The 210,421-nt window shown below is 45.2% G+C and overlaps 3 protein-coding genes, 1 long non-coding RNA gene and 1 other non-coding gene across 10 annotated transcripts; 2 read left to right on the forward strand and 3 right to left on the reverse strand.

Moving 5' to 3' along the window:
• Positions 1-37,888: 37,888 nt before the first annotated feature.
• Positions 37,889-94,237, reverse strand: LOC109567803 (thyrotropin-releasing hormone receptor-like). Of its 2 annotated transcripts, XR_011570248.1 has the most exons (4): positions 92,850-94,237; positions 83,938-83,988; positions 81,211-81,297; positions 37,889-41,711 (listed from the first exon to the last, which is right to left on the reverse strand). XR_011570248.1 is itself a non-coding variant. In XM_070801804.1 (3 exons), the coding sequence occupies exons 1-2, from the start codon at positions 93,633-93,635 to the stop codon at positions 83,983-83,985; spliced, it is 792 nt and encodes a 263-aa protein (XP_070657905.1). In that variant the 5' UTR covers positions 93,636-94,237; the 3' UTR covers positions 77,058-81,297; positions 83,938-83,982. The 2 variants fall into 2 exon arrangements, 1 of the variants encoding a protein (XP_070657905.1); XM_070801804.1 differs by lacking the exon at positions 37,889-41,711 and having other exon boundaries at positions 77,058-81,297.
• LOC139186606 (uncharacterized) lies at positions 93,105-100,257 on the forward strand. 2 transcript variants are annotated; one of them, XR_011570250.1, is made up of 6 exons: positions 93,105-93,317; positions 96,115-96,228; positions 96,989-97,106; positions 97,733-97,812; positions 98,054-98,169; positions 100,076-100,257. It is a non-coding gene; the product is annotated as an uncharacterized lncRNA (long non-coding RNA). The 2 variants fall into 2 exon arrangements; XR_011570249.1 differs by having other exon boundaries at positions 96,989-97,812.
• Positions 100,258-104,813: 4,556 nt separating this feature from the next.
• On the reverse strand, positions 104,814-111,404 carry OCSTAMP (osteoclast stimulatory transmembrane protein). The gene is made up of 3 exons (XM_019972825.2): positions 111,361-111,404; positions 107,494-108,499; positions 104,814-105,700 (listed from the first exon to the last, which is right to left on the reverse strand). Exons 1-3 carry the CDS (start codon positions 111,402-111,404, stop codon positions 105,335-105,337), a joined length of 1,416 nt encoding a protein of 471 aa, XP_019828384.2. The 3' UTR covers positions 104,814-105,334.
• Positions 111,405-117,511: 6,107 nt separating this feature from the next.
• On the reverse strand, positions 117,512-201,437 carry SLC13A3 (solute carrier family 13 member 3). Of its 4 annotated transcripts, none has more exons than XM_019972513.2 (13): positions 201,037-201,437; positions 172,523-172,788; positions 169,426-169,589; positions 151,618-151,684; positions 145,915-146,100; positions 142,534-142,659; positions 138,524-138,619; positions 137,470-137,574; positions 135,682-135,779; positions 131,536-131,648; positions 121,673-121,834; positions 120,403-120,540; positions 117,512-119,173 (listed from the first exon to the last, which is right to left on the reverse strand). In XM_019972513.2, exons 2-13 carry the CDS (start codon positions 172,756-172,758, stop codon positions 118,997-118,999), a joined length of 1,668 nt encoding a protein of 555 aa, XP_019828072.1. In that variant the 5' UTR covers positions 172,759-172,788; positions 201,037-201,437; the 3' UTR covers positions 117,512-118,996. The 4 variants fall into 4 exon arrangements, with proteins under 4 accessions (XP_019828072.1, XP_019828071.1, XP_070657908.1 ...); XM_019972512.2 differs by lacking the exon at positions 201,037-201,437 and adding an exon at positions 200,577-200,970; XM_070801807.1 differs by lacking the exon at positions 201,037-201,437 and adding an exon at positions 200,577-200,724 and having other exon boundaries at positions 172,523-172,615.
• On the forward strand, positions 124,296-124,368 carry TRNAR-CCU (transfer RNA arginine (anticodon CCU)). The gene has a single exon. It is a non-coding gene; the product is annotated as a tRNA-Arg (tRNA).
• Positions 201,438-210,421: the final 8,984 nt, after the last annotated feature.

Here is a 210,421-nt window from a genome sequence, read left to right on the forward strand (position 1 = left end):
ATGGCTTACTTTTTTACTTTATTGAGGTCATACTCTAATACCTCCTCAGGCAAGTCTTCCCTGACCACACTATCATTTGTAATCCAGCTCCTCCAACCCCACTGTGTATCCTTATCCTGCTCCAATCTCTTGTATAGCACTTGATGTCACATTGCTGTTTTGTTTATGACTTTCAGTTTGGTTGTAGACTCCATGATAGCAGGGATATTGACAAGCTTGTTCCTGGCCGTCTCCCCAGGACCTAGAGCGTGTGTGTGCATGCTAAGTCGCTCAGTCGTGTCTGACTCTTTGTGACCCTATGGACTGTAGCTGGCCAGCCTCTTCTGTTCACGGGATTCTCCAGGCAAGAATATTGGAGTGGTGTGCCGTGCCTTTCTCCAGGGAATCTTCCCGACCCAGGGATTGAACCCACATCTCTTATGTCTCCTACGTTGGCAGACGAGTTCTTTATCACTAGCGCCACCTGAGAAGCCCACCTAGAGCATGTCTAGTACATAATACTCGGGCAATATCTTACGTATTGCATCATCGAATAAACAAAAAGAAATCATGGTTAACCGGTCTCTATGAACTTGACTCATGCTATGTTTGAATCTTCCCAAACACTTGAAAATTAAGCATGTTCCTTCCTTCTGACAACAATAATTGTTGAAATACGATTCCTGACACCATATCAGAAGGGTTTCTGACATGGCGGCTCATAATCGAAAACAATGTGTATCTGCTAGAAGAAATAGAATTCGTATTTATTATGGATCTACTATGTGCCAAGACTTACGTTGGGGGCTGTTATGCATACAATCTCATCTAAAATGGCTAACTTTCTATGAAGCACTGATGCTGCTGCTAAGTCTCTTCAGTTGTGTCCGACTCTGTGCAACCCCATAGATGGCGGCCCACCAGGCTCCCCGGTCCCTGGGATTCTCCAGGCAAGAACACTGGAGTGGGTTGCCATTTCCTTCTCCAATGCATGAAAGTGAAAAGTGAAAGTGAAGTCGTTCAGTCATGTCCGACTCTCAGTGACCCCATGGACTGCAGCCTACCAGGCTCCTCCGTCCATGTGACTTTTCAGGCAAGAGTACTGGAGTGGGTTGCCATTGCCTTCGCCAATGAAGCACTAGGGTGCCCATTTTACAGATAAGGAAGACTGAGGTTTAGCGATGCAAAGAAACTTGCCATGCAGCTTGTTTGGTACCCAAGTCAGTCTGACATCAAAGTACATGACCTTCTCTTTATACTCATCACTGAAAACAGTACACCTGGGCATTTCACTCTTTGTCAAACACTTGTTAGGCTTGGATAGAAAAGAGATTTTGTGCCAAGGTCTTTACATGATTTATCTCACTTGATCCTCACGTTCCCATGAGGTGCAGACTCATTACCTTTATTAGACAAATGACGAAACTGAGGTACGAGAGGTTCAGACATTTGTCTGGGGTTAATTGGTGGAGTGGTGAAGCCAGTCTTCAAATACAGGTCGAATTTCAAGGCCTGGATCTCTTCTGCAATATTGTACCGTTTCCCTTAAGACATCTCTCTGCCTCAGAAAGAGGAGAAAAATGACTAAAACAGGCGAATAAAGCATCATTAAGAAAATTCATGGTGCCTTGGTTTTTAAGTGGGAAGCAAAGGGCAGGAGGCAGACAGCCAGTCTAGCCTCAGCTCTTGCAGGTTAGGGGTTCACATAACTCACGATAACTTCATTTGCGAAGATCGCTCTTCCAGAAACTGGGGCTTATCTTGTATTTGTGTGAGTGGAAGCGGAGCCTGGGGTGGGAGGTGAAGACCCTGGTGAGCAGTCAGCGGTCAGCCCCGGCCAGGGACCGACTCCAGCCGCTTGTGTGAGACTAGCGCCCTCTGCTGGCCCAGGAAATCATCTACCAACATCTACAGCTCTGTGGGTGGGTGGGCGTGTGTGTGTGTGTGTGTGTGTGTGTGTGTGTGTGTGTGTGTTGGGGCAGGAGGACATCAGGGGAATGAGATAGTCAATGAGATTTGCGAAACGACTAGCACACCTAGTAGATAAAAATAATAGTTACCACTTACAGTGTGACAGGGTAGGGACAGGCACTGTTTTAAGGATTTGGGGCTGTGCTTAGTCGTTCTGACTCTTTGCAACCTGTAGCCCGACAGGCTCCTCAGTCCATGGGGATTCTCCAGGCAAGGACACTGAAGTGGGTTGCCATGCCCTCCGCCAGGGGATCTTTACAACCCAGGGATCGAACCCAGATCTCCCGCATTGCAGGCGATTCTTTACCGTCTGAGCCACCAGGGAAGCTACATTAATTTTATTTGCTCCTAGGGACTTTCACATACTGTATCTAATTGAAACTTCACCCCGACCTGCTGAAGTCAGAATTCTGATTATTATTGCTCCCATTTTTCACAAGCGCAAACTGAAGCACAGAGAGGTTAAGTCATGCGCTGTATGGCTATTAAGTGGCGAATCTGGGGCTTGAACAAGCGGACTCTCAGCCTTGGCGTCCGTGCTCTGGGAACCACTACATGGCCGCCATTCTTTGTGCCCCGAGCGCCCCCTGGCAAGTCCCCTGTAAACAGCTTCACCGAGGGCGGACACACAGTAATGGCTCAACAATTTCTTGGAAAATGGTGAGCCTGCTAGGATTTGCTGCTTTCTGGACCCGAGCGGGGGCAGGGGAGGTTGCAGGTTCTTCCTGAGGACTAGTCTTACAACCCACTGCATCCCTCTGAACCGGAGATAAGCCCCTGGCCAGCGCTAAGCTTGGCCCCATGGATCCACTTCTCCTTCAGGAAGATTTTACTTACAAGAGAAGCCGAGAATCCTAAATAATAATGTGAAATATTTTAACAACCAGTGAGGCATGAAGACTGACAGATGAGAACCGACAGCTCCTGGAGAAGATTCCTAGGAGCTCTGTCCCTCCCCCTTCCCGTGTGGCCAGCGCTGCTTTAACCCTTTAGTTACTGGACTGTGGGGAGGTGGAGGGGTCAGAGGTGGAGGGGTCAGAGGTGGAGCGAGAGCTCAGAAACGCTGGGGCTGTGGAGGAAACGCTGAGGGGTTTCAGACATCTACTATTTATCAGCTAATGTGGGGGAATTTTTCTACTTTAATGGTTGCTATGGCTATGCAGGCTGTGATGCCGTCTTTACTGTGGGTCCTCAGGCTGGTTGCTTGACCTCTCTGAAATGTATTATCCTCATCTCTAAAATAGGGATAGGAGTGGAAACTGACTCATGGGGCTGGTAAGGGAGTTATATGAAGTGAAACCAAGTAAAGGTCCTGCTTGTAGCTCTGAGTAGGTGTTCAGTCGATGGGGGTTGTTATTCATGACTAAACGTGTGTGTGTGTGTGTGTGTGGCTGTTAGGTGTGAGAGAAGAGTGAGGTAGCCTTGTTGACCCACGGCCCCTTTGTCTCACCATCTCTTGCCTTCATCACTTTAAGTGTAAGCCCAGCCCTGGAAATCAGAGCTTGGGTGTGAGGCGTGGGTTCCTTTATTGGCTGACGCTTCTTTTGCTCCTGGAGACACCTCCGTGAGTGTTCTGAACTGGCTTGGTTTGTCTGGAGCAGCTCCTTGGTTGTTGAGAAGCTGGAGTGGCCATGATAGAAGTGAAGACCCACTCTCAGGACTTCCCTGGCAGTCCAGTGGTTAAGGCTCTGTGCTTCCACGGCAAGGGTCATGGGTTCAATCTCTGACCCCGGTCAGGGAGCGACAGCATCCAGTAGCCTGTATGCCTCCTGGCATGCCCAAAAGACTTAAAAAACAAAGCAAAACCCACCCTTGCCAGAGAACCTGGCCTTAGAGGTTTGGCTGGAGGAGGAGCCCAGCTGGAGGGGCTCTTGTTTATTGTAGAGTTTATCTGTTCCTTTCGCAAATATTTGTCAAGTGCTCAGTATATGCCATTCACGGGTTATATAGAGTGAGCAAGACTAATGTGGTCCCTGCCCTCAGAGCGTTCACAGTCCTGCGGTGGAGATAGACAGCAACCAATAAGCAACTAACTAAATTAATTAATTAATTAAAAACATTATTATAAACAGGGATAAATGTGCTAGGAGAATGATTAGGCTCAGTTCAGTTCAGTCGCTCAGTCGTGTCTGACTCTTTGCAACCCCATGGACTGCAGCATGCCAGGCCTCCCTGTCCATCACCAACTCCCGGAGCTTGCTGAAACTCATGTCCATCGAGTCAGTGATGTCATCCAACTATCTTATCCTCTGTCGTCCCCTTCTCCTCCTGCCTTCTATCTTTTCTAGCATCAGGGTCTTTTCCAATGAGTCAGTTCTTTGCATCATTTGGCCAAAGTATTGGAGTTTCAGCTTCAGCATCAGTCCTTCTAATGACTATTTAGGACCGATTTCCTTTAGAATGGACTGGTTGGCTCTCCTTGCAGTCCAAGGGACTCTCAAGGGTCTTCTCCAATACCACAGTTCAAAAGCATCAATTCTTCAGCACTCAGCTTTCTTTGTAGTCCAACTCTCACATCCATACATGATGACTGGAAAAACCATAGCTTTACTAGATGGACCTTTGTTGGTAAAGTAATGTCTCTGCTTTTTAATATGCTGTCTATGTTGGTCATAGCTTTTCTTCCAAGGAGCAAGCGTCCTTTAATTTCACGGCTGTAGTCACCATCTGCAGTGAGTTTGGAGCCCAAGAAAATAAATCTCACTGTTTCCATTGTTTCTTCATCTATTTGCCATGAAGTGATGGGACTGGATGCCATGATCTTAGTTTTCTGAATGTTGAGCTTTAAGCCAACTTTTTCACTCTCCTCTTTCACTTTCATCAAGAGGCTCTTTAGTTCTTCTCTTTCTGCCATAAGGGTGGTGTCATCTACATGTCTGAGGTTATTGATATTTCTCCTGGCAATCTTGATTCCAGCTTGTGCTTCTTCCAGCCCAGCATTTCTCATGATGTACTCTGCATATAAGTTAAATAAGCAGGCTGACAGTACACAGCCTTGACGTACTCCTTTCCCAATTTGGAACCAGTCTGTTGTTCCATGTCCAGTTTTAACTGTTGCTTCTTGACCCGCACACAGGTTTCTCAGGAGGCAGGTAAGGTGGTCTGGTATTCCCATCTCTTGAAGAATTTTCCACAGTTTGTTGTGATCCACACAGTCAAAGGCTTTGGTGTAGTCGATAAAGCAGAAGTAGATGTTTTTCTGGAACTCTCTTGCTTTTTTGATGATACAGCAGATGTTGACAATTTGATCTCTGGTTCCTCTGCCTTTTCTAAAACCAGTTTGAACATCTGGAAGTTCACAGATCACATACTGTTGAAGCCTGACTTGGAGAATTTTGAGCATTACTTTGCTAGTGTGTGAGATGAGTGCAATTGTGTGGTAGTTTGAGCATTCTTTGGCATTGCCTTTCTTTGGGATTGGAATGAAAACTGACCTTTTCCAGTCCTGTGGCCACTGCTGAGTTTTCCAAATTTGCTGGCATATTGAGTGTAACACTTTCACAGCATCATCTTTCAGGATTTGAGATAGCTCAACTGGAATTCCATCACCTCCACTAGCTTTGTTCATAGTGATGCTTCGTAAGGCCCACTTGACTTCACATTCCAGGATGTCTGGCTCTAGGTCAGTGATTACACCATCATGGTTATCTGGGTCATGAAGATCTTTTTTGTATAGTTTTTCTGTGTATTCTTGCCACCTCTTGTTAATATCTTCTGCTTCTGTTAGATCCATACCATTTCTGTCCTTTATTGAGCCCATCTTTGCATGAAATATTCCCTTGGTATCTCTAATTTTCTTGAAGCGATCTCTAGTCTTTCCCATTCTATTGTTTTTCTCTATTTCTTTGCATTGATCACTCATTTTCCCACATTTTAGCAATGGAAGGAGGAGGGTTGCACAGTCTTGGAGGTCCTCTCTGAGGAGGTGATGATTATACTGAGACTTGATGGCTGAATAGCAGTTTTCCAGGTGAAGGGGGAGGGTTCCTAGTAGAAGGGCCAGCAATGTGGGAAGACCTGGAGGCAGGAGAGATCTGACTTGAACTGGGTCATTAGACTGTAAAGGAAGGAGGAGAGATGGGCAGGGAGAAGCCAGTTAATGCAGGTCTTGTCAGCTCTGAAGTAAATAGTTTCAGTTTTGTTCTATGTGCAATGGAAATCCACGAGAGGGTTGGAAGCAGGGGAATGACAAGATCTTTGACAATTTTGCAAAAAGATCTCTTGGGTGCTGTGATCCGATTGTGTTGAGAATGGCTGGTAGGGTTCAAAGATGGAAGCAGGAGGACTAAATGTGATGTGAATATTAAAAGCTTGCAGACTCCTAGGAAAAGACTGATTTTTCTATAGCCCTAGGGATAAATAACCACCAGAACTGGTCTTCAACCTGTCTAACAGGTCAAGGGCAACTCACCTCACTGATCCTGCCTCTGAAACCAGCCAATCAGTGACAGTCTGTGCTTTGAAAACCAGCCAACCTGCAGAGCTTCACTGAAATGAACATGCTTCTAAGGCTGGCATCACCCTACTCCCACTTTTGGAAACAATGCAATCCCAAAACAATCTTTTCCCAAAACCTATGTATGATTAACCGTTTGCTTTGCTCATGAGACTATGCTGAGCAACTGAGTGCTCCTACATGCGAGGAAGCAATAAGTTCAGCTGGTTGCAATACAGAGAGGTGGTCTGATCCTCCATCAGAGCTCTTTACAGTCATCCTGGCTACAGATGACGATGGTGTGTCCTCTTGGGACTGCTGAGACTGTCCTCCTGGGCTTTTTGCTGCTGGCTCTCGCTGGTCCAGGCTTCAGTGGCTGACCAATCCTCTTTTGACGTTCACTCTATCCCTTGGGAGGTTTTAGGCCTTCATCTTGGCATTCACCTCTTGGCCTTGGGGGGTGCTACCCCCTCTTCGAGGGGGAGGTGTGGGTCATGGTCTAATCAGGAGTTGGAAACCACACCAGTTATTTAAGAGAGATATATTGATATAAAGAATTGTTAACGAGGTATCAAGTTATTAAGTAGGCATCTAAAAAAGGATCAAAAGAACTCTTAAGTTCTCACGGAGGCAGTGACCACAGGAAACGTCTATTACCTCTAAGGCTCAAGGAACAAAGGAAAGACACTGACATTATTAAAACCTAGAGGTGGTTTCAGCAGCCTATGAGGACAGTCTCTGGCCAGCTTGTGCTGGTGTCTGAGCTCAGAGGAGGGACCTTGAGGGTGGGATGCTGACCTTTGAGGGGGAGCCGCTCCCCCGGGGCTGGATGTCCCTTGTGGTTCAGTGGTTAAGATTCGTGCTCCCAATGCAGGGGGCCTAGGTTCCATCTCTGGTCAGGGAACTAGACCCTGTATGCTGCAAGTAAAGATCCTGCATGTTGCAACTAAGACCCAGCACAGCAAAAACAATAATAATAGGCTTCCCTGGTGACTTAGACAGTAAGGAATCCACCTGCAATGCAGGAGACCTGGGTTCCATTCCTGAGTCAGGAAGATCCCCTGTAGAAGGGAATGGCTACCCTCTCCAGTATATCCTTGCCTGGAGAATCCGAGGGACAGAGGAGCCTGGTGGGCTACAGTCCATGGGATTGCAAAGAGTCGGACACAACTGAGCAACTAGCACTAACTAAAAATATGTTTTTTTTTAAAAAAAAGTTTTCTGCAAGTGTTAAAAAAAAAACACCTTGCAAACTGGAATCAACTGGTGTTACAGGAAGAAATGTAGGTGCGTGTGTTGTACTTAGTCTGACTCTTTGGACCCCATGGGCTGTAACCAGCAAGGCTCCTCTGTCCATGGAATTCTCCAGGCAAGAATACTGGAGTGGGTTGTCATTTCCTTCTGCAGAGGATCTTCCCAACCTAGGGACTGAACCCATGCCTTTTAAGTCTCCTGCATTGGTGGGCAGATTTTTTTTTACCACCAGCGTCACCTGGTAAGCCCCAGGTGATGAGAGGAAGAAACAGGCATGCCCAAGGTGAACACGGGATGCTGGGGTGATGCTCTCAGGAATCACACAAAAGGACACGGGAAGAGCAGTTCCTTTTCCTCTTCCAGGCTTGCAGCTCCCGCCAGGACACTCTCCCCACTTAGCAGAGACTAGAAGGGGGCTGCTGGCAAAGCTGCAGAGTGTTTCCAGAATCCCAGCGCCAGTATCACAGAGCAGAGCATGGAAAGGTGGGTCTGGAGCTGAGGGGCAGTAGCTTGATAGCTGAACAGGTGACATTCTGCATCTGTCTCTAGACCGTGTTTTGGCTTGTCTTATCATTTCCTTATCAGCGGGCAGCCTTGTTTCTAAGATTTTGGAAGTCACCTCAGATTTCTCTTGGTTGCCCCCTCTCCAGTGGTGGGCACAGTCGCACACACAGATTAGTTGATGCCCAGCAAAGAAGGGTGATGCCTCCAGTGAACAGAGGAACAGAGGAAGTGGGCAGTGGTGAGAGTTCAGCCCGAACGGTTCACATCCCTGGAAGTGGCCGCTGTGCCTTTGCATTCACGTTGAAGGATGGGTGATAGGTGGCATTCCAACAGCTTAGACACACGCCCTGTAAGGCCTGTGTTATAAATGAAGAAACCACCCACTTCTTGGTCAGAACAAACTTCATCTGTCTGACTGCTGACCCGAGATGCCTAACCTTCTGCCTGGCAACTAGAGCTTGTAATTTCTTCGGGTTTCTCATCCTATAAAATGGGGATAATGACATCTGCCTTTTGGGTGGTGATGAGGATTAACTGGCTTCATATATTAAATAAAAACATAAAGCCATTTTGGGAGACAGATGCTGGACAGATTCCCACTTTCCACTCACCAGCCTGCCAATTTGTAGTTCAAGTTCGTGCCTCGGCAAAGGGATAAAGCAGTCCCTGTCACGGATCTGGGGGTGGGAGGGGTGGTGGTGTTCTCACTTGGTTGAGAACAACCAAGAATGTAAAATCCTTGAATGTCTCTGTCTCAGCGAATACTAATAATAGGGGTAATAATAATAATGATAATATGCTCCCATTTAACGAGCACCTACTATATATGTGTCAGGCATTTGACATTATTATTCTGCTCTGTGTATTCATCCAACAGGTATTTAGCTCACTACGTGCCAGGCATCATGTTATATTAACTCTAATCATCACAGTGAAACCGAGTGGTAGGTATTATTATTCTTGTTTAATAAATGATAAAACTGAGTTGACAGAGCACACAGAACCAGGCTGTGGAATAAGTATCACGAATATCTAGCATGAGAGAGCCTAGCACATTAAATTTTTTAAAAGCTCCCCAAAGCTTTGTAAATGAAAATGTTTCATTTTTTTTAAAAAAATAATAACTCTTTAAAAAGTAAACATCTCAATAGATAGGTTGAAGAGCAAAATGGGTAGAAGAGTTAGTGAGCCAGAAGATCAAGCCAAGGAATTCTTCCAGAATGCAGTGCAAAAGAAGAAATGGATGAGAAGTGTGAACAAAGTGTTAAGAGACAGATACGCAAGTTCACTGTCTGCTTAATGTGAGCTACAGAATGAAAGCAGAAGACGAAGGAGAGAATCCCCAAGGCAAGGCAATAATTCAAGGCATTTTCTCAGGATTTAAATACATGTGCTCTTACATCGAGAAAACCTAGTTACAGGTCCTGTACAGCTCACAGGAATTACTTCCTGCAATTTACAAGAAGACTGTCAAAAGACCTACATCTAAGCATATCGCAGTGGAATTTCAGGACCCTGAGCATGAAAAGAAAGTGGAAAAAATTAGGCTGGAATGAGAATACAGTGGACATCAAGCTTCTCATTTGCAACTCTGTAAGCAAGAAAACACCAGAATGATGTCTTCAAAGTTCCCTGGTGAAAGACTTGTGAATTTAGGATTCTTTATCCAACAAAGCTAGCAAGCGCATGTGAGGGCACCACAGACACTTTAAGACGCAGATGGACTAAAGCTGTTTGTAACTCCGAGTCCAGGCAGAACAGCACTTCTCACCAGGGTCCTGCTGGCATTTGGGTGGAGCCATTGATCACTGTGTGCACACACTTAGCGTTCTTCACTGCCACCCACTAACTGCCAGTGGCATTCCTCCTTAGTCGCTGTGACAGTACAAAACACCCCTACACTGGAAGAGGGTGCGTACAGCCTCTGGTTGAGAACCCATTGGTGTAGACGGTAAACTTCAACAAAGAGAAAATGAATCCAGGAAGAAACCACCTGACATAAGAAGCACAGGCAAGCAAGGAAACCCAAAAAATTTATGTTTAAGTCTAAATAAATTTATTTACGACAATTAATCAAAAGCTAAGATGATAACCCATGGGGTTGCAAAGAGTTGGACACGACTGAGCGACTTCACTAACCTAAGATGATAACATGGGGTGGAGATACATAAAATCTGGGAAAGAGGTAGGAGATTCTCATTTTATTTAGTTGGAAGACATAGATATTAATTAACTCCAGATGTTGATTAAGAATATGTTAAGCTATGGGACTTCCCTGGTGGTCCGGTGGCTAGGACACTGTGCTTCCAATGCAGGGGGCCTGAGTTCCATCCCTGGTCAGGGAACTAGATCCCACGTGCCGCATGCCACAACTCAGACCCAGCATGGCCAAAAAATTAAACAAGGATGCGTTTAACGATATGTGTCAAAGATATAAAGATAATAGGAACAGAATATATATTTTCCAAGCCACTAGAAGGAAAATTAATTGAGAGCAAATAAAATGTTATCAACTAACCAAAAAGCAGGGATGAAAGAGAAGCATGAAAACAGCATATGCAATAGAAAATCCATGGTAAACTGGTAGAACATGTGCAAATATATCCGTAGCCAGAATAAATGCATTAAATTATATAAACTATATTAACACATTAAATCCAATATTAAAAGACAAAGACTCTAAATTGAGTTTAAAGTCAAACTGCATGATGTTTTATAAGAGACAGCAAAAACAGGGTAATATAGAAAAGATGGAAAATACTGAGATGGGAAAAGTATTCCAGGAAAATGGCAGCAAAGGGAGAACATCAATGTTAGCATTAGGCAAAATGGATTCCAAGGCAAAAATAATCAGTATGATTGAAAAGGCAAAAATAGATATTGGGACTACCTGCCGGTTCAGGGGACACGGGTTCAATCTCTGGTCTGGGAAGATCCTGCATGCCACAGAGCATGCATCACAACTCCTGAGCCTGCACTCGTGCCCAGGAGCCACAGCTACAGAGGACTGCATGCCTGGCCTGTGCTCCGCAGCAAGGGATGCCATGCACTGCAATGCAGGCCAGCCGCTCTCGCTGCAAATAGAGAAAGCCCTCACAGAAGCTGCAGAGACCCAGGGCAGCCAAAACTAAATAAGTAAATAAAATTTAAAAATAGATATTGAGGAAATAGTCAATCTGCCAATAAGTTTAATCTTTGTGCCTATATGTACCTAGTAACATAGAGTTGAGATGTGTAATACTAAACCTGATAGAATTAAAAAGAAAAAACAAATCTACAGTTTTGTCAGAAACTTTAACTTACGCCGAAGAATTGATGCTTTTGAACTGTGGTGTTGGAGAAGACTCTTGAGAGTCCCTTGGACTGCAAGGAGATCCCACCAGTCCATTCTGAAGGAGATCAGCCCTGGGATTTCTTTGGAAGGAATGATGCTGAAGCTGAAACTTCAGTACTTTGGCCACCTCATGCAAAGAGTTGACTCATTGGAAAAGACTCGGATGCTGGGAGGGATTGGGGGCAGGAGGAGAAGGGGACGACAGAGGATGAGACGGCTGGATGGCATCACTGACTCGATGGACGTGAGTCTGAGTGAACTCCGGGAGTTGGTGATGGACAGAGAGGCCCGGTGTGCTGCGATTCATGGGGTCGCAAAGAGTAGGACACGACCGAGTGACTGATCTGATCTGGTCTGATTAGAAATCTGTAGAAACAAGTAGTCAAGAAATCAAGAAAGGCATTAGCATGATTAATAAGCTTTACAGAATAAAGTTATAAATATAAGTCTGTTATATGGAAATATGTGTTTTCCCTTTGCAAACACATGTGATAACTCTGACAAACATTGTACCTGTTTGAAATAATAGTTCTTTCTTTTAACCCCTCTTCTCACTTTTCTTCTATATTTTTCTATATTTTTTCCAATTTCTGCTATATTTTCTTTCCTCCCTTCCCGTTTTTCTCTCTCTCTGTACCACCTGCTTTTCTTCCTCCCAGGTAACCTTGCTAGCAGATGGATTATATCCTCCTGTATTTTTTTTGTGTTCGTAAAGTCAGATGCAAATGTATATATCTATGTAGATTTCTCTCCCTATCTCTTACAAAAATAGAACCTCAGTTTATAGTACATTTCTCTGGATCTTGTAGAGATGAAAGATGGAAATACCTTCAAGTCAGCAGACAGAGGCTTTAAGACATTCGTCTTTAGTGGCTGTGTGACGTCATGATAGAAACGTACCATGATGTATTCAACTATTTGAGCATACACTTTATTTTTAGAGTTTCATTGCAATCATGTTCATTGTTGATGTGAATAACCACAGCCACATATATTCTGGTGCTTTTATTTCTATGGGATGGATTCCCAGGCATGAGATTGCTGGGTCAGAGAATGTGTGGAACTGTTTATACGTTGCCAGATTGCTCTCCAACAAGGTCATCGCTACTGGAATGTGGTGAAGAGAGTCCCTTCCGAGCCTAGAGTAGGTGTTATCATGCTCTCAGTTTGCTAGTCTGATGTGAGTAAAGTGATATCTCACTGTTATTTAATTTGCATTTCCCTGATTCCTAGGGAAGATGAACATCTTTTTTGGTTTGTTCACCATTTGGATTTGTTCTTCTATGCATAGTCTAGTGATAGCATCTGACCATTTAATTCTGGTACTAATTTGCAAATGCTCTGTGTATATATAGATATTAACTCTTTATCTGCCATCTGCATTGCAGATAGTCCCAAGATCTGATTGAGGGCTGAAAGGTAAAGTGTTATAGGTATTCTTCTAAGATTTCAATGGTTTGATTTTTTTTTTCAGACTTGTCTTTAATTCATTTGAATTTTTGTTTGTTTAAATGATGTGAGATAGGGTTATTATTTTATTTCTTCAATCTCTCCATTCTCTACTATAGTCCTCAGTAACCACATGTGGCAATGATTTTATTTGAAATGTGACTGGTCTGACTTGAAATGGGCTGTAAGTGTAAAATATATACCAGATTTCCAAGACTTGATACGAAGAAAAGAATGTACAATGTCTCATTAATAACTTTTATCTCAATTACATGTTTAAATAATAATATTTTGGATATATTGGATTACATAAAATATTAAAATTACTTCATATATTTTCTTTTTATTCTTTTTAATGTAGCTCAGAGAAAAATTTTAATTACATACACAGCCTACATTATATTCCCATTGCACAGACTGTTCCTGATCATTGGTAGTGCCAGAACTATTTTTTAAACATTTTTATTCTCTTTCATTTATCTTTTATCTGCCTCTTGACAGGTGTATCTGTTTTATTGCTTATAAAAGACATCTGTCTGATTCATCACTTCCCATCGTCTTTTAAACAGTCTTTTTATATTTGGAGAAATAATTCATCAAATCTCAAATTCCCAGCCTCCCTCACCATTAGGCTGTGTGTACTTGACTTTCACAGGATGAATGGGAAGTGAGCTACATGGGGAACCAGGCTCTAGGAGTTTCCATTTCCATGGGTCCAGGTGACACAGGCAATGAGCTTTGAGGATAGCAGCCCCAAGAATGGTTTTAAGGTCAAGGTCGTGGCTTTGGGCAGGTAGTAACAGCACAGCCATTTCCTCATCGGGCAGGACTGGGTATGGTTTGGGGGCATTGCTTAACCTTGAATCTGACTTTTCAGCCCTCACAATGACTCTCTTTAAAAAAAAAACTTGCTTGCTCTTTAATCATCAGAATCAGCTTCCATTGCAACATAGGACTCACTATAGAGTGGGATGGGCTTCAAGAAGAGGATTTGGGACATTTTTCTTACTGTTTAAAAAATATCTTCCATCTTTTTTAATTTTTATTTTTTAAAGTTATGAAAATGATAACACATTTACAGGAGACTTGGAAACTACAGAACAAGGTTACATATAGTTCCACTATAATTACAATTATTTTTAACGTAGATAAAGTAAGATTTTTAGTTGGAGTTTCAACATCAAGCTCTCAAAAATTAATAGAATGAATATACAGAGACGTAGAAGGATATAGTAAACCTGAAAAGCACTATGAACCAATTCAGTGTGATTAAGATTTATACAATTTTCACACAGCAGTAGGATACAAATTCTATCCAAGTTCCCATAGACTGTAAACTAGGAGACACTGGAGCTATCCAGGGACACAAAACAAGGTGCAAAAATTTCATGGCCTAAAGGCACTGAAATCGTACAGAGTCTGTTCCCTTATCACCGTGAAATAAAAAATGTCTTCCACCCTAATGAGTTCTCTCTTCTTACTTTTTATCCCCAGCTTATTTTCTTGTTCTTTTTCTACTTCTCAAGGAGACTATTGTCTTACCCTGGCTTCCCCAGAAAATAGAAGCCTGTGTCAAAAGTTTACCTGCTAACACTTCATTGGGTTTGTGCAACAGACCAGTTGCAGGAAACCTGGTTGAAGGAGAAAGTGAGGCAGGGAGGGAGCGGAGCCGACTAAGAGGCGGCATTTCTGAGAGGCTCACTGTTTAACCAGTGGAGCTAGCTGCTCGGGCTCACGGTACCTCTTCAGAGAGGCTGGATGAACTACTCTGGCTTGGAGCATCCTTTAGCAAGAGAAGGTGAGATGAATTTATCCACTGGGTCCTTCTTTGTCCCCCAACTCCTATGGCTCAAAGTCTGCCTCAGAGGGCACTAATTCAACATATCCAAGGCAGTGTTTTGTGGCCTCTGGAGAAGCCAGAACCTCCTGGACCTATCTGGCTGCTGCAGAGTGGGCTGTCTCTCCCTTTCTGTCTGTGCTACCATGGGACTCCTCAATCTGTAGTGCAGACGATGGCAGGGACCCTGACCTGGCTTAACGACCAGGGAATAGCTTGCCGTTCCCTGCAGAGCCTCTCCATCCAGGAATCCAGACAAATGATTTAGGGGTGAGGTGGGTGAGTCGTGGGCTTGAGGGCGGCACAGCACAGAGGCTGTGGAGGTGCATAACCTCAGTCTAACATCCTGCCCCTTGCACCCCTGGCTTTCGCCCTCTTGTAATATGTGGAGCACACACAAGGACAAGGTGTCCTCATTTCTTCCCTCAGAGGGGAGATATAAGTCAGTTTTTCAAGGCAGTAGCTGTTCAGTGAAGCAGAGAAATGCCTGGGGACTGAGGGACTAAAGGGGAGACAGGCAGGGAGAAAGAGTGGAGAGCAGGGTATGGTATGGATCTGAAGTAGTGCTTAAACTGAAGCATACACAAGCATTACACTCTTTCCATTTATAGATGAAATTACTTAAGGTAAAAAATTTCCCTTGAGGGTAGCCTTTTCTACCTCCCATAAGCTTTCCAATAAAAAAAATCTCCATTTCTTTGTTTTCTGGATAATCTGTAATTTCATTTTTCACTTTCCTTCAATTCAGGTGTTCCCAAACAGACTTAATTTCCATGTAGTTCGCATATTCTGGTGACTTTAAAAATGATTTGCTTTTCATTTCTTGAATGATGAGCAGAGATGATAGCCCATGAAACATCAAATTTATTGAATTTTTCAAGATTTTCCTTCTAGCCCAGGGGATGATACATTTTAGTAAATGCTCGTGTATTGATGTATTGAATATGTATAAAAAGTACGTTCTGTATTTGAAGAAACATTTATTTGAATTTGTAGATTATATTTTTAATTCTTCCATATCTCTACTTTTCCCTATCAGATCTACTGATTTTGAAAGGAATATATTGAAGCCTCCTGCCGAAATTATGTTTTCATGAGACTCTCTTTGTATTTCTAATAAATTTTGCTTTCTAAATTTACCTGCTACAGTTTTAAGTCCATTGCATCCTCCTCACAAATTATGCAGTAGTAGTGTCCTTCTTTGCAAACACAAAATTAAAAGACGCTTGCTCCTTGGAAGAAAAACTGTGACAAACCTAGACAGTGTATTAAAAAGCAGAGGCATCACTTTGCCGACAAAGACCTAGATAGTCAAAGCTATGGTTTTTCCAGTAGTCATGTATGGATGTGAGAGGTGAACCAGAAAGAAGGTTGCGCGCTGACGAATTGATGCTTTTGAAATGTGATGCTAGAGAAGACTCTTGAGAGTCCCTTGGACTGCAAAGAGATCAGTCAAACCAGTCAGTCCTAAAGGAAATCAACCCTGAATATTCATTGGAAGGACTGATGCTGAAGCTGAAGCTCTAATACTTTGGAGATGCTTTCACTGAATCGGTATCACAGCCTGCTGCTGCTGCTGCTAAGTCACTTCAGTCGTGTCCGACTCTGTGTGACCCCATAGACGGCAGCCCACTAGGCTCCTCCGTCCCTGGGATTCTCCAGGCAAGAATACTGGAGTGGGTTGCCATGGACTTCTGCCTAAACCTTCCTTCCTTTTGGAGATGTTGGTCCCAAGAGCGCTCCTTAATAAACCTTCTTCCTGGGCTTCCCTGGTGGCTCAGGGGTAAAGAATCTGCTTGCCAATGCAGGAGACACGGGTTAGATCCCTGACCTGGGAAGATGCCACGTGCTGCAGGGCAACTAAGCCTGTTCCTCAAAACTACTGAGCTTGTGTTCTAGAACCGGGGAACCCCCGACTACTGAGCCCATGTGCTGCAACCATGAAGGCCCTGCACCCTAGGGCCCGTGCTTCGCTCCAAGAGAAGCCACTACAATGAGAAGCCCTCGCACCACAACTAGAGAAAAGCCACGCAGCAGTGAAGGCCCAGCACAGCCAGGAACAATAAATAAAATTATTAAAAGAAACCTTCTTCCTTCCTCTTCACAAATGTTGATCCCAAGAGCACTTCACACGCAAATCTCTGTTGCAGTCTTTTTTCTAGGAAAGTCAGCTCTGACAATAGGCGATTGCCCTGATTCTTAAGGGACGCATGCTTCAGAGTGAAGTGTCATAATATTGGTAACTTATTTTCAAAGATTCAGACAAAATGCGTATGTATGTATAAAACAAAAGACACAGAGATAAAGCAAATAGGGCACAATAACAGCTGGTGAATCTAAATGGTTCATATGGAGATGTTTATTGTAGCGTTCTTCTGCCTTTTCTGGGGATTGGAGATTTTACAAAATACACCAGTGAAAATAAAATTCCTTTAAACTCTTTTTAATAGATGTCTCAGTGGGACCAAATTTACAGTTGAACATTCAATCCTCTATCTTTCCCTGGGACCTCTTCATTATTTTAAATCTTTTGTTTGCTTTTCCAATAAACTTCTTTAAATCCGTAATTCTTCCTTTGAATTTTTCTTTAGTCACCCTTCAAAGATTTTTATATTTTGTGCTCTCATTGTCATTCAGCAAAATAATTGATCATTTCTATTCTAATTTTCTCTTTAATCCAATAGATAGCTAAAAAGTGAATTTTGGATGTTCATGTTTGGGGGGTTTTGGTGGTGGTGAAGTTTTTATTTTTGTTTGGCTGTCCTGGGCGGCGTTTTCTAGTTTTACTGCGTTGGAGTTGGGGGGTTTTGGTGGTGGTGAAGTTTTACTTTTTCTTTGGCTGTCCTGGGCGGCCTTTTCTAGTTTTACTGCGTTGGAGTCTGTGAGAGAGCCTGTAGTCTTTCTGTCTTTGGGCTACAATAAGTCCCCTGCATACGAACCTTCACGTTGCGAACTTTCAAAGATGTGAACATGAGTTCCATCAGCATCAGGCCTGAGTGAAATTGCAGCTTGCCCTCATCTCCTACTGTTGACGATCCTTCAGCTCTGCCATCTCCCAACACCTCGCCCTTCTCCAGTTAGTAACCCTTCTTGCCCGTTTATTCAGTACCCGCCCCTGAGTGCCAGCTGTTGTACAATTCTACTATACTTTTCAAGGCACTGTACTGTAAGACTGAACACGTTTATTTTTTGTGTTTGTTTTTTACATATCATTTGTGTGAAAAGTATTATAAACCTATTACAGTACAGTCCTACCTAGCCAATTTGTTAGGTGGGTACCTAGGCTAATTTTGTTGAACTTATGAACAAATTGGACACAGAACCCACTCGCAGAACAGAACTCACTTGCATGCAGGGGACTTACTGTACAGGGAAACTTCCTCTGCGAATTCTGGGGAGATGGTTACTTGAATACATCCTTGCTACTCTAATCTTTCAAATTAAAACCAGCTACAGAATGCTTTTTGAGGACAGCAGCTTCTGAGGTCTAGAGTAGAGGTAAGATCGAGTGCATCTCTGGGGTCTAGTCTGGGTCCAGTGAGAGCAGGGCCCAGGGCCTGGGAGTGATGGTCAGAAGGAAAGAGGGAACAGCTGAGAACATCTGACTTATGCAAATCCAGGCTTCCTGCAGGAGCAGCTTCACCCATCCACGGGGGCGTTCTCAGCCTCACTGCTCCAGAGCTCAGAAGGCTGAGCAGGGAGAAAGTAAGTATGCTGGGCCCTTTCTTTCCTGGGGAAATGCCAGCTGAGGAGATGAGAGAGCAGAGGGGTCCTTCTGGGACCAGCACCCCACCAGCTGGAGCACTGCTGACCCAGGAGACCTAAGACTGCTGAGCCATCCTGGGCTTGAAGGCCTGACTGGCTGCAGGGCTCCAGCAGGGAGTCCTGAACACGCACCTCGGGGAGCCAGCAAAGGGAAACACCAGTACACCCGAGGGGTCCTTGAAACGAGAAAGGGGGAGAACTGGCATGTCACAGAGGACAGTTAGTACTAACCTGCTGGAGGAGAGAGAAGGTAATGTGGACAGAAATCAAGCATGAAAACAACCCCTGAGGCAGGAGCTAGATGGGCCCCAGGCTGAACAGTTCTCTCCCCTGTGGCCAGAAACTCCACGAAAGCGGAAGGACAGAGGAGGCTGGGCCCTGCCCAGATAGGAGCTAAAAGACCACATATTCCTCCTTCTCGAAGTCAAGGAGACCTCCCTGACTACACAGGCACATAAAGGCTCCTTGCAGGTCAGAAAGGGAGGGGGTGTCCCCTTGTAGTAGGTGACGTCAACTACCCATAGGCCTCTTCACTAGAATCCATCTTGGCTGAGAGACGCCCACGTGCACAAGGGAGGATCCTGAAATACACCAAACACACTCAGAATCCGGCAAGTCAAAAGGACCGATCACAGGAGACTGAGAAGAAACGTCCCACAAAACTGATTCAAACCACCGTGAGGGCGTGACTCTGAGCCGGGCCATGTGTCTGTCCGCATATGCTGTTTTTTCCTCCTAATAAATACTTGTTTCACTACTTTTGGTCTCTGCGGGAATTCTTTTCCTGCAAATCCAAAGGACCAGGGCCTTGCCTGACCACTGGTCTAGTGTCTGGGATTCGGGGCTCTCGGCACCACGACCCGACCTCAGTCTCTGGCGAGGACCTGAAGCCCTGCTTCAGGTTGCTGCAGACTGAGGCCCCCTGAGATCAGATCCATAACACTGTGTGATGTGTGTGTGTTTACACACACACTCATGCTTTGCATCAAAGGAAAATCTTGTATTCAGACTAAAACATCTCAGGAGATGAATCCAAGGAGAGTGTGGTTGCTGTTGAAACCTAACGTGGATTAACAGAGAAATAAAAAAAAGTTCAAAGAGATGGTGATAATGAGGTGAAATCAAAGAGGTTGGGGGACTGATGGGATCAACCCAATGAATGCTTGTCTGTTTGAATTATTCAATATTGGGATTATGACTATTGGAAAAAACAGAAATTCATAAAATGGAGGTACTGGAAGGCAGGCAATAATGAAACAAAACAATGGAGGAAATTTTCCCTAAAATTTTCCCAACAAAGACCTGATTGGAAGACATGAAGCATTCACCGAATTCCAAACAGAGCTTCCAAAAGAGAATACTCACCTGTGTGCTGGGAAAATGAACTCCAAGAATGCATATAAAGCTTACCAGCCTCCAGAGAGGGGAAATAAGTAACTTACCAAGAAAATCAATGAGGCTTGAATTGGACTTCTCATCTGCAATATAGGAAGCAAATGATGATGTAATACTGTCTAGGGACTCTTTTGGCGGAAAAAGGAATCCTAAAGGAAAGATTAATAATAATATGGGACTACAAATACTGAAGGACCTCAGTCTGGCTTTTGGGGAGGGGCAGGTGGAGACGAAAATAAAAGGTTTTGAATCTCTTTGAGAGTTACAGAGCACGGAGATGTAAAATATTACAAAGGATTGTCTTTTTTAAAAAATTTATTTATTTTTGATTGAAGCATAATTGTTTTACAGAATTTTGTTTTTTTCCTGTCAAATTTCAACATGAATCAGCCATAAGTTCAGTTCAGTTTAGTTCAGTCACTCAGTCGTGTCCGACTCTTCGCGACCCCATGAATCGCAGCACGCCAGGCCTCCCTGTCCATCACCAACTCCCGGAGTTCACCCAAACTCATGTCCATTGAGTTGGTGATGCCATCCAGCCATCTCAGCCTCTGTCGTCCCCTTCTCCTCCTGCCCCCAATCCCTCCCAGCATCAGAGTCTTTTCCAATGAGTCAACTCTTCACATGAGGTGGCCAAAGGACTGGAGTTTCAGCTTTAGCATCATTCCTTCCAAAGAAATCCCAGGGCTGATCTCCTTTAGAATGAACTAGTTGGATCTCCTTGCAGTCCAAGGGATTCTCAAGAGTCTTCTCCAACACCATAGTTCAAAAGCATCAATTCTTTGGCACTCAGCTTTCTTCACAGTCCAACTCTCACATCCATACATGACTGCTGGAAAAACCATAGCCTTGACTAGACGGACCTTGGTTGGCAAAGTAATGTCTCTGCTTTTGAATATGCTATCTAGGTTGGTCATAACTTTCCTTTCAAGGAGTAAGCGTCTTTTAATTTCATGGCTGCAAACACCATCTGCAGTGATTTTGGAGCCCGCCAAAATAAAGTCTGACATTGTTTCCACTGTTTCCCCATCTATTTCCCATGAAGTGATGGGACCAGATGCCATGATCTTTGTTTTCTGAATATTGAGCTTTAAGCCAACTTTTTCACTCTCCTCTTTCACTTTCATCAAGAGGCTTTTTAGTTCCTCTTCACTTTCTGCCATAAGGGTGGTGTCATCTGCATATCTGAGGTTATTGATATTTCTCCCGGCAATCTTGATGCCAGCTTGTGCTTCTTCCAGCCCAGCATTACTCATGATGTACTCTGCATAGAAGTTAAATAAGCAGGGTGACAATATACAGCCTTGACGAACTCCTTTTCCTATTTGGAACCAGTCTGTTGTTCCACGTCCAGTTCTAACTGTTGCTTCCTGACCTGCATATAGGTTTCTCAAGAGGCAGATCAGGTGGTCTGGTATTCCCATCTCTTTCAGAATTTTCCACAGTTTATTGTGATCCACACAGTCAAAGGCTTTGGCATAGTCAATAAAGCAGAAATAGATGTTTTTCTGGAACTCCTGCCATAGGTATACATATATCCCCTCCAAAGGGTTGTCTTAATGTGGAGAAATAGATGGTGTTTTTCATATAATGGAAGATTATATAATTGTGATCATATATTTTGTTTTTTGATAATTTATATTTATTAATTTTTTTTTTTTTTTTGCTGCACTGCATGGCATGGGGCAATCTTAGTTTCCTGACCAGGGATTGAACCCATGTGCCCTACATTGGAAGCCTGGAGTCTTATCCACTGGATGACCAGGGAAGTCCCCATGATCATGGTTTTTTTTTTAATATAAAAAATAAAAGGTAACCATTAACTCTTACCGAACACCAAAACCAGATAATAAATGAGTGTGTGATCAAGCCAGTAAAAAACAAGAAAAAGGAAGAGAGAAATAACAAAGTAAAATAAGTAGTAAGCCTAATTGAAGTGGAAGGAATAAAATGAAGCGTTTCCATTTTTACGGTAATCTCAAAGGGGCTGAATTGTGCTATGAAAACTCCAAGAGTGCTAAATAGGATTAGTGAACAAGACCCAGGCATGGGCTATTGTTAGGAATACGGTATCAGCCAGAATTGTGTGTAACAGAAACTTGAATCACAGCGGTTTAGACACAGGAGAAACTTGGTTTTCCTCGTGTAACAAGAGGTAGGTAAGTGGGTGGTGCAGGGAATACCTCCCCTGTGAGTTCTGGATTTCCCTCCCTGTTGGCCCCTCTGCTGGATGAGTGGCTTACCTGGTGGCGTGGCCGTTCGCCCTCACTCCTAAGGGACCTGGGCCCGTCCTAGTCACTATGCCGTTCTCAGGATGAGGCCACGACGGGTGCACATGTCCATTTACCATCCAAAGTGGACCCCTCCTCCATACAGCAAGCTTAGGCTTCTTCCTTCTCTCTGCTGGTCATGAGGGACCCACCTCCCAATGCATTCAGCCATAGGTTGAAGCCAAGGGGCAGGCAACAGGTGGATGAAATGGGGGTCTGGGCTGCTTACTCATGCAGCTGGCTTCTGCCATCTGGCCCTCCTCTGCTCAATCTTGGCCACTCCCGAGGTGGGTGAGGGCATGTTGGCATGTTTGGAGCAGTCTTCCCAGGAAAGACTCCTTTTGAATCACTGAAGGTGGCCTCTCCCAGAGGAGTGGGAAAGGGGCCCCATTGCCTGGGGAAAGAGACTTTAACCAGCTCCTTTGTTATAAAGGGGAACAGATACTTCCCATACAATACAGTGATTTTACTCCTATGTATTTAAGAAGAGAAATGAAAACCTAAGTCCATACAGAGACTTGTACACAAATCCTCACAGCAGCTTTATTCACTGTTGCCTCAAACTGGACAGAACCCAAATATCCATTAATGAGTGACTAAATCAACAAATTGTGTTATATCCTCACAATGGGATACTACTCAGCTCTAAAAAATAATGGACCATTAATACACCCAACAACATGGATGAATCTCAAAATGATGCTAAGTGAAAGAACTGAGAAAAGAGAGTAGTTCACAGTGTTTGACACCATTTAGGTAATACTCTAAAAATGCAAACTAACCTATGGCGACATAGTCGATCGGAGATTGTTCAGGGACGGAGGGTGGGGGACAGCGGTGGGGAGGGAGCACAGAGGTGCACGGAAAGCTTGTGGAGATAATTTGAATGGAACTGAAGTTTCATGGGGCAGGGGGACATCCTGAGCCATGACAAGACCTTCAGTTAGGGACTGTTGAGGTTGGGCGGTGCTCAATTTGTGGCACTCCCCAAATTATGGGAGAAAGAATTATGCTACATTATATGTGGAATCTAGAAAAATGGTGCTGATGAACCAGTCTGTAGGGCAGGAACAGAGATGCAGACGTAGAGAACAAAACTACGGACACAGGGAGGGAAGGAGAGGAGAGGAGCGAATTGAAAGAGTAGCATTGACATATATATGTATATATTGTGTGTATGTATGTATGTATGTATGTATATATATGTATATTGACATATACAAACATATACATATATAATATCATGTGTAACCCAGGTGGCGCTAGTGGTAAAGAACCTGCCTGCCAATGCAGGAGATATAAGAGACGTGGGTTTGATCCCTGGGTCTGGAAGATCCCCAGGACATGGCAACTCACTGCAGTATTCTTGCCTGGAGAATCCCATGGACAGAGGAACCTGGTGGACTACAGTTCACAGGGTTGCAAAGAGTCGGACATGACTGAAGCTTCTTAGCAAGCATGCATGTGTAAAATAGATAGCTAGCAGAAAGCTGCTGTATAGCTCAGGGATCTCAGCTCGGTGCTCTGTGATGACCTAGAGGGGTGGGAGGGAGGTTCAAGAGGGAAGGGATATATGTATGTGCTTAGTTGTTCAGTCGTGTCTGACTCGACCCCATGGACTGTAGCCCGCCAGGCTCCTCTGTCCAGGGGATTCTCCAGGCAAGAATACTGGCATGGGTTGCCATTCGTTCCTTCAGGGGATCTTCCTAACCCAGGGATTGAACCCAGGTCTCCCACACTGCAGGTGGATTCTTTACTGTCTGATCCACCAGGGAAGCCTGAATGTATGTATACATACGACTGATTCATGATGTTGTACAGCAGAAACCGATACAACATTGTAAGCAATTATATTCCAATTAAAAAAAGAAAGAACTGTGCTATGTATTCCTAACTTCATGTGTGGTACAAAGATGACATCTTTTGATTCATCTCCCGTTATTCCAGTGTTTCTCAACTTTTTTTTTAAGTTATAGCTCCTCCAAGGGGACTTTTTAGATATTTTTTTTCCCTGTAATAATTGTCCTCCCCATAAAAATTTAATACCACAGATATACTGCATATCTCTTTATGTACTATGGTCCTCTGAGGGCCACAGACCACTGTAATATCTAAAGATTTTTTAAGGCTCTAAGAACCAATTTTCACCCCCTTGGGGGCAATATTGCCCCTGTTGAGAATGCATGTCTATTCTTTTAAGGAAAAAATTAAAGCAGGCAGGAAAAAGGCAGTCTTATAATTTAAATGATCTGATTTGTTTCTTTGACAGAAATGCGGTGACACACATAACTGTGAAAAATGCCTCCCCAGCACCATGCATTAATGTGGGTTAATGAAAATGGGTGGCTGAAATGAGGAGAGGAGGGTTTGCAAAGCGGACCGCTTTCAGCCAGGGTAGAGACGTGCTGGAGCCATTCATGTGCGCGTAGAGCCCTCTGCTGGCCATTTTGGGAACATGCTGCTGCTGTTGCTGCTGCTAACTCGCTTCAGTCGTGTCTGACTCTGTGCGACCCCATAGACGGCAGCCCACCAGGCTCCCCCGTCCCTGGGATTCTCCAGGCAAGAATATTGGAGTGGGTTGCCATTTCCTTCTCCAATGCATGAAAGTGAAAAGTGAAAGTGAAGTCGCTCAGTCGTGTCCGACTCTTCACGACCCCATGGACTGCAGCACGCCAGGCCTCCCTGTTCATCACCAACGCCCGGAGTTCACTCAAACTCACGTCCATCGAGTCGGTGATGCCATCCAGCCATCTCATCCTCTGTCGTCCCCTTTTCCGCCTGCCCCCAATCCCTCCCAGCATCAGAGTCTTTTCCAATGAGTCAACTCTTCACATGAGGTGGCCAAAGTACTGGAGTTTCAGCTTTAGCATCATTCCTTCCAAAGAAAACCCAGGTCTGATCTCCTTTAGAATGGACTGGTTGGATCTCCTTGCAGTCCAAGGGACTCTCAAGAGTCTTCTCCAACACCACAGTTCAAAAGCATCAATTCTTCGGCGCTCAGCTTTCTTCACAGTCCAATTCTCACATCCATACATGACCATTGGAAAAACCATAGCCTTGACTAGACAGACCTTTGTTGGCAAAGTAATGTCTCTGATTTTGAATATGCTATCTAGGTTGGTCATAACTTTTCTTCCAAGGAGTAAGTGTCTTTTAATTTCATGGCTGCAAACACAATCTGCAGTGATTTTGGAGACCCCCAAAATAAAGTCTGACACTGTTTCCACTGTTTCCCCATCTATTTCTCATGAAGTGATGGGACCAGATACCATGATCTTTGTTTTCTGAATGTTGAGCTTTAAGCCAACTTTTTCACTCTCCTCTTTCATTTTCATCAAGAGGCTTTTTAATTCCTCTTCACTTTCTGCCATAAGGGTGGTGTCATCAGAGGAACCAGAGATCAAATTGCCAACATTTGCTGGATCATCGAAAAAGCAAGAGAGTTCCAGAAAAACATCTACTTCTGCTTTATTGACTATGCCAAAGCCTTTGACTGTGTGGATCACAATAAACTGTGGAAAATTCTGAAAGAAATGGGAATACCAGACCACCTGACCTGCCCCTTGAGAAACCTGTATGCAAGTTAGGAAGCAACAGTTAGAACTGGACATGGAACAACAGACTGGTTCCAAATAGGAAAAGGAGTACGTCAAGGCTGTACATTGTCACCGTGTTTATTTAACTTCTATGCAGAGTACATCATGAGAAATGCTGGGCTGGAAGAAGCACAAGCTGGAATCAAGATTTGGGAACATAACCCCCCAAATTAAATGCTGCTTATTCCTTACCCCAGCATCCCTAACACGTCATTGATGAGCTCCAGGCTTGGGCCTGAGGCTCAGCAAAGTTTAATAATCAAATCAGAACCACATAGTAGTAATTGGGAAAACTGGCATCCAAAGCCAGTTCTGTCTGAATCCAAAGTCCACACTTTCCTCCTCAGGAGGCTGAGGTTCATTTATTCACCTACAGTTTGTCCAGCTGCTCCAGCATTGTTTGTTGAAAAGCCTATCCTTCCTCCATTGAATTGCTTCTGCACCTTTGTTAATAAAAAACCAGTGTGTATATTTGTGTGAGTCTGTTTCTGATTTCTCTGTTATATCCATTGATCTACATGTCTATCCATCCACCAAAGCCACAGTCTTGATTACTGTAGCTATATAATAAATCTAGTGAGTAGACTGATCTTTCCATTTATTCTTATTTTTCAAAATTGTTTTAGCTAGTGTAGTTTCTTTTTATTTCCACATACATAAACTTTAGAATAATCCTTCTTATATCTACAAAAAGATTCCTGCTGGGATTTTTTTTTTTTCCTGCTGGGATTTTAATAGAAATTCCCTTAAACCTAAATATCAATACAGGGAGAACTGGAATCTTTACTGTGTTGAGTTTTCCAATCCACGAATCAGGTACGTTTATCCACTTTTTAAGATGTTCTTCGACCAGCATTTTGTAGTTTTCAAAATGCAGGTTTGGACATGTTTGGTTAAGCTTACATCTAACTATATTTGAGCAATTAAAAGAGGATATCATATTTAAAACTTTGCTACCCATGCGTTCATTGCTGGCATAGAGAAATACAGTTGGGTTTTGTGTGTTTCTCTTGCATCCTTTGACCTTGTTGAACGCATTTATTAGTTCTAGGAGGTTTTCCTGTTTTGTTGCTGTTGTTTGTAGCTGCTTTGGGATTTTCTACTTAGACAATCATTTATCTGTAAATAGAACAGTTTTATTCTCTCTTTTCTGATCAGTATGCTTTTGTTTCCTTTTCTTGTCTTGTTGCAGTGGCTAGAACTTCCAGCACAATGCTGAGTAAAACTTGTGAGAGCAGATAACCTTGCCTTGTTCCCAATCTTAGAGGGGAAGCATCCAGTCTTTCACCATTAAGGATATTGTTAGCTGTAGGTTTTTATAGATGCTCTTTATCAATTCACCCCACTTGTATTTTTATGAGAGTTTTGTCATAAATTTCACGTACATTTTGTCAAATACTTTTTCTTCATTGGTGGAAATTGTGTGATATTTCTTCTTTGTTTGGTAATATGGTGAATTACATGTATTGATTTTGAATATTTAATCAGCCTTGCATCCTTACAATAAACCCCATGGTATAAAATTATTTTCATATACTCATGTCTTTGCATACAATTAATAAATAATTCTATTTGCTAATACTTTGCTAAGGATTTGTGTGTCTAATTCATGAGGAATATTGGTTTTTATTTATCCTTTTTTGTACTGTATTTAACATTTTTTTCTTGGTTTTGGTATCAGTGAATCTAGCTTCATAAACTGAACAGGGAAGTGTTTTTTATTCTTGAATTTTTGGAACAAAGTGTGTAGAACTGGGGTTATTTCTGCTTTTAAACATTTGGTAGAATTCTCTAGTGAAACCATCTGGACCTAGAGATTTCCTTTTTGGCAGTTTTAAAATTACAAATTAAATTTCCTTAATTCTATTTCATATTCAGTGAGTTGTGATAGTTTATATTTCTGGAGGAATTGGTCTATTTAATCTAAGTTGTCAAGTTTATGCATATAAAGTTGTTCGTAGATTGCCCTATTATCATTTTGACGTCTTCAGGGTCTGTCATGATATCCCATTTCATTACTGATATTGGTAATTTATGCCTTATCTGTCTTTTTGTCAGTCTTTCTAGAGGCTTCTGCAATATACCACGTCGCCTAAAACCCAGACATGTATTTTAATAACTATCTTTGAATTCTTCAGAGCACTCAGCCTGATGAAATGCCCTTCAGTGACCTCAGGAAATCAATGGTGAATTAAAATTGACTCCTGCCTTGTACTCCTGGGATATCTTGGTGTTTCTGTGGAGTCTGAAGCCAAACTGCATCCTGTAGCTTAAGGATAGCTCAGGGGCCCTCCAGCCTGTTTTGTTGTTGTTTTTGTTCAAGGTGGCTCTAGTTTGAGCCTGCCAGAAGCTAGATTTGAGATTCCAGAGGTCAGTGGGTGCCACTGGGGACCGACATTGGTTCCCAGGGCGGAGGTTCCATCTAAAGTGAATTTGTCTTTGGGGCTCTGGTAGAGTCCACATGGATATATCATCTGTTGTGTGTTAGGAGTCTCCAGAAACAAAAATACAAGGGGACACACACAGAAGAAGTAAGACTTCTTACTGAGACTTCCCTGGTGGTCCAGTGGTTAAGAATCTGTCAATGCAGGGGACACAGGTGCGATCCCTGGTCTGGGAAGATCCCACATGCCATGGGGCAGCTAAGTCCGTGAGCTGCGTCTGCTGAAGCCCTCACGCCCTAGAGACCAGGGAGCGAGTTGCACCGCAACCAGAAGGTGCGCCTGCTCGCTGAAACTAGAGAAAGCCGGCGCAAGCGACTGAAGACCCATCACAGCCAAAAATAAAGACACAAAGACATCTTTAAAAAAAAAAAATAGACTTCTTTACCAGTACTCTGGAAAGAGGTAGAAGGGCCTCAGTCAGGGAGTTGGGCCAGAAACAAGACAACTCTTGGTCCTTCTGTTCAGAGTGTGCGAAATTTGCATGGTGTTCTCCTTCGTGAGGGAGTATCAGGACTGGGTGATGAAGGTTTAGGACAGCTTTCAGAGGAGTCAGCTGAGCTCAGAGGATGGGCAGGAGACAGACTCCACAATACAGGCCCTATTTCGAGGTGTCTGTAAGAGGACAGTCTAGGCAGAGGCTAGACCCAGCTAAGGAAATTTAATCTCCAGTCCTCTCCAAAGACACTGTGCTTGCTTTATTCTCTACTTCTCTCCAGGTTGTCACTCTTGGCCTCTAAAGATGTGCTGATTGCCCCATAAATCGACAATCACAGTTTAGAATGATAATACTGGTTAATAATAATATAGTTCTTATGGACTGTCTGTATTCCTCCAAAATTTCTATGTTGAAATTCAAACTCCCCAATATTATGATGGTATTAGAAGGTGGGGCCCTTGGGAGATGCGTAGGTCATAAGCGAGGAGCCCTCTAATAAAAGAGACCCCAGGGAGCCCCTCACCCTCTCTGCCATGTATGAACAGGGAGGAAATGGCCAACTCTACACCAGGAAGCAAGTCCTCACCAGACACTGAATCTGCTGGTGCTATGATCTTGGTCTTCCAGCCTCCATCACTGTGAGAAATAAATTTGTTGTTTATTAGCCCCCTGGGTCTATGGTATTGTTACAGCAGTCTGAAAAGATGAAGACAATAGTATGACCTGAATCTGCCTCTTCCTTTTAAAGATGAATAACGTTAGGCAAGGTCAAGATTAGAAGTCAAGTTGCCCACTCTCAGTGCCCTGTGGTCATTCCAAATAGTCAAAACAAGTTGCCTATTTAAAGTTTCTTCCTAGAAATGTCAACCAAGGGAATGCCATCAATCAAAAAGACACACATGCCTGAGAGCCTCTTCCCCCAGCGGTGGATTTTCTGACCGCAAAGAGTTGAAAATATTAAGACAGAAGAGCAGCATAACCTGAACATATTTACCTGTTGATGGATTATTTCCCTATAAGGTCATTTTGATGAGAGGCTAAAGAATCAAACAGTTAAAAACACAGTTGGGTTAAATGATATAATCACAGGACTTGCAATTAAGTGCTTACATTTTAGTGGAATATATATATGTGTGTGTGTGTGTGTGTGTGTGTGTGTGTGTGTATACACATATACATGCTTCCCTGGTGGCTCAGATGGTAAAGAATCTGCCTGCAATGCAGGAGATTCAGGTTCGATCCCTGGATTGGGAAGATCCCCTGGAGAAGGGAATGGCAATCCACTCCAGTATTCTTGCCTGGAGAATTCCAAGGTCAGAGGAGCCTGGTGGGCTACAGTCCATGGGGTCACAAAAAGTTGGACACAACTGAGTGATTAAAACTTTCACACTTTCATATATCTACATACATACTTTTGCCCAATCCTTTAACTTTCAAATTTCCTCTGTCACCTGGTTTTACTATTTTTTGGTAAACTACACATACTTGGATTTAGTTTTTTAACTGAGCATTAATCTGCCTCTGCCTTTGATATATAAATTCAATGTGTTCACATTGTCTGCGATTACTTTTATTTTTCATTTGTATTTAGTTTACTGTACTTTTTGTTTCTTTTTCACTTTCTTTACTTTTATACTTTGTCAATGTTCATTTTATTATTTTTTTTAATTAGAATTTTTTTTTACTAGGAAATAAAGGAAAAATACAATCAAGAAACTCAGTCATACCAGGCCCAAATGAATAGTGGTACAAATACTTGAAAAAGTCATCATAGAGGTTCTGGATACAGAAAAATAGATGAAAGAGAAAAACCTTGATTTTTACACCAAACACACTTTTGCTAACATTATAATACAATTATTTCTATCTGTTTCTTGAAAATTAAATAGCAAATACACATAAACACACACAGAGACAAAATATAAAGAAATAAGAAATACTCATGACCCATTTAATAACACGAAGCTTCCTCTCTCTCTCCCTGAATGTAAGCCCCTCCTTCCTCCACAGATGTAACTGCTATACTAGATCTTGTGTTCACCATCCACGGGTTTTCCTTTGTAGTTTTACTGCTTATTATATATGTGTTCCTAAACAATGTACTGCTGAATTCTTTTTGAACTTTATATAAATGCAATAACATGGTATTTATAGTTTCCTTTTTATTAAACATTACTGTTTTAAGATAACAATCTTGATATGTATAACTGAGGTTTATTTTTATTGGTGTATAGTATTTCCAGTGCTTTGACAAACCTAGATAGCGTGCTGAGAAGCAGAGATGTTACTCTGCCAATAAAGCTCCGTATAGTCAAGGCTATGGTCTTCCCAGTGGTGACATACGGTTGTGAGAGCTGGACCAGAAAGAAGGAGGAGTGCCGAAGAATTGATGCTGGAAAAGACTCCTGAGAGCCCCTTGGACAGCAAGGAGATCAAACCAGTCAATCTTAAGGGAAATCAACCCTAAATACTCATTGGAAGGGCTAATGCTGAAGTTGAAACTCCAGTATTTTGCTCATCTGATGCAAACAGCTGACCCATTGGAAAAGCCCTTGATGCTGGGAAAGATTGAGGGCAGGAGAAGAGGGCATCAGAGGATGAGATGGTTGGATGGCATCACTGATGCAACAGACATGAACTTGGGAAAACTTCGGGAGATGGTGAGGGACAGAGAGGCCTGGCATGCTACAGTCCAAGGGGTCGCAAAGAGTTGGACATGACTGGGTGACTGAACAATAACAATTCCCACTGTATAACCGTACCAACATTTATTTATCTAGTCTATTGTCAGTGGACATTACTACTTTCTTTTTTTCAACTGTCATTACAAAAACTTGCAACATGGCAATAGACCTTCTCTTACTTGTCTACGGGTGTAGATGTCCAAGAGTTTCTCAAGGGGAGGGTTTTCCTGTGATGGGGGTATTGGTATCCTGGCTGAGTCCTTTCCTCCTGTCCTCTCACTGACAGTGTGGGGTGTTGGGTATCTTTGGTCCTCTCACATACTAAATGCCTGTAGCACACTTAATTATTTTTGGCATTGCCTTTCTTTGGGATTGGAATGAAAACGGACCTTTTCCAGTCCTGTGGCCACTGTTGAGTTTTCCAAATTTGCTGGCATATTGAGAACAGCACTTTCACAGCATCATCTTTTAGGATTTGAAATAGCTCAACTGGAATTCCATCACCTCCACTAGCTTTGTTCATAGTGATGCTTCCTAAGGCCCACTTGACATCGCATTTCAAGATGTCTGGCTCTAGGTGAGTGATCACACCACTATGATTATCTGGGTCTGGAAAAGGTCAGCTTTCATTCCAATCCCAAAGAAAGGCAATGCCAAAGAATGCTCAAACTACTGCACAGTTGCACTCGTCTCACATGCTAGCAAAGTAATGCTCAAAATTCTCCAAGCCAGGTTTCAACAGTACATGAATCGTGAGCTTCCAGATGTTCAAGCTGGATTTAGGAAAGCAGAGGAGTAATAAATGCTGGAGAGGGTGTGGAGAAAAGGGAACCCTCTTACACTGTTGGTGGGAATGCAAACTAGTACAGCCACTATGGAGAACAGTGTGGAGATTCCTTAAAAAACTGGAAATAGAACTGCCATATGACCCAGAAATCCCACTGCTGGGCATACACACGAAGGAAACCAGAATTGAAAGAGACACGTGTACCCCAATGTTCATCATCAGATCAGATCAGATCAGTCGCTCAGCCGTGTCTGACTCTTTGCGACCCCATGAATCACAGCACGCCAGGCCTCCCTGTCCATCACCAACTCCCAGAGTTCACTCAGACTCACGTCCATCGAGTCAGTGATGCCATCCAGCCATCTCATCCTCTGTCGTCCCCTTCTCCTCCTGCCCCCAATCCCTCCCAGCATCAGAGTCTTCCAATGAGTCAACTCTTCGCATGAGGTGGCCAAAGTACTGGAGTTTCAGCTTTAGCATCATTCCTTCCAAAGAAATCCCAGGGCTGATCTCCTTCAGAATGGACTGGTTGGATCTCCTTGCAGTCCAAGACTCTCAAGAATCTTCTCCAACACCACAGTTCAAAAGCATCAATTCTTTGGCGCTCAGCCTTCTTCACAGTCCAACTCTCACATCCATATATGACCACAGGAAAAACCATAGCCTTGACTAGATGAACCTTTGTTGGCAAAGTAATGTCTCTGCTTTTGAATATGCTACCTAGGTTGGTCATAACTTTCCTTCCAAGGAGTAAGCATCTTTTAATTTCATGGCTGCAGTCACCATCTGCAGTCATTTTGGAGCCCAGAAAAATAAAGTCTGACACTGTTTCCACTGTTTCCCCATCCATTTCCCATGAAGTGGTGGGACTGGATGCCATGATCTTTGTTTTCTGAATGTTGAGCTTTAAGCCAACTTTTTCACTCTCCACTTTCACTTTCATCAAGAGGCTTTTGAGTTCCTCTTCCCTTTCTGCCATAAGGGTGGTGTCATCTGCATATCTGAAGTTATTGATATTTCTCCCGGAAATCTTGATTCCAGCTTGTGTTTCTTCCAGTCCAGCGTTTCTCATGATGTACTCTGTATAGAAGTTAAATAAGCAGGTTGACAATATACAGCCTTGACGTACTCCTTTTCCTATTTGGAACCAGTCTGTTGTTCCATGTCCAGTTCTAACTGTTGCTTCCTGACCTGCATACAAATTTCTCAAGAGGCAGGTCAGGTGGTCTGGTATTCCCATTTCTTGAAGAATTTTCCACAGTTTATTGTGATCCACACAGTCAAAGGCTTTGGCATAGTCAATAAAGCAGAAATAGATGTTTTTCTGGAACTCTCTTGCTTTTTCCATGATCCAGCGGATGTTGGCAATTTGATCTCTTGTTCCTCTGCCTTTTCTAAAACCAGCTTGAACGTCAGGAAGTTCACAGTTCACATACTGCTGAAGCCTGGCTTGGAGAATTTTGAGCATTACTTTACTAGCATGTGAGATGAGTGCAATTGTGTGGTAGTTTGAGCATTCTTTGGCATTGCCTTTCTTTGGGATTGGAATGAAAACTGACCTTTTCCAGTCCTGTGGCCACTGCTGAGTTTTCCAAATTTGCTGGCATATTGAGTGTAACACTTTCACAGCATCATCTTTCAGGATTTGGAATAGCTCAACTGGAATTCCATCATCTCCACTAGCTTTGTTTGTAGTGATGCTTTCTAAGGCCCACTTGACTTCACATTCCAGGATGTCTGGCTCTAGGTCAGTGATCACACCATCGTGCTTATCTGGGTCGTGAAGATCTTTTTTGTACAGTTCCTCTGTGTATTCTTGCCATCTCTTCTTAATATCTTCTGCTTCTGTTAGGTCCATACCATTTCTGTCCTTTATCGAGCCCATCTTTGCATGAAATGTTCCTTTGGTATCTGATTTTCTTGAAGAGATCCCTAGTCTTTCCCATTCTGTTGTTTTCCTCTATTTCTTTGCGTTGATCACTGACAAAGGCTTTCTTATCTCTTCTTGCTATTCTTTGGAACTCTGCATTCAGATGTTTATATCTTTCATTTTCTCCTTTGCTTTTCACTTCTCTTCTTTTCACAGCTATTTGTAAGGCCTCCCCAGAGAGCCATTTTGCTTTTTTGCATTTCTTTTCTATGGGAATGGTCTTGATCCCTGTCTCCTGTACAATGTCACGAACCTCATTCCATAGTTCATCAGTCACTCTATCTATCAGATCTAGGCCCTTAAATCTATTTCTCACTTCCACTGTATAATCATAAGGGATTTGATTTAGGTCCCTACTTTCTTCAATTTAAGTCTGAATTTGGCAATAAGGAGTTCATGGTCTGAGCCACAGTCAGCTCCTGGTCTTGTTTTTGCTGACTGTATAGAGCTTCTCCATCTTTGGCTGCAAAGAATATAATCAATCTGATTTTGGTGTTGACCATCTGGTGATGTCCATGTATAGAGTCTTCTCTTGTGTTGTTGGAAGAGGGTGTTTGTTATGACCAGTGCATTTTCTTGGCAAAACTCTATTAGTCTTTGCCCTGCTTCATTCCATATTCCAAGGCCAAATTTGCCTGTTACTCCAGGTGTTTCTTGACTTCCTACTTTTGCATTCCAGTCCCCTATAATGAAAAGGACATCTGTTTTGGGTGTTAGTTCTAAAAGGTCTTGTAGGTCTTCATAGAACCGTTCAACTTCAGTTTCTTCAGCGTTACTGGTTGGGGCATAGACTTGGATTACTGTGATATTGAATGGTTTGCCTTGGAAACGAACAGAGATCATTCTGTCGTTTTTGAGATTGCATCCAAGTACTGCATTTCGGACTCTTTTGTTGACCATGATGGCCACTCCATTTCTTCTGAGGGATTCCTGCCTGCAGTAGTAGATATAATGGTCATCTGAGTTAAATTCACCCATTCAGATGTTCATCATAGCACTGTTTATAATAGCCAGGACATGGAAGCAACCTAGATGTCCATCAGCAGATGAATGGATAAGAAAGCTGTGGTACATATACACAATGGAATATTACTCAGCCATTAAAATGAATACATCTGAATCAGCTCTAATGAGGTGGAGGAAACTGGAGCCTATTATACAGAGTGAAGTAAGCCGGAAAGAAAAACACCAATACAGTATACTAACACATATATATGGAATTTAGAGAGATGGTAATGATAACCCTGTATGTGAGACAGCAAGAGACACAGATGTATAGAACAGTCTTTTGGACTCTGTGGGAGAGGGCAAGGGTGGGATGATCTGGGAGAATGGCATTGAAACATGTATAATATCATATGTGAAACGAATCGCCAGTCCAGGTTCGATGCATGATACAGGATGCTTGGGGCTGGTGTACTGGGATGATCCAGAGGGATGGTATGGGGAAGGAGGTGGGAGGGGGGTTCAGGATGGGGAACATGTGTGCACCCGAGGCAGATTTATGTTGATGTATGGCAAAGCCAATACATTATTGTAAAGTAATTAGCCTCCAATTAAAATAAATAAATTTTATTAAAAAAAAAAAAGAAAGAAAAGCAGAGGAACCAGAGATCAAATTGCCAACATCCACTGGATCATCGAAAAAGCAAGAGAGTTCCAGAAAAACATTTACTTCTGCTTTATCAGCTACGCCAAAGCCTTGACTGTGTGGATCACAACAAACTGTGGGAAATTCTTCAAGAGATGGGAATACCAGGCCACGTGACCTGCCTCCTGAGAAATCTATATGCAGGTCAGGAAGCAACAGTTAGAACTGGTTCCAAACCAGCAACAGACTGGTTCCAAATAGGGAAAGGTGTATGCCAGGGCTGTATAGTGTCACCCTGCTTATTTAAATTATATGCAGAGTACATTATGAGAAATGCTGAACTGGATGAAGCACAAGCTGGAATCAAGATTGCCAGGAGAAATATCAGTAAATATCAATAACCTCAGATATGCAGATGACACCACCCTTATGGCAGAAAGTGAAGAAGAACTAAAGAGCCTCTTGACGAAAGTGAAAGAGGAGAGTGAAAAAGTTGGCTTAAAACTCAACATTCAGAAAGCTAAGATCACGGCATCCAGTCCCATCTGCTGCTGCTACTTTTGCTAAGTCTCTTCAGTCGTGTCCAACTCTGTGCAACCCCATAGATGGCAGCCCAGCAGGCTCCCCCATCCCTGGGACTCTCCAGGCAAGAACACTGGAGTGGGTTGCCATTTCCTTCTCCAATGCATGAAAGTGAAAAGTGAAAGTGAAGTCACTCATTTGTGTCTAACTCTTTGCGACTCCATGGACTGCAGCCTACCAGGCTCCTCCGTCCATGGGATTTTCCAGGCAAGAGTACTGGAGTGGGGTGCCATTGCCTTCTCATCACTTCATGAGAATAGATGGGAAACAATGGAAACAGTGACAGACTATTTTGGGGGACTCCAAAATCATGGCAGATGGTGACTACAGCCATGAAATTAAAGGACGCTTGCTCCTTGGAAGAAAAGTTATGACCAACCTAGACAGCATATTAAAAAGCAGAGCCATTATTTTACCAACAAAGGTCTGTCTAGTCAAAGCCATGGTTTTTCCAGTAGTCATGTATGGATGTGAGAGTTGGACTATAAAGAAAGCTGAGCACTGAAGGATTGATGCTTTTGAACTGCGGTGTTGGAGAAGACTTTTGAGAGTCCCTTGAACAGCAAGGAGATCCAACCAGTCCATCCTAAAGGAAATCAGTCCTGAATATTCATTGGAAGGACTGATGCTGAAGCAGAAACTCCAATACTTTGGCCAACTGATGTGAAGGACTGACTCATTTGAAAAGACCCTGATGCTGGGAAAGATTGAAGGCAGGAGGAGAAGGGGACGACAGAGGATGAGATGGTTGAATGGCATCACCAGTTCAATGGACATGAGTTTGAGTAAACTCTGGGAGTTGGTATTGGACAGGGGGGCCTGGTGTGCTTCAGTCCATGGGGTCACAAAGAGTCAGACATGACTGAGTGACTGAACTGACTGACCCTTAGTCATAGTGACAACAAATTATCCCAGCATTTCCAATCACCCCTCAGAATGCCCAGTGGTTTTAGGGTATGTGTCCAGAAATGCAACTGTTGAGGCATGGTTTGTGTGACTGCTCAGTTTTCACTTATTACAAATACTGGATTGTTGAGATTCAGAGATAGAAGTGGGTTCCCTATATAAATCCAACATACACACAATTCATGTTATACAGTACACTTATGTACTATATAACATATTCATATACTTCAGAAAGTCCTCCCATATATATTCTATGCTGTTGTGCCAATAACTTATTCCTGCTTTGACAAAAGCTGCATATTTCACATTCTATTAAGAACTGAATATTTTATCATATTTTTTTGTAACAAGTTTGGCATCACATCTAAAATACAACTTCTATTTTCACAAGAACATTTTCCCACAAGAACATTTTTATCCACATTCTTAGAACAATACATATCTCCTCATATCTTTGAATACTTTTTGAAAGTTTTAACACAATCAAAGCCTTCCTGTGTGTGCTCAGTCGCTCAGTCATGTCCAAGTCCATGTGGCCCCATGGACTGCAGTCCTCCCCAGGCCCCTCTGTCCATGGGATTTTCCAGGCAGAATACTGGAGTGGGTTGCCATTTCCTCCTCCAGGAGATCTTCTCGACTCGGGGATTAAACCTGTATCTCCTGCATCTCCTATATTGGCAGGTGGATTCTTTACCACTGAGCCACCTAGGAAGCCCCAAAGCATTCACAGAGCACTCCTATTTCATTTTTATATTACTTCTCTAATTACAATTAGCTATGACCTATTGAACTTCCCTGGTGCCTCAGATGGTAAAACCATCTGCCTACAATGCGGGAGACCCAGGTTTGATCCCTGGGTCGGGAAGATTCCCCCTGGAGAAGGAAATGGCAACCCACTCCAGTACTCTTGCCTGGAAAATCCCATGGACAGAGGAGCCTGGTAGGCTACAGTCCATGGGGTCACAAAGAGTCGGACACAAATGAGCAACTTCACTCTCACTTTTACTTTCATGACCCTTTGATAAAGACTTTCCTGCATGTTGACATCATTGCGGTTCTGCCCTGTGATTTTGCTGGTGTTCAGTGAGCATGACCTGCAGTGGAAAGTGTTTGTGGGAGTTTTCTCCTCGCCTGTTTTTCTTTGATGTTTGGTGAGTGCTGACCTCTGGCTGGAGCTTTTTCTACATTCATTACATTCATAGAGTTTTTTCCCCTGTGTGAATTTTCTGATGTTTTGTGAGGGGTGACTTTTCATAGAAGGTTTTCCCACATTCAGGACATTTGTAGGGTCTGTCTCCAGTATGAGTTCTCTGATGTACAACAAGGTTGGATTTCACGCAGAAAGATCTCCAGCATTCATTACATTTATAGGGTTTCTCTCCTATGTGCATCCTTTGATGCTGAGCAAGGTTTGACTTCACACAGGAGGTTTTCTCACCTTCATTACATATACGGGGTTTCTCTCCTGCGTGAATTCTCTGATGGATGATGAGGGCTGACTTCAGGCAGGATTTTCCACATTCATGACACACATAGAGTTTCCTTCGTTCTCTGATGCTCAGTAAGATTGAACTTCACAAAGAAGGACTTTCCACATTCACTACATTTGTAGGGCTTTTTCCCTGGGTACATGCTCTGATGGTGAGTAAAGTCTGTTTTCTTAGGGAAGCTGTTTCCACATCCACATTTATTACAGTCATAGGTTTTCTTCTCTCTGTGAGCCCTCTGATTTCGAGTGAGGTGTGACTTTTCATTTAAAACCCTCCTACTTTCACTACACTCATTTTTTGGTTCTCCCAAGCAAGCTTTCTGATGTTGACTTAGTTTCAACAGCTTATGGAAGGATTTCTCACACTTACTCCCTTTCAAGTTTTTTCACTTGTGTTAATTCTCTGATTTAGAGCAATGTAGGACTCCTTTTTTTATGGCTCTTTCACTGTCATTACACTCACTGGGTTTTTCTGTTGTGTGAGTTCTCTGATGTTGAGTCAGGTATGGCTTTTCATGGAAGGATTTCCCACACTGGTTACAGGCATCAATTTTCTCTCCTGTGTGAGTTCACTCATTTTGAGGGTGGATGACTTCTACAAGACTTCCTTATTTCTGTTACATTCACCAAGTTTTCCTCTTGTGTGTATTCTCTGATGTTGAATAAGGTTTGACTTCTCACAAAAGGATTTCCCCAACTTATTACATTTACAGTGAGCTCTCCGAGGTATATGTTTTGACCTCGCATATGAAAATTTCCAATTTTTACTGGACTCATGTAGATTCCTTTCCCCAGGGGTTCTTGGACAAGCACTGAGCTTTAACTTTTGGATAAAGGCTGTTTTTCTGTGAAAGGCTTTCTCATAATGATTATATTCAAGAAGATGCTCCAAAGCTGAAATCTTCTGATGTTCAATAAAGGCCTCAATTTGCCTGTGGGATTTCTTCTTTTGATCATTTTCACAGGATTTATTTTCTGTATGAGTTTTTTCATGCACAATATCAAAGAACATACATCCATGAAATCATCAGATTTTTTTCTCATATTACTTCTATTACTAATCATTAATTGAGAAACACTTTTCAAATTTGTTACAAATGGGTCACCCTGATGGGATATTTTTCTTGAGGGCACTGGATCTGTGGCCATATTAAGTGTTTCTTTGAAGGTCTTATTCCTCTCCTTAGTCAGCGTTCTGTTGTTGATGAATAAATCTTGCCTCAAATACCTGTCATTTTCTTGGCGTATCTCTTTCATGTTATTGGTTCTTTGGACTTCTAGAAATATGAAAAGTTAACATACATTATAAATCTTAACACATTTCTTAAGGAACAGGTTTGTACATAAATGACCTAGGTTGAGGTGATTCTTAGATTTTAGACATAGACTCCTGGGGTGAAAGAACTCCTAAGCACATATTAATCTTACTCTTTTAGTTGGTACATGAAAACAAAAACATATATGGTAGTAGAAAAAGGGAGAGGAAGAGTAGCTTTGGCTTGCTACAAAAATGACCTCAAAATGGGTACAGAGTTTGAAATAAAACACAAGGAATGGTGGAATGAGTACACTTCTCTAATCAGAACCTGTACATCCTTCAGGGTAATGCTATGACCCCATTGTTTAAAAATGAATCTCCTCAATACTTTAAGTTCCATTTGTGGTTAAAGTTGGCAAGTTAATACTGTCTGTGTGATATATTCCAACACTATTTACACAGCTATGTCACTTTCTATTTCTACTTCCATGAACAAGCCTGATTTTCATTGCTTTTGGCAATTTTTCCACTTTTTTTAAGTTTGGGGTTTCAGTTGCCTCCAATCTGTAATAAAAATGGAATTGACATTAAATATTTTTCCTGTGGCCTTTGGATAATTTGGAAAGGAAAAAAGGAAATGGAAAGGAAAAAGGAAAAAGGGAAATGTTGACCACATTTACATTTGCATCTTAGAATTCACTCCACCCTTCTAGAAAACACTTTGTTCACATGCTCCTGGGACACCACTGTATCCTGATTCTCCCTCTACCATGGTAGGTGCTCTCTCTTGGTCTCTCTTGTTAGAGCCCTACATCTCTCTGACTTCCAAATGCAGTGCTCAAGGGTGTATCCCTTGATCTCTTCCCTCACTGAACCCTCTCTGGTCCCACCAACTTCCTTGCTGTTCCCTGATTACACCAGGCACACTCCTGTCCAGAGGTATGGCCCCTGATGTTCTCTCAATCTGGAATCTCTCAGATAACCCACGGCTCACTCCATTCCTTCATTTAAGACTCCATTCCTGAATAAAGTCCTCTTCAAACATCCACCTCCACTGAGAGGCCTTCTCTGACTTTCTTCTGAAACAAGATTCCCTGTCAGTCTCCCTCCCCTTCATCTGACTTTAATTTTTCAGAATTAAAGCAATCAGAATTCAGATTGCTACCAGAATCTTACATATGCATTTGCTATTTGGATCTATTGACAAGAGTAGAGATTTCACTTTTGTATCTCCTGTGACTTAAATAGAAAGTGACTGGTGTATAACAGGTCTTAGTAAGTACTTACTGAATAAAATGATGCATCAATAAATGCATAATTACAGGATGTTTGGCACGGGAGGGAAGGCAAAGGATCCAATCATTGAACAGAGAAAAACAGAGAAATAAGGGCCTAGGATGAGAAAGACAGCAATTGGATTCTACAAAACCCAAGCAAATCTCTTTCTCCAAAGGACAGAAAACAAAGAACATTTATATATGAGAGTGACATTTGGTGGCTTGATATCTAAGAGGTGGTAGCCATCTACCTTTCAGTCAGTTCAGTCGCTCAGTTGTATCCGACTCTTCGCAACCTCATTTGCCTTTAGTCACTTCTAAAAGGCTAGAGTCACTAAAAGAGATCCTTAAAACCCATTTCAAAGATACCACCCCCTGAACTGGCCAGTTTGGATCCAGTTTTCCCCAGTTGTCTTCTATCTGACTTCGTTAACTCACCCGGGTGGCTCTGACTTGGGAGTTGTCCCTTTAATATCCACAGTTCTTCTTGCTCCAACTCCTTGCTCCAATATCAGCTCAGGTTAGATAACACAGTGACCTGTTATGGGAAAGGACACGGAACTTGGCAAAGTTGCTTAGGGGTCAAGCCCTTTGAAGAATCAGAAGGTAGAAACTTTAAGAGCCATACAATTCTGAGGATCCTTTCACTAGGGAGGTGAGAATACAATATCCTCCCAAGTTCCCTTAAAGGTCTTTGAATCCAAAATTTCAAGCCCAAAACTCATGACAGGCTATAGTGGTTTGGTCCCTAAGACAGAAAATGCATGCTGTCAGGAGTGGCATGGGGGGGGGGGCCAGGCTTAACCAGGGACACCATGCGCTCATAGTTCTCCAGCATCACATCCTTGTGCAGGAGCCTCTGAGCATGGTTCAGCAGCTGCCACTCATCCTGGGTGAAGTCCACCAGTGCATCATTGAAAAACATGGATCCCTGTAATAGCCCAAGGCTGCTCAATCTGCAATGCTCAAGACCAGATGGCATGGAAAATACTTATGGATTCTGATCTTACTGTATTCACTGTGACGAGTTTACCAGAAAATGTTATAAAGGCTGTCTACCACATACCTTCTGTCATGCTATACAGGTACCTTGGAGATATTGTGGGTTTGGTTCCACACTACTGCAGTTAAGCCACATGAACTTGGGAGGGAATTCCCAGTGCATATAGAAGTTATGTTTATGCTATTTATTGGGTGTGCAATAGCATTACATCTAAGAGAACAATGCACATGCCTTAATTTATAAAACACATTATTGGTGAAAAAAAAGCCAACCATTTTGGTCTTCAGTAAGTTGTAATCTTTTCACTGGTGGAGGGTCTAGCTCTGATGTTGACGGCTGATCAGGGTGACGGTTGCTGAAGATTGGGGTGGCACTGGCAATTTCTAAAAATAAGAAAACAACAAGTCTTGCAATATGATTGAGTCTTCCTTTCACTAATGATTTCTATATAACATGCAGTGCTATTTGATAGCAATTTATCCACAACAGAACTTCTTTCAAAATTTGAGTCAGTCCTCTCAGATCCTGCCACTGCTTTGTCACCTAAGTGTATGCATTCTGAATCTTTTGTCTTTTCAACAATCTTCACAGCATCTTCACCAAGAGTAGATTCCATTTCAAGGAACCACTTTCTTTGTTCATCCATAAAAAGCAACTCCTCATCTGTTTAAGTTTTATCATGAGATTGCAGCAATTCAGCCACATCTTCAGGCTCCCCCTCTAACTTTAGATCTCTTGCTATTTCCACCACGTCTGAAGTTACTTCCTCCATGGAAGTCTTGAACCCCTCAAAGTCATTCATGAGGGTTGGGATCAATTTATTTCAAACTCCTGTTAATATTGATAGCTTGACTTCTCCCGATGAATCACAAATGTTCTTAAAGGCATCTAACATGGTGAATGCTTTCCAAGAAGTTTTCAGTTTGTTTTGGCCAGATCCATAAGAGGAATACTTGCCTATAGCAGCAACTGCCCTATAAAATGTATTTCTTAAAGAAATTACTCCTTGATCCATGGGCTGAACAATGCATGCTGTGTGAGCAGGCATGACAACAACATTAATCTCACTGTCCATCTCTATCATAGTTCCTGGATTAGCAGGTGCATTGCCAATGAGCAATAATATTTTGAAAGGAATCTTTTTTTTCCCCCTGAGCAATGGGTCTCAATAGTGGACTTAAACTTTTCAGGAGACCATGTTGTAAACAGATGTTCTGTCATCCAGGCTTTGTTGTTCTATTTATGGAGCATAGGTAGAGTACATTTAGTTTCATTCTTAAGGATCCTAAGATTTTCAGAACGGTACATGAGTAGTGGCTTCAACTTCAAGTCATGAGCTGCATTAGCTCCTAACAAGAGAGTCAGCTTGTCCTTTGAAACTTTGAAGCTAGGCATTAACTTCTCCTCTCTAACTATGAAAGTCCTAGCTGGTAGCTTCCTGACCTCTTTCAACCTTCACAGAATTGAAGAGAGTTAGGGCCTTTCTCTATATTAGCTTTTGGTTTAAGGAAATGTTGTGGCTGCCTTGCTCTTCTATCCAGGCCACTAAACTTTCTTCATATCAGCAATAAGGCTTATCATTTGTGTGTTCACTGAAACAGCACTTTTAATTTCCTTTAAGGACTTCTCCTTTGCATTTACAACTTGGCTAACTGTTTGGCACAAAAGGCCTAACTTTCAGCCTATCTCAGCTTTCAACATTTCTTCCTCACTAAGCTTATTCACGTCTAATTTTAGATTTAAAATGAGAAATGTGCAGCTCTTCTTTTCACTTGAACACTTACAAGTAACTGTTGGATCATTAAGTAACCTCATTTCAATAGCGCTGTGTCTCAGGGAATGGGGGAGGGGGTCCAAGGAGATGAAGAGAGATAGCACAACAGCTGGTCAGGGAGCAGTTGAAACACATACAACATGGACAGGTTAAGCTTGCCATCTTATATGGGCAATGTTTGTGGTGCCCCAAAACAATTATAATAGGGACATCACTGATCACAGATCACTGCAACAAATACAACAATGAAAAAGTTTGAAAAATTGTGAGAATTGCCAAAATGTGACATAGAGACACAAAGTGAGCAAATGTCATTGGACAAAAGGCACCGACAGACTTGCTCCACACAGGGCTGCCACAAACCTTCAATTTGTTAAAAAAAAAAAATGCAGTACCTGCACTTCAGTAAAGTGAAGCACAATAAAATGAGGTCTGTCTGTATTTTATTGGAGAAACAAAAACCAGACCAGAATACTCTGCCTCTGCCTTCAGCTGGTGATTCATAAAACAATTTGAGTTCCTCTACATGCTTATACCAGTACTCTTGCCTGGAAAATCCCATGGATGGAGGAGCCGGGTAGGCTGCAGTCCATGGGGTCGCTGAGAGTCAGACACAACTGAGCGACTTCACTTTCACTTTTCACTTTCACGCATTGGAGAAGGAAATGGCAACCCACTCCAGTGTTCTTGCCTGGAGAATCCCAGGGGCGGCGGAGCCTGGAGGGCTGCTGTCTAAGGGGTCACACAGAGTCGGACACGACTGTAGCGACTTAGCAGCAGCAGCAGCAGCAGCACATGCTTATATTTCAAATCCTGGAAGATGCTGTGAAAGTGCTGCACTCAGTATGCCAGCAAATTTGGAAAACTCAGTAGTGGCCACAGGACTAGAAAAGGTCAGTTTTCATTCCAATCCCAAAGAAAGGCAATGCCAAAGAATGCTCAAACTATCGCACAATTGCACTCATCTCACACGCTAGTTAAGTAATGCTCAAAATTCTCCAAGCCAGGCTTCAGCAATACATGAACCGTGAACTTCCAGATGTTTTAGAAAAAGCAGAGGAACCAGAGATCAAATTGCCAACATCTGCTGGATCATGGAAAAAGCAAGAGAGTTCCAGAAAAACATCTATTTCTGCTTTATTGACTATGCCAAAGCCTTTGACTGTGTGGATCACAATAAACTGTGGAAATTCTGAAAGAGATGGGAATACCAGACCACATGACCTGCCTCTTGAGAAACCTATATGCAGGTCAGGAAGCAACAGTTAGAACTGGACATGGAAAAACAGACTGGTTCCAAATAGGAAAAGGAGTATGTCAAGGCTGTATATTGTCACCCTGCTTATTTAACTTATATGCAGAGTACATCATGAGAAACACTGGGCTGGAAGAAGCACAAGCTGGATCAAGATTGCCAGGAGAAACATCAATAACCTCAGATATGCAGATGATACCACCCTTGTGGCAGAAAGTAAAGAGAAACTCAAAAGCCTCTTGATGAAAGTGAAAGAGGAGAGTGAAAAAGTTGGCTTAAAGCTCAACATTCAGAAAACGAAGATCATGGCATCTGGTCCCATCACTTCATGGGAAATAGATGGGGAAACAGTGGAAACAGTGTCAGACTTAATTTTGGGGGGCTCCAAAATCATTGCAGATGGTGACTGCAGCCATGAAATTAAAAGATGCTTACTCCTTAGAAAGAAAGTTATGACCAACCTAGATAGCATATTCAAAAGCAGAGTCATTACTTTGTCAACAAAGGTCCGTCTAGTCAAGGCTATGGTTTTTCCAGTGGTCATGTATGGATGTGAGAGTTGGACTTTGAAGAAAGCTGAGCACCGAAGAATTAATGCCTTTGAACTGTAGTGTTGGAGAAGTCTCTTGCAAGTCCCTTGGGCTAGAAGGAGATCCAACCAGTCCATTCTAAAGGAGATCAGTCCTGGGTGTTCTTTGGAAGGAATGATGCTAACGCTGAAATTCCAGTACTTTGGCCACCTCATGCAAAGAGTTGACTCATTGGAAAAGACTCTGATGCTGGGAGGGATTGGGGGCAGGAGCAGAAGGGGACCACAGAGGATGAGATGGCTGGATGGCATCACCAACTCAATGAACATGAGTTTGAGTGAACTCCGGGAGTTGGTGATGGACAGGGAGGCCTCGAGTGCTGCAATTCATGGGGTCGCAAAGAGTCGGACACGACTGAGAGACTGAACTGAACTGAACTGACGTGCTCATAACTTTCCTAGTTAGAACCTGGAAAGACCTCCCAGCGCAGCAGCAGCTGTGGCTAAAAGCCAAAGCCTTTGGGCTTGGGCTTAGGGAACATGAGTCATAGAAGGGCGACCACACTCCTGATCCCAAGGATTAACCCTGATCCTGAGGGTTAATGCTCAGGAGGACATTCCCTGTAAAAAGCTAGGAACTTCAACAAAGACCTACTGTAAAGCACAGGGAACCCTACTTAGTACTTTGTAATATCCTACATGGGAGAAGAATCTGGAAAAGAGTAGCTATGTGTGTGTATATATATAGATATAACTGAATCACTTTGCTGTATCCCTGAAACTAACACACTGTAAATCAACTATGTGTGTGTGTGTCCAGTTGCTCAGTCATATCTGACTCTTAGTGACCCCATATTCTAATATAAAATAAAAAATTTTAAAAAAGCAAGGAACTGCCTCCAGATATCTGCATGGACCTTGAAACCAAAAGGGGAGCAAGGTACAGCGCTTAGTCCTCTGATTCGGGCACAGCGTTTGTTTCAAGGCAGCTCTGGGGAAACAGACTAGAATGCCATTAGGTAAGAGGCTGCCCCCTTTAGCAGGGGGAAGGGGGTCCCATCAAGTTTTGTTCCCCTCTGTAGAGCCTAAGAGAAGCCAGTCTGTACACATAACCCAGTAATCCATGTAAGAGGCCCCAAGTCAGTCCTTTCATTCAGGGGAAAATCTTGCCCAGGAAACAGACCTCTGCACTGCTGAGTATCACACATCAGCTGCCTCCGTTGATCTAACGAGGTCTTTACTTTTCTCTTCACCCAGAAAACAACAAAGGGCCCAGATGCTAGAGGGAAAACAATGATCTGAGAAAGAAGCATCAGGAAGAGCAGACTTGAAGACTGCCAAACAAATAGAATGCCAATAAAAAGCAGCAGCCTGAAAGATAAGTATCAAAACCAACAGATTGAAGACTATGAAAACAAATGTAAGTAAGATACTGCAGAGAATAAATTTTAAGTATTCCCACTGGTGTCTGCAAATCACTTAAGAGAGTCTTATTTACCTAAAAGGAGAAAGTTGGCTATGAAAACAGAAAAATGAAACACGAGTTTTGTTGCTGACTCAGCACACCAACAAAAAACCAAAACTCTTAAGGGAAGGCTTGAAAACAAAATGATTCCAATAGCAAAAATGTAGAGACCTCTTAATGCATAAAACATAAAAACACAGGAGAATAGAAATGATGAAAGAAACACAGAGGAGCACATTTGGAGAGAAGCACTGACTATCTCATGGGATTTGGGGGCTACAGAAACAAAGAGGATGGAGGGAAGGAAATAAACACAGAAAGATCCAAAAATGTCCCAGAGCAAGTGGGTTTTCATCTCCACAGGATGCATCCTATTACCAGGCAGGAATTCTGAAACAAGACAGGTAGCCAGACACACTGCCTAGGAAAATAGCTGAAACCCAAGGGTAAAGAAAAAACTTACAAGAAGAAAAAATAAAACCGGCTACAACAAAGGATTGAGAATCAAGCTGTCACATGACTTCTCTCTGTCTCCCCAAATGCTAGGAGATAATACAGATCATCTATGATCTTCTGAAGGAAAGGGATTTCAAACTAAAATTCTATAACCAGCCAGTCAGTCATGGAGTGGGGCAGAAAAAAGACCCTTTCAGATTCCCAGACTCAGAGGGCATGTAACCCATAGGGAGTCTGCAGAATACTCCAGAGGCCTCTATTAAAATTCACCAGAATCTGGGAAAGTAACACATCAAAAGCAATCAATAACACAATAAAAATAAGCTGTGGGCCTTCAAAACCAGAAGAAGAAAAAAAGAGGAAAGTAAAATAATAACACAGGAAAACACTGGCAAATGAAAACGATGAACAATTGACAAAAAACCATGGTTATTAAAAATGCAAAGTAACTTTAAGATGTCACTGAAAAAACCTGAGTAATAAACAATTCACCTGGACTGTGTTCATTTTCTCCCACTCCTGGAAAGGTTTAGAGAACTGGGAAGGCAGAGCTGGAGGAAAGGGATAGAGCAAAGAAGTTGGGAGACTATGATCTACCCTGAAGGTCCCCACAGCACTTGCCTAGAAATCCACACATATTAGCTAACAAACAGTAAAACGGAGGAAGACTGTCTCTGACCCTTTGGAGGGACAGGCAGGCCGAGGGGACTCTGGCAACCCTGGTGTAACAAGCAGAGCTAAGAGAAGCAGGCTTTTCACTGGTCAGAGTTTTTTTTTTTCCTTATTAGTTCTTACCAAAGAATCTGTCTGTAATGCAGGGTTTGATCCCTGGGTTGGGAAGATCCCCTGGAGAAGGGAATGGCTACCCACTCCAGTATTCTTGCCTGGAGAATCCTATGGACAAAGGAGCCTGGGAGAGCTATAGTCTATGGGGTCCCAAAGAGTCAGACACGACTGAGCAACCAACACTTTGATTTAATAGCGACAAGTATAAAACAAAAAGTCCAACGGAGAAAGACCTGGTTTAATGCTTCACAGCATCGCAAGGACGCCATGCCGTGCTTTTGACTGTTATTAAACCTGTTACATTCTGAAGGTCTAAAAATAATTTTTTTTTTCTTTAATTTGGCTGCTGGGTGGCTTGCGGGATCTTAATTTCCCCGACCAGGGACTGAACCCACACCCTTGGCAGTAAAAGTGCAGAGTCCTAACCCTGGGACCACCTGGGAATTCCCACATTCTGAAGGTTTTGATGTCTGGGATCTATATTAAAATAATCCAGTAGAGGAAGGCAGAAGAGCAAGAGTGTACGTGCGTGTTGGTGGTGCGGCAGATGTATATGTTGATAACTGCGGAAGCTGTGATAAGTATACAGGATTTCTCTTCCCAGGAAGCCTGCCTTCCTGCTACCACCCTCAGCCCAACTCCCTCTCTCTCTTGAAAGCTGGCCCACACCCTCACTGACCAACGGTTCTCCACAACCTCTGGTGTGATGTTACTCAGGTTGGAAGGATCAGGAATTGCTTGTTTCTGGGCTCTCTGTCCCGCAGCGGTAGTGAGGTATGTCTGCGTAACGTGGAGATCTCCAGGAGAGAGTCCTGCTCCTGGTGGCCTGCCTTTTTTCCTCACAAGAACTGTAAGAGCCAGGGAAAATTTGTTCCTGGATGGGGCAGATCAGATCAGATCAGATCAGTCACTCAATCGTGTCCGACTCTTTGAGACCCCATGAATTGCAGCACGCCAGGCCTCCCTGTCCATCACCAACTCCCGGAGTTCACTGAGACTCACGTCCATCGAGTCAGTGATGCCATCCAGCCATCTCATCCTCTGTCGTCCCCTTCTCCTCCTGCCCCCAATCCCTCCCAGCATCAGAGTCTTTTCCAATGAGTCAACTCTTCGCATGAGGTGGCCAAAGGACTGGAGTTTCAGCTTCAGCATCATTCCTTCCAAAGAAATTCCAGGGCTGATCTCCTTCAGAATGGACTGGTTGGATCTCCTTGCAGTCCATGGGACTCTCAAGAGTCTTCTCCAACACCACAGTTCAAAAGCATCAATTCTTCGATGCTCAGCCTTCTTCACAGTCCAACTCTCACATCCATACATGACCACTGGAAAAACCATAGCCTTGACTAGACGAAACTTTGTTGGCAAAGTAATGTCTCTGCTTTAGAATATGCTGTCTAGGTTGGTCATAACTTTCCTTCCAAGGAGTAAGCATCTTTTAATTTCATGGCTGCAGTCACCATCTGCAGTCATTTTGGAGCCCCCCAAAATAAAGTCGGACACTGTTTCCACTGTTTCCCCATCTATTTCCCATGAAGTGATGGGACCAGATGCCATGATCTTCATTTTCTGAATGTTGAGCTTTAAGCCAACTTTTTCACTCTCCTCTTTCACTTTCATCAAGAGGCTTTTGAGTTCCTCTTCACTTTCTGCCATAAGGGTGGTATCATCTGCATATCTGAGGTTATTGATATTTCTCCCGGAAATCTTGATTCCAGCTTGTGCTTCTTCCAGCCCAGCGTTTCTCATGATGTACTCTGCATATAAGTTAAATAAACAGGGTGACAATATACAGCCTTGACGTACTCCTTTTCCTATTTGGAACCAGTCTGTTGTTCCATGTCCAGTTCTAACTGTTGCTTCCTGACCTGCATACAAATTTCTCAAGAGGCAGGTCAGGTGGTCTGGTATTCCCATCTCTTGAAGAATTTTCCACAATTTATTGTGATCCACACAGTCAAAGGCTTTGGCATAGTCAATAAAGCAGAAGTAGATGTTTTTCTGGAACTCTCTTGCTTTTTCCATGATCCAGCAGATGTTGGCAATTTGATCTCTTGTTCCTCTGCCTTTTCTAAAACCAGCTTGAACATCAGGAAGTTCACGGTTCACATATTGCTGAAGCTTGGCTTGGAGAATTTTGAGCATTACTTTACTAGCATGTGAGATGAGTGCAATTGTGTGGTAGTTTGAGCATTCTTTGGCATTGCCTTTCTTTGGGATTGGAATGAAAACTGGCTGGGGCAGGGAGGGGTAAATTCAAACAACTACAATCTTCAGCCCAGGTTCCAGCAACTCTACCTTGGAGTCAGTTCACCATCTTCTACAGTGGAGGTTCTCAATGAGTGGTCCCCAACCAGCAGCATCAGGGACATGTGGGAACTTGATAGAAAAGCAAATTCTTGGGCCCCTCCCCAGACTTCCTGAACCAGAGACTCTGGGGTGGAGCCCAGCAGAGTCACGGGTTTTAACAAGCCCTCCAGGTGTTTCTGATGCCAGCTCCTTTGAGAACCACGGCCAGAAAAATCTGACTTGGGAGTCTGTAAACTGCTGCAGGCACAGGACAGATGGGCAATGAAAGAAGAGTCTAGAAGCTTCAGTTATGCAGTAACCTGAGGACTCTGAACAGATATTAAGGGATCTCCAAGAGGTTCTGGAGAAGACCCAGTCCCCATATAGTCCGGGTCCTTCCCTGTGGCTCTTAGGGGCATGCCACTCTGCTTAGCACCCCATGGACTATGGCCCACCAGGCTCCTTTGTCCATGGGATTCTCCAGGCAAGAATACTGGAGTGGGTAGCCGTTCCCTTCTCCAGGGGAATCTTCCCCACCCAGGGATCAAACCCAGGTCTCCCGCGTTGCAGGCAGATTCTTTACCGACTGAGCCACCAGGGAAGCCTGTGAAGGGTGTGCTACTGCATAAAGCCCAGTATGGGATCTGGAAATAAAACTGTGGTTTGTAATCCCAGCTTCTTCAATCACTGGCCTTGAGTATTCACCCCCAGAATCTTGGTTTTCTTGTCAGTTGGAATGGGTAATACCAGCTTGCCAGGGGGTCTTTGAGAACCAGTATCTTCGTGAAAAGAACAGTGATAAGGGCAATGAACACTTCCTGAGTGCTTAGTGAACACGGAGACCACAGCTGAGAATTTGCAGGTTATCTTAATTCAATCCTCAAAGCAACTTTGAGACAGGCTTTTGGAATAACCTCCTTTGACAGATGGGGAAACAGACTCAGAGGTGCATCCTTTTGTCCAGGGACTCTCAGGGGCCAGGCTAGAATCTGAACTTGTCTTAGTTCAAATAGAGGCTCTTAAATCATCCTGTTATACTGCAGACCCTTCACCTGCCACTAGCCTGCAGGCATATAATAAATGTTATCAGAATTAATTCTTGTCCCGCTGGTGTCCTGCTGGATGTGGTTCGATAATGAATGATTGGCCAGGTCACTTGCAAACTCGAGGAGCTTCTGGAACAGCTTGTTAACCTTTGGATGCTTTCAGCGCATTTATTTTGACCTAGTAACCTGTGCTTCTCCCTTAGTCCCTTCATGGAAGCCGAGCTGCTCTATCACTTGGCTTTCTTTAGGCTCAAATGCAGACCAGACTCAGGAACAAGTGCTATACAGCGTCTCAGCCTACATGGGATTCGCGCAAGCTTTTGCTTCTACCAGGTGTGGGCACAGAACCTATCCTAAGCTCAGCAAAAACAAAACAAAACCCCTCCAAACTAGGTTCTTACCTGTAGCGCATACGGCTCGTGCAGGACCCAGTCACTGAACAATGCACGAATCTGGTGGCTCCAGGATTATCTGCAGCGCAAAGCTGGTGACTAGCGAGCGAACAAGAAGGACGAACTACGCATGCGCAGAGGGGGCTGTGCGGGACCAGTTCCCTGCCCTCTCCTCCTTGTAATCCATCTGTTTCCCATTAGTTTCCATGTCCCCTTCCTTACAGTATGTCAGAAGAGCTCCTGCCTTATTTGGTGAGTTGGATCATTTGTCCACCTATACTCAAAACGGATTTCGAAAGTAACGAACCACAACTGTGGATAAAATGGCAGATACACATAAATGAAGTGAAGTGAATGAAAGTCACTCAGTCGGGTCCGATTCTTTGCGACCCCATGGACTATACAGTCCATGAAATTCAGGCCAGAATACTTCCTTTTTCCAGGGGATCTTCCCGACCCAGGGATCAAACCCAGGTCTCCCGCACTGAGGGCGGATTCTTTACCAGCTGAGCCACCAGGGAAGCCCAAATTAAATGAAGATTTGACCAGAAGGGAGCCCTCATAACTTCCTCTCCCCGAAATGCCCATGTTAGATGATATCTTTATTAAAATAGGACCCTAAAAGTTCAGTGTGTTATTTTGATATTGTCATTAAATAATAGGTTAGTAATTTTCTTATTGTTTTTACCTTCTTCTTTTGAAAATTTTCAAACTCACAGGAAAGTTGCAAGGATGATTCCTTATGAATGAACACCTGTAAAATGTTTACTGAGACTCTTCAAGTATTATTTTGCCACATTTGCATTCACTCAATTTCTCTCATCTTCCTCACCATTTGAGAGTAAGTTCAAACAGGAACTGTCACCCATAAAATTTGCATATATTTTAAGTAACAGGAACATCCTTTTACATAATCACCACTAATCAAATTCAAGAAAGTGAACATTGATATGTTATCATACAATATGCAGACCATATTCAAATTTCACTCATTGTCCCAATAAGGTCCTTTGTAACACTTTTTTTTCTGATCCAGCATCCGATTCAGCCAATTCCTTACATCCTGTTGTCATATAATTTAGACTTCTTTCATCTAGTTCCTCAGCCTTTTTTGTCTTTTATGACATTGGTAACTTGAAGAGGACAGACACTGTTTTGAAGAGTGTTCCTTCATCTGGGTTTGTCTGACTGTTTTGTCACAATTAAACTCAGGTTATACATTTCTTGGCATACATAATAGATATTAAATTCTTCTCAGTAAACTGTACCAGATCAATTTCATACACACGATGTCAGTTTGTCCCACTTTTGGTAATATTAACTGATTCCATAATTAAGATGATGTGCAGGTCAACGTACTTTTACATCAATTGTTTCTCATGCCAATAGTAGTTAACAGAAAATAAGTCCCAATTTCAGTAGCATTCGGTATCTAGAACTAGGTTAATAATAATTGGGCAGAATTTACACAAAAGACACTATTATACTCTACTGTGTGACATGAAAGATGTGAACAGAGACACATACTGTCTTTCTAGATAGGAAGACATTTTTAAACAAAATCCCAATTAAATCTCAGTAGGTTGAATGATGTGGTTTCTTTAATTTTTATTTTACTTTATAAAACACATCTAAATTTCATCTGGAAGAACAAAAAAGCCTAGGGAAATGGCCAGGACTTAAAAAAAGAAACAAACAAAGAGTTACCTGTATTTCCTATCAGACATGAATATGAATAACGTTAACATAATATTCAAGAAGTTTCCTCTGGCTCATTAAAGAACAGATACAAGAACAACAAGAGCTCATAAGAATTTACAGTATGATTAAGGTGGAATTTCGAAGCAGGCCATCGTGTGGGGAGGGGAGAAAATGAAGTAGTCAAGACAACATGTTAGAAGACTGGAGGCAGTGTGGGAAGATGACCTCTCTCACCCTTCCTAGACATAAATTTCACATGGATTCTTGATTTAACATTTTAATAGTTAAGCACCTGGAGAAAATAGAAAAGAATGTTCTCATTTAATCTCTGAGTAGGGATGGCAGGCTGTCAAGCCATAAACAAAATGACTACAGAATTTTACTCTAGAAAAATTTATAATTTTATTTTATTTAGTCATTATTTATTTTTTGCTGTGATGGGTGTTCATTGCTGCCTGGGCTTTTCTCCAGTTGTGGCAAGCCGGGGCTACTCTTCACTGCGGCGCGAGGGCTCCTCATTGCACCGGCTTCTCTTGTTTCGGGGCACGGGCTCTGGGGCACGCAGGCCTCAGTAGCTGCAGCACACGGCAGTTTCGGCTTCCCAGCTCCAGGGCACAGGTTCAGTAGTTGTGGCACATGGGCTCAGCTGCTCCACAGCATGTGGGAATCAAGAATCTGAGACCCGTGTCTCCTGCATTGGCAGGTGGCTTCTTTATCACTGAGCCACCAGGGAAGCCCTACTCTAGAAAAATTTAAAACCTTACTTTCAGAAAAAAAAAAAAAAAACCCAGGTGAAAATACATTTGTTAACTATATGAAAGAAATGGTTTACTGACTTTATTTCTTACACATTTATAAGAAGATCACCCTACCATAAAAATGATCTATGGATATGAAGGAAAAGTAATAAAAGGGAAAATGCAAATGAGGGATAAATATGTGAAAGCAGCCTATGGACTGCAAATAAAAAATGCAATGGTTTAAATACATTTTTTTGCCTTTACAGTTGGCAAAGATGATAAAGAAAAATGATATCCAGGGGAGCATACATTTGGGGAAATGTTTATTCTCATAAATTTCTCTTTGGAATGTAATTTATAAAACAATTTGGAGGCTACTCTGTACCAAGATTTAAAAATAGCCTGCACTTTAATGGAACAATTCTATTATTAGAAATATGACCTAAGAAAATAATTTTCCAAAGATACACATATAAATACATTTCTTAAAGTTCATGTTAACAAAAACACACTGTGAGAAGTCTAATGTAGGAAAAAAAAAAAAAAGAGAGAGAGAGAGAAAAGAAATGAGCTTGTAGGAACCTATAAGGTGGGGTATTAGGTAACCATTAAAAATCTTAACAATGAGATATATTAGTTGATATGGGGGAGTTTATATCTTTATTGTATTTTTAAATAAAATGCTCTTTACACAAGAATTTAAGGCATCGATCTTTTTTGTAAAAACATCAATGTCTCCTAAGAGTATAAAAGCAAATGTAAAAATCAAATGCAGGAACAAAACTGAACCAAAAAAAATTGGAAATTACCTATATACATGAGAATGGAGCAGTCTAATATCCCCATAGGAATAGATGGAAGATAGGAAGAATGCATTCTCAGGGAGCATAAATTTACATCCATTGTGGAGTGTTTCTGCTCTAATGCTGTCTTTTTAAATTCTCTCAGCGTTAGCTCTGATGTAGTATTGACTGTTCACCACTGAATTAACTGCAGAGAGTGATACGGTGTTTGTTTAAGTGTCTTTGTAGTATAACATCTAATTTCCACTTCAAAGTAATTGGTCTTCATGAATTTTTAAGCCCCCTAAGGGCCCTACCATTTAATGAATATTCGGATGAGACTGGAGTAGTAGTTGAAAGATTTAAAAATTTTCATAACAATGAATGTTAAAATAATAGTCAAAATTATAAAATCATCCAAAATATTCTACAGCATTAGTCAGTGTGCTCACTAGCCAGGACATCAGCAACTCTGACTTGATTATGAGACAGGTATGTTTCAGTTCATGTGCTAGAGTGATACAGCCAAATCTCAACAATTTAAACACAGCTCACAATTAGTGCTCTTTACTGTTTATAAATTTTGCGGTTCCTTACAGTCTGTGGAAACTTTGGAAGACTTGTATTATATTGAAATTTGTACCTAATTTGTACAAACTTTGAAAGTTATGTGGTTATACTGAAATTTGTACTTAATTTGTACAAACTTGGGCTTCCCTGGTGGCTCAGATGGTAAAGAATCTGCCTGCAATACAGGAGACCTGGGTTCGATCCCTGGGTTGGGAAGTTCCCCTGGAGAAGGGAATGGCTACCCACTCCAGTATTCTTGCCTGGAGAATTCCATGGACAGAGGAGCCTGGCAGGCTACAGTCCATGGGGTCGCAAAGAGTCAGACACGACTGAGCAACTAACTTTGTATAATCTTATAAGTTATATGGTTTCTTAGAATCTGTGAAAACTTTGGAAGACTTATATTGAAATTTGTACCTATGAGATATTAGTATACTGGCTGTAGGTTTCTTATTATCAATCACAGGGAATTCTTTCTGTTCCTAGTTTGCTAAGGATTTTGAAAATCATATATTTAAAATAATGAGTAGATTTTGAGTTTTAACAGATGCATTTTCTATATTATTTTTTATATTATTGATAGACCTTTATCTTGCTAATATAACTCATCTCTTAACTCTTGTTTAAGAGTGAAACAAATATTGCATTCCTAGACTAAATCCAACTTGGTTAAGATATTTTACCTTGTAAAAATACTGCTTTTTTTGCTACTTATATGAGATGATGGATAAATTTGTGTGGTAATCGTTTCACGTTATATGTAAGTCAGGTCCTATGCTGTACACCTTAAGCTTACACAGTGCTGTGTCAGTTTCCATCTCAATAAAACTGGAAAACTATTGCCCAATTTTATTTGCTAATATTTTGTTTATAACTCGTATTCAAGAATGAGACTTATTTTTAATTTCATACTTTTTTTTTTTTTTTAAGATTTATCTGTTTAGGGCTGTGCTGGGTCTTCATCGCTGCCCAGGCTTTTCTTGAGTTGTGGAGAGTGGGGGCTACTCTCTAGTTTTGGTGCACAGGCTTCTCATGACCATGGTTTCTGCTGTTGAGAAGCATGGCCTCTAGGTGCGTGGGCTTCAGTAGTTGTGGTTCGTGGGTGCAGAAGTTGTGGGCTCTGGAGCACTGGCTCAGCAGTTGCAGTGCAGGGGTTTAGTTGTTCCAAGGTATGTGGGATCTTCCCAGACCAGGGATTGAACCCATGTCCCCTGCATTGGCAGGCAGATTCCTTACCACTGAGCCATCAGGGAAGCCCCTTCTTTGGTTTTGATATCAAGGTTATGCTAGCAAATAGAATAAGTTGGGGAATGTCTTCTCTTTTACTAGTCTCTAAAACAATTTCAGAAAGATTGGGTTACTTCTTCTTTATGTATTTGGTAGAATTAATCAGTAATGACATCTGGACCCCTAAATTTTCAATTATGGATTCAATCTCAAAAAATAATTTAATATAGTTCAAAATTACATAGATTTTCCATTTCTTCTGTTGTCAGTTTTGGTAACTGATGTTTGTCTACAAATTCATTTATTTCACCTAAAAGCACTGGCAGGGGCTTCCTCTCAATTTCTAGTTTTAATTCTGTCACTAACATTATGCATGGTCCTAGACCTACTGATTCGGAAAGTCTGGTGAGGGAACTAGCAATTGATGTTTTTTTAACAAGCCCTCCAAGGGAGGCTGGTGCAAGCTCAAGTTTGAGAATCACAGCTTTCATTCTCCTCTCCTCACCACACTCTAAGCCAGAAGGCTGGGAGCTATGCAGGCAGGTGACTGGCTCTGATTGAGGAACCAGAAGATCCCGGGTGGGTTTATCGGAGCTCCATATAAGCAGGTGGGGTGGGGTGCGTAGTTTGCCACAGAAGCTGGATTTCCAGTTCTAAGAAAGGGTGATCACTCCCTCCCTCTCTGTTGGGAGTAGCAGCTTGGTTTTTTCAAGGCAGATTTGGTGAGGATGGTTCTAGACCTACCCTAACTCCTGGCTTCCAAGGCAGCCTTGTGGGGCGTCCCTGAGGGCTGATGAAGAGGGGGTGAGGGTCAGAGCTGGGGAGGCTGTTGCAGTTTCCCCTCTGTGTGCTGTGCTGGGGAAAGGGTCGTGGACTCTCATGATTCTGTTTTTGGTTCCAAGGTGTGGTTTCTCAGAGTTCTGCTCTTTGCTAGTGAGAAAACTATAAGAGAAGGGGGAGGATAAAATGACGCTTTCATTTTTAAAAATCATGTCCCAAATGATGACTCAGGTGAGTTCACTTCTTGTCTCCTTTTCTGAAATGCTGATATTCAGCTCCTAACACATTAGCTTTACACATTAGGTTTCCTAGAATTTCATACTAAGAGGCCACATCTAGTGGCATGATTTCCACATCTGAAACTAGTCAGAAAGCAGAGGGTTTCTTCCCTTGCCTTCTCCTCTAGTCCAATATTCACATATTTATTCAACAAAGTACTCAAGGAGGTACTAACCAAGGGGTCTCAGAAGACGTACTTTAACCATTTAAAAATTTTATAAATTATTTATTATCTCAAAATCTTAATTATGAATTCAGTTTCCTTACTGTTGTTGTTCAGTCGCTCAGTCATGTCCGACTCTGCAAACCCATAGACTGCAGCACCCGGGCTTCCCTGTCCTTCACTATCTCCTGGAGTTTGCTCAAACTCATGTCCATTGAGTTGATGATGCCATCCAACCATCTCATCCTCTGTCACCCTCTTCTCCTCCTGCCCTGTTCAAATGAATCTATTTCATATTGGGTGGGCTATAAAAGTTTGTGCTTTTTGAAGCACTGAACCATTAAAGTTGTCTAATGTATGTATGTAGAATTGTTCATACTATTCCCTTATGATTCTTTTGATCTCTGGATGGTCTGCAGGGATGGCCACTCTTTTGTTCCTGATGTTGACAATATCCTTTACCCCCTGAATCCACCATGGTATCAAGTTTAGACTTACATACAACCTCCTACTTTTTATATCTCAAATATTAAGACTAGTATTTCTATAGGACTACTCGGCTATATGGGCAGTTGGAGAATCAAAGTACTTGGTTTTTTAATTTAATTTTATTTTTTAACTTTACAATATTGTATTGGTTTTGCCATATATCAAAATGAATCCACCACAGGTATACATGTGTTCCCCATCCTGAACCCTCCTCCCTCCTCCCTCCCCATACCATCCCTCTGGGTTGTCCCAGTGCACCAGCCCCAAGCATCCAGTATCATGCATCGAACCTGGACTGGTGACTCGTTTCATATATGATATTATACATGTTTCAAAAAGTACTTGGTTTTTCAGGAGTCAGTAAAATTTAAAGATGTGTTTGTTGACTTCTCTTGGGAGCAGTAGGAATGCTTAAACGCTGATCAAAAAAAACCTGTACAAGAAGCTGATATTGGACAACTACGAACATATGATGACTTTGGGTAAGAATAAATTTTCTCAGTTGATATGCTGCCTATTTTGAGGCTTTTTCTTGCTATTTTACTGATATCTATGGAACTCGAAGTGCTGACCTAAGTTCCCTAAATTAAGAGCTTTCTGAAGGGAGAAATGAGCACATTCATGCTTCAAACACCCAAGCTTCGTGCACCCAATTTCCTCAAATCTTCATACATTTCTCAAAGACAACTGTCCTAAGGCTCTTGTGGACCCCAGGTCACCGGTAGAGCTACTTTTAAAACACAGGTAAAAAAAAAAAAAAAGCACAGGTGGTTTATGGACTGAACTGTGAAAGAATGCTGCTCCCAGGCTTCCTTGGAGATCTCTTTCCTTACCAGGTATCAATATATAACTTCTCTTCCATCCTAAGTGGTGTTGGAAGTGAAAGAGAATGTTATAAATTATGTTGGGATAACTAAAGCAAACTGAGACCTGTAGACATCTCGCTTATGGCCAAAAGATTGGGTTTAAATTCTCTGACAGTTAAAGCACTGAAAAGATCATTTTGCTTCCTTATATGCAGGGCAATGGGCTTTTAAAGCAAGAGCAATGTCATCTTTGAAGCAACAGAGTGATCCCTGGATGCTGAAAAGAGAGGCAACAGATGATCCATGCCCAGGTAATTGACATGCAGTGAGCAAGGTGAAAGTCATCACAATTCCCACCTCAACTGGTCAGAGTAACCTGGGTCCCTGAGGTGATGACAGATGAACTCTGTGCACGGGTTCCCATATAGGACAGAAAAGAATAATCTAGTGGATCTTTTTATTCCATCACTATTTTTCTAGAGCCCTTCTTGTCATCTCTCTCTTTTAAAGAGGCAGATACTCTCACCTGTCTATATGCATATATATCTTTTAAAAATTAATTTATTTTAATTGGAAGCTAGTTACTTTACAATATGTAGTGGTTTTTGCCATACATTGACACGAATCAGCCATGGATGTACATGTGTTCCCCATCCTGAACCCCCCTCCCACCTCCCTCCCCATCCCATCCCTCAGACCTTTGACGTAGGTCAGGATCTGGGAAAAATAGACTCTGATATCTGAGATTTGCATGCAGGAGGTTTTGGAGTTCTTTTGGGAACAACATCTGTGAAGAGGGGAAACTAGATTGAGCCAAGGGAGAAACTGAACTACTGAGCTATTGCATCTCAGGCTTCATATCCAATCCTACAGGGACTTTTGAACCTCAGATGGCCCTTCAGAGTGGTTCTGCATTGAGGCAGAGAAGGTGGACTTTTGCACCCCTGCCCTTTTGCACCCCTTACACTTACAGGAGTGTAACTCTGGGTGAGGCAGCCATCTTCATTCAAGCACAGTGGCCCAAAAGTTTGCTCAGCTGTGAGCCATAGGCAGCCAATCTCTCAACAGGAGGAAGGAGCAGTGACTTAATCGTGAAAGAGCATTAGGACTCAGGACTAAGTGATGGGTGATGGACCATCATATCCATGACCTCCTTAGACATTGATTTTTTTTTTCATTTTTAACATTTTTATTTGACTGAAAGAACAGAGACATGAATTGCTCAACCAGATAACAGTTTCAGTGGGCAAAAATTAAGGAGAGAATGATAATCCAAAATCCACCAAATCACAAGTATCACAAATATTTTAACAAATGGTTGTGGAGGAGTTTTTAAAAAAAAATGTTTGTGGTAAAGCAATAAGAAAACTGGAGACTAAAACTTCATAAATTAACAAGAAGTTTATGTCAAATGGAGGAGACAAGCTATGATCATAAATATCAATGTGGAGGACTTCCCTGGGAGTCCAGTGGTTAAGCATCCACCTGCCAATAAGGGGAACATGGGTTTGATCCCTGGTCCGGGAAGATCCCACAGGCATCGGGGTAATTAAGCTCCTGCACCACAGCTTCTGGAGCCATGGTCTGCAACAGGAGAAGCCACTCCAATGAGAAGCCCTTGCTCGCTGCAACTAGAGAGAGCCCATGTGCAGCAGCAAAGATGCAGCACAGCCAAAAATAAAATAAAGAAAAAAAACAACGTAGAAACAAGCAGGATTTCTAATCAGATAGAATGTAGGTCCAATACAGAGTTCAGAGATAGTAAAATATAATTTCCTCTTAAAGTTTAAAGAATTTTGGAAGAAATAACTGTCCATTAATTCCAAAAAATTAAGGGGAAAATATGGCAGGGGGATATTTTTATTTTGTATCTTAACTAGGTTCAAAGAATAGGAAAGAAATGATCAAATGTAGATAAGCTGTGATCAGTCTGTAATGTGGGCTGGGAACCTAGAAGTAAGTTAAACATAAGAGAATCAGATATAGTAAAAATGTTGAAAAAAATTTTAATGATCTGAGAATCATTCATTGAATTCTAAATAATACCTAGGTATTTATTTCCTGGGTTAAAAACTGCTCCCTCAAGGTGACCTTAATAACCTTCCCATCAACAGTCAAAGTATAAACCTGATTGCAAGATAGCAAAATCTGAGTTGGGATCATTTATGTAAAATATGAGAAAATACTCTTTTCCTGAAATATATTTTCAAAAGGTTCAACCTACAAAGTTTCAAAAAAGAAAATGTAAGAAATGACTCTAATCTCACCACTCATTTGGAACTGAAGTATTGGGTTGGTCAAAACATTCTTTCATTTTTTAAGTACGAGTCTTGACTATACCATGTCCCTGCCCTTCCTACCCATTTAGTTGTGGCTCCTTCTTGAAATCTTTTAGAAGATCTTTTCTGCTAGTCTTCTGATCTTTCTCATCAATAGTTGCTCTTTAAACAATTGTAATTTTGGTGTGCTCATGGGAGGAAGTGAACTCAGGGTCCTCCTACTCTGCCATCTGGGCCATGCCTCGGTGGTAGAGAGTCTTATATTTACTTTATACTTTTGTAATTTGTTTTATCTCATAAAGCAAAACCCAGATATCTAAGGTTATCTAATAAATAATAACCTTCAAAATGAACCTTAGTTCAGTCACTAAGTCGTGTCCGACTCTTTGTGACCCCATGGACTGCAGCACACCAGGCTTCCCTGTCCTTCACTATCTCCTGGAAATAAAAAGATCAGTGATAAAACTAAGTATCTGATTAGCAAAAATATAAAATACCAGTAGAACCCAGGGCTATAGAAAGTGATAGCAATGACTCATACATGTACTAGAGTTCAGAATTCGAACTGGCAACTTACTTGAGTTTTATGCTTTAACATGTGGAACATACATAATTGAGATTCCTCTTTGAAAGAGTAATTCTGTGACTTTAAACATAGTATGCAGGAGACCTGGGCTTGATCCCTGCGTTGGCAAGATCCCCTAGATGAGGCCATCGTAACCCACTCCAGTATTCTTGCCTGGAGAATCCCCATGGACAGAGGAGCCTGGAGGGCTACAGTCCATGGGGTTGCAAAGAGTTGGACATGACTGAGCAGCTAAGCACAGACACACGTACTGGTGATTAAATTCACAGAGGTCTAGACACAAGTTAATGGACCACTCTTTACATTAACAAATGGATACAATGCAAATTCCTTGTAATAAAATCGATGGATAAATCTAGTACGGCACTCTTAGTATTCAAGAAGCATTCAAATTAGTGTACTACTTATATTGAGCCACATATTAACTCGGGCTTTTCAGGTGGCTCAATGGTAAAGAACCTGCCTGCTAATGCAAGAGACTCAAGTTCAGTCCCAGGGTCTGGATGATCCCCTGGAGGAGGAAGTGGCAACCCACTCCAGTATTCTTGCCTAGGAAATTCCATGGACAGAGGAGCCTGCTGGGCTACAGTCCATGGGGTCACAAAGAGTTGGACACGACTGAGTGGTGGAACGTGTGCGCACATATTAACTCATCAAAATCTATGGCTAAAAGAAAAACGTAGGTGTAAAACCCTTTGTCTATTGAGTGTAACTTCTTAGTGTACCATTTAATAGGCAATTCTTAGAGAAATTATTCAGTTCAAACAATGTCAGTGCCTTATTTTTAAAAATACTGATGTTGCTTTTATTTTTTTAAACTTTATTCATTTGGCCACGCCAAATAAGAGATCTTAGTTCCCCGACTGGGGATTGAACCTGTACCCCCCCAGCATTGGAAGCGCAGAGTCTTAACCCACTGGACCATTAGGGAAGTCTCCCGGTACTGCTTTTAAATAATAACCTTCGAAATGCACAGCTGCACTTACTCTTCACCACTTCCCAATCTGCCACCTTCCAATCACATATTGCCACTGTATCTTCCTATTCCCTGACACATACACAAACAGCTTGTGATTTATATTGTGTTTGAGAGTCTAATTTCATTTTCTTTTTGTCTTCCCATTAGCCTGCCAACCAACTTTTTCTCCTGAACTTCATGAATCCATGGGTGCCTTTCGACAGAGCTCACACAGCAAAGATTTTACATACTAAGGCAAAGCCATGAGTGTGATAACTGGGGAACAGCATTCAGTCATCTCTGACTCTTAATTCAACATAAGAAAATTCATACAGTAGAGAAATCATACGAATATGACAGGTATGCAAAGACCTTTAGACAACCATTTACTACTCACCAAAGCATTCATGCTTTACAGCAACTCTTTGAATGTCATAACTGTGGCAATACTTCTACTAGAGCTTTAAGGTTTATGCAGCATCAGAAAAAGCATATGGAATCGAAACGATACAAATGTGATGCATGTTACAAGGCCTTTAATTTTTATTCACTCCTTATTCAGCATCAGAGTTCACACTGGAGAGAAACCCTTTCAGTGTGATACGTGTGGAAAGGCCTTTAGCCAAAAGTCAACCATGCAATGACATAAAGAAACTCATACTCTAGGGCAAAGCTTTGAATGTAGCAGATGTGAAGACATCTTTGACAGTCATTCAAAGCTTATGGAACACCGGGCAACTCCCCAGGCAACGAGTACTGATCAGGCTACGCATATTCAATCAACGGCATACAAATGTGACAACTGTGAAAAGTCCTTAAAGTTCTACTCATAGGAGACATCAGAGAACTCATAGTGGAGAGAAATCCTTCAAATGTGATGTATGTGAAAAGACCTTTAGCCGAGAAGAGGTCTTGAAACGGCATAAAAAAATTCACACTGGAGAGAAGCCTTTTCATTGTCAAGTGTGTGGACGGGATTTTATCAGTAAATTTGAGCTTATCCAGCATGCAAGAATTCATACTGGAAAAAAGCCACATAGATGTGACCAGCGTGGCAAGGCCTTCAGAATTGCATCTGTTCTTAGAATTCATAAAGTAACTCACTTAGAAGTGAAACCTTTTGCTTGTGACCAGTGTGAAAAAACTTTTACAAGGAAAGTTTCAACATACCTTGTTCAACATCAGAAAATTCATAGGAAATAGAATTTCTAAAATCATGGTAATACCAAAAAGGCCTTTGGGTATCACATGGTCTTTATTAAATGTCTGAGAATTTATCCCGAGAAACCCTATTTATAGCTAAGTAACTTTCCATGTTGATTATAAGAGTCCATGCTTGTTCCTCAGAATGCACACTGTGTGAAAAATCTTAGAATAAAACTAGTATATGAAATTTAACATGTTTTTTTAACATGCAAGGAAACAGCATCATAGGATGACAGATTTAATATTTTCTCTTACTTTGACCATGATTCTTGGAAATATCCACTAGAAAAATGACTGAGAAGGTTCAGCGCAGGATTTGAAATAAGCCAAGGCATTGCTTTCATCATAGTCCCTACATTGAGAGTAGAAAGGGAAGAAGACTAATGTAATAAGAAAAAATAAATTCAGCTCATAATCTTATTTCAATGGATGAATAAACTAGGTCAGGAAAAAATCTTTAAAAATAGAGACAACATGGTCAATGATAAATAGACTTGTGAGAGAAAACTGTATATAGGATCCAAGTGGGCATAAGTGACGTGAACTCTCTCCCTAGGATTAAAACCAAAGAAAATTCCTATCTACAGAGACTAACAGCCTTAACTGACTTGCTCCTTAATTCTGAAACTAAAGTAGGGGTTGGTGATGGGTGTTGACATCTGTAATAAAACTTAAAATACTGAGAGTGACACAATGTTTCTGCTGTCTTGTCTGAATGGATGTAATGCCTGTGATATCTGGCCTTGTGCAGTTATTTAGAGAAAAATGAAGTATTGCAACAGAAGGCTGTTGGACTTCCATTATGAATGTGGAGAATCTATGGTCATATTTTACTTGGAAGGAACTATATTTCTTAATGGATTAATAAGTAAACACAAAGCTTTTGAGCATCTGCTGTGTAGTGGATTTCTGACACAAAGTCAGAATCCATCTCACATTTCTCGATGAATTCCTTCAACCATTAATGACAAAGTTCCCCTGTCCAGCTTAAGGCAGAGGGTATGGTTTAATAAGTTTCCCAGGCCTGTTTGTATTGCATAGACAACAGGGGAATATGAGCCTAAGTTATCGTTTCTTCCCTGTCACTCCTCTGATATTATGATGGCTTTTCCAAAGAAAGGGCTTGCCAGGTGGCGCTAGTGGTAAAGAATCCGCCTGCCAGTGCAGGAGACACAAGAGATTTGAGTTCGATCCCTGGGTCAAGAAGAACCCCTGGAGAAAGAAACAGCAACCCACTCCAGTATTCTTGCCTGGAGAATCTCATGGACAGAGAAGCCTGGTGGGCTACAGTTGATGTAGCTGCAAAGAGTCGGACATGACTGAGTACCCAAACAAAACATAATCTCCAAAATTTGGCTTCGGGTTTCCAGATGAGCCTTGCATGCCCAATTCACTAATAGCCTAAAGAGTAACATGCATGATTCTCCAAGTCACAGTTGAAACAGATCCTCAATTCTCTTGCCTCTGCAGGACCCATTCCGCTTTGAATTCAACTTAAAGGAGCTGAAACTAATTGCACTTGGCTAAAAAATATTTGAGAAATAGTTAAGAACACGGAAATGAGATTATAAACATGGACATGAAGATAGATACATTACTGGCCTAGGTAACTCATGACTTCCTCAGTTAACGAGACAAAGGAGAGACTTAAGACTAATGCGTATCACAACGCCTTCCCATCTTTGTTTCCTTTGCTGTTGTTTAGTCAGTTAGTCGTGTCTGACTCTTTGTGACCCCATGGACTATATAGCCCGCCAGGCTCCTCTCCATGAGATTTCCCAGGCAAGAATACTGGAGTGGGTTACCATTTCCTTCTTCAGGGGATCTTCCCAACCCAGAGATCGAAGCTGTGTCTCCTGCATTGGCAGGTGGGTTCTTTTACTGCTGAGCCACCAGCAAAGCTCCATCTTTGATCCCTAAAATCCTGCAAATTAAATGGCATATGTATAGTGATGACCCAAGAAAACTCCCATTGGTCCACCACTCCAACACCTGAATCCAAATGACAGGAAAGAAAACAAAAGAAACTGAATATAACACTAAAGAAACTTGTTCTGAAAAGCTGGCATTCACAAGTAGGCTATCAGTACACGAGCAATAGGCCCATCATTAAAAAAAAGTCAAAACTCATATTTTTCTCCTGTCCCCACTTTGCCATGTTTGTTTGGGGTTTTTACTGACTGTAAGCCAGTCTCAGCCTCTGAATTAACCGTTTGAACTTAATTGTTTAAGAGGTAAAGAAAAAGGCACTCATGAAATTTTGGTCATCCAAAGATATCATGATTGAGAAAATCCACGTAAAAATCACTTTATGCTTTTAACTTTTAACATACCCTTTATGTTAACTTGTCCTTTATGTTTAACATATGCTATTAATTTAATGTATGTAAACTTTTTAACATATCCATTTATAAATAATGGATTTATTATTTATTATACATATGGATATGTTTGATACATTTAACACAATGTTTTAAATACAAAAATGATAGTCATGAATGACATATTTATCTTGGAATATCTGATTATAACAGTATTATACACACATCTACTTTTCTTTAATTTTGTCATTAAATCTTTTATATTGGACACTTATGGTCACCCTTTTGAGGAGCTATGAAACTCCAACAAAGTTGCTCTAGTCAGAGTGGCCCTGGCCTGTAGGAAGAATGGATTCAGATTCTAATTCCATCACAAAGAGTTGGGAGTCTTGATGGTACAGAGGTGAACACAGCTACCTTCTATCACAGAGAGTTGGGGACCTATACTATCTCGTCTAACCTATATGTTCTCAACATCTCATTTAAAAAGTTGACTAGTCTTGCTCTTGCTTCCAAGCAACAGGACCAAGATGATGAGATACAAAAGAACTACAGAGAGATATCTTTGCAGGATGGTGGGCAGAATTCTGAGAATCAACTTCAATTTTCCAGCATTCTCCTACTCTAGCATCTGGTATGTCTTTGCAACTTAAGTCTGAATTTACAGTATATGTTTGATTGTGTCTATTCCTGCGCCTCTGCCCTAGTCCCTGCTGCATTATCTGTGGCTTGGACATCTGTAAGAATCACAGACTTCAAACTTGATCTGAGCAGTCTCTTTACGCACTCTCTCTAGGAACGGCATAACCATCACCTAAACCGCAAACCCTTAGGCAACACTGAAGTTAAGTCAGAAAGAGAAAAACTAACATTAATGCACATATGTGGAATCTAGAAAAAATGGCAAAGATGAGCTTATTTGCAAAGTAAAAACAGAGATACAGATGTAGAGAACAAACATATGGACACCAAGGGGAGGGGGGATGGATTAGGAGATTGGGATTGACACATGCACACTACTATGTATAAAGTAGCTCACTAAGCAGAACACCCTGCATCGCAGGGAACTCTACCTACCGATGCACTGCGGTGACCAAAATGGGAAGGAAGTCCAAAAGGGAAGGGACATAAGCATATGTGTGGCTGCTTCATTTCACTGTAGAAACACAGTCGAAACTAATATAACATTGTAAAGCAACTGCATTACAATAAAAATTAATTAAAAAATAAAGATGAGAAAACAGAGGTGAAAGCACCTAAGCCCTTAAAGATTGTGAATATTAAGGAGATGATCATGATTTCTGCCTCTATAATTACAATGACAGAGTGTCTGGTGGCAACTTCAAGATATCCAGCCCTGGGGTCAAAGAAATTTGGGACTAGACTGTCTGGCTGTGTGATAGAAAAATAACCAGCTTGGATTTCCTCTCACTAAAATGAGTTAACAACTATATCTACACCAGTAGGATTTCAAGATGCTGAAATAATTCATGCTAGTACAATGGACAGGTGATAGGATACTCTCAAAATAATGTCCGTTGAGGGCATTTTAAGCACTGTTCACTGGAATGAAAGGTTTTATATAGAAAGAGAAAAGGCACAGTCTCTAGTCCATAAATGAAGGCTTGGAAGAGAAAATAATATATTTTTTAAAAACTGTGCAGCACGAAGAATGAAAAATAAGTGGGTGTCTAGGATTGGTGGTTGATGAGCCAGGCTAAGGAACAAACGTGTCCAGGTGAGGAAGGCACAGGCTCAGAAAAGCGAACTTGGCCCAGGATTAGGCACTTAAGGGTGTGCCAAAGAGCCCAGTCTTCCAAAGTTGGCCAGATCTGGAAGCCCTGTGCTGCCCCCCAGCGCTGTGTGACCTTGGGCAAATAGCTTATTTCTTGAATCCTCCCATTTGTCTCCAAAATAAGAATAGTGATTTCTTTAGAGGGTGACTGTGTCAGGGAATGCGATCATGAGTATAGAGTGACTTAGCATGGGCTATGTTCTCAGTATCTTTCCGTAGCTGGCTAAAATGGCCACAGGCTACATAAAAGGTTCACCATCTTTACTTGCAAGCACAAGCTGGAATCAAGACTACCGGGAGAAATATCAATAACCCCACATATGCAGATGACACCACTCTTACAGCAGAAAGCAAAGAGGAACTGAAGAGTCTCTTGATAAAAGTGAAAGAGGAGAGTGAAAAAGCTGGCTTAAAACTCAACATTCAAAAAACTAAGATCATGGCATCTGGTCCCATCACTTCATGGCAGATAGATGGGGGGGAAAATGGAAACAGTGAGAGACTTTATTTTCATAGGCTCCAAAATCACTGCAGATGGTGACTGAAGCCATGAAAATAAAAGATGCTTGCTCCTTGGAAGAAAAGCTATGACCAACCTAGACAGCATATTAAAAAGCAGAGATGGTACTTTGCCAACAAAGATCTGTCTGGTCAAAGCTATGGTTTTTCCAGTAGTCATATATGGATGTGAGAGTCGGACTATAAAGAAAGCTGAATGCTGAAGAATTGATGGTTTTGAATTGTGTTGGAGAAGACTCTTGAGAGTCCCTTTGTCTGCAGATCAAACCAGTCAATCCTAAGGGAAATCAGTCCTGAATATTCACTGGAAGGACTGATGCTGAAGCTGAAGCTCCAACACTTTGGCCACCTGATGTGAAGAACTGACTCATTGGAAAACACCCTGATGTTGGGAAAGATTGAAGGGAGGAGGAGAAGGGGACAACAGAGGATGAGATGGTTGGATGGCATCACCAACTCAATGGACATGAGTTTGAGTTGGCGATGGACAGGGAAGCCTGGTGTGCTGCAGTCCATGGGGTCACAAAGAGCTGGACATGACTAAGTGACTGAACTGAACTGATGAAAGTGTTAGTTGCTCAGTTGTGTGACTCTTTGTGACCCCATGGACTGTAGCCCATCAGGCTCTTTTGGAGTGGGCAGAATAACAGGCAAGAATATTGGAGTGGGCAGCCATTTCCCTTCTCCAGGGGATCTTCTCAACTCAGGGATCGAACCTGGGTCTCCTGCATTGCAGGCAGATTCTTTATTGTCTGAGTAAGAGAAGCCCTTACTTTCTGTCTAACCAACTGTATTTGCTCAGCCACAAATAACGGCAGGAAACATATTCATATCACTCCAAGGTAGTTTCACATTTTGGTTCTTTTTTTTTTAATGAGCAAATTTTTATTGCACTTTTGTTTTCATTGTTAAGTCTTTTGGCCTTGCCTCGAAGCATGTGGGATCTTAGTTCCCCAGCCCGGGACAGAACCTGCACTCTCTGCATTGGCAGCGTGGAGTCTTAACCGCTGGACCATCAGGGAAGTCCCCACACTCATTCTTAAAACAGACTAGTCCCCACATCCTCATTCTTAAAACAGACTCTCGTGAGATTATCAGTTGATTGAGAAACAAGGTTCTGATCTCAAAGATGCTCTCAGACACATCCTCTCCCCATGTGTTCTTCCTCTTCCCTCCTCTTGTGCCTGTGAATCAAGTGTTCCCTGCATGAGGGCCAGATAAGAAGTGAAGGAGCAGGGAAGCATCTCAGGGCTGGGTGCAGTCCTTGTGCTTAATCACACCCGCAAAGTCCCTTTTGCCACATTAGGTAATATAGGTTCTGGGAATCAGGATGTGGTCCTCTTGCCACAGTGGTGGTGATGGTCATTATCCTGTGGACCACACCCTGCATCATTCCCAGCCCCTGTCTGGGACAAGCGGCACATGGGATTCTCCCGTGCCTGCTACCGATGATGGGCCATGGGGAAGAAGAGGTGCTATCAGATACCTTCTTCCTACCGAAGCAGGTAACTGTCTCTTCTCCTCCATGCAGCTGCCTCATGTGGGGCAGGGGTACCAGGTGAGATGCCCCCCTCATCTCAGAGATTCAAGCAGAAAGAGAATCAACCAGAGGGTATGTTACATGACACAGTGGGGGAACATGGTAGGGGGGTGAATAAGACCAGTAGGGAATTTCCAGCCTAAATCTTGACCTACACACCACATCCCCTAATCCTTCCTGTGTCTAATATACTCAAGATCAGAAGGGCTGAGAGTCCTGCAGGCGATGACGGGCCTTGATTGGGAAATGAGAAGGTTCTGGGTGTGATGAGCTGGGCTCTATATAAGCAGGCCCTAGGTGCATGACGGGCTTGCTGGCTATGCTGGAGCTGGTCTGTCTGGGATGGTGAGTTCGTGCTCTGTCCCACTGGGAAGCAGAGAACGTTTTGTGCACTGCACACCTGGGAAACAGCGGCATGCTCTGGCACATGGGCACAGGCCCCATACAGCTGCAGTTCTAGCTGCCACAGGCTCACACGTGGGCTCCTTGTGGAGCCCAGGAGAGGAGGCAATGTGTCAGGCTGAGGCTGGGAGGCTGTCCTGCATTCCTGGCTTCCTCTGTGTATGTGGTTGAGGTGGTTGGGATTTGGGGTGGAGATGGGGGTTTGGACCCTTGGTCTCACGTACTTCTGCTCTCAGTTTTAAGGTGTGACCTCTCTGGAGTGTTTTGCCCTGAGAATGGAAGGAGGAGGAGGAGGAAACATGGTTCTTTCATTTCTAAAGGCGATATCACAGGTGAATCAATCGCTTACTTCTGAATTCCTTCCTAAATACCAATTTACCGGCCTAATAACCCTTGGCTGTTTGGAGCCATAAGGCAGTCTGTTGCAGGTCTCTCCCCTGGCTTCTGGTGGATGCTGGCTGTCCTGGGCACTCCTTGGCTTGTGGGTGCCTCACTGCGGTCTCTGCCTTTATCCTCTAATTGTCTTCTCCCTGGGTCTCCTCACACAGTCTCCTCAGCGCATGTCTGCCACTGTATCCAGATTTCCCCTTCCTACACCATTGGATTAAAGCCCACCTGAAGCTCGTTTTAACCTGATGACTTCGGCAAAAACCCTATTTTCAAGTAAGGTCACATTCTGAGGTCTTGGGGGTCAGGACTTCCATGTATCGTTTTCGGTGGTGGTTTAGTCACTAAGTCGTGTCTGACTCTTCGTGACCCCATTGACTGTAGCCCGCCCAGCTCCTCTGTCCATAGGATTGTTCAGGCAAGAATACTGGAGTGGGTTGCCATTTCCTTCTCCAGGATCTTCCCGACCCAGAGATCAAACCCAGGTCTCCTGCAGTGCACAGATTCTTTACCATCTGAGATACGAGGGAAGCCTATCGTTTTGTGTGCACTATAAATGCACAAGTGGCTCAGTGGTAAAGAACCGCCTGTCAATGCAGGAGCTGCAGGAGATGCGAGTTTGATTCCTGGGTCAGGAAGATCCCCTGGAGGAGGAAATGGCAACCCACTCCAGTATTCTTGCCTGCAGAATCGCATGGATGGAGAACCTGGCAGGTTATAGTCCATGGCGTCGCAAAAGAGTTGGACATGACTGGGAGACTGAGCATGCACGCATGAATGCATAACAGCCCGACACAAAAAACTAACAAGGATTCTTCTGGGAGAGAATTTCTTTCTGTTATGGTCATTCATTGTTCAATTTCCTTTTGCTTTTTAAAAAGCATTCATTTATTTGGCTGTGCTGGGTCTTAGTCGTGGCATGCAGGGTCTTTTTTAGCTGCAGCGTGTGAATTCTTAGTCGCAGCATACAGGGTCAAGTACCCTGACCAGGGATGGATCCCGGGCCCCTGCATTGGAACCTGGGAGTTTCAGCCACTGTACCACCAGGGAAGTCCCTGGTTATTCAATTTCCAAGTCCAAATTGATGTGTTTATATCTGCCTTCATTTTCAAAGGATATCTTCATCGGGTATAGAACACGGCCTCAACCAAATGCCCCGTTACTCCACTTTCCACTCTGGCTGGAACCCCACATTCTTACCAGCACCACGTGACCTTCAAAACTTCTGTTTGACTCAGTATCCCAGCAGCTGTTCTCACAAGTTTGGCTCTGTGGTCAGCTATGGACCCAAGGGAAATTTTCATATTAGTGTTTAAGGCTCCCTGTCTAGCACCCTGCCCTCCAAGCCCAGTTGTGTTGAAAGGTCCAAACTCTGGTATCAAATCCCTCCATCCAGCAAGGTCACTGCTCCTTGCCCTGTGGCTCTAGAAACGCCATCAAAGAGAATGTCAGGATGATACATGCTTTTCCTCTGTCAAGGATCACAGCCCTTGAATACGTTGCTTTCCAGTATGTAAAAGTAAGGTACGTTTATTTATCTAGCTTCTCCTGCTCTTTCACAGTAAGAGGGTAACTAAAGCAACTACTCTATCATTGTTGCTGTTGTCCAGTCACTAAAGTCTTGTCTGACTCTGCAACCCCGTGGACTACAGCACGCCAGGCTTCCCTGTCCTTCACCATCTCCTGGAGTTTGCTCAAACTCATGTCCATTGAATCAGTGATGCCATCCAACCATCTTGTCCCCTGTCATCCCCTTCTCCTCCTGCCTTCAATCTTTCCCAGCATCAGGGTCTTTTCTAATGAGCTGGTTCTTCACATCAGGTGGCCAAAGTATTGGAGCCTCAGCATTAGTCCTTCCAATGAAAATTCAGGATTGATTTCCTTTAGGATGGACTGGGTTGATCTTCTTGCTGTCCAAGGGACTCTCAAGAGTCTTCTAGTCTTCTCTAACACCACAATTTGAAAGCATCAATTCTCCGGTGCGCAGTCTTCTTTATGGTCCAACTCTCACATCTGTACTCTCACATCCAATTCTCACATCACTCCATCATGGGTAGAACCAAAGGTGTCGGTTCTTTCATGTAAAGTACAGGTCAAGCTGACTTCCGGAGAAGGCGATGGCACCCCACTCCAGTACTCTTGCCTGGAGAATCCCATGGATGGAGGAGCCTGGTGGGCTGCTGTCCATGTGGTCACAAAGAGTCGGACACAACTGAGCGACTTCCCTTTCACTTTTCACTTTCATGCATTGGAGAAGGAAATGGCAACCCACTCCAGTGTTCTTACCTGGAGAATCCCAGGGACGGCAGAGCCTGGTAGGCTGCCGTCTATGGGGTTGCACAGAGTCAGACACAACTGACATGACTTAGCAGCAGGAGCAGCAAGCTGACTTCATTTTTGAAGGTCTGCCTTGATGCTTTGGCCCATATAATCTCAGTCCTTATCAGTCCACACTCTCTGACACTGATCAAGTGACTGCATTAATCAGGGTCCTCTGGAGAAACAGAACCATCAGGATCTCCAAATTATCTATCTAAATAAATGTAATGATTTATGATAAGGCTGAGAATAATGTGATTACAAAGGCAGAGGAGTCCCAAGATCTGCAGTCAACCGGAGATGGGGAAAGCTGATGGTGTAAGTTCCAGGTCTGAAGTCTGGCAGGCTTGAAACTCAAATAGAGTGGTGTTTCAGGAACAGACTGATGTCCTAGTCCAACAGTCAGGACATTGTCCTTATCATCCCACCTGCCTGGGACTCTGACTTGGAGGCCTGTAGTCATAATCCCACAGACGATAGCTTCATCCCACTGACTCTTCAGCCAAACACATACACCAAAGGCATGTTTCTTTAGCTGTTACTTTTCCACGAGGATAGATAATTTTGCCCTCCAAACTCTCTAAGGACAAAGTTTATTTCTTACAGTTTCTGTTGTGTGTGTTCATTCCTTGTTCTGCCTACCTCCCTGTTATGGAAAACTTGAAAGTTGTCTACCAAGGGCCACACAGAAGCATGTATACTTATATAGTATCAACTGTTGTTTCAGGAGTCAGTGAAGTTTAGAGACGTGGCTGTGGTCTTTTCTCCGGACCAGTGGGCTCATCTGAGCCCTGAAAAGAGAGAACTGTATCGGGATGTGATGCTGGATACCTGTGATCACCTTGTGTCATTGGGTAAGAAGATCTTTCCTAGTTAGTTTACAATTGCCCAAGGTGGAATTTTTCCTTCCATGGGAATATCTGCAAAGGCCCTAGAAACACTTGGTTGAATTCAACTCGATGTTCCTCAGTAAAGTACTGGTGCTGTGTGACGATAGGAGAGGGCATTATCATTTGGTGATGATGGATTCTTCATATTCTCCATCGTCTTCCAAACCATCACACTTTTTAAAAAAACATCATGTCTCTTAGGCTAGTGTCTGCCTAAGAAATACCTAAAAAAAAAAAAAAAAGGAAAAAAGAAAAAACCTAAAAAAAAAAAAACCAGCTCCTGAAAGATTTTTGAGGTGATAATGAATCTCATTAGAAGTCTAAGTCGGACTTCTGTAATTACTTCAGCATGGTGAAGATCATTTATTTTTCTTAGGACGCTGGGCTTACAAAGCAGAAGTGATGTCCTCTTTGAGGCAAGGGAAGGAGCCCCGGATGCTGGAGAAAGAGGTGACGAGTGCTCCATGCCCAGGTAATTGACAAGGAACAAACATGTGGAGGCTGTCCCCACTCATACGCCAACTGGTCAGAGTGATCTGGATCCCCAAGGTGACGAGAAGCGAGCTCCCCAAAGAAATCCTATTTTACCCCACATTCGTTCCTCTCCCTGTACCCGCCTTGCTGTATCTCTAGTCTTAGGATACTAAATGGTGTGCTGGTAAAATTTTGAAACTTAAATGACCCCACGAAGGGACAGAAGTATGAATAGCTGAACTGGTCAAATAATTTATCAGTGATTAGAATGGATGGGCTCAGAAGAGTGTCCTGAAAAGCTCCCCCACTTTTTTTCCCAAGAAAGAGTTAGGGAGATTGTCTTCTCTCTATATTCAGATAAAAAGTTAATTAGACACTGAGTAACCCATGAAAAAAGTAATCAAGTTTACCATCTAATTGGAGAGAAATGACAAGCCCATCACAAATAGAAAGTAGAAATTGCCAGAATGCAAGATGACCCAGAAATTTCAGAGAAACTCTAAATTTCAGTGTATAATAGAGAGCATAGCTCACTAACAGACCTCTGAAAGTCAAGGGACAAAAAGTTAAGTTTGCCCAGATGGTGATCTGGGCTTTGGACATCCTCAGAGCTGAGTAAGTTACTGCTGCTGCTGCTGCTAAGTCACTTCAGTCATGTCCAACTCTGTGTGACCCCATAGATGGCAGCCCACTAGGCTCCTCTGTCCCTGGGATTCTCCAGGCAAGAATATTGGAGTGGGTTGCCATTTCCTTTCTCCAAGGCATGAAAGTGAAAAGTGAAGTCGCTCAGTCATGCCCAACTCTTAGCGACCCCGTGGACCGGAGCCTACCAGGCTCCTCCGTCCGTGGGATTTTCCAGGCAAGAGTACTGGAGTGGGTGCCATTGCCTTCTCTGGAGTAAGTTACTAAATGCTTCAAAAAATACTAAATGCTTATAAGCTGTAGGCATTTTGGAAAGTGAGCCTGTAATCCAGGAAGAAATTAAAAGGTTTTTATAAGAACTGTTCACTAGAATTCCAAGTAATCCTGGGCTCTCTTTGTTTTTAAAAACTTAGTAGGCTGACCCCCAACTTCTCTCCTACCCCCAGATTATCTGTGCAGATGAGTCATCTTTTGAACTTTCACCTCCATTCCATTAACATGTTGGTCTTTATCCTTTGTCTGGCAAAGTGACAGGAGGGCTAGAAGTTTTAGGTACAGAGAACGCAGCCAATCATATTGTTCAGTTTATAGTCAATAATCACTGTTGATTACTGAGAATTATATTATATGAGAATCCATTCTTTTGTGTTCCCTTCATCTGTAGCCTATGATTTCATTAATCTTCCTGTCCCATGACAACCAGTTTAATATCTTTTCTATGTTGTTTTCTATGCATATTTTATAAAAAATATGCACACCTTTTTTATAAAATACACATCACTGTTTTATATATGGCATTTTAATTTAAATGGCATGCTGTAAAACTTATCATTCCAGTTATCTTTGAGATCTTTACATGTTAAATATACACGTTTTCTTTTATAGTTCAGTGGCTTAACAGTGTTAAGTTTTCCTTAACAGTGGCTAAATCTCTCCAACTCATTCTGATCAAAATCTCATATGTTCCTTTAAGAACCTGTGTAATAATTTCTCTGGGTCACAGGGCATCTCTAAACAATTTCACAAATATTCTCAGATTTTTTTCTGGACATCTGTTAATTGTACAAGCATTAACATCTGTTAATTGTACAAGGTCCTCTTCCTGCATCTTACCAATGCCTGGTAATAATCTGCATTTTAATTGTTCTATTTTGACAGTAAAGTTACCTCCTTTCTTTAATTCTACTTTCTCTAATAGTAAGATGAAGCTCCCATGATATTCTTGCTATCCACTCAGTATTCAGCTTTTCTGAATTGCCTCTTTGCCCATTTCTAATGGTTTTCTCTTTTCTTTGTTGGAAATTGAATTTTCTTTTATGTTCTAGATAATTTTTGCTTGGTTTAAGACATATGAAAACTTCCACCAATCTGTCATTTGCCTCTTGATTCTGAAGCTTTTCTTGACCAGAAATCCTTCATTTTGATGTAATCGCATCCTTCACATTTTTGAGGTAGCTTTTACTTAATATCTTTTTGTCGTTGTTTAAGAAGCCCATTCCATCCTAGGTAACTCACATAGTTTCGTGTTAGCTTTGCGTGCGTGCTCAGTGGCTTCAGTCATGTCTGACTCTTTGTGACCCCGTGGACTATAGCCTGCCAGTCTCCTCTGTCCACAGGATTCTCCAGGCAAGAATACCGGAATGGGTTGTCATGCCCTCCTCCAGGGGATCTTCCCAAACCAAGGATCGAACCTGCAACTCCTACATTGCAGGCAGATTCTTTTACCACTGAGCCACTGGAGAAGCCCCTTGTTAACTTTTGAGGCTTAAAATTCATACTTACATCTTTAATCTCTCTGGTTTTGAGAGAGAGATTTTTGTACACAGTGTAAGAAATCAATCAGCCCCATTTTTTTCCTGGATAGTGAGCCAGTTTTTATGACACTATCTACCAAGTCATCTATCCTGTCCTCACTGACTTGTGATGCCATCCTTATCACATATAAGGCTGCTGCTAACCTGCTCAGTCGTGTCCAACTCTTTGCAACTCCATGGACTGTTGTTCGCCAGGCACCTCTGTCCATGGGATTTTTCAGGCAGAAATACTGGAGTGGGCTGCCTTTTCCTTCTCCAGGGACATATAAGATATCTATACAGATAAGTCATCTTCTGAACTTGTTCTTTTATTCCATTAATGTATGTGTCTGTTCTGTGTTAGTACCATGCTCTTCCTATTAGTTTCCTAGGGAGTATTCATTCATACTTGGGAGGTATTCCCATTGGTTCTTTTGTCTAAAATCAGTTACCTATCCATGGAATGGATTCTTCCACTGATATTTGTACTGTGTTTTAAGACTTTTACTTTATACTTTAAAACTGAGCCTCCTCCTGCTTTGGTTCTTTTATTAAAACTATTCAACATAACACAGCAAAGGCCAATATTCAAAGTCTCATAAATAACAATTATGACCATAACAAATATACATGACCTAATAGATGTGTGCAAAAGTGAATTGTTTTATGAACTAAATTAAGTGGCTATAATAGTTTAAATTGTGTGCAGTGTTTTATAATGATTACTCATTTATGAATGATATGGGAAAAGACCATGTTTTTAAAAGAACTGCTTGAAACACAACTAAGTTTATACAAGTGTTATTAATTCAGTCAAATAAACTTTCTCAATAAGGAAAAAAACTCAATAGAATACGAATACCAAGTCTGTAAGTGCATAAACATTTAAGATTGCTATGCTTCAGATTAACTGACCTCTTTATCATTATTAAACAACCTTACATATTTAGCATATAGGTATGGTCTCTGATTTTTTTTCATTCCTTTGGTTAAATCCAAATTTCATATGAGAGAAAATGTCTTTTTTTTTTTTTTTTTTTTTTGCTTTCATTTTTGAAAGGGTTTTGCTGGGCATGAACTCTGGTCAACAGATTTTTTTTTTCTTTTAATACATTAAAGATTCTCCTTTTTTTTTTTTTTTTTTGTTTGCAGTGTTCCAGTGAAGAATCTGATGTACATGTACAGCATCTTTTTCCCCCTCTGGCTGATTCTACAGTTTTCTCTGCATCACTGACTTTGAGCAGTTTGACAATGATGTCTTGGTGTGATTCTCCTTATGTTTGCTATGCTTGACTTCACTGGACTTCTTGGATCTGTGGGTTTATAAGTGTTCACTGGGCTTGGAAATTTTTTGGCCATTATTTCTTTAAGAATTTTTCTCTCTGGTCCTTCTTTCTCCATTTCTCATCTCTTTTCAGAGATTCTAGTTGCCCGTATATTAAGCCATTTGAAGTTGGCAAATCTTCTAACATTTTTATCCCTCTTTGGGGACTTATATTAATGGATGGTAATACTTTTCTTTGAATCCTGACTGTTCTAACTTTTGTGTTACATACTCTATTTCTTCAGTCCTTTTCCCTCCGGGTTCTCCAACAAGGTTTCCAACAATGTTGGAAGATGTTCTCACAGAGAGATCCTCCCCCAGTTTGTTGCTCAAAGGAAAGTATTTAAAGTCTAATTACTTTCACAAATTGCTGTATCTCTAGAGAGAAATTTTAAAGGACCTTAATGAAAGTAAAACTTTAATACTTGCTTAGAATCTCCTGTGGCTGCTTTTAGAGTCTTTAAACGTTGCTGGTTTGGTGATTACAGTGGCAACAAATCATTTTTCAGTTACAAAAAGAAGTATTTCTTTTTTTTTTTTTAAAGAAGTATTTAAAGTTTAAAGAAACTTTTCATTGGATATATGTTGATCACTTAAACTATTCTTGTACTCGGAGAACACTTCTCTCTCATTCCTCTCCTGGTAAACTCCAGCCTCTCGTCCCTCTCCTCCCGAGTCCCCAGTCACTGAACCCTTCTGTCCCCGCTCCACCACTAGCAGTCTCGTTTGCTGTGATGCCTGGCTTTAATTTTATTTTTCTCCCGCTGTCTTCCCACTAGCATGTCAACCAGCATTGGTGGATTATCATGCCCTTTATGAATCTGTGAGTACCTTCAGGCAGAACCCTCACCAAGCAAAATATCAAGAACTTTCTGTTTTTGTCCAGTGTTATGAATGTGACGACTGCAGCATGGCGTTTAGTTGTAGCTCGCAACGTGCTGAACACCAGCAAATTCACCAGGTAGAGAAAGCCCCCGGAGATGATGAAGAGACAAAGGCCTTCAGGCATCGAGCATCGTTTCCAAGGCGCCAAAGAATCAATACTCTGGATACACACCTTGAATGTGACCAGTGTGGCAAAACCTTTAACAGAGCTTCAAAGTTCATTCAACATCAGAGCACACACAGCGGACTGAAACCACAGAAGTGTGACGTGTGTCAGAGGGCCTTCCGGTTTCTTTCATCCCTGATTACTCATCAGAGATTTCATGCTGGCCAGAGACCACAGCTGACTCAGCATCAAAGAACTCCCACACAAAAGAAACTCTTTGTCTGTAGGTTTTGTGGAAGGGCCTTTCACAGTTTCTCAGAAAAAATTCAACACCAAAAAACTCATACTAGAAAGAAATATTACACATGTAATCACTGCAAAAAGGACTTCAACCCATATTCACAGTTTCTCTTACATCAAAGAGTTCACTCTGGAGAGAGACCCTACAAATGTAATGATTGTGAAAAATCCTTTAAAAGCCAATCGAATCTTAACAAACATCAGAAAATTCATACTGGAGAGAAGCCCTTTTCATGTAATGAATGTGAGAAGACCTTTACCCAGCTCGTAGATCTTAAGCGTCATAAACAAATCCACACTGGGGAGAAACTTTACAGCTGTGATAATTGTAAAAAGACCTTTGTCCGTTTTTCAGATCTAACGCGACATCGAAGAACCCATACTGGAGAGAGACCCTACAAGTGTAATGTTTGTGAAAAAACCTTTAAACATCAGTCAAATGTTATTAGACACCAGAAAAGTCATTCTGAAGAGAGGCCAGAGACGCCCTTTTCATGCGACGGATGTGAAAAGACCTTTCGCTATTACTCTGACCTTAACCGACATAAAAAAAGTCATACTGAAGAGAAACCTTATAAATGTAGTGAATGTCAAAAGGCTTTTAACCATAGTTCAAATCTTAGTAAGCACATGAAAATCCATACTGGAGAGAAGCCCTTTGTATGTGATCAATGTGGAAAAGCGTTCAGTCTAAATTCGAAACTGTCTCGTCATCTGCAAACTCATGATAAAAAGAAACCCTGACTGTAGAAGAGGCAGGGAGGCATTTAGAAATCACTTACCTTTTACTAGAAATCGAAAATCTAAACCAAAGAGATCAACGTGGAAAGGGTGTTAGCCAAAGTCCAATTCTTCTGCATGAATTCATCCTGTGTGGAATATTTTAGAAATTTAAATACAAGTTGAAGAAATGGGGAGATACGATCAGAGACATATTTTCTGTATTTCACTGACTCAGTTCTTTGAGCAAAAGCAGCTAAACGTGCCCAAGCAAAATTTGAACCTGAAAACAGCAGTTCCTATGATGGGAAGTAGACTCATAGGCAGCTTGAGGGTGGAGTAAAAAGAACAGACTCACTTTGCTGATTGTTCATTATGTATTTTCACTGGATGAGTAAAATCCTAGTTTTAACAGAGGTGGCTCTCTATTTTGTGTGGAGGGGATACAACTCTGATCTAGGCGTAAGTAAGGACCACAAAAGCCATTTCTTTGGAATTAAAACTTCAGAGAAGAAGAAACGTTGCCAGTGGACAATGAAAACAAAAGGTGGGTCATTATTTAAAAACCTAAAAGAAAGTTAAGAGGGAAGACATGAGAAATTTAAAGGTGGTGGGTCACTGGGCTACAAGACAATGTTTCTGCTCCTTGTCTAGATGGATAGAATTCATAGACATCCAGCTTCCTGGAGCAGTTGGCACCATTATTGAATGTATCCAGAGAACCAAGAGGAGACGGAGAGATGGCAACAATTCTATGACTTAGATTCAGGACTTAGAGAATCCATAGTAGTGTTATTCAAAATAAGTTGATTTCCTGTGTTCCCTGATAAGTAAGTCACAAGTTTTCTAGGGCCTGCTAACACTGGTGGGAAATGTTGCATACATTCAAGTCTTGTGTCAGAAATCTACACTTTTCTGAATCAGTTCCCATAATCATTGGTGGCAGCTTAGCCCTGTTCAGTCAAGTGGGGTTGGGAGTAGTTGAACATGTCTCTTTAGGACTGGTCTCAAGCCATAGAAATTGATGGAAAACATTCAGTTTCTTCTTTGTGGGTCGTTCTCTCATCTTTCTGACCTCTGCTTTCCCAGGTATTAGAGTATTATAGTGGCTGCCACATGGCTAAATTGTTGTGTAATCATTGGAGGCAGCTCCTCATCTATGTTCATTCCTTATGTGCTTTTTTTTAAATCTCTAAGAAAGGGTATGGACATAAGCTCACTTTTTGCAAATAACCTATAAAATTATGTGTCTGTTGAGTTATATATACAATGAAAATGCAACTGAATAAGTTTAAAAGATGAGTATAAAATATATGTGATCAATGCAATTATGAAAATGTAAAATGGTTACTGGGGTAAGGAGGGAAAAATGGGGCAGTTACTCCTTTGGTCTTTAAAATTCTGGTTTAGAGTCAAACTAAATGGAAACTATTCTATGTGTTTAAAATATATTAAGAATTTCCAACATGGCTCTTAACTCTGGAGTCTATATTATAAGGAAGAAAGAAAAAAGCTTAACAGAACAGCTTGTTCTAAAAAGTCTAGTATTCCAAATTTGCTAACAGACTCAATAGAAACCTAGATTCCAATAAATGTCTTTTTGTTGAGGGGGCAAGGCTTTCCTGGTGGCTCAGAGGTTAAAGCATCTGCCTGCAATGTGGGAGACCCGGGTTCGATCCCTGGAGAGGGAAATGGCAACTTTTTTTTATATCTGTTGCCATGATTCCTGGGAATAACCACTATAAATCCTAAGTCTCTAATTACATGAAAAAGGAAAAAGTTAGAAAATAAAAACAGGAAATAGCCATTATGCAAAAGTTAGGCCATTCAAAACATTCCTATTGGAAAGTTTCAGCTGAAAAAATTTCCTATTGGATTTTAACATTAAAACCACATAAGATATTTCTACTGTTTAAGAAAATAATAAGAGTTGTTGGTATGATACATGGAGAGAGAGCTAGAAATGCTTATATGGAGATTTAAAATGTCATCTAAACACTAACTTAGTGTGTACAACTTTTTCTTTTTGCTTTTAATAGTGAATTCCTTATTTAAATTGAGTTTTCACGGTCACACATTTGAGGACAGAATCCAACAGGGTGTTGACGTGAGCTACCCCCTGGCCCCCGACGAAAGATACACTAAGTCTTAACCCCCGCGTGCAGGAAAAACTCAGTTCTCCTGTGTTCTCCTTTACTCTTACACTACCACCACACTGACACTCCTTGCACCAGATATGTGGGGGGGTTTCCCACACCAAGCCATTCTGTGATATTGCTTGGGGGTCATAATTCAACCCAATTCTGACAACCTGAGGATTGTGTCAGACTAAGGTTAAGGGCCCAAGTCCCAAAAGACTGCCCCTCATCCCTAACTTCAAATCCCAAGTTTAGGTGGTCACCTGCTTTGGTAGGTTGGCTCTAAATCAGAAGTTCCTCTGACCGTACCCCACTCCCTGCTAGAGTTTGCCTGAGCAATTCACAGAACTTGCTTGAGCAAGTTGCTAGAGCAACTCAGGTGAACAGCTTATTGTAAAAGGAAATTAGGGATACGGACAAACATTCAGATGGAAGAGATGTGTAGGGCAAGGTACGTGGGAAGGGGCCTGGGGTTCTGGGCCTGTCATTCACCCAGCAACTCCACTTGGAAGCTCTCCAAACCCCATTCTGTTGGGATTTTTATGGAGGCAGCATCATCAAGCAGGCATGATCCATCCATGACCAACTCCATTCCTCAAACCTCTTGAGATCCACTCCAAAATGTGGGAAGTAAATCCCTAAACAACTTACCTGGGATTTGTTCATCTTCGAAGAAGAGAACCAAGAATGATGACATCAAAGCTGGATAAGAAAGAATGAAGAATGGAATCATGAGACAGCTAACACAGCAGCTCTTACTATTATTTACCAAGAAAATGGCTCTTTGATCCACCTGGTCCAAGAAGCACAGGAAATTACACAGTGAGGGAATATCCACTTGTCAGAATTCTGAAATGATCACGTAGAACTTTTTATACCGAGAAAATGTAAGTAGTGGGCTTGCTTCCCTGGTGACTTGGCAGTAAAGAATCTGCCTGCCAATGCAGGAGACTCAAGTTTGATCCCTGGGTCAGGAAGATCCCCTGGAGAAGGAAATGGCAACCCACTCCAGTATTCTTGCCTGGGAAATCCCATGGACAGAGGAGTCTGGCGGGCTACAGTCCATGGGTAGAAAAAGAGTCAGAGGCGACTTAGCAACCAAAGAACAAATGTAAGCGATGGTTTTCTATGGAATGAATCCGCACGAAGTGTCTTTTTCTCTTTAACACATCTGTACCCTTCCTTTCCCCTACCATTGCAATGCACATTTTTTCTTCTGAAAGCTGAACTGAGGCTTTCATGAATCACAATGATCATTCAATGGTCTTCGAATATGGTGTGATCACCCAGGTTTTGCTCACCCTGGAGAGGAAAATTCTGGCCCCCAAACTCTTCTTTCAGGGATTCTTCTGTTTCTGCCTTAAAATCCTAGGGAGAGGTTTCAGTTTAGAAATATGTTTTTCCAGGCGTGATTTCTGTCCTTGGGGCCTCCTGCTTTTTCCTTCACTGGGATGGTTTTGTTTCTACGTGGGCATAGCAGCCACATTTCCATCAGCTGGACTCTGCATTTGGACTCCCAGTGTTGAAGTGCCTGGTCAGCTGGACCTTTTCTAAAGTCCAATTAAGACTGCAGAGTGAAAAAAGCTGCAGGAGGCAGAACGAGCCTAGAAGCCTTGATTATACCTTGTTACCTAAGGGAAATAGGTCCAATGCTGTGATTTTCAAAATACATAGTGTAATTGCTTCCTAGGGCACACAGAAGGCAAGTCATCATGCCAGAAAAAAAAAAAAAAAACCAATGAGGGTAGGCAGGGGGGAATATATATTACAAAATCATGCACGTGTGCTAGGTTGCTTCAGTCATGTCCGACTCTTTACCACCCCATGGACTCCTGCCAGGCTCCTCTGTCCACGGGATTCTCTAGGCAAGAATACTGGAGTGGGTTGCCATGCCCTCCTGCAGGGGATCTTCCTGACCCAGGGATTGAGCCTGCATCTCCTGCATTGGCAGGTGCGTTCTTTACCACCAGTGCCACCTGGAAAGCCCCACAAAGAAAGCCCCACAATGAGACTGGGAGTAAAACAGACCTCACTAAAACAGATTTTTAAACAGTTTTAAAATTTACTCATTTACCAGGGAATAAATCACTTTAGCTCTCTGTAAATGAAGTTATAAAATGTGCTCCTAAAGGTGCGGTAATGCCAACTTCATAGCCTGGTTGGGTGGACTGAGTGAGACATCTAAAAATCTTTGTAACGTTGATTGCAAGGGATACAAGTCCGGAGTGTATTGTATTCTGGCTTGCTCCCTGCAACGTACTTTTTTTTTTTTTTACTGCACCAGGAGGCATGTGGGCTCTTAAGTTCCCTGACCAGAGATCCAACTCAAGCCCCCTGTGGTGGAAGTGTGGAGTCTTAACTCCTGGACTGCCAGGGAAGTCCCATGGGCTTGATTTTTACAAATGCTATCTCGTTTTACCTCAGAACAACCCAATGAGGCAAATATTATTCCTAGGCTCACTTTTCAGATGAGAAAACATGATGAATGTGAATAAGATGCCCTGGGAAGCAGTGCTGTACTGTGACAGGACCTGGTCTAAACACAAACACCGTGCTCTTAAAACCTCACGCAGCACAGCAGACATCAGCCCGGCCCCCCAGCCCCCTGAAATCTTTTCCGGTCAAATCTGCTCCCTGGCCATTCCTGCCAACTGAAGCTCACAATTTTTCTTACAATATATGCACAGTATAAAATAACTAATACAATGATTCTAACATTTGTTTCTATAATAAACATTCCTTCCCTTCCCTGCTGTTCTCCACTACTCTTCAACCCAGCCCAACAGGCTGCAGATCTAAGTTGCATCAGTGGAACTTTGGGGACAAGATTTTAGCTATTTGTTGTTTAGTGGTTCAGTTGTGTCGGACTCCCTGCGACCCCATGGACTGCAGCACATAGGGCTTCCTTGTCCATCATCAGCTCCTGGAGTTTGCTCAAACGTATGTCCATTGAGTCGGTGATGCCATCCAACCATCTCATCCTCTGTCACTGCCCCCTTCTCCTCTTGCCCTCTTTAGCCATGTACAAACCTTGCACCTTCACAAAGAACCTTCTTTTTTAAAAGGGGGGCTGCAGGGAGCGCCCGTCATGAGGCCTGCAAGTCAGGAGCTCTGCCCTCTGTCGCCTTGCCCTCGACCATCTGGGAACCCACCTCAGGGAAGGGATGCGGGCAGAGAGTGCGTCCACTCTCCGCGGGCCAAGGCCAGCTCCGCCCAGCCCTTCGCCCCCGGCCCCGAGGGCTCGGAGCTCCCTGCCAACCCTTTAACTTGCGGGTGCACCCGCTTCGCCCAGGTGACCGCGGAAGGGCGGGTTCCGGGCGCTGCAGGACTCTTTCCCCGGAATAGCCTACAGAATTGGAACGAAGAAAACTGGAAAGCACGGTAGGTAGCGCACTGGCAATGGCACATGCGCAGAAGAGGCCGCCGGGCCGTCCTCCCCAGGGTTCCCCAAGGGACCGTCCACGCTTTTCCGGACTACATTCTCCATGAGGCTCCGCGGCCGCCGCCCACAGCGGGGCTCCTTAGAGGAGCTTCTGCTGTCATTACCCGGCTTGGGTGATTGCCTGGAACCATTAATACAAAAAGAGTGCATATGAACTTCATCGAAGACTACAGATGAGAAGTGAAGATGACAGACTATGAAATGTCCCCCCAAATGCAAATGACTCCCCAGGCCTTATCTTTCTCTTAAACTTGTAGGAACACCAGAAGGGCTTCCCAGGTGGCGCTACTGGTAAAGAATCCGCCTGCCAATGTAGGAGACATAAGAGATGCGGGTTCAATTCCTCTATCCGGAAGATCCCTCGGAGGAGGGCATGGCAACGCACTCCTGTATTCTTTTCTGGAGAATCCAATGGACAGAGGAGCCTGGTGGGCTAGCTCAATAGGGTCGCACAGTCAGACACGGCTGAAACGACTTAGCATTAGCAGAAACACTAGAGGCTGATAGTCCCTTATTCTTCCTGCTGTTGTTCCCATTCAACATCAGAAAATGCACTGGGGAATATGCCCAGTGAGCATTTCACATGTGAGAAAGCCTTCTACCTTAGCCTGGATCTCAAAGGGGAGCAATCAGAAAAATGTGTGTTGCATGGTTGCCTGGCTTAGTGGTTTGGAAAGAGTAGGATTGAAGGAGTGAGTGCAGATAAGAATATTAGAGGAAAAAGAAGGAATTTATGGCGCTGGGCAGAAACTGTGAAGATCTTTGTGTTTGTATTAGTTTTCTATGACTATGTAACAAAGTGTTAACGACCAGGGTTCTTGGTCTCCTTAATCAATAGGAATTGATAAGAAGCCAGACAAGAAATTCAGGCAAGGCTTTATTGGGGCCTCTGCTGCAGCAGTGGGGAGTGAAGGCAGAGGGCACAGGTTAGATTCCTAGTCGGGGAGCTAGAAGTCCACATTCCTCTCAGCCAAAAAGCCAGACTATAACAGCAAGAGAAATATTGTAACAAATTCAATAAAGACTTTTAAAATTGTCCACACATAATATTTTTTAAAGAAATAAAGCATAAAACAAATCTATTAAGCATAATTCTGGTTTTTTTTTACATATACACGTTTAGATAAAGTTATGTACATTAAATACATATGATTGTGTAAATTTAGATAAAATTTAGAAAGATATTGCAAGAATGAGGGGGAAACAGGGAAAGGGGCTGGGGTCTTGAGTTCTATAGCTTCCTAGGTCTCCAACTCCAAGCCTCAGTCCTGTCATCACAGAACTCAGGGACTGGTCCTCGGAAGTGATGATTAGTCAGGGAGTCTAGCGGGAGGGGAGGGGAGAAGTAGGGGAAGCGTGGGAGAGGAGGGTAGATGGCCGGAGGGAAGACAGGAAAGAGAAGAAACCAACAAAAAGGCAGACGCGCAAGCAGATATTGGATAATGCAGTTTCCACTGTGGCCACTAGGTGGAGGTATCATCACAGATCAGTGGCCATTGAGGGCAGGTGAACTTCGTTGCCCGGGTAGAAGGCTCCCGCTGCTATTAATCTGCGTCGACTCCTCTGTGGTTGATATCCATTATTGTTAGTTGTTTCGCTTTTGTTTGGTCCTCCTGACATCTATACCACTTTTTCCTGATAACAAGCACTTCCATTTTTCTTTGGGGAACAACCTATTCCCATTAAGGTCTACCATACACTCACATAGGCTGTACACTGAACAACCTCATGGGATCTGTCCATTTTAGACTGCTGGGTGGTGCCCACTGGAACCGAGCAGTGCTCAGCCTGCACAACTGTCAGTGTCAGCCATTGAATGATGGTCCAGTAAGCTACCCATCCTACTTCTGGTCTAGGTGGAGTGGATTCATTCTGATATGGATGCCATGAAGTCACTGCCCAATTAATTCCTGCCATGTGGATCCCTGGAGTTATCCTGGTTACTATTCTTTCCAGCTCCAACCAATTCCTTTCTGATTTCATTAGGCAGAGATACTTTCTGTTGCCAACAAAGAACAACAAGTCACAATCTGGACCTCAAATCTTCCTCAAACTGGAAGCCAGATCTCAGCAATGGGTCTTGAGTATTAGGATTAAAACTTGTTTTTATTCATTATCTATTCATTTGTTGCTCAGCTGGTAAAGAATCCACCCGCAATGGGGGAGACTTGGGTTCAATCCCTGGGTTGCAAGGATCCCCTGGAGAAAGGGAAAGGCTACCCACTCCAGTATTCTGGCCTGGAGAATTCCATGGACTGTATAGTCCATGGGGTCATAAAGAGTCAGACATGATTGAGCAACTTTCATTTTCATTCATTCATTTACTCATGTAATAAATATTTGGGAGCACCTCTTAGATTTGTATATTTATTGAACTGGGAAACTGTTTTACTAAATACACAAATCTAGGCTGTCTGTGATATAAATAGTGATCCCTAGGGTGGTGCAGTGCACAGCTTGTGCACCTCTCCCGAACAGCCCTGGACACCACTCTCTCCTCCAATACCCATGTCTCCTCAAATGCATGGAGACCCCTTCACCTCAATAGGGGTAAATGGGGGGGTCTCGACGTGAAGTGGCAGGATCCCCTTCCTGTCTGGACATCACGTCCCCTGGTTTCTTCTAAGAGCCCAGTCTGCCCTGGGAACAGTCTCTGATGACCCTGTTGTAAACAGGGCTGGCCTCCTGGGGCGGGGGCTTGGGCCGGGCCATGTGGCACTGAAACAGTCCATGGAAGGCCTCCCGGAAACGCTGGGACATGAGGGCATAGACGATGGGGTTGATGGCGCTGTTCACGTAGATGCAAAGGCGGCAGAAGAGAAGGAAGCCGAGGTTGAGGTAGGACGGGCTCAGGAAGGAATTCACCACCACCAGGGCGCGGTAGGGCAGCCACAGCAGAGCGAAAAGGACCACCACCACAGCCAGCATCTTGGTGATCTGCCGAGTGAGACAGGAAAACAAGAAATTCAAGGGTGCCCAGGGAGAATCCTGGCTTCCAGGGCGCTCTGTAACACAAGAGTGTCCGGGCCTGGCCAATCTGTGATTGCACGCACGTCCTCACTTCAACTCCATCCTCACCGAGAAAACTGCTCTGCATCCTTCTCTGCTCTGCTCAAGGCTTCAGAAACCTCCCAGCTCCAATCCACCTCCAAAGCCTTTGAATGGGCGGCTCCCACATACTGGAAGCAAATTCACTCATCCACTGAGCTTCAGGACACGGTACTGCTGCCATCATAGGTGGACACCAGAACTGAAGGCGTTCATGCCAGTAAAGAGTGTACAATAGTGCCAGGCACATGAGAGATGCTTTTGTGGGTTTATTGTGGGTTTACTGCTGCTGCTGCTACTAACATAACCTCTATACCACTATTGCAACTGTGTGAGGTTCAGAGCGGGCACAGCTGGGTTAGAATCCTTGCTCCACCGCAAACCAGTTGTTTGGCCTCGGACTGTCCCTCTCTCCAGTGGCTTCTCCCCAACAGACCCAGCCACACGCTTCCTTCCGGCTCTTTCACTCACCCTGCCCCCTCCCTTCTGACTCTCCTTCCTGCCTTTGCTCTTGGCCACCTGTTTGCCTCTCCCTGCTCCCTCCTCTTCACTTCCTGAATCTTCAGATCTCCGCAGCACTTCCCTCAAAGCACAGACTAAATGAAGCCTCCAAGAGGAGTGCACACTGGAAGGTGTTTCAAAAGATGCAGTTTCTAAATTCTGGAATGAAATCGCCACAAGGGGGCGTCTGTCGAGGGAGCTAATACTGCGGAGGCTAAAGGCGCACACGAGCCCCGGACCCCGGAGTCCTCAGTGATCTCTCCAGAGACCAAAACACGGCGGCAAACGTTATGAGCTTCAACTGCTCAAATAGTCTTTAATGAGCTTAATGAGCTGCAACTGCTCAAATAGTCCTGTCACCGGTTCTGCGACCAGCAAACCCTGGACACATTCAATCAGCTCTGGGGAACAGGGGAGAGACAACTTTCCCATCAAGCTACCCTGGTTTTCCAGCGTAGGATTACTTCTTAGAGTTTGTGAGTTTAGTTCCTCTCCTAATAGGCTTGGCTCTGGCTGAGTCAATAAATTCATGTTATATAATATTCTCCAGGAACCATGAAAAATCACACAAATTCCCTAGAAGGTCTTGACTTCTGACTGTACCAAATTCAGATCCTGTTCCATTCTATTTTATGTTCACTTGGGTGAGAAATACCAGCAGGGTGGTGGGCTCTGGAGCCAGGTTTCAAATCTTGGTTCTGTCATTTACCAACTCTGTGACCTTGGGCAGCCCTTCTGTGACCCAGTTTCCTCTGAGATGATGACATATGATACATCATGGAGTTGGTGTAAAAACTCAACGTTATAAAAATAAAACATAAATGCCCCAACAAAACAATAGCAATAGGTACCATATATTGAACACTTACTATATGTCAGATTTATATTTACTACCATCCATTGAGGTAGATAGACACTATAATTATTTTTTTATTTTCCAGTGGAGGAAATCAAGTCTCAGCAAGGTGAAGTGACTTACCCAAAGCCACACAGCAAGACATTAGCAAAGCTAGGGGCCAGAACCTAGGTCTAGAATACTCTTTTCGCTTCTAGAAGTTTCGCCTACAGCATAGATCAGGCAGGATTTTGATCCCAGTCCTTCCAGGTTGAGCCTGAGAGCAGTAACAGTAGTAAATAAGTGGGAGGGCAGGAGTTGCATTTGTCTGGAACCTAAACTTTCTATTTCAGACCTGCTCAGCCCATGTCCTGCCACCTTCTCTCTAAAAACTACTTTGATCTAAGTTATCTGCAAGCAGGATGGGCCAAAGGGGCTTTTGGACGCAGCTGGAAGAGCCCCCCAACAGTGTGCCCATCCCAAGAGGCAGGGAGATGGCACAGATGGTTCTTGCCTGGCTCAGGAGTGATTCAGCCAGGACGAGGTGCCTCTGCCTCCCACATGAGCTGTGGGTCAGGGTGGAAGGCTGAAGATAAAGACCAGCTGGACCCAGAGAGCGCTCCTCCCACCTCCATTCCTGGAAACCCCGTGGTATGATGAAACTGCTGGAACAGGGGTGAGGATACAGGGATGGGCAGTTGGGTTCCTGCTCCCAGGTCCCCTTTTGTGTCACCTTGGTCACTCCCTTGTCCCCTCTGCCTGTTGCCTTGTCTGTAAATTCAGGTAGTAAACCTCCCAAACAGGAGTGATTTCAGGAACCATCAGATAATCAGGCACACAGCAAGCGCTCAGTAAATGCTGGATTCCTCCCCAGGATCCTTTCTCCTCTTGTGCTTTCAGACTGTCCACTGAAGCAGCTTTAGCACCAGAGGGTGTGGAATTGTCTTGGAAAGTCACTTCACCTCTCTGAGCCTCACTTTCCTCATCAGTAGAAGAAGGGAAATAACGGGTATGGTGGAGGGACTCACTGAGGAAGTATAATAATAAACCAACGTGAATTTAGCCTTTAGGGTCGGACTCTTCACGACCCCATGGACGGTAGCCTGCCAGGCTCTCCTGTCCATGGGATTTTCCAGGCAAGAATACTGGACTGGGTTGCCATTTCCTTCTCTACGGGATCTTCCCGACCCAGGGATTGAACCTGGGTCTCCTGGACTGCAGGCAGACTCTTTACCATCTGAGCCACGAGGAAAGCCCAAATTTGTGACATCAACTCTAAATGAATTATTCCATTTCTGTGGGCACTCCAAAGTGCTCCACATTGCCCTTATCTCGTACAACAGGAGAGGAAACAGGCTCAGAAAGGCAGAAGTGATCTCTCCCAAAACAAGCCCAATAAGTGTCACGACCTGGATTTGAGCTTGACTCCAGAGGGCTTCCCTGGTGGCTCAGACGGTAAAGAATCTGCCTGCAACGCAGGAAACCTGGATTCCATCCCTGGGCGGGAAAGACCCCCGCCCTGGAGAAGGGAGTGGCTACCCACTCCAGTCTTCTTGCCTAAAGAATTTGGACAGAGGCGCCTGGTGGGTTACAGTCCACGGGGTCGCAAAATCAGACACGACTGAGCCACTAATCCGTTCACTACATTTTTGACTCCAGAACAGCCCAAGGTGCCATCCACCAATCTGCTGCAGGCTCAGTACAGGAGTCTGAAAGAGCCGGGGAGGAGGGCCCTACCTGCTTCCGGGAATGGAAGGCACCTCTCCTGCTGTTGGAAGACAAGCGCCCTTGGCCAGCGGGGCCGCCCTGGTGCACAGAGCCCGACCGTCCGGAGTCGCCAGGAGGCAGCGGCCCCGCGAAGAGGACGCGCGCTATTAGCGCGTAGCACACGGTGGCCAAGCCGAGGGGCAGCGCGTAGAAGAGCGTGAAGTCCAGGAAGTAGACAGGCAGGTAAAGAGAGCGCGACACACGGTAGCCGCACTGCACCTGCACGCCGTCGGCGTACGCGGTCTCGCGCGTGTCCACCAGGAAGAGCCAGAGCACGCGGTAGGCGCCGGTGCCCAGCCACACCAGCGCCGCGATGCGCTTGGCGCGCGCCGCCGTACACAGAGCCTGGGCGCTCAGAGGGCGGCAGATGGCGAGGTAGCGCTCCATTGTGAACGCGGTGATGGAGCCCGTGGACGCGTTGATGCCCACGTACTGCAGGTAGGTGATGCCCAGGCAGCCGGCGTGGCCGAAGATCCAAACCTGGGCGGAGGCCGCCTCGGTCACAGCGGGCACTCCAGCCGCCAGGAGCACCAGCAAGTCCGCGGTGGCCAGGCTCACCAGGTAACAGTTGGTGGACGTGACCATGTGGCGGCTCCGGACCACCACCAGGACCACCATGGCATTCCCCGCCACACCCACGGCGCACACGAGGGGCACCAGGGTCAAGGTCACTGCCTGGACAGTCAGTGGGGGGCGGGGCATGAAGCCCGGTCCGGAGGAGTTTGCGCTCTCAGAGTGCTCGGCGGGCTTCTCCATGTGCCTCGGTCCGCGCTGCCCCGCGAAGGCAGCAGCGAGTTGGGAACGACTCCCAGGTGCAAAGGTGTCCTGGGAGAATCTCCCTGAAGGAAGCTGCGCGTCCCGGGGAGGAGGGGCGGGTCTCGCTGCTGTCTCCAGCTTAACTGGTTTTTCCAACTCCAGGCAGGGTCTCACTGCCACTGTGACGCTGGAAACTCGGAGGCATCAGGAATTAGGCTTGTGCTGCCCAGTTGGCGCGATCGCTCCCGGGGTGGGGTTGACTGCAGCAGAGCATTCTGGATTGTAGGGTCGCGCTCTAGCAGGGGACCGGGCACCCGAATGCCGCTTCCTTCAGGACCAGCTGCTGGAGCGCTCAGTTCTTACCTTTCCTCTCCAGTTCTGGAGGCTCAGGACTCTAGTCTCGGGGATCCAGTCGATGAAGCTCGGTGCGCGGACTGACGATCCTTTGCCTTTCTAACCTCTTCTCTCGGCTCTGCACGACCCCCGCAGGCAGGCTCCTCTACTGTTCCCTTGTCCTCTCCACTGATGCCACTTGGCTCATTCCGGTTGCCCCAGCCCGGCACCAGTTCTTTCCACCAGCTCCTGGCACCGCACGAGGTCAGATGGAGGACGCAGGGTGCGGTGGGGAACGGAAGTTGAAAAACTAGCAGTGCGCCCAGCTCGCGCGTCCCTACCCTGGGCTTTGCTTCCTCCCTTCTTTCTCTACGGGAGCATCTCCTCTGGACCTGGAGGTGGGCGGCGGGGTAGGGGAGGAGTCGGAGACCCGCTGGCTTCCCAACACAGTTCCGGGATCCTATCCTGCTCTCCCTGGCGGAAACCTCAGCCCTAATCCTGACAAATGGGGATCAGAGACCCAGAGCTGCGGGAAAGGAAAGCTACTTGCTCCTCTGGGCTTGGGCTGCTCCTGTCTCCTCCTAAACGTCTCATCTCCTTGTCACCTTTTCACTTTCTCTTGCTTGTGAACCAGTGAAGTTGCTCAGTCGTGTCCAACTCTTGGCGATCCCATGGACTGTAGCCTACCAGGCTCCTGCATTCATGGAATTTTCCAGGCAAGAGTACTGGAGTAGGTTGCCATTTCATTCTCTTGCTTACTTTTCCCAATTTTCTTTCCTTCCTCCTGAAGCTGACCTGTACATTCTTGGAGGGTGCCCCGCCCCACAAGAATCTCTCCCGTCTAGACGGTACCACTCACAGGGCACAAACCTGTTAGGAATCTTAAGCTCTGTTCCTGCTGCCGAAAAGATGCTTAAGGGTAGTTGAATGAATGAAAGGACTTGCCTCTTCATTAGAGGAAGCTCCTTGAAGGTGGGACCACACTAAGCTTCATAAGAGGCATAGAGGCTGCTTCCAGGGAGCCTAGCTTCCTGCCTGCACCTCGCAGATGCTGACAGTTGTTGCCCTGACGATCCGTCGATTATGCGCTCTAAAAAGTATTTGTTCATCTGTGAAATGGAATAATAATGATAGAACCCATTTCGGAGTGTCTTTGGGAAGCTCACATGATTGATGTGGGGAAAATCCATGTGAAACACTTAGCTGTGCTTGACTGTGGCAAGGGGCGAATATATGGGTAGTTACAGTTCTATCTCTGTCTATCCATCTATCTATCATCCATCTATCTATCGCTCTATCCCTCTCCTCCCCCTTCTTCCTCCCCTTCTTCTCTGAAGAGCTTGCTCTGTCTACAAATCTGATAAATGGACAAAGAAAGAATGAGAGGGAACTTGCCAGGGGAGTATTCTGGGAGCACCAGCCAAGATTCCATTGTCCCCATTTTCAGTCTTTATCACAAATGATGACTAATGTGTATGAAACACTGGGTATTGCCTGGCGATGCTCTGTGTGCTTTACAAATATGTAATTCTATACTCTCTGTGTCCTATGGGACAAGTATTATTAGATTTCCACTCTGCCCTGTTCAAATTTCTGACACACAATCCATGAGCTTTATAACATGGGTGGTTGTTAGATAATGATAACAGAACACAAGTGAATCAAACTGTCCTCAATTATCAGAAAGCAAAGACTATCAAAGTGGGAAGGGAAACCCATTCAGTAATTTTACACATGTGCACCGATGGTCTTCTGTTGTGTTAGGGACTGAGCTGGGTTGTCGTTATGAATAGTCAACTTAGAATTAGGCAAAGTGGCTTGATTGCTCCCATTTAACAGATGTGGAAACAGGGTTTTAGAGAGATGAAGTGATCTACTTGGTGTTAATTGACAGTAGAGATAAAGTAGGTGTTGGAACCAGATCTATCTGGTTCTAAACCTTCCACCAGACCCTGCCCTTTTGAAGGCATTTCAGTTAGGGGGCCACTGTGAACACAGAAGACTCAGTCCCTGGCTCCCTAGCCCTTATAGTGTAGTAAGGGAGGAAGACAGTAAGCAAATAGATAATTACACTTGTCAGAAGAGTTTTGAAGATACTACAGCAGTGTGAGTTGGAGAGCCGTAGTTTTTTTTCTTTTTCTTTTAGGTTGTGACCACACGGTGTACAAGTGGGATCTCAGTTCCACAACCAGTGACTGAACCCTCACCCCCTGCATTGGAAGCACAGAGTCCTGGTCACTAGACCATCAGGGAAGTCACGGTAATGCATGCCCAAGAAAGTGACATTTAAGCAGAGTTCCTGGTCATTCTATTTGTCCATCATCAATTCTATCCCAAACAATTCTAAGTTACTAGTTTTCTTTTCACTCAGTATCCACAGAAAATAAATTTTGTATAGTATCTCAGTATACCTTACACTCACACACACACGAGCTGAAACGATTTTTACAAAATTATGCTTGGGCTTACTATGAGCAACGTGTGCTGGTATTTTCTATTCTATTTTTTAGAAAGACTGGTTGCCATCTGTTAATTTGGTTCCTGATCCACGTTTTGTGACTCATCTTTTTGAAAAACATTTCAGCCAGTCTTGCTAGTCCCATCTCCCCTCCTAGTGCTCAGGGTGGAAAGAAGCAAGAGACTAATTCTAGTTAATGAATCATGAAGCAATCTTGCTGGTGGGGGGAGCTCTGGGGAGGTTATATTCTTATATAACCAGCTCTAGTGGAAGGGAGGGGTCGGGCAGAGAAAGAGAGAGGGAGAGACGGGAGGGGAGAGAGACAGGGAGAGAGTGGAGGGGAGAGAGACAGGGAAGGGGGGAGGGAAGACTCTAGGAGAGTCATGGGAGGGACACACCAGGGCATCTGCGGTCCGATGGTGGTGATGGTGTTACAAGAGGGAGCCTTCTTCCTCTCGCTCCTGTTTATTGCTGCATGAAGAACCTCTGATCTGAGACCTGAGCACAGGTAGGTGGTCTTGGTGTTTCACAGACTGCTCCCACCCTCCTTGGCTTCCTTCAGATCAACAGGGAAGAGACAAGAGCCCCTGAGAGCTGATGCTGCAGAGTCGCCCAGTCCTTGACCCGAGATTGGAACCCAGTACTTGAACTCATGTCTAGGATCACCTTGGCATTTCCAGGTGGGCACGGAGAAGGCAATGGCACCCCACTCCAGTACTCTTGCCTGGAAAATCCCATGGACGGAGGAGCCTGGTGGGCTGCAGCCCGTGGGGTCGCAAAGAGTCGGACACGACTGAGTGACTTCACTTTCACTTTTCACTTTCATGCATTGGAGAAGGAAATGGCAACCCACTCCAGTGTTCTTGCCTGGAGAATCCCAGGGACGGGGGAGCCTGGTGGGCTGCCGTCTATGGGGTCGCACAGAGTTGGACATGACTGAAGCGATTTAGCAGCAGCAGTAGTGAGGTGGGGCAGCAGAGTCGTTGGCCTTACCTGGTACCTTTTCCTCCCGGCGCTAATCCCGAGGATGGTCCTGGGGCAGCCAGCAGAGGGCGTTGGCTGCTGCCAGCTTTCCAAGTCCCTGGACCATTCAGCATCTCCGGCTGGAGACCCCAGGGCTCTCTCCACCACCTCAGTCAAGGGAAATTAGCACTGCCTCCCCCATCTGACTTGCTTTGAAGTCAGGGTAGGAGAAAGGTCAACATTCACATTTGTGACTCTGGGAAAAATCACATAATCCTCTCTGAACCTCAGGCTTCTCATCTGTAGACTGAGGATGACAATGGTCCCTTTGCTCATGTCACAGGGCTCTTGGGATAGAAGACAGAAGGAGGTTCCAGCCCTGTGTTTTCCAGTCTCTAGGCCAAAGAGGAAGGGGCTCCCGAGGTAAAGTGTGGGAGTGTCAGGAGGGCTGGAACTGGCCTTCACTCTGCTCCGTCCTTTTGGGCTGGGCACCCAGCAGGGAGCCCGGTGGGTGTCCTGAAAGGAGCTGAGCCTCAGACAAGTGATCTGACAACCTCCTTCTCATCATTTCTGTCCTTCAGAAACATCAAACTTGTCCCCACTTCACGGCCTTTGCACTTGCAGCTTTTCCTGTCTGGAATGTCCTTTCCCTTTCTCTTTGCAGGTCTGGCTCCTGCTTATCCTTCAGGCCTCAACTCAAAAGCTATCTCCTTAGAGAGGCTCTCCCTGGCCACCCCATCTAAGATTGCTCACCACCCTCTTTGTGACCCAAGTCTCCAGGTGAAATTATCATGCTAATTTATTTCCTTGTTTGTTGCCAGTCTTTCATCTAGGATGTAAGTTCCATAAGGAGCTTCGTGCGTCCCTTTTACCACTGACCTCAGCACAGGGCTTAATGTACAGAGTTGTCCAATAAATAATTGTTGAGTAAATGGAAGAAATGTTGGGCATCTCAGGTGGTGCTAGTGGTAAAGAACTTGCTGGCCAGTGCAGGTGATGTAAGTGATATGATTGTGATTTGATCCCTGGGTTGGGCAGATCCCCTGGAGGAGGGCAGGGCAACCCTCTCCAGTATTCTTGCCTGGAGGATCCCATGAACAGAGGAGCCTGGTGGGCTACAGTCCATAGGGTCACAAAGAGTCAGACAGGACAGAAGCAACTTATCACAGTACAGCACACAGCACATGAAATGTTGGTGAATTCCGTCTATTCAACTGGGCCAGACGCTTCTTTCCATGTGTGTCTCACATGGATAGGAGGAAAGTTCTGTTAGCCCCACTGAAAGAGAGGGAAAACGGCATACAGAAAGACAGTGATTTGTTCAGTGTCATGCAGCTACTAACTAAGTGGTTGAATCTGGACTCTGCTGTTTGTTAGATGTGTGACTTTGGGGAAAACAGTTAACCTCTCTGAATCTCAATTTCTTTGCCTCTAAAAAAAGTTAACAATACCATTGATCTCATACACTTCTGTGAGGTTTAATCCAGATGATGTACATGGGCGTTTTTATAGAGTTTGGGGCACATCTGATGGCGTGCTGGAGCCAGCTCATGAGAGCTAGTTGCAGTCATCTCTTCCTAAGTCCTCTTCGAGGAGGAATATTTACACCATGGAAATCAGCAAACACTGTATATGAGGGCTTTTTTTTTTTTTTTCTTAAAGAACCAGTTGTTAAGCATTTACTAGCAAACTCCCCACACATTGCAAGCACCCAGCAAATGGAGCTATTATTATCTGTAATGCACTCATTTTTATAGGGGCAAAAGTTCATGTAACACTTGGGAAATTTTTAAAAAATGTGTGGGTGAGTCACTGCCCACGCAAATGACAAGGCAGCTTTGTGAGAACGGATGTGATGGGGGCTGGCTGTTGTGGGAGACCAGTGTGCTTCTCGGGGATGAGGACAAACACCTTTGGGGAGTGGGTGGAAGAGTGGCTGGAGCATGGCCAGCTCAGTGCAATTGCTGACTCACAGCCGAAAAATACCCCAGAGCTGAGGGCGTGGGGGTGGAAGGGGCGGATGGCAGGATTTCTGTTCTCCATCCTTGTGAAAACCCAACCACCGGGATGTGCTTTTGCATGTCAGTTCCGTTAAAGGACGGATCAGAGGCGCTGGCTTGTAGCTCCACCTGTGTGTCCTCCTCCTGTAATGACATGTGACTGCAGGGAACCCGGCTCACTGGGCTCGCCTTGAGTCCTGGCATTCAGATAAACACTTTGGTAGCAACGTAGAGTGAAAGGGAAAGTAAGTTTATTTTTAGTGGCATTTCTGGAGAAAACCCCAAGGCGGGTAATACACCACAAAACCCCCTTTTCTCATCTCTGTGTCTCAGTATTTCATCCTCCAGGCAGCAACGTTATTAATATTTTCTCTTTCCCTCTTATTTCTAACCTGCCCGCCTCCCATCTCAAAAGTATCCATCTCTAGGGCAAATATGATACCCAATCCACTCTTCTTCCTAATATCCAATCAACCCTCCTTTTCAACGGGTTTTCAATTGGGTAAAACCTTAACCCGTAGCATTCAGTGGAGTAGAGGAGACCAGAATGGAATAGATAGACTGCGCTAGAATAGAACAGAATCAGACATGATTACATGGACTGGGACAGATTAGGACAGGATAGAGAACATCAAAGTGCATTGCACAAACTAAGACTAAACGTGGGGTCTTCCCTGGGGGTCCAGGTTTGATCCCTGGTCAGGAAACTAAGATCCCACGTGCTGGGGAGCCACCATGCCTACATGGGGCAAGTACTGAGGCTGCGCACTCTGGAGCCTGCGAGAGATGAATGAGTCCACGTGCCACAACCAAAGACCCCGAATAACACAAGGAAGATCCCACACGCCGCAACTCAGGCCCGACAAGACAGACAAATGAATAAATAATTAAAAAACTGTTTTTCATTAAATTTTTATTTCAGTTTGTGTGTGTGTGTGTGTGTGTGCATGTGTGCACGCGTGCATGCTCAGTTGCTTCAGTCATGTTCAACCTTTTGTGATCCCATGGACTGTAGCCCACCAGGCTCCTCTGTGCATGGGATTCTCCAGGCAAGAGTACTGGAGTGGGTTGCCATTCCCTTCTCCAGGGGATCTTCCCCATCCAGAGATCTGAACCCGGGTCTCCTGCATTGCAGGTGGTTTCTTTACCACTGAGCCACTGGGGAAGCCAGTGTGTGTGTGTGTGTGTGTATGTGTGCGTGCATGCGTGTGTAGTTGCAAAGAAACAGGTATTTCCTGTGTGGGCTGAGGTCAAAAAAGTTTCAAAGTCATTATTTTGGCATGTCTTCTCGAAGTATAATTTTTCAGTCCTTGGAAAACTGAAATCTGTTCCCCAGCCTCCCTTGATTCAAGTGTGATTGGGGTTCTCTCGCTAGCGGTAAAGAACCCACCTGCCAATGCAGGAGATGTAAGAGACACGGGTTTGATCCTTGAGTCAGGAAGATCCTCTGGAGGAGGGCATAGCAACCCACTCCAGTATTCTTGCCTGGAGAATCCCACAGACAGAGGAGCCTGCTGGGTCAGAGTCCATGCGGTTGCACAGAATCAGACACTGCTCAGGCGATATAGCATACACGTGCAATTTTTGAAGTAAAAGTAGAGTTGCAGTTTCGTTGCTTCTATTTCTGTTGGTAAGCAGTGTCCTGAAAGTCCGATCACTGTGTACAGCCATGCAAGGTAGGGATGCTCAGCCCTTCACCTGGGGATGCATTATTCATGTGGCCCGTGCTATGGACAACTTGCCCTAGAGGTGCTCCTGTGGTAGCCCTGCTGGAGGTGCAGGGATCTCAGTATTAGGGGACTAGTATTTTGGGAGTTGAAAGGCCAAGCTTAGGCATCCATGTTTTTGAGGGGCAAGTCTCCCACATGCAGCCTGGCTCTGGTTACAGAGGCATCTTTCTCATCCGTGGACACAGCTAAGAGAGTGCATCCTGAGAGCCAGCAGTTTGAACTGTGCTTCCTGATTTCTTACCTTACTGATTATCCCAGAGCCAAGTTCCCTGATTAAGGCAGCCCTGGACCCTCATTCCTGGAAGTCCTTTCCTCTAGTACTTCCAACTTTTGCAAGGACTCATTCCCTGTGTTAAATATCTCCTGGCTTAAAATATCTAAGGAATTTTCTTTAATCTGTAATCAAACCCTAATTGAGAGGGCACCCAGTTCAGGTCACATTAGTTCTTTTCAAATTAGATCAAATTAGTTTCGTATTTCTTTTTTTTCCAAACTTCAAACTTTTAATTTTGTATTAGGGAATCAGTTCAATTCATGTCTGACTCTTTGCAACCCCACGGAGTGCAGCACACCAGGCCTCCCTGTCCATCACCAACTCCCAGAGTACACTCAAACTCATGTCCATCGAGTTGGTAATGCCATCCAACCATCTCATCCTCTGTAGTCCCCTTCTCTTCCTGCCTTCACTCTTTCCATCAGGGTCTTTTCCAATGAGTCAGTTCTTCACATCAGGTGGCCAAAGTATTGGAGTTTCAGCCTCAGCATCAGTCCTTCCGATGAATATTCAGGACTGATTTCCTTTACGACTGACTGGTTTGATCTCCTTGCAGTCCAAGAAACACTCAAGAGTCTTCTCCAACACCACAGTTCAAAAACATCAATGCTTCAGTGCTCAGCTTTGTTTATGGTCCAACTCTCACATCCATACATGACCACTGGAAAAACCATAGCTTTGACTAGACAGACCTTTGTTCACGAAGTAATGTCTCTGTTTTTTAATATGCTGTCTAGGTTGGTCATAGTTTTTCTTCGAAGGAGCAAGCATCTTTTAATTTCATGGCTGCAGTCATCATCTGCAGTGATTAGGAGCCCAAGAAAATAAAGTCTCTCACTGTTTCCATTGTTTTTCCATCTATTTGCTATGAGGGGATGCCATGATCTTAGTTTTTGGAATGTTGAGTTTTAAGCCAGCTTTGAAGTCAGGCATATACATGTAACCACACCCAACTCCCATCCAGGTTGGCACATAACACTGAATAGAGTTCCACGTGCTATACAATAGGTTCTGGTTGGTTATCCACTTTGAATACAGGAGTGTGTACGTGACCTTATCTACCCATTACTCAGATTGCACACAAAGGAAGACCTAGAAACTGACTCAGAAAACTTTTTTTCGATGTTTAGGAGTGAGAAGATGTTTAGGATGAGAAGATTGCAAACTCCTATTTTGTTTTTTAAATTGCTATTGTTATAAACAACAACAAAAGACAACTCATGGCTTTATGATACTTAATCAGGATTTATGTGCCCCCCAGATCCACTCTAGCCAGAATTTGGAGGGGAGCAGAGGGCATCAGGGGAGAGAGGAGTGCTTGGCCCTGGGGACCCCACAGCCCTGCTTTCTCCTACTCTGCCAGCTTGGGACCAGAGGCTGCCCACACTCCTTGGTTCACGGCTCCTTCCTCACAACAAAATCACCCAAACCTCTGCTCTGGTCATCATGTCCCCTCTTTTCGACTCTCTCCTTCCTTCTCCCTCTTATGAGGACATTGTGATGACATTGCCTTCCCCCGCACACGATATTTCAGGATAATCTCCCCATTTCAAGACCCTTGACAGTCACATCTGCAAAACCCCTTTGGCCATGTCAGGTAACATACTCACAAGTTTTGAGGATTAGGGCATGGACCGCTTTGGGGGGCGTTATTCTGTCTACCACATGCTTGGTCCTGAGGGAGCTGGCCTTGGCATGCAAAGCTGATGGCTGGAGTCTGAGGCGATTCTCCCAAACATACTGGCTGTTCAAGTGGAAACACTTGGCTTGGGATGTGCTCTTACTGCTTAGCATCTTCCCCTTTGGCCACAAACTCAGCCTGCTTCCAGAGCCTGACCATCCCCTCCTGCAAGCCCCAGATCTTCAGGAAGGAGCTGAGACCAGAGAGAATGCAATTCTACCTCCTGGGACTTCCCTGGTGGTCCAGTGGCTAAGACTCCGAGCTCCCAAGGCGGGTGGCCCAGCTTCGATCGCTGCAGGGAACTAGCTCCCACATACCTCAACTAAAGATCCCGCATGCACCTAAGACCCAGTGCAGCCAAATAAGTGAATAAGCAAGTATTTTAAAACATTCTACCACCAGGTATCTGGCTGTTTAGGTAATCGTTACTGAGCCCTTGCTCAGCTTCTGCTTGAGATGCTAGGAAAACTGTGGAAGACCAGACAGATAGCATGGAGTTTGCATGCTTGTGCGCATGTCATGAAACACACCAGCAAGTAAACAAACAAAGGAGAGAGCTAAATATACAAATGCGTATGTAAGACAATAAAGGATATTGGTAGAGTTATGTATAAAGATGATGGAACAATTTGATATGAAAGATTAGGGGTCAGCAACCATTTTATTTAAAGAGCCAGATGATAAATATTTGATTTCCTACACCATGTCTGAACTACTCATATTTCCCATCATAGCAAAGGAAGTCAGAGACTACTTAAATAAGTGTATCAAAAGTCCAAGAAAACCTATTCATGGAAACAAGCCTGATCTGGCCCACAGATTGGAGCTTGCTGACTCCTGTGATAGAGGAGAACTCCTGTGATAGGTGGGATGGGACAGTTTTAGGTAGAATAGTCAGGGAAGGCTTCTCTGAGGAGGTGATATTTGAGCTAATGTCCCAGTGATGCAAAGAAGCCGGCCGTGTTTGAAGGAAAAGTGTTCCAGGATGTGGGAATAGCAAGAGCATCACCCTGAGGTGCAAGCCAGCCTCTGGGGAGCTTAAGCCCATACAAGCGAGGGAGAGCCTGACTCGGTTAAGAATTTGTAACCCAGGCAGGAAAGAGATCTCAAAGGGATAACTTAGGAGAGTTTAATGAAGACACAGAGAGGCGGGGACTTGGTGAAGGGAAGGATGGGGACGCCCCCACAGACCTGTACCTGGTAGACTGGTACCTCTGGGAACACCACAGGAGCTGCAGCCACGGGACAGGGGTCACCCAGAGCGGGAACATGGGCCTCTGCCAGGAGGTCTCCCGGACTAACATCCTGACCTCTCTCCCCGCTCCCACGTTAGACCTCCTGCCAGCACATGCTGTTGGCTGAGCCCAACCAGAGGTCAGAAGTCAAGGGAATGACAGAATCACTAAAGGTCAGATGCCTGGGAAAGAGAGCAGGTGAGAGAAGGGCAGAAAATAACCTAGAGGGAAAGACAGGGAGTACCAAGCCCACAGGGTAAGGAGTTGCGACGGTATTATAATTTCGATAGGGATGAAGTGGCCATGAACTACAATTACCCATCAATTTGAATTTCAGATAAACAACAAATATGGGTCTCATGTAAGTATCTTCAGGATGTACTTATACAAAACCTGTTTTGGTGTTTATCCAAAATTCAAATTGAACCAGGTATCCTGTACATTTATTTGCAAAACTTGGCAACCCTAGGTTGGAAACCCCTGAAGGAACTGGAAGGAAAGGAATAACAATCTAATTTAGAGTTTAATAAATACAATGTATTTATAAAACTGAGAAAATTTTAATGACTATAAATAAGTCCAGAGGATTCAGGAACATACAGATAAGTTTCAGGGGCATTTCAGACATAATCAGGGTGCAGAGTCTCCAACTACGGGGGACAGCAACCTGGACGGATGCCCCCTGACTTGCCCAGAGGAAGCTTGTCCACACTGTGCATTATCCTTTTCTGTTTATCCAGGCCTTTGCTGCCCACCGTCTCATTCCATCCTTACTACATTTCCATGTGCAAAGCAGGTCACATTAATTGTTGCTATGCAGTCCTTATTCAGTTTCAGAAACCAAGGCTCAGCGAGGGGAAGCAATCTACCCAAGGTTACACAGGGAGGCAGCAGAGGGACCAAGGTTACAACTCAGGTCTGGGTGATGCCAAAGCTCTTTCCCCTCAGTCTCACTGCTCCGTGTCCTTCCAGGCGTCCAGCAGGTCTGTCTACCTGTGCTGAGCTCTAGCTGCCCGTCCTGGGGGTCAGGAGCAGGAGGAAGTGTCTTGCGGCTGCGCCGGCTGGCCTCGGTGCCTGTCGTATCTTCGCTGGAGGCGGGCATGAAGGTGGCAGACCCTCTTGGCCTCCTGGGTCCTGAAGAAGGAGGCGGCGATGCTGTGCCGCAAGCGGCGGGCGTAGGTCTCCAGGAGGACCGTGGAGCAAGCCGCGAGCTGCAAGGCGCCTGCAGCCAGGGGCGCGGCTGTGTGCGGGCGCTGGGCGGGCAGCAGCGGGCAGCCTGGGGCAGTGAAGCGCAGCTCCCACTGGAAGGAGTTGTGGGCAGAGAGGTAGGGGTTCTCCAGAGGTGGCCGGTTGAAGAGGAAGGGGAGGAAGCCCAGGATGGTGTACGCAGCCTTCAGAAAGGAGGGAAAGGTCAAGTCAGCAGACACCCCGGCCATCCCCTCCCCCACAAACAGATGCTTCTGGGCTGGACCGGTCCAACTTTCCCTGCCCGCATGTCTGCAAAGTGGGCGCGGAAGTAACCCCTACTTCCTGAGCTTGAGGAGGGCCGAATGAGATCAGGAATCAGAAACAGGCTTTTTGCTGAATGAAAAGCACCGGCCAAATGCTATTTTTTTATTATTATTACTCTGCAGAGAATGCTTTAGAGAAAGCCAATTCATGCCTACAGGCATTTTTCTCTCCTCTGAGCCTTTAGTGAATACTTCAGACGTTCTAATCCATCAAATAAACACAGTTGTATGAGGTTGATTCTATCAAGAGCCTCATTTAAAAGATGGAAACCTAAGGTCACATTGAGAGTTACATGCAGCCCATCGAGGGATCGGTCCCAGCTAGGGTGGGTCCCGATGTCCTGCTTCTATTAATACGTATGTGCATGCTCAGTCATGTCTGATTCTTTTGCGACCCTGTGGACTGTAGCCCACCAGAATCCTCTGTCCATGGAATTTTCCAGGCAAGAATACTGGAGTGGGTTGCTGTGCCCTCCTCCAGGGGATCTTCCCGACCCAGGGAACAAACTCACATCTCTTACGTTTCCTGCATTGGCAAGTGGGTTCTTTACCACGAGTGCCACCTGGGAAACCCATGCAGAATAAGTACTCAATAAATATTAACTACAAATATTCTTAGCTCAGAGTCTGATACTTTGGCATGTTTTACACAATGGACTTCTGTGTGAGATCTTACCATTAAAAAGAAAAGGATTGTGGCCAAAGAAGGTTAAAAATCACAAAACTAGATGAGATAGTAAATTTTTCCAATAGTAAATAGATGGTATTTTATATATCACTATTAAAATAGTAAATATTTCAGGCTTGGCAGGTCATACAATCCCTCTTGCAGATACTCAACTTCGTAGAGCAGGCATAGACAATACATGTACATGGCTAATTTGAGTCCAATAAAACTCAATTTACAAACACAGCAAGCTGGCAGAATTGGCCTGTGGCTATTGTTGGTGGACTCCTGATCTTGACCATTGGTAAGGTCACCTCTAGTCTATTATCTATAGATGTGAGCTATTAATAATAGCCACTATTTATTAAACATCTCCTATGTGGCATGGAGCCTACTAGATACTTGCAGAGACCACCACTTTTTAAGGCTCATGGTAATCTTGTAGGGTAAGGAGGACTGATCCAGTTTGTACACATGAGAAAAATGAGGCTGGGACATGCTGTCACATGTGAGGAGTGACTCTGGGGGGCAAGTTATTGTGAATGTCTCTGGGTATCAGTATCCAGAGTGATAGGGGTAAAAACAGAACCCACTGCTTTAGTCTGTCCTGAGAATTAAACGCGTTCATCTGCCAAAGCCTCTGGATCTCATGCTTACCCAAGGACAAAGACCTGCGGGCAAGTAAAATTCCATTATGAGTCAAGGGTTTAACAAACCCTATCCTTTCCCTTAGGCTTCCCTGATGGCTCAGATGGTAAAGAGTCTGTCTGCAATGCAGGAGATGCAGGTTCAATCCCTGGGTCAGGAAGATCCCCTGGAGAAGGAAATGGCAACCCACTACAGTATTCTTGCCTGGAGAATCCCATAGACAGAGGAGCCTGGGGGGGCGGGTGCTACAATCCACAGGGTCGCAAACAGTCCGACACGACTGAACGACTAAACAACAGCAGCAATCGTTTCCCTCAAGGAAATGACTCTGTTCAAACCTTCCGGTCACAACACTTACATTGTATTTGATGGTGAGCGTGACGGGCACAGCGGGCAGCTCCCGAGCCCAGTCCACGGCTGCCTGCGCCAGGAGGAAGGCCACGTAATCCATGGCCACCGTCACCGCCATGGCCATCAGGAGCAGGGTGAACAGCCCCAGCCTCACCAGACAACTCAGCAGTTCCGCCTGGGACAGCCTCGGCTGGGCTGCCCAGAGCAGCCAGGCTGGAGGGGAGGCCGTCAGGTGGGTGGCCCCGACCTCTGCCAGCCGCTGAGTCAGCTGCCGGGTGGCATAGATGTTATCAAACCGCAGGTCGGTCAGGTAGCGGTAGAGGTACCAGGCCGAGTCCAGCAGGAGGCCCAGCATAAAGAGCCCAGTGACCACCCTCTGGGTCCCCAGTGCTACCACCCGGGCCGAGGACTCCAGGCCAGAGAAGTCCTCCAGGACCTGCTGGGTGACCCTGAGCACGTGGAGCCGGAAGGCAGCAGCACTGTCGCCATGGGCCTGGAGCGTCAGGCCTTGGCTGCCCGCCTGGCCGTCAGGGTTCAGGGCCTGGGATGCTGTCTGCAGCCAGTGAGTGGTGTTGAGCAGACTCTCCAAGGAGCCCTCCGTGACGCACCTCAGCACCTGCCCAGTGGCACGCAGGTTGGCCAGGATGTTGGGCACCACGGCGATGGTCAGGGTGGCGGTGCTCCAGGACAGGAGAAGCCGGCGGCCCTGCTCTGTGCCCAGCGTGGGCACACTGAGCGCAAACAGGCAGCGGGCGGGGGGCACCAGGACCAGCCCCAGGAAGGCCAGGAGGCCGCAGACAGTGGCCACCACGGCCGAGGGCCCGAGAGGATAAAGCAGCGAGGACGCCAGCCAGCAGTAGGTCAGACTCGCGGCAGCAAGGGCCAGGGAACCACACAGGAGGATCTGGGTCAGCAGCTGGCCACAACTGGCTGGGACGGGCTGGGAGTAGGTAATCCAGGTGGCCTGCAGCAGGGCAAGGGCCTTGCGGAGCCCCAGGTACCAATATCTCCACCTGCATAAAGGTAAGTCGGGGGAACCTCTATCAGGAGGGTTGGAGGGTTGCCTGTTTCCCCAGGGGTCCTTGTCTTAAAAACTCTTCAACTGTTAACAGGCTCCACCCCCTTAGCTACAGAGGTGGGCACACCTCCCAACTGGTGGGCCAATCAGAGTAACCCACCCCAAACCCACATGACCCAAGCTGAGCCAATCAGAGCCTTCCCCAGGACTATTCTCACTGAGTTATCAGGAAAAGAACCCAGATTACTGAGGATGTGTATCTGGGCTGTTTATGTCTTGTGAGGGCAACTGGTGCAGGGGAATGAAAGAGTCATGGGGAGAGAAGCACAGATAAAAGAGAAAATTCACAAGAGAGAAATAGGGAGAGATTCTGGGTGTGTTAGTCACTCAGTCGTGTCCAGTTCTTTGCAACCCCATGGAGTATATAGCCCCACCAGGCTCCTCTGTCTATGGAATTCTCCAGGCAAGAATACTGAAGTGGGTAGCCATTCCCTTCTCCAGGGGATCTTCCTGACTCAGGGATCGAACCCAGGTCTCCCACATTGCAGGCAGATTCTTTACCATCTGAGCCATCAAGGGAGTCCCAGGGAGAGGTGCTATTTCACTTGATGTCATAGTTTTGGTCAGCTCACTGTGTGACCCCAGACATTCCTTCTTTATAGACTTCAGTGTCTCCTCTATAATTTAGAGGATGGGGAGAGTGGACCAGCTGATCTGAGGAAAATTTCTCCTTTATTATACTCTTATTTATTCATTTGACAAACATTTGTTAAGCAGTTACTATGTGCTACTCATTGGAGAAACAGGAATGAATAAAACAGAAGAGAATTTCTGACCTCATAGAGCTTCCTCTGAAGCGTGATAACAGAGGAATAGTAAGGAGAGCCGGGTTCTGGATACGTTTTGTTGGAAGAACCAACAGGACTGGCAGACTGATTGGCTGTGGGTGGGAGAGAAAGAACGGGGGAGTCAGCATGGCAGGGAGATCTGTGTCTGATCAGCTGAAAGCCCTGAGGTGATGTTTCCTGAGACGGGAAACCTGTGGTTGAAACAGGCTTGAGTGGAGGGGGCAGAGGGGAAACTGAGACACTGATTCAGCCATTTGGCGGAACTGCCATGTGTGATTGAAAACACAGTCTGGAATTCAGAGGAGAGACCAGGCAGGAGATAGAAAGTTGGGAGTCATGGACTGATAGATGGTCTTTAAAGATGGGGAAGATGAAATTCTTTAAGACTGTGTGTAGCCAGGAAGGAGAGAGCGCCGAGGACAGACCCTCGTGCCACTCCAGAGTTCATGGGCTGGGAGGCGAGGAAGAGATGAGAACAAAGAATACTGAGAACCAGGTCAAGTGGGGCTTGGGAAGCCAAGTCAGTGAGTGTTTCAAGAAGAAGGGGGTGATCCAATGTGCCAAGTGCTGCTGGTTGGTCAAGAAAGATGAGGACTGAGCAATGACCATTGGATTTAGCACCTGGAGGTCACTGGTGATGTGGACAAGGGCAGCTTGAAGACTGGACCGAGAAGAACATGAGACATAAGTGCAGACGGCGGTTTCAGATCATTTGTGCAGTAAAGGTGCTGAGAAATGCTATAGTAGCTGATGTGGGACCAAGTTCATTTAAGTTAGAGAAAGTCTAGCATGTTGGCAGATGGAGGATCCAATCAAGAGTGGAGACAGTGATGAAGGGGCAGGTCCCTGGAGTAATATCCTTCAGTGGGTGGCAGGACATGGAAGCTAGGGCTGGTCTTAGAAAGGAGCAGGGGCCTTTCATCCTCAGTAGTAGGTAGGATGGCAGAGAACATGGGTACAGGTGATGACGAATGGACAGGCAAGGTGTAGGTGCATATGTATCAGCATCATCTGATCCACACAGAACAGAGCAATAGTTAAGTGTGTGACCTCCAGACTGCTTGGGTTCAAATCCCCACTTCACCACTCACCATCTGTGTGACCTTGGATAAGTTTCTTAACTTCTACATGCCTTAGTTTTCTCATCTGTAAAATGGTACAACCTAAGTGGTACCTCACAGGGTCATTTTGTGTCTGGCACATAGCAAGTACCATGTCAGCCATGATCTATCATGAGAGCATCAATTTCACCAATATAGGGACTTGGTCTCTTTTGATCACTGATACACACCAAGTGCCTAGAATAGTGTCTGGTGTATAGTGGGTGCTCCGTAAGTATTTGTAGACTGTTACATGTTTGTTTCTGTTTGTTCAGGGTAGCAGGAAGCCAGATCAGCATTGAGGGTGAGAATGCTGGAAGAGATGATGGAAGTTTGAAGATGGACAAGAAGGTGTAAAATATTTATCCAGGAGAGTCAGCGAGTAAATGAACTAGAGAAGTTATATACATGCTGGGCAGCGTTGAGGACCCACTTGAGGTTAGAGATGATGAATTACGGTCTTCCCAGCCCCCGATGGCATTTTAATTTGGGACTAAGCTTTCTATTGTATAATTCATATTCAGAACATGATAGCTGTTAAAATGATAGCTAATAATTTAAATGATATTGGAACGGAAAACCGGTTCTAAGTCATATTGTGTACTACGGTGTGCATTGACTGTTGTAAAGGATAAGGAATCAGCTGCCATTCACTGGGTGTTTACTCTGAGCCAAGCACGATGGCAAGCAGTAAGCATGCATTTTCTCATTCAGTTCTCATGACAGTCTCACAGACATTATTATTACTCCCATTTCACAGCTTAGAAAAGTGAGGCTTACAGAGGTGAAGATTTCCCGAGCTCACACTGCCAGGGAACGGCAGACCTTGAGACCTAGGCTCATATCCATCAGGCTCGTTGACTGTTTTCTTGGCTGTGGCCCCCAGTGTCCAAAGTCCCCAGACCTACCCGGTCCTGACGAGGTGTTCAAGCGTTCCCCCGGGGGGCCTCATGCTTCCTGAACAGCAGCAGATGTGGGCAGGCGGGCTCAGGCAGCGATGGCAGGTGGAGGGGAAGTGGGGGGGAATTGCGTCCTCCAGGACTTGGGAAACCCTGTCACTTCTGCTTTTCTGCCCTTAATCAAGTGCTCCTGAGGGCCTTGTCCCGCCCTGCCTGGGTCCACCTCCCAGGGGGTTGGGCAAGCTGCCTCATCCTCTTCTGGCCGGCAGGAGCTGGTGGAAGGTGTGGGAGGAGAGAAATGGTCTTTTACAAGCAACACTACTAAACCTGATATCAGGAAGGTAGAATTAGTCCCATTTCACAGAAGAGGAAACTGAGGCTCAGGGAAGCCATGCAGCTCATTGGTGGTGGTGCTGGGGATAGATCTCAGCTCAGCTGCTCCTTTCCCTCCCGCTGAACAGTATGTGCCCCCAGAGGAGCCTGGTCCCTAACTCTTAGAGGGTGGAAACCCACAGGAGACCACTGGACCTCTGCTACGACTCTTTCAACATCAGTGGCTCTGGACCCTCTCTCAGCTCCCTTCCTATCTTTATTCCAACGTGGACCTGGCTTTGATCACAGCTCTGTCCCGCTGCCACCACCCTCCCCCCCAGCTGTGTGGCCTTGGGCAAGTGACCTCACCTCTCTGTCTCAGTTTCCTCCTCTTAAAAGAGAGTGCTTATGAGAACAGTTAGCATTTATTGAGCACTTGCTAAGGGTGAGGCATACTCCTAAGTAGCTTCTATTCGTGCCCACAGAATTGCTTCTCCCAACAATGCTGTTATTTCCATTCTTCAGTTCAGAAAATTGATCCAGAGACTTAACTCTCTCAACCCAGCTGCTTAGCTAGTAATAGCTAGAGCCACAGTTTATAGTCAGTAGTCTTGCTCCAGAATTTCCTGGTCAGCCCCTGGGCCCTACTGGTGGGGAGGGAAGAATTCACAAGATTCACATTGACCTTGGGATGCATCCGGCCCTGGCAAGAGCAGGCATTCAACATGAATTCCCTGTGTGTGGGCTCTACTGCAGTCACTGCCCTGCAGGTACACTTCCAGGCCTTTCTGAAAGCCAATCTCTCTCTGGAAAGTAGACACCCTTCCCCTGCCCCTCACCCAACCCAGGGTCTCTGTGCCCATCACTGCCAGCAGGACCATCTGCCTCTGGAGGCCTCTCCTGAGCCCCCAGCGCCCCACCCTGCAGGACAGACTGGTGCAGGGGGCACACCTAGGCGACATTCCAAACTCCCTGTCATTTCCCTTCTAAGGACATCGGCTGGGTCACTGCTCAGGCCTGAGGGAGGGCGTCCCACGGCTCAGATGAGGGAAGTGACATTCTCATAGTCACACAATTGGGATGAGACACCTGCAGCCCTCAGAGGGCATAACACCCTTCCTGGATCACAACCTAGGAAGCTGGGCCACTGTCAAGTCTGCCAAGAGCTGGGGACCCAGAGTAGATCAAGAGCAGGAAATGCAGGCACCTGCCAGGTAAGGAGCAGGGTGAGCCAGGTGGAACGAGTGGTGAGCTGCCACGTGGAGACCCTTCGAAAAGCGTAGCTTCTACTCTGCTCCCTGAACAGAGGGTTGAAGCCCCTTGAAAATGAGGCCCAACATTACCAGAGTGGCTAGTTTTTCCAAAGATGCCACTCATTCCCATTTTTATGTGACAGTCCCCCGATTTAAAAGCTAGCATTTTTTAAAAAATGAAAGACCATGTGCAGGCCAATCTTGGTAGGTCTGTGGGCCCGCATGAGGGCCACTGGATCACAGGCTCTGCAGGAAACCCCAGTGGACTGGTGCAGGGAGCTGTCTCTCTGTTTCTCTGCTGCAGGGGCCCTGGGCTGGAGGCCGTAGACCTGCCCTGAGATGCCAGCTGTGCCACTTAATGTGCTGTGTGACCTTGGGAAAGACTCTGTCCCTCTCTGAACTCTAATATATTCTGCTATGAAGAGAATACTGGTTCCTACTTCTTAGGGTTGAGAATTCAATGTGATAATGTATGTACAGGGTCCAGTAAACAACATATAAACTTTCCAGGCCTGTTCCTTTCAACCTGGGCTAACAGCTTGGCCTGAGTGAGCCCCAGGCTTCTCATATCAGATTGTACAGGCCTCTGCGGTGCCCACTGGACCAGAGCCCTGGCCTGGGCCTCATCACAAAGGAAACTTCAGATCCTTGTGGTGGCTGGAAGGGAGAGTCTTGGGAAGACATCATCATTTGCTTAGTTCTCACACTGGCATCAAAGAGCTGATTGGTTAAAAACCATGTTGGTCATCTCTCCAGGGCCTCTAGTGGATGCATAAAATCTGGGAGGATGGGAGCAAAGGTAGGGAAGGGGCAGAAGATATTTTTGGCTTTTTTTCAGCAAACATAGGCAGTCAATTCTGCCTATATAAGTGCTAGTCTGAGTTCGGAGAAGGCAATGGCACCCCACTCCAGTACTCTTGCCTGAAAAATCCCACGGACAGAGGAGCCTGGTAGGCTGCAGTCCACGGGGTCGCAAAGAGTCAGACACAACTGAGCGACTTCCCTTTCACTTTTCACTTTCATGCATTGGAGAAGGAAATGGCAACCCACTCTAGTGTTCTTGCCTGGAGAATCACAGGGACGGGGGAATCTGGTGGGCTTCTGTCTATGGGGTCGCACAGAGTCAGACACAACTGAAGCAATTTAGCAGCAGCAGCAGCAGCAGTCCGAGTTCAGGCCCACAATATCCGGAAGGAGTCTCTGAATCATCAAAAATAGAATGAACTTTGTTGAGGGGAATTTCTGGGTAGAGGATTCAGAGCCATAAGACAGAACAGAAAGAGGAAGTGGTAAGTCTTCAGGTCTAGAATCATAATCAGAAGTCCGTAGAATATCAGAGTCATTGAGTTTTACAGCTTGCGGGTATAGTATGTTGCCACCATCCATCCCGTTGGCTTGAGAAGGTAGAGAGGTGGCTAGATTCTTATCAAGTCGGCCATGCTAGCCAAGAGAAATGATGTGAGTCACACACATAATTAAAAGATTTCTAATAGTCATACAAAACTGAAATTAATAAAATATTTTATCCAACCTATTACATCCAAAGTATTATCCTTTCAACATGCAGTCAATATAAAAATGTATTGAGGACCTGGATGAGATCCACCAAAGGATCCCCTTGCGTTCTGGCTTCTGTTGGTGTGATAGTAAATTTTATGTGTCAATTTGGTTGGGCCACAGTATCCAGATATTTGGTTAAATATTATTCCAGGTCTTTCTGTGAAAGTGTTTCCAGATGAGATTCTACATTTAAACCAATGGAGTTTGAATAGAGCAGATTGCTCTACCTTGTGTGGTGGGCCTCATCTAATCAGTTGAAGGCCTGCATAGAACAAAGGACTGACATCCCCTGACTCCCTTTAGACTCGAACTGCAACTCTTTCCATATATATGCATCTTGTTGGTTCTGGAGAGCCCCCACCAATGTAGCTGGGTTGGGGAGCCCCAGGAGAGCTGGGAGAGAAAGGGGAGGAGGGAGATCCAGGGTGGCTACCTCCCTATGGGGTCACCAAGGACTGGATATGCCCCTGGACTAAAGTTTCCAGCTCCAGGTCAGCATCTGTCCTTGAGCCCCAGGGCTGGAAGGTGCTTCTCCATGGCTGGTCCTACCTCCCATCACCACCAGGGTCTGTGCTTTTTCTTGTGGTTTCCATAAGCAACCATCTGCTCACACCTTGCAACTAGACCTTCTACTAAAATCTCCTCATATGAGCTACTTTATGTGTTTACCATCTCTTTTTGAGACCCTGACTATGATGCCCATCTCTCAGATGGGGAAACCAAAGTCCAAACAGACAAGGATTTGCTTAAGGTCATACAGATGATATGGGTGGAGCCAGGTGTCCAGTGCAGTTCACTGAACTCCGACTCAATGATTTTTATTCCCCTCCCTTCCTTTTCCCATCAGGGTTTCCATTCCTCTGCCCACATGACTCTGCTCTTCCATTTGATGTACATGCTGAAATCTGTCCATTTCCTCTCTATCACTCCACATTTCCTCACTTCCACCTGTGGCCATGTTTTCCCAGCGTGAAATAACCCCCCATTCTCCAGTGATGGCCTCCAGCTCCTTGGTACCTCAAACAACACTGGCACAAATATCCTCCTATATTATCTCTTCAGGGATCCAGGGGTGATTTTGCTGGGATATAAGCCCAAGAATCGGATGGGCCACAGGGAATGCCGATAGTGGGTCTTCCTGATTACTGCCACGGTGCTTGCCAGGATGACAATGATAGTCCGCTGTCTTGCCAACAGAACATGAGGGTTTCTGTGTCTTCCCATTTCACCATCACTCACTGTCTACTTCTCTAGTTTTTGCTAGTCTGATGGATGCATTGTTGAGTCTTGGTTTAACTCGCACATATCTGATTACAAGCGATTTGAGCATCTCTTTAGAAACCTGCTGGCCACGTTCACATCCTTTTTCAGAACGGCCTATTTGTATCTTTCACTCAGTTTTCTCTTGAGTGCCATGACGGAAGGCTTCCAAAGTTGGTGGCCAGCCATCTTCTCTCCTGTTTGTGGGTGACATGCCTCCCATCAAGGAGCGAAGTTATTTCCCTCCCATTGAACCAGGCTAACCCTGTGACCTGCTTTGACCAATGTTTGTGTATGTGTTAGTTGCTCAGTCGTGTCTGACTCTTTGCGACCCCATGGACTGTAGCCCACCAGGCTCCTTTGTCCGTGGGATTCTCCAAGCAAGAATACTGGAGTGGGTTGCCATTTCCTTCTCCAAAAAGGCTGATGGAAGTGTGTAAAATCAAGATGATAACTGTACTTAGCAGCACAGTCACAATACCCTGTGACCTGCTTTGGCCAGTAGAATGCATTAAAATTGATGTTTTGGACTCCCAAGCCCAGGCCTTAAGGGGCCCTGTGGCTTCTGCTTTTGCCTTCTGAGAAGTCCGCTGTCATGTACAGCAGCCCAGGCTGAGCTCCTGAGAAGCCACATGACCCTTGGGGTGTCCAAGCCACCATGGGCATTCCAGCTCCAGCAAAACCCCCAGATGAGCGGCCCCACCCTCACCATGTACAGCAGAGATAAAACCATACCTGCTGAACTCTGACTAAATGCAGGAATGTGTTGCATTTTTCGGCCCTGAACTTTGGGCTGATTTGTTATGTAACCACTGGTAAGCAATGTTTTTGTCTCTTTTGACTTCTGGGTATTTCTTGTGTGTTACAGATGAGTTACTGGTGTATTTCTAATGACTCTGTATCACCCCTGCCACCCCCCTTCCTCCAACAGTAGGGTGAGCATATGGCTGACTCCTGCTGGCCTTGGTCCAGTGCTGCCTCCTCCGAGAAGCCCTCCCTGACCACCCCAGCTAACAGAGCCTCAGAGTAGGTTTGTCACACCGGCCAGTTCATTTTCTTCTTAGCCCATGTTATGACCCAGAGTCGCCTTATTTGTTTACCTGTCTACAGCCTGTCTCCTGGGATAAGTTCTATGTGGCTAGGGACAGTGAACCAGCATAAAATAGGTTCTAAATAAATACTGTTGGATGAATACATGGAAGAATAAATGAATAAAGAAATAAGCCAAATAAACCCTGGGTCAAAGAGCAAGATGGTTTTGTCATAATTTCTAGCATAGATTTATTTATCAAATATTTACTGAGCACCTACTATGTGCCAGAAACTGCTCTAAGTATTGGACGTACAGCACCGAACAAAAGAAAGTTTGCATTCTCATAGGTTTATATTCTAGAGGGTGAGAAAATTAATAAAAAAGAAAATAATACAGCATCCTGACTAAATACTAAGAAAACTATAGCAGGGCAAGGGGTTAAAAAGTAACGGTGTGATATTTAGACCCAATGGTGAAGGAAGCCTCTCTGGGGAGGTGACATTTGAGCAGGGACCTGAATAAAATGAAGAAACAGGCATATATTTGGGAGCAAAGTGTTCTAGGCAACAGGGAGAGCATGCGCAAAGGCCCCGAGGCAGGAGAGCTGGAGTGTGTGGCTGGAGTGGAGTGGAGAAGGGAGAGCAGTAAGGACATGAGGTCAATTCTGTGACACCCCAAGTTCCAGAATGTGGGGTTTGCAGCTTTTTTATGGCTATCAAGGCAAATGATTTCCAGGCCCAGGGTTGATTAACATTCTTTATTTTACAGCATTTTTCAATCAGAAGTATTTGAAATCACTATTCATCTGGTGATAAGCCCCTTGGGTTTCTCTGTGAATGAACTTCTCCCCTACCCCTTCCTATGGGAGGGCACTCCCCAATCCCAGTGGGCTGTAACTGTGACTAAATCCTGAAGGACGCCCCTACAGGAAGGACGGGAGCCTCCTCTCCCTCCTCCCTGCCGCTCCCAGGGAAAGGTCCATGACTCACACGTACTGTTCCAAGAGCAAGTGCAGTCCCCAGGGTGCGGCTCCCCAGCCGGGCTGCTCGGGGGAACCACATCCTCCGGAGGCGTAGGAAGGGGGGCCGTGAGCTTTCTGGGCTGACTGCATCCAAATTGTGCTGTTCCTAGGGGTGGGGGTACCTAGATGCTCCCGCTTGAAACATGGAAGGAGCACATCCCTCAGGATGGGCCCCACCAGCCCCCGGCTCAGGGGACATTATTCTTATGTGTAGAAGAGGATTACGGGGTTTCCCTGCCTAAGACACTGGATGTTTTACAAGGCCTTGATTTCTCTTTTGACTTTTCTCTCTCCCCTGGAAAACGTGGCCCTTGCTAATCACACATGCTTACCACCTGGGATGGGGGCAGGGAGGCAAAGAGCAGCTCTGGGAACAAGAAGAAGCCGGCAGCCAGGAAGGCCCGTGTGGGAGGCGCCTGGCCGGAGGAGCCATGGGCCACCTGTTAGTGGGGCACGGCCCACACTTGGCCTGACCCTGGAACTGTGGCCACACTGATTCAGACTAATCAGGAAAATCCTAAAAAGCTTGGGTAGAAAGGTCTAGAACTCCCCCTTGGGTGCTTGGGAGCCCAGAGAAACAGCAAAGAGGCTCTGCTCAGTCTCCATGTCCTCAGGATGTCATCTGTCTCTCCCTCGCTGTCTCCAGGGACTGAAAATAACCCTGGCTTCTAGGTATCAGCAGAGCCGATATTCAAACAACTGGTTCAGAAACGGCCCCCACCAAGCAGAGCACACACCAGCTGGGAACAGCTGGAACAGCTGGACGGGGACACGACAGCCCCAGCCTCTGGAAGGAAGGTGACCCCTAAAGGCAGGATGCTATCTCCAGATGAACCTCGCATCATCAATGAGGGATGCTAGTGGTGTCTCCTGCCCCAGCTGTTCAAGACAAACACCATTCCAGATTGGCTTACTGTTGCTGAAACTGGGCTTTCTTGCATCCTAACCACAGATCAACTCAGAGATAAAGGAGCTTGTTTCTCAGGCAGCAGAACTGGGAGGAAGTGGCTCCCTGAACTGTGTGGGAAACGAGAAGGTATCCTAGATAACGAGACTGTGGACCCGAGTGGACCGCTGGAAGTCACCCTTGCTTGCTGTGTACTGGATCACAGAGAAGAATTGCTTGATCAGCCTGTGGGGTCCCAGCAGCAGAGGATGGTGAAACCCCTGGGAGGGCCCAGCCCAAAGAGAGTTCCTGAGAGGGGCTCAGAGGGTCCTATATGTGCCGTTAGCCAAGCTGGATGGCAGTGCTGTGACGTTGGCTAAGTGGAGGTCGGCCCACTCTGGGAAGGTGCCCAGCTGGAAGATGGTCTGTGCCCAAGTATTCATGGCCAAGCTGAGCAGCAGGACGCCCATCAGGTTCATCAGGAGTCCCGTCCGCACCTGCAAGGGAGCCCAGAGTGAGGCAGGGTTCTACTCGAGGCCCATTATACAGGTGGGGAAACTGAGAGTCAGAAAGTCTTTCACGCCAGATGGCACATCTGGGGAGAGGTGGAGGGGGAGCGCAAACCCAGGACGGTTGATACCCAAGACGCTTCCATCTTTACACACCTAGGCTGACCCTCGAGGAGCTGATAACGTCCCCTTTCGTTCAGTGGTTTCTAGGAGCCAGGCCTTGTGCCATGCAGTTGTCACAGAGCTATGTCATTTACCCTGAAAGCAACCCTTTTAGGGTTGTTCTTATTATTATTCCCATTTTATAGAAGGGGAAAATGAGGCTCAGAGCAGTTGGCTCACCCAGCATCACACAACTTGAAAACAACCTGCTTTGATCGTTAAACATCCCCCCTGCTTTGCATTTCCTGTCTCCTTGGAGGCAGGCGTGTATCTCCCCTACCCGGCACCACCCCCGCGCCTGGAACACGGACGTGCTCAGCACACTTGTGCAGTGAATGAACTGACGAATGAATGAATGTCTGTCTCCCCGGGTCCCTGCTGCCTCTCTGCTCTGTCTTCCTGCCGCTCACTCTTGTTTTCTCTCCCTTTGTCCTGCTGGGGTCTCCGTCCCTGGAGACCCTACATCAGCTAAGAACTAGTCGGGCAGATCCCTCTTCTCTATAGAACCAGTTTAGGGTCTGCAGCCCCTGAACTGCTTGGTGCGATCATCCGAGGCGGCCAGTGGAGGGGGAAGGGCAGTAGGAAGCAGGCCGAGGAAGAGGCTCAGCTTGGAGGAGAGCCTTGCTAAAAGCTGGGATCCCCCACCACCGTCCTCGGCTTCTGTCTCCTCTCCATGTGACCAGGCACTGACGTGCACCCCTATGTCCCTGGTGTGGTCCGCTGCTCCATCTCCCCTAGAGATGCTGCCCAGCCCAGAGCGCTTGGCCAAACAAGTCAGAAGACAAGGTGGGGGGCAGAGAGAGGGGAAGGCCCTCATCTCCAAGGCAAACTTTGGAAAGCAGTGGCCAAGTCAGCGCTTCCTGAAATCACCTAAGCAATCATCCCAGAGTGTTTGCTAGTCGGGGGCTGGGCCCTCCCAGGGGTTTGCTGGTCCCATTCAGAATGACCTGTTCAGGAATTGGGGGGAGGGGAGAGTGGGAGTCCTACCCCGGTTCCTTGCCCGCCCCTGGTCCGCCCACTCCTCGGGGCCTCTGCTGGAATACGCCTGCACTCACCATATCTTTGACCAGCAAGTGTCCAGAGGCGAAGGCGATTGAGTTGGGGGGCGTTGAGACTGGGAGCATGAAGGCGTAGGAGCAGCCGACGGTACCGGGGATCATCAAGTACAGGGGGTGCACCCGCAGACGGATGGCCTGGACCCGGCAGTCAGGGGCGAGACCGAAACAGAGAAAGAGAGAAACCACACGCGAGGTGGAGACAGGAGGAAAGCGAGGGACACGGCGACAGATGGAGAGACGGGAAAGAGCCAGAGATGTCCGGAGAGAGATGTGCAGAGTGACAGAGAACAAGAGGAACAAGCGAGAAGATGAATTTAAAGACACACGGACAGAAATGCAGCCAGAAATACAGACACACAAGCCGAAGGAGAGACACACAGACAAGAAGAGAACCATAGAGAGGGAGACAAGAGAGAAGGTTCCTAGGTTAGCAATGTTCCTAGGTTAGCAACGTTCCAAGGTCACTGGGGGTTTATCAGGGAGGGCGGGCAGGGAAAATTATTCTAGAACACTGCCTCTCCAACTTGAGTGCATATCAAAGTCACCTGGAGGTCTGGTGGCCCCATCTCTCTCAGAGTTGCTGAGTCAGCATGTGTGGGGTTTGTTGCGGCGGGGGGCGGGTGGCAGGGGTGGTAGCGGCAAGAATTTGCATTTCTGACAAGATCCCAGATGATGCTGATGCTGCTGGTCCACATTTTGAGAATTTTGAAAATGTGCTGGGACCACATATTGAGAATCACATTTCTAAAACCTCATGCCCTCTGCCTGGTCCTTCTCAAACGGTCCAAACAAGTAGGTAGAGAGCAGGGATGCTGCTAAACATCCTACAATGCAGAGCTTCACATAACAGAACTCTCCGGCCCCAAATGTCCGTAGTGCTGAGAAACTCTGCTTTAAAGGGAAGCTAGAGCTTTGCCTACCGTTAGAATTCCTGGTATCCTTATCTGTCTACTCAGATTTTCTACTTCTTCTTAGTCCATATTTGGTCATTTCTGTTTTCCTAGAAAACTCTTATGTTACCACAGGTTGCTTTTCCCAAAGGAGGCCCTCTGGTGTGCTTTGAAAATATTTACTGTTTATGCATTTCTTAGAGAAAAAAAAAAGACAGTATTAAAAAAATCATGGTTCTGACACTTTTATGCATTTTGGACAAGAATGATGACAATTCTGGCCCCCGTGGAGCTCCCGGGATCAAGGAAGAGACTGGTGAACCTGTATTGGGGAGGGATGTTGCTCTCCCATGCCAGGACCGTGTAAGAACCCTTACCAGCTCCGCCAGGACGGGCAGAAAGATGATGATGGTGGCCGTGTTGCTGGCGAACTCGGTGAAGAAGGCGACCACCACGGTGATGAGCAGTACGGCCAGCACCGGGGGCACGCTCTCCAGGGGGTGCAGCTGCCCGCCGATCCATGCCGACAGCCCCGACTCCTGCAGAGGGAGGAAGCAAGAGCACCTCTTCACACCAGCCCACCGCCGCCTGCCACCCCGAGCCTGGGCCAAGTGGGAGGGGTTTAGGATTGGCTACAGCGATGACAACTACACTCTTTCACATACAGCTTGACTGAGGTTCAGAGAGGGTAGGTGAGCTGCCCAAGGTCACATATTCATTCAGCCTCTCTGCTCCCCGAGCTGCTGTCTACTCCATACTCCACAGGCCCAGGGCCCAAACCCCTGGATCCTTCAAATAATCCATATGGTTCTCCCAATAGTTCATTTGGTTTGGGTAGCCCTAATTTGAGTGGGAGAGGGGCACTGGAACCTCCATGTTAAATCTTCTCATTCCTCCAATGATAGCTATCACTTCCAAAAATATTAACATATTTATACAAAATATTCATTATTAATTTTTATAATTATGTATCAGTACATATTAAATATATAATATATATGATATATATATATATCATATATAATAGAAAACATGCATCAGCTAGAGGTCAAATACAACACAATGAATGTGTGAGCGCTCAGTTGCTAAGTCATGTCTGACTCTTTGCAACCCCAGACTGTAGCCCACCAGGCTCCTCTGTCCATGGGATTCTCCAGGCAAGAAAACCAGAGTGGATTGCCATTTCCTTCTCCGGGGGATCTCCCCACCTCAGGGTTTGAACCCATGTCTCCTGCACTGCAGGCACATTCTTTACCACCAAGCCACCAGGGAAGCCCAGCACAATGAATAAGATGACCACCAATAAAGATATTTATGATGATTATTACAATGATGGTACACAAACACTGCCATTATTATTTGTATCATTATTCATTAGATAAGAATCACCAACCTTTCGGCAAAGTAAACACTTCCTTCGCGTGTTACAGAGAAGGAATCCTAACTTGGCGAAGTTTTTGTGACTTGCTCAGTGTCCCCCAAATACTGGCTAAGATGTGTTTTGCACTCAGGGCCACGGAGTCAGTATACTAACATTCTCCTGCAAAGCGCCCTGTCACCACGTACTCTCCAGTGGACACACCAGACTGTCACTGCACCTCTTAATGAAGGGCAGTGCCCAGAGCTGACCACAGCTCTCCAGGGCAGTAAAGACAAGGTCGATGTCCTCTCTCTGACTCCAGACTCCACCTGCCATCAGTGCTGCAGAATTATCTCCAAGCTCTCTCTCTCTGCTGACTTCCCCAGGAATTACTCTACTTGCGGGTATTTCATAATGACACTCTCCCGGTTCTGCCCTCCAGGCTTCAAATGTATCCTTAATAACCCAGAATCCAATGCACCTTCGTTAAGACCCCAAAGCGGGAAAACGGATGTAAAATTGTGCTCGATGCTGCCCCCTGGTGGTGCCACGCGGCAATATAGCAATAAGGCTACAGGGGCGCCACCTGTAGGTCGTTTTGTTGACAAAGATAAAGCAGTTGTAGGCTTAGGAGCGGATCAAGGCCGGGGTTGGGTTAGACCCCGAACGCTTAGCCCAGTGTGTGTCTACCACAGCCCGTTTATCAGTGCAGTATCTTTTGGTACTAACACACTTCGGCTTATCAGAGAACAGGTATGCATTTCTTCTCTGTTGAATAGACAATTTGCTGTTTATCCAAAACTAAGGTTTCATCGTGGATTCTAGAATATAGTATACTGTTTTGATACAAATAAAATAAATTATTTTATTTGTCCCTACACCATGACTTAAAAGTTACCTTCAGGGAATGAATAATAAATGCTTAAAGATAATTCCCTAGAAGAGACCTTATAAAAAGTAAGGTTCTTCTTTCACATCCGCACTATTTGATAACCTAGAAATTATAGTGTATGGCAGAGTCCAGACCCCGGCCCCTCTTCTGGCACAGGGAACCCTGCAGGGAAAAATGGGGCCACTAGTTTTTCTCAGAGGCCACGGCTCTGGCAAAGAGACCGACGGCAGTGTGTGTAATTAAATGGAGAAGGGCTGGAGAGAGGGAATATTAATGACTTGGATGAATGAGGAGCCAAGAGCTTCCCTGTAGCCGGGCCTCTGGGTGCCAGGCTTCCAGCCAGCCTCCCCACGGCCACTCAGGGCCTTGGCTCGGTTTCCGTAGCCGAAGGGCGGTCTGGCCGCTTCAAGAGAGAGGAGACCCCCCCGGCTCCTGACCAGGGGCTCTCGAGGGGACTCAAGGGGCTTCACCTGCTCTTTCCTGTTCCCTTAGGAATCAGAAGCTCTGTTTCCATGGAAACACATAGCCACAAGGTTTTCCCAGGGACTCCAGGACCAGCAACTTGCAAGGGCAGAGGCGGCATGCCCAGGAGGTGAGGAGAAAGGGCTCTGGAATCAGATTAGGCTTGTTCCCCCACCTTCATCCACTCTGCTGTGTCTTCCTTGACAAGTAACTAAACCTTTCTGTGCCTCAGGTCCTTATCTGTGAACTGAGATGCGATAGTGCTTATCCTCGGGGTTACAGACCCACCCAGCTAGTTCAGCTGGTAGAGCGTGGGACTCCTGATCCCAGCATTGTGGGTTCGAGCCCCACGTTGGGCAGCTGTTCTTCAACATTAGGGCTTCCCTTGTGGCTCAGTTGGTAAAGAATCCACCTTCAATGCAGGAGACCTGGGTTTGATTCCTGGGTTGGGAAAGATCCCCTGGAGAAGGGAAAGGCTACCCACTCCGGTATTCTGGCCTGGAGAATTCCAGGAACTGTACAGTCCATGGGGTCACAAAGATTCGGACACGACTGGACAACTTTCACTTTAGGGGTTATGGTTGGGAGAAAAGGAACTAATCTCTAAAGCTCTTATAAAAATGCTTGGGTACCAGGTAAGTGCCCCAAACCTGCCATTGCCTATTAGTGGCATCAAGTCACGAGATATCAGCAGTGATGGGACACTCAAGAAACTGCCTTGAGTAGTGGTTGTCAAACTGTTCCTTATAGCCCCCAGGGGTGCCAAGAGGTGCCTGAGGCCACTGGTGCAGCATGAGAGGGGAAGACAGAGCTGGCAGGACGGTGACCCCTCTTTCTCCTCCTTTCTCACTTCTATGAGGTCCTTTCTTCCTGATTTCGCTGATATACAGAAGGATCAGATCTTAAAGGAGGGTGTTATGGTAGAAATGAAATGTTTCAGGTTGAAGTCTCTATAGAAAACCCTTGAAAAATCTCTTTAAAGGCCTCATAATGTCAGACTTTATTTTTCTGGGCTCCAAAATCACTACAGATGGTGACTGCAGCCATGAAATTAAAAGATGCTTACTCCTTGGAAGGAAAGTTATGACCAACCTAGATAGCATATTCAAAAGCAGAGACATTACTTTGCCAACAAAGGTTCGTCTAGTCAAGGCTATGGTTTTTCCTGTGGTCATGTATGGATGTGAGAGTTGGACTGTGAAGAAGGCTGAGCACCGAAGAATTGATGCTTTTGAACTGTGGTGTTGGAGAAGACTCTTGAGAGTCCCTTGGACTGCAAGGAGATCCAACCAGTCCATTCTGAAGGAGATCAGCCCTGGGATTTCTTTGGAAGGAATGATGCTAAAGCTGAAAGTCCAGTACTTTGGCCACCTCATGCAAAGAGTTGACTCATTGGAAAAGACTCTGATGCTGGGAGGGATTGGGGGCAGGAGGAGAAGGGGACGACAGAGGATGAGATGGTTGGATGGCATCACTGACTTGATGGACGTGAGTCTGAGTGAACTCCGGGAGTTGGTGAGGGACAGGGAGGCCTGGCGTGCTGCGATTCATGGGGTTGCAAAGAGTCAGACACGACTGAGCGACTGATCTGATCTGATCTGATCTGAAAGACAGTAGACTCAGCCGTGTGTGCACAACTCGACATAAGAATTCTTAGGTAGGGACTTCCCTGCTGGTCCTGCGGTTAAGATGCAACTAAAGACCCTTTATGCCACAACCAAAATCCAGTGTGGCCAAAATAAATAAATAAGTAAAGTAATAAAATAAATATTTTACAAAAGACTGATACTAAAAAAATAGAATTCTTAAGTGGAGAGAGCCAGTGAACTTGATTAGAGGAAAAGAAGAAAAGACTGCATGCACATGCATGAGCATTCAAAACATTGTACTGCTTATAAGCTGTGTGGCACTGGGCAAGGAAATGGACATCTCTGCTCCTTGCTTTCTTCAAAGTACAGGTAAAAACAATTCCTGTATATAATAAGTACCAAACAGGGCTTACTATTACTTATTTAATTTAACAAACACTTAATACAGTGCTGATTCTATGCTGAGAAGTCGCCTCAGTACTTTGCTAACATTAACTTATTAATCCTCAGGACAATTCCACGAAGGAGTGGTGATGTGGGTGCATGTGCCCCCAATTGTTTGTGACCCCATGGACTGTAGCCCGCCAGCCTCTTCTGTCCATGGGATTCTCTAGGCAAGAATACTGGAGTGGGTTGCCATGCCCTTCTCCAGAAACAAACCTGTGTCTTCTGCATCTCCTACATTGGTAGGCAGAGTCTTTACCACTGTGCCACCTGGCAGGAATGAAGTGGTACAGTTATCCATATTTTATGGTTGATGAAACCGAGGCACAAAGAGGTTGTAATATGCTCAAATAAGTGAAATGAGTTTGGAATTTTGCGCTCAGAATCTGGCTCTTACTTCATAATGCTACCTCTCCAATAAAATGATAAGAACAGTAAGAACAGCAATAATAACAACTCTCCAGCAGAAAATGAGGGATTCAGGAGAATACACATGCTTCTACTTGCCTATAGGGTCTAACTCAGCAGTGCCCACAGGACTGGAAAAGGTCAGTTTTCATTCCAATCCCAAAGAAAGGCAATGCCAAAGAATGCTCAAACTACCACACAATTGCACTCATCTCACACGCTAGTAAAGTGATGCTTAAAATTTTCCAAGCCAGGCTTCAGCAATATGTGAACCGTGAACTTCCTGATGTTCAAGCTGGTTTTAGAAAAGGCAGAGGAACCAGAAATCAAATTGCCAACATCCGCTGGATCATGGAAAAAGCAAGAGAATTCCAGAAAAACATCTACTTCTGCTTTATTGACTGTGCCAAAGTCTTTGACTGTGTGGATCACAATAAACTGTGGAAAATTCTGAAAGAGATGGGGATACAAGACCACCTGACCTGCCTCTTGAGAAACCTATATGCAGGTCAGGAAGCAACAGTTAGAACTGGACATGGAACAACAGACTGGTTCCAAATAGGAAAAGGAGTATGTCAAGGCTGTATATTGTCACCCTGCTTATTTAATTTATATGCAGAGTACATCATGAGAAACGCTGGGCTGGAGGAAGCACAAGCTGGAATCAAGATTGCCAGGAGAAATATCAATAACCTCAGATATGCAGATGACACCACCCTTATGGCAGAACGTGAAGAAGAACTAAAGAGCCTCTTGATGAAAGTGAAAGAGGAGAGTGAAAAAATTGGCTTAAAGGTCAACATTCAGAAAATGAAGATCATGGCATCCGGTCCCATCACTTCATGGGAAATAGATGGGGAAACAGTGGAAACAGTGTCAAACTTTATTTTTCTGGGCTCCAAAATCACTACAGATGGTGACTGCAGCCATGAAATTAGAAGATGCTTACTCCTTGGAAGGAAAGTTATGACCAACCTAGACAGCATATTAAAAAGCAGAGACATTACTTTGCCAACAAAGGTCCGTCTAGTCAAGGCTATGGTTTTTCCAGTGGTCATGTATGGATGTGAGAGTTGGACTATAAAGAAAGCTGAGCGCAGAAGAGTTGATGCTTTTGAACTGTGGTGTTGGAGAAGACTCTTGAGAGTCCCTTGGACTTCAGGGAGATCCAACTAGTCCATCCTAAAGGAGATCAGTCCTGTGTGTTCATTGGAAGGACTGATGTTGAAGCTGAAACTCCAATACTTTGGCCACCTGATGAGAAGAGCTGACTCATTTGAAAAGACCCTGATGCTGGGAAAGATTGAGGGCAGGAGGAGAGGGGGACGACAGAGTGAGATGGTTGGATGGCATCACCGACACAATGGACATGGGTTTGGGTGGACTCCGGGAGTTGGTGATGGACAGGAAGGCCTGGTATGTTGCGGTTCATGGGGTCTCAAAAAGTTGGACACGACTGAGCGACTGAACTGAACTGATAGGGTCCGTTCCACCCTGATTTAATATCAACTTGTATCACCTGAATATATGTATAGATTGTTGTGGATAGAGATTAAATGAGATATGCATGAAGGTGCCAGAATTAGACCAATTTTTAATTCATGAGACAGTAAAACTATAACAACAATAAAAGTGGCGAGCCCTCTGCATTAGGCGCCATCCATCATGTCATCAGTCCTCAGAACATCCCATTTACAGGTCATGTCCAACAAATACTTACTGAGAGAGCATGTTAAGTACCAGGACTTTTCTAGATGCCTAGAAGAGCAATGAAGAAGACAGATATGGTCCTTGCCCTCATGGAGCTTACATTCTAGTAAGAGAGACACCAATAAACAAATGAACAGGGTTTCCTGCGGGGGGTGGGGGCGGGTTGTTGTTTGCTGTTTAGTTGCTAAGTCGTGTCCGACTCTTTTGTGACCCCCGTAAACTGTAGTTTGCCAGGCTCCACTGTCAGTGGGATTTCCCAGGCGAGAATCCTGGAGTAGGTTGCCATTTCCTTCTCCAGGGTGGGGGGTGGTCTTCCCAACCCAGGGATTGAACCTGCACCTCCTGCATTGGCAGCCAGATCGTTTACCACTGAGCCACCAGGGAAGTCCACAACCTGAGGAGTAGATATGGCTACAGGAGGTAATCAGGGTGATAAGAGAGAGAGATGGGGGCTGTGTGTGGAGGGGAGGCTACCTTAGATATGGTGCCAGAGAGGGTTTCTCTGAGGATGTGACCTTGAAGCCGAGACCTGAGGGTAAGGACTCAGAGATCTCAGGGAGGAGCATTCGGCAGAGAGGAAGCAGGTGCAAAGGTCCTGGGTTGCAAATGAGTTTAGTGTGGCTGAGGAGCAGGCCAGTGGGGCTGGAGAGGAGCCCTGAGGGGACAGAGATAAGAGCTGATGTCGGGGTGATGGGTGGGGGCTGTTCTCTGGAGGTCCAGGCAAACCTTCAGACTAGAGTCTAACTACATGGGGGAGGCATGGACAGCTTTGCAGCAGGAGGAGACTGGTGAGAGCATCAGGCAGGTTTAAGCAAGTTACTCCAGCTCAGCGCAAGCACTGGGGTCTGCTTCTAGCCCCTCAGAACCAGCAGGTGGGCATCTACACATCCAGGCTCCCTGTGGGCCCAGCCCGAGGGCCTCCAAGCCCCGGGAGGCCTGGCAGCAACCTGGCGAGGGCATTAGGCCGGGGCTGGGAAATAGGACGTGCCATGAGCACTCTGGTCCCTCCTGGGACAGGCCGCCTGGGGAGGGGATGGTGTGAGCAGGGGTTGGGGGAGGGGGCCACTGTCACACAAAGTCTTTATTGCACAGAAACCCCGGCCGGCTGCCCAAGGCTGGGCCGGGAGCCAGACTGGCCTCCTCAGCATGCTCAGCGGTCCTGCAGCCCAGCCCCCACTGCGAGCCGGGCTTTGTCCACCACTCTGACTGCATAGAAGCCTCTGGGGTGTAGGTCAGGCTCAGGGTGAGGCAAGGGCCTCTCATTAAATGGCACCATTTCCACCAAGTTGCTCAGGGCAAGAACCTCCACTTTTCCAACCCACTTAGTAACTGTAACAACTCTATGCAATGGGCACCATTACTGTGCCCATTTTACAGATTAGGAAGTGGAGGCACACAGCTCAGAGGTGTAGGACTGACTCCAGCCCAGATGGTCTGGGTCCACCGCCCATGCTTTCCTCCTTTGCCCTGCACAGCCTCCTAATTTACCTGGCTAACATGCCACTTCCTACTGGAAGCCTTCCCTGATATGTCCCAAGCAAGAGGCAGTAGTGAGAGGAGTCTGACAAGTTCAAATCCCAGCTCTGCCCGCTGTGTTCCCTCATGCTCTGGAGCCCGTGTGCCACATTTAGAGAATTGGTGTGCTGCCACGGAAGATCCTGTGTGACACAGCTAAGACCGGTGGCTCAGATGGTAAAGCGTCTGCCTGCAATGCGGGAGACCTAAGTTTGATCCCTGGGTTGGGAATATCCCCTGGAGAAGGAAATAGCAACCCACTCCAGTACGCTCGCCTGGAAAATCCAATGGACAGAGGTGCCTGGTAGGCTACAGTCCATGTGGTCGCAAAGAGTCGGACACTACTCAATGGCTTAAAAAAGACCCAACACAGCCAAATAAAAATAAATAAATAATATTTTTAAAATCCTGAATTTTAAAAAGTAAGCAATCTGAGAAGTAATTTCAGCTTCTTTTACCTTAATTTCCGATTGACCCTTAACCAGCTGTGGTTTTGAAATCTGGGGGTAGGGTGGGGCCCAGCTTCATGAGCTATGGGTTCAAATACCACTCTGCCGGCTTTTGGCTGCACAAACATTGGCAACTTATTCAGCCTTGAGTTGCCTCTGTTTCATCTTTGAAAGGAAGATGACCACACATCTACTTCAGCGGTGCCTTTGAAGATTAGCGGAGTCAATATTTGCATAGCGCTTCCCGTGGTGCCTGGCACTTGGGAAGTTCTCAAGAATGAGTGTTAGGAGGCTGGACTCTGAAATCAGATGGACTGGAGTTCAAACCTCACCGCCTAAGCAGAGGGCAACTGCATGACATTAAGAGAGCTGCTTAATTTTTCCAGGCCTCAGTTTTCCTACCTGTAAAATGGGGATAAAAATATTCTCTAGCCCTGAGGGTCAGTGTGGAGATTTCATGAGCTAATAGGTTACTACATGTTGGACATTGAGGCTGCACTTCCACTGAGCAGGTCTGGCTGTGCTGAGAACATGTGCTTCCCCAAATTCTTCTCTGTCAGTGCCTCGCTCACCTCAGTCTAGTCCTGGCTCTGCCTCTGTGCTCACAGAGCCCTTTCAGTTCAGTTCAGTTCAGTCGCTCATTCGTGTCTGACTCTTTGCAACCCCATGAACCGCACACCAGGCACACCAGGCCTCCCTGTCCATCACCAACTCCTGGAGTTTACCCAAACTCATGTCCATCGAGTCGGTGATGCCATCCAGCCATCTCATCCTCTGTCGTCCCCTTCTCCTCCTGCCCCCAATCCCTCCCAGCATCAGGGTCTTTTCCAGTGAGTCAACTCTTCGCATGAGGGGGCCAAAGTATTGGAGTTTCACACAGCCCTTTAGAACCACATTAATAGTAACACCAAGTAGTTAATATTCATAATATCTGGGCCCTAGAGCCAAACTACCTGGCCTCTAATCCTGAGGACATAGCTGTGTGGCCTTAGGCAAATTACTTTACCTCTCTGTGCCTCAGTTTGCAAATCTACAGAACGGGGATAATGGGGGCATCTACCTCATAGGCTTGCTGGGAGGTTTAAACACACTAACATGCGTACAGCACGTTGAACAGTGCCTGTGGAGGGTCAGCCTGCTAGGGTGAGTCCTCTGTTCGCACAGGCCCCTCGGGTCATGATATTAGTGTTAGCAGTTCTGGCACAACACTCAATGCCAGCTCCTCGAGGTCCCACACTGTACCATTTTCCTCTCTCTCTGGGCAGCACCAGGCACGGCACGGAGCTGTGATCACCCCCACATGGGAGATGGGGCGGCTGTGTGGCTGGTGGGGCTTGCTCAGCCCCACGCTTGCAGCTGCCCCAGGATGGGCGCTCACCTCCCCGAGCTGCCTGCTGCCTGCCCCTCTTACCTCGCAGCCTTTGGCCATGGCAAAGCCCCCTCCCAGGAGAAGGATGATGTTCCAGGGCACTGTGTCCTGAGCCCTCTTCCATGTCAGCAAGGGCACTGTCTCTGTGTTGGGAGCTGGGCGGAGAGAAGACACTCAGCTTGGGAGGGGATACCCAGCTCCTCCCACTACCCCCTACCCCGGGCAGGGAAGGGACCCGACACATTCTCAGGACCCTCAACTGGAGGAGGGAACATCAGCCCCTGGAGCCCCATCTCCGTGGGGACACACAGGGGTCTCCCGGAAGCCACAATCTGGCTTCAGCATCCCATTTAGGAGTTTCAGGGGAAAAAGACACAAACATCATGACGGAGCATTTGCTGTACTCAGAATCCTCTGAAATTGCACAATTCACATGCAGAGCATCCTTTCAGTTCCTAAAAGCCCTTCTGGGTAAGTGTTACTTTCACCCTCGTTTACACGAGAAAAGGTCCTCTTTTGTAACTGAACGTGTTCAGAAAAAAAGAGGAAGCAAATTCAGGAGAGTAGAAACCGAGGGAATGTCTGGTCCGTGGAATCATGAGGCAAATTGTATTTCTTCAAAAGCAGGGATGTCTGCAGTGGATAGAACAAGGGGCTGGCTAACGTCTGCTGTAAAGGGCTGGAGAGGCACTAATTCAGGCTCTGCAGGTCTCTGTTGTGGTCAGGCTGCCATGGAAGCATGGAAGCAGCCACAGAGACGGCAGACACACGTGGACGGGGCAGTGTTTCCACGAAATTCTATTTTCAAAGCGGGGGGCAGCCGGATTTGGCTCACGGGTGATAGTTTGTCATCCCTGCACTGAGAGCATCCTCCTGGACCTTGGTTTGCTGCGGGTCCCTGGAACATGACCTTGCCTCTCAGAGCCCCCATATCCTCAGCTGACCCCTGACACGATAATGGAAGCTGGTAGGTCCTTGTGGGCACTGATGAGGCAGTGATGGAGCTGTGGACGGAGGGACATTTCGGTTCAGTTCACAGCTGCCTGGCACCTGGAAGTCACTCCATAAACACTTGTCAGATGATATATACAACACACGGAGCCCAGTGCCTGGCACCGAGTAAGCTCCCTGGAACCGGGCCTTCTCACTGCAGGCTGCCAGCAGCCTCCCTGGAGGAGGATGGGTCTGACCCATTCAAGGTTCCCCCGCTGCCAGGACAGTCCCTGGTTAAACACTCTTTGATATTTTTGTTTCCCCTTTTTGGTGTTTTTCAAAATTTTATAGCATGGTTATCTAAAACAAAAGTTTCTAACTGGATAATAAAGACAATCCAAAGCCCCTTACTTAATACTTAACAAAGCCCCTCTACTAAACAGTCCCTGGGGTCATAAAGAGTCGGACATGACTGAAGCGACTTAGCACGCACAAGATGCACGCAGCCCATGGGTGTATACATGTGGTTCTGATGTCACACACTGCCATCGGATTCGTGGGCCAAACCCAAGTGTGAGGAAGACATCAGGTAGCCCAGCCCTTGGCCTTTAGGTGATAAAATAGTATTTCACTAAAGAGGCACCCAAGGTCTGAAAAAGTGACCCACCGGTGAAGTCAGTTAATGTCAGCTGTTACTGCCTTTATTATCTTCCCACGCTTGGCACTATTTCTTATAAATGCAGCCTCTGACTGAATTTCTCACTTCTGGCTCTACATTATACTCTGCCATCTAGAGCAGGAGCTGAAGGCATAGACTTTGAGGTTGAACTAGAATTCAGTCCTGGTTCTGCCATTCAGCTGTGTGACTTGAGCCAAGTGCCCCTACCTCTCTGAGCTTCAAAGTTCTCATCTGCCAAAGGGAGCAATAGCACCCCCCTGAAGACCAATTCTGACAGTGACCTGTGGGCTTTGAGGCTGCACACCTGCAGCGGTGTGTGCAACGGGCTCAGCACGGGGTGTGGCCCGGAGCGAGTCCTTGGTCATTTCATTAGCAAGTGTATACTGGGGACCTACCCTAGGCCCTGAGGATATGGAAGTGGCCAAAACAGGAAAAAACAAAAACAAAAAACCAACCCTCCTGGAAAAAAAAAAAAAAGAAAATATAGGAAAGAGACTGAGAGTGCAAAGGAGGAGCGCTTTTCTAGATGGTGTAGTCAGAGAAGGCTTCTCTGGAGAGGTGACCTCAGGACAGAGGCTGAAGAGAATGATGGAGTGAGCCATTCGGATGTCTGGGGGAAGAGCTTGTTGGGCAGAGAGGAAGTGGAAGCGATCATCATCACCCACATCACGGGCATCCTCTTTCTCCACGTCAACAGCGTCATCCACAGCAGCCTCCTCCTCGCCTTCCTCCCCCTCTTCATCATCACCCGTGTCGCCATCACCAGCCACAAGCACAGCGCACAGCACCCAGGAGGCAGAGCCTCAGTGCTTGGGCAGCGATCATAAAGGCCACAAGCACAGCGCACAACACCCAGGAGGCAGAGCCTCAGTGCTTGGGCAGCGATCATAAAGGGAGCTGCAAGTACCACTCAGACCCACAGGGGAGTGGGAGACAGTGGGTAAGATGAGGAAAGTCAAGTTTGGCTCGGATGTCTGGGGTCTACCTCCCGTCTCTTTTTAACTGGCGGTGTGACCTTGATCAGGTCACTTTCTCTCCATGAGCACTGACGGACCACTCTCTAAGGCTGCGTGGAAGACATGGGTGTTGAGTACTGGAGTCAATGCTTTAGGAGAGTAGCAGAAAGTGTGTGGGACTTGATGCTTCGAGGGACAGAAACCGGGGTCAGGAAGTAGGAGGAGCAGTGGGAGTAGGTACTGTGCAGAAGTGGGTGTTCTGAGGGGGACCACTCTACCAGGGAACAGAAACTAGAATTAGGAAGGAACGCTAATGAAGAGGAAGTTACAGATGCCAAAGCTCAGAAACAGGAGAAACTCTGAAAAAAAAAAAAAGTTTAAAAAAGTGTTAGACAATCAGTCGTGTCCAACTCTTTGTGACCCCATGGACTGTAGCCCGCCAGGCTCCTCTGTCCATGGAATTCTCCAGGCAAGAATACTGGAGTGGGTTGCCATCCCCTTTTCCAGGGGATCTTCCTAACCCAGGGATCGAACCTGGGTCTCCTGAACTGTAGGCGGATTCTTTACCATCTGAGCTACCAAGAAAGTCTGAACAGATCAACAAATGATAAAGGGAGTGGATGGTGAGGAAAGCCAGTTGGAAGTAAGACAGAGAAGCAGGGAGGAAGAGAACAACTGAATCCCGTTCAGTGGCAGAGCCTCAAAGCCCACAGTCTAAGCCACCTGACCCCAGGCTTGGGGTCCACACACGCAAACCTTCACTCCTCCTGGAAACGGGAGCTGCCGCTGGAATATGCTTTTCTTCCCCCAGCAATAGAAGACGGTTAGATCACAACCCCTATGTCCTGACCTCTGGCCCAGAACTCATCCCACAGCCTCAGAGGGTGACGGGCCAGCCATGGCCTCTGTCACCGGCAGCAGATGTTGGCACCTTCTTCTGCAGACACCAGCTGAAATCCCAGTGGGGTCATAATCTGGAGATCTGAAGGCCAGCCCACAGACACTTTGGTTTGGGTGCTCAGTGATTTCCTGAGGCTGAAATTGAACGCCTGGGTCTAGGTTTGCCGCAGTCCCCCTACTTCCTATCCATTTAGAACCCAGCAGGAGATTTCCATCTCTGGCTCCTTAGGCTCTTGCTTTGGGCCCAGAGTTTTTCTGGGCAGAGCCGAGGCTATTGTAGAGGCACTCACACAACTAAAGAAAATAAATGTCCACGAATTTCTTCTTCAAGAAATAAAGATTTTATTTGTGGACACTGAAATTTGAATTTCATGTCATGTTCACGAGTCAGAAATATATATATATATATATATATATATATATTTATTTATTCTTTTCAACCATTTAAAAAATGTGAAAGCCATTATTCTGAGTTCAGGGACTGTACAGAAATAGCCAGCCAGCTGGGTTTGACCCAGAGACTCTAATTGCTAACCTTTGCCCTGGACTGTCACTTCTGGCAGCTGTGTACCCAGACGTGGTAAAAGCTCAGACAGGGAGAGGGAAGCAGCAGGATCCTGTGGTTTGTACAATGGGGCTGTCAGTCTCAGGAGGGCCCCGCCTTGAGGCCACTGATCACCAGGCTCCAGACCACCGATGCCCCGGCCTTGCCCGCCTTACCTTTAAAGTCAAACCACCACTTGAGGGACGGCTTTTGTGACGGGAAGAAGAACAAGATGGTGACAACCGACACGCCGGTGACAGCATCAGAAATGAACCTACAAGGACAAGGCCCCAAAGCATGAGACCCCGGCATGTCAGCAGGCCAAGGTTTGGCAGCTTTGCAAATGAGGATTTGTGGAAGGGAATTAGGCCCTCTGGGAAGGGGACGTTGTTGGAGGCCAACGATTGTGTTCTGCACTGTGCTTGGCAGGGACGCGAACCGCCCGTGGATGCGAAAGCTCTTTATCCACAGCTCCCTGGGGCGTTTAGACTTGGCTGGAGCCAAACAATGTTTATCCTCCCACTTCAAGGACCCTAGGAAGAGGGATTTGACCAAGGAGGGGAGAATCTGAGAGCCGCAGAAGGCTGGAGTCTGTGGAACCCCTACGCATCACTATAACCGGGGCTCCTGTGAAGCCCTGAGTGTATTTGTTCAGCTCCTGTTTGCACTCCTCCTGGGGTGGGCAGCTTAGCACACAAAGATGCAACCCAGAGATGCAGCTCACACCAGCAGAGCCCAGATGGAGCCCACCTCACAGCCCCTTGAGACCTCCCTGCCACCTTCCAAGAATCCACAACGTGTCCTGTGGGGATATCAAGCCCACCAAAGTCTCAGAGACAGTCCTCAGGGGCAGGTATCTTCCCTTTCAGATAAGGAATCTGAGTCTCAGAGAACAGCAGCAACTTGCTCAGGGCCAGACCATGGTCTGTAGAAGAGATGATTTTGAACTCAGCTATTTCTGGCTCTGAGTTCAATAAAGCACAGAGCCAAATGCCAACAAAGACGCTTTCAGCCCACACATTTGGGAAGAAGAGTATTCAAATGGCCAAGAAACTGGGAAAGATGGTCAGTATCAATGTAATAGAGAAACACAGATGAAAACACGCGCTAATAGACAAGTAAACCGTGAAAAGGGTGACAATATCTAATGGGGATGTTGAGAAACACAGGCTGTTGGTGGGAAAATAAACTTTCTGAAGGGGGAGCTGGCAGTACGTTTCAAAACTTTACGTGTGAATACCCCTTGATCCAGTTGTTGTACGTCTAGGAATTTATCTTCAGGGAATAACTAGGCTCTTGTACACAGATTATGTACTGGGATGTTCATTACTGATAAGAACAAAAAAAAGAATGGGGGATTTTTAGTAGGGACATGTTTAAATAAATTGTGTATTATCATATGTATAATGAAGTACTCCTTGCTTATTTAAAAAAAAGATAAAAAATAACATCAACTGTTATGTTTGATATGGAAATACAACAGATACCTTGTAAACTAAAAAAAAAAAAAAAAGGCAAGTTTTTGGGACTTCCCTGGTGGTCCAGTGGTTAAGAATCACCTGCAGGGGACACGTGTTCCATCCCAGTCCAGAAATATCCCACATGCCGCGGGGCAACTGAGCATCCAATAGGTGCTCAATAAAAGTTGATTGATTGACTGAATAATAGAATGAATGAATGAACCACGTGCTCAGGGTTGCACACTTTGTAGTGGGGGGACTGGCATTCGAACCCAGTTTTGTCTGATTCCAAAGGCAGAGCTCTTACCACACGAGAACCCAGATATTTTATCACCCAAACCTAAGCTCTTTTGAGAGCAAAAGAAGGAACTGGTAACAACCACACAGGAAGAGAGGCGGAAACCTAGCCTAGCTCTCCCCAGCGGCACTGCCTGCTTAGCTCCGGGCGGCCCAGCCCCGAGGCTCCCCTGTTGGACTCCATCCCACAGGTCCCCAGAGTCTCACCCAGGGGTGAAGAGGCTGGCCCAGCCAGGGATGAACTTCGGGTCCCGGGAGAAGAGGAGGATGGCAAACACGCAGAAAAGGATGAACACGGCCTGTTCGGCAAACCTGCGACACAGAGATGAGAACACCAAGGTGACCCTGGGCTTTGGCCTGACAGCAGCAAGGGAAGGCCTGGGGCAGGGGCCCACTGGGTGTGGTGGGTGTGAGTGGGCCCAGGCCCTGCCTCTGAGAGCCAGAAGTAGTAGTTCGGTGCCTCGGCGGTCCCGAGAGTGAGGGCGGGGAGTGCCGGGTGTCACTGGTTCCTTTCCTGGGGCTTCCATGTTCCCCCAGCATCCTTCCTGAGCATCAGGCCTGCCTCCCTGCAAACACTTCATATCATTCCCAGGGTCCTAGGGACAATCCAGAGGGAGAAAGAAAGCGAGACACAGACAGAGTCAGAAAAACAGAGAGAAAGGCAACTGACGGGAACAGAGAGGTAGGCGAAAGAGAGCAACAGTCAGATATCCAGAATGGGGCAGCTACGCAGAGCGACAAACATGGAGAGAGGGGCAGACAGAGGCAAAAGAGAAAACCCCCACATGTTGGGGTAAATATCTACCCAATGTGCCCACTTCACAGATCAGGAAGCAGGGCCCAGAGAGGGTTAATGCTTTGCCCAAGGCCACACGGGAAGTTAGTAGCAGAGTCAGACCTTGTGTGTGGGCCTGCTGACTCCTGGTTATTTTCACTTTAACATGCACTGAACGAGGTCCTGGGAGCCACTGAGGCAGGGCCAGGTATCCCATGAACAAGGAGGGGAAGTGGGCAATAGGCAGGAAGGTGACACGTCCCCACTCCAAGTACAGCCTGAGGGGTTTGCTGGTCCTCAGGGTATCGACCCCAGTGCCAGGGCAAGAGGCTGACGGTGTTAGTCATCTCCCTACCTTCCATCTCCAGGCTCCCAGGCTTTTGGTCCTGAAATTCCCTCTGGACTCAGTCCCCGAGAGGTAGCTCTCCTGAAAGTCTAGTGCCCAGTTCTCTTCCCACCCCAAGCAAGGATCCCTGCACCACGTACTTGATGGGCCCCAGGCTCTGGAATTCCTCCCGAATCGTGTCTCGAGCCCTCTTTTCTGCATCAGTTCTGAGCTCAGATTTCTTCTTCCTCCAGCCCCTGAAACAGAAAACGGGGAAGTTAGGAGTGGCCATTGCAGTCTAAAACACTTCAGCGACCCCCCTCCATCTAGTTAGGCCCCTTTGCCTCTGTTTTGGAGACTCTGTGACAGCCTGCTGGGTGGTCACCCTGCCTCCTTCTTCCCTTTCTAAAATCTGTCCTGCCCACATATAGCCTGGATGGTCTTTAAAAAATGTGAATCTGATCATTTGGCTCCCAGGCTTAAAATCTTTTTTGGGGTCAAACAGGCTCAGGAATAAACCATACACACCAAGGAAATAAAATACAAAGTCCAAAATAGACCCCACCATAAATGGGGATTTAGTCTATGATAAAGTGGATGCCCCAGCTTGTTGTAGGAAAGATGACATATTCAGTCAATGATGTGAGACATACAGATCAATGGAACCTAATAGAGTGTCCAGAAATAAACCCACACTTCTATGGTCAATTGATTTCTGATAAAGGTACCAACACCATTCAACGGGGAAAGAACAGTCTTTCATCAAACGGTGTTAAGACGACTGGATGCATGTGTGCTTGCTCAGTCACTCAGTCATGTCTGACTCTTTTGAGACCCCATGGACTGTAGCCCATCAGGCTCCTCTGTCCAGGGGATTCACCAGGCAAGAATACTGGAGTGGGTTGCCATTTCCTCCTCCAGGGGATCTTCCTGACCCAGGGATCAAACCTTCATCTCCTGCCTTGGCAGGCAGATTCTTTACCACTGAGCCACCTGGGAAGCCCCAAGACAACTGGACAGCCACATGCAAAAGGATGAACGTGGAACCCCCTACCTCTTGGTACATACAAAACTTAACTTAAAATGGTTCAAAGATCTAAACATAAGAAGAGCTAGACCTATACAGTTTTTAGAAGAAAACATAGAGATAAATTCTCATGGCCTCAGATTAGGCACATATTTCTTAGCTATGACACAAAAAGCACAAGAAAACAAAAATAAATTGACTTCATTAAAATTAAAAACGTTTGTGTGTCAGGAAAAAGTATCGAGATAACTTGATGGTTATCTGAAATGAAAAAAAAGCTGATTCCAAACCTGTACCCTGCAGTGTAAGTTGCATCCTTACACTGCACCCTAAAAGGCAAGCTCCAACTAGATGAAAGGATTTAAATGTAAAAAATACAAAAATACTAGAATAAAACATGAGACTGTTCTTTCATAACTCCTATAAAGGAAAGACCTGTCTAACTACAATTGAAAATTCAGAAGCCACATGAGAAAAAATTGATGATTTCATCTCATAAAATGTTTCTAAAAATTTCTGCACAGAAGAAAGCATGACATGCAAAGTGAAAAATCAGGAAAAAATAGTTGCAACTCATATTCAAAATAAACACTAATCTTTCAATATAGAGAGAATGCTGCTGCTGCTGCTGCTGCTGCAGCTGCTAAGTCGCTTCAGTCGTGTCCGACTCTGTGCGACCCCATAGCTGGCAGCCCACCAGGCTCCCCTGTTCCTGGGATTTTCCAGGCAAGAACACTGGAGTGGGTTGCCATTTCCTTCTCCAATGCATGAAAGTGAAAAGTGAAAGTGAAGTCACTCAGTCATCAATAAAACCAAGACCAGCAACATAAACACACAGTTTAACAATTCACAGGAGAGGAAATACCAGGGTGCCCCATGAATATCTGAAAAGATTTCATTTTACCCCTTAGTATGAAAGGTTCTTCAAAATTACTCCTAAAGTAAATGCAAATTATTTTTATCTTATCAGATTGGCAAAAATCCACCTTGCTGCATGGAAACAGATGCTCTCATATATTGTATTTATTTTTTATTTTTTTGGCTGCACCATAGAGCATGCAGGATCATAGTTCCCTGATCTGGTATCGAACCCAGGCCTCCTGTATTGGGAGCACAGAGTCTTAACCACTGAACCACCAGAGAAGTCCCTTATATATTGTGAGTGGGGGAACGTGTGTGCTTAGTCGCTCAGTCGTGTCTGACTCTTTGCAACCCCATGGACTGCAGCCCACCAGGCTCCTCTGTCCATGGGGATTTCCCAGACGAGAATACTGGAGTGGGTTACCTACAGTTGGTTGGTTCCTCCTCCAGGCAATCTTCCCAACCCAGGGATCAAACCCGTGTGTCCTACTTGGCAGGCAGATTCTTTTCCACTGAAAGTGAAAGTTGCTCAATCATGTCCGACTCTTGAGACCCCACGCACTATACAGTACATGGAATTCTGCAGGCCAGAATACTGGAATGGGTAGCCTTTTCCTTCTCCAGGGTATCTTCCCAACCCTGAGATCAAACCCATGTCTCCCATATTGCGGGCAGATTCTTTACTAGCTGAGCCACAAGGGAAGCCCAGGAATACTGGAGTGGGTAGCCTATCCCTTCTCCAGCTGATCTTCCTGACCCAGGAATCGAACTGGGGTTTCCTGCATTGCAAGTGGATTCTTTACCAACTGAGTTATCAGGGAAGCTGTATTCCACTGAACCACTCAGGAAACCCAGACTTCGTTTTTATCCCCTATCTACAAGTGAAAATTGTAGAAATTAAAGAGGTAAAGCCTCAGGGAGGGGACAGAGTTGCTAAAAGTCACGCAGAACCATTATGTGAAATCTGGTTTATCTGAGTCCAATGTCTGGGCTTGCTTCTCTGGACTAATCCGGACTTTGAACCCCAAGTTTCTGCTCTGACAGGTCAAGAAACACCACAGTCAGAGCTTTTCTATTCTCAAGGGGTTTTCACATCTCTTTCATCTAGAACAGCTCTTACTGGTCCCATTTTACAGATGAGAAAAATTAAGGCCCAGAGGGGTGAGGAAACTGAGTCAGAGAATGACTTTATGACATGCCTGCTACTCCAGCCCTGAGCTGCAGCTCCTATGTTAGTATTTTCCCAAACCCACACATTCATAAAGGAAATCAGTCCTGAACATTCATTGGAAGGATTGATGCTGAAGTTGAAATTCCAATACTTTGGCCACCTGATGCGAAGAACTGACTCCTTGGGAAAGACTGTGATTCTGGGAAAGATTGAAGGCAGGAGGAGAAGGGGACGACAGAGGATGAGATGGTTGGATGGCATCACCGACTCAATGAACATGAGTTTGAGTAAACTCCAGGAGTTGGTGATGGACAGGGAGGCCTGGCGGGCTGCAGTCCTTGGGGTCACAAAGAGCCAGACACGACTGAGCAACTGAACTGAAGTGAACTGACACATTCATGACTCCCTTTACAAATGTTCCTATGTCCATGTGCCACGGGCTCCAACTAGATTTAGCATTTTAACTAAAAGCAGATCTTTAAATAGAAAGCTTTCTATCACTCCCATAAATAGCAAACAAGAGTCACTTGTCATACATAGAAAGTACCCATAAAAATAAAGATGTGAAAGCAAAGCAACATTATTACGTCTGGCTGGATACCACTGCTGGCTTGTCTCTGGGCCTGAGGCTTGCTCTTCCTTTTTTAAAAGAATGATTTGCAAATGTTAGAGAGGTGTTAAAGTTTTTCCCCACCTTACTGAGACTTTCTCCCCAGCATAAGCAGCGTTGATAAAGGAATATTTTTCTCACTATCGGAGTCAGTGTTGTTTGATACCTTGTCCTCAGGCTGCCCCAAATTGCCTCCTGTACTGAGGCCCCATGAAATAAGAAACACTGCACGTCATTTCCTGTGGGGCGAGTGTGGACCTGACTTAGGGAACAATACAATTAGTGATTATTGATGGTGGGTGGCATTCACCCAGGGCCTGGGCTCAGCAGGCAAGAACCCACACCACCTGTAATCCCCACTCCCTGGGAGGCCAGGATGACTACGGGTACTACATCCGACTGAAGCTGGAAGGACTTAGGAGGGTCACTCGCTAGGGAGCGGGAAGCTGGGAGTCCATCCCGGTTCCATCTACCGCAAAGCTCAAGTTAAGTGCCCGGGTACCTCAGGGTTATCCCTCCATAGAGGAAGGAGATCCAGAGCCAGCCCACCAACAGGAACAACAGCATGAGAGGAAAGGCGAAGATGAACCAGGAGCCGAAGTTCACCACGTCGCACTGCGGGAAGAAACTGGGGAAAAGAGGGAGGTGAGAGCCCGCCAGCGTCAGCCAGACGGATGGGTGCACACATTCCTACAGGGAAAACCAAAGGAAGTGTGCTCGGCATTCAGTGGCGCTGAAGGTCTTCACATTTCCCCCCCTGTATTTTCTGAGTAATATATTGGGTTGCCCAAAAAGTTCGTTCCATTTTTTCATGGTCTGGAAAAAACAACCCCAAATGAACTTTTTGGCCAACATCGGGTGTGATCAGAATAAACCAATACAATGTACTTGGGGAGCGAAGACCAAGGTGAACACTCAGGGCAGCCATTTCCCTGTCTCCCCAGGTGCCCTGCTGGAAAATCAGAATCTCATATAAACCCCATATTCCTTTCAAATACCTTCCTTCCCGATGAGAAGTTCCAGGCTTATGCAATTAAATGTTGTATACGTTTTGCATGTAATTTGCATGACCTTTACTCAAAATCCTTCATGTTGGATACTTTTACTTAAAGTTCCAGCATTTTCCCCCAATATCTTTTCAAGCCTTGCTCATATCAGAGCGAATAAGCAGCCTGAAAACCCTCTGACAGCAAATGCCCTCCCATGTCCCCCATCCCCCAACTCAGGACCAGCCCCTGAGGGCCTCAGAACCCCCATCTTTCCTGTCCTTCCCTGTGGACAGCCTCCAGCAAGAACTAACACCGAACACCCTGCTTTGTCCTCCCAGCCGACTGCCCCTTTGCTGGCACTTCCTGCTAACCGAGGAGACAAACGGGTCATCCCAGATGGTCCCCATATCTGAAGCAGAACCATCTTGGCTTCTGGTTTTCAGTCTCACAGCCAGGCCTTGCTCAAAGAATGGAGATGAAAAGACAGCAAAGAGGGGGCTGAAATCAACTGGGAAAAGATCAATGCCTGGCCCCCATTCCCAGCCTCTGAAATCAGCATCTCTGCAGCTGAGATCCAAGCATATTTTTTTTCACCTTCCCTGGAGACTCTAAACGCACCCATGGCTGAGAATCACTGTTTTTTACAGACCTGCCTCTTGAGAAACCTATATGCGGGTCAGGAAGCAACAGTTAGAACTGGACATGGAACAACAGACTGGTTCCAAATAGGAAAAGGAGTATGTCAAGGCTGTATGTTGTCACTCTGCTTATTTAACTTATATGCAGAGTACATCATGAGAAACGCTGGGCTGGAAAAAGCACAAGTTGGAATCAAGATTGCTGGGAGAAATATCAATAACCTCAGATATGCAGATGACACCACACTTATGGCAGAAAGTGAAGAGGAACTAAAAAGCCTCTTGATGAAAGTGAAAGAAGAGAGTGGAAAAGTTGGCTTAAAGCTCAACATTCAGAAAACTAAGATCATGGCATCTGGTCCCATCACTTCATGGGAAATAGATGGGGAAACAGTGGAAACAGTGTCAGACTTAATTTTGGGGGCTCCAAAATCACTGCAGATGGTGTTTGCAGCCATGAAATTAAAAGACACTTATTCCTTGGAAGGAAAGTTATGACCAACATAGATAGCATATTCAAAAGCAGAGATATTACTTTGCCAACAAAGGTCCGTCTAATCAAGGCTATGGTTTTTCCAGTAGTCATGTATGGATGTGAGAGTTGGACTGTGAAGAAAGCTGAGCACCGAAGAATTGATGCTTTTGAACTGTGGTGTTGGAGAAGACTCTTGAGAGTCCCTTGGACTGCAAGGAGATCCAACCAATCCATTCTAAAGGAGATCAGTCCTGGGTGTTCTTTGGAAGGACTGATGCTGAGGCTGAAACTCCAATACTTTGGCCACCTCATGCGAAGAGTTGACTCATTGGAAAAGACCCTGATGCTGGGAGGGATTGGGGGGCAGGAGGAGAAGGGGACAACAGAGGATGAGATGGCTGGATGGCATCACCGACTCAATGCACTTGAGTTTGGGTGAACTCTGGGAGTTGGTGATGGACAGGGAGGCCTGGCATGCTGTGATTCATGGGGTCACAAATAGTTGGACACAACTGAGCAACTGAACTGAACTAAAAATCAAAGGATTTGAGAACCTTAGAATATGGTAGAGAGTTAAGGTTTTAAAATCAGCCTGTGAGGTAAGACACGGGTGTACTTAAGTTTTCTCATGAAAATAACTTCGACTACCCACAAGTATGGAACTGACTTACGAACACCAAACCCACTCTCAGGAAGACCAATGCAGTTAGCTTTTCCTCCATCATCCCTATAAATCCTTGATTCTTTGGCTGAATACCAGATAAAGACGTCAGCCAGCACATGGAGCCATGTTGAATATCAGAAAATTTTGTTGCTGTTTGTTTGTTAAATGCTTACATTTGGATTCATGTGTATTAATTTAATATATGGCACATCTCCATGGTAACAAAATCTTAGAAACCCCACCTCTCAGAATCTTGGAATCTGAAAATAATTAGAATCTTGGAATCTGAAAATACTTAGAATCTTGAAATATAAGGATTTTTAACATCTTCAGACTAAGAGGTTTTGAAAAATGGAATTGATGTCAAACCATCAGAGAATCCATCTCTTTGAGTCTCATGCCCTGACAAATGGCCACTCAACCTCTGTTTGAACAGTTTTGGTGACAGGGAGATTTTACTTGGCAGAGTCCCCTCCACTGCTAGTCCATGTGCCTGGCTGTAAGGCTTCTCACGGGACATCACAGCCACACAGCAGTACCTCCCACTGGGGCTGGTCTTAGAAGATGTCAGGTCATGTCACCCCTCTGCTCTCAGCTCTCCTCTGACTCCCCTGACAATGACTGCCCTGGTCTTCGTACCTTACCCCCTTCTGCACCCCAGCCTGGCCAGTCTTTGTGCTGCTTCCCACCTTTGTACAGGCTATCCCTTCTGTCTGGGGTGCTCTTCCCTCCTGCGTCCACAAAGTTCACCCCCTTGCTTCTAGGTCTCTGCTCAAGTGTCACCATATTAGAGGGATGGCACAATACCAACCAACCCAGATAAAACAGCACCCACTCCTGTTACCTCTGCCCCCTTCTTCTGCTCGATCTTATTTCATAACATATCACACCAACATACTATATATTCTCTTGCTTTTTCCTTTATTGTTTGTCTCTCCCACCAGAATGCAAGTTCCCCAGAGCAGGAATTTTGCTGAGCTTTGTGCATCGCTGGGTCCCCAGAGCCTGGACAATGGTAGACACCCAAGACACATCCCTGGATGTTGGGTGAAGGAGGAGGAGAGGAGTAGAAGAGGCAGAAGCCCCAGTGCCAGGGACAGGGAGCACTTGCTCTTACCTCTTGAGCTGGCCGAGCAGGATGAGGTTGGGGGCTGTGCCTGTGAGGGTGGCGGTGCCCCCGATGCTGGCTGAGTAGGGGATGGAGATGAGGAAGCCCTTCCAGATGTTCCTGCGATATTCCTCCTCCTTCTTGGAGGTAGGGTGGAGATCCGTTGGAGCCTCTGCCTCCTCAGGGCAGTCTTTGCTTTAAACAAACCCAAAGAGAAGCCATTCAGAATTCCTGGCCTTATGGAGAAACACACTGCCTGGGATGGGAGAGCTAAGTGAACTTTCTAGAAGGCAATTGGCATAGGAATCAAACACTTCTAAAAATGTGCAACCCTTCAGCTTAAGTGTTCTACTCTAACGAGTTGTCCTAAACTAATACTTGGTGTTAAATATAACTTAAATGGAAAACTTCATTTAAATATCCATCAAAAAAGGATTGGCTAGATTAAGACGATCCTGTTTCTGGATGGAATACCAAAGCAGTTATTAAAAATGGTGATTTAGATGGGTATTTATTCAGAGGAAAGACGCCCATTATATAAAGTGAAAAGGTAGGTAACAGCATTACTTACTTTTATTGGCACATATTTCATGAATATATGAGTATTAAGAAAAGTCTAGAATGATATACACAAAGTTGCTTTGGGGATTTTCGTGGGGATGGAATTATGGATTTTTTCTCCTCTTTTACTTTTTATTTGTATTTTCTGGGTTATTTTCCTTGTACCTTTGGGGAGTTCGGGAAATAATAAAGTCAAAAATTGTTAATTATATAATCATATAATTATAATTATATGATTATATAAAAGATAATGATGCTGACACAAATTTACAAATTTATAAAAATTTACAAATTTGGGAAATAATAAAGTCAAAAATTGTTAATTATATAATTATAATGATATAAAAGATAATGGTGCTGACACAAATTTATTGAGGTGAAAAGACATCCACTACACTCAATTAGCTGAGATGATAGGTTATAAAATGGCATATGTAGCATGGTTAGTTATTTTGTTAAAAATACACACACACACACACATATATAGATAAATGGTCTAGAATAGTATTCACTTAACTCTTCTAATCTATCTTTGGGAGTGAGGTGCTGAGTACATTTTTCTTTTTGTTTAAGAGTTCTTTTTCTTTTTACTTGTGAAATTATAAAATGTTTATTAGTGGATCAAATTAAGAATTGTTTTGTGTAACAAATCAATTTTTTTTAAAGAATGTAAGACACTTCAACTATCTTGGGGCTTTAATTACTAACATGAGGGGCCGCTTCTCCAGTGGGTGGTGGGGATGTGATCTGGGGTCTAAAAAGAAGACAAGGGCTGGAAGCAGCTGGAGACAGATGCCATGCTTGATTATCCAGGGTGAGAGGCCCAGTCAGGGACCTGTGGGCTCCCTCGGACCTGGGGCTCCAACCAGACTGAGCCTCACAGGAGAATAAGAGCAGAAAGTGTTCTTCTTGTGTACCCCCTTCCTTGTTTGGATGGAAAACTGAGGCCCAGAGTGGGGCTTGAAGAAAGTAGGGAAAACCACTAGACCATTCAGGTATGACCTAAATCAAATCACTTCCGATTATACAGTGGAAGTGACAAATAGATTCAAGGGATTAGATCTGATAGACAGAGTGCCCAATGAACTATGGATGGAGATTCATGACCTTGTACAGGAGGCAGTGATCAAGACCATCCCCAAGAAAAAGAAATTCAAAAGGCAAAATCATAGTCTGAGGAGGCCTTACAAATAGCTGTGAAAAGAAGACAGTTCAGTTCAGTTGCTCAGTCGTGTCCAACTCTTTGAGACCCCATGAATTGCAGCACGCCAGGCCTCCCTGTCCATCACCAACTCCCGGAGTTCACTCAAACTCACGTCCATCGAGTCAGTGATGCCATCCAGCCATCTCATCCTCTGTCATCCCCTTCTCCTCCTGCCCCCAAATCCCTCCCAGCATCAGGGTCTTTCCAATGAGTCAACTCTTCACATAAGGTGGCCAAAGTATTGCAGTTTCAGCTTTAGCATCAGTCCTTCCAAAGAACACCCAGGACTGATCTCCTTTAGAATGGACTGGTTGGATCTCCTTGCAGTCCAAGGGACTCTCAAGAGTCTTCTCCAACACCACAGTTCGGTTTGATCCCTGGTAGGGGCGGCGGCTGAGAGGAGCAACCCCACGTCCAAGGAGCAGTGGCTGCATGGGCACAGGAGGGCCTAGAGGAGCTACTCCATGTTCAAGGTCAGGAGCGGCGGCCATGAGGAGATACCTCTCATCCAAGGTAAGGAGCAGCGGCTGTGCTTTGCTGGAGCAGCCATGAAGAGATACCCCACGTACAAGGTAAGAGAAACCCAAGTAAGACGGTATGTGTTTCGAGAGGGCATCAGAGGGAAGACACTGAAACTGTAATCACAGAAAAGAAGACAAGCTAAAGGCAAATGAGAAAAGGAAAGATATACCCATCTGAGTGCAGAGTTCCAAAGAATAGCAAGGAGAGATAAGAAAGCCTTCCTCAGTGAACAATGCAAAGAAATAGAGGAAAACAATAGAATGGGAAAGACTAGAGATCTCTTCAGGAAAACTAGAGATACCAAGGGAACATTTCATGCAAAGATGGGCACAATGAAGGACAGAAACATTATGGACCTAACAGAAGCAGAAGATATTAAGAAGAGGTGGCAATAATACACATAAGAACTAAACAAAAAAGATCTTCATGACCCAGATAACCATGATGGTGTGATCACTCACCTAGAGTAAGACATCCTAGAGTCCGAAGTCAAGTGGACCTTAGGAAGTATCACTACAAACCAAGCTAGTGGAGGTGATGGAACTCCAGCTGAGCTATTTCAAATTCTAAAAGATAATTCTGTGAAAGTGCTGTACTCAATATGCCAGCAAATTTGGAAAACTCAGCAGTGGCCATAGGACTGGAAAAGGTCAGTTTTCATTCCAATCCCAAAGAAAGGCAATGCCAAAGAATGTTCACACTACTGCACAATTGCACTCATCTCACATGCTAGTAAAGTAATGCTCAAAATTCTCCAAGACAGGCTTCAACAATACATGAACCAAGAACTTCCAGATGTTCAAGCTGGATTTAGAAAAGGCAGGGATACCAGAGATAAAATTGCCAACATCCATTGGATCATAGAAAAAGCAAGAGAGTTCCAGAAAAATATCTACTTCTGCTTTATTGACTATGCCAAAGCCTTTGATTGTGTGGATCACAACAAACTGAAGAAAATTCTTCAACAGATGGGAATACCAGACCAGCTTACCTGCCTCCTGAGAAATCTGTATCGGGTCAAGAAGCAACAGTTAAACTGCAACAACGGACTGGTTCCAAATTGGGAAAGGAGTGCATCAAGGCTGTATGTTGTCACCCTGTTTATTTAACATCTATGCAGAGTACATCATGCAAAATGCAGGGCCGGGTGAAGCATAAGCTGGAATCAAGATTGCTGGGAGAAATATCAATAACCTCAGATATGCAGATGATACCACCCTTATGGCAGAAAGTGAAGAAGAACTAAAGAGCCTCTTGACGAAAGTGAAAGAGGAGAGTGAAAAAGTTGGCTTAAAGCTCAACATTCAGAAAACTAAGATCATGGCACCTGGTCCCATCACTTCATGGCAAATAGATGGGGAAACAATGGAAACAGTGTCAGACTTTATTTTTTTTTAGGCTCCAAAATCACTGCAGATGGTGATTGCAGCCATGAAATTAAAAGATGCTTACTCCTTGGAAGGAAAGCTATGACCAACCTAGACAGCATATTAAAAAGCAGAGACATTACTTTGCCAACAAAGGTCCATCTGGTCAAGGCTATCGTTTTTCCAGTAGTCATGTATTAATGTGAGAGTTGGACTATAAAGCTGAGCACTGAAGGATTGATGCTTTTGAACTGTGGTGCTGGAGAAGACTCTTGAGAGTCCCTTGGACTGCAGGGAGATCCAATCAGTCCATCCTAAAGGAAATCAGTCCTGAATATTCTTTGGAAGGACTGATACTAAAGCTGAAACTCCAATACTTTGGCCACTTGATGCAAAAAACTAACCCATTTGAAAAGACCCTGATGCTGGGAAAGATTGAAGGCAGGAGGACAAGGGGACGACAGAGGATGAGATGGTTGGATGGCATCACCGACTCGACGGACATGAGTTTGAGCAAGCTCTGAGAGTTGGTGATAGACATGGAAGCCTGGTATGCTACAGTCCATGGGGTCTCAAAGAGTCAGACACGATTGAGCAACTGAACTGAACTGAACTGCGAGTGGGGCTGGGGTCTGCAACCAATGGACATGGAGTTCCTGAGGGTAGGGATCAGTTCTTTTCCAACAGACTCAGCACAAGCTTTGCCTGGGTAGATGGTTAAAACAGATTCCCAGGTTGCAAGGTGGTGAGTGGCAGGGCCAACTACAGAACCCGTATATCAAAGGTGGACTCAAAGCCCCCAAACACGGTGCCAGGGAGGAGCACAGGCCTCAGGATAAGACAAACTAATGTAAAATCATGTCCTTATCTGCTAGACCCTCCATCCATTCCCATCTCATTCAAAGTCAAAACTACATCAGTGGCCTGTGGGGTCCCACATGCTCTGTCCCCAACCAGTGCCCTCCTGCCATACAAGCAATCTCTGTGACCCCACCTCCAGCCACACTACCATCCTGGCTGCCTTGAACTCTCAGGGCTTTGTACCTGCTGTCCCCTCTGCTAAGAATGTTCTTCCCACAGATTCCCTAGGACCCTTCACCTCCCCCAGGTGTTTGCCCAAGAATGACCTTCTTAGTGAGGTCTCCCCTGACACACATTTAAATACTGCCTTTTCCCTCTCCCAACCCCCTCCCTGGCCTGCTTTGCAATGCTTTGTTCTCCTGTTCGTTGCCATGTGCCTGACAGTACCTGGCTCATAGTAAGTTCTCTATAAATTTGCTGAATGAAAGAAACAGACCTGACTGATGCCCAGCAATGATGCCTTGAGCAAGTCACTTTACTCCCTGCTGTTTGCTTCATCATCATGAAATTGAGATAATGATACCATTAATAACAAGCATTACCATCTGTGCATGGAAGGCCTAACAACTGGCTTTATCTACATGATCTCATTTAATCTCAAAAACAACCCTCAAAAAGAACCCAGGTGGGTTTTGACATCATGTCCAGTTGGTAGGTGAAACTGAGTTTCAGAGAGGGGGAGTGATGTGTGCAAATCAACAGAGCCGGTAAGTGGCAAAGCCAGGGTTCAAAGTCAAGTCTGCTTGACCCCAAGCACCCAGGTCTTATATCCTTGCTGCTGCATACAAAAGACACCAAAGACTAGCTGTGCCATCAATGTCCAGGTGCGTCCTGAGTCACACAGGTGTGAAGGGCTGCTACTGTCTGGGGATCTTTTGTCTGCAGACAAAGCTTTAGCTTGGCCCGGTACACCCTCTCCTCCTTGACGGTCATGTGGTTTGCGCCTCCTGCTCTTCTGGCCCCTCCTTCCAGACCCTTCACCTCAGCAGACCTTTAGGGGTTTACTGTACTCCCCTGCCCATCCCACATATTCTTTTTTCAAGGAGGCTGGAGCTCAGGGAGAAGTAGTGGAAATTTGGGCATTGGGTCATCGGGAGAAGAATGGGGGGTGGGGATTGCCTGCAGCATGGAATTCTTGTTCATCCTCTCCTTGGATCAAGCACGGGCTCCTCTATGAATATCACCAGGAGAACTCACTCTTCTGTGCCGGCAATGAATTGCATCTCCGTGGGCACAGTGTGCAGGCCGTTTTTCCGCACAGCAGCTAGGAGGAAAGAGCACGAGGTCTTTAGTGGGATGTAGCAGGTGGGACAGAAGCGTCCCCTTCTTGTGCAGTCAATCAAGAGTACTTCCTCAGGTCCCAGCCTATACTAGTCATTGGATTAAAAAAAAAAAACACAAAACACTCAAAATTCCATCCTTCTACCCAACCTGTTCCTATTAGGAGAGGGCTTCAGGCCTGGGGGCAGGAAGTTAGCTGCAAGGCAGCTGGACAAGCCATAACTCAAGCCTAGGCTAACCTCAACTGTTATTGTCAAGGGGATGTTTGGGAAAGACCAGCTATGAGTGTTAATGGATCAGCAATGGGATGGGTGACTCCAATCTACCACTCATTCCAAATGCATTTATTGAGCACCTACTGTGTACTATTGACCATCAGCTTGGGGTACACACTGAATAATATAGGACAATGTCCTTGCTCCCATGAAAGCACTATTCTAGAGACAATGACTGACAATAATCAAGAAATAAAACTTCGGGTGTCAGGGAACGTTTAATGTTAAGGAATCCTATATGTTTTCTGTTTCTCAAGCGCCTTTTGTTCCTTATCAGTTCCTGGAAAACAGGAACCAGCAGAGCTGCACTCAGTTCTCAGGACTGAGGTCATGAGATGGAACATGTACGTGGATTCCTTTCAGTAACCTTTTACTTTTCTATAGAACTACTTAGTCATGTTCCTATTTCCAATACATGGGTTGTCTTCTGGCCCTGTGACGATTGTTATTCCCTTAGTTACTGTTGTTATGCTTTTGCTTTCGGTGTTTTTGCTCAACTTTATTTTCCTGCCTAAAGCTTCCGTGTATAACAATACATATGCACATGCTGCCATGATTAAAGAACCCTTGTTCCACTAGAGACTTGGGTCCCCCGCGTCCTTCTTTTCTTCGTCTTCTTTTCGTTGATTCCTTTCCCCAGGTTCTCATCTGTCAAGACCGAAACAAGTGGCGCCTGAACAGGGACCTGGAGTACACCCTTGGCAAGCTCACGGAGTGACTCTGGACCTACTGGGGTCGGTAAGTGCAGGGTAATGGGACAAACGGCTGGAAAGCCCCACCACTTTTCTACTTTGCTTCATCATTTATTTAAAGTTCAAGGACTCGCGGTTTCATGTCAGTGAATAGAGGCTTGTCTCCAAACGGTAATTGAACATAACCCCTGGTTCCCTGATGAAGGTACTTTTGATTTAGAGATTTGGAATCAGGTTAAAGAGAATGTTGAATCAGCCACAAGATGGGGAAAAAATATTCCAATGGATTTCTGGCCCTTATGGGCCCTCATTAAAGCTTAATTTTGCCATTTCAAGGAAATTCTAGCCCCCCTGATAATTGACAACAGGCAGAACACTTGTTACATGAATATGAATTAGATGATGAAACTTTACAAAAGGCCCAATTAGAACAACATAAAATATTTCAGAATTTTCCCACCAGCACTGCTCTGGTTGCCCCAAGTGCTCCTCCTTCTCTTGCAACGGGCACCAAACCAAAAGTCCTCTCAACTCAAGGACAAGATGACTCTGATAATGACTCTTCTGAGGCTGACAATACTTTCCTTGATGACAATGATACACCTTTAGCTTATACTCATATTTATGAGAAAACACTATCTACTCATTCTCCTTCACGATGACGGCTTTCTGGATTGCTGGCTTTACAATCTCGAATCTCTGAGGCTGATGACTTTTCCATATTTCCTATTTTCAAAAATTAATGCTCAAGGGCAAATTATACCTCAATACAAAAACATTGATTTTTCTCACATGCAACAAATGAAAAAAGCTGTAACTATGTATGGCCCTCATTCTCCCTTTACTAAGGAACTTTTAAACTCTATGGCATGTTCTATTGGAAATTTTGTTCCTTATGATTGGCGACTTTTGATAAAGACTCTTCTTAAGCCAGGAGAATATCTTCAATGGACAATGTGGTTTCAGGATGTAGCCCGAGATCATGCCAATTCTAATGCTTGAGCTGGCGCTCCCCAAAATCAAATTACTTTTGAAATGTTAACCGGTACCAGGCAGTTTGATGCAGTGAAAGCCCAAATACAATGCCCTCCCTTATTACATGAGCAACTGAAGTAAGCTGCCCTTGAAGCTTGGGATCGAATTACTACTCAGGGGGAGCCTAAAGGCAGCTACACAAAAGTATTTCAAGGACCTAATGAAGCCTATGATGATTTTTTAGCTAGATTGGAAGTTTCTATTTCCCATAGTGTTATTGGAGAAGAAGCCAAAAGGCAACTAGGAAAACTGCTTGCTTATGAGAATGCAAATCAGAAATGTCAAAGAGCTATCGCTCCAATCCATGAGACTGGGGCTATTATCGACTATTGAAGGCTTGTCGCAATTTAGGATCAGAAACTCAAAAAATGCAAATGCTAGTTGAAACAATTGCTGCTGCTTTTAAAAAGGGGAATGAAAGATGTTTTGCATGTGGAGATAAAACAAATTGGGTCAGGGAATGTCGGTCTAAATATGATGTTGAAGGAAAGCCTATTTCAGGAAACTCCAAGCTGGGGACTCCCCAGGTCCCCATCCACAAAAACCAGGGGCAAACTTCATCTTTTCCCTCAAACCCTCAACATCCGGCAGTGCTGCCAGTGATATACCTAAACGATTTTCTCCTTTTTCCTCAAGCAGTCCCTTTTAGAATACCTACCAGACTTTTGGACCCCTACCCCCACAAACCTTCAGTCTTTTACTTGGCCAATCTGGTCTGACTTCTAAAGATTTACTGTTCAACCTGGAGTAATTGATTCAGATTATAAGGGAGAAATTCAAATTATGTTATCTCAGATATTATGGCAATTTAAAAAGGGAGATAAAATTGCTCAATTACTTCTTTTACCTTACATTTCTATTAACTCCTCTGATGGTATGTGGACAGATGGATTCGGCAGTACAGATCAAAAACAATCCTTATAGACATCAATTATATCTGAATATACATAACCAAATATAAATATCAAAATTAATGGCAAAAAATTTTCTGGTCTTCTTGATACTGGATCTGATATTACTATTATCTCCAAACATTTATGGCCCAAATCGTGGCCTATCCAGAGAATTTCTTGCCAGATTGCAGGAGTTTCTCAAACCAAAGTACAAGAGGTTTATCAAAGTGTCCAAATATATCCATGTGAGGGACCAGAAGGCCAGCCCACAGCATTATGATCTTATGTTATAGATGCGCCCCTTAATTTAATAGGAAGATTATTTACTTATGCAATGACAAGCTCAAATATGTATTCTAGGTTTTTCCTATGGGCCACTGCTCACTTAACAAACGATGCAATTATTAAAATAACTTGGAAAGTGATGAGCCTGTTTGGACAGAGCAGTGGCCCCTTACAAAAGAGAAACTAGAGACTGCTAAGGAACTTTATCTATATACAATTGAAATTGAAACATATTGAGGAATCTTGTTCTCCTTGGAATTCTCCCCTTTTTGTAATAAAAAAGAAATCTAACAAATGGCATCTCTTAACAGATCTTAGACAGAGAAGGCAATGGCACCCCACTCCAGTACTCTTGCCTGGAAAATCCCATGGATGGAGGAGCCTGGTGGGCTGCAGTCCATGGGGTCACGAAGAGTCGGACATGACTGAGCGACTTCACTTTCACTTTTCACTTTCATGCATTGGACAAGGAAATGGCACCCCACTCCAGTGTTCTTGCCTGGAGAATCCCAGGGACGGGGGAGCCTGGTTGGCTGCCACCTATGGGGTTGCACAGAGTTGGACACGACTGAAGTGACTTAGCAGCAGCAGCAGCAGCAACAGACCTTAGAAAAGCTAATGCATCTATGAAACCTATGGGTGCATTACAACCAGGAATTCCATCACCTACCACTATTCCTCAAAACTGGCATATTATTATTATAGATTTACAGGATTGCTTTTTTACTATATCTTTACATCCTCTAGACTGAGAAAGATTTGCCTTCTCTCTTCCTTTTCCTAATCATATCAGGCTTCATAAATGATATCAATGGACTGTATTGACTCAAGAAATGATGAATTCTCCCACCATGTGTCAATATTATGTAGCCAAAGCCCTTGAACCTGTGAGAAAACAATTTCCTGACTTTCTTGTTATTCATTATATGGACGATATACTGTTTTTGGCCCCATCTGTTTTAGAGACTCAACGTATGTTTAATATAGCTCAACGATGCTTAAAAGACTCTGGATTAATTATTGCCCCTGAAAAAATTCAAACCTCTACACCTTACCATTACTTAGGATCTATTGTTAATAGACAAAATGTCACTCCCCAACTAACACAAATTCGTATGGATAAATTATCAACCTTGAATGATTTTCAAAAACTTTTAGGTGATATAAACTGGATTAGACCCTCTTTGGGCATTGCAAATTATCAACTGACTAATTTATTTAATACTTTGAAAGGAGACCTTGATTTAAATAGCCCTCATTCACTTTCACAAGATACACGAGAGGAACTCGTGTATTTTAGTAAACTCATGAATTTAGTACAAAATAAATTACAAAAACAATTTCTTACTCATATTAGAGAGTTGTTTATACTCCCTTCTCTCCATTCTCCCACCAGACTTCTTGCCCAACAAGAACACCCGGTAGAATGGATCTATACACATTTTAGAGGGACAAAGTCACTTACGCCCTATCTTGATTTAATCGCTCTAATAATTATCAATGGGAGAAATAGAACTAAGACTTTGATTGGCTCCAATCCCCATAAAATTGTATTATCTATTAATGAAACTCAATTTGAAAATGCATTACAAACTTCTACCAATTTTCAAATAGCCTTCTTAGACTATTTTGGAAAAATTTCATTTCATTATCCTTCTAATAAACTTTGAAATTTCTTCAAAAATACTGAATTTATTATCTCTCACATTGTTACATCACAACCTATACGTCAAGCTGATGTTTTCTATATAGATGGGAGTAAAAACTCTAAAGCCTCATTTTGGTTTCTCAAAAAATATAAAGTCTTTTATACTAAATTTCATTCTGCTCAACAAAATGAATTATATGCTCTTATTCAGGTTATTCACCTACATCCTTACCCTATTAATATAGTTTCTGACTCCTCATATTCAGTTTTTGTATTAAAAAATATAGAAAATTCTACTATAAATTCTAATCAATCTATTATTCAACAACTTTTTCTTGAATTACAATCCATTATTATATATTACTCATATTCGAGCACATTCCGGCCTTCCCGGTCCAATGACTTATGGTAATGAACAAACTGATAAGCTCGTTTTTTTTGCTACTCCTAAAGAACAACATGCTCTATTACATAATAATGCTGGCTCCTTATACCAGATTTGGAAAATTCTATACCGCCATGCTAAAGAAATCATTAGTAATTGCTCTACTTGTAGACTCCTACATCTTCGACCCATTTCACAAGATATCAATCCTCGAGGATTACAACCCAAAGAAATATGGCAAATGGATGTGACTCATTGCCCTGAGCTTTCTCCATCTTCTTTTTTACATGTCTATATTGATACAAATTCTTCTTTTATATGGGCCACACCTCTTTTAGGTGAAGCTACACAACACGTTATAACCCACCTGTTAGCTTGCTTTGCAGTAATGGGAACACCTAGTTGCATAAAAACAGACAATGGCCCTGCTTATATCTCTAAGCAATTCAAACAATTTTTACAATCTTTTTCTATCAAACATATTACAGGCATTCTTTTTAATCCACAAGCATAAGACATAGTTGAATGAGCACATCACACACTGAAACTACAAATAAAAAAATTAAAAAGGGGGAATACACAGGAACAATTCTATCTTTCCTATCCAGAGCAGACTTTACTAGATTCCCATGCAAGATATTCTTTAATCCTATAACTATTGTTAATACAGCTTTATTTGTTTTAAATTTTTTAAACTTACCACAAGGAGATATCTTGACAAGAGCAGAAAAACATCTTGAGGAATTGAAGGAAACTTCTCTTCCTCTGCTCATTTGGTATCAAGATGGGCTAACTAAACAATGGAATCTGGGAAATTAATCTTACAGGGAAAGGGGTATGCTTGTATTTCTCCAGATGGATCTAAAGAACTCACCTGGCTCCCTCTTCGGAAGATCTGCCCCAAGGGAGCCTCCGGCGTTCAAAATAAAGATGAAACCAAAAAACCCCTGGGAGGAAGAAATTCCAATACAGGCCATGGCAGCTCTGAAAATCTCCAAGAAGACCAAAACATTCAGGTTGTGATGAAAGTGGTGGAAGAAGTAAAACTGGACGAAGCGATGGAAAGTGACTGCAGAGTGGGGAGGAGGAGCAGGTAGACTCGTGATCAGGTCAACAGAGGAGACATATGAGCTGATGGCATTTGAGCTGAGACCTCCAGGATTAAAAGGAGTCAATCATTTGAAGAGCTGTGGGAAGAGGGACTGGGGCAACAGGAACAGCAAGTGCAAAGGCCCTGAGGTGAGAGTGTGTCTGGTATGTTGGGAAGCAGACGGAAGACCAGTGGGGCTGGAGGGGCCTGATGGAGAGGGAGACTAGGAGGACGTGGGAGACGGGGCAGGGGCTGGGGTAGCAGAAAGTGGTCTGGATCACACAGAGGTCTTGGGGCTCACCATAAGAATTTTAGCTTCTCCTCTGAGCCAGCTGGGAGTGGAGCCAGGGGAGAGTTTGAGTAGAGGAGAGTCAGAAAAGGATATGATTTCGTTTCTAAAGAATCCCTTGCTTGACAGGTCAGCCTCCCCACAGGAGAAAACTGAAGAGATTAAAATTTCCTGCAGCTGAAACCATCACCAAGAGCAAAAGAATCCATCTCTGGGCATTGGAAGTGTGATTAATAACTGAACACATGGGTTCAGGGGTCAAGTCTCCATCTGTTGCTTTGTGACCTTAGATCAGTATGGTTCTCAGCTAGGGTGGATTCTGCCTCCAAGGGACATTGGACAATGTCTGGAGAAATTTTTGGTTGTAGCAACTGAGATTAAGGTACTGGGGGTGTTACTGGTACCTAATGGTCAGAGGTCAGGGATGCTGCTAAACACCTTGTAGCACATGAGTCAGCCCCCACAAGAAAGAATTTTCCCATCTAAGATGTCAAATGGTGCCAAAGTTAAGAAACTGGTTTAGATAAATCCCTTAATCTCCTTGAATTTCTTTAATCCATAAAATGGAAGTAATAATTCCCCTGGGGTTATCAAGAGAATTAAAGAGTTGATTTATTTGCTATAGACAGAATATTTCCATTTAAAGCAAGGACCGGCAAACTTCTTCTGCAGAAGGCCAGACAGTAAATATTTTCGGCTTTGGAGGCCATATGATGTCTGTTGTAACTACTCAAATCTGCCATGGTATCATGAAAGCAGCCCTAGATGATACAGAAATGAGTAAGTGTGACTAAACCTTTATTTTTGGACACTGAAGATTTCATATAATCTTCACATGTCATAAAATCTTCTGCTTGATTTATACAACTATTTAAAAACATAAGAGCTATGCTTAGCTCACAGGCTAGATGAAAAACAGATGGCAGGCTAGATTTGGTGCACCCAAGTTTGCCAGCCCCTGAGTTTAAAAAATTAACAGGAATCTGAGCACTAGTGAGGATTCAGGAAATGTGGGTTACTATTAAGAAAGTACAAGAAAATGGCCCCTGGAGTCTGGAACGGGTCTGATCCAGCTACGACACATCATTGTCTTGTTGGACCAGGATACTCTTACATCACTGACTCCAGTCACTCTGAGACTGATAAAATGAGCCAGAGTGAGGACACTGTGACCTTGTTTAAGTGCAAAGCCACTTGCCACCCATAAAATACCAAGCATCCCCTTCTCTTGCTAAAGAAATGGCTACTTCTTACCTAATCACAGAATTGTCCCCAGGTTTTTTTTTTTTCTATTCACTTTATTTTTGGCTGAGCTGGGTCATCCTTGCAGTGCATGGGCTTAGTTGCCCTGCAGCTTGGGGGATCTTAGTTCCTGACCAGGGATCGAACCCATATCTCCAGTATTGCAAGGTGGATTCTTAGCCACCGGACCGCCAGTTTCTGACAGCACCCAACCTAAAGCAAACCCTGCTTCCTTAGGTCCCCACCCCCACCCCAAATGCCCCAACCAAAGTCCAAATAGTGAGAGGTTCTTTCTAATATCCCTGAGTTCTTTGTCATTGCCCACGGTGTGTGTTTTTCCTCGCTGCAGCAGTGATAACACACTCACCCTGTTTAACTACAAATGCACTTTGGCCACTTTGGACAAAGGAGGAAGGGTCTAGGCTCCAGCTCTGGCCCTTTCCCTGTCTCACCCCAGGGGCTTGGGGAAGTCTCTTCCCTTCTCCACTCTGGGCTGTTCTTTTCCTGCTGGTACCACAAGGGAGCAGGGTTCCACCATGGCTGACTGTTGTTTTTACTGTGCCTAAGGCTGGGGTCTGAAGGCTAAATTCAGATCGTCTCCCCCTGGGCCATGGGGACAAGGGCCTCAGGGCTCCCGTGGTGGGAGCTCGCATTCAAATGCAATGCCTGAGGCTGGAGACCAGGGCACTAAAGCAGGAAGTGAAGGGTTGTTCATAGGACACTGATGCTGGGGTGGGGGGGTGATGCAGAGTCACTCCCTGGGGGCTGACCAGACAGGGAGAACTCTGACCCAGTGACTCCCAGCTGCCACCCAGCTCTCACTCACTCTGTACTCTTCTTACTTGGTCAGGAAAGGCTGTCCCGCAGCATCAGATACTTGCAAAGCTCACCAGCATCTCAGGTATAACCACAGCCCGCCCTTCTCAGCCCAGGATGAACATTAGAATGTCCTGAGAAAGCCCAGGTCCCACTCCGGAGGTTCTGGTTTAGAGGCTCTGAGGCCTCAGTATTTTTCGAAAGCTCTACAGGTGGTTCTGTTGTGCAGCCAGGATTGAGAAAGCGTCCCTGAAGTTAGAGATGTGGAACTGATGTCTCCAGTGGCTGTCCATGACCCTACGGGGTCGGGGGTTGTGTGTGCTGACCAGTTTGCCACAGTCCCCACCTGGCCCCTTTCTCATCCCTGGAACCTGGTCGCTGCCAGCATTAGATCTGGAGAGCTGGATATAAAATCCTAGGGCTGCAAACAAGGCATGCATGCATGCTAAGTCGCTTCAGTCATGCAAAGTCGACTCTTTGCAACACCATGGACTGTAGCCCACCAGGCTCCTCTGTCCATGGGATTCTCCAGGCAAGAACACTGGAGCAGGTTGCCATTCCCTCCTCCAGAGGATCTTCCCGACCCAGGGATCGAAACTGGGTCTCCTGCATTGTGGGCAGATTCTTTACCACCTGTGCCACCAGGGAAGCCCACGGACAAAGCAGAGGAGGATATTCACACACACACACGACCGTAAACAGTAGTTATTGGTAGCAATTAGTTCCATTCCATTAGTAATGTGAAACAGTTTGATACCAAGTATTATTTCCCTCTAATAATGATGCCTTTAACACAGCCTTTGACTGTGTGGATCACAATAAACTGTGGAAAATTCTGAAAGAGATGGGAATACCAGACCACCTGACCTGCCTCTTGAGAAACCTGTATGGAGGTCAGGAAGCAACAGTTAAAACTGGACATGGAACAACAGATTGGTTCCAAATAGGAAAAGGAGTACGTCAAGGCTGTATATTGTCACCCTGCTTATTTAACTTATATGCAGAGTACATCATGAGAAACGCTGGGCTGGAGGAAGCACAAGCTGGAATCAAGATTGCCGGGAGAAATATCAATAACCTCAGATATGCAGATGACACTTATGGCAGAAAGTGAAGAAGAACTAAGAGCCTTTTGATGAAAGTAAAGGAGGAGAGTAAAAAAGTTGGCTTAAAGCTCAACATTCAGAAAACTAAGATCATGGTACCTGGTCCCATCACTTCATGGGAAATAGATAGGGAAACAGTGGAAACAGTGGCTGACTTTATTTTGGGGGGCTCCAAAATCACCGCAGATGGTGATTACAGCCATGAAATTAAAAGACACTCCTTGGAAGGAAAGTTATGACCAACCTAGACAGCATATTAAAAAGCAGAGACATTACTTTGTCAACAAAGGTCCATCTTGTCAAGACTATGGTTTTTCCAGTGGTCATGTATGGATGTGAGAGTTGGACTGTGAAGAAAGCTGAGCACTGAAGAATTGATGCTTTTGAACTGTGGTGTTGGAGAAGACTCTTGAGAGTCCCTTGGACTGCAAGGAGATCCAGTCCATCCTAAAGGAGATCAGTCCTGGGTGTTCATTGGAAGGACTGGTGTTGAAGCTGAAACTCCAATACTTTGGCCACCTGATGCAAAGAGCTGACTCATTTGAAAAGACCCTGATGCTGGGAAAAATTGAGGGCAGGAGGAGAAGGGGACGACAGAGGATGAGATGGCTGGATGGCATCCCCAACTCAATGGACATGGGTTTGGGTGGACTCCGGGAGTTGGTGATGGACAGGGAGGCCTGGCGTGCTGAGGTTCATGGGGTCGAAAAGAGTCGGACACAATTGAATGACTGAAGTGAACTGAATAACGATGATGATAAAGTCAGTGAAGATGAAGTAGAAAAAAACATTGGAAAACCAAGGTGCTACTCAGCCCCTCATCCCTTTGCTTCCTGTGACCACGGTGACCCACGTGACCACATGAAAACAGGCCAAAGTCTCCAAAGATTGTAACTTCCCTGGGTCCAGAAATCACTGGCTGGTTAGGAGCTTGGTGCTTATGTAAGGTCTTATTCAAATAATAACAATCCCGGAGCTGGTATCAGGCAGGGGGAGCTGAACGTTCACATTTGTAATCTTACAGCAGTCTGGGAACAACCTAGGAGAGCTGAGCAGGGTTATTACCTTCCTCTTTACACCTGGGGAAACAGGCCTGGACAGATAGGGCATAGTTGGGATTGAGATGACCCATTGGGTCATCATAATGACCCAGGTGAATTTTGGGGGCAGAGTTTTTAATGGCAGAGTTGGGCCTGTTCCCAGGACTGCTGATTTGCCACCCCTGAGTCTCGCCCCATCTCCAAAGGCACCTACCTGGCTCAAACCTAGAACAGCTAACTATAATGTAAGCTCCCCAGCATGACTGAAATGTTCTTGAAGTTTGGCACATGGAAGGCCCTTAGAAAAGAGTTCTTGTGTCGAATTTGGAAAAGAGCACCCCAGGGAGAACAAAGACCCCAGGTTAGGCAGGTGTATACTTGTTCCTTTATTTAACATTCACAACCACTCGGGCAGTAAGGACTTATCTCTCCATTTTATATATTAGGAAACTGAGGCTTAGAGCAATTCAGTAACTGGGTTGTTTATTAATTGATAGATTCCACACATTTATTGATCACCTACTACATGCCAAACAGTGTTCTAGATGAACAATACTATAGTTCACAGCAAGGAAAAGGATGGACATAAGCTCCCTTGGAAGTTGGAGTCCATGGAGATGGGTAATCAGCAAATAAATCCTTCTCAATTAGGAGTCATGGGAAACTTCAATATGAATCGAGATGTAGGGTCTTATTACCCACTCTTTCTGATTCTTGGAACCCTTATACTGGTTTTTATATAATGGCAACTGTATGCTCTAAGTTGCTTCAGTCGTGTCCGACTCTGTGTGACCCCATAGACGGCAGCCCACCAGGCTCCCCTGTCCCTGGGATTCTCCAGGCAAGAACACTGGGCATCTGTATAACTGCCACGTATTACCCACATCTGTGTGCCAGGATCTCATTTCTCCTGTACGCTTCACAATGATATACACAAGATGGGAGATTTTGTCCTCATTTAATAGATGAGAAAAGAGCCTCGGGAAGAGGCCCCTCTCCCAGCCTCATGAATGAAAAGGGAAGGAGAGGGCAGTGCTTAGCTGAGCCGACAAGACTGCTTTGGGAATGGTGGCATCTTCGGCATTCCTAAACGAAAGACATGAGGGGCAAGCCAGCCTGTTTTTCTTTCTTTTTGGTTAATTTATTTGGCTGTGCTGGGTCTTAGTTGTGGCTAGAGGGATCTTTAATTGCAGCATGTGGGCTCTAGTTCCCTGACCAAGGAGCAAATCCAGGATCAAACTGCATTGGGAGCATGGTCTTAGCTACTGAACTCCCAGGGAGGTCCCAAGCCAGCCTTCTTTGGGCAGAAAAAATGAGGGGAAAGCGTTGTAGAGTTTAGGTTCAAAAGCCTGGTGGTCCCCTTACTGGCTGAGGGGCTCTGGGCAAATACTTCACCATTTTGTGCACCAGTTTCACCCTCTGAAATGGACCACCCCTTCAGGGATGAAGTGCAGGATCTAATCAGAGCATGTGTTGTAGAAGGATGCTGGAGAAGCCACCACCCATGCAGCCCTGGTCCCCCAGGCAGTGCAAGGAGCCAAGTGTGTAGCAGAACTGCAGAGAAGCAGCAGGGCTGCCCTCCAAGACTGAGGACCCCCAGGGTCTTGTCCAGCGAGCCCTGCCCTGCCCCAGGCTCTATCTTGTCCTGGCACGTGCCTGTAAGCACAGATTCCAGATTCAGACAAAACTCAGCAACTAACACACCATGTTGCTTTGGGCAAATCATTTTGCCTCTCTGACCCTCAGTCTCTTCATCTTTAAAATGGGGATGATCTTCTTCATAGTACGGTTATGAAGATTAAATGAGGGAATGGGTCTGAAAAATTTAGCACAGGCACAGGGCGTCCTTAGACAATGGCAGCTCACATCACCCTCACTGTTGTTGCTCTGGGCTCCCCTCAGGGACCTCGAGCCTCCAGGAGCCTCCCCGCCCCTGTCCTGGCCCCGACCAGAGTCTCCACTCTGTCTACCCCCTGCCCTCACCTCCTGCCACCGGGACAGAACACAGAAACTGGATGAAAGGCAACTCTCTTTGCCCTGGAATTACCTGGTTTAGGTCTGAGGGCTGATCATTAACCAATCCCTGCTCTCTGATCCCACCGCCTATGAAAGCAGATGTCTGCCCCCGCCGCCCGCCCCAACAGGGTCTCCTGCCTCCTGACATCCTGCAGAGCAAGGGGAGAGACTCTGGATCTCACTTATGTACTGACGCTGTGTGTGACCTTGGGCAAGCCCCTTCCCCTTCCTGAGTCTCAGGTTTTACTTCTTCTTTCACATAATCAGCTTTCACACTTTTCCCCCCGCTTTGCCACTAAACTCTTGGTGGGGGGGAAACTTCTGTGGGAGGTAGATCAACAGAAGAGCACAGGCTGTAAAGTCGGCCAGACTGGATTCAAAATACCAGAGCTGCTGTTTTGAAACTACGTGACCTTGGGGACTACAATCAACCACTTCTTCAGTTTCTCCCTCCTTTTCTATTCCTCTAAATGAGGTCAATACTATTTCCATGTTAGTCAGAGGTAAGGTCCTAAGATGAGACTGACTTAGCACAAAGTAAGTGCTCAACAAACATCAGAGACAGTTACTTGGAAGCTCAGGGTATAAAGTATGATAAAGAGGGAGCAGCTGGGTTGCAATGAGTGAAGGAGCAGAGTTAACGACTTGCTGCCACCCCACAGTGACTATGAGGCAGTGTCTTGGAGCCCCAAGACTCAGGGGAAACAGTTTGGAAACTGACAAAGCCAATACTGAAGAGTGAAGGTGTTAGTTGCTCAGTTGTGTCTGACTCTTTATGACCCCACGGACTGTAACCTGTCAAGCTCCTCTGTCCATGGGATTCTCTGGGCAATAATACTGGAGAGGGTAGCCATGCCCTTCTCCAGAGGATCTTCCCAACCCAGGGATCAAACCTGGTTTCCTGCATTGCAGGCAGATTCTTTACTGTCTGAGCCAATACTAGGCATCTGCTAGGGAATACTCGAGATCTGCATACTATGGTCCACACGCTGAATCCTGCCTGCTGCCTGCCAGCTATGGTTTTAAGTGAATGGAAAAAAAATCGGTAGAAGAATAATATTTTGTGATGTAAAAATTATACAAGTTTTTAATTTCAGCACCTACAAGCAAAATTTCATTGGCTCACAGCCACACCCACTCATTTACATATCATCTATGGATGGTTTCTCCGTGCAAGGGCAGAGTTGAGTGGTTGTGACAGAATGGCCAGCAAAGGGTTAAATATGTTACTGTCTTGTCATTTACAGAAAGAGTTTGCTGACCCCTGCTATAGAACAGCTCTTCCTGCCCACATGGAAGACTTTGACCTTGTATAGATCATGGCGTTGCTACTTTATCAACAATGTGATTGATTCTGGACATAGCATGTCACCTCTCTGAACCTCACCTGTAAAGGACTTATAACTATTTCTAGCTTTCAGGGCTGTCATGAAAATAAAATAAGCAAGACCCTTGAGTGCATGATGGAGAAATACCCGTATCACAGTAAATGAGATTAACTTAGATGGTGTGTGCTTGTGTGCTCAGTCGCTCAGTCCTGTCCAACTCTGCAACCACAGGGACTGTAGCCCCCAGTCTCCTGGAATTTTCCAGGCAAGAATATTGGTGTGGGTTGCCATGCCCTCCAGGGACTGAATCTATGTCTCCTGTGGCTTCTGCATTGGCAGGCAGATTCTTTACCACTGAGCCTCTTGGGAAGCCAACTTAGATGGTACATGAATCAGAGTTTAGATGTTTAACAGGTAATTATTTTCACGTATATTCGAAAAAATAGCACACACAATGCTCGTGGTTTCATAGATAAGGCTTGTTGTGTTTGTTGGGGTAAATGATCGAAAGGTACTGGGGCAGACCTACCATCTCAGCTCTCAACACACACCTCCATCTTTGGGTCCCAGGTAGCATCTCTCATCCGCAGCATCCTATTCACATCTCAGCCAGACCGAGTAGGAAGCAGGCAGGGAAGGACCAGAAGCTGCACACACCATTCCTAATCATACCCCATTGGCTAATCGTGATCACATGACCATATCTAGTTGCGAAGGAAGCTGAGACATTCAGCCTTTTCTCTGCACAGTCATGTGCCAAGGTGGGGGTTCTATTATTAAAACTGCAAAGGAAGAATTAAGATTGCAATCTCTGCCCTCTTATATACCAATTTAAAAACCTCCTTTTGAAACACATCTGTGTAAACATCTGAGTTAAATCTGAGTTGAATTCACCCATTCCAGTCCATCTTAGTTCGCTGATTCCTGGAGTGTCGATGTTCACTCTTGTCATCTCCTGATAGATGGGGAAACAGTGAAAACAGTGGCTGACTTTATTTTTCTGGGCTCCAAAATCACTGCAGATGCTGATTGCAGCCATGAAATTAAAAGACACTCCTTGGAAGGAAAGTTATGACCAACCTAGACAGCATATTAAAAAGCAGAGACATTACTTTGTCAACAAAGGTCCATCTAGTCAAGGCTATGGTTTTTTCAGTAGTCATGTATGGATGTGAGAGTTGGACTATAAAGAAAGCTGAGCGCCGAAGAATTGATGCTTTTAAACTGTGGTGTTGGAGAAGACTCTTGAGAGTCCCTTGGACTGCAAGGAGATCCAACCAGTCCATCCTAAAGGAGATCAGTCCTGGGTGTTCATTGGTGGACTGATGTTGAAACTGAAACTCCAATACTTTGGCCACCTGATGCAAAGAGCTGACTCATTTGAAAAGACCCTGATGCTGGGAGGGATTGAGGGCAGGAGGAGAAGGGGACGACAGAGGATGAGATGGTTGGATGGCATCACCGACTCGATGGACATGGGTTTGGGTGAACTCCGGGACTTGGTGATGGACAGGGAGGCCTGGCATGCTGCAGTTCATGGGGTCACAAAGAGTTGGACACGACTGAGCAACTGAACTGAACTGTGTAAACAAAAAGAAAGACGTTTTAAAGCAGACAGGATATGGCAGCCATTTTGAAATTAGGAAGGGAAGACCAAGGGAATCACAGAGAAGCCAGTGAACAGTCTTGACATCCCTGTGCCTGTGAAATGACCTGGCACTGCCCTTCTCTGACAAGGAAGATAACCCTTTGTTCTTTAAGTCACTTGCAGACAGACATCCTCTTATCTGCAGCCAAAAGAGTTCTCACTGATGCTGCTGATTCCACGGGGAAGGGAGTGGGCTCTGTAGCCAGGCTGCCTGGGTGCAAAGCTGGGCTCTGCCATTTGCATGCTGTGTGACTCGGGGAAGTCAGTTCTCCTCTCTGAGCCCTCATTTAGTCATTTAAAGATACAGCAGCCACTTGTGTTTTGTCGCCTTTAGAACACAATTTCTGAGATTTAACTGAATCTAATTCCTCAGCTCACAGTAGGTTCTCATTCTGTATTGCACGAGGCCACTCTTTTTATTTATTAATTTGGTCCCTTTTATCTCCATTTCCCAATTCCATCCTTTTCAGAGCAACCCCTCTGATGCATCGAATGTGTTGCTTTTCCTTTGTTTGTGTTCTTGCAAAATGTTCTGTCTTTTGTAAGTATTTTTAATTTACATAGTGGTATTGTGTTCTCTTGGGTCGGTCCAAACATTTGTTTGGGTTTTTCCATGAGGTGTTACAGGCTTCCCTGATAGCTCAGTTGGTAAAGAATCTGCCTGCAATGCAGGAGACCCCGATTCAATTCCTGTGTCGGGAAGATACCCTAGAGAAGGGATAGGCTACCCACTCCAGTATCCTTGAGTTTTGCTGTGGCTCAGCTGGTAAAGAATCCGCCTGCAATGTGGGAGACATGGGTTCGATCCCTGGGTTGGAAAGATCCCCTGGAGAAGGGAAAGGCTACCCACTCCAGTATACTGGCATGGAGAATTCCATGGACTGTATAGCCATGGGGTCGCAAACAGTCGGACGCAACAGAGCGACTTTCACTTTCATAAGGTGTTACAGAAAGCCCAGTGAACTTTTGGGCCAAACCAAAATAACTCATTCTGGCTTTCCCAATAACAACTAGGTTTTACGAGATTTATATAAATATGCATGAATGCTAAGTTGCTTCTGTTGTGTCAGACTCTTTGTGACTCTATGGACTGTAGCCCACCAGGCTCCTCTGTCCATGGGATTCTCTAGGCAAGAGTACTGGAGTGGGTTGCCATGCCCTCTTCCAGGGGATCTTCTCGACCCAGAGATCAAACCCACATTCCCTGTGGCTTCTGCATTGCAAGCGTATTCTTGACTGTTGAGCCAATTGGGAAGCCTTATATAACTTTATGTCCCTCTGAATCTTTCCTCCAGAAAGCAGTTCAGTGCTCAGTGAGGGTGCCCTCCACAATCTACCTCCTCCATTACTGGCAGTGGTGGTCATATCTGAACCCTGGCCCTGACCCAGCATACCACAGAGACTGCTGCGCTAAAGACAGTCACATGACATGGGTCTCCTTCTGGACTTTTGGTACTTGCATTCAGGGCTAAATTTCTGCATTCCAGGGTATATGAACCCTTAATTTGATTAAATATTTGCAGAATGCCCTTAAGAAAGGGCGATCGTTCACACTCTGTAGCAGCAAAGAGAGTTCCAGTGGCCCCCATTCCTGCCAACATTGGGCACTCTCCAGCCTTCTTATTTTTGCCAGTCTCACTGAAGTACATTTCATTGTTGTTTCAATTTACATAGTACCTACTTCATAAGGCTGTTTTGAGAGGCCAAGGAGGTAATGTACGTAAAGTGTTTAACTCATTGCTTAGTACATAGTAAATGCTAAAAAGGTACCGTGGTTTGATTTAGCTAATCCTCAGTTACTCTCATTATTGAACTTGGCACATAGTAGGTGCTCAATAAGTGCATCCCCTCTGCCTTCCCCGGCACCGCTTGATCATCCCCACTCCCACTCTCCCACCCTGGTGGAGTTGCTCCCAGTCCCTTCCCACAGACTCACCCGCAGTCTCTTCACTCTCCCAGCTGAGGTCCTTATGAGACTCCCTGTGGCCGAAGAGACTCTTCAAGATGGCATTGGCGATGGGCAGCATCATGGCGGTAGAGGCAGTGTTGCTCAGCCACATGGACAGAAACGAGGTGGTCGCCATCATCCCCAGGATGAGCCTGGGGACACAGGGAGTTAGGGGGTAGATCTAGAACCGGGGCCCCTGGTCCCAGTTTGCATCCCACTTGTCTACAGAGGGAAAGTCAGGGCCCAGCAAGGACGAGCCAGTGACCAATGGAAACCAAATCCACTCACCATGCTTATTCTAGCTCTTAAGGAAATTGACTAGCTGTATGTAAGTGAACTGACCTCAGGTACCCAGGGTAAAATAGTTCCGGAGGGGCACCAACCCTAAATTTTCTCTCCTTTGCCCCCAAATCCTTAATGGCTCCCATTGCAGAAAAAAAGATGCCTTGACACCAAGATTTTTCACTATTTTACCCTAAACAGTCTTTCCAGCCTCCTCTCCCTCTTCCCTTCTTCCCAGGCACCCTTCTCAGGCTCTGCTGAATTTCTCATCAGCCCCCAAACATGCCCTGATGCCCAGACTGCCTGCCATCACTTGGTCCTTCCCACCAATAGGAATCTAAATTTAGTGGGTTTTTTTCCTTTACATTGAACTCTTAATCCACCCTAAATTTATTTAGATGTATAGACTGCATATTAAAAAGCAGAGACATTACTTTGTCAACAAAGGTCCATCTAGTCAAGGCTATGGTTTTTCCAGTAGTTATGTATGGATGTGAGAGTTGGACTATAATGAAAGCTGAGCGCCAAAGAATTGATGCTTTTAAACTGTGGTGTTGGAGAAGACTCTTGGGAGTCCCTTGGACTGCAAGAAGATCCAACCAATCCATCCTAAAGGAGATCAGTCCTGGGTGTTCATTGGAAGGACTGATGTTGAAGCTGAAACTCTAATACTTTGGCCACCTGATGTGAAGAGATGGATGGCATCACCGACTCAATGGACATGAGTTTGGGTAAACTCTGGGGGCTGGTGATGGACAGGGAGGCCTGGCGTGCTGCGGTTCATGGGGTCGCAAAGAGTCGGACATGACTGAGTGACTAAACTGAACTGATAAAGCAGAGTCAGATCTAAGAAGGTTTTTTTTAAATGAATTAATTATACCAACATCTACCATTTATTGAATCCTTCCCTTCCCCACAGATCTAGATTTCTTCCAGATTATTTATTATTTGTTTTAAAAATCTGTTTCTGAACTAGTATCATACTGTTTTCATTGTTATAACTTTAAAACCCTGAATATTCATTGAAAGGACTGTAACTGAAGCTCCAAAACTTTGGCCATCTGATATGAGGAACCAACTCATTGGAAAATACCCTGATGCTGGGAAAGATTGAGGGCAGGAGGAGAAGGAGACGATGGAGCTTGAGATGGTTGGATGGCATCATCAATTCAATGAACATGAGTTTGAGCAAACTGTAGGAGATAGTAAAGGACAGGAGAGCCTGGCATGCTGCAGTCCATGGGGTCGCAAAGAGTTCGGCAGAACTTAGTGACTGAACAGCAACAAACTTTAAAACGTGTTTGATAGTAGCCTCATCCTTTCTTTAGTGTCAAATACAACCTCCTCCAGAAGGAAGTCACCTGGGTGGCATCCAGCTTCTCATCCTTGTTTGCTCCCCACGTGGCAGCCAAGAGGAATTTTTAAAAAATGCCAATCCAGTCATGTCACTCCCCAGCTTAGAATTCTTTAAAGCAGAGATTCATAGACCGAGGGTCCATGGATATAATTCAGGATGGAAATGATGGGAGTAAATGAAACTCTACTTTACTAACATCTAATATTCCCTCATAGGTTAGTTGGTAAAGAGTCTGCCTGCAATGTAGGAGACCCTGGTTCGATTCCTGGGTCGGGAAGATCCACTGGAGAAGGGATAGGCTACCTACTCCAGTACTCTCGGGCTTCCCTCGTGACTCAGCTGGTAAACAATCTGCCTGCAACGCAGGAGACCTGGGTTCAATCCCTGGGTTGGGAAGATCCCCTGGAGAAGGGAAAGGCTACCCACTCCAGTATTCTGGCCTGGAGAATTCCATGGGCTGTATAGTCCATGGGGTCGAAAAGAGTCAGACACAACTGAGTGACTTTCACTTTCCCTTCACTTTCACTTCAATAGAAATTGAACATTTCCTTCAGTGATTAATGAAAACAATAAAGTTCAGTATTATTATAAGGGACTTGGTTACAGCCTCAAAACTACAATTACTAGGCTGTCGCTAGATCTCATCATTTATTGTGTTAATAAAGAAGTTCACATGGTATTCTATCAGAAATTTTTTTCTATCACAGATTTGTGTGGTTTTAAAACATTATTTGGATAAGTTCATTTTGCTGTGATTGTTGTTGTTTTAACTCCTACATGTGCTTTATGCATTTAAATAACATTACTGGGAAGGACGCCTTAAGATGCAGCAAACTGCAAAAAAAAAAAACCCAATAACTTCATTTTAAAGGCCATTCAATTCTCTTAAAATGAAAGTCTGAATCCTATCCAGGAGGCCCGAGGCCCCATAGGAATGGACCCTATCTCCTGTCTCTCCAAGGCCATCTTTCCATCCACTCCCCACCCACTGGGTCACCTTGGCTGGTAAATAGAAAACCAGGATGACAGAGCCAGCGCTTACTGTACAGACTCTCATATTGTCATTTTATAAGCAGAGAGAGGGTAAGTCACTCCCAGAGCAGGAAAGGTAGGATTCAGCCCCAAGTCACCTGAGTCGAACTACTAACACAGCCCCCCTCTAAAACTACTGGACACGAATCCCTGGGTGAGGTCTGGGAACCAGCATTTCAACTGACTCCCAAGTGATTCTTATGTAATTTTGAAAACCACCCAAGAGCCTAGCACTGTGTCTGGCACACAGAGTGGGGCTCACTAAATATTTGGGAAATGATTGAACAAGTGGATGGTGGGACATGATGAGTTTGTTGCATCAGATGACCAGAGCGGGAAGGGTGGGTTTGGGCTCCGAGAACGGGGCCCCTCTGCCTCTCCACCTCTGGGCTGGACCCCATTACCTGGCCTTACCTGGCTGGCTGGACCCCGGTGAGCATCAGGACCTTGAGGGCAATTCTCCGGTGCAGGTTCCACTCCTCAATGGCACTGGCCATGATCAGACCGCTGAGGAAGAGGAAGTTGGTGTCCAGGAAGTACTGGGCGCAGACCTTGTTGGAGGGCAGGATGCCCAAGAAGGGGAAGAGGACGATGGGCAGCAGGGCTGTCACCGAGAGGGGCAGGGCCTCGGTGCACCAGTACACCGCCATGAGCAGGATGACGAACAGGCAACGGCCTTCCTGCAGCGGGGAGATGCAGGCTTAGGAGGGTCAGCAGAACTTGGGGTGGCAGGGACAGAAGAGATCCTGGAGCAGGGCCCATCCCTGAGGCACGTTCCTTGGGGAGGCAGTGGAGAGGGTACGTGCCCAAGGCTCAGACCTTGAGCAGGTGGTGTCACTGATCTGAGCCTCATTTTACTCAACTATAAAGTGGGGGAGCCATACCTGTCATTCTATAGGACTGTGTGAAGGTCACGTGAAATACCCCCATTGTCTTTGAAGTAGTCCCTGAGATGCGCACGAGAGTGAAAGCGGTTTGAGGGACTTCCCTGGTGGTCCAGTGGTTAAGACTCAGTGCTTCCACCGCAGGGGGCACAGGTTTGATCCCTGGTGGGGGAGCTAAGGTCTCTCATGCCACATGGCACAGCCAAAAAGAGAGAGAGTGTGTGAAAGTGAAAGTAGTTTGCTTGATGGGCAAGCCTAGAAAGCTCTGAAAGGGCACTGAGGAAGTGAAATAGAGAAGGAAGCCAAGATGATTTATTAACGAGACGGTTACCGCTGTGGGCAGCTGGAGTGCGATCTTGATCAGGACCCCTGAAGAAAGGGTAGATCAGACCTCAGAGTAGTCCCCCTGGGAGGCAAGGAAGCAGCCAACTCTTGGTCATCATTGGTTGAGGGTTGCTCGTGGGAGCGTTAACTCCCCAGCACTTGGGCCTGCCCTGTGCAGCAGCCAGAGAACATGCTCCTGCCGAGCATCCTGGGTTCAGTAAGAAGCTACCAGCCTGTGCAGAATGGTGAGTGCCACAGGGGATGCAGAAAGAGCACCAGTAGCTACTGCTGCACCCACACTCGGCATTTAGCACAATGTACAATACCCGGTACACTATAAAGAGTGACAGTAGTTACTGATATTTATTGAGCTATTGGTCTTCCTAGGTGGCTCAGTGGTAAAGAATCCACCTGCCAATGTAGGAGATGCAGGTTCGATCCCTGGGTGGGGAAGATCCGCTGGAGGAGGAAACAGCAACCCACTCCAGTATTCTTGCCTGGAGAATCCCATGGACAGAGGAGCCTGGTGGACTATAGTCCATGGTATTGCAAAGCAGTCAGACACGATTTAGTGACTAAACAATAGCGACAACCTTGGGTGATTAAGTACCAGGTGTTGTTTATTCCTCACAAAATCCCAGTGAAGTAGGTGCAATTAATATGACCGTTTGATGGATTGGCAATTTAAGATGCAAGGAGGTCGCTAGCGAGGCAATGACTGTGAACCAAAACAGTCTGCCTCCAGAGCCAACTCTCTTAACCGAGTTGTCAGCTGATTACTAGAATCTAGGACAGCTTGACAATGCAATTTCAAAGATCCAAAACAAAACAGATTGAGGCTGATTCAAGTGCAATCTATTCCAGAGACATCCTCACAGACACTTGGAAATAATGTTTCACCAACGAGTTAGGCATCTCTTAGCATGGTCAAGTTGACTGATGAAATTAACCTGAAAGCAGATTTTTATACCTTACTGGTTTTCTCCTCCACTAGAATGTAAACTCTAGGAGGGCTGGGATTATATCCCTGAAGCCAAGAGCAGTGCCTGGAACTTTTAGTAGGAACCCAAAGTATTTGTTGACATGACTAATACTTGTAACTCAGAGACAGTGCTTACAACATGCTCCCTGTCTTCCATTCTGCAAACATTACTCCTGACCAGACTGGGAGTTGAGACTAGGAAAATGACTGGGACATTGTCATGCACTTTTACCAGCAAATCTGTGCCAATCATAGGACCATTTTCAATAGTTAGTTCTTCTCAAACTCAAGTGACCTTATCAGACTCTACCCACCTAGTATTCCTCAAGTGGTGTGCTGGGAAATGATTAACAACTGACTCTCTGAAAAACTGCAGGTATGTGTGTGTAAAAGTTCTTAATTACTACTCAATTCAGCTAAGAAGTCACTCAAGTCATCGATCAATGAGTTTAGTTCCACTATGAATGTGTGTGTGCTAAGCTGTGTCCGACTGTTTGGGACACCATGGATTGTAGCCCACCAGGCTCCTCTGTCCAGGAATTTTCCAGGCAAGAAGACTGGAGAGGGTTGCCATTTCCTACCAGCGCATCTTCCAGACCCAGGGATTGAACCCATATCTCCTGCATTGGCAGGCGAATTCTTTACCCCTAGTGCCACCTGGAATGTTAGTTATATTTTCCTTTATATTAATTATTAAGACAAATGGACTCAATGAATAGTCCATTTATCAATGGTGTGTCTTCTTTACTGAATCAAATGATGGTTTTCAAATACTGGAGGAGGGGACTTCCCTGACGGTTCAGTGGTTACAACTTTGCCTTCCAATGCAGAGGGGTGTGGGTTTGTTCCCTGGTTGGAGAGCCAAGATCCCTTGTGCTTCATGGTCAAAAAGCCAAATCATAAGGCAGAAGCAATATTGTAATAAACTCAATAAAGACTTAAAAAATGATCTGCATGAAAAGACGTTGGACAAAAAGTTCCTCATTTTTTGTGCTATTCACAATGTCCCAGCTATAGACAACACATTTTAAGTGTGATCTGCATTACTAAATTTTCCCATCACCTTAAGACTAGACAAGCGCCCAAACAATAAGCCAAGCCCTGGTTTGTAGTGTTTACTGATTCCTATGGTGTGAATACCTCCACATGGCTGATTTGAAGCCACCAAGTTACATCACTGGGCACAGAATGCTGGGAGATGGACAGTGTCACAACACTCTACAGTATTTCCACTGTACAGTTAGAGGTAAATAATAGTAGAGGTAGATAACCGTAGATGTAAATAACATCAAGACCTTACAAAATAGTAACACAATTAGGAAGTGATGAGCTTTGACTATCTATTACCTTTGTTTTGATATATTTTATTTAACACCAGTTCATAAAATTTCACCTTAAATAGTGTCTACGTTCAACAACTAGGTAGCAAAGTTCATGAAAATCTAACCATCGGGTCTCGTGAGCCAGAAGTACACGGCTCCACGGTTGTGGGCCTCCAGGCAGAAACACAAACATGGACTCCCCAAGGAGTCAAGGTCACTCTGGTGCAAACTTGACATTCTTCAACCCATGTGTGGTATCATGCTCCATCATGCACCCATCGTTTAAAAATAATACAACTGTTTGCTGTCAAAGCTTGCTGCTGGCTTTGGAAGACATGCCGCATCTATCCTGTTTTATATACGACCTGACAGGCCAATAGGTATTTCAGTTTGAAAAAGATACGTGTGTCTAATCAAGCAAATACCATAGGCTGGGTGGCTTAAACAGCAGACAATTATTTTTCACAGTTCTGGAGACCAGAAGCTCTGGGGTCCAGGTGTCAGCAGATTTGGGTTGTGGGGAGAACTCCATTTGTGACTCATAGATGGCTGTCTTCTCCTTACGTCCTTACTTGGTCCTTCTTTGGTGCCAGGCATAGAGAAACATCTTTCTTCTAATAAGAGCTATAAGTTCATCCCCAGGCTTCCCAGGTGGCGCTAGTGGATAAAGAACCCACTTGCCATGGCAGGAGACATAAGAGTTTTGGGTTTGATCCCTGGGTCAGGAAGATCCCCTGGAGGAGGAAATGGCAACCCACTCCAGTATTCTTGCCTGGGAAATCTCATGGACAGTGGAGCCTGGCAGGCTATGGCCCATAAGGTTGCAAAGAGTCGGACTTACCACATAGCACATAGCACAATTCCATCCCCACCCTCATGAACTGATCTAATCTTACAGCTTCAAAAGGATACTAAACAGATAGTATGAACCACTTGATACCAATAAATTTGACAACTTGGAGGAAATAGAAAAACTTCTTGAAAAACATAACTTATTCAATTATTAGAGAAAGAAATAGAAAAACTATTTCATTGACTTTGAAAGAAATGGAATTAATCATTAAAAATCCCTCTGCAAAAAAAACAAAAACAAAAAATACTTCTAAGCCCTGCAGGCTTCAATGGTAATTCTACCAAATGTTTAAGGACTAAATAATATCTATCTTACACAAATCATTCCAGAGAATAGAAGGAAAAAAGGAGCACCTCTCAATCCATTTTGTGAGGCCAGTGTAACCCTCTTACCTGGGTTATCCTGACAAAGGTATGAAGCGAAAAGAAAAGAATATTATAATAGTTGAGGTCACCTGGAAAATTCGAGCTCTGAGAAGCTCTATTTAGAACTGCCTTCTCGATCCTGCCTCCCATCACTATGCAGCAGAATAATTATGGTAATAATGACAACCACCAACATGTTTTGAGTATTTATTAAATTCCAGGCATTTGACATGTATTAATTCATTTAATGAGAGGCCTTATTATTTTTCAGAGGGGATTACAGAAGACATGGGTTTAGTCATGCGTGTGAAGCTGTGACCCAGATAAGTCGGTCCCATGGTGGTGTTGCAATTCATGAACTGCACATCTAAACAGAAATTCTAATTTTTAAACTCCTTTCCCTTAAACATGTAAAGGACTCCAAGTATAACGAGAGCTAACAAGTGCTTACAACTGGCCGGGTACTTTTCTTAGTAATTTACATGCATTAACTCATTCCGTTCCTTAGCTCCTCTTGGAGGCAGGTATTATTAATATCCATTTTACTGATGGGACAACTGAGGCAAAGGGGATATGCCAGATGTCTTGCCCAAAGTTACTGAGGCAGAGCCAGGATTTGAACTCAAGGCAGCCTGACTCCAGAGTTTGCACTCTGTACCACTCCACATCTCTGCATGATCCGCGGCTGCCCTTGCCAAATTCCTGCATCCTCTAGATCGCTAGCATCCCCGGAATCTCTCAAACTCCTAGATCAAAAGAACCCCTCTGAAGCTCACTGGCCTGGCCTTGCCATCTGTGTCCCTCCATCACTTCTCATCTGTGCCCCCACTGTCCCCAAAGAACACGCTCTTAATGACCATCATGTCCCCTCCCGATTTCCCCATTCCAGAAGCCTCACCCTTCCATTTTGTCTTTTCTTTTCCAGAGAATGATCTAACTGGAAGCTATCATCCTTGCTCTCATTCATATGAGAGCAACCACCACCAGCACCATAGTAAGACTACTAAGAACCAACCTTTACTGAGAACGTGCTACGGGCCAGACACCATTCCAAATACTGTCCCTGCATGATCTCAGTTTAGTTGTGACTGTCACAACCGCCCTAGGAAGTAGGTCCCATGCTTACCTCCCTTGTACAGATAAGGAAACTGAGGCACAGGGTGGTTAAGTAACCTGACCAACATTACAAAGGCTCCCAGGTGGCGCTAGTGGTAAAGAAACTGCCTGCCACTGTAGGAGACATAAGAGACGCAGGCTCAGTCCCTGGGTTGGGAAGATCCCCTGGAGAAGGGCATGGCAAAAACTGACCATTCTACTTTCTATGCAGAGATCATGTGTGTGCACTCAAGTAACTGGAAGATTTTAATTATTAACACTTCTCAAGAGTGATGGGGAAGTCGTGGTCTGCAGGACTACGTGGGTAATAGGGGAAGAATGTCCCCTCTACATTTCTCGAGCAACAACTGGAGAGAAAAACAAACATGATTTTTAAAATATTAGCTTTATGAGCTATAGTTTACACACAATAAAATGCATGTCTTGTAAGTGTACAGTCTGTGTTTCGACAAATGTATGAACCCACACAATCACCATCCCAATCAAGATGCAGAACGTTTCCAGTAAAGAAATGTGGTGAATATGTACAATGCAATACTACTCAGCAGGGATATGCACGGACCTGGAAATGACCATACTAAGTGAAATAAGTCAGAAAGGCAAATATCATATGATAAAACTTACATGCGGAATCTAAAAATACGATACAAATGAACTTACAAAACAGAACCAGACTCACAGACATGGAGAACAAACTACTGATATATGAAAATAGAGGACCTACTATACAGCACATGGAATTATAGTCAGTATTTTATAATAAATTATAATGGAAAAGAACCTGAAAAAGAATATATATATATAATTGAATCACTTTGATGTACACCAGAAACTTGCAAAACATTGTAAATCAACTATAGCTCAAAAAAAAGAGACACAGAGCATTTCCATCCCCCGAGAGAGTACCCCTCAGCCCCTTTCAGGTCAGTCCTCAGGACCCCTTCAAAACATGGCCATGATTTCCATCACTATAGCTTTTTTCTCCTCTTCTGGGAATTTACTTGAATGGAATGATACAGAATGGACCTTTGTATTTTCTGCTCAGAGTAGTGCCTGTGGTTCATCCTGGAGGTTGTGTGTGTTTGAAGTTTTCTCTTGTTCATAGCTGCATAGCATTCAATTCTGTAAATATACCACTCTTTCTCTGTACATCTTCTTGCTTATGGAAACTGGAGTGCTTCCAGTTTGGCATTATTGTAAATAAACCTGTTGTAAATATTCGAGCACTTCTGCTTCAGGGGTGACATCTTGCCAGTCCTTTAGTACAACGCTATAAATTCTGTGCATTATATGATGGGAGGGGCTGTTGGTAAATTCTGGGCTGCCTGGGTGGCCTTTCAAAGGCCTTTGAGTCCCAGGCCTGGATTCTCTCTCCCTTTCCCCTCTTTTCTCCCTCTCTCTGTTTGTCTCACTCTGTCCCACTTTCTCTTCCCTCTCTGGGTGCTCTTGCCAGGAGGTCAACATTCATCTTTTGTGGAGAAATGACTCTAGATCCAGCACATGTCAGCCAGTGGGGGTGACCCAAGGGAAATGGCAGGAACTGGGAAGTCGATCGTTGGCCCTCACGGGGCTTCGGCAGTAAGTGGGTCAACAGTGTTTCGTTGCCTCGCTGGTTAGGAATTGGAGCAGGGCCGGGGTGACCCAAAGTAGCTCCCCTGCCTGGGTTGAGCTTCCTGTGGGCAAACTGGATTCAGAATTGCCAGCTGAGCGCCAGGCATCTGGTGAGGAATTAATAAGTACTGCTGCCCCTCATCCCCACCCCTCCATCCCTGCAGTCCTCTAGGCCAGAGCTGAGTTCCAGAGAGCAAAAGTCTCCCAGGAGGCCTGGAGGCAAGACCAGAGAGCTGGCCTGCAGACGCTAAGTGGGGGGCTCTCAGTGATTCAGCCGGCCAAGCTGGTTCCCACCTCCAGGGCTTTGCACCTGCTGCCTCCTCTGCCCGGCCTTCAGCCTTGATCTCTGCCTACCTCACTCCTCCTTGTTCAGCCTCATCTCAAAGGTCGCCTCTTCATGGACCACTCTACTGTCCACGATCTGATCCCCACAACCCAGCCTCGTTCTTGTCAAGCACTTTCCAATGACTGCAGAATTTATTCATTCACTTATCATTAGCTCTCTTCCCACCAGACCTCAAGCTCCAGGCAAACAGCGTTCTTGTCTGTTTTGCTCACCTCTCTCTTTAGGGCCTCAGTGGACATTTGTTAAATGAATGATTGTATGTGTGTGTGTGTGTTTAGTCAATCAGTTGTGTCCGACTCTTTGGACTGTAGCCTGCCAGGCTCCTTTGTCCATGGGAATTCCCAGGCAAGGATACTGGTGTGCGTTGCCATTTCCTCCTTCAGGGGATCTTCCCAATCCAGGGATCAAACCCATGTCTCCTGGTCTCCTGCACTGCAGGCAGATTTTTTACCCACTGAGCCATTGCGGAAGCCCAAATGAATGACTCTAAATCAGGCATCACAACCTCAAGTGCAAGGAACAATTTAATGAGTGAAGTGGGCTAGCCTAAGGAAAATCACTTCATTTTTCTGGAGTCTGATTTGCACTTCTGACAGTGCTATGGGTACAGGGAACTGATCTTCCAACACAGGAAAAAAATGACCAAGTTTGATGATAAATTACAGCTGGCACTGGGCTTTCATGTCATGGGGGCAACAGGAAGAAGTGGGGACTCTGGTGAAGTGGGGAGTATAGGCCCCTTGAAAACAGCAACTGCTGCTCAGCTCCTGACTATTGCCATGGGGCCCAGGATGCCAGCTCTGGTTTTTCAAGAAAGGCTTGAAATTGTGCTTTTATGTGACATTTCACAGTTTTAAATTATTTGCTCATTAAAATGAAAGTATGGGCCAAAAAAAAAAAAAAAAAAACAACCCATGTCCGCAAAAGGCATCAGACCCATGGTCACCAATGTATGACCTCTTGTCTAAATGGTCTTAATGGGTGGAAAAGTCCCAGAAAAGAGCTCACACATACACAATTCTGATCTAATGTCAAGTTGTTCATGGATTACTAGGAATCACAGGATGCTCTGTGAGAAGTCCTTATTCTGTTTAAAAACCCTCATTTTACAGGGACAGAAACTGAGGTCACGGAGAAGCCACATGGAGCACAAGAGCAGATCTCATGGTTCCTGGTCCAAATAGTGGATCAGGGAGCGGGGTCCAGTGGGGTCGGTTTTACTCCGGCACACAGCACGTCCGAGCCACCTCTGCCTCTGGGCCCCCTGTTCAGTGAACTCAGACCAGCCACCTGGCCACAGGGAGAGTCAGTCTGCTTGTCTGCCGAATGGAATCTTCCTTTGGTTCCCTCAAGGGCAGGTTTGGGTAAAGCCTAGCGTCACATGAACCCAAGGCCCTGTTCCTTTGAATTTTAACCTCTGGAGTCCAGAGGTAGGGGGAGGTGTCTGCTCTCGCAGGCTCACTTTCTGGGTCATCTCAAGAGTCATCAGTACGCCCCTTGGCCACTCCGTTCGGTCTAGATGTTCTGCTTCAGGAAGGGGAATTTGCTGAGATGGCACAGGATAGACGGAGTTGTGGCTCAAGGTGAAACACTGCTCACGGCCCCAGCCTGTGCCCTCTGCCAGCAGAAGCCGCCATGACTCAGCTAAAACCCTCAGGGGGGACTACCCGAAGGAGACTGCAGTCCGAGAAGACTGGGGTGAGAAGCCAGAAGGCTGGTCCTAACTGTGAAAGCTGATTGACCCCAGAGGCAAGAATCTGGAAGGATTTGATGCGGATGTGGTTGGGGGATGGATGAAATGGAAAGTGGTCAGATTTCTTTTTCAGAAGGGAAAAGAATGCCAAGGAAATCTCTAGAACTAGGCTGTCCAAATATACCAGCTCTGGGCCACTGGTGGCTGTGTAAGTTTGAATTCATTAAAATTAAATGAAATTTAGAATTCCAGGTTCTCAGTCACACGAGCCACATGTCAAGTGCTCCACAGTTACATAAGATGAGTGTCTGTCATTCTGGACAGAGCAGATCTAGAACGTCCCCATCACTGCAGAAAGTTCTCTTGGACAGAGTCATTCTAGAGGATTCAGGTCCGAGGGCCAGGAAGCCTGGGTATAGTGCTTTTGCCACTGATTCTTGTGTCAAGTCACTGAGTTCATCCATCTACAACTTGGGAATAATAATGGTGCGATGCCTACATCCTAGAGGATCCCACGGGAAAGGATGTACATAAACGCATTCTGAAATGCGTACTTAACAGGCAGAGTAGGAGTGAGATTACAAATGAATTTCTTCATTTTTCCAAATTTCAACTATATATGTACATGTTTTTTTAAAATAGACATTCCCTGAATACATATGTAATGTATCTATAAAATTCTGAGGTTGCATTCTCTTTTCTGAGAATTAGGAAATACTTCATTGTGCAGAAATTTGAGGCCAGCCTGATTTCTTCCCCCTTAGAGCTCATCAAATTTTTTGCCTGGATATCCATAACATTATTTGGTTTAATCCTCAATCCATTCATGTTGTCATGACATAGCTCAGAGTTGATGAGTCTCTATACGTTATTTTTCCTTGGAGACAGAAAATTTGTATATGTTTTAAATTAATTTGACTTCAGAGTCATTTAATTAATTAATCCTCTAGAATTAGAGGTAAATTAATTTTCTACTATTAAAGATTCCAATATTGTTTTCTGTTTTATTTGTTTGATTTCTTTTTCTTTCTTCTTCAGCAACACCAATTACGCAGAAGTTGGATTTCCTTTGTCTTCCATATTGACCACTTTTCTTTCATCCTTTCTTACTCTTTCTTACTTAATTTTGTTACATCTTCTTTAGCCTGTGTAACAAGTTCTTGATTATGTTTTTAATAGTTTACATTTTGCTATTTCCAGTAGAGCTTTTATAATAGTGTGGCTTCACTTTTCTCTGTCACCCACTTTCATTTCTCTTCTGACACTGCTTTTCTCAACTCCATCTACTTTTTATTCTCTTCTTGGAACTTTTTATTTCTTATCTTGAGACTTATTTTAGGAAGGTCATCATTTGTTTTTTTATGTGTATTTTACAGAGAAATGTCAGTTCAGCAGTTTCTCCTACTTCATAACACAACTCTTCCAGTATTTTTCTTTGTTTATTTTTCATTTGATGTTCTCTTTCCTCTTATTTCTCACACAACCTTTTTGTAGGTCCCGTGCCGGCTACTTGTCACAGATATTTGTTAAAGGAAAGTGTGTGGACAGGAGCTGGAAGGAAGCTGAGGCAGGCAGGTAACCCTGTGGATTATCTTAGATCCTTTGTCACCAGCGCTGCCCTGAAATATATTAATATCTCTACTCTAAGCAATAGACTTGGAGTGGAGATTAAGTTTAAAGACCTAAGAATATCACAGTTCTTCAGTGTCTCCTTGAGTAAGTCTCTGACTCACTGAGAGAGAAAATTAGAACCCTTAGAACCAAACGGCTGATTGTTATCTATCCTTTCTCTCACCTGCCACTTTAACATCCTACTTCTTGCCAAGGGTCTTCAAGTTTCTTCATGCAGTTCATCTGAACTCTGAACTGTCACATACATCTCAGTGACTCTCCCTTCCCCTGCGCAGGCTTCAGGCTTTGCCAGGATTAGGAAGGGTTCATAGAGTTCAAAAATCCTTCTGGAGACTTCTACCTCCTGCTCAGGAGCTGCAGAAGCACATGCCACTCTTGGTTCCCTTCTGCACTTTGGTCCAAATCCCACAGTCATTGTCAGTCTTCACAAACAGGGTGGGATTGTGGTCTGCCCTTCTTTTATCAGATATGGCAATTTCTCCTCTTTTGTTGCTTTTTGTTACTTTTCCCAGACTGCTTCAGAAAGATGAATGGAATAGAAAAGTCTGGACTCCACCAACGTAGTAATTTTGTCATCAGAAAGTACTACATCTCCTTTTGCTTATCTGTCTTTTCTAATCTTCCTATAATAAACATGCAGTAGAAATAGTGTTAGGCTTCTCGGGTGGTACTAGTGGTGAAGAAGCTGCCTGCCAATGCAGGAGACGTAGGAGACACGGGTTCAATCCCTGGGTTGGGAAGATCCCCTGGAGGAGGGCATGGCAACCCACTCTGGTATTCTTGCCTGGAGAATCCCCTGGACAGGGGAGCCTGGGGTCACAAAGAGTCAGACCTGACTGAAGTGAGTTAGCACGCACGCACAGAAATAGTATTGGCTTTGGAATCAGACAAGCCTGAACACTAAATGCAATCCTTCCACACTCTAGCTGTGTGATCTAGTTATTTAACTGCCCTCACCATCAGTTTCCTTGTGTGCTATAGGCACGTAATAATAGTCTCTACCTTGGAGAGTGATTTATTTCATATGAAATGACCACGGACATGGGAATGCTCAATAAATTTGAGCTATTGTTACATTGCAATAACAATACAAGGGTAGGGGTTTCCCTGGTGGCTCAGTGGTAAAGAATCCATCTACCAATACAGGAGACTCAGGTTCGATCCCTGATCTGGAAGATCCCACATGCTGTGGTGCACCACAATTATTGAGTCTGTGCTCTATAGCCTGGGAGCCACAGCTATGGTGCCCACGTGCCGCACCTACTTAAGCCTGGGGGTCCTGCAGCCCCTGTTGCATAACAAGAGAAGCCAGCACAACGAGAAGCCCATGCACTGCAGCTAGAGAGTAGCCCCTACTTGCTGCAACTAGATAAAAGCCCTCGAGGCAACGAAGACCCAGCAGAGCCAAAAATAAATAAAATTATTTAAAAAATAATAATACAAGTTTAATTTCTTAAAGTGAAAGTGAAAAATCGCTCAATTGTGTCCGACTCTTTGCGACCCCATGGACTAACAGTCCATGGAATTCTCCAGGCCAGAATACTGGAGTGGTTAGCCATTCCCTTCTCCTGGGAATCTTCCCAACACAGGGATCGAACCCAGGTCTCCCACACTGCAGGCAGATTCTTTACCAGCTGAGCCACAAGGGAAGCCCAAATTTCTTAAAGCTGAGCTTCAAATACACTATTCTTAAATCTTTAAATAAATCCTAAAATATCCGAGCTAGAATTAACCTGAGATTACTTAATCCAGCGGTTCTCAATAGGGGATGACTCTGACCTCCAGGGGACAAAGGGAACATTTTTGGGTGATTGGAGGGGATGATGCCAGTGGCATCTAGTGGGCAGAGGCTGTTAAACATCCCGCAGTGCCAAGGACAGCCCCCCCACAACAGAAAATGACTTGTTTCCAGTAGGAGCAAAGTCACCATTGCTGAGGCTGAGGAACCCTGGTCTAATTTAACCCCTAGTACAATGACTGCCCAGAGAAGGACAGTGTCTCGCCTGAGGTCACACAGCAAGGCAGATGTAAGGACTTGTTTTACCCCGTTTCGTGGAAAGATCATTGCACTCTGAGGTCTATCGGGTGGCAGAAGTTGGGGGCTGGGCTGGGATGAGGGTGAGGCGGGTACATGACCCTGACAGTGAGTCCCTCCTGAAACTTTGTTCCTGGGGTCCTTCACCTGGCTGTCCCTAGTCCTGGCCCTGGCTGGGAGCAACAGTTGGGCCGGGGTGGCGGGGGTGGGGGGGTCCTCATAGTCCCTCACCAGCCCAATTCATGCCAGCCTGACCCAGACATTTCTGACAGAAAGCCTTGTAATCCGCCCACTGAAGAAATCCCAGCTTCTCAGGCTCAGCTGGTCTGTAAGTACGGGGATTAAAGTCTGCAGGCGAAACACGCAGAGGTGACAACGAGAAGGAAGAAAGTGCCAGGTCAGGCAGTTAATTTTTGAGCTGGGGGAATGATTTCCAGACAGACACAAGGCAACTTGTCCCCCATTGCCCCCAAGCCTGCCCCCCTCACCCAGGAAAAGAAAGAAAGAGCACTGGGGTGTTCTCTGAGTCCGGGGCGGGAGCTGTTCGGAAACCGTGTCCACCCCACCACCCCCTCCCCCGCCCCACATCCATCTTCTTGCTGGGTTGCCTTTTTGTCAAGGCGCTGGGCTGTGAGCGAGGCGCTATGCCAGGCCCTTCGGGAAGCAGGATCACGGCCAGGTGCTCACAGTGGTGCCCTCCTGCTGCCTACTAGAGGCCCATTTCCCAGGAATGTCCAGGGCCAGCGCTGTGGGGAGCCCTGAACTCTGAACTCTAGAATGGCCAGAGCCAGGCCTTCAATCTCTCGGTATCCCCTCCATCCCAAGGCTGGGCCTCCACAGTGGTCAAAACCCCTGAGGCCACTCGGGGCTGGAAATAGCGGCTCACCCCTCACAGCTGGTGTGAGGGACCTTGGGCAGGTTCGGACCTCAGCTTGCTCGTAGATAACATAGGAACTACAGCATCACGCTGCACCTAGAAATGAACAGCCCCTGAGAAGCAGGAGCCGTCGGGATCAACAGAAAGAACAGTGAACAGGGAATTAGTTAGGAGATGGGGGCTGAAATCAGAGCCCGACGTCAAGAAGCAGAGGCGCTTGAGTTGCAAGGTTGGCATCTAGCGGTAGAGGGCCTGGGTTCGAATCCTGCCTCTACTGCTTCCTAGAACAAGTGACTCGTTGTGCCTCGGTTTCCTCATCTGGAAAATGGGGATGATGACAATGATGCTAAGAATTTCAGCCTCACAAAGTTACTGTTACAAGGATTAAATGCAGGGAATGTAGGTTGAGTGCTGGGAGCAGTGCGTGGCAGATTAAGTTATAAAACGTTAGCTCCTACTGACAGGATCTGTTACTTCTGCCCATTTCCTGCCTTCCTTACACTAGTGGCTTCATCTCGATGATCCCTAAGGCACTCCCAGTCTGCACTTCATGTGCAGATGAAGGCAATGGATGCTGGATAGATATTAACCCCAAAAGGAATGGAGTTTGGAGCACACACAGCAGACCCAGGCAAAGGACCCAGCAAGACAAGAGGCAATACAAGAGAAAATCTCTCTGCTGAGGCCAAGAGTCACGAGCCTCCGCTTGAAAAGAGGGAGTTACGTAAGGCAGCTGGGGCTCAGGGTGACAAGGCCCAAAGGGGTCCCAGACTCACAGGTGCAAATCCTGGTTCACCACCTCCAAGCTTTGACCTTTGGGCTGATCGGTGGCCTTTCTGAGCCTCCATATCCCCATCCACAAATCAGGGTGCTTGTTCGCCATCCTGACAGAGCTGGGCAGGAAGTCAAAGGGAACATGGGTGGACGTGGCATCTTTGGAAGCCCTGCCAGGCTGGCAGCATCTCTCCCTGCGGTCTCCTGAGCAGCTGCCCCTGTGACCTCAGAGCACCAGCACTCTTATCTGAGACGGCTGCCCACGCTGGGCACTTGAGACGTGCCAGGCATGGTGCCCATGGACTCCCTCATTCAGCCTACCCACAGCCCTAAGAGGCAGTAATGACCGCTGTCCCCGGGTTATGTGTGGCTCAGAGATCTTGAGCTACTGGCCCGAGTTCACACTGCCTCCGTTGTGAGTGGCAGGTGACAGCAATGAAACTACCGCTCACTGAGGGATCGCTGTGACCTGGGCCCGAGCCTCGCCCTGGACACGCTGAGCTCCCCTGCTCGTCTCACGGCCCTGCTTAGAAAGCAGAAGTCGGAGGCTCAGGGAGGTTCGGCCACCTCTTCACCCAAGTCTCTAGCAAGGGGCGGAGCATGATTTCAGCGTGGTGGTCTGAGCCCAGGGCTCTTCCCAGCCCAGGGCCCTGGGCTCAGGGAAGAGAATTACTGTAGTGACGGTAACAGTCAGCATTTACTGACTCACTGCATGCAGGTGCTGGGTTAAGCCCTTGAAACTTAGCATGAATGTTGCTCCTCCCACATTCGGGTAGGTTCTATGAAGGAAAACGGAAGGACAGGTATTCAATAGAAAAGCACTTCAGAGGTCCTTTCACATCCTTTCTGGGTTTGTTCAGTCCTGAGGATAAGCCTGGCTGATCTTAGAGTTATCTACCTTCTGGAGGAGGAGACTGAGGCCTGGAAGGTGAAGCCTGAAACTGGCTCAGGGTAACTCAGCGGGAAATACGTAAGACAGTCCAGAAGTCTTGATCTCTGATTTTCAGCCAAGGCTCCTTCCTAACCTCTCCTCAGCCCCCAAACAATCCAAGACAGCAGTTAGAAGCCCCCTGTATCCATTTGGGCCTAAGACTCAACGGGGGAAAGAGGAGAAATGGGAGGGAGAGACTTGCCCAGGAAGACCTTCAAGGCTACCCACCCCCTCCTTCCACTCCTTCCACTTGAACGGACTGTGTTAGATCCCTGGACTTATTAGCAGATGTCACGAGTTCAGGTTCTTCAAACCATTCATGAAAAGTGTTCAAGGGGCAGCTCACACCCCACTACCCCCCAAGCTTCACTAATCATTCATGAGCCAGGCAGGCGGGTGGGGGCGGGGGGGCAGCTGCCCAGTGGCCCTCTGCTGCCCACGGTCCCTCACTTCTTAGGGCTCAGGGGCTATGGGCTTCGGGGTTAGGAGAATGGCAAGGGAACTTTCACCGGGATTTTTCTTTGAATAAGCACTATCTCATTTAAAATCCCAGCAACTCCGAGGAGATCAGTTTTTCCCCATTTTATAGAGAGGAGCCCCCCCAAAAACTCCCCCAGCGGCCTGACTCAGCCAGAGGACTGAGAACTTTTGGAACAAGTTCTTCCCAAAAAGAGGCCAAGTGACCGTGTGACCTCAGGCAGCGCCTTCCTCTCAGTGGGCCTCAGTCTCCCCATGTGTCCCAAGGGCCTTTCAGTCCCCAACACAGGTGGTGGGTGTGCCAAAGGCCCCCTCAGGGCTTCTCCACCTCCCCCTGCTCCTGGCAGCTGTCCCACACCTTCGGAGGCCTGTACTAACAGGAGGCCTCTCTTGGGCTGAAATGAAATCCAGCCTGAAGGCATTATGGTGGGGTCTGCCTTCAAATGCCACCTATGCTCTTCACCTGAGTTTCTCTGTGATCAAGGGGTCCGTGGTCAGGCTCCTGGAAGGGCTGTCATGAGGACCCAGGAAGACCATTTTTTTATTTCTTGAACATCCCCCATGCCCCCACCTCAGGATCTTTGCACTTACTGTCTCCTCACCTGGAATCCTCTCCCTTTATATGCACTCAGGGCTTGTTCCTTCACCTCCGTCAACTCTTTGCTCCAGTGTCTTCTCCTTCAGGTGTTTGTTCTAATGTTCCCTTTTCTGAATCTTTCTGACTCTAAAATTACACTCACCCCATTCCTGGCTCCCTGCCTTCTGTGATTTTATTCTCCATAGTACTGATCATCATTTGACATACTATAGATCTTACCTTGGAGAAGGGAATGGCAACCCATTCCAGTATTCTTGCCTGGAGAATCTCATGGACAGAGGAGCCTGGCGAGCTCCTTTGAACTCCATGGGGTTGCAGAGTCAGATAAGACCAAGGGACTAACACATACACACAAACACACATAGATCTTATCTATTTATGTGTTTGCTTTTCAAAAAAAAATGTCTACCCCTCTAGAATGTCAGCTCCACAAGTAAAAGGATTTGTGACTATTTGGTTCATTGCCGTGTTCTCCTAGACTAGTAGCTGGTATATAGTAGGTGCTCAATTAATACTTTTAAATGTAAGGATCACTCGTGGACAGTGCCTGGCACACAGGAAACATAAAGAAATATTTGCATTGATTCCATATTCATTCTACACATATTTATTAAGCACCTTGTTTGCCAAGCACTGGGGATACACTGGTTAACCAGACGGGAAGGACCCTTATTTGTACCTTACTATTTGCAGGTACTTACTTCACTCTTTACAAAGTGCTTAGTTTCCCTGGCTCCTCAACATGGCCCCATGAGGCGAGTGGATGCATGAGACAGATGGGAAGACCCAGGATGGCAGGGGAAGTGCCTTGTTCCGCCCACCCCCCACCCCCACCCCCAGAGCAAGTCCTTGGCAGGGATCCATCCTGGATCAGCTGTGGGCCCACCACTTAGCCTAACTTCTCTTGGGCACTGAGGTCTTCCCTGCCCCTGACATTTTAAGTCTCTACCATTTACCATCATCCCACCTCCACTCTGGTCCAGCTCACTCTGCCCCAGGCCTCCTGGGAGTCAATGCAGGGGATGATGGGAAAGCTGACCCCTGCTACTGAGGCCTAAGCTACGACGTTCACAAGGCGTTCTTGACAATGACCCTCCGCTGCCCACAATCCTTCACTTCTTAGGTCTCTGGGGCCCTGAGCTTCAGAGTTAGAGTAAGAATGGCAAGGGAACTTTCACTGGGATTTTTTTTCTGAATAAGCACTATCTCATTTAAAATTCCAGAAGCTCCTAGGAGATCAGCTGTCCCCCATTTTATAGTGGAGAATTGGAGGCTCAGAGAACACAAGAACCTACACAGAGAGGAAAGGGAAGAAGCCAAGAGGATGCAGAAGCAAGTCTCATCCCCTATAAAGTACCTCCAGACCCCTAGATCCACAGGCTTATTTGTAATGCAAATAACAATCCTACTACTATTACTGTTATACCTGATGCAAATAGCCAACTCATTGGAAAAGACCCTGATGCTGGGAAAGATTGAAGGCAGGAGGAGAAGGGGATGACAGAGGACGAGATGGTTGGATGGCATCACCCATGCAATGGACATGAACTTGGGCAAACTCCGGGAGATGGTGAGGGACTGGGAAACCTGGCGTGCTGCAGTCCATGGGGTCACAAAAAAACTGGACACGACTTGGCGACTGAACAACAACAGTCGATCTTTAACTAGTACCTCTTATGATCAGGAGCAGCCCAGAGTATTTCAGGTATCAAAACCAATCTTCACAACCCCCTCTGAGGTAGATCCTATTGGTGTCCTCGCACAGAGGAGGAAACTGAGGCACAGAGAAGCTAATAACTTACCCAAGGTCACAAAGGAAGTGGGGGAGCCAGTGTGGAGTCCAGGAGATCTGATGCTAGAGTTCATACTCTCACGATGTTACCCCCGCCCCTTCAGAGAGTGATTCTGGAGGACAAACCAGCTCAGTGACTCTGGGCAGACCCTTTGTCCAGGGGAGGAAAGTCAAGGTCTGGAGGAGGTCCAGACCCCATAGAAGAAACAGATTAGCAGGAAAGGAAGCCAGGTATCCCGGATTGATAGGTAGTTTAGTGGGGATAGGAAGGGCCTCTCAGGACGGCCTCAGTTTCTCCAAGAAGAAGTGAGAGCTGGGCTGCAGGCAGGGCCGTGCATTAGGCCTCTGCTGGCTCCCCCAGGCCTGGACACCCCGCGTTCTGGTCCCAGATGTCAACACAGCAGAGCCCATTTCCAAGACTTGTGTCTCAGGAAACTGCTCACACTTCTGTTTCTCGGACTCCATGCTGTCAAACGCTCGGCTCAGGCACCAGGAGAGGTTTTGTCGAGTCCCAGCCCTTTTGAAAGGAATCCAAGGGGGCTCCAGACGGGGCAGAAAATGGCCTAAAGGAGCAGGGAGCCGTTTCCTCCCTTCTCCCGCACTCCTCCAGGCTGATGGGGGCCAGCCAGCAAAGCGGCTCGTCATGCGAGAAAGGTGGACTGTCATGTGGAATCGAGGGGACAATCGGGGCTGTGGGTGGCAGCGAACAAGGGCCGCTCTTGTTATTTCTCCCGATCACGGGAAAGGAGGCTGGTCCCGCCTGCTGGGAGCCAGGAGGGCAGAGGGGACCGTCAGCTCCACGCAGCAGCGCCAGGAGCAGGGCTCACAGGCCCTGGAAGGGCCTTCTTGTCTGGAAGGCCCTCCATTTCCAAATCCCCTCCACCCTGGGAGGCCTTCTGCAGTCAGGCTGTGAGTCCACAGGCAAGCCCTCCCCCTCTCTGGGCCTCAGTGTTCCTGACAGAAAATGGGACCTGATCACACCTGCCTCACGGGCCTGCTGGGAGAGGACGCCAAGCAAATGCACTGGGCAGGGGCTTCCAGCCTCGGCACCACTGACATTCGGGGCCTGAGAGCTCTTCGTTGTGGGGGCAATCCTGTGCACTGCAGGGTGTGTGGCAGCATCCCTAGATGCTGGCAGCATCTCCATCGAGCTGTGACAATCAAAAGTGTTTTCAGGCCTTGCTGAATGTCTCCTGGAGAGCAAAACACTTCGGAACTCTGTTTTAAAGGACTCCACAGAGCCCAGGACACAGGAGGTGCTTTAGCCATGAAGCCAGCCAGCATTCGTTGAGCCCTTTACATCATCACCTATTATCGTACCCATTTACGAATTAGGAACTTGAGCATAGAGAAGTTATGCAACTGGCCTATTTACGGATTAGGAACTTGAGCATAGAGAAGTTATGCAACTGGCCCGAGGTCACACAGCATATTAAAAAACCAGAATTTGCACCCAAGCACCCAAACCCAAGCTCCTACATATCATATTTGACAATTCATGTTAGTTCCTATCTTCAGAGCCCCCAAGACCCAAAACCTCCAAACTCCCACTCCAGTGTCAGGATGACAGGTCTCTCCACTGGGAAGCCGTTCTTAATGTACTCCCTGCCCCTTTCCCCTTGCCTCCACTGAACCATGAAGGAATGTGGGCTTTCAATAAGGCAGACGTAGGCTTGGATGGCAGCCTGACTACTCGTTCAGTGACTGTGAGGTGCTAGGCAAGTGTCTTCATCTCTCTGAGCCTCAGGCTTCTCATCTGTAAAATGGGTCCATCTCCCTTGTGTCACATAGAGGCTAAAAACACAGACTCTGGAGCTAGAATGCCAGGTCAGAATCCCAGCTGTGCCACTTCCAAACCATGGGAGCTAGGGCAAGTGACTGAACAATTCTGTTACTCAGTTTCCCCATCTGTGAATGTGGACAATAATAGCACCTGTGCCACAGAGCCGGGCCGAGCATACATGAGCTAGCCTATCTCAAGTGCGTTGAACCATGCCTGACACTTCATAAATGCTAGAGAGGTGTTGGCTATGGCTCTCAAGGGGCCTCCTGGGGGACAGAGGAGAGCGTATGAATAAGGCATGTGGCCTGGGACATCAGCAACCTTGAACTCACATCCTGAGCCCCCAGGGACTGGCACATTCCTGCTGGAGAGCTTAACGTGGCTGAAATCAAATCCCTCTCTCCAGTCCAGGCCAAGAGAGGGTTTCGCAGGAGAGGAAAGGAAAAGGAACTGGGCAGGGCAGCCACTGGGCTGCCAGCAGGGGCACGCTGGCCTCGCCAGCCTTTTTCCAATGTCTTAATTGAGCTGGGCATCACGGTTCTGCCCTGTGTATCAGTCCTGCTGACTCCCCTCGCCCCCAGCACAGGCTCCTTCCCATTGGCTGCCCCTCCCCTTGTGAATTTCAGGAACAAGTAGATAGAGTCACATGCCTAGTACCCCTATTTTGCAGATAATAGCAATAGCCACAATTCTTTACCGAGTACCTATGTTGCATCAGGCACTTGCCAAGCCTTCTGAGCAGGTGGGTGTCGTTATGCCCACTTATCAGATGAGGAAGCTGAGGCTTGCCAGGATGGCATGGCCTTGTGCATCTCTCTCGTCCCTGGTGCATCTCAGCTAGAGAGAGCCGTTGGGGTGCACCTGTGACATTTGTTTCAGGTCCGGTCTAGCTAGGGTGCTCACTTTGTGTCCTCAAGGTCTGGCGGGGCGGTGTCTCACAATCCCGCTCATCAGTCCAGAGGGCACTGCCCAGCTGAGTCAGGTCAGGAAACACAATCTCGCTCCCCTTCGCCTCATCAGGAATTCTGTCGGTCTGTTTACACACCTGGCAGGATCTCCAGGAAAGTGGAAAGTTGGCTAGGCCTCAGAGGAGCGGTTCCAAGGCCAAGGGGTCTGTGTGGGCAATGGGTCAAACCTGGCGGGAGAGCATGGAGGGGACACAGATGAGGGTTCTGGGACCACCTGGCTGGGAGGGGTGGGAAGGTCCTTCCATGTGCCCTCTGGGCCTCAGTTTTCCCCGCTGAAAAAGGAAACGGCTGCAAACACTGATTGCAGCTTAGATCTTCTACAAATTAGTAGCAGTCTAGGAGTTTAGCAAGTGCATGTGTTCAGAAATCAGAGCTACCTGGCTCAAATGCAAATTCATTCATTGGCTAGTTTACTGAGTACCTACTATGTGTCAGACTCTGTCCTAGGTGCTGGGGATGCTGAGGGAACTAGACAGACACAGGCCTTGCCCTTATATCACTCATAGTCTCGTGGAGGAGGCAGGCAGTGAACAAATAATGAACATTTTAGGTTGGAATGAATGCCATGAAGGAAATAAAACAGGACTCTGTTTTAGAGAGTGTTTTGTACAGTGAGGAGGGCAAGTGTTATTGAGAAGAGGTAATCAAGGAGGTCTTCTTGGAGGAGGTGCCTTTGGAGCTAAGACCTGAATGACCAGACAGATCCACGTGTGGAAGATCAGGGGCAAGAGCGTTCCAGGCAGCGAGAACAACAAGTGCAAAGGTCCTGAGGCAGGAACAAGTTTGGCAGGTTTAAAGAACCAAAGGAAGGCCTATAAGGCTGGACCACAAGTGAGAGAAGAGAAGAGTATGGGAGATTGTAACAACCATGTTTTCCAGTTTCTGAATGTGATGCTCTGGCATCTTGGGACCTTGCTAACACTGGAGGGTCTGCCCCTCCCAGGGCTAGCTCATTCCTAGAAATAGTAAACAACTCACCTGTGTGTCGGCTTTTCGAATGTAAACCAGACGATCCCAGACCCACACCCCCAACCATCTCCTTTCTTGGACTCTCTCACTCCAGGCCACTATCTGCCTGCCCTCATCACCCAGGGACAGGGACCAGACAACCAGGGACAGCCTCTCTGTCCCAGAGCCCACTGAAATCATTTGACTAACCAACTCTAAGCCTGATTCCTCTGCCTTGCCCGTTCCTTAAATACAATACATTGCCAGATAGTGACAAAGACCATGAAGCAAAATAAGGCAGGGAAGAGAGTGTAAAGGAATTTTTATTTTCTATGTTAGAAAGGGTGGCCAGGGAAGGCCTTTGAGGAGGTTCATCTTTGAACTAAGATGAATGAAGTGTGGGAGCAAGGCTTGCAGACATCTGGGGGAAGAGCAGCTCATAACGGAAGGAACAGTAAGTGCAAAGGCCCCGCAGGCAGGTGTGCACGTGTTTAGCTGCTCAGTTGTGTCTGACTCTTAGTGACCCAGTGGACTGTAGCCTGCCAGGCGCCTCTGTCTATGGGATTTTCCAGGCAAGAGTACTGGGGTGGGTTGCCATGACCTCCTCCAGGGGATCTTCCTGACCAAGGGATCAAACCTGAGTCTCTTGGGTCTCCTGCATTGGCAGGTGGATTCTTTACCACTGTGCCACCTGGGAAGCTGGTAAAGGCCCTGGGGTGAGAGCAATCTTGGGATATTTAAGGAACACCAAGAAGGCCAGGGTGGCTGTCACAGAGGGAGAGAGGGGGCCAGCTTCTAGTAAGTAATCAATAAGTATGAGGTGTTCTTATCCTTTCTTGAGGGCTTACTATAATCTGAATAGAAATATGGGAGCTTGACGTCTACTTCCCTTCACCCGTTATCCAGAAGGTAGGCTTCAGAGATTAAATGAAATGTAATGAACTAAAATGTGGAAGGCATGTAAAACAGCATGGGGCAGATGAGGAAAACACTTAGCAGTTATTACTGTTATCAATTCCCACCCTGTTTTGACCCAGCATGGGAAAATTTCTGTATTCTAACTGAATTAAATCTCATAGTAGCCCTTTGGGGACCCGTGAGTCTTCCCCACTTCACAAGTGAGGAAAGCAAGGCTCAGAAATGGGACATCTCCCGCCCAAGCCCCTTATCGTACAGTTTGAGAGCTAAGACCCAAACCCAAGTCTTCCCAACTCCAAGGCCCATGCTCTTTCCATCCTCTTACTTCTGAGTCTCAGCTTCCTCATCTACAAGATGGGAGAGTGAAAACATACCTTGAGGGCTGAATGAAAAAGTACGAAGTTATGATGCCAGCATATCATATGATTTCACTAGGCCCAAAGAATAACCAGGGGAGAAGGTGATACTATAAGCGTGTTATCACTGAAGAGACCGAGGCCCAGAGAAGTCAAACGACTTGCCTAAGGTCACAGACCAGAGATGTGGAATGAGAATCCAGTTCTGATTCCAAAGCCTCAAAACTTGGAAGGAAAGGCCCATTTTCTTGGTCATCCACCTGAACATACCCTACTCATGGAGATTAGGTGAATGCAAAACAGTGGGCCTCTGACTTCACAGGTGTAACTGCCACCCCAGAGCAAGACTGCTGCAAGCCAGACAACACCTTCGTGCAAACTGGGGAGAGGGGCTCTTCCTCAGTGGGCCCAGCACTGCACCGGGAGGCCAGGTTCGGCAGGTGGAATGCGGGCGGGTTCGGTCTCATTTTGCCTCCTCACTTCTCTCTGTGTGCTGCACAGCCTTCACAATGCTCTGGAGCGTCCTGCCCAGAGGCTTTTATTCCCATTGTACATTACATAAAGAAACATGTTAGTCACGAACATCCAAGAACATGGCAATAATATAACATGATAAATACATGCATATAACAGGAGGGGGCTTTCAGTGTGCTGATATAAAGACTTGAGGGAGGCTAAAATTAGTGAAGTCAGATTATTTTGCCAACAAAGGTCTGTCTAGTCAACGCTATGTTTTTTCCAGTAGTCATGTATGGATGTGAGAGTTGGACCGGAAAGAAGGTTGAGCACTGAAAAACTGATGCTTTTGAATTGTGGTGTTGGAGAAGACTCTTGAGAGTCCCTCAGACTGAAAGGAGATCCAACCAGTCCATCCTAAAGGAGATCAGTCCTGGGTGTTCATTGGAAGGACTGATGTTGAAGCTGAAACTCCAGTATTTTGGCTGCCTGATGCAAAGAGCCAACTCATTAGAAAAGACCCTGATGCTGGGAAAGATTGAGGGCAGGAGGAGAAGGAGACGACAGAGGCTGAGATGGTTGAATGGCATCACCAACTCGATGGACATGAGTTTGAGTAAACTCCAGGAGTTGGTGATGGACAGGGAAGCCTGGCGTGCTGCAGTCCATGGGGTCGCAAAGAGTCGATACGACTGAGCAACTGAACAACAACAAAAGATCTCCCGAGAAGCCAGACCTGCAGCCTGGGAGGAGGCCCTGCCCAGAGTCCCCCCACTCCTACATGCCTCCTCCCTCTCAAAGCATCCTTAGAAAGAGCCAGTGGAAGTACCCACTGGAAGCACTCTTGATGGCCAGATGGTCAGTCCAGCAAGATTTGCTTTTAGTAAGTTGGGAAAGAAGGTGAGATTCTCTGCAAATACATGGGGCTGGTGCTTATTTGCAAGCTTGATTTAATACTCTCCTGTCTCCCCTAGCCGCCCAAGGCCAGTCCTCTAACACCCAGCTCCCAGGATGGCCATTCTTAGAAAACTGTGAGGCAGTCCCTCTGGCAGGATCCTGACTTCCTCAGTCTCTGGCACTCTTTGGGGTAAGAGCCATGATCCCCGTGGCCCTGGAAATTGCAGCCACTGCATTCCAGAAGGGCATCCCACTCCTTTTCACCCCTGCTGACAGTGTTCCAAGCCAGGAGGACATAATGTAAGAATTGTTCCCATCCCCCGCCCCCAGCCCTGGCTCTACCCTTCAGATTAACCCCAGCCTCCCTGCAGCCTCCCTCACCAGTCGCCAGGGGACAGGTGCATGATAACCAACCGTTACAATCATACAGACTTCTGGAACATCAGAGCAGCGATGCTGGAGACCTTATCAAGCTGGAAAAGCAGGACCCAGTGAGGGGCAAATGACCAATGCCAAGGATCTCAAACTTCTTCCCTGATATCAACAATTTTGCAAAAGTTTTTGGGATATGAACCCTATAACAGGCATTGGTGGTTCCAGAATTTCTAGGTGAAAGAGGCTTAGAAGCAGCAGCCTAATGTTAGGGGTGAGGGTGGACACTGAGCACACTTGCCTTGAAGCTTCATTTGCACAGAAAGCACACTTTTTTATAGTGCCGGCCTTCATCTGGAGAGGTTATCACAGGATTAAACTGGTTAAGATTACAGGAATTGCTTTGAAACTGTGTGCATAGCACACCCACTCTGTTTGCTTTATGCGTATGTCATAGACCAACAAAAACCACAAATTTCTCTGCTCACTATTCTCTAAGGATGCTTTTATTCGCCTTCTACATTAGATTAAGAAACATGTCAGTTATTAACATCCAAGAATATGATAATAATACAATGTGATAAACATATACATATAACATGGAGGAAGAGGGGGCTTTGAGTGTGCTGATAGAGACTTGAGGGAGGCTAAGATCTCCCAAGAAGCCAGAGCTGCCTCCTGGGAGGAGGCCCTGATTTATTAGCGAGTTTAAAAGGCAGTGAGATCTAGAGCCACACAGAGTCCCCACTGGGGATCCGGAGGGAATCAGGAGACATTCTCACTCAATTAGAACTAAAGAAAGAGTATAAAGCGAAGTGGTCAGACACAGACAATGCCTTCTGGCTTTGTACAGGTTGTGTGACCTTGGACAAGTCACCTAACATTGCTGAGCTTCCATTTCTTCACCTGTTCCATGCTAATAGCAGTTGACTCCCTGGTGATGTGGATATTACATAGGACAACACCTGAGAAACTCAGCACAGAAGAGTGAAGCACAGTGAAACATCTTATCAATCAGACATGCGCTGTTACCTACCACACTGGGGGTCATATGGAAGTGGGTTCACTGTGAAGCTAATGAAGCTTTTAAAGGTTCAGAGCCACTCCCAAGCCATGTACTAAATTGTGTACTTGTAAATCTGTATGCTTTTTCTTACAGAAAGCCCCTCAATTAGTACAAGTTTCTGGCCCCATAACACTTGGACCTGCCCCTGGGTTCACTGCAGAGCGGAGCTTTCAGAACCCTCTGCAGAGGAGAGAGACCCTGTGTGTTTCATCACTTCTTCCCCAGAACTCCGCCTGGGACCCCCCAGACCCATCCTGCCTTCCACCAGTGATGCTTCACAAAGTGAGGCAACGTCTTTGCTCAGACCCTCACATCAAATGTCGGAAGCTAGCATGGCAATCCTCCACCTTATAGACAAGGAAAAGGAGACCCAAAGAGGAAAGGAGATTGGTGCAAGGTCCTGAAGTTAGCAAGTGGCCAGGGATGGGACGGCTTTTAAATAAGCAACCTAATCCTTACACCAGCATTTATTGTTTTTCTCTTGCATGTCAAGAAAGTCTAATTGCTAGGATAATTCCACACCGAAGAATTTGTCCTGGATCTTTCGACACCATCTTCTTAGTATCACTTCCTCACCCCTTCCTCCAGGCAGCCCTCTCTGAACACTTCTCCCCACTCCCCTGGTCTCACTAAATTATACCCTCTCTTTACTTCTATTTTTATGAACATTTAATGTTTCATTGATGGCAATTAATGAGTAATATCTTATTGTTGGATGGAGTTTGCTCAAATGCATCTCAATGGAGATGCGTTCGAGCAAACTCAGGGAGACAGTGAAGGACAAGGGGAGCTTGGTGGTCTGCAGTCCACGGGGTTGCAAAGAGTCGGACACGACTTAGCAACTGAAGAATATCTCATTGAGGGACAGTGAAACAACTTCTTGGAGGTAGAAGCCTTGTCTAACGAGCCTCACACCTAATCTTGGTGCCCCGAATGTGCTGGGCACAGGTGAGGGACCCACCGGGGGACCTGCGATACCATCTCCTTCTCCCACTGGTGATGAATTTTGTCATGACACTCCCGACCTCAATCAGCAGCCTTTGATCTTCTATGGATTACTTTCTTTGACAGTCTAGAAACAACCTAGGTTCTGGATTCTGATAAGCCAGGGATTGATCCCACTCAGCTGCCTGTTGTGTGACTGTGAGCAAGACACTTTTCTCCCAGCCTCACTTTTCTCCTCTGGAAAATAAGGCAAATAACCCTCCCCACTCAGAGGGGCATTTTCAGTCTGGATTAAGTCAGATGCAGCACGTAGGCAAAGTTTAGCGCTGCACCTTGCCCCTGGTGGCTCAGATGGTAAAGAATCTGCCTGCACTGCAGGAAACGTGGGTTCGATCCCTGGGTCGGGAAGATCCCCTGGAGGAGGGCATGGCAACCCACTCCAGTATTCTTGCCTGGATAATTTCATGGACAGAGGAAGCTGGTGGGCTACAGTCCATGGAGTCGCAGAGTAGGACACGACTGTGCTCACACTTGCTCCCAGTAAGCATTTCTTAAATCTTGGCTGTCTCCATCATATATGGCACGTTGATAAAGACCAGCCAGTGCAGTCTTCTGCACTTACTGGGTACCAGGCTCAGTTCAAAGAGATTAACATATATTGCCTCTTTTTAATATTCACCACTGTCCAATGGATCCGTATGATCATTTCCCCAGTGTTTACAAATGAACAAGCTGAAGTTCAGAGAGGTTAAGCCCCAGATCACACAGCTTGCCATTCATTAAGCTTGAGCTTGCCAAGCATCAAGTTTCTTGTGATTATCAAGTGAAATGTTCAACACATCACCAAGCACACAGTCAGAGCTCGATAAAGAGGAATCATTGCTGCAGAAATGACAAGATCCAGAAGGCTAGTGGGACCCAGGGCTCCCAGGAGCAACCGCAGCTGGGAAAGGGGAATTGTGTTCACAGCAGTGCAAGGCAGGGAAAGCGAGGGAACGCAGCGGGTGGGGAGGTGGGGTCTGGTGAAATCTAGACTGGGACCTCTGTGGTATTCCGCCTCCGAGGCTCGGGAGGACAGGGTCCTGACTGTGGCGCGGCCGCCCAGGGCGGGCGGAATGGGGGGACCGCCCAGGAGAGGCGGCGTTACCTTGGGCGGGAGGGCGAAGACCACCGGCAGCAGCACGAGCGGTGTGAACAGCAGCACCAGCAACCGCCGCGCGCTCCACACCTTCTTGGCCACTGTCGCCAGCGCCGCCATCTGTGCGATCGCCCCGCGGAGCGGGCCAGCCCGGGACTGCCCGCGCCGGCCCCCGGCTCCGGGTTTATAGCCTGGGGGCAGGGTCTGGGGAGGCGACTGCGGTCGGGGACCCGCCCTCCCCACTACGCGCGCCTCCCGGAGGAAAAGGGTGGTGCCTGCTCCCCTGGGACTGGGCGAAAGAGGCCCGGAAAAGTTAGGAAAAGTTGGACCCAAGAACCAGGGAAGCGCACTCTAGCCCAGAAGACCGAGTAGCCGCCTGACTTTCCAGCTATGCGGCCCGAGGCTTCACGGTTCCGTACTTGCCTGTGAAAAGGGCCACACCAGACAATCTGAGGATTGAATCACTTACTAGCCTTAACTGGATTCGTACACCGCCTCTGCCGCATACTAGTTGCGTGGCCTTGACGTTGGCCTCTGGGGTGATGATAATATCAGTCGGAACTACAAAAGAGGTCTGTTGGGAGTTCTGGCAGTTGGTATTTATTTTTCTTCCGGTGTGAGTCAGTCATCTGTAGGTCGGAGCCTGTGTGTGTGTGTATCACTTGTTGAGTCTGACTCTTTGGGACCCCACAGACTACAGTCCGACCGTCAGGCTCTTCTGTCCATAGAATTCTCCAGGCAAGAATACTGGAGTGGGTAGCCGTTCCCTCCTCCAGGGGGTCTTCCCGACCCAGGGATTGAACCAGTGTCTCCTACTTTACAGGTTGCCTGGAGGAGTCTTTTTGTTCCTTCTGGATAAGTGCACGGAAGACAGTCCTGGGTTGTATGGCAGTTGCGTCCTCGGTTTTTTTTTTTTTTTTTAAGAAACTGCCAAACAATTTTCCAAACTGTTAGCACTATATTACATTTCTGTTAGCAATGGAGAAGTGAACCAGTTTCTCCATGTCCTTGCCAACACTGGACTTGTATTTTTTTTTTTTAACCACACTGATGGGAGTGTAGAGAAGTCTTGTGGTTTTAATTTGCATTTTCTTAATGGCTAATGGCGCTTAACATCTTTTCATGTGCTTATTTGTCATTCGTATATCTTCTTTGGGGAAAACTATCTCTTCCTGTTGTTTGCCATTTTCTCACTGGACTGTTTTTTCTGCTGTTGAGTTTTGAGAGTGCCTTATATAGCCTACATACTGGTCTTATGATAGATATGTTGTTTGCAAAATTTTTCTCCCAGTCTATAGCCTGGCTTTTCATCTTGCTAACAGACCTTTCACAGAGCAAACACTTGTAATTTTGGTGGAGTCAAAATGATGAAATTTTCCTTTTTTTGTATCATGCTTTCAGTGTCAAACTCTTCGCATAGCCCTAGATCCTGTAGATTTTCTCAGATTTTTTTCGAGATGTTTGGTAAGTTATAGTTTTATGTTTTATATTTAAGACCATGAGTTAATTTTTATATCAGGTACAAGGCTTAGGTTGAGGTTTTTATTTTATTTATTTTTGCCTATCATTGACCAATTGCTGCAGCATCATTTGTTTAAAAAGTTATCTTTATTCCATTGAATTCCTTTTACACTTTTGTCAAAAATCAATCAGGCAAATTTGGTGGATCTGTCTCTGGGTTCCCTATTCTGTTCCATTGATCTAATTGTCTATCCCTTTACCAATACAGGGTTTCCCCAATGGCTCAAGGGGAAAAGAATCCACCTGCAATGCAAGAGACACAGGAGACTCAGGTTTGATCCCTGGCTTGGGAAGATCCCCTGGAGGAGGAAATGGCAACCCACTCCAGTATTCTTGCCTGGGAAATTCCTTGGACAGAGGAGCCTGGACACGACTTAGTGACTAAACAACAGCAACAACTGCAATTTTGAGCAAAGTAAATGGTATTCTATTTTTTTCAGGATCCATATGCTCACTGATAGTATATTGAAATAAAGTTGAATTTCGAATGTTTACCTTATACCCTAAATCTTGTTCAATTCATTTATTAGTTTTAGAAGTTTTTTTTTTTTTTTTTTCCTTTGGTCACATCTTTGAGACTTTCTATATAGACAATCATGTCATCTACAAATAAGAACTGGTTTATTTTTTCCTTTCAAATCTGTATGAAATAGGGCTATTTCAATTATCTACTTTATACTGAGTGCACTGCGGTAGTTTATGAGTTAGCCAGAAAGTTCTTTAGGGTTTTTCTGTAAGACGTCATGGAATTTTCTGAGGAGGTGTTCTATTTCTTGCAAATTGTTAAATGTTTGCATGTGGAGTTTTGAGTACTCCCTTTTGATGTCTGCAGGTTCTATAGTGATATCCTTGATTCCTTCATCCATTCCTCATTCATTCATTTGGTAACTTTCATCTTTTCTCTCTCTTTTTATCAGGATTACTTGAGATTTTTAAATTTAATCCTCTTTTTAAAGAACTAATTCTGTGAGGTTGTTTTTTCTGTTTTCAGTTTCATTGATTTCAGGTCTTATATTTCTTTTTCCCATCCTTCTGCTCATTCTTCCTTTTCTAGGCCATTGAAGTGGGAGCTTAGATTATTGAGTTGAGATTTTTTTCCTCTTTTCAAAAGTATACATTTAATGATAAACATCCCACCTCTCTACACTGGTTTAGCTGTATCCCACAAATTTTATGTGATGTATTTTCATTCAACTCAATGCATTTTTTATTTTCCATTGCAATATCTTTTTTGACCCATGGATTATTCAGAAGTGAGGAATTAGTTTCTAAGTGTTTGGAGATTTTCATATTATCTTTCTGTTCAGTTCAGTTCAGTCATTCAGTCGTGTCTGACTCTTCGTGACCCCATGGACCACAGCACACCAGGCCTTCCTATCTATCACCAACTCCCAGAGTCCGCTCAAACTCATATCCATTGAGTTGGTGATGCCATCCAACCATTTCATCCTTTCTTGTCCTCTTCTCCTCCTGACTTCAATCTTTCCCTGCATCAGGGTCTTTTCAAATGAGTCAGCTCTTTGCATCAGGTGGCCAAAGTATTGGAGTTTCAGCTTCAACATCAGTCCTTCCAATGAACACACAGGACCGATCTCCCTGATGATGGACTGGTTGGATCACCTTACAGTCCAAGAGACTCTCAAGAGTCTTCTCCCAACAACACAGTTCAAAAGCATCAATTCTTCAGTGCTCAGCTTTCTTTATAGTCCAACTCTCACATCCATACACAACTACTGGAAAAACCATAGCCTTGACAAGATGGACCTTTGTTGGCAAAGTAATGTCTCTGCTTTTTAATATGCTGTCTAGGTTGGTCATAACTTTCCTTCCAAAGAGTAAGTGTCTCTTAATTTCATGGCTGCAGTCACCATTGCAGTGATTTTGGAGCCACCAAAAATAAAGTCAGCCACTGTTTCCACATCTATTTGCCATGAAATGATGGGACTGGATGCCATGATCTTAGTTTTCTGACTGTTGAGTTTTAAATCAACTTTTTCACTCTCCTCTTTCACTTTCTTCAAGAGGCTCTTTAGTTCTTCTTCACTTTCTGCCATAAGGGTGGTGTCACCTGCATATCTGAGGTTATTGATATTTCTCCCAGCAATCTTGATTCCAGCTTGTGCTTCCTCCAGCCCAGCGTTTCTCATGATGTACTCTGCATATAAGTTAAATAAGCAGGGTGACAATATAGACCCTTGACGTACTTCTTTTCCTATTTGGAACCAGTCTGTTGTTCCATGTCCAGTTCTAACTGTTGCTTCCTGACCTGCATACAGGTTTCTCAAGAAGCAGGTCAGGTGGTCTGGTATTCCCATCTCTTTCAGAATTTTCCACAGTTTATTGTGATCCACACAGTCAAAGGCTTTGGCATAGTCAATAAAGCAGAAATAGATGTTTTTCTGGAACTCTCTTGTTTTTTCCATGATCCAGTGGATGTTGGCAATTTAATCTCTGGTTCCCCTGCTTTTTCTAAAACCGGCCTGAACATCTGGAAGTTCACGGTTCATGTATTGCTGAAGCCTGGCTTGGAGAATTTTGAGCATTACTTTACTAGCGTGTGAGATGAGTGCAATTGTGCGGTAGTCTGAGCATTCTTTGGCGTTGCCTTTCTTTGGGATTGGAATGAAAACTGACCTTTTCCAGTCCTGTGGCCACTGCTGAGTTTTCCAAATTTTCTGGCATATTGACTGCAGAACTTTCACAGCATCATCTTTTAGGAATTGAAATAGCTCAACTGGAATTCCATCACTTCTATTAGCTTTGTTCGTAGTGATGCTTCCTAAGGTCCACTTGACTTCACATTCCAGGATGTCTGGCTCTAGGTGAGTGATCACACCATCGTGATTATCTGGGTCATGATGTGGTCCACTAGAGAAGGGAATGGCAAACCACTTCAGTATTCTTGCCTTGAGAACCCCAGGAACAGTATGAAAAGGCAAAAAGATAAGACACTGAAAGATGAACTCCCCAGGTCAGTAGGTGCCCAATATGCTACTGGAGATCAGTGGAGAAATAACTCCAGAAAGAATGAAGAGATGGAGCCAAAGCAAAAACAATACCCAGTTGTGGATGTGACTGGTGATAGAAGCAAGGTCCGACGGCTGTAAAGAGCAATATCGCATAGGAACCTGGAATGTTAGGTCCATGAATCAAGGCAAATTGGAAGTGGTCAAACAGGAGATGACAAGAGTGAATGTCAAATCAGCGAACTCAAATGGACTGGAATGGGTGAATTTAACTGAGATGACCATTATATCTACTACTGCGGGCAGGAATCCTTTAGAAGAAATGGAGTAGCCATCATGGTCAACAAAAGAGTCCAAAATGCAGTACTTGGATGTACTCTCAAAAATGACCAAATGATCTCTGATCATTTCCAAGGCAAACCATTCAATATCACTGTAATCCAAGTCTATGCTCTGACCAGTAATGCTGAAGAAGCTGAAGTTGAACGATTCTATGAAGAGCTACAAGACCTTTTAGAACTAACACCCAAAAAAGATGTCCTTTTCATTATAGGGGATTGGAATGCAAAAGTAGGAAGTCAAGAAACACCTGGAGTAACAGGCAAATTTGGCCTTGGAGTACAGAATAAAGCAGGGCAAAGGCTAATAGAGTTTTGCCAGGAGAACACACTCGTCATAGCAAACACCCTCTTCCAACAATAGAAGAGAAGACTCTACACATGGACATCACCAGATGGCCAACACTGAAATCAGATTGAGTATATTCTTTGCAGCCAAAGATGGAGAAGCTCTATACAGTCAGCAAAAACAAGATTGGGAGCTGACTGTGGCTCAGATCATGAACTCCTTATTGCCAAATTCAGACTTAAGTTGAACAAAGTAGAGAAAACCACTAGACCATTCAGGTATGACCTAAATCAAATCCCTTATGATTATATAGTGGAAGTAGGAAATAGATTTAAGGGACTGGATCTGATAGACAGAGTGCTTGATGAACTATGGACGGAAGTTCATGACATTGATGCTTTTGAACTGTGGTGTTGAAGAAGACTCTTGAGAGTCCCTTGGACTTCAAGGAGATCCAACCAGTCCATCCTAAAGGAGATCAGTCCTGGGTGTTCATTGGAAGCACTGATGTTGAAGTGGAAACTCCAATTCTTTGGCCACATGATGTGAAGAGCTGACTCACTGGAAAAGACCCTGATGCTGGGAAAGATTGAGGGCAGGAGAAGGGGACAGAGGATGAGATGGTTGGATGGCATCACCAACTCAATGGACATGGGTTTGGGTGGACTCTGGGAGTTGGTGATGGACAGGGAGGCCTGGCGTGCTGTGGTTCATAGGGTCGCAAAGAGTCGGACATGACTGAATGACTGAACTGAAGTGAACTTTCAATATGCATATATCATTATATTTGAAATGAACTTCTTATAGACAACATACAATTGGGTCAAGCTTTAAGAACACCTACTCTGCTTGGGTCTGTCTTTTAATTAGTGTTTTTAGGCCATTTACATTTAACATAATCATGATATATTAGGGCTTAAATCTGCCACTCTGTTTTCTATATGTTCTCTATTTCTCTCTCTCTATCTTTCTTATTTCTCTATTTCTTATTTCCTTTGCCTTTCAGTGGATTATTTGAAAATTTTTTAGAATTCCATTTTGATTTTTAGTGCATTTATTAGTATAGGTTGTTTAGTGTTCATTCTAGGTATTACATTGTATATACATAACTTAGCACAGACTCAGTTCAGTTCAGTCACTCAGTCGTGTCTGACTCTTTGTGACCCCATGGACCGCAGCACACCAGGCCTCCCTGTCCATAACCAACTCCCGGAGTTTACTCAAATCCATGTCCATTGAATCGGTGATGCCATCCAACCATCTCATCCTCTGTCGTCCCCTTCTCCTCCTGCCTCCAGTCTTTCCCAGCATCAGGGTCTTTTCCAATGAGTCAGTTCTTTGCATCAGGCAGCCAAAGTTTTGGAGTTTCAGCTTCAGCATCAGTCTTTCCAATGAATATTCAGGACAAGAACAGTATGAAAAGGCAAAAAGAATCATATCAGGCAATGCCATAATTTTGGCTTCAACCATTAAACAGAACTTAGAAAAGCCAAGAAGAAAAAGAGCTTATTGCAGTTACCTATATTTTTTGTTTGCTGCATACTTTCTTCCTTCCTGATATTCAAATATTCCTTTGTTTATAATTTCATTTTGGTTTTGAGAACTTTCAGTCATTCTTTTAGAGTAGGCAACAAACCCTCTTAGTTTTTCTTCATCTGAGAAGCTTGTGACTTCCCCCTTATTCCTAAAGAATATTTTCACTGGTTATAGGATTTTGAATTGACAGCTCTTTTCTTTCAGCACTTGAAAAATGTTATGCCCCTTTTTTCTGGACTTCATGAATGTTGGTGAGAAATTTGCTGTCATCTGAATTGTTTTTCCTCTAGAGGTAAGATGTCATTTCTCTCTCACTGCTTTCAAGATATGTCTTTAGTTTTCAGAAGTTTGATTTCTGAAGAGTCGAACTTTCATGCATTGGTGTAAGTTTCTTTTGGACTTCCCTGGTAGTTCAGATGGTAAAGAATCCACTTGGGATGTGGGAGACCTGGGTTCTATTCCTGGGTTGGAAGATCCCCTGGAGGAGGGCCTAGCAGTCCAGTATTTTTGCCTAGTGAAAAGTTTCTCTCAGTTATCTTGTCTGGCGTTAACTCAGCCTCTGGACTCTGTAGGTTTATTCTTTTACCAAATTTGAGAAGTTTTCAGCTATTATCTCTTTGAATACTTTTATACTCCTTCCTGTTTTTTCTCTCTTTTCAAAACTCCAATGACACAGATGTTAGACTGTTTGTTACAATCCCACAGATTCTTGAGGTTCTGTTCATTTTCAGTCTATTTTCTCTCTGCTGTTCAGATAATGTAATTTCTATAGTTCTATCTATGAATTTTTTAAAAGCATGATTTTCTAAAAATATGAATAAGAATTAAAGTAAACTCCATGGGATAAGGACTTCTGTAACTGATCTTGGTGTAAAAGTATTCATAAGTTTCATCCACAATGAATTTGTATCTACTTTCTCTACTGTTTAATATGCTTGAACCATTCAAAAGAATCAGATTTACTGACATTTATAGTTGCAGTTTATTTTGTTCAAGAGAATTTAATAAGATTAGTGATCTATGTCAAATGTGCAAGGGATATTGACTTTCTTATTTATTAATGAATAACAGCCAGCATTCACTGGTACTTACTCTGTGCCAGGCCCTATTCTAAAAGATTTATATGATTTAACTCATTAAACACAAAATGACTTTATGTGATAGATCCTAATATATTCCCATTTTGCAGAGGAGGAAACTGAGGTACAGAGAGCTTAAGCAACTTATCAAACAACACACGGCTATTAAGGGGGACTCAAATTCCAGTAGTCTCCATGCCTAACCACAACACAGTCATGACTCACAGTGTATGTTTTATTAGCTATGTTTCATCATATGTGTTCACTAGATATGAGATATGTGACTTTTACACTGAACACTAAAGTAAAATAGCACCCAATCCCCTCAAATATTGTCAGACCTGTCCACAATTTGGGTATATTTAGTCACGAAGTTGTTTCCCAGTACTCAGTACCATCAGGTAACAAGGACCACCAACACTCTTATAACCTAAAATCTAACACAGTGGTTCTCAACCCTGGCTGCAGCGTGAATCACCTGGGAAACTTAAAATGCTGATGCCAGGCCCTGCCCTTAGAGACTCTGACTTAATTGTCTGGGATGTGGCCCGAACATGGGAATTTTTAAGAGCTCCCAGCAGATTCTAATATGCAATTAGGGTTGAGAGTCACTTTTGGAACAACTCCACTGCTTTCCAACTCCCCACATCCCTAAAAGCTAGTCCATCTTTGGTCAGATTCTGGTAGAATCATTTCCCTGATGCAAAATCTCAGTTGGCATCTATCACTTCACATCTAGAGACTTCAATCCAGTTCTCATGGCCCTCCTAAAAGAAAGAAAGTCAAGTCACTCACTCGTGTCTGACTCTTTGTGATCCCATGGACTGTAGCTTGCCAGGCTCCTCCATACATGGCACTTTCCAGGCAAGAATACTGAAGTGGGTTGCCATTTCTTTCTCCAGGGGATCTTCCCGACCCAGGGATCGACCCCAGGTCTTCTTCATTGCAGGTAGACTCTTTACCATCTGAGCCACCAGGGAATCAGGTATGGCTCACCAAGGAATGGCCCTCTTGAGTTCTACCGAATTTTGCATCTTTACATCTCCAGGGCCCAGGCATGGTCTGTGGTAGACATTCTGGTAATGTTTACTAAATTAATATTTGGATACCAGACTTGGTTTTCCTCATCAGCAAACTTGGCATCCAAGCCTTTCATTATTCCTTTTATTCAAGAAATATTGACTACATGGCAACTATATACTAGGCTATGAATACAACAATGAATAAGACCAAAATTTTTAAATCTCTGCATACACGGAACTTATATTTGGTTGAAGAGAGGGGAGGTGGAGTTGGAGGGGACACTTAATAAACAAATGAGTAGAACATATGATAGCAGAAAGAAGAGGAGACAACCAGGGCTACGGAGGAAAATGAAGCAGGAGACAGAGATGGAGAGTGATGGAGTGGGGTGCCATTTTGGATAAGGTGGTCAGGGAAGCCCTGGATGATTAGGTGACCAAGTGCCCTAAGTTAAGCGGAGACCCAAGGAAAGTGAGCAAGTGGGACCGTCTGGGTATGTGAAGGAAGGATTCCAAGAGGAAGGAAAAACGGAGGGCAATCGCTCCAAGGCAGGAGCAAGCAAGACCTGGCTTCGAGCCATCAGGGAACTGGGGTGCAGAGCCAGTGACAAGACCACACAGCATCTTGAAAGGCTGAATGAGGACTTTGCATTCTACACTGAATGACAAGGGGAGCCATTGCAGGGACTTAAGCAGAGTAACCGATTCTGCTTTCATTATGTTAATAACAGATTTATTTGGATATAACTGACATAGCATACAATCCACCCATTTAAAGCCAACAGGTCAATAGGTTTTAATATACTCACAAAAGTGTGCAATCATTACTACAACCGATTTTAGAACTTTCTCATCATCCTAAAAAGAAACCCCATACCCATTAATACTCTCAATTGCCCCCCAACCTCCAAAGCCCTAGATAACCATAACCACTGATCTACTTACTTTCTGTCTCTCTAGATTTGCCTGTTCTGGACATTTTGCATAAATGGAATCATACAATATGAGGTTCTTTGTGTCTGACTTCTTTCACTTAGCATGATTTCATTCAAGGTTCTCCCACATTGTAGCATGCATCAGTACTTCTCTCCTTTTGCAACCAA

This window comes from Bos indicus, chromosome 13, assembly GCF_029378745.1.
Source record: "Bos indicus isolate NIAB-ARS_2022 breed Sahiwal x Tharparkar chromosome 13, NIAB-ARS_B.indTharparkar_mat_pri_1.0, whole genome shotgun sequence".
Lineage (NCBI taxonomy): Eukaryota > Metazoa > Chordata > Mammalia > Artiodactyla > Bovidae > Bos > Bos indicus.

Excerpts from the sequence above, each read along its gene's own strand:
- LOC109567803 (XM_070801804.1), bottom strand. The coding sequence starts at position 93,635 with ATGGAGAAGCCCGCCGAGCACTCTGAGAGCGCAAACTCCTCCGGACCG.
- SLC13A3 (XM_019972512.2), bottom strand. The coding sequence starts at position 200,687 with ATGGCGGCGCTGGCGACAGTGGCCAAGAAGGTGTGGAGCGCGCGGCGG. Across the intron at positions 146,101-151,617 it reads TTCATTGCCGGCACAGAAGA|CAAAGACTGCCCTGAGGAGG; the intron begins GTGAGTTCTCCT and ends GTTTGTTTAAAG. Across the intron at positions 135,780-137,469 it reads GCCAGCCTCTTCACCCCTGG|GTTCATTTCTGATGCTGTCA; the intron begins GTGAGACTCTGG and ends TTGTCCTTGTAG.
- OCSTAMP (XM_019972825.2), bottom strand. The coding sequence starts at position 111,404 with ATGAGGCCCCCCGGGGGAACGCTTGAACACCTCGTCAGGACCGG. Across the intron at positions 108,500-111,360 it reads GAACACCTCGTCAGGACCGG|GTGGAGATATTGGTACCTGG; the intron begins GTAGGTCTGGGG and ends ACCTTTATGCAG. Across the intron at positions 105,701-107,493 it reads CGCTCACCATCAAATACAAT|GCTGCGTACACCATCCTGGG; the intron begins GTAAGTGTTGTG and ends TCCTTTCTGAAG.